The following is a 243,793-nucleotide window of genomic DNA, read 5'->3' as shown; positions in this document are numbered from 1 at the left end:
TGGTAATGGTTTCACTTTATTTCAAACATCCAAGTGTGTGTGTAACACAGTTCAGGTCCCCATCCTGGCCGGGCCTCAAACCCACGTCCGCAGATCTCTGCTGATTGAGAGCTGAGCAGTGCTAGCCAACTGTCAACTTGTTGTGTAGTGCAGCTCTTAAAGTGTCAGGGAGTGAGATTTACCAACGTACTTATCGCACAGCCACACCTTCTGGCATCCGTTACACTTGCACTTACACAATTCAAAATGTCCAAAAAGGAGTAGGTAGAAGCAGAGCTTATTGAATCCTACCCCTTCTCCATACCACAGCAATTAATACATTTGTTCAATCTAGTGAGGTCTAACACAAGAGCGCCTGCCTTTATAAAAACCAATAATACAGTTACTAATTATACATTGTTGTGGCTGCAGTGGTGTAGAACTGCAGTTCAACATGCAGAGAAGTGTTTCTAATAGTATGTCCCTTTGATGCAATGCACCACTGCAAACTGCAACCACAATAATAAACATATCACAACACCCATAAGTGTTTTATTATAGAGTGTAGAGTATATTCTGTCATGAGTGGGCACATCATGACATGCAGTCGTGGCAGCTCACACCAGAAGCTTATTCATTATTCATCACTATTCATGTTGCTTGCAGTCGCCCTGTTATGATACAGTCCTATCCGGAGTGGCCGACACCTGATTTGCTCCGCTCCTCCGTCGGGCGGTGCGTGGCCCTGCGTCGTCCGCCTGTGCGCGCTCATAGGTCGGATCCAGAAGGCTCGGAGAGGAGGAGGGGGGATCATACTGCAAGGCGGGGGGGGAGAGGTCCAGCTGCAAAAAAAAAAAGAACCGTGACAATGGCAACATCAAGCATCTCCTAAACGGCAGTCAAGAAAGGGGGGGCGGGATTTCGGACGTGCTTGTCCGCCTTGTGAGGGTCTCTTCCTGGAATACGAATCGTAGCATGGAGCGGCGCGGGAGAGGAAAGTCGCCGTGTCTCCATCACTGAGAGGCGCGTCCACCTGCTAACTGGAGGCCCGGGCTGCTGGTGCTGCTGGCTGGTGGAGGGAAAGGGAAGCAAGCAAGCAAGCGAAGCAGGCTGGCCGGCCGGGCTGGTGGGTGGGGGACATGCAGCGGGGACGTGTTTGCATTTGGGAGGAAAGAAGACGCACATTCTCACATTCAGTCCGAAGCTCTTGTGGAGGATCCATTTGCGACGCGGGGGGAAAGACGCAGTTTTTTTGGGCGCAGACGCTCTGGAGGTAGGCAGAGAAATGTTCTTATTATTACCATCGCTATTAATGTGGGCGTGATGTGTGTTTGAATAGGGCAGCTTTACATATACACAGGCCAGCACTGCTTTCATCCTCCATCAGACATTTTTATTTTATTCCAAGGGAGCATGCAGCAGCCTCCTTGGGACAGCTGTCGTATAGCCTGCACACGTTCAGCCATCGATTACCTATTTGCTGAAAAAACAAAGAAAAAAAAACACACTTACACTACACACAGGCATACATTTGATGCATTCATGCTCCAAAAACATCCTTTGGTGTTGTAGTTTTAAACAAATAATGAGCTGTCATTTTAAATTCCCCCCCCCCCCCCCCCCCCCCACACACACACACATACACACACACATATATATACTGCCCAATTGAACATGAGTGAAATAGTCCCCAGTAATGAATGATTCATGAATGAGATATTGAACCCTCAATGTCGGTTAACACACCTTCTCAGGGAGAGGCCCCTCCCTTTCTAAAAGGATTCCTAGTATAAATATTATTATTATAAGTGACCCCAACATGGTGGCAGTGGAGCACACCAGTGCACCGCCTGAATGCCTTCACAGTCCAGTCGGGTCACTGGATCACTAGCATCATGTTTACTGGGCGTCCCATGCACAGTCAGCCATGCTTGCACAGAGCTGCACAAGCAATGTGGACAATGTGGCGTTGCTGTCAAAGAGAACTGCATTGGAAAGTGTTTTTCAATGCATTCCGCACAGGTATCGACCTCACTTTTTTTCTTGAAGTTTCACAGACAATTGGATCTTTTGAGGCCAGCTCGCTGCAGTGAGGCTGCGTTTAGTAAAATGCTTATCAGTCCTCCTTCCCTCATGTGAAGACAGCACTGCAAACCAGATGGAAGGCCATGCATTGATTGAGTCAAAGAGAGCCCATAAGAGGGTTAAATTGAGTTGACACATTGATGTGGGTGTCATTATCATGTGTGAAGGCACCGTGTGCGCCATTGGGCCCCCAGGCGACGTGACGTTTGCATGCAGGGGGTTGGTGGTAGTGGTAGCGGGGGGGGCGTCCTTCTTGGTCTGGGCTGGTGTGAAGAATCTAGATGTGAAAGGGTGCTTTCACAACTGTAGTTTTCTTTCTCTCAATGAATCACTTCTCTGCCTTGGTTCGGTTCCTTTTTACGCGGTAAAAATATCCATGTGTCACAACATACCATGTGGCATGTCTCTCTTCTCCTATTGGGCGCAAGAATGTAAACAGGAAGAAGGTTTAGGGTATGGAGTACTGGCTGAAACAGAAGTCGCTTTCTTTTAATGGACAATTTATCAGGCCACAGCATCAATTAGCCAAGCATACTTCAACGGGAACATCTCGCAAATTAGCATCGTTCATGTGGTGAAAAGAAGGGTGATGCTATGAAACAACACATACATGCAAAACCGAAGACGGCTCTACTCTCTATCGATGCATTTTCACTGGAAAAAACAGGTACTACCTGGTATCACTCACTCACTCATTGATCAAGCAGATACCTAATAATCACGTTCTGTACCATATCTGGGTTCATGACATAATAAAATGACAAAAATAAACACACATGCTACCACAAGATTACCCTGGATGCTGCGGTGTTATACTCCGTAGTCTCCACTTTGTTGCATTGCTCTGTTTTGTGCTTGGGCCCACTTAACAACTACAGTTTGGCTAGTGTGAGTGTACTCAATTGTGCCCTCTTCTTTGTAGAAGAGGTAGTGGACGTGTGACATAGAATCACAGAAAGACTTGCAGATTCTTGATCTTCTTAATGATAACCGACTCAATGAATAATCCATCCAGCTTCTATGCCGCCTATCCTCACTAGGGTCGCGGGTATGCTGGAGCCTATCCCAGCTAACTTTGGGAGAGAGGCGGGGTACACCCTGGACTGGTCGCCAGTCAATCGTAGGGCACATGCAGACAAAGAGATGCCCAATGGAGATTCGAACCCGGATCTTCCCGATCTCCTGACTGGGTGGCCAACATGCTAACCACTAGGATTCAAAATGATCCAAGCGTGAAACCCACAGCACGCTCTCAACTACCGTACATTTGTGTTCGTAATAAAGACGCATCTTTTAATTTATGGGCTCTTCTCACAAAAATGAATGACAGTGGCAACATTGCACACAATACAGTATATATAGCAAGAACAATTCTAAACAAGACTGGAAGTTTTCCTCTAGGTCATAGAAATTATAGTAATACAGCGCAATAGAACATGCAATTACCCCTCTTGGAAGTAATTAATGACAGCAGCAACCTTGTTCAAAATAAATAATCAGGACCACTCCAAAAGACTGTGAATGGTCTACGACTGTCTAAGTCAGAGAAAATGCAGCAATACAGCATCATGAAGGGATGGGGTGTGAACGCTGGGCGGCAGGAGCCAGGAGAGGGAGCGGGTATTGTGCCCAAATCCAGCATGACACAAATGGCCTCGTGTGAGTACGCCCTTAGTCTCCTGTTGTGCAAACTTTGTCTCTAGTCAAATATCGGGTCCTATGATTTACGCGTTAATGGAATCTCAGACGGAATCGCGAAATTGGCCAATAAAAACGGAATCTGCTGTTAAATGCGGAGTCTTGCGTAAATTGACATAACGTGAATGAAGTGTTGTCATTGTGAGGAGAAGGAACGTTTGTGTGGGGAAGTATTGCCCCCACGGACCACTCAATCGTGAAGGAATCTCATCACAAACACTAGCCAAACTAAAAATGTCGAGACGGCGACTTGAAACACTGGCAAAAGTTGCTGAAAAAACTTAGAAACTCTTGTCTTTCGGAATGTGAAGGGACGCTAGCGGGTTTAGCTCAGTTTAGCAGAGCATGTTAGTGCAACTGTGTGTGTGTGAGTCAGGCTGCATGTGTGTGTTTTAGGGGGCTATCCACACGGAAACGTTTTCAGGTCCAAACGGCAAAGTATTTTAGAATTTCAGCCTCTCATCCACATGGAAACAGTGTTCTGCGTGCCCTGAAAACGGCTTCCAGAGTGGGTAATATCTGAAAATGCCGGCTTGTCGTTTTTGTATAGAGAAAAACGGCCGAACCGCTGCTTTTCAGAAACGATGACGTCACCGATTCGTCGCCATCACGTGATCATAAGTGAACCAACATAATATCTCAATATTTGGATGGACATGACTCACCCCGGTCGACATTCTCCTGATATTTTGTTGTCTTTTTCTCCAAAATGACTCGTAGAAGCAATTCCACTTCATCGTAAGTCTCGATGAGCGGACGAACTTACGCGCATGCGTTCTTTCTTCTTGTGTCACGTGGTTCCGTCTGCATTTCTGTTTAGAGCGCCACACGTGCCTTGTGCCTTGTGTACTACATCGTTTTCAATCAATGATCCGTTCCTGTCTGGATGCAACTATTTACTAATCCGCCACAGTGTAGATGCACATTTTTTTCAATCCACCACCAAAAAAATCCCAGGAACGTTCCTATGTGGACAGGGCTCGAGAGTGTGTGTTTTACTGCCTGTTAATGCAAATGTTTTACCATGCCGGCTGATGTCGTTCAAGTTCTGAGTGAAATAAGGATGAGAGGCACATTTATTGTTGCTCATTGTCAACACACATTGTCAACACACACAACACACTTCCGGCCTTCAAAATAAGAGCAGTTTGTTAAGGATTTTGTGTGTGCAGAGGGTGACATCCCCTTAGAAAAGTCAGCCAAGTTACATCTGTTTCTGAACTACTGGTCAAAATTGGCCAATGGTGTATTGCATCAATAAATGTAAGGATTTTTGCATTTAATAAGCTGACATTTTATTCATTATCACAAAAGTTCACACTGTTTGCTGGTAAAATGAGCGTAAAAAGTAAGAAAAATAAAACAGATTTCATAGCCACTTGTAATGAATGAAATACACCACACCCTGCTTCTCCTACCTGGTTGTGTGTTTCGGTCTGACTGATGTGTTCAATGTGGAAAATATGGAAAACCAGTTGCTCCAAACCGAGGTGGAGAGATTTATCAAATTTCCAGTTGTTTCTGATTAAGGCCAGATTGCTGTCTTGGTTGGTTTGATTTGTTTCGCAACACAGTTTGACCTTTTTATACCTAACAAACTGCACTAGGTGGAAAACGAACCAAAGGGTTGAAGTGTAAAGGCACCCTGAGAGGACATATCATCCCTGTCTGCCTCCTTGCCCTGGCCTTAACTGACATCCACTTTGGGTAACTTGGATGAGAAGGCGATCCCAGTGACACATTTCGGCAACACAGTTCTGCTAGCAGCTTTGCCTGAAATGTGTTTGAAAATGCTGCCCGAATGTTATGTTGCAGCCATAAAGGCAGCAGCTTGTGTACATAGTCTCTCATCGCTGTGTGCTCCATGGCTCCTCCTGCTTTCCAGCCGCAGGCGCATGAACCAGCTTCTACAAGCTACTATAGTAGTCAGTCCACAGAGAATGAACTAAACCTCATCCGCGCAGCCAGCCATTCCACTTACATGCAAGGATCATGCCTCTTATTGATATTTTACACCTTGCATCACCATAAATCAGAATGAAGAAATAAGAAGCTTGTTACCTAGAACTGGCATGCTCTGAATGACAAATGATTTTTTTTTGCTTCTATAAGGCATCCCACCGAGGTTTATGTCTGGAATCCTGCCCTTTTATTCCCCTATCTCTGCTGCACAAGCACATTGATCCCATTGGGGCGGGTTGAACGTGTGTGTTTGGGTCAGTAACAATGTATGCAGAGCCCCGCTGCGTTTGGGCTGTGACATGTCATGCTGAGGCCCGGCAGCTCCAGTCTTTCTGTGCGATGCAGGCTTTCTGTAATTAAAGGCAGAGGTAAGAGCAGGGGAGCAGGCCGGGCTCTGATTGCTTTTCATAGCTGCGAGCACACAGAGAGCTGCAGCGTGTCCTCGGGGGACTGAGGCGCTGTTGAGCTCTTCTGCTGCCAGCTCTGTAACACCACCCCTACCCCCACCCAGACGAGGACTCCAAAACATACATCCCAGCACACACACCTTTCTGCTTGGAAATATATGTGCATATTAGTAGCGTGTGGCGGTTTTATTAATTAAAAACAGCACAATCAGAAATGCATGAATGCTTTGATTGGCTCGTAACAATGGCAGAGCAGTTCAATTTTAGCATAGGTTATCTGTGGTTGTGTCAGGCCTGTTCAGGGGCAGATGTGTACCCCTACCTTACTTTGCTTCCCCCAGCAGATGCCAGACTGAAATGGGCTGCACAGGTGCTTCATAGTGTGAGCAAGGGTGTACTCACATGCCAGGCCTCTCGCACCATGTGCACTTCCCCCTTCGCTCACATTCTTTATCAGGCACACAAATACACTTGTGGTTTTTGACTTTTGTACTGTTTAGAGTTATTTCTGTTATGAAATGATTAGATTATCATTAGCGTTACAGTCATACAACGATTACGCCACTTTGTGCGCTTACATGTGCGTGTGCATGATCATTCGTGCCGTGCCCTCACCCACCTTTTTCACTCGTAGCAAAGAGAGGTAAAGTCCAAAATAAGGTTGTGTATCGTTTACATGTTATCCGACATTGGCTCCAAATCTGTACTTTTTTTGAAGCAGTGCCGATACTTAAACGTTGCCCGAAACTGGCTCTTAAAAGAAAATTCAATTTTATGCAAAATAACAGTGGTAAGTAGTTTATTTAACTAATTGCATTGCATTTTTTTGTGTAATTAATGCATGCACATCATGGCAAGCCATACCTCTGTTAGGACTCTAGCAGTCTTCTATTTTCTATATAAGACAGACATTCATTTCATTTGAAGTTGTTAATAAACATACAGTACCTTAAATATCCAGTAATTCCTCATTTAACGTTGTTATAAGTGAATTTTTGCGAAGTAGAATTCCTTATTTATAAATGGGATACTTGCATAATTATAGCACAGAAAACCTGTTTACAACCCTCTTAATACAGTTTTTAACAATATTAGAGCCATGACATGAAATAACACCCCTATAGTCACATTTACACTCGTATTACCCAATATGGTAGACATAATAACAGAAAATAGACATATTAGACATAGAAGACATAACATAAACTCGCACATTAGCACTGGGAGAATTCCTTGGTTTTTTTCTGGACAGTGTCCTTCCTGCAGTGGCTAATGTCTCATCACTGACACCTAGTGACCGGTGTAGAATACTACATGTCACGTCTTCTGAATGCTTTATACAGTATTTGTATTTTAGTTCATTTCGCTACTATTTTTCTGCTTGAAAATGCTTAATATAGGAGAAGAATATGTACAATTGGGGTAAAAATGCTTTTTTGACTAATAATAGGCCGTAGCCATGCAACAGGCAGTTAACCTTCACCGTCGACCGTCTTTTTCCATTCTGTATGGTCCTAGCCAGTGGTTTTCAAAGTGTGAGGCAGGCCTCCCCCGGGGGGTGCTAAAAGACTACAGGAGAGGTGCAGTTGCTTGAGAAAAGTAAAGAAAAAGATATATTGCAAACCTGCTAAGCTAATTTCAGTTATGTTTAAAGGCAAAATAAATGGATTTTTAGGTGATATGGTGAGAGAGTAAGCAGAGTCTGGGGTGAGCAGGAAACGCCACGAAATATGCACCAGAAAATCAGGTTTTCGGGGCGTAGGGGAGGCCGCAAGCGTGTTATGTTCTCCGAGGGGAGGCTCACAGTGCCACATTTTGAAACCCCCTGATTTAAGCATCTCAGACAGTAGTTTTCAGGTGGGTATGTTGTTTTGGGAGACGTGTGTGTGTTTACATGATTGCTGTGTGTCCAGTCTCTCTGCTTACACTGCAGTCACTGCAGACATTTCATCTTTATCCGCATACGATTGAGGTCTGAATTTATCAACTCAGTGATGTGTTATTCTGCGACCTGCCGTCCATTCATATCTCGACAGTTCACTTTCATCTTTTAAAACTTATCCTCCTTTTTGGAAGAAGAAAGAGGATTAGGTTATAAGAGAACAAGGAGGACAAGAGACAGGTGAAATATTAAATAGTCTTCTTGTTGAGTTCACATAAAGTCGATCTTCTTTGAAAATTAAAAAAAGGCACTCGTTGTCAGTCTGCTTTAAACCTCAGAATGTCTTGAATGTGCACATTTTAGTAGGACTTAAACAAAATAGTTGTCCCATGCCACTTCGCGGTTCGCTTTTTGCGGCTTCACTCTATCATGGTTTTTCAAAAATATATTAATTGAATTAATCATGCAGTTTCATTGCCCAAATTGATCATTTTCTGGCATAAAAAAATTGCTAAATGAACTAAAATACATCCATAATTCATTCAGAAGACACATTCAAAGACACTCTGTAGTATTCTACATTGGCCACTAGGTGTCATTAATGTTACTGTAATGTTCGGTGAGACACACAATCAGACTTGATTGCCGAAACAACAGGCTTTTATTACAGGTTTGAATTGTCTCACAAAAGGCACAATAATCCTGAATAAATATACCTAATAAAAACACAGGCTGTTGTTGCGGTCATAACCCACGCTAAAACTAAAGGTTTAAAGGTAAAGGTGACTATGGGGTGTTAGCTCATGCCTAGAGGGCTCTAATATTGTTAAAATCCATATTTAGAAGGAAAACAGGTTTTCTTCAAAAATATTCCATTAATAAATTAGGAATCCTGCTTCACGGAAATTGACTTATCACAGTCGGGTCTGGAACCACTCAACTACGATAAACAAGGGATTACTGTAAAGTAGGGATGCTCCAATCATTGTTTTATGCTGCTGATTCCGATACTGATCATCCAGGAGTGAAATCGGCCGATACCGATCACATGGATTAATTATACATTTTTCAATTTATTTATAATGCAATTGTCAAACGATATAATGCTAATCATGCTATTATTAATATTGCTATTGGCCAGACGTGTCGTATAAAGGGGAAAGGTCTGGACAATTCCAAGGTCCCTTTACTGACAGTGGACCCAAAAAATAGGTCATTACTAATAAAATGATTAATTAATTAATAAAGAGGACCTTTTTGTTCATGGGACCCAGAATTCCTGGCAATACCCCTGCTACTGGCCATATGTTATGAAAAAAGGAACCATAAAATCATTAAAAATTTTGACAGAAACATATTTGACTTACTTTTTGAAGAGAACATATATCACTGGTGAAACTTCCAGAGGATGACACGCCTTCTTTAAGGATTCTTTGGATGTGAGAGCACGTTGGTGGAACTTCCAGGTACGTGAGAAAGCACTCTGCGGACCTGGTGTCTTCCACTGCTGCGAAAGGCTGGTCATCTCATCCGATGAATTCAATTATTTTTTAGGTTATTAGTTACACACATATGGGCGAGTGTTAGCCTCATGGCTGCGTTCGCTGCTGTTGGACAGCCTTGAAAACTCACCATAGTCCATCAAGTGCTTGTTCTTCAAATGCCGTATTATTGTTAACGTGCTAACCCCGCAAGGTAGTTTCCGTTTCATGTGTTGGCAGTTAAATTCCACACGGCAGACATGATTGTTATTGTGAGAAAAGTGGGAGGCAGACTCTGCCAAAGACTTTAGATAGGTGAGACACTATACTACACGAAAGGATCGCTGCGGCCTGCAATAGTGCTAGCCACAGGTTATCGGGTTTTGTGATCGGTGTTGGAAGATGTTTATCGGCACATGCCGATTTGTGATTTTTCTCCGAAATCGGCCGATACTGATCGGCGGCCGATCGATCGGAGCACGACTACTGCAAACATTACAAGATCCCTGGACTTTTCCACAAGCCTTGAAATGTGGCTTCAACTTTTCTGTTCTTAAGGGAAAACTGGACTTTTTTGGGAATTTTTTATGTGAGACAAAAACACATGTTTGACAAAAACCTCCAGCGTTTTATATACATGCTGTAACCATGTACACATTCACGATAACATGTCATATTCACCGTATTTTGGTCATTTTCAACATTGATTTCACAGAGCACACAGCAAGTATTGCTACTTCTGTCAACAACAGAAGTAGAGAGCGCGTTTTGTGTTTGCTGCCACTAATCATGGCAGGCTTTTTGTGCTACGACTACTTGGGGACAAATGATGATCCACAACCTCATCTAGACGCTGAGTGGGCAAAAGGAGAGGGTGAAACGTCGGAGCAGACAGGGGCCGAGAGAGTCAGCACCAGCATGACTTGGTGGTGCAAAGTAGTTCCTCAGCATTAGCTCTTACAATAACAATGTCACTATAGCTTGGGTAATATGTTAGTCACGGCATGTAAATGGAGCATAGTTGACGGTTTTTAGATGTTTTTTTAGAGGACTTTATAAATTAAATAGGTGACTCCTCATTACATGCATTGTTAGTGAAAAACTGGCAGCACGAGGTTTCTATCTACAGAACACAGTTAGGGAAAAGACATGTGTTCTCGTCTCATATAGGAATTGCGGATGATGGGCAAAATTCCCCCAAAAAGTGCAGTTTTCCATTTCTGTATTAGTCATTTCTATAGTATCAGGTGCAAATGTAACATTTGTGTTTATCCAAATTGATATCTCAATAGTAAAAACACACATTAAGTTTGTTACAGTAATGTATATGCTAAGATTTTATCAGCAGTTGTAAAAGGCAGTGGACAAACTACCGTCTGGCGTATGCCGTGACCTGCAGTAAGACCACTTGTGATTATTTTGAAGAAGGTCTATGGGTCACACATAATAACCACTTTTACTGAGATTTTTCACAACATGGCTGTGAAAGGTTGCGATGGTTGGTATAGAACTTATCAGCACCATCACATTTCTCAAGAGTGTATGTGACCAGACAAGCCAGCCTATATTGCAAAGTAGTAGTAGAGTACCCGGAGAAAACCCACGCACGCAAACTCTACACAGAGATGCCCAAGCAGAGATTCGAACCCAGCTTTTCCCGATCTCCTGACTGTGTGGCTAACCATAAAAAGTTCATATAATAAAAAATTTTAAAAATCATGGAGACATTCAGACATTTTATCCAACAACTTTGGTTAGCGCCCTCATTTAAACCATACACTTTTATGACGCTACCTCTGAAAAGAATCGTAATCGAGAATCGTTAGGAACCGATATCTCTGCCAAACCCTTACATCATTACCCTTGATGTGATTAATATGTCGACCGTCAACAGCGACACCAGCGCGGCCGTACCGGCTCCGCTCAATGCTAATGAGGCAGCTAACACCTGTGCTATCAATGCTCGACTTTTGGCAACACAGCACACGGCCGTGGTTTCAACACATCAAAGGCCAGTTCCGACTGCGAGGAATAACACAGGACGTGATGAAGTATTTCCACGTAGTGACCGCCCTGGACCTCCGCAATTGCAGTGGTTTTGAAACCGTGATGTTTTCATACCGGGGTATACCTTGAAACCGGTAACCAGCCCATCTATCTATCTATTTCAATTGCAATTGCACTTTGTGGAGTTTGAATTTGAATTGCAATTATACTTCCTGTTTGCAGCCTCAATTCAAATTCATGGAATTGAGTTTGAATTTGGAAGACACTCGCAATTCATTTCGGGATTTTGCGCAAGCCTGATGCATATTGGATGACCAGCTGTGTGTTTACTTGTTTGTTTGCCTGTGTGGGTTTGCCCCATCAGTTGGGATGGATTTACACTGCAGGTCGAAGAGCCCAATTTACTGTATATTTACATGTATTTTCAAGTGAGCCGCACTTGGTATCACTGTGTTTACATTGACTCAACCCATGGCAAAAATACATGTAAACAGCTACATGCCACAACAGCGTATAAGTAGGCTTAAATGCAGCTAACGTCTGCATTAAGCGTGTGGATGCTGTCTGCAGCCATTTTACTTATTTAATGGGCTATGCTGGGGGTTTCCAAACCTTTTCCAGCGAGGTCCACATACTGAAAAATGGAAGGATGCCAAGGCCACTTTGATATTTTGTGAAGACATGCTAAGAAGAAAAAAACGGCATCTCAGTTTAGATACTCGCAATTCATTTCAGGATTTTGCGCAAGCCTGACACATGGATACAATGATAGATTTATTTTTTTTTTCTGTACTGTATTAATGTGATAATTCATTCATTCATTCATAATAATGAATTTCGTATTAATGAGATAAAAAGATGGTGCACTGTAACAGCATAGTAACCAATATAATATAACACAAGCAATAAAGAACACGCTGTGTGCGCGTCACAGTGTGATGTTAGAAAAAGACAAAGTGGATATGTAACAGTAGAACGTTGGATGTCAACCTTTTGTTGATGAATTAGTAGTGCATGGCTAGTCCAAGTAATGCATCAGGATTTCTGCCATTGACGCACAAAAGTCCAATTAAAGCGGGCTCTATTAAAGTCCTTTCTGCCTACTTGAGCTCAGCATGTGGGCTGCCGGCCACTGGGACCATGAGCACGCAGGCTTGACGTTCATAGCTCATTTCCTGCTTCCACGTCAGACCCTAATATTGCAGATGGATAGATAATGTGAAAGTTCCCCATCCGTTCGGCGCTGCATCGTCGCGGGCCCCCTCGTATGTCAACTCCTGGGATTCTTCAGGCTGACAGTGAGATCTGATCCTGGGAAATTTGAGTAGGAGCCTTGAGCGGCGGATGGGGTGTAATGTGGCGGACACAGGTGCACTGACGTGAATGGTGTGAAAGCATCATATTCACAACATGACTCGGGAGGGAGGAAGCCATGTGACGGGGCTGGATTTTAATTGGTTTTGCAGGATGCTCCCATGTACTGTTCCCTTTGTAATGGCACACACAGTGGCAATAACGGCACACTTTTTTTTCCTCCTATAATAACACTAATAGATTCATCGCCCCTTGTCTAATTTGAACTTGTTTATCTCTTTTTATTCCTCATGTTGAAGCCAGTGGTGTAATATGGTGGACATGTATACTGTAGGGATGCTGGAATAATAATAAGCCACCTTCATTAGCCTTATCTTTGATTTGTTGGATGCAAAGGGAGGGAGAGGAATAAATAAGAGCTGCAGAGGAATGGTGGGAAGATTAGAGGAAGGCTTGGACAGACAGAGTACAGAGACATGTTGCGGCTGGTGGTGGTGGGGGGGATCGGGGTGCGTTTGGAACAAACAAACTATACTGAGATAGACAGTAGTGTTCCTAATGGGAAAGAAGCCCCCGTGCACCTTTTTTTTTTTTTTTTTTTTTCTAAATGCTGTTTTGTCTGTTCACCACTTAACAAGCCACCAGTGCCTGAGAAAAGAAGCTGGTGTACATAATTACCAGCATTTCAACACTGCCTCGTTTGCCTCTCTAAACAATGTTGTGAATCACCATACAAAGACACAGACCAGATCATACGGCAGATGAACCATTATTAATATTTATCGCAATGCAGCATTCAGTCAAAGATTGGATGTAATCCTTTTAATCAGGCTGCTGTTTTCATTTCGAAAGACTACGGCGGCAATCGGGCCTGAATCAAACATTTGCAGTAATTGATGTGAAAAGCTACAACATTACAGTTGATGCAAAAGCCAAGGATGACAAAAGCCTATTGAGGAGATGCAAGAGCCCACCCGTCAGATACAGTCAGCTGGCCAATATGGCTTTGCGTCGTGTTTACCATGACGCGCCAGAGGCGAAACATAATCCATGCGCAGCACATCTAAGCACAAGTCAAATGAGAAATGTTTTGGAATATCTTAACACCGAATTGAATTGCATACATGAATTTCCAAGATAGATTTGACCTGATCTGCTTGTGGATGCTGCTGCTGCTGACGCTGAGGCAGACAGCATGACCGCTATTCTGCTAAGGCTGATAATTATAATCATTCCCAGCAAGTGGTCCTTGTCACAGGAGCATGGCACAATGGAAACAATAATTAGGACTTCTCATTTCACATGCATGCTGGATGAGAGCGTGAAGTGTGCACAGTGACATCTAGGATGTACAGCTGTGTGTTTACTTGTTTGTTTGCCTGTGTGGGTTTGCCCCAGTCAGTTGGGATGGATTTACACTGCAGGTCGAAGAGCCCAATTGACTGTATATTTACATGTATTTTCAAGTGACCCGCACTTGGTATCACTGTGTTTACATTGACTCAACCCATGGCAAAAATACATGTAAACAGCTACATGCCACAACAGCGTATAAGTAGGTTTAACTTCTGCATTAAGCGTGTGGATGCCGTCTGCAGCCGTTTTGCTTATTTATTAATGGGCTATGCCGGGGGTGTCCAGGCCTTTTCCTGCAAGGTCCAGGTCCAGACCTTTTCCTGCAAGAAAAAAACGGCATCTCAGCTTTGTGATACGGGTGAAAAAGCATATTATTTGTATGAATTTTGGTCTTTGCTGTTTTTTTTACCTTTTTTTTTTTTTGCATTTTACAAACTTCAACTTCCTTCTTGTAAATTTCATTCTTGTTATTATGACTTTACTCTCCTAATATTTTGACTTTATTCCTGTAATATTATGACCGTTTCCACAAGCAGCAAATTTTCCCAAAATTACTACTTGATGCTTTGTTTTGTTGTTATGATTTAAAAAAAAATTCTGTAATATTTCAACTTTTTCAAATTTTTGCTCATAATATTAATATTTATTTTAGTAAAATGACGACTTTTTTCTCTCGTTAGAATACTACTTTTTTCTCTTCATATGTTTTCTCTTCATATTTGACTTTATTTTGGTTTTTGTTGTTTTTTTCCCATTTTTGCTGTTTTTTTTAAATGTTCCAACTGTTTCAGCTTTCCTCTTGTAAATTTTAAAATCTTGTAAGTAGCTTTATTAATAATATTTGGCTTTATTCTCACAACATTATAACTTTTTCTGCTGCCTAATTTTTCCAAAATTACAACTTCATTTGTTGTTGTGTATTATGTAAAAATTATTTAATGTTTCAACTTTATGCTACTAAAATTATGTTATTTTTCCTCAGAATATTACGATATTACTCTCATAAAATTAAAACTTTTTTCCTCTCAATATTTTGACTTTTTTTTTTTATTCTTTCAAAATATTTTTTTTTTTTTTTTTTTTATGTTCGCTGTTGGGGTGTTTTTCTTGTTATATTTTAAAAACTTGCTGCGGGCCATGAAAGAAATAGCACCGGGCCGCACTGTGGACACGCCCGGTCTATGCTTTCGTTTTGATTTACCACGGATGTTCTCTGATTCTGGGCGTGCTGATTGGTTACATGTGTGTTTATACAATGAGCTGTGTTTTTCAATGACATCAGGCTCTCATTGACAGGGCATCTGTTTACGCTGAAGTCATGTTTGCAGCCTTTTTACCCACATTTGGAAAAGCCCTGCGGATATCCCATTCCATGCATTTTTTTTTGTCTATACATCGCAATGACTCACCCACGCCATGAATCGCGCCACCCGGGAGTGAATCTGAATTGTCTGAATTGTATTGAATTGTATTGCTTGAACTATGTTTCATAAATCCAGTCTTAGTTAAATTGTCTTCAGTTTTTCTCACATCACAGCACAAGCGATGCTTTGCAGAACTCAGTGGCCATTTAAGCAGAAATATTTAGAAGATGCCTGGGTAGCATTGCTGACTACGGCTGAGCATGCATATGCATATGTGAACTGGAAACATTGTGAAAATGTGTATGTAAAATTTTTCAGTAATTCTAAGAAAACAGTGTTCCTGTTTGACTACATTGTAGACGGTGTGTGGTGAAGTTCATGGCTGCTGAGGCACTGACTCTTTTGGAGAATTTTTTATGTTAATGCAGGTTGCTCGTTACGAGGATAAACAAAAAAAGAGGGAAAAAAATCACTTTGGTTAAAAAAAAAGAAGGCTAAATGTTTTCAGATATTTCTTAGACCCATTTACATATTTGTTTTATAAAGTGAAAAGCATTTATTTCCTTACCTTTTATTTGTATACGAAGTACATGATACTTTGTTGTAAAAGTCTGATCACCTCCTGGTGAGTTTTGGTATATAACCTCCACCTTGGCAGTCAAATTCATTCATTCATTCAGCAGAGCATAAGAATATCTTGAATGCATTTGATATTCTGCTAGCCAGTGCTAGCAGAAAGAACAAAAACGCTGGCTTTTCCTTTGTGGAAGGACTACATTGACAAGCACCATGTAGCTCACGTACGCCCCCACCCCTTCAGGTGCGGCTGCAAGTGCCTCCCGTATGACATTTCTATGGTTTTATTGTCTGGTTTGCAAGAATCACGATGTCATGCTTACATTACAGATATTACAGAGGCTGTAGAAAGTCATGGTGTATAATAAATCTTTCTGCGACATTATATTATTGGCGACATGCTGACAAACGGAAACTGACAGGCGCCATAAGCCAACGCATGCACTCAGACGGTAGGCGGCTGAGAAGCCGCGCTCACGGTGGCCTCACCTAAGGTTTCTTCCCTGTATTTGATCAGGAACTCTGCTAATTCAGTGATTTTCTTTCGGAAAATGTTAGAAACGATTGGAATCATACCGGAAATACATTTACTCACTGGAAATGACCATATTTAAGTAGAATGTCACCGAGTACTGTAGAGCGGAGGCCTCCACCAAAGGTAAAATTAAAGAAAATATGTACTTTGTGTGTTGTATTTGTGTTTGTTTATCCACCTGTTTGTTAGTTAGCGGGTTACTTCCTTCCTCTAAATTGCAAAAATTATTTTCTGTATCTGTACCTTTATCCAGATTCTCACCAAAATGTAATAAGGTATCCTTTGTTCTACGCGTCACCCGTTCATTAAGTTTCATGGATATCAGATATGTAATTTGTTCATAATCTGTGTAAATAAAGTTCACTAATACAACAGACTTGTACCCCAATACTGTTTAGCCAGCTTTATAAACGTAGATAATTCTAGCGTGAAAAAGGAAGAGGGACCTGCAGCATGCCTCCCTCTCATTTATTTTGGGCTCGCCCCTGACAGCAGCATTGGGTGACGTACGGAAGTCTCCGGCACGAGCAAATAGACATTTCTCAGCTCAGAGTCAGTGCTCTTCGAAGTCAGTTCCACAAGTCATCATTCAGGTGCACTGTCAGAATTCAGCCCACATGCATCAGTGCTGAGCCAGTAAAATGCTCTCCAGTGGGAGTCAAATATGCACCTCAGTGTATAGCTGCTGCTGATAAAAGAGCTAATTCATCATTTAGTCACACAAAGCCTCCGAGACTCATTGGAACACCTCGTGTACTGCTGGAGATCTAAGCAACGCTCACTGTTTTTAGTATCTAGTACTTGTATATTAGCCTAGATCTCTATTTTATATAATCTGTCAGATTTCATTATGCTTGCATATTTTGCTTCTCCTGTTCGACCAGGAGAAAAAAATTTTCAACCAAAGCTTTTTATTCTTCTTCATTTATTGTAATTGCATATTTGAAAAGAAAATGTGCAGTATTGTTTTTTTTTTAAGTTTCAGTTTCAAGTAGGGATGTCCAATATTGGCTTTTTTGACGATAACCGATATGGTGGTATTGTCCAGCTCTAAATTTACGATTCCGATATTATCAACCGATACCGATATGTGTAACATCACATATGTCATGGAATTAACACATTGTGGTGACCCGCAATATTGTTATAGACATAATATTGTTTGAGACATTTTAGACATTTCTCTTGGAGATTAGTAAAGTATCCATCCATCCATCCGTCCATCCATCCATCCATCCATCCATCCATTCATCCATCCATCCATCCATCCATCCATCCACAGTCATGGGAAAAATGATTAGGCCACCCTTGTTTCTTCAGTTTATTGATCCATTTTAGTGCCTGGTACAACTAAAGGTACATTTGTTTGGACAAATATAATGATGATAACAAATATAGCTCATAAGAGTTTAATTTAAGAGCTGAAATCTAGCAACTTCCATGGTTTTCTTGACAATAACCAAAATCACTTAAGTTCTTACATGAATAGCTATAGCATTGTACTGCCAAAAAATGAACTCTTATGAGCTATTTTTGTTGTCATTGTTATATTTGTCCAAACAAAAGGTACCTTTAGTTGTATCACGCATTCAAATGAACAAGAAACTGAAGAAACAAGGGTCTGATCGTTTTTGTCATGACTGTATCTACCTATCTACCTACCAACCTACTTACCTACCAATCTACCAATCTACCAAACAAGTGCACTTCTGTTTCCGGGTCATGAGGTTGTTGTAGCCACTTAGCTATTGTTAAAGAATTGTTGCTTGTTGTTGAGTTGAGTGGAGAGGAAACTGATTGGTGCCACCTACCTCGACTCCTGTCTCGTTGTGAATCGCATCTTCGCATTTGGTGACTCTCGACGTGGGTAAAAATGTCAACTGACAACAGAGACAAGACCATTAGCTTGTAGCCGGTGCGGCTACAAGCTAATGAGCTATCTTCGGCACACCCACGGCCGTGGTTTCAACATATCAAGCCCACTTCCGACTGCGAGGAATAACACAGGACGTGATGAAGTATTCCCACGTATTGGCTCCGCTGGATGCCTCGATGACGGCAAGTACGGGAGCCCATAGGCCTATATACAGCAGCTGTTTATTATCCGTTTTCATTATAGGGAAACATCCGATTCCGATATTAACCGATATTACAGTTTTATGGCTATATCTGGCCGATGATATTGGTGGGCTGATATTAATTAGAATTTTCTAGAAATATGCATGAAATATGTTTTATATAAATAAATGAATAAATACAAAATAAATTTGAACGTTTGCAATTATGACAAGTGTGCTACAGAAGAAGATTTTGTGTGTTTTATTCAATGTTTTTTTAAATACATTTCAAGTGATTTGATTAATAATAATAATATAAATAATGACTAATATTAATAGTAATATTTATTCATTTATTTTTGATGCTACGTAATCCTCATTAGGTTTGCGGGGCTGACGTCTGGGCGAGAGGCGGGGTACACCCTGTACTGGATAATAATAAATACGAACAATAACAATAACGGGCTGCACGGTGGCCTAATGGTTAGCATGTTGGCCACAATGTTAGAAGATCGGGAAGAATCTCTGTGTGGCGTTTGCATGTTGTCCCCGTGCGTGCGTGGGTTTTCTCCGGATACTCCGGTTTCGTCCCACATTCCAAAAACCATGCATGTTAGGTTAATTGGTGACTCTAAATTGTCCATAGGTATGAATGTGAGTGTGAATGATTGTTTGTCTATATGTGCCCTGCGATTGGCTGGCGACCAGTTCAGGGTGTACCCCGCCTCTCACCCGAAGTCAGCTGGGATAGGCTCCAGCATACCCGTGACCCTAGTGAGGATAAGCGGCATAGAAGATGGATGGATGGAATAATAATAACAATAATAGAGATTTAAGAAAATGTTATGTTGGGACTGTTAACTGCAAATTTGTCATTTGACCTTTTAAGTACGTGACAGAATGGCTCCGTCATCGGCTGCGGGTGACACACACGCATGCACACATGGCACCACATACATGCGTACACCTGTACGTCTGTCATCGAGAGTGCACGCTCGGTGCTTCTGCTTGTATCATTTTGCATCCATAACACTCATTTCTGGTTCCAACAAAAAAAACATAAGCAATCAAACTTACCGTAGCGTGTTCACAGCATCCAGACTCAAACATAAGCACACGTCACTAGAGACCTTATCAGGCATCCCCACCGGCACACATAGCAAGGATACAAAAACAGTACAGCTGAACGGCGCCAGGATGAGGTGCGGCCAGAGGAGTGAAATATGCATGAATCACTTAATAATTTCTTGTGTCCAACCTATTAGGTTGAAAAGAATAGAAAGAAAAGAATACATCCAGTCCGCCTTGTTCTAAATAAGTGCAGGGAGTTGCCTGTGTAAGTTCTTTGCTCTCCCATCCATCAGCTGTATCTTTGTTGCAGTTCCTTTCAATGCTTGGAGGCAATGTTTCTGTCATGGCTGGCTAAATACTCTGGATGCATCACAACAAGTGTTATTTCTCTTTTATATTCAAATGGTGCTTTGTATAACCTGCTTCTTTGAGATCTGTTTCAGAGGTGTGGGGATGCTTGTGTTTCGATTGCGCTTGTTTCCCGCAATTGTGTGCTTTATTTGGGATTTGCTTATGGTTTATTTATGTAGGTAATCCCGCAGAGGGAAAGTCTTTGACAGGGGAGAGCTTGTGTATAGTCTGCATGCATACTTTATAGCCATATGATCTAATAGGTTTTAAACCCGCTATCAAAGATGCATGCTGCCGCAGTGTTTCGGCTCCAGTGATGAGGCCTCTGGAGAGGTTGGCTAAGGTATCTTTGTGCATTGTGCATGCATATGAATGATGTGATTTAGGGCCAGCTATTGCTGAGAGAAGCACCCTGTGTTGACTGTTGATCCGGAGGTGCACCGAGCCCTTTTGGCCAATATGACCAGACACGGAGTTAGCCGTAACAAACACCACAAAATCTGATGTAGCGCTCATGTAGGTCTGAGCTCATGCTACTCTGAAATATGGACGCTAGACATGCTTGTATTGTATACACTAGTAAATTAGGGGGACCATATCTTGATGATGGAAAACCAGGACACTGGTTTCGCTTGTATCTATTTTGTTATTAAAAAAGATTCTTTAACAGCAAGAACTTATCCAATTATGTTACGTGAACTGATTTAATTTTGTGCAGAGACAGACATACAAGATGTAAGAAAATGTTACAATATGTATGCGTTGATGTACAGTGCAACCTTGATTGGTGTCATTAATCCGTTCCAGATGGTCCGACACTAACTGAAATGTTCTCTAACTGAATCAATTTATCCCATTGGAAATAATATAAATCCGGTTAATCTGTTCCAGAAAGCCAAAACTGTTAACACATTTATATAATTTTACTATTATAGTTCGACATGCAGGAAACAATTCCAAAAATGCATATAAATACACATAAATCATGGAAGAGAGGGATAAACGAACATGTGAGGTTACTTTTACCTTCAGTGCCAGCATTTTGATAGAGAAGGTGAGAAACACTATTGAAGTGTCTTTGTCAACACCTCGTCTTCAGTATATATTTAAAATTGTTTTCTTCATGTAAAACTATAAAAATGTGTTTTGTGTTAAAATGATTGAGTACTGTGGTGTACAGTGTTCCCTCGCTACATCGCGGTTCACCTTTCACGGATTCGCTCTTTTGCTTTTTTTTTAACAGCGTTTGAACGCACATTGTGTTCGCCGTCCTTGTGGTGTATTAGTCTCGGTGCTCTGTTGCGTGTCTGTTATTGTATTGATTGCTTCTGCCAGTAGAGGGTGTTGTGTACTCATGTTGGAGACGTGTGCAGCTCCGCCTGCCTCAGTGTGTTTACGTGCCTGAGCACATTAGGAACCCACAGTTGACAATTGGCGGCTAAATATAGAGCCACGACAGTCTTTATTGGCTAATAGAGAACCCGCCCATTGTGTTCTGCATCCTGATTGGCTGTAGACAATTGTGAATCAATCTCCTTCGTGCCATCGCTGGCTAACTGCGTGAGCTGCTTGCTAACCGCCAATAAACAATAGAAGAAGAAGCTAACCGGCTAACCGAATCTTTGGTTCAAGGAGTAGGACGAGGAGGAGAACGACGTCAGGAGCAATATGTTTTAACAAGGATACAAAAACGCTACAGCTGGACGGCGCCAGGAGGAAGCACAGTCATGCGTGAGTCACTTAATCATTTCTTATGTCCAACCTACTAGATTGCTCATTAAAATTCAAACGAAATTTGAACTTTGAGAGTGTTTAACATGTGAGAAAATGTTAATGGCTGTCTGAGAAATGTGTACAAAGTGTATTGTGAGGGGTTTTACAGCCTTAAAACATATATAATAACTGTAAACAAATAAAGTTGGCTACTTCGCGGATTTCACTTATTTTGGGAACCTATCCTCCGCGATAAATGAGGGAACACTGTAACTGTGTTAGTTAGCAAAGAACAACAGAGTCAGTCGCTGATGACATTATAGACGGGTGATGAACCTGACATACGGTTCCTCTTTCCGTACATTAGCAAGCTAATAGGCCGCTAACAAGGACGTTTTATGATAACAGTACATTAAGAACACAGTTGGAGAAAGTGCTTCTGTTTGGCAAAAATCTTCTTCCCAGTCAGCAAATGTGTTTATGCTTGTGAATGTTGATCTGTTTTTGATATTCTATGATATTAGTAAAGCTCATTTCAATCCTCCCCTATCGATTTAGATTTTCAACCCATGCGAGGGAAAATACACTTCAGAAGTATTTGGACAATGCAATACTGTCGTCCCCTGCCACATGTCACAGCTTCACTCTATCACAGTTAAAAAAAAATAATAATAATGCTGTTTCCTGGTTGTATAAGGCAGATTAGTACAAAAAAATGCATATTTAACAACATTTTACATATTTTTTGCCAAAATTAATTATTTTCAAGCATAAAAATGGCTAATTGAAAGAAAAGGTAAGTATATGGCATTAGGAAGATGCATTCTAAATTTGATGTGTCGTATTCTCACTGGTCACTAGGTGTCAGTAATGTTACTGTAATGTTCAGTCAAACGTATACGAGCGCCAGACGTGATCGCCGGAACAACAGGCTTTTATTTTACGGTTTTGAATTATGAATAACATAATAATCATAATCAATAATAACACAAGTCTACTATATTGGGTAACACGAGTGTAAATGTGATTATAGCAGTGTTAGTTCATGCCTCGATGGCTCTAACAATGTTAAAACCATATTTAGAAGGTTGTAAGCAAGTTTTCTATGGTCCAACTTTACTGAAGATATTCCATTTATAAAGAAGGAATCCTACCTTGCAAAAAATTCACTTATTATGGACAGGCCTGGAACCAATTAACCGATTAAATGAGGGATTACTGTATTGCTCAGTGGTCAAGCGGTGGCTTAAGCGCAAGAAAATGAAGCATGCTTTTCACTTAGTAAAGACAAAAGGGAAGGCAGCAAGTCTCAGAAACAAGCAGCAAGTGAAAGCCTGGCAAAGCATCTCCAGGGAGGAAACTCTAGCAACGGCAATTTGTCACTGTCCAAATGTATTTTTTCAACTATTTTTCATATGTGGACTTGTTTTTCCAAATTTACAAAAGTTCCCTCTCCTTACTCCACTTAAACTTCCGCTTGTTGTCATACTTTTGTCCAAAAAGTGTTTGTTTTGAGTACTGAGGGAGAGAGCGTGAACACAAAAAGTCCACTTTGACTCATCTCTGTGGACTTTAGGAAATATTAATGTAAGTTCCGTGGTAAAATGTATTTAAATCAGGCTGAGAATTAATTCCATTCTTCTGGAAGGCAGATGGGGTTTCTATATCCGTTGAGATGAGTCGCTGTGCCCTCCTGAGACTTCCCATCACAAATCAATTACCTCTCTACCTCCCTCACCTCACCCACTCTCTCGAGTACTCTCCTCATATTCTTCATTAGAAGCCCACCACTTCACATATAGCGCACGATGAACATCTCAACCAGAACGCTGTGTATTTTTAAGTGTCGGTGCCACCTTGGAGTGCCTCTCTGTGGTGTATCAATGTTTCTTAGCTGCGCGGATCACATCGTTCCCACTCTGCTCTTTGCAGAACCTCTTCAGTGTCGTTGCTTCAGATAAAAGTAGGAGTCCATTCCGAGGTCAGTGGAGAACGTTGAGGTCGTGAAATCTGGCTGTATCGCAGAGGTGAGGTGGTGGCGTCCTCTTCTGAGTTATTATGCGATGTTCTCCCTTGTGAGTCACCTCACAAACAAACATCTCGCTAAGTGATGGGCTTGACAACGGCATCCTATTTTAGTCGCCGGCAGGTAGGCGGATGAGTTGAACCGCTCTGTGCGGTAAAGTCTTGGTCTAATTAGTTGGTCTAATTATGTCTTTGTGCTGGAAATTTCTCAAATTAGTGTGATCGTGCCAAATGCGAGCGTGCTCATTACAGTTGTCATTGTGGTGCCGAGAGCACGAGCGTGCAAGTGAAAGAAGGAGGAGTGACACAGGGGCCTCTCCAGTGTCCATATGCCGTTATCAAACGTACTATTCTTGGAATGAGAGATGTCGCGCTTGTGCTTCATCCCAGAAATCCACATGGAAAATGTCACCTGCGAGAGACTTGACACCCCCTCCTGTGCAGCCCACCAAAAGGTCCCCTTTGATTCTCCCTCCTCTTGCGCCCGCTGTAAGAGTGTCACAGCATCAGGGATGTTAGGTGTCTCACATGGTGGCACTTTTTGATTTTCCCTCCTTGTGAGCTTCCACAGCATCATGGGTGAAGGATCCACACACCCGCCTCGCGGCACCAAGGAGTATAGCCTGCCAGGCCACCATTTTCCTCCCTCCTTTTTCTACAATTCTTTCTCTCCCTTGTTCATTTCCTCCTACCTTCTTCCTCCCCCCCAACTCCAGGGCCTGTGTAATTGGTATTCCGAGTGGCAGCTGGGATCCATACAAACGCAGCAGACAGAGGGAGCAAGCAAGCAGGGAGGAATGTGTGTGTGTGTGTGTATGTGTGTGTGTGAGACATGGAGGCAGGGAGAAAGAGAAAGCCAGCAAGTCAATACGCTGCTTCATTAGAGCACTGAGTCACAGTGGTCGCTGCCTCGTTTGTTTGTGTTTGTCCAATACTTTGTCCGAGGCAGGGTCCACCGACCTGGTACGCTCACAGCTGCAAACCTGACAGCAACACACCCAGACTGCTGTCCCTCAGTTAGACATTTTTTCCCCTTTTTATCGCACGGTACCTGCTCAGATGGACTCTACTTGCTAGTGACACCTCTAATGGGTACTGAGGTACTCGTAAGTATGCTGAACCAGTACATGTAGGTGAGGTAAACCACTCGCACGTCGGCTGATTCGTCATCGTTGCAACATTGCAACATCGCTCTCGACTCTCATTCTGAAGGTCCTGCGTTCGAGCCCACGGCGATGCACGGGGCTGGCTGAACCAGGCGGGTTACATGGGTGCCGAGACCCGGATGAGAGTGAGCTTTAGTGGGACGCGTGTGGCTGTTCCAGCGTATGTTAGTAAACCTCACTCTCTGAACCTTAAGAGTGGTGCCATGTGTCAAGTTGACAGGCTGAGCTTCTATCTCGACGCCCAGTACTCTAGACTCTCATTCCGCAGGTCCTGGGTTCGAGCCCACGGCCGTGCGCAGGGCCGGCAGAATTCATTCTCTTCCATTGTTATGTCTTATTCAGACTGATGCCTTCAATGCAACACAATTGGGGTATTTACTAGGGCTGTCTTCGACTAAGGATTTTCATAGTTGAATCTGATTCGTTCCATAGTCGACTAATATTGGAACTTTTTTTTCCTCCTTTTTTTTTTAAGAGCAGCGCTAATGGTGATCGCTACAAATAAACAGATCTCATTTGCGACTTTTTCCACCTCAAAGAAAAAGGCTAAAACACTTAGATAAACAAATACAAATGGTAGGTGTGCAGCAACAGTATCTTAATTTACTTACAGACAGTGAAAGCAAGACGAAAAAACCCCCGAAACACGGTCGCTGTCGGCACACATCAGAAAAGTGCACATAGAATAGGAACAACATGGCGTGAAAAAGAACAGTGTGCCAAAACTCTCAGTTAGCAGCCTCATTTCTTGCGTTAAAATTCACTGTTGGGGTATAAAATGAAGTTGGCCTAACAGCCTCGCCTTTTTAAATTATATTCAGTGATGTTCAATGGTGATCCAATGATGTCTGTTATTGTTGTGTGATATGTAAGAAGCTGCTGACACAAGCTGCACTTGACTTTGTGGAGTCACCTTTAACCTTTTCAAAATACAGTACTTCCACACTTTGGAGGATTTTTTTAGTAGCAATTACGAGCCAATAAGTCCATCAATGTTGACGGTCTTCCTAGCGTGCAACGCTAGCGCTCAGTTCAGCTCCTTTTGGATCAACACACAGAACACATTCCGGCCTTCAAAATAATAAAAAAAAAATGCGTGCACACACGCTTCAGTTTCACATGTGAAAATTGTAAATAGTTTGTGGTGTTATTTTTAAATGAATCGTTTTGATGTAAAACAGCCCCTTTTTTGTGTTGTTTATGTTGGTATAGTTTAGATATTTCAGCTGCCACAACAGCAAGAAATATTTGTGTCAAAGTGAAAGTTATGCTTGGAATATATCTTTTCACAAAAAGTTATTTTTCTGCATTTTCTAGTCGTGAACTGGTGTGGGATTCTAATCTTTCTTTTGGTAGGTTCCATGTTTATATAGCCATAGAACGCAATGATCTGTGTGCCTTGACAAATCTGTCAAAATCGCCTAAAATGGCTGATACTGAAGGGGTTGTCTTTTGAAAAATGGCATGAAAAATGGCAATTACTAACTCATTGAATGAGTTGGTAATACACATTTTCACCCATACAACAAAGCTGAGATGCAGGTTGATTTTTCTTTAAATACTGTATATATATACATCTTCCAAGCATCTTATTACATGGGATGGTGTAAGCTAAAAAAATGTATATGGTCAGGTGCCCCTACATCCTTTGATTTTTTTTTTTTTCTAGTACGCGGCCTTCGTGGAAAAAGTTTGGACACCCCTGGTTTATATTGTGGTATTCAGTGGTGTACAACTACACATTTCTAATATTTTTTGTGTACCTAAATGAGGTGACCAAATTGGTTATAGAATCAGTTTAAGTTGTTATTACTGTCTATGTAAACATCGCCAACAACTATCACCTTAAATAACACCTCCATGAGTGTTGGCTCATCATAAAATAAAACATTCTGTCAGGTTGGAGAAAAGTTTGGATGCTTCTCAAATGTTTATCTAATCAACATAATCCACTAGAAACAAAAAAGATGCTTTGTCATGAATGAAAAATGTGAGCAATTACGTTTTTGAGATGACAGTTTTCTTTGCTGGGAGACTAATATCGGGATTAGTATCGCAGAATAGATTTGATTTTACACCATGTATGGCTGTAAGGCTGAAGGTTGGATTCCTATTTTCCTGAACTAAGAACATTTGTATAGTTTGTTTTGGACTATATAGAAAACACAAGATGAGGATGATGTTTAGGGCTTGTCTGTCACTATGGCAACTGCTAATACTGCTGTTTGTTTACCTTTTTTTTCAACTCTAGGTTAGTGAGGTTAGTGTGCTGTACCAACTAAGGTCATGCACCTCCAGCATTGTAGAAAAGGACTAAAAAAGAGTTCTTAAGACATGTGGACTGCAGTGCAGTTGGTACCGCAACAGAAGTCTGCCAAAAATGATATAATACAAATCACTTACTTTGGTGCCCTTCATGACTTTTGACAGTGATACCACATACAAAAACAGTGTTGGTGGAGTCAGAGCCTTAATTGACTATTGGAATAAACAGTAGGATGGAACCTCGAAAGTCCTATTGCTCCTGAGGTCGTATGATTTGGAATTTAACCAGATTTTGTGAAAAGTATGCCTCTGAATTTGCACTAAACTTTGAAGTGCCAAATGCCGTGACAGGAGACAATGTGTTTTGCTTTTTATTTGGCTTTTTGTGTTTTTTGAGCCTAAACAAGGGATGTTCCAAGAATATGAACACAGAAAATGGAGAAAAATCATTTTAAAATGCTATTTTAAAATCATGGCTTTTACTGTTAATAATAATAATAATATTAATACAGGGTTTCCATAGGATTTTTTTGAAGCTGTGGTGGTGGGCTGCATGGGAGGGTGAACTGTCGCTCCTTTTTCTTTTTTTATTATGACAAATAACAATTTTTATGACTTATTGACTTATTTATTTAACAACAACCAGCAGAACATGAACCGGGAACATTGCAAAACTGTTAATTTAATGGCAAAGTTGCTGAGATCACTTAAACTGAAAGTCTAAAATGTCGAGCCTCCTTTTGTTGCCTGACCCACTTAGTCCAATAGTACTATGTGACTAGTGCAAAAGTACAAAATTTTGTACGATTTGACACAAACTGAAATTTAATTTGAAGCCTGTTTTAAAGTAATACAAATACATGGGAAATTAATTGTGCAATAATATATTTTCTAGTTCAAAATAACAAAATCAAATAACAAAATTAACAAAATAGGTTATGATAGCACATCTACTTGTGTTTTGTGTGACTGCCAGCATTTAAATTGTACTTTAAAAAGCACATCTCCACTCAGTGTGCCCATTTGTCATTAAGTGCAGGCATCATGTTTGAATAGAAAAACACTAAGAGGTGAATCAAATATTCTTTGGTGAACTACTCAATATCAGCTGCTGAGCTATTGCTAGCCAGCTCACGAGCTACCTGTTGGAGACCACTGTGATAGCATCACTATCTTAAAGCTGGACACACTACGTGTTTATGTTGAACAACTTCGACACAGAACTAGTGTTTTGAAGGCAAGCCATAAGGATTATAATGATAACAAGAGAGCAAGATTGTTAAGTGGCACTTTAAAAAAGTAAGTTAGCATGTACTCCATGAACGTGATAGTCCTTTGTAGGTCGCCTGTGGGACAAAAAGGAGCTAGCTACTGTTGCTGCCGCCAGAGAAGCAGTGAGAGCCAGGCAAATTGTGTAAATAACGATGGCAGAAAGTCGAATGTGATTGGAACATGAGCGATCACACACGCTGGCATAGATAGGCCTAGCATGTGACAAGCTGTTGTCAATTGACTCCACATTTTACACACTATTTTTTGTTCTCACGGTAATAGCTACTGTACGTGTCGCGTACTTTTATCTGGTCACACATACACAAGTGCCAACAGGGCACGCAGGCGATTCCAGTGCATGCTTATCAAAATAAAGCACAGTAAAACATTTTTATGATATTTAAAATGGTTTTCAAACTAATTGTGGTCAATTTGATTTTCAATCTATGTAACACATATATCCATTCACATTTGCAAGTTTTAAAACAAATCATCATTTTAAGGTCTGCCGTCTTTTATTTTGTCGTGGCAGTTTTCCACGATCAATTACATGTAGCGGAAACCCTTTTGTGACATGAATAATTATAAAATAATAAAAGCCTGTCATTGGTGATCAAGTCTGGTGTGTGTTACTAGCGACAAATAGTGGCCAGTGTAGTACAGTTCATCAACGTTTTGTATTGCCTTAAGCTGTATTTGTATTTTTGTTCATTTATAACATTTTTCTGCTCGAAAATGATTAAGTTAAACCAAGAGTACAGAATTTTTGCACAAAAAAGCGATCAAATAGAATGATGTATTTCTATTTTCATTATTTCCCCTGGGGAACATCTGTCAAAATCAAAGGTTGACCATCATTGCATAACTATTTTTAGTTGGAATTTAGTGGTTCCACTATAATTACCAAGTTATAACCAAGTTATAACCAAGTTGTGTCAAATAATGACATGATGTGTTAGTTGTATATTATATATATAGTATAGATTTATGTAAATCTACTATTCCCTTCACTGAGTTCCTTGGACTTTCCCATTGTTCTGAGTGCTGTCGAAGAAATTATTTTATGCTGCCAAGGAGAAGCTGCAGTAAATCATGAACATAAAGTTAATGTGGTTTGGCCCAGCTCAAGTTAAAAGACATTCTGGACCACATTTTATAAGATTTAGGCGTCTCTATTTCAGCTTGTATTTATAATTTCAATGTTTTTCCACCCTGGAGAACGAAGGGTTCAAATAAATAATTAAAAACCCGGAATTATTATGACATTCATTGACCACAACTGTATATGCTGTATTAATGTGTTGTTCATTGGAAATAACAAAGGCAGGCCATATCATCTGTTTCAAATGAAAACTCCATGAGACAACAAAAATAGGATAGTGCCCATATTGAAAACAGTGAAGTTCCAGAAAAAGCCCAACAAGGCAGAATAGTAGGATGGGTGTGGCCATGGCAGGCTGAGAGCACTTGGCAGGAGATGGAAAGCGGTAGAGTAAGAGAGAAGCGGGTTAAGTCTCTTGAATGCCTGTTTATTTTTGGTAATATGGCAATGTCTGTCTGGTCCGGGCTCCCAGGGCCCTCATGGTGCACAGTGACCTCTCATTACCTCTACTTGCGGGAGCGTGAAAAGGAGATCGGTGCAAAGGGCAGCCGGGTAGATGTGTCTAACCTTTTAAACCATCCGAATATGTCAACCATACAAATAACTCATTAACCTTATCCATTTAAATGAAAGGCTCCTACTTTTACCCCACACTCCTTTCCTGTCTTTTGTATTAGATTTGTGTAATTGGCCGGTGCTCATGATGAAAATGCTGAGTCCCTCTGCAGCGGGACCACACATGAGCGCAGAGGGGATTGTCCCCCTTTGGCTGCGACACTTAACCGAGCTGTAGTCTGTAGGGAAAGTAGTTGCAGATAGGGGAAGTGCTTTTACGTTAGCTTGTGTTGTTTAGGAAGTGGCCTGCAGCCCTGTTCAAGTAGCATAGGAGGGTATTGATTGGAGGAGCTCAATAGTTGGGCTCTTTTAATCACCTCGCTCAGAGGCTGCATTGTCCCAAAGGCCTGCAGAATAAGCGAGCTTAATAACCCCATGCATATGCACACAGAACATGGCTCCCAGGCATGCGTAGCCCCGCTTGGGCCCACACACCCACTAATCAATAGGACTGATTACCAACAGGGAGCTTGACTTGCCTTTGTTCTCCTTGGAAACCCTTCTTTTGCATTACCGCAACCCTTTTAAAACTACCATTATAATACTTCAGTGGTAGTGATGTCCGATATTGGCGTTGAAATGATATGATATATGATATATTGGATCATACTGGTATCGTTTTTTTTCTGACGATAATGACATGGGTGCATCATCAAATTGCACCGTGCTCCACAGAGCAACAAGCTCGTAAGTATGTCTGGTTTGGAATGATTTTTAAGCTGCATGTTACGTTATGGGGCCGCACGGTGGCTGAGCGGTTAGTATGTTGGCCATACAGTCAGGAGATGGGGAAGACCTGGGTTCGAATCTCCACTTGGGCATCTCTGTGTGGAGTTTGCACGTTCTCCCCGTGCGTGCGTGGGTTTTCTCCGGTTTCCTCCCACATTCCAAAAACATGCACTTTAGGTTAATTGACAAATCTAAATTGTCCACAGGCATGACTGTGAGTGCGAATGGTTATTTTTCTATATGTGCCCTGCGATTGGCTGACAACCAGTCCAGGGTGTACCGTGCTTGAAGTCAGCTGGGATAGGCTCCAGCAACCCTAATGAGGATAAGCAGCATAGAAAATGGATGGATGGATGTTATGTTTTGCTCTTTGCGTGTAATGCTGCTCCACCTAGCAGCGCTGACTACTAAAGAGAAACAGCAATCCAGCGCCTGCCAAGCAGCTGTACATCGCTCCAAAAGGGAAACAATCTAAATTAGAGCACCAAATGACGTGAAAACCAAGGAAAAACAAAACTAAAGTCCAACCTGTCACGCAGAACATAAAGCGCTGGTTATGCAAGGGGGGAGTAAGGTGCCTTCCTTCAATATTAATGTAATATCACACCTTAGGAAGAATCACTCAGACTCAAAAACCAGAAGACGAGGTTACTTAATTATGTAAACATTTGTTAAAAAAAAAGCATGAATTACTGGGTTGTTGTTAGGGCTGCACAAATCTGCAAAAAAAAGAAATCACAATTTTTTTCTTTGAAAAGAAGAATTGAGATTTCAGTTCTATGGGATTATTTTTTTCGCATGCACACACACACACACACACACAGACAGACACACACACACACACAGGCCATGTTCAGGACCATGTGCTTTCGTTTTAAAGATATGACACTGTTTTTGTTGTTAGACTCTTTCAGTGCTCTTTCTGTCGTTCTTCATTGGAGGTCCCGCAAGGACAGTTGACAGGGGGCTTTTTAAATACAAATGAATGAAAAGACAAAATAATCCATCAAGTCAGTCCACTCATGCATGTAATAAAGACAAGTCTAAAGAAAAGTTATTTAATTGATGGAATTGCTCCTTCTGCACACTGATGAATGATAGATGCCAGTGGAAGGAACCACGGGCGTGGAGCCAACTCGCCTTGGCCGGAAAGGCTCGATGGGGACGGGGTAGAGCGAGGAGGAAGGGTCGGCCGTCGGACAGTGCAGCGTGACTACTTGAGTAAAAAGGCAGTGTTTATTTGCGATGCAGCTCGTTAAGTAAAAGCAAAGAAATTAAAATGATCAGTATTTAGAAATTAGATTGCATGTTATTTTGAATCAAAGTGACAATTTTGTGTGTGTGCGTGTGTGTGTGTACGTGCGTGCATGTGTGTGTGTGTGTGTGTGTACAGCCCTAGTCATGTAAACCTACCCTAAAGTAAAGAAGTCCCAAAAAGTGGACATGTCCCGGTAGAACGCCTGTTTACCTCTGCACCATTGGACAAGCAGCTCTGTTGTGTTAAGCACAGAAAGGCTGTAGCGTTACCCATCAGGATGCTAAAAATGTCATTTCTCCCTCTCTGTTTTTGTGCTCTGCCGCCATCTTTTCTCTGCAGTGCTGCCTCTCAGCCTTATTGGCTGTCATATCTCTTTATACTGTTTGGAAATGCTGTACATTCTGTTACAGGCTTGTGACTGATAGTCTGCCAATTTTAGCTATGGCACATCAGAGAGGCAACCCCCCCCCCACTACCACCACCAGTGCAGAGCACAGAGAGAGTCGCATTAAAGCCGTGACAGTGTGCTCCTTTCACTGCTCTCCCTGATTCCATGCTGCCTGATTAAGTCTTTCTCACCACTACTGGCTCTTTATTTCTAATTGGAAAAGGCTACTAAAACATGGCCGTCTGAGCTGCAGCGTACAAGAGGGTCTTGTTGCAGGTACACACAGAAGCCCCCCAGCACCACACAACCCCTTGCGGTTTGCGTATTGTCGATGTGAACTCACATGAGTAATAGACAGGCGTTATTATTATTGTTGCCTCTTATCACAGACTGGGAGGCCATTTATGTTTCCATCTATAAGCCCCCAAGCGCCGCTACAAAAACTAATAACGTCGATAGCTTTAAAAGAGAAAACACATTCCACAGGAAGGCGGTGAATCAGCAACCTGCTTTGGTAAATATTGAGATTGTGGACGCTCCTTTCTCACCCTTTTTCTCCATGTTTTTCCTTTCTTCTCTCCTCCGCTGCACCCCTCCTGTCCTCCGCTTTTGAAGCCAAGTAAAGGTGTCACGACGGGAAAATCATTTGTACTGTTCAGAACAAAGGCAAATTATTACAGTGGTGGTAATGGAACATTTTGCGATGCAGAGGGCAAAAGAGCTTTTGCCGAAATAGCAAAATAATAAGGCAACGATGTGTGATGGATACATTGTAATCCCTCATTGCAGTTTAAGAGTTCTTATATTACAAAGTAATCACTTGCAGTTGGCTGTGTGTTACTTTAAACCCTTTGCTACTGTGTCATAGTAATGTTGTACAGGAGGCTTAAAACACATTTTAAAAGGCGATACGTGCATTCCATTACCGTTACGCTCCTGTATTGACGGGCAATGCAGCCGACAGACCCCTGTGCACAATTATTGAGCCGTTATGAATGATCTAGCTAGTGGAGCTTTTGTCTTGGCTCAGGAGACTGTGGATGACATTTATTGTTCCAGGAAGGAAGACACTGGCAAGATGAAGTTAAATTATTCGCTGAATGCATACAACCCTGCTCAACACCTTTCACAAATTCTTTGGTAACTTCAAATATTTGAAGATCTGGAGTTGACTAAAAAATAACTGTGATGCACGCTGAGAGGAAATATCTTCTTTCTTACCTCTCAAAGTGTGTTTCATTTACCTGAATGAATGGAATCTCTTATATGCCAAGAGGCATGAGCTGTATGACAAATTCTTCCTATGCAAGGATAATAATTGGAATTCATCGAACAATATGGAAATCACAATGCTTCGATGGATGCTAATCAAAACTACCATTTATTCATTCATTTCAAAAACAATTTTTCCCGTAGGATTTGACACAGAAATGATCCATTCCAGAGTCAAACTGCTGCCATCGTAAAACAGTCACATTTAGTAAGATTTTAACGTTCTTAACTGTCACAAAAATTGATAACTGATAACTTTTTATATATATTATTGTCGCATATATTATTGTTGCAGTAGCTCTGTTGCAGAAGAAAAATAAAACACTTACAGTATATAAAATGCAATACAATATGAATAAAATATAATACAAAAAGAATATAAGACAAACAAGATTTGCATATTTACAAATAGTGAGTAAATAGGTAAATATGAGTAAATAGAAGTACATTTACACTATATACAAGGGGACAGCCGGTACAGTGCATTGATGTTGTGAATGCACCTCTACACCTCGGACTTCACACACAACTCCACACAGTGTCACATCCAGAAGTTCTCCGACGACACAGCCATCGTTGGTTGTGTTTCAGAGGGGAATGATCTGGAATACAGGACGGTCATCAGGGACTTTGTCAGCTGGAGTGAGCTTAACCAGCTGCAGCTCAACACCAGCAAGACAAAGGAGATGATCATTAACTTCCAGAGGAAAACATCTCACTTTACACCGGTGAACATCCAGGGAGCGGACATAGAGTTGGTAGACAGCTACAAATTCCTGGGTGTTCACCTTAACAACAAGCTGGACTGGTCCGTCAACACCCACGCCCTCTACAAGAAGGGCCAGAGTCGCCTTCACCTGCTGAGGAGACTGAGGTCCTTTGGTGTGTGCAGGACTCTTTTACGGACCTTTTATGACTCTGTGGTGGCCTCAGCCATCTTCTATGCTGTGGGCTGCTGGAGAGGGGGCAGCACGGACAGGGACAGGAGCAGGATAAATAGACTGATCAGGCGAGCTAGCTCTGTCCTGGACGGTCCTGGACGGTCCACCTGAACCATGTTGTAGACACTATGCTTTCTTTACACTGTTCTCTTTACTTGTCTTGCTGCTGTAACAAGTAAATTTCCCCGCTGTGGGATAAATAAAGTACATACAATACAATACAATACAATGAATGACGAGTAACACAGGATTATCTTTTGTAGAGATGGAATGAATGAATGAAGTCCGATAGCGTTCACTGTGGGAGCGGAACTGGAGGAGTCTGTTGGAGAATGAGCGCCGCTGCTCCTCTTTTGTGTGATTGAGTGGGTGGGTGGGGTTGTCCATGATGGAGAGCACATTGTCCAGCGTCCTCCTGTCTCTCGCTGCTCTCATTGTCACAAACACATCCAATTGAGTGCCGATAACTTGTTCGGCTTTCCGGGTCAGTTTGTCCATCCGGTTTATGCCCTTTTTGCTGGTGCTGCTCCCCAAACAAACCACAGCAAAGTACAGGACACTGGCTACCACAGACCTGTAGAAGATCTCCAGCAGCTTGCTGCACACGTCGAAGGACCTAAGCTTCAGGAAGTAGAGTCTGCTAATGTCTTTCTTGTAGACTGCATTGCTGTTGTCTTTCCAGTCCAGTCTGCAGTTCATGTGGACTCCCAAGTGCTTGTAGTGATCTACTACTGTACCTCCATACCCTGAATGGTGATGGGCTCCACTGGAGTCATCTTCCTCCTGAAGTCAATCACCAACTCCTTGGTCTTGCCCACATTCAGGAGCAGGTGGTTTGCCTGTCTGCTATACAAGCTGTAGACAGTCTAGGGACCACCAGGGGTCTGAGCTGAGCCAGCACGAGTCTCTTAAGGACCTTCAAAGCCGCTATCTGGTCAATCAGCGGCATCGTTTCCATGATGAAATCACAGATCGCATGGGTCGTCTCTGGCAGACTTGTTTGCACTTTTCAAACGTTGCGGCGATAGGAACAAGCCCTGGGCGTCGTAGCTATGCTGGTGTTTCAGGTGGCTGATAAGGTTTGATATGTTGATTCTTGATGTTTTTTTCCTGTCATTGTGGAATGACGTCTACACAATGTTTGCAGAGCATTTGGAGAATGTGGTGAAATGTCTTCCTCTGAAACAGAAGTCCCACAGGATCACCGCCATGTTTATTTACAAGTGAGGTCAGGGTAAGTTACAACAGGCAGTTTACAGCACGTCACAGACAAGGTGTGCTTGATTTGCTCAAGTTAACCCGCCTACAGCACAGTATGGGTAATGTCGCCTTTATGGAACATTTCTTTTATTGGTTATTGGAGCTATTTTTTTATGTTATCGGATTTATCGTAAACATTCTTAACTGTCACTAAAATAAATTAATGTTTAATAAAAATATACAAGTCTACACTAAAATAAAACCTTTGATAACCCACAAAATCTCACAAAATCTAAAATCTCATGAAACATGTCTCAAACATGTACTGTTTCTTTTCTTTCAAACAAATAAACTTAAACTTCAGTCTCGCTTTTTGAGGGCGCTGTAACTTTTAAAATTACAAAATACTGTAGAACTAGGGACCCGTGCAACCCAGTCAGAATTTATCGAGCACAACCAGCTAGTGTGATGTGCTATGCGTGTTCTGCAAACCTCTGATTTTTTTCATGTACTTTTTTGCAAATATGGATATGAAATAATATATACTGTATATTCAATTGTATTCAAGAAAACTGCTCTTTTTTAAACATTTTGCCTGTCATCCACAATCACTATTTGAAACATGAACACGTCTTTCCCTTTCCTGTGCATTCTAAATATTGAAAAACTGCTAGCAGGAGGCAGCTAATAATGCAATGTAATGAGAGTCACCTATTCCGCTTACATTAAACCACCTCTAAAAACTCTCCAACAAAGTTTTATCATTTTATATACATTCTGTATCCATGCACTAGCAGGTACATTTATGATAACATGTAATACTTAACAGTATTTTGGTCATTTTAAGCATTAGTGGAGCTTCCTTCCTGGGCGCATTGGTTTCACAGCGCCCATAGCAATAAACGCTACTTCCGTCAACAACAGCAGCATAGAGAAAGCGTTTGTTATCACTAATCATGGCGCACTTCGTGAGAGCCGTTGTTGCTGGGTGCTAGGCAGATCCAGCCAGAGTGAAACACTAAGCACTAGTGCTAAACATTTCAATGAAACACAATGTCCGCTCTCACGGGTGAGACTGATGGGTTGGGTGTGTCTTTCAGCAGAAGGCTTGTGTTCCCCGCTGAGCTGGTAAATTCATTTCAAACTCACAGGTGATGCAGCAACTGCATTAGTTTACGTTACTTCTCTGTAGTTTCGTGAGGCGTTGTAAGTGAGGCGCTGTGAGCAAGGTGCTGTGTCACTACGCCAAAACTGTACCTCTTCTGTGTTTTTATTCGAGGGCTTTATAGGCGGGAATAGGTGCTTCCCATGACGTGCATTGTTACCTGCCTCGTGCTAGCTGTTTTTCTTTCTTTAGAACGCACAGAAAAGGGAAAGAAATGTGTGTTCATGTCTCACAAAAGGGCTGTGGATAATGGGCAAAATTCCAAAAAAGTGCAATTTTCCTTTAAGGTCTTAAAATAGACTTGTTGTACTTGTTGAAACCTGCAGAGACCCTGATTCACTTTCTGTCGCTTAGTCTTTTCAGGGTCAAGAGTGAGCTGAAGCCTATCCTAGCTGACTTTGGTAATAAGCAGGGAATGGTGACCAGTCAATCACAGGACACATACTGTATGGACTAACAACCATTCACACACCTACGGGCAATATTATAACGTTAATGTGATAAGCTGTATACACGCGCCATTTAACACACGATACAGTGATGTCTGCCTGAAGGGTGAGTCTCTTCGCACTACATTAACACTACTTGGGATGCATGTTCAACCTTAACTATGCTTGTACTTTTTATGCATTTTGCCGTTTTTAGTTTCGACTTTAGTCTCTGCGCATAGCTTGACGTGCACCTTTCAAAAGCTGCGGCGACGGGTACTATTAAGGCTGTGATTGGTCAGCTTGTGGTACAGTGTTCCCTCGTGTATTAGTTCATAAGTGAAATCCACAAATTAGCCAACTTTATTTTTTTTAATAATTACGTATGTTTTAAGGCTGTAAAACCCCTCGCCATACACTTGATACACTTTTCTCAGACAGGCAATAACATTTTCTCACATTTCTCACTTGTTTTAACACTCTCAATAAAGTTCAAACTTTTGTTTGAATTTTACTGATCAACCTACAGGTCGGACACAAGAAACGATTAAGTCAATCACGCGTATTTGACTCCTTTTGCAGTCCTCCTCCTTCGAACTGAAGATTCATTTACAAGCTAGCAAGCAAGCAAGCTAGCAATGACACAGGAAACACGGCAGGGCGGCACAAAGGAGATTGATTGACAATGATCTACAGCCAATCAGGGTGCAGAAAACATCGGGCGGTTAAAAGAAAAAGTTGCACAAAAAAAATTCCACGAAACAACGAATCCGTGAAAGGTGAACAGCGATAGAGCGAGGGAACACTGTACATTATTTCTGACTTGTTCAGAGGGCAGACAGCCCACCTCCGTGAATGCCTTCTCCTCCCATTTCAGATCTACATTTGCAATAAGAATGACTTGTAATGCATCGATTAGTTCCAGCCGCAATAACACTCCCCTTCTCTCTGTAATTACCATAATTTGCTTGCTACAAAGGAAGCTGACAAGCTAAATACTGTATTTGATAAGAGTTTTGGTTGCTGACAGTGTGATGGTTGCTGACGTCACATCAGGCATTCAACCTTGATGAAGAGCTATAAAAGAAAGGGTGTCCAAAGTGCAGTCCAGGGGCCATTCACCGACCAAGGCTTATTTGTTATTCAACAATGTAGAAATACAATTATACCAAAAAACAGAAAAAATGGGAAAAATAGTGCAAAAGCCATAATGTAACAACAAAATTTGAAATGTTGGTACTAATCTAATAATAACACAAAGCTTTGTCTTTAAATATGTGTCGCGCCTGAGGCAAAATTGTGGCGTAAATGTTTCACGTTAACCAAAAAACACATTAAGCGACGTTGCACTGTATTTTAAGTTAAGACGCCGAGCTTCTATTCTGACCGGCGTAGGTTTATTTTTATATTTTATGGTACTGGTTGATCAGATCAGGAAATCCACTGACCAGTTGCACGCAAGTTAAGCCATCCCACATGATCCAATCCAGGCGCTAAACATTGTGACTGTAAATACATAGACTGACGAAAAAGGACAGAAGCTACGCGAGTGATACGGAAGAGCGAGCGAGACGTGGGGAAATAAGAGAGAAACAAGTGATAGGTGGAGAGAGAGAGAACAGAGAGACGAGTGAGAGATACGGACAGAGAGGACAGGGAGACTAATAAGCCAGAGACAACAGAAAAATAAATACACATGGTGCTCCCTAAGAAGACAAAAAGTGGACAGCAAAAATAGAGCTTTCAGCCACTCATTTATGTTCACTCTTCTCTATGGAAGACAATACCAGTTTGTCTCAAACGCTCAGAGACCGTTGCACAGATAAAAAGTGGCAATGTGAAACACCACCACGAGACAGAGCACATTTTTCAGCAAACATACCCACTCAAGTCTGAACTGAGGTGGTTGGAAATAGGCAGTCTCTGAGCCCAATATTAGCAATCCACCGAACTTCAACCCAGTACCCCCTAACCCAGGGGTGTCCAAAGTGTGGCCTTTGGATGAGGAAATTTGCTAGAGGAAATTTGAAGGAAACAAGAAGGACATTGAGCCCACTGTGCATCCTTAGTGAAAACAATGAAAAGCTTGCTTGTTGCACTCCCAAATGATATGTGCTGAGAAAAAAATTCCCAAGAGATACAGTAGGTGACTTCCTGCATGGGGGAAGGCCTCAGCTTCCTTCACAAACTGTATTGAAAGTGGGGTAATAGTAGCCCACTTTGTGACCACATGGCTTAGCGATGATATCATAGCCTTCATATGTACATGAACGACACATATCATGCATTATATGTATTTTCAGTAAGTCTTGTGGATTTAAAAAAAAAAACATAGTGTAGAAAAGCTTTTTATTCCATTGTGAACTGTAGAGTATGTGAGGTGAACTCTCTCCTAAAATTGTGTTGCCTTCACGCCCTTACCTGAAAAATGAGAAAAAAAAACGATGTGATTTTTGACATGATGAAATAAAGAGGAGAGCACAATATGAAGACATTTGTTCTATGGACACGGCCCAATAGTCTGCTATTGCATGCTGTCACTCAATTTTGGATACTCAGATGATTACAAAAGACCTGGAAAAACACAATTTACAAAAGCCCTTCATGCTATTGAAGGCTCATTTTTGCTTTCTGTTGTTGTATTACTTGTAACATAAAGTAATGATCTTTTTTTTTAATTCATTTTTATTAATAGGACAGTATATTGTACATGTCGGCTTATGGAAACCACATTGTCTCTTAAAAATAATTCTAGGAAATTGTACTTAAGTGTGCAGTCCGAAACAATGCACTCTTCAAATGTGATGCTTTTTTTTTAGCTAGCCAGGGGGCTGGATTATTTTTTCACATGACTGTAAATGATATTTGTGGCACTCCTTGTGGGTTGAGTTAGACATGCATTGGAAGGCATGCTAGCATACATGCAATGCATACGTATTTATAATCATTAGACAAATCAATGACGAGCAATTCTTTGCAAAATCCCAAACGTGCCTGCAAAGATGTTTTCCTTGATGGCGGCCATGTTTTTCAACCAATCTTGCTTTTTTAACAGATAGGTGTGTACCAAATGTCATATTGATTCAGCTAAACACCTAAAGTTACAGTGGATGGTTTGTGTTAGGGATGTCCCAATCCGATATTGATATCGGATTATATCGACCTACAACTCAAATCTCTGATATTGGCACTCAATTCCAGACTCTGCCCCATCACGTCCACGGGCTCAACAACATCAGGTGCTAAGGTGTTAAGCATGGAATAGGAGTATTGTCGGTCTTATGTGTTTTTTGTTCAAATCTGAAAATGACTTTGCAGCTGAGTGCAAAACTTGTCATGCACACGTTTCTCCGTGGTGGTACAGCACTAGGGAAGTTTAACACGACCAATTTGAAGCAGCGTTACCAGGGAAACCACCACAGGATGACAAGAAGTCATCAACCATATCAGAAAAGATGACCAGCCGCTGTCGGTGGCGGGTAAAGTCGGGTTTAAACACTTCATTGAGCAACTCAAACCTTGCTATCTTATGCCTAGCCGCCTCTACATAATGGATAAAACAATACTTAAAATGCTTAAAGCAGTAAATGAGTCAGTTTTTCTCATACCTACTGTTGCTGATAATTGTTCTCTGTTTGAGTAATATCACCTAACCTTTTCTAACGTTCCACACCACAAAATAAATAATAAAGTACCGGTATGTATTATTTGTGCTGATATGATATGATAAGGCTGCAATATCGGATCGGAAGTGAAAAACTTGTATCGGTTTGTGTGAAAAAAATTCAAGTCAATCCAACTTCTGGTGTCAAACTTTGGGGTTTAATAACTGCGCCACCATGTGGTGTATTTGTCAGAATTATAATAGCATAGGCAACATAGTAGACGTGCATGTTTTGAAAAATGCTCACCCTTTTGTATGCGTCGGTTCAGGAGCAGAAGAGTTAGCAAATTTCTATCCCCATGGGGTGCCCTCTGTTTTTTTCCCCATGTGCAGTATCAGATGAATTAATCAACAAAGCATTTTCAAGCAACCCCCAAATAATTTCCATTACGAACTACAGGGCATTAGTTTTCTTCCAGTAGGTCAACCTAATATGTTCTCATGAGAAAAGGCCGCGCAAAGGCTGTTGGGTTTAGAGGGGTATTATGGTGGAGGTGTAGATGTTACCAGCCTGTTAAATGGCCGTTTTCAGTTGTCATCTTCAGCAAAGATGTAAGCCTCACTGTAGTCCCTAATTGGTCCAGTATTCACAGTGAAGTGACAGAGGCCATCTAGCAGCCAAATTAATCACACGACATGGCTACACAGTGTATAAGGTGGAGGTCAGAGTGTGATGAATGAGAACAACAAGAACTTGGACGACACAAAAACGCACTTGGACTCCGTGAGCGTCTAACGAGCGTGTAAAGACTGGACTGTCTTTTAAGGCGATGCTTGAAACAACTGGTCTTGATCACAGATTCATCGAACCTTTCTATCTATTGCTGCACATTGCCAACTCAGCTCAATTCTGCAGCACTCACTTTGGGACGGACTGTTTGTCACTCCACATTTGTAGGGCGAGAAACTACGAATACCACGTCACATTGAAGGCATCATTAACACTAACACTGGAGGAGAATGTGGCTATTAAGCATATCTTTGTAGTTAATATTACTGTTGATATTGCCACTACTTCTGTTTACTCTTTGTCTTTGGCTTCTTGGCGTCTGAGTGGTGTTGATGTTGACGGTGAGACGACGCTAGTAAGCTACCGCTGTGTTAACAGAAAGTGCCGCCTGAGCTTCATGGCTGCCATCCTTTTGTCATGTTGAGCTTGCACAACCTCAGTGGACATCTTAAGGCCCTTAGTTATGCTTACAGTGGAACCTTGGCTAATGTCATTAATTCCTTTCAGAAGGTCAGACTCTAACCGAAACAGATGTTAACCGAATACATTTTTCCCAGAAGAAATAATGCAAATCCAATTAATCATTAAACATTTGAAGAATGCCTGGTAGAATAAAATGTGTGCGCTACTACCATACACTTTATTGACAGATGTATCTTGCCCCACATGAAGGTAGTGGAAACTACTTACATCGGCCTCTTTGTGGAAGAATAGCGTTGCTGCAGAAAAGTCTTCATTTTTCACATGAACCACAATGCAGTTCAGGTTTCATGTTTCATAAGCCATTAAAACTTGTGTGCGAGTGGGACAGCTTGATGTTATGACTAGTAAAAACATTAGCGAAGTCAATTATACGACTGTGACGCCCAGTTTCAGTGCGAACATGATGGTGTTTTTTTGTAACATTTAAGCCATCACCCTTGACTGCAGCGGTCATAGAAACCATCAGGAGAATGGCTCGCTTATGTCTTAAAGGATCCTTGAGGAGCGCTCAGGCAGCTGTCATTTCCTCCACGTCTCCATCACCGTCGTTGGAGAGGTGTCTGGATGGGATGAGGTAGCCTGTGCCTGCCGCCATTAATCGCAGCAGAGGTAGTAAATGGTGGTCTTTGATGGTCATTAGAGAACACTTCTATTACAGAGGTTACTGTGTCTACCGGTTAATCTTCTCATCCGTGATGTATGGCACTATATGGCTTTTAAGGAGAAGGGTGCAAGACGAAAAAGACTGGAATGGCCCCCGCGCCCCCTTGTGTAATCATTGAACAACCTTTTGTTTCCATCCTTCCGTGCTCCTCCTGTTTTAACCCCACCTCCACCTCACCCGTCATCATTCCCTTCATCCTCTTACCCCCCTCTTTCCCTTCTATAATCTAAAATGTGCCCTGCAAGTGGAGGCAGCTGCTTAAGTGTCGATAGAGGGAGGAGAAAAGGAGGGGGGTTAGTCTGACTCACAGTTAGCTTTGCTTGCTGAATGCTGCAGCGCCAACTCCTCCCATTTCACTCAAGGTCTCGCTCTCCCTTACACACACACACACACACACACACCTGCAACCAGTATTTTACTTGAATTTTCTGTGTTGTTGAGAAGAACTTTCTGTTCTGCTGCCTTGGTGCATTATTGACTTCAGAGGCTTTATTTTCATTTTCATATGAAATTTTAATGCACACCCTCATAATTAGGGAGGCTGCTCTTGATGTGCCAGCTTTATCTCTCCCTGTTTGGCTGCAGTATATGCACCACTGCGGATGCAGCGCAATAAATAGCACACAGTGAGAATGCTGACAATTGCCTCTCTCCGTCAATAAAATGTCTCGGGAGCTTAGGGGGCGATGTTTTTTCGTGCTGTTTCGTTAGTGGTATTAGCGTCGGTGAGCTTCATAGCTTAAAAGCACAGTCCCCTGCAGTAGAATCATATAGTGGTGGCGACGCCAGCAAAAGCCCAGTGCTTTTTATCTGCTGTCATTCATCCAGGAGCTGCTGGATACAGGCAGCAAGGCCACCACAGAGTAGCACAGGACAAAAGGCCGATACTGGGAGGTTGTCAAGAGAAAATGACGTCTAACGAGGTCAAAAAGGTGCAGTGTTGTTGAAAAAAGCAAAACTGTGCAGTGGCCTTGGTGAGTGTATTGCTCTACTTGTGCTGCAATTGACTGTCAAAATTAGCTTCATTTGGATATTTGTCTGCAACTGGAAGGTTTGTCTCCTATGTAGCTAATGTAGTCAATGAAGCCCTGTTTGCATTTGGTCTCTCTGTCCCTCATATTTAACTCCTGGATCACATTTTGATATTTTTTTCATGCATACATCGCTTTAGCCAGGCATCATGCAGATATGGTAATGGGTAAGATATCTCCTGGCAGTTTTGTCTTCTGTTTGTTGAATTTATTTGAATGTGTATTGAGTATTTAGGTGGTGACAAGCTGTGGTAAGATGTGGTGATCTTTACGCTCTTTTGGTGTGCTTTGGTCGGCAACAACATGGAAATAATCAGTACAATGCAACTACTGTTACACGTAAATGTAATAATTGTAAATCATTTTGAAAACAAAGGCACCTAATGTACAGGAATCAATAAGTAAATTAATTCAATACGAGGCTTAATACTAAGCCCAATGGACATATGAGCACATATAGCATGAGATTATGCACCAAACGAAAATGCACAGCAGCACAGAGCTAACATTATTAAACCTAACCTCTGTGCACTTCTGCACAACATTAACATTTGTGAACAAGGACGAGGTGAAAGGAAGAATAGAAAATACATGTCTCTCTGTGCAGCGTCAGAGAAAGTCACACACATGAGTCTCAATCTGCCTCACACAATGTGTTCAAGGACCGCCAAACAAAGTGGACACAATGCCTGAAGAAGACACATTATTTGTGAAAGCATACATTGTCTTACACGTGGGGGCTTTCTAACACAGTCAGTGCATCCTGCCAACAAACAAATGACAGGCTGATACGGCACTAAATAGTCACAGCACCACGTAAGAAGACCAGCTCTCATTTGCACACCACATCTTAAGATTAAACACATTTAATGCACAATTTCATCATCAGACTTACTTTTTGTTCATCTAATGCAACAGAACAATGAACAACTTCATGCTGTCACATTTCTTCTGTACCGTACTACCTGCTGCGAATGTTCACATGAGGCGTTCGAGTGCATTAAGTAAATCTCAGTGTTCGGTGCTAATGCAGTCAAGGCGTTTTTCATTTTTATTCACGTACCCCCTACGACAATCTGCATACCCCACTTTGGGTACCTAGGGTTTAATTTATTTTGAACATGCATACATGTTACATTGGAATGCATTATATATTACAATTCACAATTCCACATGTCCTAAAAAGGAATAGGAGGGAGCAAAGCTTATTAATCCTACCCCCTCTCCGTTTCGGAGATTGCTAATACATTTGTTCACTTCCTGTATTCAACATGTACCATTCTGAAATAACAATGAACGACAAATAACAAGAAAATGATAATGTGACGCGTTGGAAAAAGACTGGACCCCCAGATGCGGAGAAAATTCTTTAATAGTTTGTACGGGCAACAAAAGGTGTGGTTTGTGGAAGAGTTAACAGAAGACTGACACCACCACGAAAAATCCACCAAATAAACAGGTTGCCGAGCAGGGAGGCTGGGGAGGCAACTGGGCCCACCCAAGGAGACGCTCGAGTAAGTTCCAGTCCAACCAGTAAAATATGTGAATGCAAAAGAAACCGCGAGTCCAAACAAAAGGTGCTGGCAGGCAAGCAAACGTCCGTGTAGTCGAGCAAAGAGGAATAAAGGAGCGTCTCCCAGCTGCTGTCCATCAGCTTAAGTATGACGTGTCCAATCCAGCTCAGGTGTGCCCAGTTGCCCCGCCTCCAGCTGGCGTAAGAGCTCCTGGAAAGAAAAAGAAAACACAGGCGAGGAGAAGGCGGAGGCAAGCAAGAAGAATACACAAAGTGAACCAACGCAGGACGTGACAGATAACAATGTGTTGCAATAACAGTTAGCTTTTGTAAATCAATATAAATAAATTATGTAGCATTCACTGCGATTGGCTGGCGACCAATCCAGAGTGTACCCCGGTTTTTGCTCGAAGACAGCTGGGATAGGCTCCAGCATACCCGCGACTTGTGAGGACGGTATAGCGGTATATAAATGGATAGATGTATAGTGTTCATAATAAATATACAGTCGTCCCTCACTACATCGCAATTTGAACATCGCACCCTCACTCTATCGCAGTTTTTCAAAAATTAATTAATGAATAAATGATCACTGCTTCGTGGTTGAATATGTCTTATTATTAGTCAAAAAATATGCATATGTATGTGTTCTTGGCCCAAATTAAGCATTTTCAATGATTCTAATGGCTAAATGAACGAAAATGCAAATATAAGAAGTTATATTAGAAGATATTTTAGAAGTTGCTATTTGTAGTTTAATATCGGTGACGTTGTGTGCGCCTTTAAGAGGCGGGGCCTGGGAAGTGACATGTATGATGTCAGCTAACAATTGTAGAGTTGTTCAGCAGTGTGGAGAGTGCCAGTGACTGGTATGAGTTGTGGCTTACAGCAGCTCCTGTGTGAATGTTCAATGCGCCATTGCAGTAGTATTCTACTAGACTGGTCACTGGGTGACAGGACCATTACATTGAGACCACAGCTACCATGTATGCTGACTTATTTATGTCTAAGACATCTTATTTTCTATTATTATGTCAACTATGTTGGGTGATACAAGTGTAAAAGTGACTATTGGGATGTTATTTCATGTTCTAACATTCTAACTTTAAAAAATATTCCATTTATAAATAAGGAATCCTTCTTTGCGGAAATTCACTTATTGCGGGTCTGGAACCAATTAAACCAAGATAAATGAAGGACGACTGTATAATAATAAGTGATTAAGATGTTTGACATAGCTTTGTATGTACATTGTGATTCAGGATTCTTCTTACATATTGTGATTTTTCTCTGAAGTCATATTTTTCCTCTCTTGTTGAGAAGAATTGCATTTCATTTTTGGGGAGCAGGTTATGGTTCGCTTTATGCATAATTTTAACCGTTTGAAAGTTTACCAGATTGGTACATTTTAATAATGGTGATTTTAGAAATAAAGGTGTGTATGTTCTCTCTAACCGGCATTGTGGATCGTGTTAACTGACCCTTTTTGGAGTACAATTAGTGAGTGAAGTGCACTTTTGTAGTTATTTTCCCGTATCACCACACAATAACTTTGATATGGTAACACCAGAGAACAATAGAGAGTATGGAGTGGTTTTTGGCCGAGAACAAATTTTGCTTTGTTCAATATTACAGTATTTCTTGCCACTTTATGTTGTATATTTTTAATGAGTGATTTCTGGTTATAATCCTGTATTTTTGTTCACACAATCAATGTCTACGCTGTCTATTTGTACTTATGCATAAATGTCCTTTTTGCTTTGACCAAATAACGTTATTTTAGTTTTGCTTAGGTTCAGGGATAGTCTGTTTTTATCAAACCATCTTTTTAGTATGGTCATCTTATCTGTGATGTTTTTATTAGCTCTATATCATATAGCGTATAGTGATTTATTGTTTGTAATCTTTTTTCAAGTTTTATCTTTAAAAATATATATATATATTATTGTAAGATTACGTTGTTTTCACTGAAATCTTTTTACTCTCATACTGCTTCAGCGTTTTCAAATTTTGGGATCAACTTTGGGAAAATTGTGTCATTTTAGGCTAAAAACATGACCTTGTTTTTTTAGTTTTTCTTTTTAGCTTTTGTGTTTGTTTGTTTTTTTACATTTTAAGCTTCCTTCTTCATTTAAGCTTCCTTCCTCACAGAAGGGTCCGTCTATACTGTATGTGTATGGGTAATGCATATAGACGTTACCCTTCTATGCTGTTTATCCTCACTATGCTGGAGCCTATCCCAGCTGAGCAGTCGGGTCTTTCCACCTTCCCCTTTCCCTTATTTTCTGGAAATTTGCTCCTATTTTCAAATGCAAATGTTGACACATATGGACATTAATGTGATTTGAGTTGTTCTTTCTGTGAAGAATTGACGCTCGCTTGAATAACTAACATTCATTGCGTTGACATGGAACCATTAATATTAATGTCTGGACCTCAGATGATTGAGGTCAAGGTTTGTGACTTTGCACCACTCCATTAAATTGAAACACAGTCAAGGTCTGTGTGGTATTACTGTGGATGGGTTTTTTTTCCGGTTTCACATTTGTATAAATATTCATCATCTGAAGGTGGGTCTAAGAGTCACTTCTCTTTTCGGATTATTCGAACAGAACTTCAGAAGCAGATGGCGAAAAGTGTAAATATTCATCCAGTGTCTTACATGCCAAAGATCCGGAATGACAATGAGTAGTCTTACTCTTCTAGACTTAGCGCTGTGTTCAGGCCAAAGACTGCTGGTTTAATGACTTCCAGTGTGGATATTGGCTTATCAAATCACATGAAACTCATCTTGTATACATAACCTTTCACCCCAACCTTTTAACTACAAGAAAAAACAATGCTACTGTAACTATACTCTCCGTCAGCATTTCTTGCATCTGTTTGTACATCTTCTTGTTAGTTATCAGCCTACTTTATGATTGGAAGCTGGGATCTGTGAATACATGGATTACAGGGACTGTACCATTTTCACTGTGAGGTGGGAGGAAGTTGATATCATGACTCCAAAAATAAATTCCTGTAGCCACATTTCTATACTGATTCTTTTCATGGGAAGGAAAGTGAAGATCTGCCAGTGACTGACAATGGAGACTCATCTATTTTATTATACATAATTATTCTTTTCATATACCTGTATATTGTTTTCCTGTATATTTATAGAGATGCATTCCTCCCTTAGACAGTTACTCTCTGCATTTCAAAAAATATGAAGGAATACAGCATTTGAAAACAACGTGTAAAGCTCAGGTTGTCTTAGAAGAGGTTTCACCTCTCATCTGAACAGGTCAGGGACTAGATAGTCTCAGACCAGAGCTGTCCTATCTAGTCTTTGAGCATGAACTGATGAGGCTTCAACACTGGATAGTAACGATGATAGTAGAGTCATCAGAGTCTCTCGTCTTTGATAATAGTAGATCAGACTAGATCTCAGACTAGAACTACTAAGAATGTCTGCTAAGACAACCTGAATAGCGCAGTTGCAGTCCTGGCTTCAACAGTTTGTGCTCAAAGACTAGCTTTCCTACCTAGTGTTTGAGCACGGACTGATGAAGCCTGCTTGGAGAGGCAAAACATCTTCCAAGACATCCTGAACTTTACATGTGGTTTCAAATGCTGTATTTCTTCATATAGGGGTATAGTTCAGTGGTTCTCGACTGGTTTGGCAGCGGGACCAACCATCACCCCTCAGTGACAAGCGACAACCCAAATATGTTTTTTTCTTATTATTTAAAGGGATGGTTTGCAACACAACGTGAGCTGCAGCGGTGAGTCGCTGTCCGCTCTCTTCTCCAGCAGATGTCCGCAGCTGTGTGTCGGACAGACGGCACGTTAAGCCCCCACTCGATGTCCTTCCCCTCCCACTCAAGCTTCACAAAGTCACCCAGAAACATGACATGAACCCCGTGGCGGTGTCGCAAGCAAATACATTACATTATTTTTTGGCCCAGGCATAGACCCACTGAAGAAGAGCTCCGTGACCCACTTTTGGGTCCCGACCCACCAGTTGACATTCACTGGTTCAACATATAGCATCAGTTCACGCCCAAAGATGAAAGAGGACATCTGTAGTCTGAGACTATCTCGTCTTTGAACATGAAGTCATGTGTGTCTGTTTGTCACGCTCAAAGACGAGATAGTCTCAGACTAGAGCTGTCCTATCTAGTCTTTGACCTGATGAAGCCTGGACTGTAATTGGACTGTTCCGGCTGCCTTAGAACACCTTTCTCCTTCGCCATAGTCTCAGACAACAGCTGTCCGATCGAGTCTTTGCGCAAGAACTGATGGAGCGTGCTCGGGTGAGAAGCGAAATGTCTTCTAAGACAATCTGAACATTCCAGTTGTGATTGATTCACTGCCCTGAGAGTGCAATGACCTGGATGAATGGGAATATTCACCAGCACTACATCTGAAGTGCACAGATCTTACGCGAACATGTTGGTGACCAGTTGGAGGAGGATGAACGCACTCAGGAATAAAATAATTATTTCCAGGCCAAGTGTGGGCAGTTCCAGTAATGGCCAATCAAACCAGCTCATCTCATCCCATCTCATTAAAAGCAGATAATAGTTTACTGATGAGCTGGGAGGACAGTCTCATTGCTTTCTCTTATCAGTTGAATGCCCTGTATCACCTTGCAGTGAAGGTTCCTTTACATGCATCAGAGGATTCCGATCACTTGCTTGCTAAAGGAATAAGTGGTCTTCATTTAGTTAGTTATATTATTAGGGTTTGTTTGCACGTGCAGAATTAAAGTAACCTGACATGCCGCATGGTGTTGTTTTACCAATCAAGAAGAAGATGAAGAATCCCATACAGAGTGTCATGCAAAAGTCTTAGGCCGCCACTTATTGTCTTGTTTTCACAGCAGCCATTTTGACATGTTAAATAGGGCAAACACAGTTAGAAGCATTACAGTAAAAATGCCAAACTTTCCACCAAACCACCAGACGAGAATCTGGATAAAGCAGCAGCTCTGGCTGTCAGCAGTACTGGAAAGGATTTTTTTTTCATGGAAGTTGAAAAATACGAGAATGGGAGGACGCTGAGAAAGAAGTGCACAATACGGGAGTTTTCCAGGGAAAACAGAAGGAGTTGACAGGAATAGCTGGAATGGTCTACAGCTCACCCGTGACTCGGTGCAAGATAACCTGTAGAAAATAAATAAATAAATGCTTGGGGAAATTTCCACTTTGGACCAATCAGGTCAGATGTTAGGACACTGTGAAAACAGCCTTTGTGTCTTTGCTCTTTTTTTAATGAACAGGTTTGGCTAAAAGTGCTGTGACATCTTCCATGTACTTGCGTGGCCACCATTTTTTTTCCCAAGCTTTCAGTTTTGTAACATTGCCTCAGTCGAAAGAAAACATCCACGTATTTCCCATCACATGTAAAAATTGCTCGTCTGTACATTAGCTTATTTTCTATTCTCAAATTATAGACTATTACATATAGTAAAAATAGTCATTGCATGCTAGCAATTACAAATACACAAAATATATATAAATATAAGACAACGGCTTTCTGTCTTTGTGCTACTGCCACAATCCCATTTTCAAATGCAACTGCCTCTCTGGAAGCACTATTAGTTGTTATATTCGGAGAATATGGTATTTATTCAAGTAGGAAAGAAGAAGAAATGCATTTTTGTGAGTTTCAGAATATGTAATCTCACAGTGCTCTTGAAATATGCGGCCCATCACACAAATTGGAGGCTTCAAATGTTGTTGAAACATCCATCAGGCAGGCGTCGGACTGCTCCATTCAAAGGAAAAACCTGTGTAAAGCCTACATGAAAGGTGTTACCATATAAAGGTCTGCACCATAAACTCTGTGCCTGATTCAGAATATCAATGTTTTGAGAACATTCTTGTGGCTAGTAATACATGCGATGCCTGTGAGTATTCTCATCCAACAACTTGAACAGTCCAGTTGTGATCGATTGAATGCCTTGAGTAATACTGTACATATACTGCACTTGCACCAGCAAGACCCGTAAGGCTTATCAGTTAACAAGTTTGTTAGAACAGCTCGGCTGCTTACTCGATATGTAATATAATTTCTTCATAGCAACAATTGAATGTATTGTGTTTACATTGTTGGCCGCACAGTGGCCCAGTGGTTAGCATACCGGCATATTGCATGCTCTCCCCGTGCTTGTGTGGATTTTCTCCTGGTACTCCTCGCACATCCAAAAACATTTAATTGGAGACGCTAAATCAGGGATCTTCAACAGGTGGCTCGTGCGCTACCAGTTGCCGGCTGGTTTTGAGTAGCTCACCAAAGGGTCAAAGAATATTTGCTTCAACTCTTGTCAGTTGACTATACATTTTACGGATTTGTATATTTTTAATTCTCTCGATAATAACAAACAAAGTGAACGTCAGCACAAGGCCGGTGGCATACTTTTATGTGGTCACACATGCGCAAGTGCCAACAGGGCAGACGGGTGATTCCTGCGCATGTTTATTAAAATAACGCGCAGTGAGAATTTTTTATGACATTTTTAATTGTTTTCAAACTAATTGAGGTCATTATGTGCGTAAATAATAAGCTATATATGTATGTACAGTATATATCATATATATCCATTCATAAGGTGTGGGGGCTTTTATTTTGTTGTGGTGCTGCGCCGTGATCAATTACATGTAGTGGAGACCTGTTAATACATGTTGCTCACTAAGAGGATACGAAAAGAAAAGCATAATTCACTTTTGTTAAAACATGTGTTTTCAAATACTTCTTAGTCCCATTTATTTATTTTCTTTACAAACTGAAAACATTAGTGGTCTGACTCTATACTGTTTATTTGTACATGAAGTACATGAACCCTGTCCTTCAGGAAAAGCTCTTCAGACTAGCTACTTGTTGTAAAAGTCTGATCACGTGACCTTGGATATATAATCCTCCTGATGAGGCATCTTCTATATGTCTTTGAGCTACCCCGCTCACCAATAGCAGTGTTTTGACAACCCACCACGTCCTGCCACCCCAAACACGGTTAAGCAAAACATCGGCTCAAGTATATGCTGCGTGTTGACTGTTATGGTGAGTTGCTCGTGGCGCTTAAAGGGCCATATCGGCTTTCATTATAGGGAAAAAAAAACGATACCGATATTGACCGATATTACATTTTTATGCCAATATCATGCCGATAGTGTCTGTGGGCCGATATTATCGGACATCCATATTTATGTGTATTTATATGCGTTTGAAATTGTTTTTTGCACGTGAAACTATAAAAATGTGTCTTGTGTTGACATTTTTGGCTTTTTGTAATGGTTGAATTGGATTTACATTATTTCCTATGGGAAAAAGTTATTCATTTTATCGTCTGTTACAGTCAGACTTTCTGGAACGAATTAATGATGTTAACCAAGGTTCCACTCTGTCCTGTTTTTTTTAATTATTATACTCTAGGGGCCACGTGTCCCTGGAGTAGTGGATCCCAACATGTTCTGGCAAAGCAAGCGTATTCAGTTTGTTTGGGTTAAAATACAAAAATGAGTAGCTCTCAGCCATTGTCATTTTCTAAAAGTAGCCCTCATAAGAAAAAGTTTGGTGACCTATGCTCTAAATTATCCATAGTCAGTGTGAATGTTTGTTTGTCTATATGTGCCTGGTGGTTGACTGGTGACCGGTCCAGGGGGTACTCAACCTCCTACCCAAAATTAGGTTGGATAGGCTGCAGCTCACCCCTGACCATGCTTGTTGGGCCCTTGATTTGTCCTTGATTTGAAGAATCACACTGCAGTGTTCCAAAGGTGTCACTATGACAAAACTATACTTGTGTGTAATATACACTATACTACGCATTTTTAGGTTGTTTTTTTTTTATTTTGCTTTGCAGCACAGCTGAATTAAACCTGCACGACCTTGCTTTCTGACAGCCTGCTACCACCATTATTCCCTTATTCTACTCCCCGAATACACAGCATTTCTATGCACTTCATAAGCAAATCCATTAGAAAAACCAGCTCACTATAAGTTTATATGTAACTCATTGCCATGTTCCCTCGTAGCCTCCGTTTGCGTAATTCTTTAATGATGAGCTTTGGTGCCGTTAGGGCTGCTTGCAGTGTGCAGACAATCTCGTGTTTGTTAAGAGCAGCAAATTAGCAGAGAGAAAATAATAGGTAGTGTTTGTCATTCAGTGTGTCTCTCTCCCTCGCTCTCTTCTCTCTCTCTTTCGCTCTCTCTCTCTCTTTCTCTCGTTCTCTCGGCTGATGTTTATATGAAAGAAACGTTTTGCAAGCTTCTGCGGAATCAGGAAGCTGGACAAGCTCTCGACAATCCACAGTAATTCACAGAATTGACCGCTAATCCAGGTTAATCAGGTTGTTTCTACCTTAATTTGACTAACATGAGCCCGGGTGTTTACATGATAGTTGTGATAATTGATGCGCTGCTTTAATCCTGTTAAAACGACGAGGGCTAAAAGGGCCGAGCAATTACCGACTGCTCCACAAACAGATGACAAATGCTGTCCTGAAAAATGCCGACCTATCACGGTAGCTGTTTTGGTGCAAGGACGCTGTGCTGTTGAAGGAACTGTTATTTGGGCTATGAGATTCTATGCACCGCCACTGCTGCTGTGAAGGGAGCGTCTGTGAATGGCCGCCGTGGGCATTGAGCACACAGCAAGGCACACAGTGAGCTGCAGCCAGCAGCTCTGGAGAAAAAGCAACACTCTGTTATTCAGCCCCGTGCTCCAGAACATTGTGTGTGCATCTGTAATCTCACTTAGCCCCTGGGCTCACACAGAAATACCCCCTCCCCTTCCTCATGCGCACACACATTACATAGACACACACACTCCGTCATGTTTTTTCTCTTTCACTCTTCCTTTCAGTCGTCTTTCTCTCCGTTGACACTGCGTCAATGCTGCTGTCTTTCTCTGTGGTACAAGAAAGATGTAGAGCCCAGCAAATACACCCACTTACTTTCTCGCACTGTCACCCATGTGCAAACACACCAAAGGGCCTTGAAGATACACCCATGTGTAAAGATCACACTCCGACTGTGTCAAACAGCCTGTTCACTTTTCATTCAAATGAAACCAAAAAAATATTCCATCCTTGCTGCTGTGGGAGGGGCAAAAATATTTACCATACACTTAAACGGAGCCGTGTTTTAAAGATACACGACGGAGACGGCTACATGGCACGACGAGCCACGAGTTATGGGCTGTGTCATGTGTCGGCGTTTCTTCTTTCTTTCCTTTATTCTCTGTCACGTAGACGCTCTCGTCTCGCTCCGCTTTGTACGCTGTAATAAGGCATTCACACTCTGGCCTGTTTTGCTGCACCACTACACTGCAGTCCATGTGCAGAAGCCTGCACACTGATGCTATTTGACCCTGGCTACTGTACATGTGATGAAAGACGTTCTTACTTCATTCTCAATATTTTATTTATCTCCTCCAGCCGCGCGCCGTTCCTTTGTCGTTTCTCTCAGGCTGAGGCCGTGCGAGGTGATGTCTTGTAGCAACAAGAATATCTGGCGAATTGACATGTTGTGATCATCCCGATGATGTATTGTCGTCATCATCTGCAGTGTGCGCGCTGTGGCTGTCATCCTCTGCTGTGATATCTGCTTCTGGCTGCGCTTTATTAAATCTTTATTGTTTCCATTGCATCCCCATTTCACATTACAACCTGATGAATTTAATGCTACATCTGTAATAGCCTGCGTTTATGCGCAGAATTTACACGGATTATCTAGCTGGCAGTTTTGTAGTAGATAAAGTAGGTAAATATTGCGCGTAGTGGTGAAACATTATTATGATTATTATTGTGACACTATCAATATGGTCACATTATTATTAGGACGGTGTTAGAAATGGAATATTTTCTACTCTGTTTTAGACAAGTACGGTGACATGATTATCTACCACAGAGACATAACACACTCAGAAGACCTTTCACTTGGAAAAGATGCACCATGCACCATGCAAAGATGCATTTTTTTTAATCTGCGCACACACACATAGTTTCTAGATATGCCACCATTTAAATTTCTGTCTGAGGAGCAATTAGCTGCCCAATTTAGACTGGCTGGTGCCTATATCCCAACAACTAAAAAAGGGAAGTTTACACCCATTGTATCGTCTTTTACAAAAGTCGTAAAAGAAAGTGGAGCAAGCCTCCTTTTCGGAGATCAATTGGAATTTGCTCAACCTTTGTTGGCAGCTAATCGCTCTGTCCAGCGCTGGCGTTGCAATTGCTTGTATCTACTCCTGTTTGAATTAAATTGTAAACCGTCCTTGGATTAAATTGTAAACCCCCCTAGACTCATTTCACAGCTGTTAGAATAAAATAATCTGGAGGACTTTTGAAGGGCCGGTCCGAACAGCAACTATCCGTTGTTTTCTTTGTCAATTAATCTGAAATCAACACGAACTAAACACAAACAGTTAGTGGTTTGGTCCGCAACATTTCAGAAAAGAGGCAAAAATGTCAATCACTGTTTTCCAAAGTCAAAGCTGATGTGTGTGAATGCTTTCACGAATAACTGAGGAAATTGAAAAATAATCATATTTCAGAGGCTGGAATTTAAATGAGGGCCGAGTGGTTAGCATGTTGGCCACACAGCCAGGAGATCGGGAAGACCTCGGTTCCAATCTCCGTTGGGCATGTCTGTGTGGTGATTTCATTCCTCCCACATTCCAAAAACATGCATGTTATGGTCAGGGATTTTATGAGAGATTATTGCCCCTGTTGTGAGACAATTCAAACCTGCCATAAAGGCCTATTGTTCCGGCGATAAAGTCTGACGCTTGTGTGTCTGTCCAAACATTACAGTAACATTACTGATGCCTAGTGACCAGGGTAGAGTAGTACATATCACATCTTTGAATGCATCTTCTGAATGCCTCAGATTTGTATTTTACTTCGTTTAGCCATTTTTATGCTTATTTTAGGCAAAAAATATGTGACATTTGCTTATCCATTCATCCATCCATTTTCTATACCGCTTCTTCCTCATTAGGGTCGCGGGGGTATGCTGGAGCCTATCCCAGCTGACTTCGGGCGACAGGCGGGGTACACCCTGGACTGGTCGCCAGCCAATCGCAGGGCACATATAGACAAACAACCATTCACACTCACATTCACACCTATGGACAATTTAGAGTCTCCAATTAACCTAACATGCATGTTTTTGGAATGTGGGAGGAAGCCGGAGTACCCGGAGAAAACCCACGCGCACACGGGAAGAACATGCAAACTCCACACAGAAATGCCCAGGGGAGAATCGAACCCAGGTCTTCCCGATCTCCAAGCTGTTACTGTGTTGGCCAACGTGCTAACCACTAGACCACCGTGCTTATATTTTTATTTATTAATGAATATATTTTGAAAAACCATGATCGAGTGAAGCCGCGAAATTTGACGCATGTGATGTGACGAGGGACGATTGTATTTTCTAGCTACTGGTGTTTGTGTGAGTTTAGAATATTATCGTTGAAAAAAAAATACTCTCATATTTTGAGACATCATGGTAAATGACACACCACCGTAAGGCTGCATGCAGCAAGCCACTAACATTCAGAGTCCTGCACTGGTCCAAATTTAAAGATCCAGAACTGGCCCACCCATCAATAATTGAGGGAATGGGGGGATGGACTGCGTTAAAGTTGCGATGTTTCATCTGAAAGTGTGTCTGCAGGTTATTCCTTCCAAACTGCGTTTACTTAATTACATAGTAAACACATCGGATGCCCCACTGTAGTTTCAGTAAATGCACATTTTGTAGTCCAGTCACTGTTAAAACTTACATTTTCAGTATGTAGTATATTTTTTTTTAGAGTTGATAGTGCCATATTTGTTTCAGTGCGTCATTGTGATGAGTATGCCTCGCTGTTGCTCTCTGCAGAACGGAGGAACTATTGCATGAATTAGTGCTTCTCTATTAAGACAGAATTTTTTGGGTGATGTTTGGCAAGCCAAATGAAAAGCTTTAGGCAGGATGTGGCCCACGAGCTGCCTATTGAGATCCACTACGATATACCATTCCATTACCAACCGTGTAACCTGTACTCTTCAATGTTTGCTGTTAGGCATCAATATTGACGACAACAATATGCTAGGGGTCAGACAAAATATCAATCGATAGATACTTTATTAATCTCCAAGAGATAAAATAAAGTATCTATCGATTGATATTTTGTCTCAAAATATCAATATTACCATATATAGTACCATTATCTTCCTTTGCAATATCAGTACACCAACGTCACAAATTCAACGTCAAAGTTGAGCTGTGCACTTATTGACGAGTTCGATTTTTTTTTATATATAATATGAGTCTTCAGAGCTCCAGACTGCGACTAAACGGTCGCATTTTGCGACAAAAATGACATTGCGCATGTGTGACCATATAAAAGTACACCCGTTACCAAGAGACGCACTTTGTCCCTTATTACTGTGAGAATAAAAAAATAGTGTGTGAAATGACAGCTTGTCACAGTCTAAGCCCATCAATGCCAGCATGTGTGATCGGCTGAGTTTTCTAGCATTTTTGTTTACACATTTTGCGCGGCGTCACTGTCTCTCTGGTGGCAGCTCGCTAGCTAAATAGTTATCTGCCTAGCCTCTGGTCCACGGACCGCAAATGTGACTTTTTTTTTTTTTTTTTAATACGGTGACATTTTGTCTTTAAAACAAACAATCAATGCAGTTTGTTCGGAGCTCGTTTTTGTCCCACAGGGAAGCTACAATTGCTGTCACGTACATGGACTGGACTGGTTGGACAACTGGACTGTTCAGGCTGTCTTAGAAGATTCTTCGCCTCTCATTTGAACAGGCTTCATCATGCTCAATGACTAGATAGGACAGCTCTAGTCTGAGAAATCATTGACTGGCAGAGGCCCCACTCCATTGTACCAAAACGACCGTCATTTCACAATTTCACACAAAAGAGCGAAACCATTCCTGTCTGGACATGCCTTTTTCCTTAGACGAATTGCACCAATTTCTCAGATTAGAGCTGTCCTATCTAGTCAGACTAGAGCTGACCTATTTAGTCACTGAGCATCAACTGATGAAGGTTGCTTGTGTGAGAGGTGAAACTTCTTCCAAGACAATCCAAACAATCCACTGCCCTGAGAATACAATGACCTGGACAAATAAGAATATTTACAGGCATACACAGAATATTGTTATAGTTTTTTTTGCTTTGTGGTTTTAGCCTTTAGTTGGTTATCCTATATAGCTGGAATGAAATAAGACCAATGGTTCACATTTAACAGTTTGTCTGGTTTTAGAGCTTTTGTTTGTGTGGAATGGGAGGCATTACAAAACACATCTTTTAGGCTCCCACAGAGTTCAAAACAACACAAATGCATTTCTCCCTTCTGCATCTTTTTCTTGTCTCAGACAGCAGCAACTTTCCCAATTGGCTGTGAACGCCATGCTTTTAGTGGCAGCAGGCTCGTTTGATTCTGCGCACACAGGGAGCTGTGCTGGATTCCATTGCTTTCATCATGCTTTAAGCAGTGTTTAGGAGAGGTGTTTTTTATTGCCTCTCCTTTCTGTGCATCATTTTGGCTGCCTCATCCCAGTCTTGTCTTCAGAGGAGCGGTATTGGTTTTGACAAAAGAGCTAACCCAGACTACCTTCCCTCTCACGAGGCTGTCTTTTGCTAGGGTGGATGCTCTGAGCCATATGTTAATGCAAATTACTGTCAGGGGAGGTAAATATGCCGGCTGGATTTACAGGTGTTTTCAGAATGAGGCTTAGTGATAATGGCTACACAAGGGTGGAAAATTACTGATTTATTTCTGGAAACTTTCTGTCGGAGTTAAGTGGAAATTTGGGGTACATATTTCCTGCTTCCCTCATTGTGAATGTTAGCATTAGGCTTCCACTGTAAATGATCTACTCCTGCACTACCATGGCAAACCACCGCCTTCGAGCAGTTTGGTGTTGATAAGCTCATCATGTCAGATAACACACAGTCTCGTAAGGTAGAGACATTTTTGCTGCTTTTCAAGGTGATTAGGACAAACGATGGCAGCGCTCACCTCACTAAAGCGGATGGCTGAATAAAGAAGCCGCTTCTCTCTCTATCACAGTCTATCAGCATTATTTACCAGTTCTGCCATTTGCTTTGTACAGCACCTCTCCCTGCCAAGTAGGCAACTGGCGTTGGACCAGAGGCGAGTGACAACAGGCTACAGTGGAAAGCAAGGGGAGCTGTGTGAACGAGCCAAGTCTATTCACGCCTGTCGGCCGCCGAGCTCTATCTGCTCTCGCTGAGCAGAACATAGCTCTTTATGGGGCTCTTCCACAGCGCTCTGGTAGAGAAGGTCATAAGACCAGCACATTTTGGGAATCAGTGTGGGCCAGACATTACAATTACTTTCTAGCCTGAATGTGGATGCCAAGATAACATAGCAACATGTTGTTTTGTTCATAATCTCTTTTGCTCTTGTTTCCGAATCGGTAGCAGTTAACACAGAGAAAACAAATAGAGTGGAACCTCGGTTAGGGTCACTAAACTAGTTTTGAACTTAACAAAAATATAAACACTTTGTTTTTTGCTTATTTTTTAACTTGCACTCAAAGATCCAAAAGCCCGATCCCAACAACATATCTTTTACATTTTTTTGTGCGAGAGGTAAAAAGGGGTGATGACGCAGCTCCTCACTAATGGACTTCACTTCAGAGCAATTTTAAGCCATAAAAATGGCCACAAGGGGGCAGAAGTGCATTTGATAAGAGCTTGGCAGAGATCACGTGGGCGGAAAAAACACACATGACAGGAAGGAGGAACTGAGAGAGCGTGGAGGAGCGTAGCGTGCAGAAGGTTACACATTGTAGGGAAATTTTAACGCGTGCACACACGCGAGCACGCACACGTGTGCACACACATAGTTCAGTTCCAAATGTGAAAATTGTAAATAGCTCACTGTGTTATATTTGTAAATAAATTGTTATTTTGATGTGAAACAACCCCTTTTTTGTGCTGTTTATGTTGGTGAAGTTGTTTCGATTTTTTCCCTGAAACTTACCTGTGGTCTGTAATCTGCTGATTACCAAAAAACGGAAAAAGGTAGAAACAAACAATTTTTTCTGATGAAAAATGGGATTCTAACCTTTCTTTTGGTAGGCTCCATGTTTCTATAGACATAGAACACAATATTCTGTGTGCCTTGAAAGATCAGTCAAAATCATCTAAAATGGCCGATACTGAAGGGGTTGTCTTTTGAAAAATGGCTGAGAGCGAATGAGTTAATATTGGTGAGGAAGAGTGCGTTTCTTGTTTTTATGTTTTAATGTTAGCGCCTATTAAGTTGTTTTTTCACTTGTCAGCTAAGAATTTTTCAAAACAATTTGCATGATGCACATCAGCATAACAACTCACCTCCCTTCATCATTGTTTTATAGTTTTTAATTTCTATAATCAAATGGTATTTCTATTTCCATTATATCTCATGGGAAATAATGTTTTCCAAAATGAACAAACTGGAGGTCTACCAGCCTCCTGGAGCAGACTGTGCTCTACATTTGAGCTTTTGATAAGCAGGAGTGTTATTCATTTGCAAATTTTTCATGCATTTGTTCATTTGCATGAATTGCACAGGAAGTTAAAGATCTTAAAATAGCCACAAGGCTTTTGTGCTCCTGTATGTACTGTACTGGATGTGATTGCCGCTAATAAATACATGTCAGTCATGAACACAGAACCTATGGAAGCATCAGTGCTGAAGCTTGGAAACAGTGCATGACACAGATGGTGGGAAAACCTTTGTAATGCTAATATAATATCACACCGTGTGTGTGTGTCTGTGCTGTGCAGTGCACTCTGTGTACCGAGCAGCCTGGCTGTGGAGTGATTTTCCAGTATGGCGAGAAAAAGACCTCCCTCGGCTCACGCTGAAAAGGCTGTGTGGTCGGCGGGTCTTACAGCTTGGCCTGCTGCGACTGGGCCCGCCTTGACTCTATTGATTCGACGCTTTGGTCAGTGCTGTGGACTGTTAATTATCTCTGTCTCCAAGTGGGTGACACATTATGTGTCCTTATGAAAAGGGATATTTCTGGAAAAATGAAAGATAATCATGTAGAAGGTTAGGCTGAAAGGAGACATGACTTTATAATTTAAAAAGCCCATTTAAAAGACTTCAAATGATGTCACGCTGATATAATACAATGCCACTTAATGTTAAGGCCCCTCCCAACAAACGAGCCAATGGCAGGTCACTTCCTATGTGGCCAGCCAATGGCTTTGCTCCTTTCCCTGGTGGAAAGGAGGCGGCTGAGAGACATTGATGTCTTTCCTGAGCTGCTCCGCGTCACGTTGTTGTCAATTCGATTTCCAGCCCTTATCCCAGGTATTTGAATCGCAAGGGGGAGCGTTTCATATCCTCGCTCTGAGAAGAAGGGGGGATCTTGTCTATCTGAAAGAGCATGCTGGATTAAGAGGGTTATTTCCCCAGAGGGGGGGTGGGTATGAGAGTGAGTGTCACTCAGACAGCACTCGCTCTCACACTGCCTCGGAACACTGCCAGGGAGCCCCGGCTTTGACTTCTCCTCCCCCCATTCATTCCTTCCTCACGTAATCCTTCACTTTTCCTCATCTTTTTTACCTCTTTTTTTAACAACACCATAATAATGTGATGCTCTAATATGTGTTGAAAGCTCATCACTGTTATGAGCCCATAGATTCATCCGACCTCCACCCCTCCTCTCACCCTTAATGGCACCCCCGAGTACAGATCTTCTTCCTCACCTCCTCACGCTCCCTTCCCTCTTTTCCCTGCTGCTTCAATGATACCCTACAGGGAATGGAGGATGGCACGCTTTGGAGGATGGTTGTTATTCCAATCACACCTCAGATGGAGTGAGGTTCCAGTAAAGCACAGAATAATTGGCAGGTTCCAGCAGCCACACACAGCCGTGCTATTCTAGTATGATTATAGAGGGCTGTTGTTGCCGTTCAGAGGTCACTCTATTAATTAGTAGCTTTACTGTGCATTTTCATGTGTAGCAATGTATGTCAGGACTAAAATAAGCCATGTGTCACTGTAACGCAGGGATATTCACCCGGCAGCTCGTGGGCCAAATGCAGCCCATGAACGACATTAGACTGACCTGCGAGTTCACTTTAAACCTTGGGAAAAACTAACATTTAAATTCCTAAAAACACCGGGATCTTTGACTGACTTTTTTGCAGAAGGTCATTTAAAACAGCAGAGTGCTGCGGTCATAAAGAGGATCTTTGACTTGCGTTTTTGCAGTAGGGTTCTTAGAAGCCTTCCTGTCATGAAGAGAATCTTGGACTCGCTAGGTCCTTAAAAACAGTCGAGTGGCCCTGTCATATTGAGGATCTTTGAAAAGGCTTGTTCTTGAAAACAGCACAGTGATCCTGTCTCATAGATGATCTTTGACTAGGCAAGTCCTTAAAAGCAGCAGAGTGGTACTGACATATCAAGAGGACCTTTGACTAGTCTTTTGGCAGTAGGTCCTTATAAATAGCAGAGCCATTTTGTTATATAGATGATCTTTGACTAGGCAGGTCTTATGCTTCTGTATGTCACATAGATGATCTTTGAGAAGTGTACGCATAGTGTTTCTGTTTGAATTGATTACTTTATGACTTTATTTGTAACAGAGCCTTTCATTGGCATTATATCCACATAAGAATAAAATTAAGGGTCCAGCCCCTCCTGGGTTTTTTTTGCTGAAAAAGTACCCCTCATGAGAATTGAATTGGGAAATTTAAAGCTATTCCCGTTTTATTAATTGGTTTGTTTTGTTTCCATTCCATTCCATTTTCCTCCGCTTATCCGGGTCCGGGTCGCGGGGGCAGCAGTCTCAGTAGGGAAGCCCAGACTTCCCGGTCCCCGACCACCTCCTCCAGCTCCACCGGGAGGACACCGAGGCGTTCCCAGGCCAGCTGTGAGACATAATCCCTCCAGCGTGTCCTAGGTCTTCCCCGGGGCCTTCTCCCGGCTGGGCATGCCCAAAACACCTCACCAGGGAGGCGTCCGGGAGGCATCCGGACTAGATGCCCGAGCCACCTCAGCTGGCTCCTCTCGATGTGAAGGAGCAGCGGCTCTACTCTGAGCTCCTCTCGGATAACCGAGCTCCTCACCCTGTCTCTTAGGGTGAGTCCCGCTACCCTACGAAGAAAACTCATTTCAGCCGCTTGTATCCGCGATCTCGTTCTTTCGGTCATGACCCAAAGCTCATGACCATAGGTGAGGGTGGGAACATAGATCGATCGGTAAATTGAGAGCTTTGCCTTCCGGCTCAACTCTCTCTTCACCACGACGGTCCGGTACAGCGACCGCATTACTGCAGACGCTGCGCCGATCCGCCTATCGACCTCACGCTCCAACCTTCCCTCACTCGTGAACAAGACCCCGAGATACTTGAACTCCTCCACCTGGGGCAGGACCTCATTCCCAACCCGGAGGGAGCAATCCACCCTTTTCCGACTGAGAACCATGGCCTCGGATTTGGAGGTGCTGAGTCTCATCCCAGAAGCTTCACACTCAGATGCAAACCGTCCCAGTAAACGCTGCAGGCCACAGCTCGATGAGGCCATCAGGACCACATCGTCTGCAAATAGCAGAGATGAGATCCTAGTGCCCCCGAACTGGACTCCCTCGACACCTTGGCTGCGCCTAGAAATTCTGTCCATGAAAATTATGAACAGAATCGGTGACAAAGGGCAGCCTTGGCGGAGGCCAACGTTCACCGGAAACAGGCTTGACTTACTACTGGCAATGCGAACCAGGCTCCTGCTCCGGTTGTACAAGGACTGAATGGCACGTAGTAGCGCGCCACCAATCCCATACTCCCGGAGCACCCCCCACAGGACACCGCGAGGGACACGGTCGAATGCCTTTTCCAGGTCCACAAAGCACATGTAGACCGGTTGGGCAAACTCCCAAGTACCCTCCAGGACCCTTGCAAGGGTGTAGAGCTAGTCCAGTGTTCCGCGACCAGGACGAAAACCACATTGCACCTCCTGTAGCCGAGGTTCGATTAACGGTCGTACCCTTCTCTCCAGCACCCTGGAATAGACTTTCCCAGGAAGGCTGAGGATCTTGGTTTGTTTTGTACAGCTCATATTTGTGTTCACGGTCTAGCTTTTTAAACGTATTGGTGCTAGTGTAGCACATGTTTAGTAAACAAACAAACACCTAATTAGCCGAGGTGCATATGGGGTCATCTGGGTTCAGAGGGCAAAGGTCATAGGTTGCACATATTCACCCGCTCCTACCACGAGTCATTGACTGAAAGGACTCTGGGGATGATTACTGATACACATCAGTGGAGCAATGAGCTGGGGCAGCTCATCAAGAGAGGGGGGTGTAATAGTAGGGACAAGGAGCATGAAAAATAAATCTGTGCTATCTGCTGGAAAACACACTGACCCCATAGGTGCACTGATATTGATTAGCAATTGATGGCAGCTGTAGCAACCACTGATATTGTGTGTGATTTTCTTTTTCCACCTTCCCTTGCCACCGAGAGGGCAGGTTTGATCTTGCAGGGGTTGTGCTGTTTCGAATTAAAATGGTTACAGTACAAGTGTGGAGGTGCTTTTGTTGTCTTATCTGCGATTGGCTATTATGGAACCAGGGCCCAGCGCCGGCCGTCATTACGTCTGGTGGCCTTTCTCTGTGATCCAACTCATCTGAAAGGGCTTTTCATTATGAGGGACTCTATCTTCAATATCTCACATGCACAAACTTGAACCATAGGCACACGGTCATACACACAGTGTCCAAAATTAACACACACGCACAGGCAGGTGTCAGACAGACAGATCCAGAAGTATTTGGACTGGGACTCTTATTATTTCTCCTTTATAAGCCACCACAATAGCGCTGGATGATGTGACCGAAGGGTAAATTGTCATTGTCCAAATACTTGTGGATCTAGCAGAATAAATGCCATAGAATTGGAAAGGGAGCACATGTGGAGAAGTACACACATGCACAAATACATCCATAATTACTTGCATGGAAAAGAAAGGTAGTAGCCCTGAAAATTGCATAAATGTCAATTATGGTGGCGCTTATGTGAGAGAGGTAGGACAAAGTGGTGCAATAAAATCTATTGATCACCGCAACCCGTAATGTGTTGGACAAAAACAGACATTGACAGAGCGCCTTTGCTGTCATGTAAACCTGCAGGACATATTTCAGTGCATTAGCGCCGATCACTGCCGCAGCATAATACTCCATCCAATCTCTCCAGCTTGATTTACATTCAACAAAGCAAACAAGGTATGCAGCTGTTGGAAATCTCATAATGGCTTCGCAGATGGTTCACCCCTGCAGTAAAGATAATACACGCAAACCACAAGGATGTGTTTCAAAAAGGTGGGTCATTATTACTTTTGCTTCTCTTTTCTAGAGAGGGGAAACATCTGTATTCATATGCACTTAATCATATACAGTAACAGTTGGAACCCTGTGGTTCTTGTGTGTCCACTATATACAGTACTCTGTATGTGTGTGTGTGTGTGTGTGTGTGTGTGTGTGCGCGCGTGTGTGCGCATGTGTAGGCATGCAAGGCCGTCCCTTCAAGAGAAATGGAAGATTTGCAACTAACAATTAGTTTGACCCTTCTTGTGTTGACAGTTACGTTGTGATCCAAAGATTACCACATCATGTGTTGTACAAGGTTGTACACGTATGGCTGCTAGTGGAACGGGCTCATTGACTTTTTTTAATTATTTTTTTAATTTCTATTTATTTTTCACGTAAATTATTATCTAATGTGTTTATACATTTGATTATAGTGTAAATAAATAAATAAATATCGGATTTGAATTATTTATTATTTTATGTTAATATTTATACATATTTATTAATAATATTTTACATTTGATTGCTCTATTCTGCTAACCAATCTGTGCTAATTTTGTAAATATAATTTTTGTTCATATTTTTATATATTAACTTTTTGCATTTGATTTACTTTTTTATAATTATAAATTATTTTGGTATTTGTCTGAATATTAATTTACACTTAGTGTTCCCAGCGTCACTTCTTAGCTCTGATGAGTGAGAGGAGTTCAATAGCTGCCGCAGTCCAAGCAGATCCCGTAGTAACGCTACATTTGATCAAACCTACTTAAGATTTGTCGGATCAAAACATGGTCCCTCCACAAAACTTCAAAACGTGATACTAGCATGCACTTTACCACTGCAATTCACTACTTCCTGACTCTGCACTCCAAGCATCATGGGAACTGTATTTCTTTTAGCCATAAGGTAGCCGCACCATTGTTTAAGCCGCAGGACTCAAGCTGTGTGAAAAAAGTAGCGACTTGTGGTCCGGAAGTTACTCTATATCTTTTATTATGTAGTTATCATTGACATGATCAACAACTGATTTTATTAATATTTTATTCATTCTTTTTATTTGGCTGTGATTAATATTTAGCATTTTTTGCACAGTCCTGCTGACTATCTGTCCCGCTATTCACTGTTGTACTTGTGCTGTTTAAAACGTAATTTAGCGTGTGTCCATGCTTTATTGGCCTGTTTGGACACAGTCCAGGACCAAAAGGACCAGGCCTAATAGGCGGACTGAGAAACATTTCTCCGGCGGTCTCTCAAAACCAAAACAATGGATGTGTTTTGGGTGCTTGTGGTCGTCGGACAATGTGCATGTCACATACGCTGTCCAATCGAGGCGGGACTTTATTAATGCATATAGACAAGTGTGAGTGCAAATGACCACCAAATATATATATTTTTTTTATTTTTATTCCGTACCAGAGTACTGGAGTACAAGTGTGAGCACACCCTAAAAGAACAATGGTAGTGGAGCTTTGTACAGAATTTTGTAGAGGTGTGGCATACGGTCAAGGGAAATCACATTAAGTTTCAGTCAGAGTGATGGCGTCAATGGAGCCCCAAGATTCTAATGGTTGCATCCATCTGGTTATCATCCTCCCTGAACCAAAAAGTACAGACACAAATATGCTCCGTGGATTTTTCTTTACGTTTCTTATGGTTCACTTTAGGTCTGTGCTCTACTGAATGCCATATTACATCAAATATGTAATCATTGTGCTGTAATATTTCATTATTTTTTCTCATATGCACTTACATACCCTCATGTGGTTCCTTGCTCAGTAGGGTGCTCAAAGAGTGTGCCGGTACAGTGAAACTTTATGAGCTAGCCACATTTACAGTTTCATAGAAGCACTTGACTTTAGCTCCTCGGTTCATTCGTGGTGCAGTTTTTCTGCAACCCTTGTTCAAGCCACCTAAGTTGAGGCGAGATGTTCTTTAGTTAATGTCATCACGTTATCAGGTACCTACAGTACATGCGCCATAAGAGGATAGCTGTACACGGGAGCAGGATGTATCCATATGTTAGCGTGAATGCCTTCGCTTCTATCTCATTAACGGCAGTGTGGAAGCCCCCAGGTTGCTTCTTGTGCTCCACTGGGACAGCTGATGAGGCCTGAATATGTGACCTTTAACAACCTAATCAACTTTTAACACCTTTGCGTTCTGCCTGCCTTATTGGCCGTATTTGGTTCTGCCAGTCATCGTCAGGGCCCCATCCTCATTTAAACACCAACTTCTTTTTTTTTAGGCCCAGAGTCTTGTTTGATTGATCATCCGCATGCACCTATGAATGAAGCGGTCGTGAACACATGCAGCACCAGTCCCTAGTCTGGAAGCGTGGTGTGATTTATTGTAATTGGTTGTCTAAGTCTTGACCTTCCCTCTGCTTATTTCTCTCCCCTCCTTATCTCTGCCTGTCCTTCTCCCGCTGCAACGCTAAGCTTGCGAGCAAGATAAACAGCAAACAAAAAAAAGATATAACGGATAATACTGTATATAGTCGTTTTAAAGCAAGTTAGGACCAATGTACACCCACCAGCTGCAACACTGCGCCCACTTACATGGTTACAATAAAGGGGCTTCTATCAAAAAAAGCAGCCTTTACAATGATGCTGTTCATTTTGATATAATTTAACAATAGGTTTGTTGAAAAAGCATCAATAAATTACTTATTATGTTTCTTATTGTCTTATGTAAAATTGCATTTAATCATACTAAGAAAGTTTCATATTGCTAGTGTGAAAATAATTATTTATTATGATAAATCATCTAAACACTGCTGTCATTATTATTTGTTTCAGACATGCTTAATAAGTTACATCAAGAAGCGCCACATGGTTACATTTGCACAACTCAAGACGTCCGAAAAGGAGTAGGAAGAAGCTGATCTTCTTTCATCCTACCTCTTGTCCATATCTATTACTGATCATTCATTCACACCATATCGTTTACATGTTGACAGTTACATTTGGCATTTCAACTGTGTTCACTTCCTGTCGGAGGTTGGAGAAAGTTAGTAGTGTTTTGCGAGTCTCAAGTCTTTAGTTTAGTTTATTTGAACATGAAGGTTACAATGGAATACATCTCATGAATCATTTTTTCACAGTTCCACATGTCCAAAAGGAGTAGGAAGAAGCAAAGCTTATTTAATCCTACCTCCATCTATTCCACATCTTGTACAGTACATATTATTCACTTCTTGCATTCCATGTCATGTTTCCTATGGAAAGTAAAATCTCAAGTCTCAAGTAAAGACGCACAAGTCCAAGTCAAGTCTCAAGTCAAGACAATACAGGTCCAGTCAGGTCCGAAGTCATATGCTTGAAGTTCTTACGAGTCATAAACACTGTTTAGTGTTAACCAAATAAAATGCCATTTTTAATTTTTAACCCTTACCCTAACCCCTAAATTAATGCTGTTTCATGGTTAAATACAGTGTATTGTTAGACAAAACTAGGGATGTCCGATATTGGCTTTTTTGCCACTAACCGATATGCCGATATTGTCCAGCTCTCAATCTCCGATATCAACCGTTACCAATATGTGTAACATCCCATATCTTTTTCTTGAGTAAAATTGTTCTAAAGTAAATTATTGGGCCTTGATTTATGTTATTTTTGGAAAGATTTAATTTATTTTTTAGTTAAAGCGCTATTGTTTAAAATACATGAATTTGCTGAATATTATTTTGATAACTTTCATGTTCTTATTTTATATTCTTATTTTATTGCAATAAAACTACTATACTATCTCACATAATTGCTGATTATACAGCATTATTTGTTGGTAGTGTCTTGTCTGTTATTATCTACGTATTGCATTGCTGTGTGATTTTTTCTTTCTTTAAAGACACCGTGAGTAAGAATGATATGTGGAATGGTAACCCTCTGTGATTTCTGTGCAGCTGGTAAGTTCATTGTGAGCTCTGTTGTTACTCTACTTGCTAAACTAGGATTTAGCTCTTCCTCATAGGCCTCCGAGCGGCACAGTATTAACTATGTGATTCATCAATGTTGCAATGTTGGCGCTGAAAGCTCGATATCAGCTTTCAGTGTAGGTAAAAAACAGATAACAATGTTGGCCAATATCACAGTTTTATGCCAATATCGGGCCGGTAATTATCAGTGTCCGATGTTATGGGGCAACTTTAGACAAAACATATGCATATTTAAGCAAATGTTCCATATGTTTTGCGGAAATTAAGCATTTTCAAGCATAAAACTGTCAAAATGAACTAAAATACAAATATAGAGCATATAAATAATAACATATCAATAACATTGATGAAATGGATTATCCACCCTGGTCACGAGGTGTCGTCAATAATGTTACTGTGATGGTTGCTGAAACACACAAGGATCAGATTTGATCGCTTGAACTTTTATTGCAGGTTTAAATGATCTCACAACAGGTCCAATGAATAATACAAATAAAAACACGGACTACTTACTTACCGTTACCCACTCAACTCAATTCTGAACCCTCAACGTCACTTCCTGTCCGTCCCTCTTGCAAGTCCCATAGGGAAGAAATTTATAGTAACACACTTGAGTGTGACTAATATTTATGTCTTAAATGGCCTATTTACTCTTACTTTGTCTACTATATTGGGTATTACGAGTGTAAAGGTGACAATAGGGGTGTTAGCCCATGTGTACGGGGCTCTAATCATGTCAAAACCTGTATTTAGAAGGTTGTAAACTGTTTTTCTCTGCTCTAACTACGAAAATATTTCTTTTATAAATAAGGAATCCTACTTTGCAGAATTTCACTTATCATGGTTGGGTCTGGAACCAATTAACCGCGATAAACGAGGGATTACTTACATTTATTTGTTCAGAAACCCAAATAAACACACTCACGTGACGTTATTTACTATCCATGAGCTTTAGCTCACAGCAGGTACCAGTCCAACTTAACAGTCTTTTCACAGCTTTAGATGCCGAACAAATTTTGAATTTGTTGCTTCTGCGTTTGTTATTCTTGTACCGCAGGTTTTGCACACAGCAATTATTTCTTGTTTATGACCTCGTGATTTGCAAATGCAAATGAAATTATCCTCGGTAGCATGTTGACACATCCCACCGTTAATCACTGCAACTCTCCAGCAGTCTGGCGCTCACAGTACACACCCTCTTTGTTTGTTCTTAAACCGGACTGACCATGAATAGATGCATTCAATGAAGCAGATTATGTGGGAAAATGTGTTGTCTTGCTGGAAATGACATAATAACCGTCACGTTAGTTGAATGCTTTGAATGGGGACACATTTTACTCAACACGCTCACTCAGTATTTTCAAGTCATCAGACTAAAGTCCAAGTCAAGTCCCGAGTCAGTGATGTCAAAGTCCACGTCGAGTTGCAGGTCTTTGATGATATTGTCAAGGCAAGTCAAGACATCAAAAATGTGGCTCAAGTCCACACCTCGGCTTCCTACATATACCCATACAAATAGATACTCTACATAGAGTGGATGTGTGCAAAGACAAAACTCAAACAAGTGAGACCAGAAGTTGGAAAGTTGGACTAATGAAGTGATAAGTCAAAGGTCAGTTCGACTGCACTGAACAAAGAATCCACGGACATCTGGTGGTGAGAGTGTGACATGACATTGAGAGAATAAATAACACCTACAATGCAGTCAATGAATGTATACCAGTGATCCTATGGGGATGGGTTAGGAGGCTGGACTATGGATCCAGAGGAGATGACACCATGTGGGAAGAGAAAACATCATCTGTAGTGTCAGATAGTAAAAGACCTCATTTGAGTTTTCTGGTGGCTTGATGGTGGCAGAGCATGTAGAGAGCCTGATGTCTGGGATAACGTGGGGCACCCTGAGGTCTGTTGCTGGCCTGTGGCTAGCAGGCTGATAGCGACAGAGAGGAGGAATAGAGAGGCCAAGACACAAGAGCAGAGCACAGAGTTACAGCATATGAAGGGGCTCTGCCAAGCCTTAAAGGATTTTATGAAATAAGCAAACTCTGTTCTCACAAAAAACGAATGTACCACAGACGGTGCTGCCAGCGCATTTTATTTTAAAAAAAGTAAAGTCACACTTGGCTTAACAATGTGCTTAATGTAGTCGATACAAGACGGTAACAGCATTTATCCACATTTTATTCTAATGTGAACCAAAATGTAATGTTCTTGCTATGCACGTGTGTCACCTATCCACAAAGTTTCATGGAAATAAGTAGTCAGTTTTGTGTAATACATCTTAAAAGTAGGTGCATGCCTCACATTTCAGCAAGTATTTCAGTACAGTAGTATTACAGCAATATTTATTACAGTAGTAGTAGGCAGTATATGTCATTACTATTAAATGAAACTTGGGTATACTATACAGTAGTCGGTGCACAGCTTATATAGCAGTATATATTTATTACCCAATGAATATGACTAACAGGGTTTTATGCAAGTATTAAAAAGTAGGGAATTGATTTTATACATTTCCACGTCTGGAAAAGTATAGAAAATGGAAACTCAAGTATGGAAAAATATTCAGGTTTCAAGACTGTTACCACTGTTCTGTTTTGTAAAACATACAATAATGAATAACTAAAATAAAAAAAGAAGTGGATGGATCTGGTTTTCTGAGGCGCTTTCTTCGGCAGCTAAGATGTTTGTTTGAGAGCACACAGTGGGCGATGCATCCCAGAAGGCATTTGGGAAGATTGACATGTTGAATGGCCAGCCCTCTGCTCTTATCCTCCTCCAACCCTTTGTATTAGCTATGTTACCTAGCTATGATTTCCTGGAAAATTATATGGTGACAAAACAGCATACATATTCAAATTAATGAAAACAAACCATTCACTGTGTAATTTATTTACATGATACTTGGGCCACAACTAACAATTATTTTTTTCAAGTTGATAAATCTGAAGCTCGTCCAGTAATTGAGTAATCAGTCAGGCCCTAGACTAGGGTTGACAACCCGCAACTCCGGATCCGCATGCGGCACTTTAGCCTCCTTGTTTTGGCTCCCTTCGCAGAGCTGAGTGGGGAAAATGCACAGTTTTGAAGTGAGTTTATTCATCCATCCATCCATCCATCCATCCATCCATCCATCCTTATCCGAGGTTGGGTCACGGGGGCAGCAGACTAAGCAGGGAAGCCCAGACTTCCCTCCCCCCGGCTACTTCGTCCAAGTCCTCGCGGCGGATCCCGAGGCGCTCCCAGTCCAGTTGAGTCAGTCTGTCCAACGTGTCCTGGGTCTGCCCCAAGGACTCCTACTGGTTGGATGTGCCATGAACACCTCCCCAGGGAGGCGTCTGGGAGATATCCTGACCAGATGCCCGAGCCACCTCATCTGGCTCCTCTCAATGCGGAGCAGCAGCGGTTCTACTCCGAATTTCTCTCGGATGAGAGTGTTTCTCAACCTATCTCTAAGGGAGCCCAGCCACCCTTACGGAGAGAACTCATTTCGGCCGCTTGTACACGATCTTCTAAGTTTGTGAATGCTTCCTGGCTGAATTCTGATTGGATGAGCGGGAAGGAGGGGAAAAGCCTGCCTGCATGCAGTGGGGGAGTCGCCTGTTTTGCCCCGCGGTAAGATAATCGTAAATTCCAAAAATGAAACATCTCAGTAGAAAATAGAGCGCATCAAAGCATGTATCGCTCTTCTCAACGAGCAGCGAATGCTGCTGTGGGCCCCTCCCCCATCTAAAAGCACCCACAGGCGGGTGCGTCTTGTTTGTGACATTATAAAAACGAAGCCACAGAAGAAAGTCCATTTGTAGTTGTAAACATATTTGTGGCCAATTATGCAAATTTGGCGATTATGTCATTCTACCCCCCAAACGCCAGCCCTGCAACTCACCACCGCGACAGATACTGTACATTGCAGTCCGGCAGGAAGCACTGCACTCCTTTCACAGTGCATTCATGTCTTTGAAGATTTCATTCCTTTATGAACTCAAGAGTTTCAGGTGTGATTACTGAACATTGAAAAAGCAGCTTGCCTCAAAAGAAAAACGTCTCGACACAAGGCCTAAAATTCAGACATTATGTTGAGATGTGTTTTTTTTTCATGTAGATTCTAAATTACTGTCAATGGGATAGTGTCTTACTAATGCTTTGCAAAGATGATGTGTTTAAATGGGCGGAAGTGGCTCAGGAGGGTTGGCCGTTCCAACCCAGCTTCCTCCATCCCAGTCCCTGCTGTTGTGTCCTTGGGCAAGCCACCTTGCATCCGGCGTATGAATGTGAATGAGCGTTGGAGAAATGGCAGCCATGTTGCCATCAGACTACCGCAGGGCAGCTGTGGATGCAAATGTGGATTACAACCATCACTGTGTGACTGTGGAGTGAATGAATAATGGCTTCTCAATGTAAAGCTTTTTGGGTGCCTAGAAAGGAGCAATAATTAGAATTCTTACAGGCCTGTTTAAGCCCGTTTTTAATAACAGTTCTTTTCAGTTCTGTTCTTAGAACGACCAAATCCATCCATCCATCCATTTTCTATGCCGCTTCTCCTCATTGGGGTCGCGGGGGTATGCTGGGCGACTTCGGGCGACAGGCGGGGTACACCCTGGACTGTACAGTCATACCTATGGACAATTTAGAGTCGCCAATTCACCTAACATGCATGTTTTTGGAATATGGGAGGAAACCGGAGTACCTGGAGAAAACCTTGCACCACCTGCACCACCTTGGTGCAGATCTGCACTCAAGGAAATACTTGTCATTGATTGGTGAAAATAGTATGCTAGTGTGAAGTGTGTAGCTCATGTCCATCATATTTGTGGAGTGAGACATTGTTTTGCAGTATGGAACTGGTTGTTTGTCTAGATGTGTCCTGTGATTGACTGGTGGCCAGTCCAGGGTGTATCCCGCCCCTCGCACAAGCTAGGCTGAAATAGGCTCCAGCTCACCCATTACGCTGAACAGGATAATTGTTCCGGTATGAGATGCTTCCAAAAGTCTTTATGTAGGCCGGATGTACACCATGATACCTGATCACCAATCATATCATTAAAAAAAACATCTGTAGGAGCTACTTTGTGCACCTCGCGTCATAGCCACCACCACCTGCTAGTCTGCATCCTCCTGATGAGCTTCTATCCCCCATCTGTTGGATCTGCGCCACCATGGTGGGTATCCATCCAACTTAGTTTTATTAGTTTCTGTACAAATCATTCCTAAAGGCCTCAGGTGGGACGGCATTAGTAATATGACACATTCTCTGAACCTGCAGAGATCTTTACTATTCTATGTATAATATGAAATTGTTAGTCGTGGGTGAAATGGAAATTCCATGGTTGTCATTGTTACATTATTGAGGTATAGTAATGATAAAATGAACGTTAGATAACATTTGGTCGTTTCTTGATTGATGATTTCATCCTGGATATAGAGGAAAAAGGACACAAAACGCGGACATGAATATGAAGATTTTATTGAGTGTAAAATCTTCCTGTAAAATCATATGCAGTGGAAGTCATTACTGACGTGCTGTTTGCAAAATACACACACAATTTCTGCTACACAGATAATATTGACAAAGTACAGGAACTTTGCAAATCCAATACCGACCGTTACCTTCCGTGTCCTCCGCCGTCACATGCGTTAATTAGCGAGGCAAGCGCCTCGAACGCCTTCTGTTTCGCTTCTAACACATACCAGCTGCGTAGCAAGAAGCTAGGCTATACTTATGTGTCCCAGTTACTCCAGGTGGATAAAACGTCAAGTTAATTACATATTCATATCTAAAAATCACTATTTTGAACTAACATCATGAACTTAACATTGTACTGTTATCTTTTTTAAAAGATGTTAAGCCCATAAGTAGTCATAGGCTAAGTTTTAGTTGAATTGAAATTGGTGTTTGGAAATGATACCAGAAAGTGACAAGGCATTTTGTCCTTTGTCTCTTTCCTATGGAAGTTCCACCAGAAGATTCCATTCAACAAATACATGTTGAGATTTTAGCCGTTTGCAAATAAATATTCAAAATGGCACGTGTGCACAAGCTGATCTTTCCATGCGCTTCTACTGAGATCATCTCATTTTAGTGTAACTTTATGTGCAATCATTTATTAGTGATTTCATCTCTGTCACCTGCAAGAATTGTACAGCTTGCCGACCACTGACATAGTGGGACAAACTCCAGTATGCAGTCAAGTCAGTACGGTATTATCTTTCCCTCTGACCTTGCCTCTGACCACAAGATGTGATATGACTAAGTATGCGGAGAAGTCATTTGAATGATGTTACTTACATCCTGGAAACTTTGTAGCGACAGCTCTGATTTGGGCCCTGCAGGTTATGCTATTGCTGATAAAGATCCACTTCTTAATCCTGATCCAAAGGGAATGTGTATGCATATCAGTTGCTTCCTGGGCTCTTCGGCATCCTCTGATTGACGATGATTATCTTAAGCGGGTGCCACATCTCTTCCATCACGGCGGACATGTCAGGGATTTGAAGTGAGGGTGTTTGATCAAATGTAGCAGCAAACAGTTGTTAGTGAAGACAGACTGAAACAGAAACTCACGTACGGCACAAAATTCAATTAAGACGCACAGATAAGAAAGTGATGCTTTTCTATCTATCTGACAAAACAGCAGAGGTTTGTCTGCACTTATGGCTCACGTAGGACTGAACGTGTGATCAGATCGTCTGATGCTTGTGTGGACAGTTGGCAGAAGCAACAATAATGAACAAAATAATAATAAGTAAATGCGCCTTTATTCTTTTGAACTTAGCTTTCTCTATTCTTAATTAGACACATCTTATGAATTGGGTTATTTGTCTGAGGCCAGATGCTTTAACCGTTTTGTTAAGAGGTCAAGTAATAAGAAAAGGTTACAGAGAAAAATAATAATTAGAATTATTATTCAGAATTAAAATAAAGATACTGTGTTCAATTTTTAGCTGAACCCCAGATGATTCACAGTAAAAAAAACATAATAAACATAAAAAATAAACAAATACATTCAGTAGTAATATATCATTTAAAGATGACAGTTATTTCACAGATTCAAACAATATACCCCAAAGGTGAAAATTACAAAATACTTAAACCCCCCTCAAAACAGCCCTGTTCAGAAGCGCCCTTTTTGGGGGCCTTTCCCGTATCATGCAAATGAGGCACGTATTGCTCACCCCAGCGACAAGTCAGACGTGATGTGCAGGCCCTTTAAGTGCAAGCGAGCAAGTGAAGGAAAGCAGCTGTTGAAATTAAAGTTTCACCCAGAAAACTCAAGCCCAAGTCTTATTTCTACATCGGAGGTAAAGGATTGGGCCTGAAGTCAAGGCATTAAAGACTTGGGCCTTGGGGCAGCAAGCAGAACACTCCTTGCTGTCCAGACCAGTGACGTGCGGTGAGGCTGCTTATTTTAATACAGGTCGCTCATCAAGAGGATAACAAGAACATAAAGACAATAATTGGTATTGGTAATTGTTTCATTTTATTTGAACATACAAGTTACAGTGGAATACATCACATAGTTCAATTCGCCGTTCCACATGTCCAAAAGGAGAAGGAAGAAGCAAAGCTTAATTAATCCCACCCCTCGTCCATTTCACATCAATTGCAATACATTTATTCACTTCCTTTATTCCGGTGTAGTCTTTACCAGTTGATATATACGGTAAAACGATACAATGGAAAATGATAAGGTAATGTAATCATGTAGTTACTGTATATAACTGCCAAGGTTTTTCTTCAATCATAACAAATAATAATCACATAATTAGCATAATAGTAAATAAAACATAATCAGTGTAAATAGACATACAGTAACTGACCTTAGTTGTGATAATAGGTGAGTACTGACAATGAACTCACAAGAATGAAGAGTAATGAGTGTTGTAGTGGTTAGACGTAGCATTTTGTGCACAGTGGTTCAAAACTCTTCTTCCTTGTGATTTGCAACCATCAACTGTTTGTATTGTTTGTTGAAATCGCTCATTTTGGTGCTTTGTTTGAGTTCCGTGCTCAAATTTCATTCCACATACTGAAATAGTGTGGGTTTTTAGCGTTGTTCTCGCATATAATTCACTTCCAGTAAAAAAAATCGAATATTCGTAACCCTATTTATTTAGTTACATATACAGTATAACTGAAAAACACTTTTGGTCTTACCTTTTATTTGTGTCTGAAATACATGCGCCCTGTCCTTTTCCGGGAAAAGCTGTTATACTTTCTTGTAAAAGTGTGGTCACCTTCTGTTGAGCTTGGATATGCTATTGTAATCCCCCATCTTGGAAGACAAATTCATTCATTCATTCATAAGGGCATAAAATATCTTTAAGACATTTGACTTGTTGCTAAATCTAGCTCTAGCTGACAACAAAAACATGCAGGCTTTTCCTCTCTATGGAAGGAAGGCAGCAACAAGTACCTTCCGGCTCACACACGCTGCCCCCACGGTGCGGTGGAGTACTGCATGACTTTTCTTTGTATTTTATTGTCCTATTAACGCAAATAATGATGTCACACTTACATTAAAGACATTCCGCAGGTTGTAGAAAGTCACGGTGTACAGACTAATACGTGTATTTATTTGTAAATAAACAGAAATGGGCACGCGTCATCCGTCATCCAGTGTGCACTCAGACGGTAGACTCAGCTGTGCACTTAAGATGAGAGGAGAGAGTCGCCACAGCCTCATCTCAGGTTTCTGCCCTGTGTTTGATCGGGAAATGTGCAAATTCAGCCATAGACCTGATAGTTGTTTTGTGTATTCACTTGTGAGAAAAGGAAATGGTGGTTCTTCACTTAGAGAGCTTCCAAGTCATGGGCAGAGAAACTTGGCGTGTATGTAAATTAGCCAGATTGTTACAGCCTGCTGAAAGACATTTTCTGACATAGGCAACTAACATAAAAATTAGTTGGTTGTGTAATTTTATGCTTGATGGTTGGTCAGCCACTCCAGAGACCCAGAATGTGTATGCAGGCACTTAAATTTTTCATAATATGTCCCCTTTAAGCCATCCTAGCCTTTGGCCCTTTAAAAACAACCACTCCAACTTGACAAGGTATGCTTTACTTTCATCTGAATGGTCATTTACTCAAAACCTGCAGGGAGAAAGCTGTACAAAGCAGCAGTTGTTTCAGATTCCATTAATCTTACACTGTCTTGCAAATGGGTGAAATCGCTTAATAATGTGTACTGTGTAAGTGTCAGCCCACCTGTTCTCCTTTAATCGACCAAGATTAACAGGGGCTTGCTCATTGTTGAGGTAGTATTGCCAGCAGCTTTTATGGGTTGAATCTCCGGCACATGCAATAAACAGTGGCTCCAAAAAACAAAAAGCTTGTCGAAGCCACTGTTCACTACCCACACAAGACCAAACCACGGAGCGGGGCGGGTGATAGTAGTGGAGTGATGATGGAAAAGACAGATGTGACTTTCAGGAGTGTGCACAACACAATGAGATGATAATACGCCAGTGTTTACAACTTATCCTTTCTTCTTAGGGATTTATTTATTTGGATTTATTTTGATATTTATAGTAATACTACATCATAGTGATTCTTTTATATGGCATGAGCAGATGTCCGCGCAAACTAATATGCTGTAGTAATAATCAAAAAGAAAAGAAAAAAAAGAAATAAAACCCGTAAAAGACGTATAAATACGTCTTTGGGGTCGGGCGTTCAGGTTTATAAAAACGTATAAATACGTCTTTGGTATTGAATGAATTAAGAGGATGTGAATGTCCTTCCTTCACTTGCAAGCAAAGACACAGCAAAAAATGCTACAAACACGGCGACACATGAAAGGAAAGGGAAATAAAACATCCAAATGTCCAATAATATCACTTTTCTACAGAACTTTGTCACCTCTATGGAGGTGTTATGTACATGGACCCTCCACACACTCTGCTTCATATGAATGTCTCCTGGAGCTACTGTGCCGTAGTTCCTATGATTACTGTAATGACTATAGCTTATATTTTATAGGTTCAAATGAAATACTTTGGAAGCGTCTGACAGGTCAGATTACAACTCTTGGTGGACCGGACGGGGCCCTTGGGCTGTAATTTTCCCATTCCTGTACTAGATAAAACAAATATACCTCATTACCTCGTTTTGAGGCTGTAGAACCCTCATCATGCAGTACACGTCATACACTTTTCTTAGACATGCAATAACTTTTCTCTCTTGTTTAAACACCCTCAAAGAAGTTCAAACCTTAGTTTGAATTTTAATGATCAAGAAATGGTTAAGTCACTCACCCATGTTTAACTCCTGTGACTGTGACTTTTCGTCCTGGCGCCGTTCTGCTGTACCGTAGCGTTTTTGTATCCTTGTTAAAACATATTGCTGCAGACTAACCGAAGATTCATTTACAAGCTAGCAAGCTAGCAAGCAAGCTCGCTAGCGATGACACAGGAGACATGGCAGGACGGCACGAAGGAGATTGATTGACAATGGTCTACAGCCTTGAAAACAATGGGTGGTGCAGACAGACGCGAGAGGGAAGAGAGACACTCAACTTCCCACAATGCAATTCTTCTTAAAGGGCCCGGCTCGGCCTGTAACAGCGTTTATATGCTGTAGTAAAAAAAAAAAAAGAAGCACTAAAAAAAATCTGCGAATCAGCGAAAGGTGAACCCTGATAGAGCAAAGGAACACTGTATTTACATCAAGTGCCATAGAAAGTTTTACATTTGCAACCCAGCTCAGGTAGATTAAACAGAAACTGATTTTTTTTATAGTTTAAAAAATGTAGTTATTTACTGTAGACTGCAGTAGTAGATACTGGATCTGGGGTTTAGGTTTTCTTGCATATGCTGGCTCTAATTGGAGTAAAAACACAAATACAACTCAGCTCTCTTAAGCCAACTACCATGGGGATTCTTAGGACCTTTGTAGAGGTGGTCAAGCATCCACTAAATTCATCATAGTTCCCCTGAAAACCCCACTGGTCATAACAGTAATTATAATGGATTTTATTATTTTCTAACATGTTCTTGCTGCCTTGTGTGTATGCGTGCGACCCCTTTAAGCGTTGAGTGAGCGAGCGGCAGCGGGTGCTACCAAGCCTAGAGTGAAAATTAGTGTTAGGTAGCGAACTGTTGTGTGTACACTGTGTGCATTGCTGCAGTAAAGTTCACTCAACAGAGAAAACCTCAGCCGCAGGGATTAGCCCTGAAGTCAAGCTATCCCTGACTTCAGCCTAGGAATATCAGACAGAGCTTCCCTGCATGTGTTCCCGACTACTTTCGGGAGCATCAAGCGAAAAGGACTAACAGCCTTCCAACCCTGGGAAGCAGACAAAATACGATGCTAACTGACCTTTTAGGATAATACTCGTTGTTATCCTTTATATTATAGCTACTCACCTGATCTCAGCCCGGGATCCACATTTTCCCATGGTCCTATTTTATTGAAAGCAAATTTTCAGTTCAAAAATAGCCCTCAACACAACCCTTTTGGGCTAAAAAATCATGAGGATCATGAGAAATGTATGTATTAAAAATGAATAAAGTAACATTAAAAGTGAACATAGCTCAAAGTAAATAAGACCAAACAATTAGATACAGTGGAACCTCGGTTAGCGTCCACCCCGGTTAGCATGTTTGTCGGTCAACGTAAAAAAATCTACACCATAATTTTGCCTCGGTTTGTGCACAGTTTCCGGTTACCATACCGTATGTTGTGTTGTTAATACACTGCATGAGTCCATTTGTGTTCTTAATTGTTTTTAAATGACAAAACGCCCTTGTTAGCTTGCCACCACATGGAAAAAGGAACCAGAGACAGCGATGTCGCACGTCTATGATGTCATCAGCGGTTGACTCTCAGAAATGTTACCACAAAACACATTGTTATAGTTGCACATGCATGAAACAACTCTAGGTGCATGTAAATGATGAATGAAAACCACAAATGAACATTAAACATTACCTTTACCTTCATTTAAGACGTGACTGTTGCCAAAGACACGATGTGACAGCGAGATCAACACGGACACCAGCTCCTGAGGCAAAACAGGAAGATTGTGTACGTGTTCATCTCGCTGCCGCATCGTGTCTTTGGGAACAGTCACCTCAAGAATCACATCTTCAATTACGGTAAAATTAAACTTAAATGTTCTTTTATCCCTTTCATTCATAATTTATATGCATTTATATGCATGTTTTATGCACAAAAGTATAATTGCAAAACTATAAAAAAGCGTATTCTGTTAACATTTTTGGCTTTTTGGAACAAATTAATTGGATTTACATTGTTTCTTATGGGAAGAAATGATTCGGTTAGTGTTTGTTTTGGTTAGAGTTGTACCTTCAAAGGCATAGTGTATGTTTGTGGACATGTAAATAAAAAGCCCAGGTCATACATACGCTTGGGTCAGTCAACAGTCCTGCCAATCAAATGATAACACCAATGGCGCTAGATGAACGAACGTTGAGAACCACTGGTATACAGTATATGTCACACAGTATGTGTTGACAGAAACACTTTGAACTGTTGGCTGTTGGTATGTTTTTGTACTATATTACTGCTGAGGAGGCCTGTTGACCTTCGACAGAACAATACCCGTGTTTGTGAGAGTGCTACAAAAAGAGGAAGAGAGGTTCCCAAACTAAAGCGCACAGCAGGACAAAGATCGGAGCTCTGCAGTGCACCAATGAGCAAAATAGGAGGATGTCAACAATACTGCAACAGTAAGAGAGGGACAAATACAAAAGCTTTCGCTTGTTCTCTGCTGTGCTTTCACACTCAGCAAGCATGTTACAAATGTGCAGTGTGTCTCTGGCTGCAGACTCAACTTCAACTACACCCACTACTACTAATCTCCCAACCGAGTCTAATCCCTCACAAGCATTTCCAGAGCCGTGGGTATTGTACAAGGCAAAAATGTAGAAGAAATGACTAAAACAAAGCGGCTGGCTTTTACTGTGCTTTCATATGAAGATGATTGTTCCTGTACTGATTGTGTTTGTCAGCGTTCCTTCGAGGCTATTTGCATGAGTTGCGTGCGATGTACGTTATGCAACCTTTCTGCAGCCTGCACCTTGCATGACACGGTAAACCTGTGTTGAAAAGACGAGTGGCCACTTTGGTGGTGGATGTTTTGTTCCGTGTCCCCTGTGGTGCTTTTCTGTCTTTGAGGGGCTCTTCAGGTGGGGGTCTCATCCTCAGCCCTTGACTCCTTCCCTCCGTGGACACGAAGGACTCCTTGTACATATGTATAATCTCGACTGTGAGATCTTGTTTCAGAGTTTTCCACAATTAAATGCGGTCCTACTCTAGTCGTTTCTCTCGTTGCTGCTTCATTGGAGACAAAAAAAAGCGATCCAATCAAGGAGCAATGCAGTGAACCAGGAAGAAGCTTGCAGGAATTAGATTGCGCTGTAGATAGGTTCCATACAGAGCAAGTAAACATGTTCTTATCTTGTTATCCAGCTGGCATATTAACGCGTCGTGTGCAGAAGAGGTGGAGGAGGACAAATCAAATCCTAATTGTTCTGTTTGGCTTTTCACACTCTCTCCTTTTTGACTCTATTTTTGTAATCGTATTGAACTACTGCGGTCCACATGCAGAAAAAATGCTGCGGTAAACACTGAACAGGAATGCACAGTGACGACTAGGTATGAGATCAAATCTTGGTATCTTGATGTATGGTATTGTTATCTCTTATCTTATAGTATTTTTGCAGTCTAAAACCAAGCATTAAGCGCCTGTGATTCTCCATATTCCAGCAACGTTATGTATCTAATGCATACACAAACAGACAACATTTTATTACATCACATTTCTAACATTTTGTTGCTCCTCCACATTTCCTTACACTATTTTGATTATCACAATTTTCCATCATGAGATTAAAAATGCACCATGTCTACGCAAATAGACGCCCTTGAATATAAGACAGCCCTACTTTTTCAAGACATGTTTTTGGATAAAAAAGTATATACAGAGCTAATACGGCGCTGACAGGGACGTTTTGTGATAATACGTTGGGAACACAGTTGGACTCATGCAGTCTATTAAGAACACGACAAGAACATGACAAGACGTGCCATATATGCATGCTAACCGGGAGATAAACGTGAACCGATTTTTGCCTACATTTTTTACCAAAAAATACGCCAACCGGGGCATACGTTATTGATTATCACAATTTTCCATCATGGGTTAAAAATGCACCATATTTACTAGGGTTGTAAATGCTAAACTGATACGACTCGATATGCGGTTTGACAAGCAAACAATTGGGCTGCGCCGGTAGCAACCTCCTGTGTTGATAAAAATCAGCCATAAATCTTTAATCAATTGTGGGGACATGCACCGGGTATCACGAGAGAAGCAATTCATTGACAGCGTGTCTTATAAACAACACGAGAGCCTGAGCTGCCGGCGAAAGGATTGTCGCGCATGTTCCATAGCTTGTCACGACTGAAGATGAGAATGGATGTAAATAGTTGCGGGCACGCCTGCTAGCTAGGGCGCCTGCTGGCTGGTCACTGCCTGGCTATTCGCCGCTAAAGATTTTCAACACATCACCAAAAAAAAAAATAAAGTCTGGAATGTCTTTGGATTCTACAAAAATTGCACAAAACTTACAGCATTTTAATTGCACCCATGTGGCAAATACTTCTATTCACTTTTCTGTGCTTGGAAGAGATGTGTCATTCTCTAAGGGGCTAAGCACTATTTATTTACTGTGTATTATTGATTGTAGTGAAGCCTAAGACTTCTGTTTTTTCATTGTTTTATGTTACATAGATAAATCGATAGATTGATGTTTATTGTCATTGCACACAGTAACAAAATTTACCTTAGTTTGGTAAAATATTGATCCCATCAAACAAAAAGATGTTCGTTCAGCAAGTCTTTTTTTGGTCTGAGTCTAAACAATAAGTAGACTTTACATGTTATTCTGTTGACTTTATTTTTGCCAGTGCCTTACAGAATACCTGCGGATATGATGTGCTCTCATGCACATTTGAAAATACTGTAAAAATGCCACTTTCATATCATTGGCATCTTTATTTTACAATGTAAGATGAATGTCTACATCAGCAAACATGAACCGTAGAATCGAATCAAATCAAATTGTATCGTTTGTACACTGCATCGAATTGTATGGAATCGTTCTGTTTTACAAATATATAGTTTTTGAATCATCTCGTAACCTGTGTATCTCGATTCGAATGCAATCGTCTGTCACAAAGAGATTTAGATCCTTAGTATTTACCCATATATAAGACTCACACACACACTTTTTCAAGAGACTACAGTGGATCTCCGCATATTCACCATTCAGCATTTGTGACCCTGCAAATTTTCTGATTTTTGATCAAAAACATTTTTTATTGGTTGCGGGAGAACCCACCCATTTGTGCCCTCTCATTCAGCCTAAGTCTGTAATAATTCATAAATACAGTGTAACCTCGGTTAGCGTCTGTCCCAGAAGGCCCAACGAAATCCGAAACATACAAAATCCAAACACCCAAATAACACAATTTATAATGAATAATAATAGTTTTACCTGCAGAAAACAATGTGAAATACGTATATGGCCGTCCCTTGCCACGTTGCGGTTAGAAATTTGCGGCTTCACGCTATCATGGTTTTAAAAAAAAAATAAAAAATTAATAAATCATGCTGTTTTGTGGTTGAATACAAGCTATTATTACTCAGACAATTTGCATATTTCAGCACAGAACTTTGGCGTAAATTAAGCTTTTTCAAGCATAAAAATTGTTAAAGGAAGTAAAATCCAAATTGAAGGCATTGAGAAGATGCATTGGTCACTAGGTGTCAGTAATGTTCCTGTAACGTTTGCAAGTAAGTACAGTAAGTTTGTGAGCATCAGACTTGATCTCAGGCTTTTATTGCAGGTTTGAATTATCTCACAACAAGCGCATGCTAATAATAATAATAATAAAATAATAATAATGATTATTATTATCATCATAATAACATCGGCTACTGTTGCAGCCATAATCCACTCCAAACTAAAACTCAACTCTGAACCCCAGACATCACTTCCTGTATTCCACACATTTGGAACAAGTCTTATTTATGTCTCAAATCGCTTATTTTCTCTTATTATGTCTACTATATTATAATATATTAATACAAGCATAAAATTAACTATAGGGGTGTTATTTCATGTCTAGAGGGCTCTAATAATGTTTAAAAAAACATATTTAGAAGGGCATAAACAGGTTTTCTATGCTGTAACTACGAAAATATTTGATTTCTAAATAAAGAAGCCTACTTTGTGGAAATTCGCGTGTGAGTCAAGATGGTTGAATAAACAATGTTTGTTTTGCACACAACAGTGCACAGCTGTTCATCCGCAGGTCTACGGAAGTTCTGCCGGGGACACAAGATGAGAATCAAAGACAATTTTTTTTTATCATGTTTTCAAGACCAGCCAAACAACAAATGGTAGATTAATTGCATGAACTGTTTAATTAACTACTAGATTAGATCATATTTCTTAGGCACTTGACAGGAAAAAAAGCTCTGACTCACTTGGGGAGAAGTCATTTGGCACCACCTGCTGGCTTACATGTATGCATTTGTAGACCTCTGATATTAGATGAACTGTCTTTTTCAGACTTTTTCTACGGAAAAAATACCGTCTTATATTGAGTTCAAAACTGTATCGCTGTCTGTCTATTGCTCTAGCTGCAGGGGTGTCAAACCCGTGCCACGGAGGGTCGAGACACTGCAGGTTTTCTTTCCAGCCGGTCAGAGCTGATGATTTTAATGGTCGTCACCTCCTTCAATTTGAGGGAAGGCGTTCATCAATTAAACCACCTGCTGGAGAAACTGGTTGGAGAGAAAACCTGCAGTGTCTCGGCCCTCCATGGCATGAGTTTGACACTACAGTATTTAGGTCTCTATCAGTCGCTTTATCTTGTTAAAATACTAGCGCGAGTTAGTCTGCGATTCCCACCACCAAAGAAGAAAATGACTTTGTCACAAGTCTGTTGACACCTTCACTGGCATTCTTTCAAAGTTTCACCCATATTGGCCTTACAGCTGCGATGTAAATGCTCCACAGTCCATCATTGTTAGTCAACTGGCCTTCGGTCATGTCTTGATAGAGCTGGTAAGCAGGGGGCAATTGTTTGATAAGATGTGGCGCAAGCAGGACAATCATGAATAATGTGGTAAATAAACACATTTGAGGTATTGCAGCTGAATGGTAGGGGGTGGACTGCTTGCAATATGCCTGCCTTTGCCCTTCTCTCTTTCTTTCTCTCTCTCCTTGTGATTGCATGCGCAGCCTCTGCCAGAGCATACTGATGCTGTGGATGCTCGGCCTTGGGGCTTTGTGTAACACACATGCAACTGGCCATGAACACACACACATACACACAAACACACATGCAGAGACCTCACTCACCACACATCCACAAGCATCTCTGATGTCTGACAGGACCTCTGAGGCCTGACTAGCCTTCCAGCTGTGTGTGGTGTCCATGCCTTGATAGAGGCACACTGATCTGTGGACACCGCCGGTTTTGTGTGACATGACTTTTTGTCTTTGACTTGTCTTTTGGCTTGTTCTATTGGTTTATGTCATATCTACCTGGCAGGGGTGCCACGGGACACGAGATCTTGCAATCTTGCGAGATTAAGACGTGATGATATTTCTCATTTACAGGAAAGATGTCTTGCGAGAACCGGGCAGCCAGAAGTCTATCCAACTGTGAGCTGTGGCATCGCTACTGTGAATGATAATACTGTACACGTAATTAGTGCTCTATGATTTCTGCTTCAACGGAGTAGCGGACGGAATAGCGGAAGTGGCCTATAAAAATGGAATCCACTGTTAAACGTGGAAACGTGGCAGAAATTGACATAATGTGAATGAAATGCTGTCATTGTCAGGTGAAGGAACGTTTGTGTGGGGAAGTATTTATAATGGAATGGAATGGATGGAATGGTATACGCAGAGCATGCTAGTGTGACTGTGTGTGACTCACGCTGTATGAGTGTGTTTATATCGTGTCGTGTTTTACCGCTTAAATGTAGCCAAGTGTTTTACGATGCACGCTGATGTCGTGCATGTTGTAAGTGAAATAAGCACAGGAGGAGCGTTTATTCTTGCACCCAGCTCATCGTAACCATCAAAAGACCACTCAACACATAGAACACACTTGCGGCCTTCAAAATAAGAGCACTGTTTGCCACACTGTTTAATTGTGTAATCAAAATAAGGGTGTGATGAAAAAATATCTTCCATGAATTGCATCCGTGACTACGTGTTCTTTAACCACAAGCACGAGCATTACAGTTTGTTGAGGATTTTCTAGCAATGTGTGCTGGGGTTGACATCCCATTAGAAAGGTTAGCCAAGCTACATCCATTTCTGAAATACTGGGCAAAATTGGCCAATGATGTATTGCATCAGTAAATGTAAGGATTTTTGCATTTCATTAACGGACATTTTATTTACTGTTACAAAAATACACACTGTGCTGGTAAAATAAGTGTAAAAATGTATTCCTATGAAATAAATGGATTTCATAGGGCCCTACGTAATATAGAAGTGGTAGTACGCCAGGCAGGGTTGGAACCACACATTAAGTGCTTTCCACACACTATAAACCTTGCAATCCAACGTACCTCGGTGTTCCCAGCGTCACTCATCACTCAGCTGCTTTTTTTTCCCATTGGAATTCAATAGCTGCGGCAGTGTTCATGTCCAAGCAGAAGCTGTAGTAATTCTACATATGATCAAAATTACTTAAGATTTGTCAGATCACAGCAAGATCGCTGCATATGACTTCTATTAAAAAATGTGAATAGATTTTTTTCCCAGGAAGGAGTGGTGCAACAAGGCGAAGAAGGATCGTATCCAAACTCTACTTTCTTGGCTCTGTTAACAGCTTTCAGATGTTCATTGCACGGCATTATGGAGCTAGAGGTCACTCCCGCTCGCCTGCTCAGCAGATGCTTCATCTTTGTTGATTGCTTGTATTTAATTATCGAATAATGCATGGCGCAAGAAACACTTATATGTAGGGATGTCCGATATTGGCTTTTTTGCCGCTATTCCATATGTCCTTATTGTCCAACTGTCAATTTCCAGTTCTGATATCAACCGATAGTGATACCGATATGTGTAACATCACATACCTCCTGTCGTGGAGGTATTAACACATTAACACATATCTGTTGTGAAGCTAATGGATACAGCATCAGTAGTAGCTTCTCGACGTGGATGTAAACAACACTCTACAACTTGCTTTAGCAAACATCTGAGAAATACTTGCGATTGGGGCATGGCAAAACGTGGCTCGAGGAACTCCACAAGTTTGGTGAATTCGGCAGCAGTGCGTTTTCTGCCGAGGAGTCTGCCGAGGAGCTAGTACTGTGGCTGCTTGCCGCTTTTTCGCGTTTATTACATTCCTGCTACCCCAACCCACTACATCCTGCCACCCCGAACACGGTTATGCAAAGCATCGGCTCAAGTATGTGCCGCGTGTTGAACGTTAACTTTGCATAGAAACATGCCCACAAATGTTGCTCAGATTGAAGTTACAGGTGTCCGCCATCTCCTGGTGTAAAGTATTAACTACATCAGGCATCATATTAGCAGCAAATTCAGCAATGTTGCTTGTTTGCGACTTCGGCGCTTAAAGGGCTATAATGGTTTTCATTATAGGGAAAAAACCCGATACCGATATTGACCGATATTACATTTTTTGTCAACACGGATCTCTTCTATATATGAGGTGTGTTATGAAACGGAACGAGTGATCGCCGGTACATGAAAGTTAGTGCTGAGCCAAATGCAATGAGCGTCAACAGAACTGCTCGGGGATTAAGGGTGCAAACAAGTCCAAACATGTACGTGGGTTGATTTGACAAATCTTTAAGTAAAACTGATCAAATGTAGAATTACTGCAGCTTTTGCTTGGACATCAACAAGTGGCACAAGTAGCAAGCAGCTGTTTAACGCCGATGAAAAAAACAGCCACTGGTGCAGACGCTGTGAACACCAAGGTAATTTGGATTGCAAGGTGTGCCTAAGGCACTTACTGTGCACTTGCAATAATGCTTTGCACACTGCCACTTCCATATTACTGTATTATCATTCATAGTAGCAATGCCATAGTTCACAGTCTTGGTTGGCTTTTGGCTGCCCTGTTCACATGTGAAATCTTGTCACGTTTTAATAACACCCCTAGTGTTTACTGTACTTTTAGCCAAGTCTCCTGCGGCAAAACATGCCTTTCGATGACGCATAGGTCGGATATATGCAACCTCACCGTTCAGACCGCAGTAGATATGCATATAGGATTTCTATCTACAGTACATACAAATAAGGCCTGAGTCGCATTTGAAAAAAGTCTCAATTGTACTGTTCACACTGGCACGAAAAATTCAGATACGGGGTATATATGAGCATAAAAATTGGAATTGACCTGAACAAGTAGCAAGGTCTTGGTTTGTTCATTCACCGGGGTTTGAATGTTAGCTTCCATGCTTGATCAAACGAATGGCACCATTAGTGAAATTGCAGTTGTTGTTTTTTTTTTACACACTTATGGATGGGTTAAATGCTTTTAAGGTATAAAGTAAAATTCCATGTAATGGATGCCAAAATGACCATAAGTGAGACCAATTCTCAAGACCACGCAAGTTGAGTTTGGTGGGGTTCACATTTCCCTGTTGACCTATACTGTGCCACTTTTCCCATCTTTTGGTATAAGAGAGCTCGACATGCTCCATATTTTCACAAAACTTGTCTCCCTCATGTAATAATCATCAAAATAACAGAAACATGTGGGATGCCCTTCTTTGTATATTCCGCCGTTAACCAGGCTGTGGTCTTCTTGGCTGAATTCTACAAGATGCACTGGCATAATATAATGTCACACTGATGCAATATTGCATGTTTTACTCACCCTCCCTTCTGGTGGAAACTCAAGTGAGATCAGGGTTTACCGTTCTATATGATGCAGTGGTGAGCTGAATGGAGCTGTCCTCCAGCTTGGCGGAAGCGATAACATAATCTCCCAATCTGCAGGATAAACACAAGACAATGTTAAACCCAACTAACACAGTGTGCTCTTAATCCTTGACTACGCCACAGATAGACAGGCCTCAGGCTGGGTCTACCTACAGGGGCCTTGTACCTCCTTCACATATGAGCACATGTGATTGCTCCGAAGCCAAATCACCCACTGAGCCAATGAGTATGCTGCTGTAAGCAGAGTTCCCTTCAGGTATCTCCTTTGCTCTCAGGTCAGTGAGCAGCTAATGAAATCTAGAAGCAATAGGATGAAAGAGACGAGCTGTTTATAGTCAGCTGTGCACTCCCTTTCTTTTATTGTTGACCGTCTGTCTTAATCTCCCAGACACCCTTTTCTCACCGCGAGGAGATGGTGTTATTAGATCCCCCTCCTCTGGCTCATTTGTCATCCTGCATTCCCTCTCTGGAAGGTTGGGGAGTTGGGAAAAGAAGAAAAAGGAGGGGTGCTAAGAAAGGCTCTAAACAAGCATGAAGTCAAATCATCAAATATTCATTTCCTGGCCCGGAGTCTCTGCCATCATCTTTCTTTAAAGACTGCCATCAGATTAATATTCCACATTAACCATCCAGATACAGTTCACATGGGTTCTCCAGGGTACAGTTTGGAATGGTAAACCCTCATCTGGCTTGTGTATTATCCATGGAGTGTGTAGGTGGAATGCCGATACCCGCCAGTTTACTCAACAAAGAGGACAGTACAGATATTATCCTTTGTAAAGAAGCAGTACTGCTACAATGGCACACTTTGCATTCTTCCCACTGTCAACTCATTGAATCAAACTGACACTTCTGTTAAGACCAATCAGCAAAGGGCATTGTGTCCACACTACTTCTATCACACCACTGGTTGGTACCCTAACAGTAACAGAAGGTGTTGCCTGGTGCATAACATTTCACTCCTTTAATAGTATTTTTAAGTACAGGCTAAAGTACACTCTCTTACCGCCTGATGTGCTTTTTTAAAATTTCACATTTCTTGTTCTACATTTCCCCGACCAGGGATTTTCAAAGTGCGGCACTGTTTCATGGCCACATCATGTTTGCTACTTGTTGCTAGGCAGAGTTCATTGGGCTCATGCGTAAATACTACATTTTCTAATATAAAAATATGCATATGGCAGCCACCAACCTTTTTGAATGACAAACAAGGGGTTGAAAAGCAGATAAAAAATATCTACATTTCTGTCATAAAAAGAAATGTGATGTGTAGTTAAATGCACAGTTATGAGGATTGGTCAGTTTTTCTATTGACTGCTATCATTAAAACCTTTTTTTTTTATATGATGTATTATAAAACTGAAAATACAATTTTATGAAAATACAGAAATATAGAACTGAATTGGGCGGATGATTTTCTGTCACTTGTTTTCCACTTGTTGCTATGCAGAGTTCATAGGACTCAATCATAACTGCATATATAATATAAATATAGTATAAAAATGTGTATATGACATAGACTGTTCTAAATCATCAATCTGACACATCATTTGCGATGTAATGCGATCATTCTCATCATTTTGCTGAAAAAGCATCCTCTTTTCTCTTCTTCCAGCCCAACCACTGTTCCTTATCTGATAAGTGAATTTTATTTAGAGAATAGAAAACCTTTTTGCGACCTTCTAAATACAGTTTTTAACATTATAAGAGCCCTCTAGACATGAAGTAACACCCCTATAGTCACCTTTACACTCATATTACGCAATATAGTATACATAATAATAGAAAATAAGACTAGTGTCATACATGTTAGCATTCCTTGTTCCCTTTTCACTTCCGGTTGACAGTTTTTTCTGGATTATTGTCTCATCAATGTAACAATATAACATTACTGACACCTAGTGACCATTGTAGAATACTGGTGTATATATATATATATATCTAAGTGCATTTCTGAATGCCTTTTATTTGTATTTTAGTTAATTTAGCTATTGTTATACTTGAAAATGCGTAATTTAAGGCACAAATATGTAAAATTTGCTTAAATATGTAGATGTTTTGACTAATAATAGGCTGTAATAGCGCTGATTTTGTAATATATTTCAAAAAACCATGATCGAGTGAAGTCGCGGAATTCGAAGTGTGATGTGGCGAAGGATGACTGTATCGATGTTGTTGACATCCACGTCCACGCACTTTGATTGTAGAACGTCGGCCACCAGTTGCTCTGTTGTTCTCCTCCTCTGTTATCAGCTGCTCTGGCGTAAAGCCTGCATGTAATTTTTATAGTCCAGTCCCAATCACATTGTTCATGTGCATAGACTGTTCCAAATTATCAATCTGACACATCATTTGCAATGTAATGCCATCGTTCTCATCATTTTGCTGAAAAAGCATCCTCTTTCTCTTCTTTATTCAAAAATAGAATACTTTCACAGTTTGAGAATGGAAAACCTTTTCACGACCTTATAAATACGTTTTTTAACATTATTGGAGCCCTCTCGACATGAAGTAACACCCCTATAACATGAAGTAACACCCCTATAGTCACCTTTATACTGATAATACGCAATACGACACCACGTCAAGATGGCCTTTTTATTTGAAATAGACACAGCATGAACGCTTCACACTTCTCAGTTCTCTTCTTCCCTAGTCTTTTGAATGCCTTATGTTTGTATTTTTGTTCTTTTAGCCATCTTTATGCTTGAAAATGCTTAAATTAGGCCAAAAAATACGTACAATTTGATTTGAAATACCTATTTTTTAAACTAATATTTGGCTGTATTCAACGATGAAGTGGCGCTAATTTATTTATTTATTTTGAAAGACCGTGATAGAGTGAAGCCGCAAAATTTGAACCGCGAAGCGGCGAGGGACATGAAAAAACTGTACATATTGAACATGAATATGAAGTACATGTTATATAATTAAACCCCCCTAAAAAAAAGGGTGTGATAAATAAAAACATGACCAGCCACTGATGCAGAATTGTCTTGACAACTCTTGACAAGGGCAAACTGTGCACTATAGTGAACGGAAAGAAAGTGCACCACTAGGAGGAAACATAGCTTTTGTGCCATCAAACCCATTTTCAGCGTGATGTGCTTGGCTGACAAACTTCAACCTTTCTGTTGTTTTGTATCATCCTGCTTCCCAGTGCACTGCGTCTCCCGCTCCACGTAGACACCCCACCGCACACACACACTAAAAGCCCCCACTCCCCACCCACTCTCACCATCACTCGCAACAGTAAAAGAGTCGGTGTTCACAGTGTGCTGTCACCGCCTCAGCCACATCTCTTTAATCTCCCCTCTTTGAGCCGCCTTGGTTTTTCTTGCTGCTGCGGCACATAGGAAGGAGGGGAGGGAGTCGGCTAATTACAATAAACAAATATGCTCAGAGCTGCCTATGTGAGGTTGGCATAGGTTAACAACTCTGCTATAAATGTTAAATGAAGCTTAAAATAGCAGAGATTGGCGCAGCGTTTCCATAGCGATCTCAGCTGTGACTCCTTGTGTACTTTCTTGCTTGGCAAAGTTTGAATTAATCTTCGGCTGGAATCTGCGATACATGGAAGAAATGAGTGATCGTTTGCTATCCCGAGGGCCTCTTTGATGTTTCTGTCATGTTTTCCCTCAATTACTGTAACTTTGTGCTTGTCTGAGCCTCGTGTGGATCTTTGTTGTAATGAAATGTGGTACACTAGCGTTAATGTCATCCTGCATTAGATACAATGGCAGTCAGCCTTTAATGATGGCTTCCCGTGTCTCCTTTTTCCGTCTCTCTCTCCCTCTTTCTCTGTGGCTCTCTTTCACAGGTGGGACAGTCAAAATGATGCGTAGGAGGACAAGCAGCGTTGAGCCGTATTGATGGACGTGTTAACAGACAGCGGTCTCACACTGATCGTGAAGACTTCACAAACAGATAATGAAATTGCAGTGGAGAACACAGGTACAAATATTATACTCACCTTACTTACTGTACTTCCAAATACTGTAACATGATGTATACTGTGAAAAAAGTGCACACCACCAGTGGAATTGCTGTTTTAGAAATACTACAATGACCACATCCTTTCTTGGATGCTGGTAAATCTGCAGTTTGTTTGCATTCAAAAAATGCTGCGGTGATAATTCAAAAATAGACAGTTCTCCCTCGTTTATCGCGGTTAATCGGTTCTGCACTCGACCGCGATAAGTGAATTTCCTCAAAGTAGGATTCCATAAGGAAGAATCGAATATTTAGATAGTTATGGCGTAGAAAACATGCTTACGATCTTCTAATTACGTTTTTAACATTATTAGAGCCCTCTAGACATGAAATAACACTCATATAGTCAGTCACCTTTACATTTGTGTAACTTGTGTAAACAGCCTTTAAGACTTTTGCACAGTAATAGAATGTATTTGTAAAAGAGGAATGCTAATTAAAATGAGTCTCCTTATCTTTAACCTCTAGAGCACTCTAGAGCCAGATGTAGCCCGCGAAAGCCTGGGAATAATTTGTGTCAGTAGTGCACGTCACCGTTTTTCTTCTTAAAGTATTTGTTCTTTCATTTTGACAGAAAAAAATGACTGTGTGTAGGTCTTCTAAACTTGAATAATATCCGAACGTGCAACAAAATGTTCCGAGCGTTTTTTGTTACGTAAAATAAATACTTAAATAAATGTCTGCTTGTCATCTTGACATTCTCACTTTACAACTTATCTATCAATTTGTTAGTAAAAATGTAATAATCATGAGGTTGTATTCATATTCATATTCATATATATTGACAGTTACCAGTGCCCCTGAGAGGGCAGCCATAACTGCGATGTGGCCCTCAATGAAAACGAGTCTGACACCCCTGCTCTAGAGATACACTGCTGTGCTGATCAGTTTTTACTTGAATAACCAAGCATTTTTTTGAAGAAATCCGGTCTTACTGGTGACTTTCTTCATGCAAAACTCCGAAAAGACAACTTGGATTACCTCAAGCTCTTATGTTTAATCTTTTTAACAATCAACTGCAAAACACAAATAAATACACAAGGGGTTTAATATTGTTAATCCCTTTATTGCACAGCTCAGAATAGGCTGTTTTTGTATGAAAATCTGACATTTTTAGCATTTCTTCCTTACTTTGGTTAATCAATGCTTTCTTCCTCTTGTGTCGCTAAAGCATTCACCCTGTATCCCACTTGCTTTGGCACACATGTGAAATCAGACATCATTAAACCCCACTGCATTTGACAGAGACTGAATTTTATACATGCATGGTGGTGGTCCCGATTGATGTCAACTCACAGATGAAAGCCAATTCCAGCGCAGGAGAAAGAGGCAGGAAGGGAGACAAGCTCTGGGAAAAGTGAGGCCATGAATCATGCTGTAGTTACTCACCACTTGTTATGAACATCCTGTACTGGCCGCATTGATTTCCCCCCGCCATTCACAAGATGTCTTCTAGTGAAGATGGAGCAATACTGTAGGTAGCAAACAGCTTCTGTAGTTGGCCTACACCAGCTGGATGAGTGATCGCCCCAGGTGGCTGAACGGAGGGAAGCGCTAGATCAGCATTTTGTGAATGTAAGGGACTCCATATAACAAGGATAAGGCGCTCGAGAGCTGCTAAGGAAGGAGAAAAGGAAGACACGTGGCATGCACTGGGAGAAGTGATAAAGATGGGATGCATGGAGAGGGAGATGGAAATCTGGAATTGTTTCAAAAAGAAACTATTAGAAAGTCAGCAAAATGCCAAATCAGCCATTTTCAATAGCACTATAAATGATCATATCATATTAGGCATATTTCCTTCCATCAAGGGTCTTTCCATTGCAGAAGGTCTATTTGTTTGACTTTGCTTTAGTTCCTGTCTGCAGTTTTTCATACGAGTGTACAGCATGAATGTGATATTCTTCCTTGGTAGTGAGGTGCTGATCCATACTGAAATATCGGTACCTTTGATACCAAATTTTTATGCTGTAAGAGGGATTCTCAAGTCAAAATATCAATACATTGATACTTCAGTTATTAGAGGTAGAGTATATCACCAACAGCAACACCGTGGAAAGTAACTAAATGATTGTCTAAATGGTATGCCATTGGTGGGAACTACTTTTTCTTCCGCATGCGTAAGTGTGTAATGTCCAGTCGCACACTGCTCGGTCTGTCAGTCTGAGTTTGTTGAAACGATGGCCAGTTGTGAACAGAACCATGTTTATGAATTAGTTTGCATTGTATAATTCATTCATTCATTTTCTACGCCACTTGTCCTCACTAGGGTCGCAGGGGTATGCTGGTGCCTATCCAGGCTGACTTTGGGCGAGAGGCAGGGTTCATTCTATAAGAGTTCTTAATAATTAATTACTTATTTGAATAGTTTTATTATTTTACTTATTTCATTTTGTATTGTTTAAAACACAATTATACCATATTTAAAATGATTTTGCCATGAAAACATAAAATCATTCTAAAATCATTCCATAAAACTGAAACACAGCCTCACCGTGTTTAGTCCTGACCCCAGGCACCCACAGGAGACCACTCCCTGAGCTTCTCAGAGCTCGAGATGGTTTATGCGATTCTAACATGTCAGAGATGTACTTTGGCGTAACACCATGTAAAGACTTGTAAAGACACAAGAAGAGCTGTTCTAAAGTCTATTCTCTGAGCAACAGGAAGCCAGTGCAGAGACCTGAGTACTGGACTAATATGGTGACATTTTATGGTTCTAGTCAGGATTCGAGCGGCAGCATTCTGGCTGTACTGCAGCTGTTTTACTGCTCGTTTAGAGAGCCCGGTGAGAAGGCCGTTACAGTAGTCTAACCTGCTGGAGACAAAGGCATGGATTAGTCTCTCTAAATCTGGCTTAGACACTATTCCCTTGATTTCGGCAATGTTTTTAGGAGGTAAAAAACTGGTGATGTTTTTGATTTAATGTGGCTGCTAAAATTCAGATCTCAGTCCATTATTACCCCTGGATTTCTAACCTGATGATTAGGTTTTAGAGAAAGAGTCTCAAGGTGGCCAATTACACTTTCTCTTTGTTTCTGTGGGCCAAAGACAATGGGCCTCATTCACGAACATCTTCTTAAAAGTCTTCTTAAGAAGTGTACTTAAGAAGGCTCGGGTTGGAAACTGCGCCACATTCACGACACGTTCTTAAGTAGGGATAATCGTTCGCACCGGTGTTCTTAGGTTGATGAATGCCAACTGCGATGCCCGTGCATGTGAGCCCTAATTTGCATAGGTCACCGCCTATTATTTCCTATATAAGGTAAAAAATGTGCCGTGCGCAACAGGCAGCTGGAGGCGGAGATGGCAACGTGCAAGGGCAAGACTGAGAAGCAGCTGGACAACAAACGAAAGAAAAACTTCAATTCTACTGAAATAGAGGTGCTTTTACAAGGAGTGAGCGAACACAAGACCACCTTATTTTCACGTGTATCCACCGGTCATCAGGCCATCCAAAAAGAGTCGGCATGGAGCACCATTGCAGGAAACATAAATGCCGTTTCCACAGAGAAACGCACCACCACAGAGGTTAAAAAGAACTGTTTTGACTTAAAATAGACTCAAAAAAAAGATTAGACTGCACCGGAGGGATCTGGAGGAAACGGGAGGTGGGCCATCAATCAGAAACCAAACCATTTCGGAAACTCTAGAAAATATTTACACAATCATGATGGAAAAATAAAGTCAAAATACATAGTTTGTGTGTGACAATGTATTTTTTCTGTGGTTACATTTGATTAGACGCTGCCTAATTAATACAGCAGCCCCATGCTCTGGCTCAAGACGTGGCTGGGGGCGCATGTCGTTATCTGGGGGTGCTACGTGCGCAATAGGCACACCACGTTTCATTGCGATGTTATTCTGATGATCCTGCACACCTGCAAGAACAGAGAGTAAAGCCTGAAGCGGGACATCAAATATTCGTGGCTTTCAGCAAATAAATCTAATGGTCCCTTTACATTCTCTCTCTGCGCAGCGCACGTCCAGCCAGCCTTTTTTTTTTTTGATGAATTGGGATTTGAATATATATTTATCCATGGAGTATATTTGAGTTGTTTTGATGATAAATAATTGTTGGGATATTTTATTTGCACTACATTTTTTGGGATCAGGTTGCAAAATCCATCATGAGGGCGATTGCGCATTGAAAGTGCAAGCTTTGCTTGTGCGTAAGAGTCCTCCTGAGCGTTCGTAGAATTTGTTCTTAGATCTAAGAACTGTGAGTTAAGAACACGTTTCGTGAATGCCAAAAATCTTCGGAAGAAGGCTTTAAGAACACATTTGTGCATAAGAACATTTCGTGAATGAGGCCCAATGATTTCAGTTTGTCTTTGTTTGGCTGCAGAAAGTTGTTTTGCATCCACACACCGATCTGTTTGATGCAGTGACAAAGTAAATCTGCAGGACCGTGTTCACCGGCCGTCAGTGACACGTAGTGTCGCCTGCATAGTTGTGGTAGGATACATTGCAGCTGCATTTTAGTGGGCCTAAAGGAAGCATGTAGAGATTGAACAACAGGGGTTCCAGGATTGACCCCTGGGGAACCCCACAGGTCATAGCCATTTGCTCTGAGTAAAGACTTGAGACTTGCAAAATACTGACCTTCTCCCACCTCTGGTGTAATGCCTGGTTGTATGTGAAAGAAGAAACTCCTAAATTGATTCACACCCACTCCATCCATGGCTCTGTCGTTGGCATGGACACATTCCCCACACAGCCTCATTATGGCACAGGGCAAGCTCCAACTTCTCTCAGGTGGATGAAGCCCTGAATGTCATGTTTGAAAGATGAGGCCAGTCTAGTCAGGTCTGCTCCAGCTTGGCGGAGGTGAGGCCGTCTAGCATGCATGGTCGGAGGGTCCACCATCTCCTGCCAGCAGTGGATGTCACTCCATATGGCCAGTGTGCATGTTGCTGCCAGAGTACGTGAGCTGTTTTCACATCCAGCCTCAATTTCTATTCAAAGACAACTTGTCCTACAACACAGTCATTGCCATAGAATGCATTATATCCCTGTTAGACACATGCTGAATCCTGGCAAGTGTGTTTTAAAAGCTTATCTTGTTTACATCTGCCAGCTCACATCCAGAAGTAACATTATGTTGTAGCCAGTGAGTGATTGTGCGGCTAGAGATCCACATTTGACCTCTAATGTCAAACGTGATTTGTCAGGTAAAGTTATTGCTGTTAGACACTGCATGTATGTGTGTGTGTGTGTGTGTGAGATTGTGTTTGTGTACCTGTCTGACTGATCTGTAGCACATTCTGAACAGCTGAAGAGCTAATGGTCCAGCTGGAGACAGATGGCCCCTCGGTAACACTATACCCCCCAAGCCAATACGCACATGCATCACTCTCACTCACACACTCATACACACTCATACACACACATGCTCACACACTCATATTCCAAGCATGAACACATAAGAAGGGAACTGTTCATCTAATATAAAGCCAATATGCATTTCATGTTTGTCTGCACATTTTCAAAATCATTTGGTACGTTTAATGCGTGGACATGGTGATTAATTATTCCATCGTATTTTTACATCTTTGTTGAGCAATTGAAAGGCATAACAAATCATTTATTTATACAGTACATGTTTATCAATAGTGTTGAAAATGCTAATTTATTTGTTTTATACGAACAACATGTAAGAACACCAACCTCATACCAGGGAACAGAATTCTTTTTTACCATCTGATGTTTTGTTGATGTTTTAATTCCAATTTATCTTCCAATGACGATGCGTACAAGCTCGCGAGAGTGCACAGCACCAACATTGCTATGTAGGGATGCCCGGTTCCACTATTGATATCGGTCTGATATCAGCAAAAAATTCAGATTATATCGATCTGCAGCTAAAATCTCCAATATTGGCACGCCGATACAAGCAGTTCATTCCAGACTCTGCGGCAGCACTTCTATCCAGCAGCGTCAAATTCAGCATGCACAGCCCATGTGATCACAACAGCAGCGTATGCTAGCATGTTTAGCAAGAGTGATGTCGGCCATGTTGCAGTATTTTTCATTAAAGCCCAAAAAAGATGTTGCAACTGAGTGCTGAGCTTGTAATGCACTAGTTTCCCGGGGTGGCACAGAACCGGAGAAGTTTAATACTACCAACTTCATCGCGCAATTGAAACAACATCACAAAAAACGTCATGAGGATTTTCGCACTACAATGCGCTACAATGTGCCTTCAAGGCACGATCACGCAACAGTAGAATCCACACAGTTGACAAGAGTCCCTACTGGAAATATTTATTTTGGTGTAGAAAGCAGTTTTCCTATGCTTCAGCAGAAAATACATGGCAGTATATTCACTGAGGCTATTTAGGTTCAAAATGTGTAGGAAACCGGTGGCAAACAGTTTGCTGTGATCCTCCTGCAGCCTGACAAGTTGATGCAATTGCAATTTTCTGACTGCAAGGAAGCAAGAGGATACATACTCCTCCAGAGAGTGCCATCATTAAATGATGTAGCATAGATGTATGCTTTTCATGGGCAATCAGGGTTGTTGCAATGTTTCTGCAGGCCACAAGCCCACGGGACATCCGCTTGCAAATTTCATTACCTCGTTGAATCACTCTCGGATCATATGCATATTCAAAGATGTGCTCCATAGCAGCACACCCATGGTGAATACTGTTTGTTAAGCAGTCCTCCCTGAAGCATTTATCATTACATCAATAATGATTTGGCGCATCTATCCAAAGATGGGTGACACTGCTAGTTAACCTCTGTGAATGCATTCATTATTTCAATGTGGATTATTAGTTTTTACGTTTTTTTTTTTTGGCATGATTTAAAGAAAAGGTGTGGAACATCAGCACAAAGATTGCACACAGAGGCAGGTGTAGACGGTATTGGTGGTACAGTTTCCAGCATATGGGCTTGTCGTGTCCCAAGTGTACCTACTACCTGCCTCTGTCTCTGATCTAATTATGCAACGCAAACACATTTATCTGCTGGCTTCTACAAGGCTGCTTCTGTGGATTTTTTTTTGTTCCTCATCAGGCTGACAGACAGTCAACCTGCTGAAAAAAATTGTCATTAGTACCATTGTTCAAAGTGAAACTATATTGCACATTTACTGACAAGCACTATTTTGATCACATACTTGTGACTGGACAGCTGAATGGTAGTGCAGGTGATGTCAAAGAAATGCACATTCCTGTATTTTTGCTTTTAAACTATATGAAGGTATTTTGGGGAAAATAATATAAAAAACAATATAGCTCTGTGTTTGAAAACATGGCATGGGAAATCTTACATAATGTTAGGCATGATATTGTTAAAAAAAAAGTGGACTGCAGTCATCCCTCGTTTATTGCGGTTAATTGGTTTCAGACCCGGCTACGGTAAGTGAATTTCCTCAAAGTAGGATTCAATATTAATAAATGAAATAATTTCGTAGTCAGAGCATAGAAAACCTTTCTGAATATACTTTTTTACCATTATTACAGACCGGTAGACATAAATAAAACTCCTATTGTCACCTTTACAGTCCTGTTATTCTTTTTTACAACGCATTGCTCAACTGTAATGCGCAGGCTTTAAACATAGCAAACTACCGAGCTCACTAGTTTGTTCAGAAAAAAAAAGATTTTACCTGACAGAGCAAATAAGTGCACAAACACCAGGATGTCGCTGGAATAGTCTATTAAAATAATGTTAAAGAATAAAAAATGTCAAATAGCTTCAGTAAAACAATAAATGTACACAAAACTACAATCATTTTCATATTCAGCTAATCTGAAGCTTGTTTCAATTAATGGAGTAATCGGTCAGGCCAAAAGGACCAAATTTGAAGCAAACACCTACAGTTAGTGGTTGGGTCCGCAACATATCAGAAAGGAGGCAAAAATGCCCATCACTGTTTTCCAAAGTCAAAGCTGATATTTGTGAATGTCTTGTTTTGGCTAAAACACAAAAATGATAGGTCTGCTTTCAGGGAAATAATAAAAAAAAAAAAATCACATTTGAGAGGCTGAAATCAGAGAACGTTTAAAACGATTAATCGATGACCAAAATAGTTGTCGATTAATTGGGTAATCAATTAGCTAGTGATTAATTGTTGCAGCTCTGGATGTAACATCACTGATGCCTAGTGATTCGAATACCACATGTAACTTATCTTTCAACGACAGTAGCAGCACCAAAACGCATGGCAACACCGTCCATAGAAAGTCTTGCCACGAAACACAGTACTGTGCTAAAAACAATGCACATACAGCTCTGAAATCAAAAAACATAAAAGCGCATATTTAGCATGGAAATGCTGTATTTTACCGTTGTTCCGTGGCAATTAGAATTAGGGAGATTAGAAATGTTCACATCCATTACACCTCCCTGATGAATAAAACGATTATTATTATGACAAAGCTAGAAATGTGTAGCAGTTGTCTACCAGCTACAGTGCATGGCTTTTTGGATGCCATCGTATTAAATTCTTGTCATCACAAGCATTGTCTGTGATGCAGACTGGATTTGTAGTTTTGTTGCTTACATGTACGCCTCTGTGACCGCACAAGTGACAAACTGTAGCTACTCTCCTTACTTTTCTTGTTCAGAACATTTACCCTGGAGCATGAAGCACTGTTTAAGGAACTAGCGTGAATCATTTTTTTAAATGATAGTAGCTCATGTTGACTTAAGTACAGGCCTTACAAAATAACATTTCAAAGTTTACTGATTGAGTACCAGTAATCTTATTATAAGTACATCCTAAATACATCAAGCACACGGCAAACACAATCAAATTAAATTTACACAACTTTAAACAAATCAGGCCATCAATGACAATCAATTCTACGAAAATGTTTCTATACTCAGTGATATTTTCACACACTTGATTACTGCATTGCAACCTTGCCACTCACTGGAGACACAATAATAACACCAATAGAAATGTTATTCAAAAAAATGTATTAAAATCTTGAATTAAAAGTCATTCCACCAGTGTAATACAGTATTTGGACAAAATGTAAAACGATTAATGCTCCAGAGGAGACCTTGACATCACACAAAAAAAACAACCTTTGGACGAACAGTTCTTTCAGTCCCAGGAAGTCACTTTTGTAACAGCCTCCCAACAAACATGAGAGAATGTCCCACACATTTCAAAAGCACTTTAAACAGTTTCTTAAAGGTTCCCAGTCATGTCCTCACTTTGACTAGTTTTATTGTTGCAATGTAGTTTTGATAAATGCGTGTCTGCGTTTTTACTTCATATTGTATATTTTCATAGTGTCCTTCTGTGTTTTGTCTTCCTCCCTCAGGACTACAAATTAAAATCAGTAACTATGCAATAATCTGGCTCATTCTGTACAGAAGTATAAGATTGTTAATAAGATTGTTAATGTGCACTGTAATGAATGAATGAATGAATGAATAAATAAATAAATAAAATACAGGACAAATAAAATGTTGTCTTTTACATTTGAAGTAACCGTTGAAATCACTAAAATAGCCATCCATTTTCTATGCCGCTTATCCTCATTAGGGTCGCGGGGGCATGCTGGAGCCTATCCCAGCTGACTTCGGGCGACAGGCGGGGTACACCCTGGACTGGTCGCCAGCCAATCGCAGGGCACATGTAGACAAACAACCATTCACTCTCACATTCATACCTATGGACAATTTAGAGTCACCAATTAACCTCACCTGCATGTTTTTGGAATGTGAGAGGAAACCGGAGGACCCGGAGAAAACCCACGCACACACGGGGAGAACATGCAAACTCCACACAGAAATGCCCAAGGGAGAATCGAACCCAGGTCTTCCCGATCTCCAGGCTGTTACTGTGTTGGCCAACGTGCTAACCACTAGACCACCGTGCGGCCCTCACTAAAATATGCTTTCTTTTTTTCCAACAGGGGTGTGTGAGCAGAGTGGTGATCTGAGTCTACACAGACTTGTTGATGCTGCTCTCCCTCCATCCTCACCTCATCCTGCTGCAGAGTCATCACAGCGGGTCTGCCCACTGCACCAGAGCAACACGCCCACATCGCCAACTCTCTGCTTCCCCCTCTCCCTCGGCACTGATCCCACTCTGGATCTGACAGCAACTCCATGCCCTCCTTCTCATGAAGTTCCCAACGTAGTCCCCCACTTTCACCACACTCCCAGTCCCGCATCACTTCCCAACCCAGCTGTAAGCTCCTGGAGCCCAACAGGAGACACCCAGAAGAGCATTCGATTGCCTGCTGCCACCTCTCTGTCAATGACAATGATGGAGCCTGACAACGTTTCTACCCTGGCGGAGGAGTGTCTCCTTCAGCCGAGCCGCACCTGCCTTGGTTGCTTTATTGAGACCCGTGATGCCACTTCAGCACAGAACCCACCGCACGAGCCTAGCACGAGCCCTAATTCAGAAAATGGACTAAGTGTACGGATAGGGGACGTGAACCGAGAGGACTTCTCTGACATCAACAACATTAGCATCCAGTGCCTGAGCCATGCAGGGGAGGCGGTGAGTCACTACGGAGAACAGCTCCTCTCTGACCAGCTACTTAGCTTTCCCCTGCCCAAATCCTCAGATGAGGGCAAAAGAGCGGAAGGAAACAAAACAACAAATGACTGTGATGACCCCGATGATGATGCAACAACTAAGAACTTATATGAAGGACTATTATTGGACAAAGTGAGTGGAGAAGAGGTACTGTTGGCAAATGCCAGCCAGGACTGGGGCTACTTTGAATCCTTCATCAGCGAGAGCAAAATGGAACTGCTGGACCTATGTTCGAAAAATGAGCTGTCGGTCAACCTCTTCTCAGAGGAAGATGTTGATAATTTATTTGATGATGAAGATGACGACTCGACTTTAAGCAGTGACGTTTGTTCACTAAAGATTCGTTATGAGTCATTTCAGGACAACATGAGGGAGAAAACAAATGTGCTCCAGGAGGAGACACAGCTAAATTTTTTCCCTAGTGTCCTGGCCAACTGTGCCAAGAAAGAAGAAGGAGTAGGAGTCTTGAGGAGGAGTGTTGATGAGCTTCAGCCCAAAACCGATGAGCTCATCCTGGAAACAGGACAGGAGGAAAAGCCAGGGGACTGCAGTGGCGAGAGCCCACTTGATGGCTCCCAATGCTCACCCATGTCAACTCCTAAAATCAACTATGTGATAGACTTTAATTCCACAGAGGAATCAGGGGAATTTAGTGATGACAGCTCCTGTACTGGCTCCTCCTCAGACACTGTGCAGGAGGGCAAATATAAGAAGGGGCACTCCAAAAGATTCTTCAGTCCCTCCAATCCACTTAACTACGGCTTGCGCTCCAAGAGAAAGGTTCGATACAGTGATGATTACTTATATGATGTTGACTCGCTTGAGAGTGAGAAGAATGCAGAGAAAAAAGACAAAACCCCATTAGGTCAGAAAGAGGAGGAAGATGTGGACTGGTGCCCCAAAAAACGTAGGAAATCATGTCGTAAAGAGCCACCCGTGGTCATTAAGTACATCATCATCAACAGGTTTAAAGGAGAGAGACTAATGTCAGTTAAACTGGGCAAACTAAATCCTGCGGATGGTACTGTGAGTTTAAACGCCAACACAATAAGCAAATATGAGACACTGGCTCCTTTGAAGGATTTCTGGCAGGAGAAGCAAAGAAAGCGACAGGAGCAGCTGAAGCTGGTGGCCAGAGAGAGACAACAACGTGGTTTTCATCTGAACGGACGACATCATCGTCCTTTTAATTCTAGTCATCCTAAAAGGAAATACAAGTTTGCAAACAGACTAAAGGTACAAAGGGTTCACACTTTGGAGCGGTCAGTGATTGTGCAGGGTTCTTTGCCCTCTGATCAGACCCATGGGTGTGTCATTAAGGAGGAGGCCACCCCCATGGTGGGGGAGATAATAGCAGCCTCCGGCATTCCGGTAACATTGGACATAAACGGCATCTCAAACACGGTCATAACCAAAAGTCGCTCGCAAGAGAGAGAGGAGAGAGAGGGGAGGAGATTGGGAGGAACTAAAATAGTTAGGATAAGAAAATTCAAAAGCGAAGCCAGGCTGAAAAGCCAGAAAATAAAAGAGGCACAAGAAGAAGAGAGGAAGAGCATGACAAATGAAACGGGTGCCAGTGTCGCTACAGCAAACACTGACGAAACACTTACTGCTGGACTTAAAGAGGAAAGCATGAACTCCACTACAGCCAAACTTCAGTTCTCTGACAATGCCAACACAGCCGACACAGACAAGGAAAAGTTCCCATTTGTTTCATCCTCCTGCTCCCCTGACAAAGCACCGTCCTCAGATGAGGTCGAAACGGGTGTTCCTGTCATCCCAGGGGGCTACCTGCAGACCTTGCTAGATGCTACAGACTCCTCTGGAAGCTCATCTATCCCATATTTTCCTCAACAGCCGTCAAGGCAGCAGTATCCCGTGGGTCTATCCCTAGAGGAGAAACAATTTTCCTCTCTTCAACTTGCTCAAAGTTGCGTCCTCTCCCCTCCCTCAGAATCAGAGCTTCAACAGTCTCCCCAGAACTGTCCCAGCTTCCCCCAAATATGGCATCCACAGCTCTGCACCAATCATAGCCAGAACTTTGGGCCTGAGACCCCTGAAACCCCCATCTTACCCAACAACTTTACGGCTGCTGTACCCTTAAACGAGAGCCTGCCAGTGTCTAACTACAGCCAACTCAGCCCAGAGGATGAACGGATACTTTATGAGAAGAGCTACCTGACAGAGCCTGGGCTGCAGTCTGGGGCAGATCTGCAAGTTTGTCAGTCTACCTGTGTGGAGGGCCAGGTGCAATACCAGAGAGGGTCTCTGTGCACGGACAATGGAAGACTCATCAGCTATGACTCGGTAGGCTCCTTATCAGCCTCCTCAAGCAATTACAGTTCACTCAGCCTCAAATCTTGTGAGCGAGAAGGTGAGGAGGAGGGCAGAGACAGTTTCTTAGCTCACTGCAGCCCTAAAATGGTGATTCAGCAGAGTGTGGATGCCCTCACACCACTCAGGGAGTCCTCAGACCTGCTTGACATCTCTAACTTTACTCCTGACAAATTCAGACACTCGTCATTGTCAGAGCTTTCCCCGCCTGAGACCCCCAACCTCTCCCCGCAGGTGGCGGGGCGTGACATGAAGATACCAGCAAATGTTGGAAAATACCAGGATGTGAATGATCTGACTGTGGAGCGCAATAGGGACGTTAAATGGAACTGTGACATTATGCAGCAACAGGAGCACGCAGGAAATGCGTACACCGTGGAAGATAGTCAGTTTCCACTGCATAACTTTAACAACCAGGATGTCTTATGTTTAGATAAAAAGGAGCTGGGGGTTACGGAATTTGAAGAGACTGATGAAATGACAGGGCCCAAAAGCATAAAGGCAAAGAGGAAAGGCAATTGCAAACAGACAGCTGCGGGACAGAGCCCAAAAAAAGTCCGTGCCCCCAGAACACCCAAGTCCGAAAAAATAAAGTCCCCCAAACAGAACTCCCGTTCCACCAAAAAAATCAAGGCAATGTTAGAGGGGAAGGCAGCCAAGAACCAGGCAGACGGGTGTGCCACTGGCCTGCCTGACGGTACCAACACCGGAGACTGGTCTGGCCCTGGTTGGTCAGAGAGCAATAGTCTCGTCGGGGACGACCAGAGAGAGTTTGAGGAGCCCTCAAATATTCTTTCGAACATTGTCTCTGGCATGGCTGAGGTCCAGAGATTCATGATGGCCTCCATTGAGCCGCTGTGGAACCCGATGTCAGAGGCCGGTATACCCGCTGAGGCCAATAGCCTCAACCTAAAGACCCTAAAAATCTTGGCAGGCACGGAGTCTGATCTGAAGAAAAAGGGTGCCGTGCTAACAGGGGCTGGGAGAGGCAGAAAGGCAGGGGGGAAAGGAGGGAAAAACCAGGCCAAATTCAACCCCACTCATCCCCTGTTCCCTCAACTTGCTCTGGGCTGTGACATGTTTGACAAACCCAACTTCATTAACCCTGGTCCTGCGCACAAAAAGCTGTACCGTCACAAGACCAGTGCGAAGTTTCCTCGCATTGAAACACTGAAGGGGAAGCGAGCTGAGAGAGACCCAAATAAGGACATAGCACTGATGACCTCTTTTGAGAAACTGAGGTAATATTTTGTTATCAGCTGCTGTTGCACCCCCTTCTATTCCCCCCTACCCCACTATACCTGAGCCCTCCCTCACAAGCATACCTACACTGACGCTATGCCAGAGCTGCATGAGAACTACGTTCCCCTTGATTTCTCTCACTTCCTTTTTAACCCCTGAAAAGGAAATTAATATCTGCATGAAAAACTTCTTGTACGTTGCAAACTACCTATGGAGTGATTGTGTCGAGCTTGATTGAGATTTTAAAACGACCATGGCTGCATTTTTCCTTGCTTTTGTTGTTTCTGCTTTGTTTGTTCTTCCTATAGTCGTTTTTTATTCGTTTTTTTTTATTTGGTCTGGAAAAAAAAGAGAATAAGCTTTGAAAAATGTTCTGTAAGCTTTTTGAGGAGCTTTCTTTTTGTATTTTCTCAGCAAAACCTGCTCCCCCGAAGTATGTATTTATACCCCTTCCCCCTAAAGATGTAGCTATATACACAAATGCATTGAGTGACATCTACGCACCCCTCCTCCTCATCTGTTTTTGTATGCAGAATGTGGATGTCCTGTTGTTGCTGTCCTTCATACACTGCCTGGCTCATTTCAAGAGGAAAACCTACAATTAATGAGCCCTATTTAATCCCAAGGCATCTTGAAAACACAAGATGGGACCATTTTGTATTGATGACATATCAGATGTCTTTTGTTCCCCTCGAGGTCAGAATGATTTCCTTTATTGAGCATTTCTTTTTCTTCTGGAGCGTAGAGGAACTGGTTATCTACATTTACATTTTTACGCCTTGCAAAGTCATTAAAGCTCCACCCTCAGAGTATTTTTGTCATTGTTGTTGTACAGGGACATGCAATATTTGCAAAAAAAGAGATAATTATACCTTAAAATCAATGTGCCAAAAGTAACAATGCTGTGTAAATGACCTCTTATATATGTGTGAATATTGGCTGTTCCTATTTTCTATCTACTGGAATATCGGCTCCTTACAGAGACTTGCCACAAAAGGAATTCTTTGTTTGGGACTCTCTTCTCTCTTGTCTGATGAAAAGGCACCAACAGCTGGCAGTGGTACACCACCACTCACTAAACCAAATCAGAAACACTCTCCTTGTCCCACCCGCACACACACTTCGTTTGCCAAATTCAATTTACCTCAACATCGCATGGCGCTGAAAAGCAACAAGGAGAGAGACAAAGAGGAAACGTGCTCTGAAGGCTACTGGAGAGGACGAGGAGGAGAGGATGAGGTATTCAAACAAGCTTTCTGTGGACCAAGGAGAATGTAGTACAGATGTTCGAGGCTAAGCAAGGAAATGATTTGTCAGCCGGGGCTGAGCCTCGCTGAAAAGCTGTTTTGGACTGGAAATTCAAGGCAGTTTATTACACGCAGAGATTCAGATGCACGCACCGGTCCGGGATGCGGCTGTTTTTGCAGTTCGAGTTCATGTGAATGTGAAAGCAGTTTTCAGTCCAAACGGAATCAGCACTCTTGTAAATGAAGGAAGGAAAGCATGTCTTTTCATTACTTCCATGCGCGAAACTTACGTCGAACCAATCGAAAATAATGATTTATCATCTCGTTCTTGTTGGGTTTGTCTTAACACTCGTTTATTATTTGCACCACATGCTTTCACTCTGCGAGTTCTGATTTGCTTCATTTTTTCCACATAATTTGGATTATTTTCTTATGGTTTCTTTAGTTGCCTTCAGTTTTTGGTCCATATTTTGGCAGAAAACTAATACCATATTAGTGCACAATTTAAAAAAAAACAACATCTATAGTTTTTTTTTTTTATCAAGTACTTTCTGAATGAGCATGGAGAATTCAACCTACAGTCAATCCGTGACAAATAGCTGCAAAAAGGTCATTTTCTATATGTGAGAGACGCGGCTCCTTTAGCAGACGTATACACACAAGGCCTGTATTGTATTTATTTCTTTTTTTTATTTAAGGCAATGAGTGCAGACATTTGGAAGCATGGCTTCAAAACAGGCCTTGTCACAAAAAGCATTCTGGCACAAGGATGATAATAATAAGATTGCTTGCATATGGCAAGACTCAAAATCAAACATGATCTTTTTTTCCCTCTCTTCCCTCTGCCACGATCCTGCATTTCTTTTTTCCAGAATATCAGGGTTAGGACCAAGACGAGCTGCTGATGGGAAGCTCCATGTGGGTTGGAAACCCATTTAGTCTGCCTTCTCTCATTTCTGCCTATTGTCAAATTGAATGTACTTAATCTAAGTTGTTTTTTAATTCTGTTGTCAAAATGTGCCACTGTTGCGCTGCCTCATTTTAATGGTGCTAAGAAAGCTGACCTTTTTTTCCTTTTGGTTTTGTTTTCCCATGAGTTAACAAAAAAAAAAAAAGAAATGCAAACAAGATTAGGTTCCTAATCCTCCTTATGAATGTATATTCTAATGTTACGTTTGATGTATTCACTTCATGATTCTTTGACATTGATTGGAATTACTTTTCTCTTTTCATTAAAAGATCGCCAAGCTTTATATATACTGTCTAGAGTTGTTACCAGAAGGAATCTTAATGAACTCTTGACACAGCAAAATCTTGTATATTTTTTGTGTGCCAATTTGTAACATATTTTGTAAGTGTATATTTTTCTTAGAAAGTGCTGTGAAGTATTTGTGTGTGTGAGTAACCTTTTATGCGCCTCGATGGGCAGTGGAAAGGATCTACAATGACAAGTTGCTGGTTTTAAAAACCAAAATATGAAAGTATCAACAAAACACTAGAACTATTTACATTTTGTTGGGAGTTTTTGTAATAAGACCATGATCTTGTTGTGAGAGTGTTGTGTTACTGTGTAAAACACAAATAAGCAAAGAAAAAAAGAAAACCTGAAAGAAAAAATATATAATTTGTGAACAATTTGCTGTTTTATAGATTTTCATGTAAATTATTTGAGTATTATTTTGTTTTTTTGTTTTGTTGTAATTGTTGCAAAGGTTTTAAATATTTGTGATCAAGCCTGTATGGTGATAATGTAATATTGGTAACTTGCTGAGTTTTGTAATAATGTTTATGGAGTAAATATACAAATTAAAATAAGATTTTGAATGCTGCTTTCTGAAGAGAGATGACTTGTGTTTTTTAACTTTTCTTGAAGACAGTCACTTAAGAATAAACGGTGTCAATGACTTTCTAATAGGATTCAAGGATTCAGACTGTTTAAAAGGTAACGAAGAGATTATATTAGGCAGATTTGGGATACACTTAACAGCGCTGCCAATTTATAGCTGGCATGTGTTCGTCAAATAGTCCCCAATTTAAATAAGGGGCATCCTGAGAAATGGGGTTAGTCCAGGGCTCTCCAAAGTGCAGGCTGGAGGCCATTTACGGCCCGCGGCTGTTTCTTTACTGACTTGTGGCAAATAAAAAAATAATAATAATTTAACAAGAATTAAAAAAAAACAGAAACAATAGAAAAATCTGCAGTAGTTTTACAAAAATAAAGTGAAAATATGAACAGAAAAAAATTTGCAAAAATTTTATGAGAATAACGTAATATTATAATCACAAATAATGTCGTTTTAGTCGCATAAAGTTGAAACATTAAAGAAAAACTAACAAAACAACGAATAAAGTTGTAATTTTGGGAAAAATAGCTGGTGGAAAAAGATACAGTATTATGAGAATATAGTCAAAATATGTGAATAAAGTCGTAATTACTAGAATAATATTTACAAGAAGAATGTTGAAGTAGTTGGGAAATTTAAATACAACTGCAGAAAAGAAAAAAACAGTCAAAATATTGAGGGAAAAAGTTGGATTCGAACGAGAAAAAGGTTGCAATTTTACAAGAATAAACTCATAACGTTATGAAAAAAAATAATGTCATTTTTCTAGAATAGGGTGGAAATATTCAAGAAAAAAGATGTTGTTTTTAAGTCGTAATATTATGAGAAACAAGCAAAACAAAATAAAGTTGTAATTTTTGAATAATTAGGTTGGCAGATCTAATGAGGAGAAGCGGTGTAGAAAATGGACGGATGGAGTTTGGCGGATAGGCTCCAGCATACCCGCGACCCTAGTGAGGATAAGCGGCATAGAAGATGGATGGACAAAACAACCGAAATGGGGAATAATATGCTTTTTCACCGACATCACAAGGTTGAGAGTTCTTTTCTTGGAATATACTGTATATAACTTCCTGGTATATCTACAAAATATTAAAATGTCCCTTGCATCTTTTCATTTTCCTGCATGTGGGCCTCTGGAAAAAGTTTGAACACCCCTGCGTAATCCTGTCTGCCTGCCTCACACCTGTGGTTCACGTGTTATGGTTGAATCTAACTTTTTATGGCTTTAAATGCATTCTCAGCCTATGCTGATCACATGTTGCCGTTTTGCAGATAACCTTCTTGCAAACCTTACAAAAGTAGATTTGCCAAGTAGAACATACCTATTTACACTCAGTATACACATGCACAATTTGCCATCTATCACCTGCGGTTCGCTTGTTACGGTTGAACTTTTTATGGCTTTAAACGCATTCGAAGCCCATGCTGAGCGCAAAAAGTGATTTTCTAAATAACTACAGCTCCTGTGGTGCCTCGACAATGGAAAACAAAAGCTCTGAAATCCTACTCCGAACCAGCTCTGAAACAACTACAGTGGAAATGGGGTAACAGCACCGGGTTCGAATTTCAGCTCGGATCACTGTGTGTGCAGTTTGCATGCTCTCCACATGCATGTGTGGCTTTTTTCCAGGTACTCTGGTTTCTCCCACATCCCATATACATGCATGCTAGGCATACATACACATTATTTAACACATATAATGCAAACTGGAATAGGTTCCAGCTCAGGAGGTAGTAGAAAATGAAGAGGAATTGGGAGGAATATAGACAATGATTGTCCAAGACGTGTACGTAATGTATACACACTGCAGTTGAAACTATAGCACCATTCATCCTAATAAATCCTTCCCTACTTGTTATATTGTAAGATTCTTTGACAAAAGGCATTTTAGTTTCTGTGGGTCCAGCTTTGGATCATGTTATTTTAATGTCAGAACTAATTAGCACTCCGGGTCAGGCATAGCTAGAGTGATTGCTCATCCATAACTCTGAGCTGGGCTGCTGTGGTCCACACTGCAACTCATTCTGGCATGCTTAATTGGAGCTGGAGCTACTGTCTGAGACCATAAACACATCCTGTGATGTATGCCTCCAAAATTGTCAGGTGGTATTAACATTGTTTTTGTTCTGTAGTCACCCATATCAGCTAAGCAAGCAGGCCAATTATAAGATACAATGTCTAATGCAATGGATCAGGTGTGCGCCTTCAATGGCATGTTGTTTATTTTGTCATCCGCTTTGGACTTAAGCGTCACAATTTTGAAAGGTGCCTGTCTAAATGCACGTACTTTTTTCAGTCCACAAACAAAAAATGACTGTGCAGTACTTTCTTTTCACATGTTAGACAAAGGTGAAAGGCCATTTGCTAATGTGCTGCAAGAGATGAGAACAGGAGAGAAAACACAACAGCTCAAACGCGTTAGTAACACCGATAAAAACTCAGTTTATAAGAACAAATAATCAATAATTCATCAAAAGAATTATTACATGCACCAAGTTTAGCAAAATACTTTTTTTAAAAAATATTCTAATAATGCAAAAATGCAATTAATTGATTTTGTAACACGAGTGGTATCCAATAGGTAGTGTATATAAAATACTGACCATTACTAAGCATACAGTACTGATGCTTATGTACACACACCGTTGAGCAAATATGCTGTGCTGTGCACTGTACATTGGAACACCTACACAGCGCCACTACTTGTCGAAACCAGGAATGACAAGACCAAATGAATAAAATACAAACATTAGATTTTTAGGTCTGTAGCCCAATATTGGGCTACATAGCACACACTTCAGCTGACTATAACGACGACTGCCGTATACACAGGGTTAAATTTTAAATAGAATATAACGTGTAATGATGTAGGTTAAACGTAATGGGAAAAAACATGATATTGAGGTAATTTCAACGTGTTCGACCACTCAGTTTGGCATGGTGATTTCATGGAAACAATACATGCGAGTATAAGTACATCGTGACGCTGTAGTTGAACTGTGGCGGAGTCGGTTCAAAACAAACAACATATTCCTATAAGATAAGTACTTTGAAAAACAATCCTGATTTTTTACTTCCAGGTAGTGCCTTCCCCCGATAAGCCAAACAGTACGTACCCAAACAGGCGTACTGGCGTCATTATGTCCTACCTGCAAGACAAAATTTGGGGAAACTGTGTTATGATCATTTCCGGAAGATCGAAGCGTTCCCTACAGAAACAAAATGGATTCCTGAAACTACACTTAGCTGAACATTCGAGCGTTTTTAAAGGTTACGGGACTAACAACTTGGCCTTGTGAGCCTATATTTACTCACATCACCGAACAGGTAATGTAATAGTGACAATTTGACGAGCGGATTATGTTTCCCGCTTGGGTTATTTTTAGCGAACTAATTTGATCCCGTTTGCTGGGCACAGGTTGAGAACGTCATTGCTAACTGGCTTCTGCTTAGCTAGCTTTCGATGACACCACATTTATGTATTTTTAAACCAGTCCATGTCGTTAAGTAAGTATAGGAGTTGTGTCAGCTTGCTCAGATTCTCCTGAATATGAGTCAGCGTCAGTTTAAGGATGTTAAACGTTCTCGTCAAGTTAATCGCCAACATAGCGTTAATTGTCAGAAGGCCTGTTGGTAGTTTATGTGGCTAGCTGCTTCTCCGCTAGTTAGCCTGGAAGCCACTTAGCTTGGCTTGTTACCCATTTGACTCTTACCTTGGTTACTCATAAGCGGACATAGTAAATGTTAGAAATACATTTAATTGACTATAATTGGAAGTGATGCCGTTTCAACCCACACGGGCGGTGACAAGTTATAGATTATGTCAACCGTGGTCAGTACGAACATATAGCTGTCCAATGTAAGCGAAGCTACCTGATGCCATTTTGTTTTTTTGTATTTATCTCGGTCATCATAACGCACTTTTGTTTAAAGCCCAAATTCCATGCATGTGTTTTTCATATTCCACGAAATCACTTGGACATTAGCTGCCAAACGCACTGTATCATCTCGCTTTTTTGTACGTATCGTTCAGTGTTTGTGGGTCGGCAAACTGATAGGAAGTGCGACCAGCATTGTAGTTTGCTCTTCAAGCATTAGACCGAATAGAAATGCTAATGACAGGTTTTGGCTTGATTATCTCATATTTAATGGAACGCAAAGAGTTTCCACCACTATCGGCAGGGAAATAATGTGGTTGCTGCTTCATGAAAACACAGCCTTTTAAAAAGGTCTAGAATTCCCCTCATACTTAATTTCTACTAAACATTTCTAAAGCCCGTCTCTTTGTTATTTTCACGTACTTTTGGACGGTGTCAATGTTTTTGGAATTATACCAACTTATATATGTCATTTAACCAACCATATTAATCTCTGCTTCAACCATTTTTATTCATGTAATCTTCTGATGTGCCCTGCAGCATCTAGATCTTATTGGGGACTGGAGCATATCCTTCGACCTCTTCCCCTTCTGAACCAATGGAAGGGTCCGACAGTTCAGAGCAGAGCAGCAGTGACCAGCCTGAGTCACAGCGCAGGCGGCAGCTGGATCGTCTGGACCGAGAGGAAGCCTTCTACCAGTTTGTCAACAATCTTAGTGATGAGGACTATCGTCTCATGAGAGACAACAATCTGTTGGGAACCCCAGGTAATATATATATATCTTTTTAATTTTACACAAGATTGTAATAATTATAAATATGGATCAGGGCCTGCATCATATTAAATCAAAATGTTTCGTATCTACTAAAAGCATGCTGCGTTAATTATATAAAGCGGTTTGGCTGGATTTACACGACAAAGTGACACACTTTCAGGGTGTTTATTTTTTGGTTCTTAAAACGTACCCAATTTGCATGTGTGCTATGGCAGCGTAAAGGAAAAAATAACCAATTGAGTCAGGTAGTCTCGGATCATAATCGGGTCTCTTTTTAATAGTTAATGAGTGGAATATCTTGGTGACAAACACATACACATACACATCTACCCGCTCAACACACCTACAGTGAAAACTACAGTGACTATTAAATAGTGACGGCTCTCTATATGGAATACTATTGAGTTACCTGCATTGAAACAAGTGGCCTAAAATGTCAGTCCAAGACCACTACATGGTACGTAATTATTATCTTCAGTTTTGTCGCTGCACAATGTCACACCGTCTACCAGTGTGTCGCTTTTACTTGCAATTTGGCAGTGTGCACATATTGGGGGTTTGGTTGAGGCTTTCAAAAAATGTCAACAAAGAGATGTCACACACTGCGATTGGCTGGCGACCAGTCCAGGGTGTACCCTGCCTCTCGCCCCAGCATACCCCCGCCACCCTAATGAGGATTAAGCGGCACAATGAATGAATGAGATTTCACACATCACTACGTAGATGTAGGTAGGTGTAAAATAGCGTATCGGGAAGTAAATCAGAATTGGGTACGTACACCTGCAGTGTAAATCCAGCCTAAGAATTATTGCACTGATATAAGTATGTCCTAATGGGTAAGGGTGTGCTGTTGGATTCACAATCAGTTCCCTATTTTAAATTGTTCGACATTATTTGTTTGGATTTCTCTGAATATTGTGTATTGTACTGTTTACTCTGGATGTCTATCAGATTATTTTTTTTTAATTCAAGTGTTACAAATTGATAGCCATTTTTCTTACATACTCTTATCTAGCATGTGGCATATTACAAAACCTTTGACATGCAGGATGTGTATGTTGATGTTTGTGGAGCTTGAAAATGTATTGGGAATAGGGCTGCAGAATTCTGCAAAAAATGTGAATTATGATTTTATTGCTTATAATTGAGATTGCGATTCTCTGGGCCGATTTTTTTTTTTTCACATATGCATGCACACACATACACACCATATTCAGGGCCATGTGCTTACATTTTACAGAAATCCCATTGCTTTTTATTATTAGATTCCTCATTGTCTTTTCTGCTTCAAAGAAACTTCCAATGGTCTTTGCCATTCTTCATGGACCGTTGACGGGGGACTTTCTTGTTAGAAATTAATAGAAATAGAGGGAAAAAATAAAGTCAAATATGTGGCTTGCTCACTCACTGGACAGTATATTTATTTTATTTTGGCTCCACACACGGCCAACAGCGGGGAGAACCAGGGTCGTGGAGCCAACTCGCCCTGGTCGACAAGGCAGGGGGGGACAGGGAGAGTGAGGAGGAATTGTTGGCTGTTATGCCAACGACAGTGCAGCTGTCCCAGAGTAAAATGGCATCATTTGTTTGTGATGCTGCACGTTATTTATTTTTTTTCATCGTCATCGTTTCGAAATTAGACCGCATATTAGTGTGAACTGAGATTTTTTTTTGTGCAGCCCTAATAGAGAATAATAATTTTGGCTTCTGTCCCTTTTACAATTAGTGTTGATTTGCTGTTGTTTTGCATATTACACATTTTGCTGGGCGATAATTGTGCGTCAATTTATTGCCGATAAACGATATTATTGTGAACGTTATGATAATATATGGCATAATAATGCGTATACCGTATCAAAAGCAATAAACTTTAATTTCTCATGAGTATTCAACATTGTAATTGGAATGTCAAGAGTTTTTAAATAAAATGAACAAAAACACAAAAAAACTCCAATGAAAATAAAATGGACTCTTGGCAAAAATTGCACTTACAAAAATCGCAATAAATGACAATATTTCTGATTTTGAATCGGTCACTTTCATTATTGTGTGAATATTGATTTAAAAAAAAAAAAATGTAATGGATGTCAGCCACTGCAAACATTTCTACAAAATCCCCAACAATTTGTAATGCCTGTGCTTGTGGCTAAGGAAGACGTAGTCACCAATGCAATTCCATTTGTAATGTAAGATATTTTTATGATACACTTATTTTGTTAGCATAATTAGACAGGATGTGGCTGTTATTTTGGAGGCGGGAAGTGTATTGTGTGTTGAGTGTCTGTTGACGGTTAAGACGAGCTGGGAGCAAGAATAAACGTGCCTGTCGCCTTATTTCACTGACAACTTGCACGATATCTGCGGGCCTTGTATAATGCCCACTTACATTAACAAGCAGTAAAAGTACACTGTGTAAACACACCTGTAGAGCCTGAGACGCACACACACAGCCACATTAGCATGCTCTGCTAAACTAAGCTAACCCACCTAACTTCCATTCACGTTCATGCACATGTCAATATATCGAGGCCGGCAAAATTATCGCGTTTGTTTCTTTTATTGTACAGTTAGTTAGTCGCTTCATTGATTATTGTGACAGGCCTCGTTGTAAAGTAGTTATCAGTTTATCTAATATTAGTCTATATGTGACCATGAGGTAATTCTTTCCCTCCGCCATTTGTTAAAATCTCTTGTTTTTTTTGCCTGAATCGGAAGATATTGTGCTGAGAAATATGCCCTGGAAGCTTGGATTTGTCACTATGCTGAAAATGCCATAGCCTCAGTGCTCTACTGAACATACCCAATCCGTTTCTGTCCCAGGACAGTGGGAAGGGGAATGTAAGTTTGGAGCATCCTTTAGAGGATCATCCTGCAAGGAGAGGGCATTGACTGGAAAGTGGCATGCCCTGGTAAGTCTAAAGGTTTTTTTAGCATTGTCGTGCCAACAGCTCTATGGGCCACTATTGTTTGAAATATACTTTATTGACAGTGACACAAATCTTCAGCTCCCATGTCACATGTATAGCTTGTTTTTTTCCCAGTACAGCACCTCTTTCTTTTTTCTCCACTATTCCCAGTTTAAGTGTTAAAATGTATATTGTTGTTGAGGTTTAAACAAATAAGTTAAGGCTTTGTATTGTGTTGAAATACATGTTTTGGGTAATCCAAATTGACTGGACGTCTGATTTTAGTGCAAAAATGTGCACGTAGTGTCTGAGAATGTGAACTTAACATAAAATAACCTTAACAAAATCAAGTTACGCAGTCAGACAAGACAAACCTTTTCTCTTTGATAACATGCTCTTGTTTTGTCTTTCAATATTGTTTTCAGGAGAAGCAACAGAGGACGAGCTGTTTAGTAGACTTCATCATATTAAAAATGGCGCAGAGCAGCAGACTAACACCCCCAGGACTGAAAATGGAGAAGATCCAGGGGGTAAGTTTTCTTTGTTTTTCCCATTTTAAATCTAAATGTATACTAAGGCCTGGAATGTCAGGGTAGCTCACAATACGATTTGCGATACATGGCTCACAATAATACAGTCAAGGTTCGATTATCGCTATGTTGAGGTTTTTCAGAAATAAATTATTAAATGATCGCTGTTTCGTGGTAGACTATGTCTATTAGTCAAAACATATTGAAATTGAAGTGATCTTTACTATTCTGGTCACTAGGTGGCAGTAATGACACAAAACATTGAGACATTACCTTACGTTACATTACCTTAACACTGCATGAAGTAATGAAGTTAGCCATGGCGTGTCCGACATGAGAGAGGGGGGAAAAAGTTCTCCCATTTTGTATGGAAGTGGTAAGTTTTTGGCTTCCTAAGTTTAGAAGAAATAAATTTGAGGCTAACTGGCTAGCTAGCGGCCTTCTCAAGTTCCTACAGCATTGAAGTCGTGCGATGTGATGTAAGCAATGAATAATGGGAGTGTAAAGGCGACTATAGAGGTGTTATTTCATGTCTGCAGGGCTCCAATAATGTTAACTCATATTTAGAAAGTCAGAAACAGGCTTTCTATGCTCTAACTATGAAACTATTCCATTTGTTATCATTTCTATATCGTGGAAATTCATTTATCGCGGTCGGGTCTGAAACCAATTAACTGTTATTAATGAGGGACGACTGTATCTCGATATGGCGATAGGGTGAAACAAAAAAAAAAATAGTTTTTAACAAACAACAATAGTGCAAAAAACAGACTGTTTTCGTGCCACATAACAAGATTTTTTTTTAGGTGTCTGCCAAACGGTCATACTATTTAAACTCATTCAGAAAACATCATCTCATGTCTCTCAAGCAGATCAGAGCTATTAAATACAAGCATAACATAAATATATATTTACTCTAGTAGAGTAGTAGTGACCTAATCACCGGAAAGAGTAAGAGAATGACCTCGATGAGGTAGAGCGGCATGAGGACTATGTTGACAATAAAAGAAGCCAACTAAACACCTCTCTTGATTGAACACATTTTTCATTTGAATAGAAAAATCAACATTTCTTTAAGAGGCACAGTTTTCCCTGTGAGCGTGCTGACGAACGAGGTGTGCAGCCAGTGTGTCTTTTGTGAGACACTTCTTACATACTGCAAGGTCCTTATCCAGCTTTGTCCAATCCACGCTGTAAAAGCCAAAGCGAGTCCACACGTTTGATTTCAACTATGCTGCCGAATCTTTTAACTTCATTTAACTTCACCGTCCGAGCACCTCATAGCACGGCCGTTGTTTTTTCTTCTTTTGTGACTTTCTCTCAATTTTCTGCCACTCTGGTGAGGAGCTCCTCCTGGATGACATGTAAAATGGTGACTCAACTCACTGAGGAGGAACGGTGAAAGAAGCTTATAGCGGCTTTATTTTAATAATTGTAAAAAAATAAAAAATAAATAACAAGATACACAGCGAGAGTGTATCGATAATCTGTAGTAGGGTTAAATATTACGACAGTTTGATATATCAGTAGTTTGTCACACTCCTAATGTAATCATTTTGTAGAAATTATTTTACATGTCTTGTTTATCATTTTTAGAGCAACCTGAAACCTCAGAGGATCCTGCTAATGGAGACAGTCTCCTTGAATGGCTAAATACAGTGAGGCGCACAGGCAACACAACCAGAACTGGTCATCGTGGAAACCAGTCATGGCGGGCAGTTAGTCAGACCAACCCAAACAGTGGAGACTTTCGCTTCAGCCTGGAAATCAGTGTGAACCGCAACCTAGCTGAGCAGCAGGCAGCTGCCGAAGGAGAGCAACAAACTGCTGAGTCTCAAGCAGTGGAGGAAAATCCTGACACGCAGGTTCTTATGGAGACAGGAGTGGTAGAAGAACCAGTTGTTGAGGAGATGGCGGTCATAGTAGAACCTGAGCCTGAACGGGAAGAGGTTGTTTCAGATGAGACACTTGGAGAAGTTCCCAGCTCACCAGCTGTTGTGCCAGTTCCACCCACACTTTCTCCTTCTCCACGTAGAGGGCACAGGAGGGCTCGTAGTCGCAGTTCTGAGCCATGCAGGACCAGGGCTCGTACAGCCAGGAGTCGCTCCCCTCTTCGTTTAGATGAGCTGGAAGAGCTCCCAAGTCCACGTTTTGCCCAAATGTCTGAAGGCCCCAGCACAGAGATTAGTGCTCCACCTGCGCCTCAAGTTGAGGGTAGTTCTCGGACTCGACAACATGTTCTTTCTAGACAAAGTGCTCCTGAGAGCGACATTCAGCAGCCCAGTGTTGAAACTGAGCAAAGCCCCGAGACCCCAAACGTCACACCTCATGAAGGAGAAACCGGAGCCGAAGGTGGTGCAGCTGGACGACGGCCGCCGACTATAATGCTGGATCTCCAGGTGCGTCGTGTGCGTCCCGGTGAGTATCGCCAAAGAGACAGCATTGCCAGTCGCACCCGTTCACGATCACAGAACTCAAATAACACGTTTCTTTATGAAAGCGAGCGTGGTGGATTTCGTAGGACTTTCTCGCGCTCAGAACGCGCTGGTGTCCGGACCTACGTCAGCACAATTCGTATCCCTATTCGCAGAATTTCAGATGCAGGTTTGGGTGAGGCGACCTCAATGGCTCTCCAGTCTATGATTCGACAGATCATGACAGGCTTTGGTGAACTTGGATACCTCATGGATTCAGACTCAGATTCTTCCGATTCCAACCGCGGAGTCCATGTGCCAATGTCTGAAACCCCCAATAACCCAGAGGGCACCACTCCTCCTGCTGCTGATGAACCACCCGCAGCTGCTGGTGTCAGAGTCGAGACTCTTGAGATTGATGCAGATGAGGGTCTTGCTGTTGCTCCGCCGGCCTCTGGTGCCAGGGCTCGACCCAGTCCCCCCCTCAGCCTTGAGGAGCCCAGCTCATTACCCCTTCTCCGACTAGCTCACTTCTTCCTATTAAATGATGAAGATGAGGACCAGCCCCAAGGGCTGACCAAAGAACAGATTGACAACCTTGCCATGCGCAACTTTGGCGAGAGTGATGCCTTGAAGACTTGCAGTGTCTGTATAACAGAGTATGCAGAAGGAAACAAGCTCCGCAAGCTTCCCTGCTCCCATGAGTATCACGTGCACTGCATTGATCGCTGGCTATCGGAAAACTCTACTTGCCCCATCTGTCGCAGGGCTGTCCTGGTGTCTACCAATCGCGAGAGTGTCGTGTAGTTCATAACAGGCCTTATTGCCCCCACATTAATGATCTAATAACCCAAGTCCATTAACCATTTAAAGTAGAAGGATATTTGTTGAAATGTATTCCTTTCATACCATTTGGATTTGTTGTGATGTTTGATTTGGGCTGGTCCATGCTGTGCCACTGGCGGAGATCAGGGTTGCTGTGGTTTCATGATATATCAGTTAGTATGAACATTGTTGGTTATCATGTGTACATTTTCTTTACATCAGCGGAGAATCTCCACTGCACATGGCTATCTCCTTCCCTGTTAATCAGGTTTTTGTGAATATCATGCTTTACCCAGCCAAAACAAATGTTTCATTGTAAACGATCATTGTACAACAAATATGAATAGTTATACCTTTTTGAGACGGCCATTGTACATTGAAAATGTCACTGCAACCTCGTGTCCATTTGTAGAGCTATACTATTACAACTTTCCAAAGTTACTCACACACACACACCATGCATGCTGTTTGAATCAACCTTTAGTCACCATACTGATTTATGCACTGGGCCAAGTTGTGTGTTAAAGCAAGCCCCTGTATATAAAGACAACTATCTGGTTATAAAAGCTGTGCACACTTGGGCCGCTCAAATCTGCACCATTCTTTTTTTTTTATTGGCTCTGAAACCAAGCCTTATATGCCATAAGGTATGTATTGGTACAGTTACAACAGGTCAAAGTATTAGCTGTAAATAAGCTTGTATAAATAATTTTGAATCATGCTTTGTATCAGTGGTATTTTTTTTATTGTACTGTAAATAATTTTCTGTAATGATTAGGAGCATATTGGCCAATGTTATTGTCTACAAGAGCAACCCTTAATTTACATACAAACAGCTGGTATCAATGTGTGAGTGAATAATTTAGTGATTGTGACAGCCAAATGAGGACATTGTTGGTTTGCTACTTCAAGTGACACGTATTCAGCCATATTTGTTCACTATGGCATGAGCTAGCTGCATAATTAATTGTTTTATAAAGTAGATGGTTTTTCAGGCAAAAGGAAGTGCAAGTCACCTTTGGATAATGTAACCTTTGGCCATTAAAAAAAAAGCAAATTACACTGATATCACAAATTAGGGATGTCTTGGTAGTAGGTTGGTTTGATAGTGTTGTAGGCATGTTAGTCCCCTCTACCCCCATTTACCTTTTTACTACTATGAAAGAGAAACATGCCCAAATTCTATCCTTTCGTCACATGTAAAAGGTAATTAATTACATTTATATGTAAATAAAGTGCACAATTATTTTTTTCAATTTATCTATTGCTGGTCTACTTGATTCCTACGTTAACATTTTCTGTAATGGAGTTGAAATGCTCAAAGATAATATTGAGATTATTAGGTTTAATGCCTCAATTCAAGACACAAAATGATGACTCATGTACAAATCATGACTCGCACCACGGCGCTCCTGTCTGTATCAGGTTTATTGTCAAGGTGTTTAGCCACCAACCACCCATAACAGTGTGCAATACATGCAAACGTACACAATATAATAAATGCTGTTATTAAAATTATTGTCTTAATTCCTAAATTAAGATTTTGTTGCATTTTTAAAATGTTTTAAGTTCATTTTTAGCTAATTTAAATGATGTGACTTGAATTTGAATTTTTATAGCACTGTTGATTGACGAGAACATGCAGGGAGAAGAGGACATCATTCTACTTCCATCCTTTGGCATGTTTGTTGTCCTCATCCATGCCACGGTTATTACTCTTGGCTTTGCAGACCAACAAACAAATGAATGCAAGATTTTGTCATTGTTGAATACTATAAACTGTGTATTAACTATATAAACTTGTGTACAAACGATATGAACTATGTTCCTTTTGGGGCCATGCTTGGCGTTGTTCTGTGACCCACCCAATTTGAATGGGTGTTAAAGGAGACTAACCGCTGAATTAAACAACTTGTTATGCTACTGAAGTATTGTAGGTATCAATTCTGTGAAAATGCTTTATATACGTCACAGTGAATCATACTGTTGGTTGCTGGATCATGACCATCTATTACACTTATAGAGCGCCCCCTACCGGTCTGACTTGGGCAAACGCATTCATTGTTGGCAAAAAAATGCGTTTGCCCGAACGAAAGAGACATTGTATTCAGATTGTCTCCAACACGTCACAAGCACTCGCAAATCAGACATTAAAACGGGCATAGAAGCATATTTGTGAGTCAAACCTTTCAGCAGATGAAGCACTACCCGAAGCACGTTGCACACCTTGTTTAACATCGATGACGTCCTTTCAAACCCATACAATCCCTGGACCATCACTAATTGTTGGCATATTGAATTGTTAACACATGAATAAATTACTTTTGTTCCGGCAACCCAAACACCGTTAAATAAAACTAGATAGTAATGTTTTATTGCCTTTTATGTGAGCGTCTGTGGTTGCGTTGCACCAACAAGGAAGTGGCTGTGTCAGACAAAAAATGGCACTGCGGAGAGCTGGTTGTCGTCTTTGGCCGGTCCAGAGGATCACTCTTCAGGTATTTTTATTTATTTTTTTGTAATTGCGAACATTTATTCTATTACAATGAAACTGGCCGTCTCGTCTATATACAACATTAAATGCGATTGGTAATCTATAGTGCTTTCGCTGAACGCACGAGCGTCGCTACTAAGATGTTGACTAAACTGATTAATTACAGCGGGTGATAGCTACATTGCTAACAGGAAGCGGCTATATAATAATACAATGTGTTTTCATTCACTTCACTACGAATGTAATGATTGGTTTCTTTCAGACTGTCTTCTCTCAAACTCAAGCAACTGTTAAATTCAAGGCAACATGTCCAGTGGAAGTGAGTCATGTGGACCATTTCGTGCTTACTGTGAAAAGTGTGTCAGACACGATCAACTTCTACACATCAACTCTGGGCATGGAGGTCGTCACTTTTAAGGTATGAACAAGGAGATTCATTAGTTGCAGTTACTTTGTTTGTAGAATACTGCTTCTGTCGTACTCCTGTTGATTTAACCCTTCAGAGTTCCTGGTTGTGCTAAATGAATATACCCGTAGTGTAGGAATACAAACGGTATTTGTACGGTGGCCGACAGGGGTGAACGTTGTGCAGTAACGTCCAAACACTAAAATAATTAAAAACCAAAACAAGACAAGCACCATTAAATAACTGAAATGGGAAAACGCTACAAGAGTTAAAAATAAACCTGCTGTGAATTCTAAAAACAACTGTGCGAGAGAAAAGCTTCAAATTCATGAAACACAATGGAAGTTTGCCAGGGTACCAGATAGGCCCGACCGGAGGAATGTCCTTCTTTAAAGACACGAGATGCCCATAAGAAAGTTGGCATGTTTTCCCTTTGATTCTGCCTCATTAAACGTTCAATCAGGACAAACAACAAATGTGTGGATTACATTTCTGTGCACTGACTAAATCCTGAATGCTACGTCAGCACTCTTTCTGTGACTATACTTGTCACACTGGCCCTATTTTATTTAAGGAAAAAAAAAAATGCATTCTTTGTATTTGTCAAATCGAATAGATTGTTAAAATGGCATTTTATTTGAGAGACACTAAACAGTGCTTATGACTTAAGCAGTAAGGACTCAAATTTCAAACCTATGACTTGGGCCTTGACTTTTCCTGTCTTGGCTTGAGACTTGACTTGGACTTGCACGTCTTTACTTGAGACTTGTAAAACACTGACTTGCCAATTCACGCAGCGACTTTTAGTGTTAGAATGAGACCAAAAACAAGCCAAGTGTGGTTTGTGTGTTTTTGGCATTTGCAACATTTTTCTTTTGCATTTGTTTTTTTATCTTGCAGCGTTTTATGTAATTGCAGCTTTTTCCTGTTGCATTTGTTTATGGTGTTTGTGTGTTTATGGTTGTGGATTAATTCTGTGTTTGGAGCATTGGGACGTTTGCCTGAGGATATTCTGTTTTAAAACATTTTAGAATTGGCGTCTATGTTCCTTAAATAAGCCTCATATGGCGACGCCACACAAAAACACAGTTGTCCACTCACAACAAAGAAATGTCCCATTGAAAATACCATTTTTAATTCAACAACAACATTTATCTTAACGTAAACTAATGTTACAATTTCAATTTGGGCTGCGAACATTCAATTTATAATATTTATAGTTGTCCACAGGATGACTTTTTTCCCCATTCAAACATGCAGCAAAATTTCCCTCAGGGCCTAATAATAAGAATAACAATAATATGCTCATGGTCTTACGCCAAAGTACATCTGTGACATGTCAGAGCCACATGAACCATCTCGGGATCTGAGAAGCTCAGGGAGTGGTCTCCTGCGGGTGCCCAGAGTCAGGACTAAACACGGTGAGGCTGTGTTTCAGTTTTATGCTGCCAAAATCTGGAACAGTCTTCCAGAAGATGTGCGACAATCCTCAACTTTGGCAATGTTCAAATCCAGGCTGAAAACGTTTCTATTCAGCTGTGCATATGACAACAGAACGTATTTTATCAGCACTCTCCAATTTTAATTCACTATTATTTTTTTATTTTATGGAATGATCTACGCCACAACCTTAATGAGGACAAGCGGCATAGAAGATGCATGGATCTTTGGAATTTTATGTCATGATTTTAGAATGATTTTGTGTTTTATGGAATGATTTTATGAAGTGATTTTTACTCTTCTTTTCTGTAAAGCATTTTTGAATTACCTTGTGTACAAATTGTGCTCCATAAATAAACTAGCCTTGCCTTGCCTAATAATAACAAATACTCCATCTATCCACCCATCTTCTATGCTGCTTATCCTCACTAGGCTCGCGGGTATCCTGGAGCCTATCCCAGCTGACTTTGGGTAAGAGGCGGGGTACACCCTGGACAAATACTCCTTGTATGGAAATGATTCTTATGAAAACATACTTGCCTTTTTAAAAAAAAAAACTGAATTCATATTTAATATTTAAATCAAGCTCTAGTGGTTGTACTCAAAGTGGAAGCTGACAATTCTTGGCATTAGAGTCAAACGTGTGAGTTAAATGAAAGGCCGTTGTAAATGTTAACCATATGAATACTGTAAGCTCCCTCCAGCTATCAAAGTCATAGCGCTTTAACCATTTGCATACTAGAAATACTGTATTCACGGTCTTTCTGAGATGACATCATTGTTGCAACATTGCTTCATTATTGCGATGCAAACTCCAATCAGGCCGAAGTAACAGCTGTGTATACCTCCACAGTGGAGCCATGCCTAACCTATAAATTACTCTGTGCTTTTCCCCTCCTACCTTTACTGCATAACAAGCAAAAGAAAATAAATAAATGACAGGATTCTGCCCAAAGCTCTGAATGTATTAGAAACAGCACCCAGAGGCAACAGCTCCGTTTCTGAACAGCCAATCATAAACCTGCTTAACAAAAACACCCTGCAACAAACCTGCACAGAAAAACAACAGTAAACGAAAGAGGTACTTTTGCACATAATGAACATTTCCCCTCAAATATTGGACGGAGCAGCAGCCACGACGTTCAAAAGACACTTGTTGTAACTATCCTCTACTCTATATTGCAATCCCCAAGCAATAAGGAGCAATGCATGAGGAGCTTGATTGCCGCTTTGCGAGAGAAAAACCTTTTTGACAGAAAAGATTATGGAACCACGAGAAATTAACCAGCTCAGAACCTACTTGCATTATGTACCTTTTCGCTCTTTGGCAACACTCGTGATTCCAGCTTAAAGATGCAAAAGGATGATGCATTGGGGCAAATGCAGTAGTGACCAACCAGACACAACAGATGGCGCCGCAATAAAAATAGGTTGCTGTTTGCTTGCCTTGTAACATATACTGTGCATACTTACGTTATCACCACCTACAGGAATGGAGTGGGACATAATTGCCTTGAAGGCAGTTCAGATGGACATGTTATGGCTTAGGTTGACTGGCAATATTTTTTGGATTATTATTTAATTAGAATCTGTTTAGAAATGACAATGCTACTATGCACACTTAAGCAGAATAAGTGGATAGTTTGTAATAATTAGTGTGGATCTACTCTATGCATTATGAAAATATTTTCTTAGCGCAGGACTCAGACAAGGACGTGCTGGTTCTTAAATGTAAGAGAACGTCCACAAGATGGCAGAATTTGATTGCATAACATTGACTGATTAGCACGGGGGTGTCCAAAGAGCAGCCATTTACAGCCTTTTTTACAATAGTGAGGAGCCTTTTTCACAGTAGTTTTACAATAATAAAGACAACATATTTGGAGAGTAAATTCATAATATTGTGAAAAAAATTGCTTAAAGTTGAGATATTGGATTGAAAATGCCATAACTCCAAATTGTAAAGTTATCAAAATTAAAGAAGAAAGTTACACTTTTTGGAAATATAGATTGCAGGTAAAAGTTATAATATTACGATAATAAAGTCAAAATGCTATGAGAATAAAGACAATCATAAGAGCAAAAAATGTACAAGAAGAAAGATGAAATATTTGCTAAAAAAAGAAAATCAAAACAGCAAAATTGTGGGGAAAAAAGAGCAGTAATTGTATGAGAATAAAGACCAAACATTTTAACAGTCATAATATTATGAAAAACAAAACCAAAAATAAAGTTTCAATTTTCGGAAATTTAGGTTTTAGGTCAAAGTTATAATATTAGAATAATAAAGTCAAAATATTATGAGAATAAAGACCATAATATTAAGAGGAAAAAATGTACAAGAATGCTTGTCACGGAAAACACAAAAGTGAGATGCATGCTGTTTATTCTTTAAATATAAAAAAACGCCTCTGCATATCTATGGGTTGGTTCAGAAAATTAAAAGTGGCCCTCTGCATCTTTAGATTTTTTTTTTTTTAGTATGCGGCCCTCTGCTTTGATCACTTTAAGACACCTCTCTCCACTCATACGTCATCTCTGCTACACTAAGGGGAACCGTAAGGCTCTGGGCTTTGGGAAGCAGAAGTTTAACCTTCACCAACTCGGACAGGAGTTTGAGCCTAAAGCCAAGAATCCCACCCCAGGCTCTGCCGACCTGTGTCTCATCACCAAAACCCCTCTGACGGCAGTAGCCGCTCACCTGAAGGTACATTTGCCTTATCCCTTGATGCTTAATGATTTGTATATTAGTACTACTGCCACGCCCTGTATCGCTGTGTCTTGTCTGTAGGTGTGTGGAGTCCAGATAGAAGAGGGCCCAGTGGAGAGGACTGGAGCAGCGGGGACAATCACCTCTCTGTACTTTAGAGATCCAGATAAAAACCTCATTGAAGTGTCCAATTACAACCAGGAAACATGAGACAAATTTTAAGACTAAGATGTCCTCTTGAGCTTCTTTGTATCCCAAAATCTACAACCGCTGTCTTTTGATGTTTTCTGCTTTAAGCCGTAATGAACAGTACTGGAGTAAACACATGCACTTGATTTACGCAGCAGTAGATTGTATTAGCTAGCAGGGTTATTTTGTATTGTTCCCTGCAACTGATATGAGGAAATTAGTTTTTTAATATTAATACATCATAATATTTGATATTAATTTGAATGTAATTATGCATATGTATTCAAATATGAATATTTAAGTAGACATGTCAAACTAAAATGTGTGTAACACAGTTATTAATTATAATCTCTGCCTATTTACTCACCTGTTCTGTTCACACACTGCCTTTGCATTTACTACATTTCCATGTAATAAATTTCCTTTGAAAGCAATTTCATTTATGACAATTGGAGTCAAATGAAACTATAATTTGCCACCTTCGGCACTAGTTTTGTAATATTGACTAATACTGTAATTGTGATTTTGTCTACGAATACATGAGGAAATCCATATAATGTCCAGTGGGGTACATTGTGGTTGTCTACACCCATGCATTTCTAGTTATTGCTGTGGTGCATCGAGGAGACGTTTAAAATACTTCAATCCCAAATAATTACTTTTTATTGACATAAAGTAATAGAGCCTTTTAGGGACATGTCAGTAGAATATGTACTGACTTTTAATGTCAGCATTGTACGGCATCATGTATTTTAGCATTAGTAGGGGTGTCACAAGATCTTGCGAGATTAAAATGTGACAAGATTTCTCATTAAGGATGACAATAAGTGAATTCATGACACAATAAGTGAAAATGAACTTGATCATTTTTCCAGCCTCAATATATTACCATGTGGTCTGTTTTCCTCGTCTCCCGCCTCCAAACAGGCAGGAAGAGGTTTCACTCTGTGCATTGGCTTGAGCAATTGGTGCGTTTGTTCTACAGAACAACGGCGTGAACGGAGTGAGCCCTTTTGCCAGTCACACAGTTTGTCTTGGTGTGGCCGGTACCCGACACACAGAGTGCAGAAGATTGTAACGTAGCAGAAATAAAATTAGTAGATGCAATATTTTGGCATGTTTTGACATTGTACTTTTCCTAAAAGTAATGTTAAAAATCTCATCTAGTCTCTCAGACCCAATCTCGTGTATGTCTTGTGACACCCCTAATAATTAGTATGTTTTGACTCTGATTTAATGTATTTTCCACGACAGTGTTAACAGCAACATCAGCTGCTCAGGTCACAAGTGTGTTTTAAAGCTGTTGTTGCAGACAAGTTTAATGTCTTATTGAAAAGTTGTCAAAATGCAACTCAATTCTCATTTCTCAATACAATTTGCTTTACAGGTGTCTCACATCCAGTATTATGAAGTCAGACAGGTTGCATAATTTGGAGTTCAACTAAAAACTTGCTTGAAAAGCTGGCGTTCAAGCCATCATCATGTGAGACGTCAGCTCAGTGAGTACCTAAAACATGAATTCCACAAGCGTGTTTAATTTGTTTGGGTTTTATTTGACGTGGCAGAAGTGTACCATAAAGGGCAGAGGAAAAGTGTGATGTTAACCATAGAAATGGAATTGTAGGTTAAGCACAACACACAGAAGGCTCTGGCTACTCAGTACAGCGGTGCCTTCGTTGACGTCATTAATCCGTTTCAGAAGGTCCGACTCAAACCAAAACAGACTCTAACCAAAGCAAATTTCCCTTTATAAAATAATGTAAATCCAATTAAGCCGTTTCAGACATCCAAACATTTTATAAACAGTAATTATAGTTTTAAGTACAGAAAATTATGCAAAAATAATTACAAATGACGAATGGACAACTCAAAATTTAACATCGCTTTTACCATGTTTTGTTGGAAAAGACGCCACAAAACCATCTTTATTCTGCTGCAACCACAATTTTTAAAAATGTAAAATGATGTTTTTCCTGCCGCGTTGATAGACTGTTACGCGGGAACTGGAGTTGTGTATGCATGTATGTGTGTGCACCACAGCAAATGACACAGCCGCCTCTGAAACGACGACGGTCTTCTCTTTAAGCCATAAAATACGGAGGTCTTGCACCCTTCTCTCGGTACGGTCCATCGGCTTTCTCCTTTGAGCGGTCCGTGTATTTTGTTATGTCGTGCATCTGTCTCTGGCGCAGCCGATCTGATATAAACAAATACTGTTGCTGTAAAATGGCGCCGCTGCGGCCCACAATGCATTGCACGATCACGTGCAAGTATCACAAGATTTTATCTTTGGCGCATGATCCAAGATGGTGGCCTAAACAAACCTGGACGCTACACAAGCGGGCGAACGCAATCCAAGGCAACATTTGAACAAAAATGCAAAACGCACTAATGGCGGCAGACGTTAACCGAGGTACTGCTGTGCTATGTAACGTAGCAATATGAGCAATTAGCCATCACCAAGCTTTCTCAATTACACCAATTAATTTAAAAGGCCACTAGGTGGCAGCATTGCTCTTCCCGTCTATGTTAAAATACCTGCAATGGATTGATAGACTTTACATTATTTCGCATTGGAACAAAAAAACTTCTCCTAAAATGACAACAACTTGGAAGCCAACCATGTTGGTCCTTGGGGGGACCACTTTGTTGTTTTTCTCCTGTGTGTAGGTGTTCTAAATGAGAGACGAGCACCATCAATAATTCAGATTCCAAGATCATTGTTGTGAATAATTTATTAATAGAAGCAATGCATTTGTACTTATAAATTAATATTTATACAAGTCATTGTCAGGCATACGTGTACATTAAACAGTAACGTAAAATAATACATTTCCCCAGATTTTCTTCCAGCTCTCACACTGGAACATTTCATGTGCATAAATGCCCCTTCACTTCATCCTCAAGTCATCTTTTGCGATGTAACAAAATAGTGTATTGCTTTATTTTAGTCAGCTGTAACCCTGTCTTTTCACTGCAGTTGTGAGAGAAGATTGGAGCAGTCCCTGTTGATGTCCAATTCTTCCACTATTTCAATCAGCCTCTCTACTTTATCTGAGGGAATAACGGCACCTGCATTATTCCTGAACTTCTTTCTCAGGCTCTCTAGGGTCAGTGGTTTGCGCCAGTGACCATAAAAGGTGTCGCAGCGGCCCTTTAGGATGTCCCCCCCGACAAGTTCTATCTGGACTTCACCATACATCTGGTTGAAATTGGCTGGGTTGTCATGGGGGTGCTCCACACGGACCCGACTAAGCAGCTGAAGGAGCTCAGGACGCGCCATGGCAGCAGGGGTGAAGGACTCCACGGTCACTTCACCATCCAGGAGGGCACTACAAGCGTTGAACTGGAAGGAATGCCGGGCCTGGTGGTCCGACTCTGGGAAAGGCCTGTTGATGTATTTTGATAGGGGAACTCGGAGCAGGATTTCCTGAATCTGAGCTGGAGACACAGTGCCAGGACCTAAGCCCACAAGATGCTTGTGGACTGAGGCTGCAGCATCTGCCACCCAGTGCATTCCAAGATGTGCAGGGAAGCGCTTGAAAGCCATATCCTGCTCTTCTAGCAAGAACACATGGCCATCGTTGTCATTAGGTGACTCCAAATGCTGTGGCACGTAGTCTTTGTAGAAAGCATTGAAACCAGCGACTCCTTCAACAGCGTCCAGGACTAGCTGACTTGCCTCAAGTCCCTGGGAAGCCAGTATAGCAGCTTCCAACCCCAAACGGGAGGCATTGCCGATGTGGATGGGTTTGGACTGAGTGGCAGCGTTAGCCATTGGGGCTCCTGATAGAGAAGCAGCAATGGCTAAGGCATGACTGCACTGGGATGGACTCAGCAACAAGAGGCAAGCACAGGCTGCTGCACTTCCCATGGTGCCCACGACGCTGGGAGGGTGAAACCTGGTGAGAATGCACACAAATACAGTTTACATTTCTAGCAGAGACCCCCGTTGTGTATATACACGACAGGGGTCACAGCATCCATTTTGCACTCATTTTGACAAAGGAAACGATTAAATAGCAGGGAAGACACAAACGTTAACAATAACATTAGGGAGAATTAGAGAGCCTTTTATTTATTTTGTTGTTAATTAAATTCTATGTTGTTTTCTGATGGTGTTTTAGGGCCAAGGTGAAAAGAAAGAAAAAATGATACCATTAGAGTAATGGTGTAATATTTTGAGAATTAAATTAATCTTTTTTAAAACGCTCTTAATTTGAGGAAAATAATGTTTTAATGTTATGGTAATAGTCACAATTTTAGAAGAAAACATATTTCAAATGTACACACTATCACTATCACCAGTCTTGTAACACTGGGCTTATTTTACTTAAAAAATAAAACAATTCAAAATGCATTTATTGTATTTGTCAAATGTTATATATTGTTCCATTTTTAAAATGCCATTTTATTTGGGAGACACTAAACAGTGCTTGTAAGGACTGGAAAATATCAAGCCTGTGTCTTCGGACTTGACTTTGAGACTTATTTGAGACTTGCAAAACACTAACTTGCTCCCACCTCTGGTTTTCATGCCGGATGACTTTCCCTCTACCGTGCTGTACGAATGTTTAACAGATATTTTGATATATTTTCACAAATGTTTAATGATATTAATAAATGGCAAGTGTCAACTTTAATATGACACATTTGTTAAAAATGTTTCTTGAAACTATTTATTGTTTCTTTTTAGTGTGGCCCTACTACTCCTTTGTAACGTTCTATTAAGAACCCTGAGAAATAAATTCATCAAATAGTGTCAATGTAACAGTAGAGGAAGAGAACCGTACATTCTGCAATATTATTGACTTGATCAGTTTTGACCCAGGCTCCTATGCACTCACCTCTTGGGGATGTTATGGGCCTCATTAGAGAACCTCATCAGACGGCCCTGGATCTCAATGCCAACATTAAAAGCCAGCAGGAAGTCCAGGCCACTGGGTTTGCTGCTGGCAGGCATCATGTCGCTGAGAGCCAGCACAGCAGGAAGCACCGCTCCTGAGGGATGGGTGGCAGGGTGCCAAGTATCATCAAAGTCCATGGAGTGAGTCTGTATCAAAGTGGGGGAAAAAAAAAATCAAGTAACATTTTAATCCCTAGTGCTCTGTGGGACATTTTATTGAGATCCATTTTTAAAAGACTGGGAAATCTTATAGTAAACGTTGCTCCTGATGATTTATTAAGAGAGGATGCCAAACAGTATTTGCAGGCTTAATTGTTGGAAATTTCGAGTTAAGTGAGGTCATTCAGGGTTTGTCAACAACACCTTATGTAAGACTGTTCCTTGAATGAATGTCAACATTTCTAATGTAGTTTGTACATTAAGGCCTCACAGCTTGTCTGCTGTTTGTACTGTTCCAGCTGTTCGTGCTCACCGCCACTCCGTTGACAAAAGCCGCCAGTGTTGGCGAGAGCTTGGTGCCCTTGCGTCCGTAGACTGAGCTGACATCATGACTGGCGTACATGAGCTGTGGAGGGAAAAGGTGGAGGCAGGTAAACACTTGGAGTCATCGTTCGCACACACACCCGACCCACTAAAGACCTTAAAATGTCTCATCACTCATCAGGTACTGAATATGTTTCTTTGTAAGACATTCACTGAAGGTCGTTTATGATGACAAATAATGCAATAACCAGAGATTTTCCCCTTCACATCTGTCCTCATGCTGCCTTATTTTAGATAAGACATTAATTACATTTTTTCATCTGTTTTAATATTCCCACAAGCTCACCTGGCAGTGCTGCAGTGCAAGTTCAAACACTTCTGTTGTGCTGCCAAGGAGGCCAACTCCAATACTGTCCAGCACCATCCTCTTACTGCGCTGAAGGACCACAGAGGACAAGTGCTGAGGCTTTACTTCACTGATGAACTTTCCAAAACTGGCCGTGACTGTGTCCTCAGGGGTGTGGCACTTCAAGACTTGATGGGTAAAGAGTGGTAAGAGAAGTGTAATGGGGAAAAATTAGGGAGAAGGCTTCAGACAAATTGGCAAAGATTTGTTGCATTAACCGTACCTTCCACTGCAGACTTGTGCAGTCCTCTGACGGTCCAGATTGGTCTGGCGGCTTTCTGTAGAGATGCATATACTTGGTAGTCTGCCTTGAATTGAAATAGTCTGCCCTTGCTAATTACAGTAACCTCTTTTGAAAGACAGAGGTGGGAAAGAGTTCCTAGTCTGAGGAGAGGGTGCTACAACAGGTCAGTGTAATCTCTGTCCCACATGCAATCACATCATTTCATACTAAATATTGACACAAATTAAACATTATTTTGGAATTACACAGATATATAGTGTTAAAAATATATATTTTTAAGTGTACCTGTAAAATGGAGCTCATGGCTTCAAACTGGTCCAAGTTTCTTTACTTCTTGACGCTGATGGGATGCTGACGCTGGTCAAGTGGCGTAGGGACCAGCCTTATATAGTCAAGGTGGAACAATGACGAGATGAAGGTGGAACAAGGAAGGTTTTGCATTTTCCACCAGACATTGTCAGGTGAGAGGAAGGACTTTCTAAACAAAGTGAGTGTGTGTGTGTGTGTGTGTGTGTGTGTGTGTCATCATTGTTTCTTTCAATCAACATTCTTTAGAAGTAGAGGTGGGACTCTATTTTGCCACATGATGTCATCTATCAAGTTTCACAATAAAAATTATGGTCATGTCGGGAATTCTCGTCAACCCCTCCCACCTGCAGGAAGGTGTATTTATTATCCATGCTCAGGGGAAAGTCAACATTTCATAGCAGCATCTTCATCAGGTAGGACCTTATTTACCCTTAAATTCTATGAGGAAAACAATTGTATGTTATCTTTTGATGACAACATAATAAAGTGTAATGTTTCACAGGGCAAAATGCGTTATTATTTGACAGGTTCTCAAAAACTGTACTAGTGTGTACTAGTATACCCGCTCCTCTAATAGTGTACTCCTAAATCATAACTTTGAAAAGAAAAGCAGCACTCATACATTTGTGCTAGTTTAATTGTGGTATTTGTTCAAGCTGTCATGTAAAGTGTGTGTATAATGTATGTGTACCATCGATCGTTTGGTGCAGTATAAAAATGTTGAGTTGTCCTTATGAGTTATACCTTAGGGCAGGAATGTTTCAGATTTATCTAATGATCTGAACATAGTTGAACTCTATTCAGCCAGAGGCTTTCACTGTCAGAAATGTGTTGTAAAATAAGCCAAGAGACTATTAAAGTCTTGTCTTTTTTTCCCCTTTAAGAAAATGATAATCTGGTACAAGTTAAGCACAATAAGTGAGCAAACTATAAGTAATTTCTCCTGACAGAAGAGCAATTTCAATGGCAGATTACTATCACTGCCCTGCTCCACTGAAAGACTAAGCAGATCATTCCTCCCCCACGCCATTGGGCTTTTAACACAACAGAGATCTATCTATCTATCTATCTATCTATCTATCTATCTATCTATCTATCTATCTATCTATCTATCTATCTATCTATCTATCTATCTAGACATGTTGATTTGTGCAAGTGTAAACGTGATGTACTTCAATGCAACTTTATTAAACATGTTTAAAGTAAAGTGAGAACTTAGGTGATGGTAATGGCAAGGAATTATATCTAAGCTGCTTACATATAATTCAGCCTTTGATAAATAATTTGCCACCACCAAACCATCTAAATGAGACGTACAGTGGTTTGTGTCACAGTTTATAATATGAAGTACATGAACTGAGGTATGCATGAATTACTGTTTATTCTTTCAGTGCAAGTGATATCAGCGTCGAACACAGAAGCCATGACCACAATAGATGGCTTTCCAGCCAGTTTCTACAGCGAGCCAGGAGTTTTAGGAATGTTATCAAATGGAATCAGTGCGTTCCTCGTACTTCTACAGAACTTTGGTACCGCGCACACTCGAATACCTCCACAGGGCGTGGAAAACATACTTGCTGGTAATATGTGCTTTATTTGGAAATATCATAGATAGTAATGTGCATAGCAAACTGGCTTGACCAATGCAAATTGATCTTATTTCTTTAGGCGTCCATCTTATCCTGATTGGTGGTATCTGCCAACTGGTGGCAGGCCTGCTTTCCTTCAGAAAATACGACCATCTCAGTGCCACTGCTTTTGTTGGATATGCTGCTCTTTGGGGGAGTTTTGGTGCCACCCGAATCTACTTTGGTGCTTTGTCCAGGACAATAACAACCAACGTGACAATGTTGAATTCAACCACAGAAATCCCAGTCTGCTATTTATGTCTGTCCCTAAGGGAGTCTGCTATTGCTGGCCTTGTTCCCTATATCCTATTATCATTTCTCCTTGCCTTTTGTTCAGCCACAGTCAACTACATCATGCCTTTTGTTTTTGGTGCCATAACAGCCACTTTAATTTTTGAAGCAGCAGCTCTGGTGTCAGGTTCATGGGCTCTTGTGGTATCCGGGGTTCTTGAATTGCTCATCCTGATGTTCGCCATCTACGGTTCAGCGGCACTGCTCGTTAAAGGTCTGACTCAACGTCTCGCCCTCAAAGGCTTCGGGACTCCTCTCTTTAATGTCCTTCTGCTTGGTACTGCCACTTCAGCCAATAACCAGAGCCCTAGCACAGAGAAGAAGAAAAACACAAAGTACGCAGAACCCATGGCCTTGGGTTATTTCTGTGACACAGTCGCACCATTCATCTTTGCATTTTACAGCTTCGGGTTCATGACATCTTTCGGTTTGGGAGTTGCTTGGGTGTCAATCAATTCAGCTGCCCAGCTCTTCTCCAGCTACTACTCCCATCTACGCCAAGATGGCTACCACACGACAAAGTTTGGTTTTCATGCCACGTATTGGCTCATCAAGGCTTGGGAGGAGTTTGTAGCATCTACTCTGATTGTGGAGGACACCAGCATCATCTCAGGGAGGTACCCGATGGTAGGAAACTGGTTCTTTGTGGTGGCAGCCCTGGTGCTTTGCTGTGGAAGCCTGAACATGGATACCCTGGAACTGGCCCATAATATACTTTTCCTCCTCCTCACAATCTCCACAATCCCCCAGATCCCTCTTAATGACTATTACATATTCTTTGGGGTCGCTTGTTCCATCTTCACCGCAGCCTCCCTGTACGGGACCTTCACACGGCTAATCAACACAATTGCAGAGAAGGTGCTCATCCCTGTTGGACCACAGCCCATCTCTACTGCCCGGCTAAAGAGAGTTTTCAACTGGAGCAGGTCTAGGGAACCAAAACAAGAGTTAACTGCCCAAACAAACCAGGCTTCAGACTCCCTGTTTTACCTGTTAAATGGAGTTGCAGCTCTGTCTGCTCTCCATGCAAACGTAAACAGCACCAATCCTTCATTCCTCCATCTGACTATACCTTGGGTCCTCATCTCTGGCGCAATCATCCAAGCTTATGTCAGTCGACTTAAAGTCACTGGAGCAAGCCAGTTTGGCTCTGTCATCTCGTCTATCTATGCAGCATTATGGGCAACGTGGACCTGGTTTAGATTTGCAGGTATAGCATGTTGTTTCTAACAATGATACTCATATTTTTGGTCCAAAATTCTGATCCTAACTTTTGAATTTCTAGGTCAGCAACTTCAACTTTCCAATGGGGTTGCTTATGATTTCACAGCAGGAGCCATTGCTTTCCTGGTTATCAATGCTTTCCTCATTTTTAGTGGTAAGATTACCAAAGGATCATCCTTGGAAAATGATCATTGCTTCTTGAAGCAAATTGCAATTCACACTGTTGTTTATGTCAGCTGCATACAGGAACTTGGTCTTGGTGTTCCTCACGGCAACCATGGAGGTGATACTTGTTTGTTTTCTACTTTCAACTCTTCAGCGACTGCCTTACCAACTAGAAAGTGAGAAAATAAACCTTCAAACACTTGTAGTAGCAATACTGTCAATTGTAATCAATGCTTTGCTTCTTTATAGTGGCCATGCTTGCAATCTTTTCCATCATTTGTCTATATGGAGCTCTGGCATCATTGCTAAATGGCATCTTCTCCCAGAGACTACTACCATTGGGTCCTCCTTTGTTAAAGGTAACCAGTCAGGATTTGAAATCAAGTGTTGTGTTGTTATAATTTTATGTGTTTAAGGAATATGTCTGTGGTTTCTTTTAGGAGCAAGTGAAGCAGGAGAGTGAACCGGAGCTACCTTGCCCCTTGGCAAACTCCAGACTCACCTCTGGGCTTCTGAAAATTGCCGGCATACTGGAAAATGGGGGTGTATGTGGTATTCCCACAGACACAGTGTACGCTTTGGCCGCATCCTGCAAGAATCCACAGGCTATTGAGAAAATCTATAATATTAAGGTACAAATTCAAAATAATTAATTTAAATTTCATTAGTCAAACCTTATCTATGCTTTTTCTGACCGTTTAGGACAGACCAGCAGAGAAGCCCATTTGTATTTGCATCTCTAGTGTGACACAGCTGGTGGAAGCCAAACCTCCCTTCAGTCCTCTACTCTGGGAGTTCATGCGGAATGTGTATCCTGGAGGTATTAGCTGCATCGTCAGCAAAGGCGATTGGCTCTTCAGATTGGGTATACCACAGGTTTTCTGCCTCGCTATCAACAAAATAATTACTCGCATATTAAAAGTCTGTGTTGTGCAGGGGTGGGACCAGCTTACGACAGAGTGGGCACCCGGGACAGCATCATGATCCGAGTCCCCGACCACACTGTGACCCGCCACCTGTGTGATATCACCGGACCCCTCGCTATTACCTCAGCCAACCCCAGCGGAGAAGCAGACAGCACCCACCACAGCATGGTCATCGAGTAAGCTCTACTGCATGATGTCAACGTATTCAATAAGGTCACATTCTGACCCACCGGTGTTGCGTTTGCTCTCAGCCGACTGGGCCACAAGATTCAAGGTGTGCTGTGTGACGGGGAGACGAATGAAGTCGTCGCGTCAACTGTGGTCAACTGCCTCAATATTGATGAAGGTACAATGCCGATTCTTCTCACATAAACATCCTGTTGAACATCATGCCCATTTGAACTCTAACCTGCTCTTCTCCATCCACAGGCACCATCTCGATTCTCAGGGAAGGATGTGTCCCTGCAGTTAAAGTCAGAGAGATTTTCGACAGAGTGAAAAGTACAATGGCCTGATTGTTAGCTACCCACTTCATCTTCTTCGTAGAGAATGTTCTTCTATTTGTCTATCTCAGGGTTGAACAACGTGATTGTCTTGTATTTAAAGAAAACCAGCAGCGTGCTATTCAGGTACAGTGTATGGGTTGCTCAGAAAATGTTACGGAAACAATTAACCTCAGAAAAGATTGCATATATTTTTACTTATGGCAGTTGTACGCTTTGTTAGGAGTATCATTGTGATTGTAAGTTTAATGTAAATAGTTTGTTTTTCTAGATCAACTGAAATCACACTCCTCCGAACACATTCCTTGTCTATGTGCTGTATGTCTATGCATGTGTAAATAAACACTACATGTCACCAATACATCGTTGTCTCCAGTAGATTACTTTAAGTGCAAAATTATGACATACAGTTCTGCAATAATAACATGAATTAAATAAGAAGAGATACTTAAAGTTTCAGCAATTTATTAATATAGTAACATTTTATTGCTGTCAATTGATTGAAACATTTCTCTAGTTGAACGTGATGAATCACGTTCTATTTAACGTATGTGTGTGTATGTCCATACTGTATATTAGATTTATTTTTATTCCATCTTTTTTTACAAAAAATCCCAACGGTAAGACGCCGCCAGCAAGGCAGACAGAGGAGGACGGTATCCATGTTTGAGCTTCAACAATCTGTGAGGACAATGGTGCAGCACAACGCCAGCAGGCATTCGCCTCCAAGATGCACTATTGGGCACATTAGTCAGTTTTTACAAATACCCTGTAACTCTGCCCTTGTCCGACATAATAGATACTATATATCACACACAATGTAACATGAAGGAGTGGGACCACTGAACTCTACTACTGGCATGGCCCCGATCGCTTGCTGCGCATTGGAGGCCTGAAGCCACCGGAAGTATAGAAGTCGCCATGTCGTTTCACCCAAAACAAGAAAGCATAACAACTAAGAGGAGTTCGAGATGCCGTCTTGTGCTGCTTTTAATTGCACAAATCGTGATACTCGTGAAAATCGCGAGAAGGGACTTACATTTTACAGGTAGGTAAATGCTTATAAATAATAAAAATAGTTTAAAAAATAGATACTTGAAATCTTCTAAAAGCAATGGGTAGCAAATATGCGGAGAGACAGGTGGATTTCTGCAGCCAGATCGCAACTCTGTTCAAGTCATTTCACCGAGGAGAACTTCGACAGGACCGGCCAGAGTGTTAGATTACGACAAAATGCAGTTCCAACAATATTTGACTTTCCTGATCATCTTCTAAAGGTATGCGTTGCATTTAACTTTGATACTACGTAGATCCTTTTCATAACAAATACCTTGTGAACCCTGAAGTGGAGTTGTTATGCATTGTAATTTCACACCATAGAGGTAGGAAAAACCTTAAACTGGAGGGAAATTTTGAGATTTGGGTCTAGTAAATTTACTCTGTTTCAATGGAATTTTTGTTAATTCGTGTTAATTTTTATACCTAACCATAATAAATGTAGTGAATGAAGATACATGTACTGTATGTGTATGCGTGGGTGCTTTTTTGGGTGAAGCAAGATGGCCGACCAATGGCTTCATGCGGTCAGCCGTGACGCCCCTTCCAGTAGTATAGAGTTCAGTGAGTGGGACAGGAGGTCACAAACTTTAGCAACACTAGCATAGCTGTGTGAGCTGTAGTGCTAACATTACAATCACATTTTAACACCAACATTATGCTAGATTTGCCTTTATTTTCATATGTGTAGCAAAGCCTGTTATTTATTTATTTTTTTTTTACATCACTGAAGTGGTGGATGTATGTTTTCACGTATGACGTCATAAAAACCCAGAACTTCAAAATTATCCGTTTGAGCGCCTCAAAACTAGAGCAAACACGTGTGGGAGATGATAGATTTTTCTCACATTTGGCGCATAAACAGGCTCTGGGGAAACATTATTATTATAGCATCATTCAAACGTCAATTTGGCATAATAGGGGACCTTTAAGGAGAACAATATCAAATGATATTTAAAAACAAATCACTTTACAAAGTTCATATTTCCAAATGTATGTACTACTACGCTACGACGCAGAATGCCACCTCAGCTCTTCTACTGATCAAGTGTACATTTACACTTGAATGTAAAAATGCAACTTAGAATGTTCCCTGTATAGTTTTAAGCAGGGGTGTCCAAACATTTTTTTCACTGAGGGCTGCATAGTGTAAAATCTAAGTATGCGGGGGCCACTTTTATATTTTTTAAACCAGCCCATGTAGATATGCTGGGATGTTTTTTTTATGTTTAAAGAAAAAAACAGCATGCATCTCAGTTTTGTGTTATCTGTGACAAAGTGTATTATTAGAATGAGTGAACCTTTTTTCTTTACATTATTGCTTTTTTGCTTGCTTTTATCTTATTTTATTTTTTACAAATATTTAAACTTGCTTCTCATGCATTTTTTCTTTTAAAATTCTGTTTTTGTTCTCATAATATTTGGATTTAATTATTGGAATATTATAACTTTTACCCAACCTAAATTTCCTAAAATGGCAACTTTATTAATATTTTTTGTTTGTTTCTTGTAATCTGATATCTGTTCAAAAAATAAAAAAAATTTTTTTTTTATATTTAAAATTTAAACTATTTTTTCTCTTTACATAATGACTTTATTGTTCTAATATTTATTGTTTATTTGCATAAAATTACTGCTGTTTTCTCTTTCATTTTTGCTGTTGTTTTTTTCTTGCTTAATTGTATTTTGATTTTTTTTATTTACATTTTTTAAAAAATATTTTTTATTTTATTTATTTTATTTTTAATGTAGCCGCAAGAGGACACGAGCCAGTGTCTTATTGTGGCGTTCCCAAGCCCGGATAAATACAAAGGGTTGTGTCAGGAAGGGCATCCGACATAAAACTTTTGCCAAATCAAACCTATGACTTCCATACCGGATCGGTCAAGGCCCGGGTTAACAACGACCGCCATCGGTACTGTTGACCTACAGGGTGCCGGTGGAAATTGGACTACTGTTGGTCGAAGAAGGAAAGGAGGAAAGTGTGTCCGTCGGAAGAGAGAGAAGAGGAACGCCAAGAGCATAGGACTGAGAGTAGGGACGTTGAATGTTGGAACTATGACAGGAAAAGGTAGAGAGTTGGTTGACATGATGCAGAGAAGGAAGGTAGACATACTGTGTGTCCAGGAGACCAGGTGGAAAGGTAGCAAGGCTAGAAGTTTAGGAGAAGGGTTCAAGTTGTTTTATCATGGTGTAGATAGGAAAAGAAATGGAGTAGGAGTTATCTTGAAGTAGGAGTTTGTTAGAAATGTACTGGAGGTAAAAAGAGTGTCAGATAGAGTGATGAGTCTGAAGCTAGAAATGGAAGGTGTGATGGTCAATGTTGTTAGTGGGTATGCTTCACAGGTAGGATGTGAGCTGGAGGAGAAGGAGAAATTCTGGTTGGACTTGGATGAAGTGATGCAGTGCATACCTAGAAGAGAGAGAGTTGTCATTGGTGCAGACTTCAATGGACATGTTGGTGCAGGAAACAGAGGTGATGAGGAGGCCATGGGCAGGTTTGGTATCCAGGAGAGGAATGCTGAAGGACAGATGGTGGCTGACTTTGCAAAAAGGATGGAAATTGCTATAGTGAATACTTTCTTCCAGAAGAGGCAGGAACATAGGGTGACCTATAAGAGTGGAGGTAGGAGCACACAGGTAGACTGCATCTTGTGTAGACGCTGTCATCTGAAGGAGATCAGTGACTGTAAAGTAGTGGCAGGCGATAGTGTAGCCAAACAGCATAGGATGGTGGTGTGGAGGATGACTCTGGTGGTGAGGAAGATGAAGAGGACAAAGACAGAGCAGAGGACGAAATGGTGGAAGCTGAAAAAGTGTTGCATGACTTTTAGGAAGGAGTTAAGACAGGCTCTGAGTGGTCAGGAGGACAGCTAATGTGATCAAGGAGACAGGCAGGAGAGTACTTGGTGTGGCATCTGGAAGGAAAGTAGACAAGGAGACTTGGTGGTGCAATGAGGAGGTACAGGAGTGTATACAGAGAAAGAGGCTAGCTAAGAATAAGTGGGACACCGAGAGGACTGAGGAGAGTAGACAGGAGTACAGGGAGATGCAGCGTAAGGTGAAAGTAGAGGTAGCCAACAAGGCGCTTATGATGACTTGTATGCTAGGTTGATAGTAAGGAGGGAGAGACTGATCTCTATGGGTTGGCAAGACAGAGAGACAAAGATGGGAAGGACGTGCAGCAGGTTAAGGTGATTAAGGATAGGGATAGAAGTCTATTGACAAGTGCCAGTAGTGTGATGGGAAGATGGAAAGAGTACTTTGAAGAGCTGATGAACGTGGAAAATGAGAGAAAACAAAGACTAGAAGAGGTAACTTTTGTGGACCAGGAAGTAGCAAAGATTAGTCAGGATAAAGTGAGGAGGGCATTGAAGAGGATGAAGAGTGGAAAGGATATACCTGTAGAGGTTTGGAAGTGTCTTGGAGAGGTGGCAGTAGAGTTTCTGACTGCGTTGTTCAACAGGATCTTAGATCATGAAAAGATGCCTGAGGAATGGAGGAGAAGTGTGCTGGTGCCCATTTTTAAGAACAAGGGAGATGTGCAGAGCTGTGGCAACTACAGAGGAATTAAGCTGATGAGCCATACAATGAAGTTATGGGAAAGAGTAGTTGAAGCGAGACCAAGGGCAAAGGCAGGATGGTACGGGTGGAGAAAAGTGTCAGGTGTGATGTGTGATAGAAGATGAAAGGAAAGGTGTACAAAACTGTGGTGAGACCAGCGATGTTGTTTGGTCTAGAGACAGTGTCAATGAGGGAAAGACAGGAGACAGAGCTGGAGGCAGCAGAGATGAAGATGCTGAGGTTCTCTCTGGGAGTGACCAGGAAGGATAGGATCAGGAATGAGTACATCAGAGAGACAGCACATGTTAGAGGTTTTGGAGATAAAGTCAGAGAGGCCAGACTGAGATGGTTTGGACATGTCCAGAGGAGAGATAGGGAATATATAGGTAGAAGGATGCTAAGTTTTGAACTGCCAGGCAGGAGGCCAAGAAGAAGACCAAAGAGGAGGTTTATGGATGTAGTGAAAGAGGACATGAAGGTAGTTGGTGTGAGAGAAGAGGATGTAGAAGACAGGGTTAGATGGAGGCAATTGATTCGCTGTGGCGACCCCTGAAGGGAAAAGCCGAAAGGAAAAAAAGAAGAAGATTTTTTAAATTTTATTTTTAATTGTATTTTTAGAATGTACTGAGAGCCAATACAAAAAAAACCCAGCCCGCAGGCTGCATGATGGATATTGCTGATTGAAGGGTTTGTTTCATTCCGTTCCAGGGTGTCACAGGTTGTCTCCAGTTACTCCGGTTTCAAAAACTTGCATGACCAGTCCGGAATGACAGTTTCATGGTCTCAAAGGAATGGTCCACCCCCCAGTATCCTGGAGGTATTAGCTGCATCGTCAGCAAAGGCGATTTGCTCTTCAGATTGGGTATACCACAGGTTTTCTACCTCGCTATCAACAAAATAATTACTCGCATATTAAAAGTCTGTGTTGTGCAGGGGTGGGACCAGCTTACGACAGAGTGGGCACCCGGGACAGCATCATGATCCGAGTCCCCGACCACACTGTGACCCGCCACCTGTGTGATATCACCGGACCCCTCGCTATTACCTCAGCCAACCCCAGCGGAGAAGCAGACAGCACCCACCACAGCATGGTCATCGAGTAAGCTCTACTGCATGATGTCAACGTATTCAATAAGGTCACATTCTGACCCACCGGTGTTGCGTTTGCTCTCAGCCGACTGGGCCACAAGATTCAAGGTGTGCTGTGTGACGGGGAGATGAATGAAGTTGTCGCGTCAACTGTGGTCAACTGCCTCAATATTGATGAAGGTACAATGCAGATTCTTTTTACATAAACATTCTGTTGAACATCATGCCCATTTGAACTCTAACCTGCTCTTCTCTATCCACAGGCACCATCTCGATTCTCAGGGAAGGATGTGTCCCTGCAGTTAAAGTCAGAGAGATTTTCGACAGAGCGAAAAGTACAATGGCCTGATTGTTAGCTACCCACTTCATCTTCTTCGTAGAGAATGTTCTTCTATTTGTCTATCTCAGGGTTGAACAACGTGATTGTCTTGTATTTAAAGAAAACCAGCAGCGTGCTATTCAGGTACAGTGTATGGGTTGCTCAGAAAATGTTACGGAAACAATTAACCTCAGAAAAGATTGCATATATTTTTACTTATGGCAGTTGTACGCTTTGTTAGGAGTATCATTGTGATTGTAAGTTTAATGTAAATAGTTTGTTTTTCTAGATTAACTGAAATCACACACCCTTGAACACATTCCCTGTCTATGTGCTGTATGTCTATGCATTCAAGATTCAAGAGTTTTATTGTCATATGCACAGTAAAACAGGTAGTTCTGCTATGCAATGAAATTCTTGTTCTGTTCATTCTCCCAAAAAAGAAAGAAAACACAAGAAAAAGAATAAGAACATAAGAAACATTAATACCAATAAATTAAGCAACAACAACAGAAGAGACATGAATACCAATGAATGAATGAATAAATAAATAAATAAATAAATAAAGTGATGAGTGTGTGCGTGTGTTGTGTGCAGCGTGTGTGAGTGCTTCATTGAGAAGCCTGATGGCCTGTGGGTAAAAGCTGTTTGCCAGCCTTGTGGTCCTGGACTTCAAACTCCTGTAGCGTCTGCCTGACGGTAGGAGTGTGAATAATGAGTGTTGTGGATGTGTGCTGTCCTTGATGAGGTTGTGTGTTCTTTGTAAGACTCTAGTTTTATAAATGTTTTGCAGTGAGGGGAGGGCTGCCCCAACAATGTTCTGTGTGGTCTTGATCACCCGCTGGAGTGCCTTCCTATCACGTGTTGTACAGTTACTGTACCAAACAGTGATGGAGGCGGTAAGGACACTTTCGATAGTGCATCTGTAGAAGCAACTAAGGACTATGGTGGACATGCCAAATTTCCTCAGTCTTTTCAGGAAGTACAGTCTCCTTTGGGACTTCTTCTGAATTTGTTGGGTGTTGTGAGACCAGGTGAGGTCCTCGCTGATGTGTGTGCCAAGGAACTTGAAGGTTTTCACCCTCTCCACCTCAGTCTCACCAATAAACAGGGGTCTATGGGGCTCCTTTTCCCTTGTTCTTGGGTCAATGATCATCTCTTTGGTCTTATCTGTATTGAAAAGGAGATTGTTATCACGACACCAAGCTATGAGGTCCGCCACCTCTCTTCTGTATGATGTTTCAACACCACCACTGATCAGTCCAATGTCTGTAGTGTCATCCACAAATTGAATGATGCTGGTGTTGTTCTGGGAGGCCACGCAATCATAGGTGAAGAGCATGTAGAGGAGCGGACTCAGCACACACCCCTGTGGGGTCCCAGTGCTCACATTTCTTGAGCTGGATGTGCGATTGTGGACTCTGACTGACTGGGGCCTGCCTGTTAGAAAGTTAAACACCCAGTTACACAGGGAGGGTGACAGGCCAAGTGTGAGGAGCTTGTTTGTGAGTTTGTGGGGGCTGACTGGGTGTCAAAGCACATTATTAGAATGAGTGGACCTTTTTTCTTTACATTATTGCTTTTTTGCTTGCTTTTATCTTATTTTATTTTTGAGAAATATTTCAACTTTCTTCTCATGATTTTTTTCTTTTAAAAGGATGTCTTTGTTCTCATAATATTTGGATTTATTATTGGAATACACTAGGTCCCCAACTTCCGAACATCTGACTAGCGAACATTCGCGGATACGAACACAAGCCGACTGGTCTATATTTTATTTTATTTTTGCCTTCTAGTCGCTCAATCAGTATTTATACTGCTACTGTACATGCTTGACCAGTAGAGGGCACTGCGACGCTGCTAATGGGACCAACAGAGGCAACGTTAGAGCTAATGGGACCAACAGAGGAATAGTTAGACGCTGGGGAGATAAAGCTAAATGGAAAGCTAAATTGTACAACCCGGACAGAGCATGTGATTAAAGTTTATGAAGAGTTAATAGGCCTGCTTAATTCTACACCACCAACAGAAAACTACATCTTTTAGAAGAGTCTAACGACAATTTGTCCTTTGTCCTTTTTTTCAATAACTTCTCCTCCAACTCCAGCACAACGACGTATGCTCGACCACTCCTATTCAAAGGTAAATAACATTTATCATTACGAGGGAAAGGCTTCTTGAGACGTCATCTGTACTTCTGTGAAGAAGTTGTCGGACGTTTCGCTCCTCATCCGAAGAGCTTCGTCAGTGAACTAACAAGTGCTGGTAGCCTAGGTCTTAAATACAGTAAGAGTGGGCGGAATTGGTGTGCCAATGCCCTCCTCCTATTGGTTCCTTACACTAAGACTGGGAGGAGTTGTGGTCTAATCCTCTCCTTCCATTAGCACCTCCGATCAAAGGGAAGTGTAGCTCCCTGTAGTTGGGTATGAACGACTCTGATACTGGCTCGTTAGCATCTATTGTTCTGGCTCGGCCCTGGCTCCACCTCATTTGCAAGACTAAGAGCTGTGGGTTTTGGTCTCAGTAACCTGCTGAACACAGGGTCCAAATTAAACCTCAAACCACCATTCCGATTCAATGATGGGTTCTGTTGTTTGACAAAAATAGCTTCCTTTACTCCTCTTTCAAACCATGTGTTTTCTTTGGCCAAAATCTTTACCTCGCTGTCCTCAAAAGAGTGATTGGTTGCTTTAAGGTGTAGATGTACTGCTGATTGAGGCCCACTAGAATTGTCCCTGCGATGTTGATAAAGCCTTTTTGGAGCATTTGCTTGGTTTCCCCAATGTAGTGCTCTTTGCATTCCTCATCTTTACAGTGGATGGAATAGACCACATTGCTCTGTTTTTGGTTTGGAGCCTTGTCTTTAGGATGCACTAATTTTTGTTTCAGGGTATTTACTGGTTTGAAATAGGTTGGAATTTTGTGTTGCCATAAGATCTTCTGGAGTTTTTCGGAAACCCCAGCTACATAAGCTACATACCCTACATACCCCTACACAGATGCATTTATCATTACGTATTATTATATCATTTTTATTATTGTTTTTTTCATTAAGTATCCTTGTTTAATATTACTACTGCATCCAAACTCATATTTACATACATACGCATATACTGTATATGTATACACATACGTGTGTGTAATTGGTAATATTACCTTTTCCCCTACTTAAGAACAATTCGACATAAGAACGGTCGTCTGGAACCAATTGTGTTCGTAAGTTGGGGACCTAGTGTATTATAACTTTTACCCAACCTAAATTTCCTAAAATTGCAACTTTATTAATATTTTTTTGTTTGTTTCTTGTAATCTGATGTCTGTTCAAAAAATAACATTTTTTGTTTTTAAATACTCAAATTTAAACTATTTTTTCTCTTTACATAATGACTTTACTGTTCTAATATTTCTTGTTTATTTTCATAAAATTACTGCTGTTTTTGTTTTCATTTTTGCTGTTGTTTTGTTTTCTTGCTTAATTGTATTTTAATTTTTTTTAATTTTTTAAATTTTATTTTTAATTGTATTTTTAGAATGTACTGAGAGCCAATAAAAAAAACCCAGCCCGCAGGCTGCATGATGGATATTGCTGATTGAAGGATTTGTTTCATTCCGTTCCAGGGTGTCACAGGTTGTCTCCAGTTACTCCGGTTTCAAAAACTTGCATTACCTGTCCGGAATGACAGTTTCATGGTCTCAAAGGAATGGTCCACCCCCCAGTATCCTGGAGGTATTAGCTGCATCGTCAGCAAAGGCGATTGGCTCTTCAGATTGGGTATACCACAGGTTTTCTACCTCGCTATCAACAAAATAATTACTCGCATATTAAAAGTCTGTGTTGTGCAGGGGTGGGACCAGCTTACGACAGAGTGGGCACCCGGGACAGCATCATGATCCGAGTCCCCGACCACACTGTGACCCGCCACCTGTGTGATATAACCGGACCCCTCGCTATTACCTCAGCCAACCCCAGCGGAGAAGCAGACAGCACCCACCACAGCATGGTCATCGAGTAAGCTCTACTGCATGATGTCAACGTATTCAATAAGGTCACATTCTGACCCACCGGTGTTGCGTTTGCTCTCAGCCGACTGGGCCACAAGATTCAAGGTGTGCTGTGTGACGGGGAGACGAATGAAGTCGTCGCGTCAACTGTGGTCAACTGCCTCAATATTGATGAAGGTACAATGCAGATTCTTCTCACATAAACATTCTGTTGAACATCATGCCCATTTGAACTCTAACCTGCTCTTCTCCACCCACAGGCACCATCTCGATTCTCAGGGAAGGATGTGTCCAGAGAGATTTTCGACAGAGTGAAAAGTATAATGGCCTGATTGTTAGCTACCTACTTCATCTTCTTCGTAGAGAATGTTCTTCTATTTGTCTATCTCAGACAAAGGAGTGTGAATAATGAGTGTTGTGGATGTGTGCTGTCCTTGATGAGGTTGTTTGTTCTTCGTAAGACTCTAGTTTTATAAATGTCTTGCAGTGAGGGGAGGGCTGCCCCAACAATGTTCTGTGAGGTCTTGACCACCCGCTGGAGTGCCTTCCTATCACGTGTTGTACAGTTACTGTACCAAACAGTGATGGAGGCGGTAAGGACACTTTCGATAGTGCATCTGTAGAAGCAACTAAGGAGTTTGGTGGACATGCCAAATTTCCTCAGTCTTCTCAGGAAGTACAGTCTCCTTTGGGACTTCTTCAGAATTTGTTGGGTGTTGTGAGACCAGGTGAGGTCCTCGCTGATGTGTGTGCCAAGGAACTTGAAGGTTTTCACCCTCTCCACCTCAGTCTCATCAATAAACAGGGGTCTATGCGGCTCCTTTTCCCTTGTTCTTGGGTCAATGATCATGTCTTTAGTCTTATCTGTATTGAGAAGGAGATTGTTATCACGGCACCAAGCTATGAGGTCCGCCACCTCTCTTCTGTATGATGTTTCAACACCACCAGTGATCAGGCCGATGACTGTAGTGTCATCCACAAATTGAATGATGCCGGTGTTGTTCTGGGAGGCCACGCAATCGTAGGTGAAGAGCGTGTAGAGGAGCGGACTCAGCACACACCCCTGTGGGGTCCCAGTGCTCACAATTCTTGAGCTGGATGTGCAGTTGTGGACTCTGACTGACTGGGGCCTGCCTGTTAGAAAGTTAAACACCCAGTTACACAGGGAGGGTGACAGGCCAAGTGTGAGGAGCTTATTTGTGAGTTTGTGGGGGCTGACTGTGTTAAAAGCAGAGCTATAGTCTATAAATAGCATTCTGACATATGTGTCCTGGCCCTGTAGGTGAGAAAGGGCTGTGTGGATGGCATTGTTGACTGCATCATCTGTGGACCGGTTCTGGCGGTATGCAAACTGTAGAGCAGGGGTCACCAACGTTTTTCCTTGTGAGAGCTACTTTTACAAAAAGAAAATAGACAAGAGCTACTCATTTTTATAACATTTATTTTCAGAGCTTATTTTAAACCCAAACAAAGCGAATATGCTTGTTTTACCAGAACATTAACAAAATGCTGGTGTCCACAACTCACATTTTGTATTTCAGAATTCATTTCTTTCTACTGTTCTTTCATTATTAACTGAAAACCTGAATGGAAAGCAGGCTTGCGGGCACCTCATGTGGTCGTGTGGGGCGACCTGGTGCCCGCGGGCACCACGTTGGTGACCCCTGCTGTAGAGGGTCATGTGGGTCATGACTATCCTTTCAAAGCACTTCATAACAATAGGAGTGAGTGCTATAGGGCGATAGTCATTCAAGCAGGTCACGTTGCTCTTCTTGGGTACGGGCACTATGGTGGTGGACTTAAAGCAGGTCGGTACAGATGCTTGTGCAAGCGACAGGTTAAATATGTCAGCAAGCACATCAGCTAGCTCTGATGAGCAAACCCAAAGTCCACGGCCTGAGATGTTTGGGCCTGCTGCTTTTGGTGGGTTTGTTTTGTTCAGAACCCTGCGCACATCTGCTGATGTCATCATGAGAGGTGAGTCCTGTGGGCTCCCCAAGTCCAGCCACCCTCTCTGCTCATCAGGAGTTTGGGTGTCAAAGTGGGTGTAGAACTCGTTCAGCTCATCTGGAAGTGTGGTTTGGCTGGATGTGGCTATGCTACTCCGCTGTCGATACTCTGTGATGTTCTGAAGCCCCGTCCACATGCGCCGAGGGTCTGAGGTGGAATAGTAGCCCTCCAGCTTCTGTCTGTACTGTCTTTTGGCCTCTCGTATGGACCTCCTCAGGTCATATCTGGCCTTTTTGTAGTCATCAGCGGTGCTCATGACAAATGCAGACGAACGAGCACGTAGCTTAGCCCTTATATCACAGTTCATCCAAGGTTTTTGATTGCGGTATTTTCTGTAATACTTGGTGGTGGTAACAGTCTCTATGCATGTGCTAATGTAGCCAGTAACAGCAGAATCATACTTGGAATGTAGACAGATGTTAAAAACACAGCGCTGAACTCACGAGGCAAATAAAAAGGTCTGCATTTCACCAAAAGCAGCTCAATGTCCGGTGAGCAGTGCTTTTCGATCGTCTGTACATCGGTGCACCACCATTTGTTTATGTAAACACAGACACCGCCACCTCTGTGTTTACCCGACGCCGACGTACGATCTCCCCGGTAAGCAGCAAATGTTTCCAAGTGGATCGCCGAGTCCGGTATATCCTCCGTCAGCCAGGTTTCCGTGAAGGTGAGCACACAGCACTCTCTGATCTCACGCTGATTTGTAATCCTTGCTCTCAGCTCGTCCGTCTTGTTTTCAAGACAGCGGACGTTGGCTAGCAGCAGGCTTGGTAGCGGTGGGCTAGTCGCTCTAGCTTTTAGCCTAGCATGCAAGCCGCCCCTCTTGCCTCGTTTCCGCCTTGGCTGCTTTGCTTGCCGTGTATTCAGCGTACCAGACCCGCAGGCTGCTGCGTCTTCCCGATATAGAAGAAAGGCAATGTCGGAGAGGCTGAATGAGAGTTCATGGTGAACTCTGCCGATGCGTAAAAGTGTATATACAGCGTGAGTGCGTTGAATGTTCAATATGAACGATAAAATAACAATAAATAGAAAAAAACGGCAGAGTGAAACAGAGACGTCTGCCACGGGGGGCGCCATCATGCACGTCACGTACGCATGTACACTATGTATGCATGCATAAACACTACATGTCACCAATACATCGTTGTCTCCAGTAGTAGTAAATTATGACATACAGTTCTGCAGTAATAACATGAATTAAATAAGAAGAGATACTTAAAGTTTCAGCAATTTATTAACAACAATAATAATAATAATAATAATAACATGAATTAAATAAGAAGAGACACTTAAAGTTTCAGCAATTTATTAATATAGTAACATTTTATTGCTGTCAATTGATTGAAACATTTCTCTAGTTGAACGTGATGAATCACGTTCTATTTAACAAATGTGTGTGTATGTCCATACTGTATATTAGATTTATTTTTATCTTTTTTTATACTATAAAATTATTTTTAGATGTTCAAGACTTTCTCGACTAATTTTCATAAAAAATGTGTGACTTTAGTTTAGCTGTGGTGGGCATTTCTGGAATTAACATAATACCAAACATTTCTGAACAGACCATTAGCAAACATTAACAGCACAGTATATCAGTTATAGTTATCGCAAACGCTTGATTGCAGTTGTTGCTGCCAAGGGTGACCCAACCCGTTGTTAGGTTTAGGGGGCAATCACTTTTTCACCCTGGCCATGTAGGTTTGGATTTCTCTTTCTCCCTTAATAATAAAAAGCTCCATTTAAAAACTGCATTTTGTGTTCAGTTGTGTTGCCATTGACTGGTATTTAAATTTGTTTCATGATCTGAAACATTTAAGTGTGACAAACATGCAAAAATAATAAGGACTCAGGAAGGGAGCAAGCACTTTTTCACACCACCGTCCATCCTCTCCAGTGCTGCAGGTGACAATGGTGACGGTATCCAGATTGTTTGACAGATTGGTTTAAATACAATTCATTCCGTTCCAGGGTGTCACAGGTTCCATGACAACTTACATGACCGGTGCGGAATGTATCGCGCCTTTCACGCACATTCACAGTTACTCTGATAAGCGGTTGGCAACACATAGTAGCTCACCATGCAGTTCAGACCTTATGGGGGTGGTTCATTTTTGTTTTTACACTGTCTTTCTGGTTTCTGTTGGTTAAAAAGTGTTTGCTAGTGTGTCAGCTCAAAAGCATCCTTGTGCCGAACCCATTAAACATTAATGTCTACAATGAGGAAACAGGAAATCGATGCTTTACCACGCTCCGATGACACAAGTTATCAATTACTCTAACAGAGAGGGGGAAAATGACGTCTGGTTTGAAGGAAGCATAAGCCAACTGTATACTGCACGCTTACGTTTTATTGTTTTACTGACATTTTTATAACTGACATTTTTACAGAGCAAATAGAAGAACAAACACACATACAGCAAGATTCCACTAGAAATACAGAGCTGACTTCCACCAAACTTTGTAGAAGGGTGGCGCGTGGATTAAGAAACACCCCATTACATTTTGGTTATTTTCATAAAATTACTGCTGTTTTCTTTTTCATTTTTGCTGTTGTTTTTTTCTTGTTTAATTCTATTTTTATTTTATGTATTTATTCGTTCATTTATTTATTTATTTTTATTTTTATTGTATTTTTAGAATGTACTGAGGGCCAATAAAAAGAAACCCAGCCCGCAGGCTGCATGATGGATATCGCTGATTGAAGGATTTTATTGTTTGACAAATTGGTTTAAATACATTTCATTCCGTTCCAGGGTGTCACAGGTTATCTCCAGTTATTCCGGTTTCAAAAACTTGCATGACCAGTCCGGAACGTACCGTGCCTCTCACGCACATTCAGTTACTCTCTGTCAGCAATGGATGGCTGTGAAAATAATGTATTATCTCAACAACAATAAACAAATCAGTGACCTTCCCGAGATGATGCACAAAGAAGGATGAATGACTGTAATTTAATGTGACGTTTTAATCATGCACAAATGCAAGCATCTGTACCTATGACTTGCGTTTTTTACAGTCGATCCTTAATAACAGCAGAGGATATTTGGCTAGATTCTTTTGCAGTAGGTCCTTAAAAACAGTAGTGCTCCTGTCATTTAGAGCATCTTTGATTAATTTGCCTAGTCCACCACCATAGTGCCCATACCCAAGAAGAGCAACATGACCTGCTTCAATGACTATCGCCCTATAGCACTCACTCCTATTGTTATGAAGTACTTTGAAAGAATAGTCATGACCCACATCAAAAAGAGCATCCCGGCAACTGTGGACCCTAGTGGACCCACTACAGTCATCGACCTGATCAGTGGTGGTGTTGAAACATCGTAGAAGAGAGGTGGTGGACCTCATAGCTTGGTGTCGTGATAACAATCTCCTTCTCAATACAGATAAGACCAAAGAGATGATCATCGACCCAAGAACAAGGGAGAAGGAGCCCCATAGACCCCTGTTTATTGATGAGACTGAGGTGGAGAGGGTGAAAACCTTCAAGTTCCTTGGCACACACATCAGCGAGGACCTCACCTGGTCTCACAACACCCAACAAATTCTGAAGAAGTCCCAAAGGAGACTGTACTTCCTGAGAAGAGGAAATTTGGCATGTCCACCAAACTCCTTAGTTGCTTCTACAGATGCACTATCGAAAGTGTCCTTACCGCCTCCATCACTGTTTGGTACAGTAACTGTACAACACGTGATAGGAAGGCACTCCAGCGGGTGATCAAGACCTCACAGAACATTGTTGGGGCAGCCCTCCCCTCACTGCAAGACATTTATAAAACTAGAGTCCTACGAAGAACACACAACCTCATCAAGGACAGCACACATCCACAACACTCATTATTCACACTCCTACCATCAGGCAGACGCTACAGGAGTTTGAAGTCCAGGACCACAAGGCTGGCGAACAGCTTTTACCCACAGGCCATCAGGCTTCTCAACAAAGCACTCACACACGAAACACACACACTCATAGCACTTTATTTATTTATTTATTTATTTGTATTCATGTCTCTTCTGTTGTTGTTGCTTAATTTATTGGTATTTATGTTTCTTATGTTCTTATTCTTTTTATGTTTTCTTTCTTTTCTTGGGAGAATGAACAGAATAAGAATTTCATTGCATAGTAGAACTACCTGTTTTACTGTGCATATGACAATAAAACTCTTGAATCTTGAACATAGTAGCTCACCATGCAGTTCAGACCTTATGACCTTCCACCAAACATTGTAGAAGGGTGGCGCGTGGATTAAGAAACACCCCATTACATTTTGGTCAGGATCTGCATAAAGGAGCTAAAACAGGAATTTATTATGACAGTTTCATGGTCTCAAAGGAATGGTCCACCCCCCAGAATCTTAATGATAAACCAGGAAGTAGCCAACTAACAAACAGAGGGACAAACATAGAGTGGAGTTACATGCACGGGCTCTGCAATTTTTGGGAAATTTGTTAGCCATGACCAGCGCATAGAGGAAGTAGGCTATCAGAGGGGTTGCAAGTGTGTCGTACTTATGGAGCAAGTGATTCGTGGGTAGCATTCTTAAGGTCACAATTCTCTTCCTCTTTCCTCTTTCATCCTGTGGAGCAGCATTTACCCAGAAAACATTGGGATAAACCTCATGGGGTGTCTTAATGAGTTTGTGGTGCCCCCTATAGGTTGTGTTCAAAATGCTTCGGAAGACACACTTAAATGTAACATAGTTGTAAGTGCTCCTGAAATGACTGGCGTGTTTTGAATTGTCAATTTTTCTGTACAAAATTTCTGCTAAAACATCTACAGTTACACTGAGAAATTTTCAGATAAAATGCAAATTTCAGAATGGCTTCATTGTGTTGGGTTGAAAGTTGCTGTGGTTGTGCGGATGTAGTTTTGATAGCAAGCAACTCAAATGGTTACGGTGTCATTTGTCATTTCCTTCTTGTGGCTGTTAAATATTTGAGTTTCCTGGTTTGTCACCTGGAATTAATCTGTAACTCAGAGTGAATGGCAGTTGGCCACAGATGTTATCTTCTCCACATGACCTATTTACCACTGATCAATGGTTCTGACAGAAAGACAAACACGTTTATTTTCATGTTTCGCATTTGCAGTTTTGATCTTTTAAAGTCAGGGATTCTCAACTTGGGGTCAACTGTGGGTCCGGACCCAAAAGTGGGTTCATGGACAGCTAGTCAAATATGACATTTAGTTGGAATTAAAACACATTTTTTTGATAGGCACCTTCTTCCTTGATATATATCATCTTTCTTCACTCTGTCACATTTTTTTAAAAATATTTTAATAAATCATGCTGCTTTGTGGTTGAATACAGCCCATTATTATGTATAATGAAGCCAATTTGGGGTATTTTTTTGCCCAAATTAAGCGTTTTCAAGCATGACAAAAGCTGAATGAACTAAAATAGAAATAAAAGGCATTCAGAAGATGCGTTCGAAGACACTTTGAATGATATGTAGTATTTTACACTAGTCACTAGGTGTCAGTAATGTTACTGTAATGTTTTTTGTGAGGCACACAAGGACCAGACCTGATTGCCGAAACAACAGGCTTTTATTGCAGGTTTGAATCATCTCACAACATGTGCAATAATAATTTGCGGAAATTCACTTATCATGGTTTAGACTGGAACCGCAATAAACGAGGGATTACTGTACAAATATTAATGAAATATTATTAACTGTAATATTTGTTAGCCATGCACGGTTCAGGCACACATTCAGTCCACACTTTTCACTCAGAAAACGGTCTTGCTTGTGTTGTTGATTGTGTTGTTACCGCTTGTTGTCACCTGTCAGTCACGGAGTGGCATTGTAAAATGGTACAGAATAAATTGTTATGTGTTTATTGTATTTACGGTTCAGGTTGGATGTTATTTTGTTGCGCCGCTTGGATTTGCTGTGCGCTGAGAACACAAGCTCAAGCTTGCGCACACGCACGGCTTAGAGAGAACGTTGTTGACAACTGTTATTATTTATAATTACAATTCGATTTCTATAGTTATTTAACACTTTATTTTGTTTGGCTGATTTGAGACAGGAAGTTACAGATAAATAAAAGCCGCACAATAGGCTGGTTGCGCAAGCGAGCCACTGTAAAACTTGTGGTTTCATTACTTGAAGTAAAATGGAATCATGTGTCAAAGTAATTAAATATTTTTGACTAACAAGATCAGGAACTTTCTATGTTATACCAGTATACTTATTTTAGGTACCACAGTGCTTTAGAAGTCGACTCAACGTGAGGTGCCCTAAACTAACAACATTGGTAACTGCCAAAATCTTTATTTTTATGTTTCCGCAATGGATAAAACACCATTATGTAGAAAATATTTAACCAAAATGATATTTTTGATGCCAAACTGTCATAATTTTTTTTACCCAAGAATTTTCAAATGATCTGTTTTACAAAAAAACACAAAAGTATGTAAAGCGTATTATTGCATCTTCATGAAAATAAACAACAGCTATTTAATCCCATTCCTAAATAAAAAGATTTGTTTTTCAAGGGTAAAATCAGGCCTTAGAAAGTTTTTTTTGTTAGTATATTTGGAAAAAATATTTTGTTGTTTCTGATAACAATAACTGTGTTTGTTTTTCTCATAGGTGGTGTAAGAAATGTGTTAACACTGCACAAAACGTGATATGTTTTATTACATATTAAGATGAACAAATTGGTGAATTTCATCTTCTGGTGAAGACATTCTTTTGGTGATTTGGATGTAAAAGTGTGCTTTGGCTCATGCTGATAGATTCCTACCCCGAAAAGACTGAATGAAGCCATTAAAGTGAGACAGAAATAAATCAGTTGGAAAAAAACATGCGCTCTGTTTGTATTTTGCTGAGTGTAAGTTGAAGAAAAAACACAAACATGTTTATACATCAGTGCATTACAAAACGCTGCAGTGAAAGGCTAATGAGATGTTCTTGGCATGGATGCCCCCTCGTCAAAGTGTGTCATTGTGGTAAGACGTGTCAGTGGAACAAATTGAGTCCAGACACCGTTTAGTCCAGGACAACTCTGAAGAAAAAAATCCTGTTTGGTCTGGATGTGTTTTCATTTCTCAGCAGGTCATTGTTCACATGAAGTGGCATGTGACATCCCGAAAAGAAATAAAGGAAGAAAAGCCCTGCATTTCCTTGTAGGCAGGGTGAGGTTATGCAACTGGAAAGCGTATTAGGTACAATTGCATTGATGTGGAAATACAAGACAATTAAAACATTTCCGACAGAGACGGCTATTGTTCGATTCAGGAATGAGGTGAGGTTGAGGTGAGGTGAGTTTCACATCCGTTATTTTCTTGTTTCTTAAGCAGTTATCATGTGTAACACAGCTATTTTTGGCACTATTCTTCATCTGCATTTTTTAGATATTACCCTTAGACACAACATTTCCTGGAGGATAAGCGGCATAGAAGATGGATGGATGGACTACATTTACTGCATTTTTAAAGTTCAGTCGTCCGCGGCTCGAATTTCGCGGCTTCACGTTCAGAAATATATGAATGAATAAATCATGATGTTTTGTGGTTGAATATGGCCCATTATTTAGGGGTGTCTTGGAATAGTCGACTATTTGATTCGGAAGAGTCTGATTCGAGTGTCAATCTCGCTGTAGAATCATATAAAAATGTCACGTGATCAAGATTGTAGCACTCTGACTAATGGGGGGTCGGCCGCGGCTGCGCGTACATGACTATTTTGTTAGAAATAGTCTATTTTGATAAGAAACAGCCTATTTTCTGTTAATAAAGAACTGAAAATGACGTGTGTGTTTAGTGATGGCCCTTTACGGACCCATGACCGATTAAAGCAAATAGGAAATACAATAACAATATATAACCATGCTTGTGGAACGAGCAGCGGCAGTTTGAGGGAGCAATTACTTCAGTTATTACGGCTACGTGACAGCAAACAAGGTGATGTCACTCAAAATGAGCCCATGAAATTGTTTCAAATCGAGAACCATGTCTTGCTGAAAAGTAAGAAAAGCTGAAAAAAGCGAAACATTTCGAAGTGAATGGACGGACCAATACACAGTGTGTTCATTCTTCCAGAATCCAGTGTCAAACCGTTTCTCCCACATATAGCGCTTGTCAAAAGCGCTAATGTGAAGCGACTCCTGACAAAACACACATCACTTGAGGGCAGGGGAGGGGAGGTATCCACACAAGTCTGATGTGAGAGCGTGGAAAATAACATAGTTTAGAGTACGAAAAATCTGCAAAACTCATAACACATTCATTCGCAACACAGCAACATGTGAATGAGTGTTCACTAAGGATTGTATGGATATTGGAGCAAAACAAAACATCTTTCACTGACGGGAGAGTTTGGAGGGACGAGTGCTTCTGCAGCACAGACCTGACTCAAAGGTAAACAAAAAGAGGAATTGTGTGACAAATCCCAATGTCAGCAACAACAACAACAAGAAAATCTGACACTTTAAGAGGATGTACTGTTGCAGCTTTTCTGTTAAAGAGACACTTCTTAAATTGTTATTATTTAATAGGATTTTTTCAGAGAAACCGATGCGGTTTTATTTAACTTAAAAACAAGCCTCTTGTGTTCATTCATTGTGTGTACAGTCAGACATTTTATTATTTTTTGTCCCGTTTTCTTTTAAATGCAATTTAGGTGCAAAGATAATTGTTTTGTATTGAAAGAACAGGGAGATGTGCAGGGTTTCATTACATTCCATATTCAATTCCTCCATTCTTTTCTCTTCTGCTGAGAAAATGGCGACATTTAAACGCAGGAAGTGAAAAAACTATCATGAATTTCTGAGACATGGAGAAAGGCTCGGATTAAATTAGCTCCTGCTTCTTCCTCCTCCTTTTGTTCATGATGACTTGTGCAAATGTAAATGCAATGATACTCAATGTAACCTGTTTAGCATGTTCGAAACAATGACTATCACTATGACTATTCTGACTACTGTATTCTCTTGGGTAACCACCTCTCTCTTAACTATTTCAAATGGCAATGGACATTAAATGAAGAATAAACAAGAACAATGAATAAGTATTCTTTCTACATACTGTATTAGTAATAAAAGTCATAGCTGGCAAGGAAGTTGGTGTGGAACTTAGTGTTCTTCCTCCGATTACTAATTCAGTAACCTCACCCATAATGATATGATTGCAGTTCTTGAATACACTAATAATTTTGGTGACAAATAGGTTAAGGTTCATCTTAAGACAGACTATGTTTTGATTATTTTCTACAGTATAAGTGTTTATTCACAGCTACAGGTATAAATATGACCCAAGTTCTGGCACAGCACGGTCGCAAATACTGATTTAAAGTGAATGACTTCATCTTTATTAGGTTCTGTTAACCAGATGAATGTTTACCAGTAAAATGCAGCTATTTACCAAGTCTTTTAACATATTTTGCAAAATGTCAAATCCTTTCACAATTCCGTATGTTTTCCAGAATCAGTAAATACTAGTATCATTAGAGCTGCAACAACGAATCCATTAGTCTATGATTAATAAACTATTTGGGTACCTAATTAATAGTTTTTTAGCGGCGCACTATAAATATCGTAATTATTGGGCCAATATGTGGAATTATGACGTCATACCGATGAATCCAATATTTACCGATAATTTAAAAAACGCTCCAACGAGATTACGCGTACTGTGCTGGTGAGCAAATTAAGTGTTCCTTTTTTCTCCTCCCTTGAGTTCACTTGTAAACAAACATTCAGTGTTTCAGAGGAAGACATTTCGCGTGGTAGTTGCACCAAATGCTCTGCGTTGAGGGAAAAAAACATGGAGCTTCAACACATGAAAACTTATCAGCCATCGCTACGACACACAGGCTTGTCCCTATCGCTGCGGCGTTTGAAAAGTGCAAAAAAGGTTTGCCGGAGACGACTTGAAGGCTAAAGTGATCTGTGACTTCCTCATGGAAATGGTGGCGATGGATAACCAGCCCTTTACGCTTTATCTTTAACACATACGCAACAATGGACAGGCGAGAGCATTGTAGCGGTCTTCCTCCACGCATGTAAACACTGTGGAATACATACGCAACAATGGACAGGCGACAGCGCGCAGTGATACGACGGGAGAGAAAGTAACGGCGAGCGATTTTGAGGGGTAATTTTTTTCAAGGAGGCATTTTTGTGATGTAAATGTATTACTCTTTTGAACGCATATTGTTTTGATAAGCCAAACTCTTTGCTTAAGTGGCTCCACAAACTAACCGGAACTACGGTCCTCATCACCAAAATCCGACCAGAACTCTGCTCATGGGACCAAGTGTGGAGTAAGTCACTGTTGATGCTCTACACTGTTGATGGGCATACAACTTCATGTCAAAAAATCCCAACTATCCCTTTACTATATATTTCATGTTATTCATTTTTGTATTTTTCATCATGACTTGCCTCTCCTGACCGCACGTGACTGGCCATAGGATAATAATTCTAGTAATACCTATGAAGCGCCTCTGGGAGACAGTATTGCTCTGCAACCACCACACGCATGATCAAGAAGTACGTTGTTTTACTTCATTTGGTGGTTCGTGGTTTATTAAACAGTTGTGCTTTTTATTCTTGCATGGAAATAATGTGTAGACTGATTTATTTTTTGTACTTAGATATAAACATGTCTAGCAGCATTCGAGGCAGTGAGAGAACAACTGGCGGCCACGTCACTCATGGCCTTCCAGAACCGCATTGCGCTGGATGGGTTGCTAGCACATCAACAGGGAGTATGCTCCATGTTTGGTGAACAGTGCTGCACCGACATCCCTAACAAGACTGATTCAGCAGGTACGCTGACGCGCGCAATTTCTGGATTAAAGGCATTGAACACCAGGATGAAGGAGCAGTCTGGTGTGGACACCAGCTCATGGAGTGACTGGTTCAGGAGACTGTGTGGCCAGTGGACCCCCACGTGGTGGCAGTCCTAATCTCACTTGTGGTTGCCCTTGTCTTGTGCATGTTTTGTGAATGCTGTTGTGTGCCTGTTGTCGCTATTTAGGATCGCTATTTCCAGGACAGTGGACGCAGCTTTAGCGCCCATGTCTTCCAAAGTAAGTGAATTGTTCCCCCTACTGGCAACCACAGCTGATGATGTTGGTGATGACACGTCCGATGAAGGTACTGTCTTATCGTTATCAGGTCTGTATCCAGATGAAGTGAGTTCTTGTGACAACCCCATCGCTTCCATCTGAGTGTAAATACATTTACTGATTGATGATCTTTTAAGATGAAAGCTGAAAAGAGAGCCTAAATAGTGATAAGATTTCAGATATACTGTATGTGTGATAAACAGGAGGGAAATGTTGGAACTGTATATAAATTAAACAGCAATATAATTATCACTCACATATCTTAATAGCTATAAAGTGCTTGCCTTTAGAAATGTCTGTTTTCGGAATACAGCTGCGACCCAGCAACAGAGAAGGTGGCGACTGATGGCGCCACTGTGTCTGTTGACGACCGAGGCTGCAATCGCAGATCAACCTATGTCCTGAAATGTGCTTCATAACACACGTTCTATAGATAATCACCCACAGACACACACACACACACACAAACACACATAGACAAGACAAGTACAGTTTGGGCAACTACTTGCTCATCCGACCCCTTAGAGTTGCACAACCATGTAGAAAATAAAAAGAGAGGGCTCGGAGAGCGTATTCAGAGCGGTGTGGGAATGTAACTCTGGTGCTTTCCTCCGTTCTCCTCGTGAGTAAAAAGATATGTTTGTTGTCTTGTCTCTTCTGTAATATTGCTGTGTTTTACAAGTGTCACAGGAGTTTGAACCTGACAACAATACAATGGGGTATGAAAATATATAACATATAAAGATGCATTGTTTATTTACAGTATAATACAATCCAAATATGATACAATTCTTCATCAGTTCACCATAAAATTCAAGCTCATGATGTTGTATAGTAAAAAAAATGTCTGGGAGCTTGGTGTTGACTTTTCAGACTCTGCTGTCCTCAGCTGAAGAGGTCTCTGTTTCCGTTTCTGGCTGATCAGTTTCAAAAGCTGGGTTTGTCTGCCCCTGTGTGTGCCGCTTCTGAACCTCATTGAAAATATGAAGAACCTTCCGAGAGGACAAATACAAACAGACGATTAGTCTGAGTGCTACAAAATACATAAGGAGCTAAAGTATGTAAATTACCTTAGATTTAGGGATCAGACCCACTCTGAAGAAGCCAATGTGTCCTGTATCAATCTTAGTGCAATCTACCACAGTGGATGCAATGTTCTCTGGAGAGGGTCCATCACATAAAACACCTTCCACCTCACAAAGGAAAAAGCACAAGTCATTTACTGGCATGTCACTAAAAGCAGCAGTGGAAATGCAGTCAGTAGAGTGGATCTACTATATTCACCTTTTTGCCCAACTTGGCATAAACCTGGTTGTGATGAGTGGTGTCTGCTTCTCCTGTCGGGTTGGCTGAGGTCACAGCTACGGGCCCCACCTGAAAAAAACACCTACTTTCAATCGCTGGCCACAACATTAAACACAATCTAATGAGATCCAACGCAAGAGCTGTAACCGATCATTAATAAAGCTTATTGTGACTTGCTTTGGAACACATTTTGCAAAATACATGAATCTTGGAAAAAGCAGACAGCTGTATTAGCGTATCTACCGTAAATGCCGCTACATTTGCCAGTCTTCAAATGCTAACAACCACATAACACTGACATTAATAGCTGTGGCAGTAAGCAACCTCTTGGTATTGTATTTACTCCAGAAGATGCATTTGAAGCATCATGATTGGTCAGCATTCAGCAGCTTTATCTGCCTCTGCATGCGCTTTAAAATGTTGGTTTTGCTACTCGGCCGTTGGTGTGAAACTTATGTGTGTTACTTACCTGCCATACTGTACTGTACTGAACTCATCACCTGTATTAATGGTGGCTGAGCAGTTTACGCCTTACCGCTATTACAACACTGGCTCTGTTGCTGCTGTGTTGTGCAATATACTTGTTAATAAATGTCCATATGGTCAACATGAACTGTTTTCCTTTTTACTTTGCATGCACTCCTAGTCATTATTAAAGTTAAACAATAAGCTGTTAGAGAATTAACAGCCTCCATCTCAAGATATCGCCTGTTTCCAATCAACTCCCCGTCCTCTTTGTATTTAGGTAATAAATACCCTGTCAATACTACCAGAGGTGCTTTGGAAGTCTCAAGTCTTTTATGCCAAGTCTCAAGTCAAGTCTCAAGCCAAGACAAGACGGGTCAAGTCAATGTTCGAAGACATGGGCTTGAAATTTCCAAGTCCTTTCAAGTGATAAGCATTGTTAAGTGTTTGCCAAATAAAATACCCTGACGTCATCATTTGCAAATGCAAATTAAGTTCTCCCCGGTAGCATGTTGACACATCCCAGTGTCAATCACTGCCACTCTCCAGCAATCTGGTGCTCACCGATATGTAAGACACACCCATGTTGTTTGTTCTTACACCTGATTGGACGTTAATGGATGCATTAAATCAGACAGATTCTGTGTGAAAATTTGATGTCTTGTAAGTTGAATACTTTGAATGGAGACACATTTTACTTAGCACACGCACTGAAAAGTATTCGTAAGAGTCAGGTCCCGAGTCATTGATGTCAAAATCCAAGTCAAGTTGCCAGTCTTTGATGATATAGTCAAGTCCACAGTCATCAATGTTGTGACTCGACTCTGATTCGAGTCCACACCTCTGCTATCTACTAGTTGAGTATGCAGGTGTTTGGCGCGTGTATGTTCTTGCAGAGGGTCTAAAATCTTGGCTCAATGATTCCCATCCCTGTCCCTTACTAGATCAATGAGGTGGGTGGCCACCGAACAGTCTGGGTTCCTGATAGCGATGCTTTGGGGGGTCCCGATGTGTTTGGCAGCATCTCCTAAACCAAAGGTGTCCATCCATGGGCCTAAGTGAGAGAAAACATCAGATGATTGACGAGTTTGTGATTTATTATACTTGTATATACTTATACCTTAGAATCCAGAGAATTTAATCATAACTACCCACAGACCAATGAGAAATGACAAACTAAGGTCTGACAGTAACGTTACTCTACTTCACCTTTGACTCTCTTTGATTACTAGATCACTGTTTTGTATTTAATGTAAAATACAGAAAGACACAAAGCAACACACTCACCTCGAGGTATAACCATACTGATGGATGACGGCCATGCGGCCTCCATAAAGTCCAGCAGAAGGGGGCTTAGCAGGTGTCTGACTGGGTCAAGCTGCTTGATGGAGGACAGCCACATGGACATGGGTCGGTCCTGTGCTTGCTTCTTCACCCTGTGGGCAAGCACAGCAGTTAGAGAGAAATGATAACACCAGATAGCCTCAAATAGAGAGCTCTGACAGACGCTGTGCCTCACTTAATCAATCTGAACTTCTTGGTGGTGCCCCAAGGTATTTTGAGTATCTTTCCGGTAGAGATGTTTACAGCAAGCAGAACAGTTTGGTTGTATTTGTGTGGGCGCGGATTATGGAGCTATAACACTGCCTTAAGTTTTGCCATTGAAAATAAAAATTGACATTCTATTGTCACTGAAAAAATATATTTGATGTACAGTAGTCCCTCCTTTTCTGTGGTTAATTGGTTAGATAAGTGATAAGCGAAGTTCCGCAAAGTAGGATTCCTTATTTATAAGTCAACAGATAGAGCATAGAAAACCTGTTTACGACCTAAATAGTTTTTTTTTTATGTTATGAACACTGTATGCATGCAATACACCCCTATAGTCACCTTTACACTCGTATTACTCAACATAGTAGATAAAATTCGAGAAAATAAGCCATTTAAGACAGGAAGTGAGGGGTTCAGAGCTGAGTTTTAGCTTGGCATGGGTTACGGCCGCAACTGCAACCCGTGTCACTATTATTATTATTATTATGTTATGATTATTGTGCCTGTTGTGAGATAATTCAAACCTGCAATAAAATCCATCATGTCTGGCACTTGTATGTTTTACCAAACACCACAGTAACAATACTGAAACCGAGTGACGAGTGTAGAATACTACATATTACAATTTTAATGCCTTATACTTGTATTTCAGTTCATTTAGCCATTTTTATACTTGAAAACGCTTAATTTAGACAATATAAATACATAAAATTTACTTAAATTAGCATTTTTGTTTTTTACTAATGGGCCGTATTCAATCACAAAACAGCATGATTTATTATAATGATTCTATCTTTGGAAAGCCGTCATAGAGTGAAAAATTCGATGCAATGTGGTGAGGGACAACTATATTGGCATTGTAGGTGTTGTATTGACACTGAAAAGATCTTTTAATATATCTTTTATAGTATTTTTTTAATGCCAGTCTTCACATTTCCCCTTTATGACCGTCCTTTTTTTCAGTGTCATTATTTTTCAGTTTCAACCTCCAGTTTTTCACTTTCAATGTAATTTTTTTCACTTTCAGCTAAATGGCAGTGTTTTGGCACGGAGTGGAGGTGCTAGGAGCATGCTTCAAGGTTTTGAGAGAGGAGCAGGGCAGCCTCTTTTCTCCACCCGATTATTGTTTCTGTGCCAACGTGACTGCCATTAAGTTGAAAGGGGAAAAAAGTTGAAATTGAAGAACACATGAATACATCTTTTTCTAATGTGTCAAAATGTATTTTCAATGCCATAACTTAATGGCAGTGTTCTGGGTCTGGAATATACAGTGTATTATCGGATCAGCATAGAACAGCGACGTCCAAAGATTTGCGTCTCGTTTTTTATTGGCCCACGGCACAATGTAGAAATAAGATCAAACAACAACAAAAAATAAAGCAAAAAGACAGAAAGTGAAGCTAAAAAGATGAAATGTTGACACTAAATGATAACACAAAGCTTGGTCTTGAAATTTACATATAATTTTTGTTGCCTTTTTAGAAAATAAAAAAAAGCATACAAATATCAAAGTGCATCTTTTGATTTTTCCTCGGTGGAAAAAAGTTTGGACAACCCTCGCATCAAAGAATGTTAAAATAGCTGTTAAACAAACCAACTAATGAAGACTGGATTTAAAAAGACAATAGTGAAGCACACAACAAACTAAATATGCGTCGTCTAAATATGCGCTCACATTCATTTTCTACGGCTGTCCAAAATAGTCAGCAATTAGTTCTGCGTCCAACTGCAAATTCCATCCATCCGTTTTGGATGCCGCTTATCCCCACGAGGGTATGCTGGAGCCTATCCCAGCTGACTTTGGGCGAGAGGCAGGGCACAGCCTGGACTGGTCACCAGCCAATCGCAGGGCACATATAGACAATAAAATGATGTGTTAATAGAAAATTCAACGGACATCAGAGTGTCTAGAGTGTCTTCACTCTTCTCTTTGAAAGAAAGGCCTGGAACTCTCTGCAGTTAAGTCAATAAAGTATCAAAAAACACACACATTCATCAGAACAAACTCACTTGAATGCCTTGACAACAGCATCAGGCCTGTTGCAAGCTGCCACCAGCACATAGACAGTGTCAGTAGGCATGCCACATATGCCGCCATTTTTCATGATATCTGCAGAAGAGTAGAGCAGGAGAGTAGTTTATGAAATATGAGAGCTGTAAAAAAATCTAATTCTATGATATCACCTTACCTGCAATCTGCTGAACTGATGTGGCTTTTCGGGCTGGCAGATGTGGACAGATATGTGCCCCGCCACCGACCCCGCTCAGCCTTATCAAACCTCTCCCCAGGGGAATCTGAGGGGACTGGAAGGTGCTGTTGAAAATGTGAGCCCCAAAACAATAAAAGCTAACAATGCCAAAGATGATGGTGACTCCTATGTCATAACCAAAAGGCAGAGCATCGAGCGCATCCAGCAGGAAGCTGATGATGATGAGCTGGAAGGTGAGCGCATACACAAACCAGGCGACGTTCACAAACAGAGCCGCGGCCGTCACCAAGGCATTAAACATCAGGAAGGCGATGATCCCCACGGCCACGTTAAAGCCTCTCACTTCGCCGTACAGCCCGCCATATCGAGTCAAGCCCCACACTGTCCACATCACCCCGTAGAGGGTGAACACAGTGCTCTCAAAGGTTTTTCCTCTGGAGAAAGCGACTGACCCGCAGAGCAACTGGAGGAGCCCACCAGCGACCACCACCCAGGGGAGCACCAGCACGGACAACACCGCCCTGTCACCTATTGTGGCTGTGACAGCAAAAGTAGCCAGGACACTACAGGCGTGACCTAACACCTCTGCATCGGCATATTTGGAGTAACCCAGGTGAGGTGCATGAAGCTCCTTATCATGGGTGTGAAGCGTGAGTCTACTCGTTTTGTTTACTAACGCTTTGAAAATGTTCTGCCCCGTAGGGATCATTTTGGTGGCGACTATGTTGTATGTCGTTATTAAAAGCACACATGCGGAGCCGACAAATATAGCAGCTTGTACACCCTGGGTTCCTTCCTGGAAGAAGCCTTGAGGCTGAGCAGCAATGGCTATACAGTACGCAACAAATAATAAGTGGTAGAGAGCCTCCAGCAAGCTCTTTTGAAAGCTGAACAGAGTCAGGATGAAGAAAAGTACGGAGAAGACGGCTGGGAAGGGAACTGGTGAGAAGGGCTGTATTGAATAGAAGGATAGGAGGGCACTGTAACCCTCTGCAAACCTCAGCACTGCCATGAAGCCGTAAAACGTAGCAGAGAGCGGGTCCATGGCTCGGTAGAAGAGGACACACAGGCCAAGCTGGAACACCCCGGCTGTCCACAGCCAGGGGACGTGGCCAACAAAGAGCCTAGGAACCACACCCAAGAGAGGACAGGCTAACACTGAGGCCGCTAACAAGTTCATCACCACACCCACTGACACTGCGTCAGCACATCCACAGCGCGTCTCGAGCTTCACCTTGCCTTTTGTCTTTAGGCCAGTGCCTGGAAGCTCCACTTTGCCATGCGTAATCGTGGACAACAAACGTCCTGCACCAAAGTAACCACCCACCAGACTGACGAGAAGGTAGTTTGCAGCCGTGGCAGACTGGCCGAAACCTTCAGCAGACAGGCCAGCGATTTGATGGCCACAAGCTAAGCTGATGCTGATGGCGATGATGAACAGAACCGCCTTTCTGGCGAGGAGCGCTATGCTGCCTATGACAAACAGGGCCAGGGCAAAGGCAGCCAAGCCAGGGACTAATGAGGATCTAAGGTCTTCAGGCTCAAGCACCCCCTGTCCTGTCAGGATGTAAACCAGACTGGAGCCACACCACAGGGCTGAGACTGTCAGACACAGGGAGGAGAAGAGCTGTGAACTGGACAAGCTCCGACAGACACCTGGAACACAGAAAATTACGTTAGGTTTAATGGAACAAACAGTTTTTGAGGCAAAAGTGCAAACAAACCTGCATAAGCTACGATGGCAGCGATGATGAGGAGCAGTACCCCCAGTGCGGTTGGGGGGATGAGGTCTTCTTGGGGAGTGCTACCATAGCTGTTTACCAAAAGTAGCAGGGAACCTTTAAATCCAAAAGTCACGATGGAACATATTAGGACAATATTTTATTTTGGTCACGCAACAGTTAATACATATAAATATGAATTAAAACATATTTTTCAATAAATAAATGTTTTCATTAATAATGTAAATATCCAGCTTTTACAAAATAATCTGAAAATATGTTAGACAAAATATAAACATATAACATATTACACAACAGCATTAGTGTGACACAATAAACTTGCAGTGGTTTGCAATACACAACAAACAAACAAAAAAATTCTAATGCCTAATATTAGCCTACAATTGTTTTATTATTTTTTTAAATAGGCCATTAAAAAAAGTTACATTTTGAATGTAAATGGGGGTTGAATGCTTCCAAGTAGCAACTGTACGTAGTAATAACTACATGTTATTTTCAACAATGTATAAACATACAACATATTTTTGGGAGACACAACAGCCTTAGTGTGAATGACTGAATCGCAGCAGTCTTCATTCATGAAGAACATGACATAAATCAAATATAAACATGTCAAATATTTTGGCACACAACAATATTAGTGTGACAGGGTCGATGCTTGATTTCCTGCCACATCAAATAATAATGATAATAACAGAAAAAAAGAAATTGGCGTATATCAGCAACAGTGAAGTGATGCAGTTACACAAGCATCAGGAAAAGAAACGTTTTGGTAAAGTAAATTGGACAAAATATAATTTATTTACTAATTTATTTATTCTCTCTACATATTAAAGAAAATGAGAACACATATTTTTGTCACTTTCAAGCTCCGCATTCATTCATATGTTTAGTGTAAGACCATATACGGTAATATCAGAGGACTTTTGCAATGTGGTTTAGCTCTTCAATCATCAATAAATAAGAAAGTTTTAATTTAATCAATTTTAATGTATGAATAACTCCTTTAAGAAGGCTTACCGCCAGAGATGCCCAGTATACCCACAGACACATGCAGCTGCGCCATGACTGAGAGAAGCTGTGCAAAGACGCTCTAAGAGCCCTGCGCTTTATTCGGCCGCTTGTGACGTCATCACGTAACACCAGGAAGTGTCGGTTTACCGGAAAAAAAAAAATGAGTCAGTCAAGCGGAAAGTAAAGTGGCAACGCGCCACCCTAATGACGCTACCTAAACTAATTAACTTCAATGAATGATTCGCAATAAAAATCAACATATAATGAACATCCAGAGTAAATAATTAAATATTGCATTAAACCGTGCAATTGTTGGCCTGTTAGTGCCAGTTCGTTTTTATAAAATGTTAGCGCTATATGCAAGTAATACAGTAAGTGACCCAGAAAATAATTAAAATGTGTTTTAAACGTCAATGTAAACAACAGGAAACAATTGGACCCCCCGTCCCCTTCAAAAACCCCACAAAAACAATAGTTTTAACAGTGTTAAAACCCAAATAATAATTTAAAAAACGGTTAAAAGGGCTATCATGGGAAAACAAGGAACTACCTACTAGCAATGACTCCGCATTTTCTGTGTGGGACATGTAGTAAAAAAATGATTCCTGTGAATAGATGAAGTCATCCTTTCTAGTGGGAGGAGACTGGACAAGCAAATAAAAAGGAGAGGGTAACTTACAGGTGTCACATCTCTTCCTGGCGAGCAGACACGCACACACACACAGAGACTCTGAGACACACTGTGCAGCTAGGATTACCTTTCAAGGTGAGGATTTTGTTTGTGCATTTGTTAAAATGTGATGTTAGATAGATAGATAGATAGATAGATAGATAGATAGATAGATAGATAGATAGATAGATAGATAGATAGATAGATAGTGATTGTTGCTTTTTCATTCTTCTGTAGATTTTACAGTAAAAAAAAAAAGAATGTCAACAACATTGGTGCATTTTTTTAAGTACAACTTTTTTTTTAGGTAAAAGGATGAAATGTGTCATTTTGTGCTTACTAAACTTTCAAAGATCTTTGCACACCACACACCAAATACGTCTCCATTAGTACAGTAGTGTCTTATGTCAAAATGGACCTACTTGGAAATGCTGTTAAATATTAAACAGCAGATGACTACCACCAATAGTTAATACATTCATTCTGTCATAACATTGACACTAATATGATGATGACGATACTACTGATAACTATGTGGAATGATTGGAATGAAGAAGCTAGTTGTGAAGAAAGTAGTTGTTGAGTAAGGACACCACTGGTATGTCATAACTATTGTTGGCTGTAAGATACATAGATACTGTTAGATAGAAATACTAATGTAGGCACTGAAAAATGTTTAGACTGAATGGCAATTTTATGCTATAAACTTAACTTGACGAGCCCGTCTAAATAGTTGAGATGTGAAATAAACTCAGAAGCTCTCCTGGAGTTGAGTTGATAGAGCATCCTCTGGGATCTACTCAGCCTTTTCAGGTTCAGTCAGGCTAAATCACAAAAGAACTTGACCACAATGTGTGTGAAGTCGACACCCTAAACTGATATTAAAGAGCAGAAGTTGCCGCTGGTGTGCAGTAGCATTCAAAAGTTTACATTTTCACGTGCTATTGAATACGAAAGCATGTCCAAACTTTGGACTACTGCTGTGGTTTAACTGGTATTCACTCAGCACGGTCATCAGTAATGCTTCAGTTCATTGGCAACATGGTCAACAAAGTCACAATAAGGAACGTTGGAGTTCCGCAATTAAACATGTCCAAAAAGGAGTAGGGATTTGCTCTTCTGGGTTGCACTTGGCTGTCATAAACATCAACCCACCTGAGACTGCACCTAATTGTGTGTGTGTGTGTGTTAGAGCGGTACCATGGCAAAGCGTGTAGCTGTTATTCTCTCGGGCTGTGGCGTGTACGATGGCACAGAGATCCATGAGGCCTCCGCTGTCCTCGTTCATCTGAGTCGAGCTGGAGCCAAAGTAAGCAGCATTAAACAATTTCTATACTGTGTGCTTTCATAACATGCAAAAGCTTTGGAATGATAAACACATGAAGTCCTCCCCCAGGTACAGATGTTTGCTCCCAATGAAGACCAGATGCATGTTGTCAATCATTCTGAGGGGAAGCCTACAGAGGAGAAGAGGAACATCCTGCAGGAGAGCGCCCGCATCGCCAGGGGGGACATTACAGATTTGGCCAAGTTAGATGTGTCAGCTTTTGATGCTGTCATCATCCCTGGTAAGATTTTGTTGCATTACGGTTGCAGCTATTTATTGATCTATAAGTAAGGGGTGTCCAAAGTGCAGCCCAGGGGCCATTTGCGGTCTGCAGCTGTCCACAGCACTTTCAAAAAAGAGGAAAAAAAGAAACAATAACAGCAAAAATGGGAAAATCAGCACTAATTTTACAAGAATAGAAATCAAAATGTAATGAGAAAAATGTAATTTTACGGGAATATTGTTGTGATATTATGAGGAAAGATGACATCATTTTATTATCATCAAGCTGAAATATTAAATTTAAAAAAATCTCTTTTTTTAAGTTGTAATATTATGAAAAACAAACAAAACAAAATAAAGTTGTAATTTTTGGAAAAATAATTTGGGGCAAAAGTTGTAATATTATGGGAATAAAGTGAAAATATTGGAATAAAGTCAGAATATTAATGCAAGATCATTTAGAAGAAGAAAGTGAAATAGTTGGACAATTAAAAAAACAAAAGCAACAGCAGAAATGGAAAAAGGAATAAAGAATCAAAATAAGAAGTCCAAATATTAAGAGAAAAAAGCCACAATTTTATGATAGTAAAAAAAAATAATATAGTTTTAGTAGCATAGAGTTGAAATATTAAAGAAAAAATATGTTTTTTTAAGTCCTAACATTATGAGACACAAACAAAGCAAAATAAAGTTTTTGCAAAATTAGGTTCAAGAAAAAGTTGTAATATGGGAACAAAGTCATCATATTACAAGAAGACATTTACAAAGATTATTTAAGCAGAAAGCTGAAATAATTTCTAACATTCACATTTGTGTCTTTTTACCTCTGACTTATTGTATCTCCTTGGGTTCTCTTATTCAGGTGGTTTTGGTGTAGCCAAAAACCTGAGTGACTGGGCAGTAAGCAATAAGAACTTTATCATCAAGCCAAGTGTGGTGAAGATTCTCCAGGACTTCCACAAATCTGGAAAGCCGCTGGCCTTGTGCTGCATCTCCCCAGTCCTTGCTGCCAAAATCCTGCCTGGTTGTGAGGTCACAGTGGGTCAAGACACAGAGAGCGACATGTGAGTGATTGGACAATAATTGTCATCACACGTTGTGTTGTGCAAGTTGTAACGTGCTCACTTGTCCCCTGTCAGGTGGCCGTACGCCCAGACCGCCTGCGCCTTGAAGGAGATGGGCTGCAAGTACGTGAATAAAGATGTGGAGCAAGCACATGTTGACGTCAAGCATAAACTTGTCACCACACCCGCTTTCATGGGCAATGCCCCCATTCATAAAGTTTTTGATGGAATCGGCGTCATGGTTAAAGAAACTCTTAAACTTGCTTAAGATGTCTTCATGTTGCATTCTATTGTGCATTTCCTTTCTTTGGTGTTGGAAACAGTACATCGATATGTGCATCATTACAAAAGGGTTACAGAGATGGAAATAAACATGTTGGCAAACCAAACCATTGCTTTGCCTGATTCCTATGTCAGAACACGTGGATAGTGCTGAAATAAAGCAATGAATGCATCAAGATATCATCAAGATTCAAGAGAGTTTTATTGTCATGTGCATGGTAAAACAGCAGTTATACCATGCAATGAAAATCTTATTCTGTTCATTCTCCCAAGAAAAGAAAGAAAACAAATGAAAGAATAAGAACATAAGAAACATAAACACATAAACATATATACCAATAAATTAAGCAACAACAACAGACGAGACATTAATACAAGTAAATAATACAAATAAATAAATAAATAAAGTGCTATGAGTGTGTGCGTGTGTTGCGTGCGGCGTGTGCGAGTGCTTCGTTGAGGAGCCTGATGGCCTGTGGGTAAAAACTGTTTGCCAGCCTTGTGGTCCTGGACTTCAAACTCCTGTAGCGTCTGCCTGACGGTAGGAGTGTGAATAGTGAGTGTTGTGGATGTGTGCTGTCCTTGATGAGGTTGTGTGTTCTTCGTAGGACTCTAGATTTATAAATGTCTTGCAGTGTGGGGAGGGCTGCCCCAACAATGTTCTGTGAGGTCTTGATCACCCGCTGGAGTGCCTTCCTATCACGTGTTGTACAGTTACCGTACCAAACAGTGATGGAGGCGGTAAGGACACTTTCGATAGTGCATCTGTAGAAGCAACTCAGGATTGTGGTGGACATGCCAAATTTCCTCAGTCTTCTCAGGAAGTACAGTCTCCTTTGGGACTTCTTCAGAATTTGTTGGGTGTTGTGAGACCAGGTGAGGTCCTCGCTGATGTGTGTGCCAAGGAACTTGAAGGTTTTCACCCTCTCCACCTCAGTCTCATCAATAAACAGGGGTCTATGCGGCTCCTTTTCCCTTGTTCTTGGGTCGATGATCATCTCTTTAGTCTTATCTGTATTGAGAAGGAGATTGTTATCACGACACCAAGCTATGAGGTCCGCCACCTCTCTTCTGTATGATGTTTCAACACCACCAGTGATCAGTCCGATGACTGTAGTGTCATCTGCAAATTTAATGATGCTGGTGTTGTTCTGGGAGGCCACGCAATCGTAGGTGAAGAGCGTGTAGAGGAGTGGACTCAGCACACACCCCTGTGGGGTCCCAGTGCTCACAATTCTTGAGCTGGATGTGCGGTTGTGGACTCTGACTGACTGGGGCCTGCCTGTGAGAAAGTTAAACACCCAGTTACAGAGGGAGGGAGACAGGCCAAGTGTGAGGAGCTTATCTGTGAGTTTGTGGGGGCTGACTGTATTGAATGCAGAGCTATAGTCTATAAATAGCATTCTGACGTATGTGTCCTGGCCCTGTAGGTGAGAAAGGGCTGTGTGGATGGCAGTGTTGACTGCATCATCCGTGGACCGGTTCTGGCGATATGCAAACTGTAGAGGGTCCACGGTTGCCGCCGGGATGCTCTTTTTGATGTGGGTCATGACTAATCTTTCAAAGCACTTCATAACAATAGGAGTGAGTGCTATAGGGCGATAGTCATTCAAGCAGGTCACGTTGCTCTTCTTGGGTACGGGCACTATGGTGGTGGACTTAAAGCAGGTCGGTACAGATGCTTGTGCAAGCGACAGGTTAAATATGTCAGCAAGCACATCAGCTAGCTCTGATGAGCAAACCCGAAGTGCACGTCCTGAGATGTTGTCTGGCCCTGCTGCTTTTCGTGGGTTTGTTTTGTTTAGAACCCTGCGCACATCAGCTGATGTCACCATGAGAGGTGAGTCCTGTGTGCTCCCCAGGTTCAGCCACCCTCTCTGCTCATCAGGAGTTTGGGTATCAAAGCGGGCATAGAACTCATTCAACTCATCAGGAAGTGTGGTTTGGCTGGACGTGGCTACGCTACTCTGCTGTCGATAGTCTGTGATGTGCTGGAGCCCCGCCCACATGCGCCGAGGGTCTGAGGTGGAATAGTAGCCCTCCAGCTTCTGTCTGTACTGCCTCTTGGCCTCCCGTATGGACCTCCTCAGGTCATATCTGGCCTTTTTGTAGTCATCAGCGGTGCCCATGACAAATGCAGTCGAACGAGCACGTAGCTTAGCCCTTACATCACAGTTCATCCACTGTTTTTGGTTAGGGTATTTTCTGTAATACTTGGTGGTGGTAACAGTCTCTATACATGTGCTAATGTAGCCAGTAACAGCAGAAGCATATTCATCCAAATCAACAGTACAATCTTCCCTCCCCGCTGCAGTTTTAAACACATCCCAGTTTGTGCAGCCAAAGCAGTCCTGAAGTACTTGATCAGTTTCTTCATTCCATACTTTAACTGCTGTACGTACAGGGGGAGCTTTTTTAAGAAGTTGTCTGTATGTTGGATAAAGGAATATAGAGATGTGGTCAGCCTTTCCAAAGTGGGGTCTTGGAACAGCCTTCAAAGCACCTTTCATGTTGCAGTAGACTTGGTCCAGGATGTTATTTTCCCTTGTGGGAAAGCTCACATGCTGGTAATATTTGGGGAGGACAGTCCTGAGGTTACAGTGGTTGAAATCGCCAGATATAATAAATACAGCGTCTGGGTGTTTGGTCTCGTGTTTATCAATGATGTCATGCAGGAGGCCTAGTGCATTAGCAGTGTTAGCTCGTGGTGGGATGTAAACAGCAGTTAAATACACAGCGCTAAACTCACGAGGCAAATAAAAAGGTCTGCATTTCACCATCAGCAGCTCAATGTCCTGCGAGCAGTGCTTTTCCATCGTCTGTACGTCTGTGCACCACCGTTTGTTTACGTAAACACAGACGCCGCCACCTCTGTGTTTACCAGACGCTAAAGTCCGATCTCCCCGGTAAGCAGCAAATGATTCCAACTGGATCGCCGAGTCCGGTATATCCTCCGTCAGCCAGGTTTCTGTGAAGGTGAGGACACAGCATTCCCTGATCTCACGTTGAGCTGTAATCCTTGCTCGTAGTTCGTCCATCTTGTTTTCAAGAGAGCGGACGTTGGCTAGCAGCAGGCTTGGTAGCGGTGGCCTCGTCGCTCTAGCTTTTAGCCTAGCATGCAGGCCGGCTCGCTTGCCTCGTTTACGCCTCGGATGCTTTGCTCGCCGGGTATTCAGCTCACCAGGTCCGCAGGCTGCTGCGTTCTCCCGGCGCAGAAGAAAGGCAAAGTCTGAGAGGCTAAATGAAGGTTCATGGTGAACCCTGCCGATGTTCAAAAGTGTCTCTCTGTTGTAATGTACTGCGTGAGTGTGTTGAATGTCCAAAATGAACAATAAAATAGCAAAAAATAGAAAAACACACATCAAACTATACAGTCGATACATACAGTAAATGCTCCAATTATGCCGATAGTCACCAGATGTGTTGCAATGTATTATTCCCATTTAAACATAGAAAAGTCTGCTAAACACTGGTTGTCTTAAATGCAAACAAGCAGGGGGTGTCAAAGAACTTCTCCCCAAGCAAGTCAGAGCTTTTCCTCCTGTCGCTCACACCTGGAGAAATGCAAATTCTCCTGAAAGGGTGCTGTCACTTCAAGGGCCATGACGCACAGACCACAGTGATTTCAAGCTATAACCATATAAAAATATACTGCAAACACATTGAACAAAGAGTGGACACAGTGTTGAATACTTTCTTTGTTCGTGCCTGTTGGGTATAAAACTGCTGATTAGGTAACATGAATGCTAACATGAGGCTGGCCACAATAAAAGGCAACTGCAAAACATGCCAGACAGCACAATGCCACGGATGTCACAAGAGATGAGAGAACAATGGGCCTCATTCACGAACATCTTCTTAAAAGTCTTCTTAAGAAGTGTACTTAAAAAGGCTCGGGTTGGAAACTGCGCCACATTCACGACACGTTCTTAAGTAGGGATAATCGTTCGCACCGGTGTTCTTAGGTTGATGAATGCCAACTGCGATGCCCGTGCATGTGAGCCCTAATTTGCATAGGTCACTGCCTGTTATTTCCTATATAAGGTAAAAAATGTGCCGTGCGCAACAGGCAGCTGGAGGCGGAGATGGCAACGTGCAAGGGCAAGACTGAGAAGCAGCTGGACAACAAACGAAAGAAAAACTTCAATTCTACTGAAATAGAGGTGCTTTTACAAGGAGTGAGCGAACACAAGACCACCTTATTTTCACGTGTATCCACCGGTCATCAGGCCATCCAAAAAGAGTCGGCATGGAGCACCATTGCAGGAAACATAAATGCCGTTTCCACGGAGAAACGCACCACCGCAGAGGTTAAAAAGAAGTGTTTTGACTTAAAATAGACTCAAAAAAAGATTAGACTGCACCGGAGGGATCTGGAGGAAACGGGAGGTGGGCCATCAATCAGAAACCAAACCATTTCGGAAACTCTAGAAAACATTTACACAATCATGATGGAAAAATAAAGTCAAAATACATAGTTTGTGTGTGACAATTTATTTTTCTGTGGTTACATTTGATTAGACGCTGCCTAATTAATACAGCAGCCCCGTGCTCTGGCTCAAGACGTGGCTGGGGGCGCATGTCGTTATCTGGGGGTGCTACGTGCGCAATAGGCACACCACGTTTCATTGCGATGTTATTCTGATGATCCTGCACACCTGCAAGAACAGAGAGGGAAGCCTGAAGCCTGAAGCGGGACATCAAATATTCGTGGCTTTCAGCAAATAAATCTAATGGTCCCTTTACATTCTCTCTCTGCGCAGCGCACGTCCAGCCAGCCTTTTTTTTTTTGATGAATTGGGATTTGAATGTATATTTATCGATGGAGTATATTTTAGTTGTTTTGATGATAAATAATTGTTGGGATATTTTATTTGCACTACATTTTTTGGGATCGGGGTGGAAAATCCATCATGAGGGCGATTGCGCATTGAAAGTGCAAGCTTTGCTTGTGCGTAAGAGTCCTCCTGAGCGTTCGTAGAATTTGTTCTTAGATCTAAGAACTGTGAGTTACGAACACGTTTCGTGAATGCCAAAAATCTTCGTAAGAAGGCTTTAAGAACACATTTGTGTGTAAGAACGTTTCGTGAATGAGGCCGTTTCGTGAATGAGGCCCAATGGGCACATACCTCCCAAAACCGCACATTTTGGAGTGGCCTTTTATTGTGGCCAGCCTAAGGCACATCTAGGGATTAATCATGCTGTCTAATCAGCAACAAACATGCCACTCCTGTGAGGTGAATGGATTATCTTGGCTAACTAATAGACCTGTTTGCCTTCAACTCATGAAAGATGGGAGCAAAAATGAAAGTTTTTCCACACAATGCCCTAAATCAGGCAAAAATAGTAAATGCTTCAGTTTTTGTGCTTTCCGCACACAATCACTTCTGAAATTCATTAAATTAACCACCTCACGTGCAATCAATCAATAAAAGAAATCAAAGCCCCCCAAAAAGGACACTTTACTCATTTTATTATCTTATTTACTGTATCTATTTTAATCACTTATATATGAATGAGCGTTATTGTTTTAACTGTGGGTTACATTACCAAAAACATGGTTATGATGCTAATTTTGTTATGGAATGGTGAAATGGGATAAAAGAAATTAGCAGCAATCTGTTTACAGTTGTGTGATGTTATCAGCAAACAAAAAACAGATTAACTTTGTCCCACAATGTTTTTTTCCCCCCTAAAGCACCCTTTAAAAAGAGGGGTCGTCTTTTATTCAGGTTCATCTTATACTCGGTTCAATGTGATTAGCGGTACGGATGTGACTAATAATAGAATGGTCCCTCAGTGTTAAAAATGAATTCATGCCTCAGGTTTGGTTATTTTAACATTTATTTATTTCGTCCAACAGATATTGTTTACTCTTGAAAACAACAATTTTATTGTGCTTGGCTTGAGAAGTGCTTGAATTGGTCTGTTCCACAAACCAACTGTGTTGCATGGAATTTCCTGGGACGGTCGGGATCCTAAAAGACAACCATTTCATCTCCATTAACACATCAAGACCATAAATGATATAGTACAGATCAGTAACAGTAATGCATCTATATGCTGGTCTCACCTCTATGGGGTAAGCATAGGTGGGAACGTAACGAATCACAAAGCCACAACGCCTCTTCTGGGATGTGTTAGCATCACTGGCGTGCACCAGCAGTCCGTCGTGGATCTGTAAAGATTGTTGACAGGATGTTTCAAAATATTCCACCTGCGCCCGTGAAAAGTACATTCAACTTACAGACATCTGTCCAGCCAAGAGAGGGCAAAGCACAGCCTCCTCAGTTTGAAGAAGCTCCTCCGGGATCTCCTGGTTGACAGTCAGCATGTTTCCAGGCCGTACGGCTTGGTGATGGGGCAATAGGCCAGAACAGTGGCTTCCTGGGAGCACATTTGGAATCAGTGGTTATTAAATAAAAATGTGCAAAACTGCAGGTTAGTCTATATGTATTCTTCCATCACTGCACTGATAATTTCCAAATACTGGTATGATATCAGCCGGGATAGGCTCCAGCTCACACGTGACCCTGATAATGAATGAATGCTTTGGGGATGTGGCTTGTCCACTGCATCTATCTCCTCTGGTGACCGCGACTGTGTTGGCATGTGTGAGAGTATAAAAACAAAGAGCCATTCATCTACCTGGTATAACGCGAAGGGCTCCATTCTCTTTCACCGAGTCATCAAGAGCGAGCCACACAGACAGAACGGGCCCACCAGCGATACCCCAATACCTGACAACAATGAGTTACAATCAGACATTTTTATCGGGAAACAAAAAAAACACAACTTTTTGTCTGTAGTTGCTTTCTAAAGTCTCCGTACCGCATATCCTGATGCCAAGCCACATACGGCAGCTCCTCATCCTCATGGCCCTGAGTGCTGCTGGGTTTGGGGGTTGGATATTTGCAGATGAAGCGGGAGTCCAGCAGGATGACGTCAGGGCCCACGATGGCTTGCACCACTTGCAAGATGCGGGGGTGTTTGGTTAGGTCCATTACCCAAGGATACTGACGGTGAACATTATGGAGGCTGTACTTGGTGTAGTTCTCACCTGGAGGCAAGACCACAAAGTTAGGGCATGTCTACATGAGAACCAATTGGCAGAAACATCTGAAGACACTCTTTTACATCCTGTGCCTGCACTTACTACTGTTATACTACCACATGTTGAATACTCCTCTACTTTGCTTTTAATGTTTCTTGTCTTTGCTGGAGAAGACTATAAAGCTCACTTTCCTGACACAACAACCCTGCACTGATAAAACTGAAATCCAAGTTAGACCAATTTGCTCAATTTTAAGCAATATGTGCTTTAATTTGAAATACCATAAATGCTCCAATTAACACCTTTATACAATTAACCGCTGCGTCAGGCATTATCAGGCATTAAAATGAACAAGAAACTGAAGAAACAAGGGCTGTCTAATCATTTTTTCCTTGACTTTACCAATAAAAGTCTTTATCAAGAGCTTTCTTTCTTTCTTTTTTTTTTCTTTTTTTTTTTTTTACCAAATTCTTTCTCCAGCTCGGAAAAGGCGAGCGTGGCCTCCCTCAGCTCGGTCTCAGTCAGCACCGGCAGGCCTGAGAGGAAGCCCTGCTGCTTGTAGGTCTCCTGGAGCTCACTAGTGGATGTAGTCATGTCTGCTTGGACGCGTTTACTGCTTCACCTGTTCTCGTTCCAGCCTGTTGGAGTGAAAATAAAAAAGTGAGAATAGTTCCCTGAACTATTTTATGTATTTTTCATGACATAAGGGGCCACCTGACTCTATAGGAAAAAAACACACAGTTTGTTTGGTCACACACTATTTTGCTGACCAATAGCAACTCCAAGAACAAGAGTGGCAAACATTCCTCCTATCAGGGCCATTTCCGTTTTGATAAAGACGTCCTAGGGACATACGGCGGGCTTTACCTGTATATGGTTTCCCCACCCCTGTTCGAGTACCTTTTACTTTGTAATGAATAAGTCAACACCAAAACAAGGCAACAGAGTCAACATACCTGTTTGTGTGTCCAGTCTCTTGCGCTCTCAGCAGTGCTCTATCTAAAGCAGCGTGTATGTGATGTATTTTATACTGCTGAGAGAAATACACACCCTCTTTCATCATGCATAGCTGGAAATGTACCTTTCAACAAGTAATAATGAGATATTTATCATCTTACAAGGAACAGAGGAATGAATGCTACCGTGACGCATATTGTTTCATGCAACCTGTCCTTTAATAAATGACACACCTGGCCCATTTTATGCCCACTCATAGGGATGATTGCATTACCCATGTACCAGGAAGAACATGTGTGCTTCCTGGTGGCTCATGGTGCCGTGGTGTTCTTTTTTTAAATCTGACTATGGCCCACTTGTGATGATTCATTTACAGGAATGAGGCCATCATGGCAACCTTGTATGCAAGCTTCCTTGTTAAAAACGACCAAGAGTGGTCAAGTGATGACCGGTTTAAAGGTTTTATTTTGCCTTTGTGAAACACAATTTGAAATAAAACAATCAAGATGTGACTGAATGGTAGACAGTCAGCTTTAGTTTAGAAGGGTTCTGAAAAATTCAACGTTTACAATTTTTATTTATTACAGCTCTTTTATGCAGGGACTCAAAGGTGCACCCAACTGTGAAGTGAGTACACTCCTCACATTTCAACAACCATTTTTATTTCAGTACTGTAAATATTTGCCAGAGAAAATACTAACAAAATGAAACTTGGATATACTTTAGCTTGTATATTAGTCTACATTTACTGGCCACTGAAAAATACTCAACACGCAGCCATTATTGTCTAAATAGCTGGCAACACAAGTGAGTATGAGTGAGTATGGTGGTGGCAGCGTCACGGTCTGGGGCTGCCTGACTGTGGTTCACTGAGGGAAACATGAGCTCCAACATGTACTGTGACACCGTGAAACAGGGCATGAGACCCTCCCTTGGGAAACTGCTCCGCATGGCAGTTTTCCGACATGATAAGGAGCCCCGAGATGACAAGTGCCTTGCTGAGGAAGCTGAAGCGGATGCAGTGGCCACGTATGTCTCCAGTCATGAGCACCTGTGGCACGTCCTCGAGCGCAAGGTGTCTGACATCCACCGGTGATGTCATCCAGGAGGAGTGGAAGATCATGACAATAACAACCTGTGCAACTCTGGTGAATTCCATGCCCAAGAGGATTAAGGCAGTGCTGGAATAATGGTGCATTGTGACGGTGACGTTCTCTGTGAGGTGTCGTCACTTGTGTTGTAGTCATGTAGATATTTGCTGTCAAAAGGAATGCATCAACAGCGGTGACTAATTTATTTCATTCATTTGGCCAGGCCACGCCTCTGTTATGACAGCAGATGGAGGCACAGTGTAGCGCCCCCACAGAGTCACACACAGTCTGACATTCTTTTATCATTTGATTCTGACTTGAAGACACCAACAGCAGCGCAAATCCACCACCATATACATCTTTGAACGTCACAACAGCATCTTTATTACGCAAGTATGTGTGGTCTATTTAAACAGAAAGAAAAAGAGTCAGTGGATATTCTTGTCAATCACTTCATAACTCCTAACTCATTCAATACCAAAGACGTATTTGTACGTTTTTATCAACCCGAACGCCCGATGTCAACAATGTATTTATAAGTCTTTTACGTTTTTTTTTCTCTAGAGGCAAAAAGAGGTTGTTGACGCAGCTCTCCACTGATGCATTTCGCTTTCGGAACAATTTTAAGCCATAAAAACAGCCACAAGTTGGCAGAAGTGCATTTGATAAGAGCTCGGCAAGGATCATGCTGATCAGGGGTGTCAAAGTTGTGCCACGGAGGGCCGAGACACTGCGGGTTTTCTTTCCAGCTGTGAACCAAAACAGGTGATTTTAATGATCAACACCTCCTTCAATCTGAAGTAATGAGCTCATCGATTAAATCTCCTGCTGGAGAAACCGGTTGGAGAGAAACCCTGCAGTGTCTCGGCCCTCCATCGACACGTGATGTAGATGGAAAAATCACATATGACAGGAAGGAGGAACATATTGTAGGGAAATTTTAACGCATACACACGCACACACACACGCGGGCACACACAGAGTTCTGTTCCAAAGGTGAAAATTGTAACGAGCTCATGGTGTTATATTTGTAAATAAATTGTAATTTTGATGTAAAACAACCGGTCTTATTGGTATACTTGTTTCGATATTTGAGCTTTGACAAAAGCAAAAGAAAATGTGTGTCAGAGTGAAAGTTATGTTTGAAATGTATCTTTCCACAAAAAGCTGCTTTTCTCCCTTTTCTATGATACTTTCCTGAAACTAACCTATGTTCAACTGCTGATTACCAAGGGTAAAAAGGAAAAAGGTAGAGGAAAACTTTTTTTTCTGACGAAAGACGGGATTTTAATCTTTCTTTTAGTAGTGTGCCTTGAAAGATCAGTCAAAATCGTCAAAATTGGCCGGTACCCTAGCGTTTGTCTTTGGAAAAATGGTTGGGATTGAATGACTTAATGCGGAAGTACAGTTTGCTGCATTTAAGTATGCTTGGAAATCCCAGAAAATGGACTCAAAACTTGTGAATTGAACTTAAATAAATCGGTGTCTTTGAATGCAACCCCCCAGCACGCTTAATAACACAGTTAAAGTGTGATTCAAGTGTTCCGCTAGAGACTAGTGTTAGGCAAATACATTTTCAGAGGCGTGTGCTGTCATTTAGCTTGATCGTTTGATTAGCTTGATTTATGGTTCACGTACTCCTAATCCTGTCCTGTCATTTATCTTTCTGTTCATAAAATACAGTAAAAATAGGCACATTACACAAACGGTGATTCATCACGATTAATGGATTTGAAAACCATGATTAATATGATGCTTTTTTAAACCATTTGACAGGCCGAATAATAACTGATAGTCTACATGATCTTATTATAGTCAGAGTGATGTGGTTACATCATAATAATGTGGTTACACAATAATAGTGTGAGGTAACATGAATTTCCTTGTAAGTAATCTGAAACCCGTGATGCTGTAACTACTGTTGAACAAAGAGAAACTCGTTTTGTCGGTGCTTTTTAATGCCAGAGAAAGAAAAGGGAACAATAGTTAGTGGAGCAAACACTGAAGCTTTTCACTCTCTTTCTTAACTGTGCAACTCTCTATTTAATAGACATTTAGGATTAATTCATGGCCTTATGACTAGTCAGCAGTCACTGTGCTCACACATGATACGATCTTGTGTAATCAAGGAAATGATATTTTACAGGATTTATAATGATAGAACTCTGACCAGTCAGACAACAAAGTAAACATATAGCAAGATATACAAGTGTGCTTTCATGTGTGAAAATGTTATGTTTACATTTTGTTTTTAATCTTACTTGATTATAACTTGGATGTGTTTTGCATTTCTTCTTATTTTAACACAAGTATAAATGCAAGTGAGTGAGGGCCACAACTGGGGTCATAAATTATGATCCCATAAAAGGTTACAGTGGAAGGACATCATATTTGTTTTTTTTTTAGTCCGCATTCATTCTTTTATGTGTTCTGGGACATGACTAATTTCCGAGTACAGCACAATGGTTTCCTCAGTCCTTGTCCCTATTTCGAGTGCTTGGGACAGAGGGGGTGGTGCTGCTCCACCTGCGGATGGACTCTCGCTCCGGTCTGTGTCCATTTGTCTCCCTCTTGTGGCTGCCATTCGTTATTGCAGCGTTGCACGAGCGCTGGTTCCCTGTCAGGAGGTGTTTTTTTCAACAGCAGCCTCTGCAGCATCTGTTTGTCAGACCGCTCACGTCGGAAGTCGTCCTCATACACTTTGAGCTATGATTAAAAGAATATCCAATTAAAAACACAATTAAAAATATAATTCCGAGTAAAATAAAGCAAGCTAGGAAAATCATTTAAAATATGGTCAGCGTCACGTCAGGCTCCAGTTCTCCCGTGATCCTCACGTGGTAAATTCATTAATTAAATGAAATCGGCAGTCAGTACTGTTTTTCTTTCTTTCAGATAGATATTTTATATTTATTGATATTTTGTATATATTGTTGCGAGCAATGAACAAAAAATTATGGTTTCTGATCAACGAATGCCAAACTGCATCCATCCATCCATCTCCTATGCTGCTTATCCTCACTCGGGTCACGGGTATGCTGGAGTCTATCCCTGCTGACTTCGGGCGAGAGGTGGGGTACAAAAAAATTTAATAAAATGAAGACAATGTACGGATCAAAAAGGGAAAATTGACAAAAAAAAAATAAAATGGGGCTCAATACTGATTTTTTTAAAAGCATTCAGTATTTAAAATAGATAATCAATTGTACGTGGATATGTGTGTGTGTGTGTGTGTGTGTGTGTGTGTGTGTGTGTGTGTGTGTACTGTATATATTCACTTTTCCCCCAGTGAATAATTATGGTTATAGATAAAACACACTTCCAAAAATAAGACAACCCCAAATATAAGATGATTTTGCTGCTCGACAGTTTGGAGACTCTGCTTCACTGATCATCATTATCGGAAAATTAGCATCATACTGTAACTCCTTCTCCTTTAAGACACTTTTTTTCCCCGTGGGTCTCTGTGTCAAGGCTACATCGCACCTGGTCAATGATGTGTGTGAGTGACAGGAAGAAAAGTTCTAACTCGCTTGGGGAGAAGTTGTTTGGCGCCACCTGTTGGTTCGCATGTATGAATCTCTAGACAACTTGTCTTTGTCAGAAGTTTTGTTTGTTTTAGAATGAATCATGTGTGAGTACAATATGGAGCACTGTCGTTGGAAGAGAAATTTAAAGCCCCTTTTCTGTAGTTTTCCTGGTATGTAGCCGACTGAAGTCATGTAAAACCACCATGATTAAACACAACCTGCTCTCGCAGCAGCTCCACCTGCTGGCGCATCTCCTCCCTCTTCCTCCTCAGCCTGCGGTTGTCCTGCAGCGTGTATTTGTGGTTGTTGTGCTCCATCTGATATTCAGCCGCATAGATCTCAATCTGCTGACATCAGACACCATCACTGTGGCAGTGTGTCATCACCAACACAATATCATTACATATCCCCTCATCTCATGAGCTCCCGCAGAAATTGGAGAACAGAGCAGAGCAACCACTTGGTGGTGCATTTGACCGTCTAATTCTAAGCACTTTCTCCATAGCAACAGTTGACTTTAGAGCAGCTTTCACCACATAAGAAGCTCACCTGACACCGCAGTGCTTCTAGCTGCTCTTTTAGATCCTGCACCTCTTGCTGGGGGCCACAATTCGGGTGTTTGCCCAGCAGCAGCACATCCAGCCTGGAAGAGGCTGGAGGGCCGTATGATGAGGGGAGGCTTGGGGATGAGGGGTCGAGGTTGGTTGCCTGGAAATTGCACTGCAATAATAAACAATAGATGCATCATACATAAAACATAATCAAGAGGTGAAGGTACCTTTTGGATGGGTTGCTGGTGCATTCTGCCCTCCTGCAGCCTGATATATTCTTGGAGCTCTTTATTCTTCTTCAACTCCAGCATGAGTGCCTGCTCGTAATAGGCCTTTGCATTCTGCACCCCAGGATACGAAGATAAGCAATCCAAACCACTTCAATGATCAGATGTACCTCCTATGCATCAATGTACATTTACCTGCTGATTCTCTACTTTAAGCAACAGTTTGCTGTTTAGGTCTTTGAGGGTGGTGTTTTCCTGCTCCAAACTCTCCAGCCTGTGCTGCAGCCTCAGCGTGGTACTACGGTACATCTGGTCCCACTCCTCATTCAGCTTCATTAGCTGCAACACAGCATTTCATCATTAACAAAGGACAAAGGACGTCTTCTCAAGGGACATTTACATAGAAATGAAACTTGGACGTAGTTTAGTCCGTCCAGGAAGGCTCCTTGGACATCAAGGAGCTGAAGGATGTTAGACCTCTTGCACTTCTCCACCTTCTCCACATGAGGATGCTCCACAGGTGCTCAATTGGGTTCAAGTCTGGAGACATACTTGGCCACTCCGCCACCTTCAGCTTCATCTTCCTCAGCAAGGTACTTGTCACCTTGGAGGTGTGTCTGGGCTCCTATCCTGTTGGAAACTGCCCAGTTTCCCAAGGGGGGGGGATGAGAATGCAGAGCTGCCGTCTGTGGTCCAGTAGACCAAATCAAATTAAATCAAATGGTGCCCAAGGTGCTTCACAAGAGTAAAAGCAAGTTATAGGAAATAAGAAAGGGATAAGATGGAATAAGATCTAATAAAAACAACTAAAACTGAATAAATATACATCTAAATCACATCTAAAATACCTATAACCATCATGTGTCAAATGCAAGTCTGAATAAATGAGCTTTTAAATGAGATTTAAAAACTGATAGCTCTGCAATAGACCTTAGCGCGCGTGGAAGGGAGTTCCAAAGCTCGGGGGCAAACGCAGCAAAGGAGCGATCCGGATTCCAGCAGACGCGCATGGGAGTTTTAAAATAAACTTTTATACAAGCGCAGCTCAATTAATTAAAATATTGTGCAAAATGTATCTGACTTCCAGTAGTTCACAATATTGAACTTTTTGACAATTTTTTACATTTTATAAGATATTGAATTTGGCCTTTTTATTAGCTGCAAATTTTAATATATTATATATAAAATCTAACTACAATATAATATATTATATATTATAATATATTATATATATATATATATATATATATATATATATATATATATATAAAGAATACAAATAACATTTCACCTAATTTATTATAACAGCTAATTATGACCTTCTAAAAACATTTTTAGCCTTATTAGAGCCCCGTAGAGCCCCCATGAAACAACACCCCGATAGTCACGTTTATACTCGTACCTAATATAGTGGACATGATAAGCAATAACAAGACATAATAACACACGTTAGCATTGGGAAAGTTCATTGTTGTTGTAGTACAGGGGTCGGGAACCTTTTTGGCAAAGAGAGCCATGAAAGCCACATATTTAAAAATGTATTTCCGTGAGAGCCATATCATGTTTCAACACCGAATACAACCAAATGTGTGTATATTTAAGGAAGACCAACAATTTTAGAATTTAATAAGTCTCTGAATTTATTCTTTTAATAAAAATGTTATATTGAAGCTAACCAATAATAAATACATTACTTTTTACCATTAATGCAACTTCTGCTGCTGCATGGTTTTGCGCGCTACTCCGTATCTTTCTTTCCATTTTTCGTCAAAAGGGTTGTCTCTGCACAATTAGCTAGCTGAAGGATTAAAGGAGGGACGACCCCAATAATCAAGTTTTGGTGTCTGACACTGGAAAATGGGAAGGACAGCTGGCATTGCGCTACAAAATCAAATGGATTAAAATGCATTAGAATGCATATTTTAAATGTTATTTTTAACACTGATTTCTGTCATGTTTTACTTTAAAATGTCAGGAAAACAAATTGAAATAAAACACATTTTATGGTGTTAAGAAATGTCTGAGAGCCAGATGCAGTCATCTAAAGAGCCACATCTGGCTCCCGAGCCATAGGTTCCCTACCCCTGTTGTAGTATCTCGAACACAATGTGAGTCGATCGTATGGCATCGACGTGAGTCTATCATCCATCCTTCCTTACGACTGTCTTTGTTTACACCACATTGCGCAACTCTTATGTGCGGGCTACGGGATCTCTAAAGGGACACAAGAGATGGCCACTGCTGTAAGCATTAGCAAGCTACCAAGCTAACTAGTTAGTTATAGCTTTAAAACAATTCTAAATGCATATAAATGGTGAAGGAAAGGGACAAATGAACATTTAAGGTAAGTTTTACCTTCACTGAAGACGTGTTGTTGACAAAGACACGATGTGGCAGTAAGATCTACACAGACACCACCTCGGTGTTTTGCTATGAGTTATTTCTTGAATTCAATATTGTTTCTCAGCTTCTTTATCAAAATGTTGGCACTTGCAACCGTCTTTGGCTCCATTTTGGGTTATTTTGCAACCGTGATCAACAGAAAAGCAGTGACTTACGCTGAGATATACTATTTGAATTTGTGTACTTAGCAGAAGCCAGTCAGAGGACACACAGGATCTGGATTAATGGAGACACGAGACTCCAGATTCAGTGCAAATATTCGGATCATTAACCACGGTAATTCCGGTACTGACCAGCTCTATCACGCTACTCTCTTTCGACTGGTTTCCCTTTTTCATCACTCAATATTTGTTTTACCCACCATTGCATTAAAAGTGTTGTCATATTGAGCATTGACCAGAGAGTGAATTTATATGAAACGGCAATAAATAATATTTAAACCCGTTGACAGAATCATATTTCTTCTTTCTAAAAAATGTGAAAGTAGCTCAAGGATGAATGATTTGAGGAAAAAAAAAATGTCATTTCATTTAATGATTCTTCACACCTCAGCTGCAATTTTTCACACACCGCCTACGTCCCCCTCTGGTTTTCACAGAAAACTGTGTCATTTCCAGCATGGGCTGTGCAGCAAGAGTACAGCAGCACAGAAGCTGTACCTCTTTGTTGACTCTGCGGAGCTCTGTGTTCTTGTTGAGGAGCAGCAGCTTCTCCTGGTCTGCCGAGGTGATGCTCATACTCTCAGTGACATGTTGGTCCTCGGACAGTGACCTGTCACCTTCTGGACACACAGCGTCTGACCTGCACACACACACACACACACATAGATACAGTACAGATGACCTTTACAAAGTCATGGTGCAGAGCATTAGCAGAGGATTTCCATTAATAAAAGCAAACACATATATGCACAAAAGAGCCTCAGGGTACTTTTTAACACCCACTCGCGTAGAGTGAGTGCACTTTCAGAGAATAAAACCTGAGCCATTATTATCACCCACACACACACACACACACACATATGTATTAGGCACGCACAAACAAAATATGTTTACCATTTTATAGAAAATGGTGAACTCTATGGCAGCATTTTGGATACTAAACACAGTAAATATTAACAGGGATTAGTTATACAGAACCGCTCCCTGTGCAGTGGCCATGTTGTGAGGTCTTGTCTGAGAGCAATAGCCTACAGGGAGGGAATGTGAAGCCCAGAGGGGGTGTACGGTACATGCTCCTGGAAGAACACACACATCTCTGCATGTAGCACCCCTGGGCGTCCTCACACAAGCATGCCGTAGGACTCACTGAGATAAAGACTGGGAGGAACTGCAACCCTCATCTCCCTTAAGGCCAGACTCCCCCGCAAATACACTTGCTTTCATCCACTTACTGCACGTGCACTCCACTGCTCGATGAGAGTTGCATAGCTTTCAGGACTGTACTGTCAGGTCACGGCAAGGAAAAAAAAAAGAAAAGATGGAGGTCTTTTTAATGCCACGTTCACATACTGTACAAGACGGGAATCATTTGCGGGTTGTTAGAATGTGCTCAGTATTGAAACAGGAGTCTCAAAAATCACTATGAATAATGGATTGATTATACATGTTATGCTTTTAATGTTGACTGAATATACAAGTCGTGCATGTTGTACATGAACTGTCAAAGTCTCCCCAGCCTTATGATACCGTATTCTCATGCACTGGGTCGTTTCATGTGCTGAATCACAAACATTTTATAACTTACATTATGCAATTTTAGGATGCATTTTCATATTTCCATCCATTCATCCATCCATTTTCTATGCTGCTGATTCCCTTAATACTGCACAAGGTTGATAGTGACATTATTTTAACTCCTATTTGCTTCTTGATTTTTTTTTAACAGGAAGTGGAAAAATAAATGCAAATGACAAATGTCGGAAAGTGAAATATTTTGAGGGTCAACAAGTAAAAGTTTATGATGTGAAGTACTTATCAGGAATAGACATCGGGGAGGGATAGGATTAAATATAAACTCTGCGTCTTCCTACTCTTTTTTTCAGACATGTTGAATTGCTCAAATGTAACTATGGGATGTTCCTTCATGTAACTTGTTACACGTCTGAAACAAATAACCATACCAGACCAGACCAGACCAGACCAGACCAGACCAGACCAGACCATACCATACCATACCATACCATACCATACCATACCATACCATACCGTACCATACAACCTATACTGTAAACAGCTCTCTGGCTTTCATGTTGTTTTCACCGTTAAATGCAGTCTACACAGGCAAACCCATTCTGAAGCTAGCAGCTATGTATTGATTGAATCGGATACGCCTTGGCAACAAAACCCACCTGTCAGTCACATTTTTCACTTTTGCTCACATGAAACATGGGGTGGGTTCAAACAAAAGTCGCTATGTCGTAAATAGTGGGTCCAATCCAGATGTAAACACCTGGAAATAAAAGCTGAAATGTTACTGTCGGTTCCCGTATTTTGATGTCAAACCCAAATGTTTTCAATCTATAGCAGAAATTTAAATAAAAAAAAAAGACCTCTCTGTTCTAATACTTCCGGAGGGCACACTTTATGTCAACTGACCAACACATCTATCCACTCGTTCTGGGAACAACACTTCCTCATTTTCGAGGTACATTCACAGACACTCCAAATTCCAAACATGATCTTTAGAATGCGTGAATGTGTGGTGTAAATAAACAGGAAAACCAAAGAAAAACAATAAGTGCATATTCCTTTGAGCAATTAAGTATGCTCGGAGTCCCAGAAAATACACTCAAACTATGTGAAATCAACTTGAACTGCGTGGTGTTTTTGAACGCAACCCCTCATTGCTCACAACAACACGGTGAAAGTGCGATTCAAATGTTCCCCTACTATTCAAGAGACCATTGTTAGGCAAATAGATTTTCAGACATGTGGTATCTTTTAGCTTGATTTAAAATTTCCAGTTTATTTGGAGCTGTTAAAACATACAAATATACTGCATAGAATCATGTTCTGTTGATAAAATACAATAAAATTGGGAATATTTCAGACATAGTTGCAAATGGTCATTAATCACAAATTAATTTGAAGACTGAAACATTTTAGAATTAATTGACAGCCCTAATAAAGACATGAGCATGTAAAAATTGTGGTCTTTCTAACAGTGGCACGTATATGATGTATATTTGATCTCTATTATCCCGTATCTATAAACTGTTACCGACTTATAGTGAATGTGTTTCTCTGCTAAAAAAACGTCCTATTTTCTGAGAAACAAAAAAAATATTTTTTCTATGCCGCGTGTCCTCACTAGGGTCGTGGGGGTATGCTGGAGACTATCCCAGTCGACTTCGGGTGAGAGGCGGGGTACACCCTGGACCGGTTGCCAGCCAATCGCAGAGCACATACAGTGTAGACAAACAACCATTCACACTCACATTCACACATACAAACACTTTTGCTGTTTTGCTATTTCTGCTGCGCGGTGGCCTAGTGGTTAGCATGTTGTCCAAACAGTCAGGGGATGTGGGTTTGTTTCCCCATTGGAAAATACTCCTTGTGCGTGCGTGAGCTTTCTCCGGGTACTCTGGCTTCCTCCCATATTCCCAAAACATGCATGTTAGGTTAATTGGAGAAAAAAACATTTAAAACCTACTTTTTTGACCAAACATCTGCAAATTTGCGGGGCCGTGAACGCTAAATCGCCAATGTGTGATCTGCTGTAGAGTAGAAACATTTGAAAGTACATGTAGCCTACAACATCGTCCCAAGACCAAAGCCCCGTCATGGTGAGTCAGAGCTTTGTCCATCTGGGACAACATAGCACACATTGATCTAGATATCTCTTTCTTCTTTTCTGCTTCCTTAGACAGCTGATAAACACTGTGACCCAGTTTAACAACATTTCCAATCACACGCTGTCTTGGAAAGACACCAAAACAGCACTGCCTTGCACAGCAATATGTTAATACCCTGTCATGTTCTATGATAAAGAGGGTCTAGTTTGCCTCTATCTAAGGGTAATTGACTGCACATAATCTCGTATTAAAAGCAGAACCGTAGTATTGACAAAAAAAACATGCGACCTCAAGCTGATGACTTGACGTGAGCTTATAAAAAAAAAAGAGATTTGTCATTATGTGATGACCTCACTGGAAAGTCCACACTAACTCTTTACTCCGCCTCTTCCTTTAGAAACATGTTTTTTTTTTTTACTACATGTGACTGCCAGAAAAGGTGATCGATGATGGAAGTATTCACCAAAATCTCAGTAATAATCGCACAAATGTACCTTTAATAGACATGAATAGGCTAAGTGGTAGAAAATGGATACATGGATGAGAAGATGGAGCTAGATAGAACGTAGTCATGACAAAATGCCTCCTGGGTTTCTTATTGACTCTAGTCTTGTCAGCTATTGTATGAGATTGTATGATAAGTTCTATGCAGATCATACATACCATACGACTTCAGATGGTTTGGTTCCCTCTGGGAAGTTGATTTCTCCTCGCACTGATGATTCTTTGTGTTTGTCTGCTGCTGCTGATGACGACGATAAAGCCAGCTCGTCTCGATCCATGGCTGATCAAATGGTCATGTCCAAATAATGAACACTGAGTTTTCTCCTCACGCAGCCTCTCGAGGGGAAAGTAAATAGCCAGTGTCAGTATTGCTGCGTAACAAAAGGGGAAGTCGCCGAGGTCGGGGGCCCACGTGATTTAAAGTTTTGAGAAGAGGAAATGACACTGACACTGAAAAGTTGTTTCGGCAATAACCTTTGTGGTTTATTGTTCAAAGTTACAGTATTGAAACTCACAGAATGTGATGGTAAAGTTTTCACATCACCGTGGTGACGTTGTTCAATCAATGTTTAATGTTTAATGTTTGGGTATTATTGGCGAATGAAAAAGGTTGCTTTTTCATGCTGAAGTATGAACTTACAGTACAGTACAATACGGTTAATACAGCCTTATGGGATATCCGATATTATCGGACATCCCTAGTATTACCATAATTATCGGGCTGATACTGGCATAAAAACGTGACATCAGCCAACATCGGTGTCGTTGTTTCCCTACAATAGAAGAGCAATACTACAGAGCTTTTAACGGCAAGGTTGCAAATTCGCAACACTGCTGAACTTGCTGCATCATGAAGTTAATACCGTGCTGCTCAGAATTCTGTGAGAATACGGTAACTCTATATTTAAAAGCAAAGTGACAACAACGCTCACAGTTAACTTACCAGTGAATGTGGCAAGGCTGCACTGTAAGTGAATACAAGGAAATGTACTTCATAAAACGCCTTTCTACAAAGAAATTTAGGTTAGTGCCTCTCGTTTATACATTCACACATGCACTAATATACTTGGGAAACAGTTAGGCACCAAAAACAATGTATTTGATCTTCTCAGATGGCTAAGATAAGAACTGCGCTGCAGTCTGCTCCAGTAAGGACCTTCATTTGGGTTGAACACCGCCCTGTGTCTTGATGGACAGCCAATCGGATCTTCCGGCTCGGCGCAGGTGTGATTTTTTTTGGGTCTACCACTTGACTTTGTTGTTCCATAATGCTCAGGATCTTCCAAAAAATGTAGAATGACTGTCTTACTGCGCCCAACCTCAGCAGCAATGGCACGCTGCAAGAGGCCTTGCTTATGCAACTCGACAATCTGACCACGTTCAAAAAGAGAAAGCTTCTTAGCTTTAGCCATCAGGAGGGCACGACAGTGTGAATGCCTGACAGAAAATTAACATTTTGAGCAGATTTTGGCTTTTATAGCTTGTGGTCTTTTGATCAGGTGCTAAACAACCTATTTTTTTTTCCAAATGTTTTTGTCTCACTCCCCCCTTCTTGCGTTTGCATATTGTAGCTCTACTTAAAACCTCATTAAGATCCAAATGTGCAAAATGCAAATTCTTAAGATTTTGATCAGGAGTGTATATTGAATATAAAGAGTATTGTTTTTCAGTAAAGTGTGTGTAAATGTAATTGTTAAAAACTACAAATTCATAGCATGAGCTCTACCTGTTCTCTCTCTGCCCTGTAATAGGTGCTCCCACACCTGCACTCTCCAACACTGTGACTATATTCTTTATTCTTAGTAAACAGTCAGCAATGCAGTCGTCCCTCGCCACTTTGTGCTTCAAATTTCGCAGCTTCACTCTATCACGTTCTTAGAAAAATATATTCATTAATGAATCATGCTGTTTTGTATTTAGAAGCGTCCTATTACCAGTCAAAGCATTTATATTTAAGCAAATTGTATGTATTTTTTGACTAAATTAAGCACTTTCAAGCATAAAACATAAAGGTAAAATACAACTATAAGGCATTCAAAAGACACATTCAAAGACGTTAATGATAGACTAGATGTCAGTAATGTTTGCTGTAATGTTTGGTGAGACACAAAAGCATCAGACTTGATTGCTGTAACAACAGGCTTTTATTGCAGGTTTGAATGATCTCACAACAGGCACAATAATCCCTAATAAAAACACGGGCTACTTTTGTGGGTATGAGCCACGCAGAGCTGAAACTCAACTCTGAATCCCTGATGTCACTTCCTGTCCGCCCCTCTCTCAGGTCCCCTAGGGAACACATTGATAGCTTATTTATGTCTTAAATGGCTTATTTACTCTTATTTTGCCTTCTATATCGGGTAATACGAGTGTCAAGGTGACTATGCGGCCGTTAATTTATGTTTAGTGGGCTCTAATAATGTTAAAAACCGTATTTAGAAGGTCGGAAACAATGCTCGATCTATGAAAATAATCAATTTATAAATAAGGAATCCTACTTCGCAGAAATTAACTTATCACAGCCAGGTCTGGAACCAATTAATCGTGATAAACGAGGGATTACTTATAGTCCTGTTGAAAGTTCACCTCTCTTGCTTATGATGCTATCACGGTTTCCACATTCGTGGAATGCCTTGCTATGAAAATACAGCTAACGTGCACGCTTGGCTTTGCTTCAGATATTCTACCAAGAGCGTTGTTCTGCATGATAATATCGTGAAGGACCTGTACCTAATGATAATGCTGTGTCATTTATTCATGACAAATAATGAAAGGGCCAGACTGATTGTATTCACCAGTCTCCTCTCTGCGGCAGGTTAATTAGAAAATCACACGCTCATCCGAGGGACAATCAAGCAAATTAAAAAGATTTTTGTTAATTATTTTTCATCAGGCTAAGCTGTCTTTTATTAGCACGAGGTAAATTAATTTGCCAACATTGTTTGTGTCACACTCTCCTTTGCCAGAATCCACCTGACTGGAGGCCAACTTGAGAAGTAAAGAACTGGCCTAAGAAATGGCTGAAGATGAAAAGCGGCAGTGAATGTTCTGAGAGTTTGTGATGGGATATTTCTGTGAAGACTAGATGAAAGACAAGCAGTAAAAACTGTGAGCAAGTACCCTTCAGCAATATGCCACGATGCACAAAGTATACAGATGGCTGTTACACACTTTGCTTGTCTGTTTTCTTTCATCCTTTTTAGCCATAGTTGAAGGATGTCACACGGCCTGTTCAATGACAAAGAATGGAAGCTGAAGAATGAAGAAATTAGAGAAACTAAGCCTCCACAATTTAAACGCGCATCAAGCAGAGGACAGAACATATTTTTGTGGGGTGGGTGTTAAACACACAAAAGCCACTTTTACACTGCTTTAGCTGGGATTTTAAAGCTTTTCTGTTTTGCGTAAACAACAGAGAGAATGAGTGACAGAGAATTCAGAGATGAAGTGTTCCGCCATTATTCAATTCTATAAGGTAGGCATTTTTCAGTGTTTCCTATGTAAAGGGTTCCAAAATATCCATCTTGGGTACCAGTCATGATAGGGACAGTCGTCTCTCACATCGCTGTTAAAGTTTTGCGGCTTCACACTATCACGTTTTTGTTAAATTGACTGCGGCCTATTATTGGTAAAAAAAAATGTGCACGTTTAAGAAAAAAGTATGTATTTTTGGCCTAAATTATGCATTTTCAAGTATAAAAATGACTAAATACAAATATAAGACATTCAGAAAACGCATCGAAAGACACATTGTGGTATGTGGTAGGGATGAGCCGCATACTCGTTTTAGCACTCAGCTAACAGTCAAATCTAGTCAGGTGACGTCACACACGTCACTTCCCAGGCCCCGTGTCTTAAAGGCACACACAACAAGTCACGGATACTGTATTACACTTCATATCACGTCTTTTCAATGCCTTACATTTGTATTTTCGTTCATTCAGCCATTTTTATGCTTGAAAATGCTTAGGCCATGAATATGTATAATTTGCTTAAATATAATTTTTTTTTTTTTACTAACAATAGACCATATTCAACCACAAAACAGCGATCATTTATTAATTAATACATTTTTGAAAAACCCCGATAGAGTGAGAATGCATTGTTCGAACCGTGATGTAGCTGATGATTTTATGACTCTGTGGTGGCCTCAGCCATCTTCTATGCTGTGGGCTGCTGGAGAGGGGGCAGCACGGACAGGGACAGGAGCAGGATAAATAGACTGATCAGGCGAGCTAGCTCTGTCCTGGACGGTCCTCTGGACTCCGTGGAGGAAGTGGGGGAGAGAAGGATGTTGGCTAAGCTGACATCCATCATGAACAACACCTCTCACCCGCTACATGACACTGTTGTTTCCCTGAGCAGCTCCTTCAGCACCAGACTGTTACACCCACGGTGTAAGAAGGAGAGGTTCCGCAGGTCCTTCATACCGACCGCTGTCAGGCTCTACAACACCTGCACCACCTGAACCATGTTGTAGACACTATGCTTTCTTTACACTGTTCTCTTTACTTGTCTTGCTGCTGTAACAAGTAAAGTTCCCCGCTGTGGGATAAATAAAGTACATACAATACAATACAATACAATAGCGAGAGACCACTGCACTGAAATTAAGGGCCAATACCACACACACACACACACACACACACACACACACACAGGTTAACCCATAGGGGATGACAGCGGCAGAATGATGGGTGCCATGGTCCAAGTCCAAATTCCCACAACAAAGAGGTGACATAACCGTGTGGACCTCATGCAAGACTGGCTGCTGGGCGGGAACACAGGACAATCGCTACCAATTGACTTGGCCTTCTCACTGTTCTCTTGGTTCAATGAGTTTACATCAGAGGTTCACCATCTTCTACCTCAGGAAGAAGACTGACCTGGTACACCGCTCTATCTCACCCAGCAGTGGAAACGAAAGCCTGATCAGTTGGCAAACCCAAAAATTGCAATGGCACAATGTGGTGAAAAATGAAAGCATCGGTTTTTACTACTATCCCGTGCGGTAGCTTAGCTGTAACTTCGTTGCTAGTCACAGAATGAAGTTGACGTCAGAAGTGTCGTTTCTTGGTTTTTCTTTACTTCGTAACACAACATACGTTCAACATGCGTCTGTATCACTTTTTCGGTTTTCTTGTTCTGACTTCCTGAACTACTTCTACGCTCTGTACAACCTTGCGAATTAGCAACACCTGTCGTTCAAACATGTCATTTCACATAACTTATCACATCTATTGCACAACACTACCATATTCTTAACTATAATACAACCATATTTAAATTAACTAAACACACACAAATATATATACAACATCCCGTGTTCCACCGTATAATAATGTGCATTAAAATTACCCGGTAGCTTGGACTTGCTCTGCTGATTCCATTCACTCGTATCTTCCATCTATCTTGGACGCCAGTCAGCGTATTGCTGCGCCAAGCAGAGGCTTTACTGGGCGGCCTCGCAACAGCACTGCAGTACCTTTATTGACCCAAGACTCCGTCACAGTCAAGGACAAATGGGCTGCTGCTTCAGAGGGGATTAAGAGGGAGCATAACACAGAGGTAGATAGTTCATTTATCTGTCTGAACTTCAGCAGCAGTTAAAAAGACATTGGAGTTTGGGATTTAGACTGCATGGGGACAAATTAGCCCTCTAGCCGATCTGCTCTGGTAGCAGTTGAATGAAGTATATGTTGTCCTTGGCGCCGAAAGTTTGAGCAGCTCATCCAGGGTCAGTGATTGAACGCGACAGCTCTTACAGATTCTGACAGAATGCATCTCCGTTGGTCCCAAATAGCATCGATTAAAACGAGTCAGCTGTAGCGTGAGGGGAGTCTGAGTATTTCAGGGAAACGTTAACAACACATTCATCTCTCCCCTCAAGAGAAGTGACTTGCATGCTCGCTATTCACCCGAAACACGACTGCACACGCAAACACGCAATCCCAATGTAATTGTGTAAGGGCTGCTTGGGGACCTGCACAATGGAGCATCTTGAATATTCCATATGTGTTAATGCACTTATTCTTATTTGCATGCATGATAAAAACATTTAGAGATGAATCCTAAATCATGTATGTCCTGGACTCTCCAAAGGGTTGTACAACTTGGAATTTGACCAAAACATATGTCCCAAATCTCGAATCATGATTGTGCATGAGATGACATGAGACTACAAGTGCACTTTGCTTTTTATTTTTCATGGTTTTGTCTTGTGGTTTAAAAAATGTTGATAAATGGTACAGTGTTCCCTCAGTTATCATGGGTAATAGGTTCCCAAAATAGCTCACAATAAGTGAAATCCACAAAGTAGCCAACTTCATTTTTTTATTTTTTATGTTTTAAGGCTGTAAAATCCCTCACCATACACTTTATACACTTTTCTCAGACAGGCATTAACATTTTCTCACATTTCTCTCTTGTTTAAATGCTTTAAAAGTTCAAATTTCTTTTGAATTTTAATGATTAATCTGCTCAGTTGGACACAAGAAATTATTAAGTGACTCACGCGTATTCACTCCTCTGACCGTGCCCCGTCCTGCCGCTGTCTGGCTGTAGCGTTTTTGTGTCCGTGTTAAAACATATTGCTCCTGCCATTGTATTTTCCTCCTCCTCATCCTACTCCTTAAACCGAAGATTCATTTATTCGGCAATGGCGCCATAAAGCCGGTTAGCTTCTTCTTCTTCTTCTTCTTCTTCTATTATTTATTGGTGGTCAGCAGGCAGCTCACACAGTTAGCTAGTTTGCTAGCGACCGTTGACCACAAGAAGAAACAGCACAAAAGGAGATTGATTGACAATGGTCTGCAGCCAATCAGGACGCAGAACACTGAGCGGGTTCTCCCTTAGCCAATAAGGACTGTTGTGGCTCTATATTTAGCCGGCTATTGCCTACTGAGGGTTCCTAATATGCTCGTGCAGGCACATAAACACATACTGAGCTAGGTGGAGCTTCACACGTCTCCAGCTCACACATGAGAGTACCCAATACCCTCTACTGATAGTAGTAGGAAATAGAATAACAGACACATACAACAGAGCGCCGATAGATCTCTATAACACACCACAACAACGTAGAACACAATGCGCATTCATACGCTGTTAAAAAAACATGCAAAATTGCACTTAAAAAAGTCAAAGAAACAGTGAATCCGTGAAAGGTGAACCACTTTGTAGCGAGGGAAGACTGTATACAGTAACAGCATAACTAACAAGCTTGTAACGCTGCTGCAGAAAATTGGAAGCCCAAAATTTCAGACCTCCAACCAGGGAATGTGTAATAAAATGCCGCTTGAGAGTTCCTACTGACGGTGGACATGTTAACAATTAAAACGGCAGGTTAGTTGACTATAGACTGTCTAGAGACAGATGACTGTTCAAGACCATATTCATTGAATTCCTTTCTCACATTACAACTCAACACTATATTTATTTTCACACTCACCTCTCAATAATTGCAAAATGAGTCTCTATAAATGAAACAGACAGCTTTTCCTCCAATTAGCCCATCCAGTGGAAACAAATACAGCAACACCATCCAGCCAGTTATTCGCAGGTGAAAAATAATGATTTCATTTTTATTCCCTCAGGTCTGCTAGCATTAAAGCTTTTACGAGGAAGTCACACAGGCTGCAGATAATGATTCTGTGAGACTAATTCCTGCTTTGCTGATGTCATTCCGCATGGGCATTATTTCTTTGGGGTGCAGGCAGCTGAAAGTGGCGTTTGCCTGCTTCCTCATTTATTGCAAAGCCAATACAAGTATTTATGTCAGGAGCTGGGAAATAATAAATCAGGGCACTCTAGCTTATAAATATGAAATCCCTGGGATCGTTAGCTGGATTTGATTGGAGGGGAAAGCACATAATCAGACCATGGATGCACGTATGTGGAGCCAGGGAGTCGTCGATATCATTACATCACCTCACCTCAAAAAGAGTTAGCAGCAGAGAGAGGTCAGAAATGATTCATGCAGAAATGGACAGTGAGCAGGTTGCAGCCGTTGCATCATGGTGTCTTTATAACATTGAAATGGGGCTTTATTAATAGAGATGTTGGTGGACAGAAGTGGAAAAAGAGCAAAATGTGGGAAAGCAAAAATACACGGAAGGTTGAAAGATAAAAAACAAACCTTAATTTCAAAGTGGTTTTAAAGTCAATAGATAAAAACTGAAAATATATTGATCAGATTTTTTTTTTTTTTAAATCCGATAACCTACTAATTGTTCCTGAGAACAGGCTCCATTAGATCATGTGACGGGGCAGGGCAAGGCCACAGAGAACCTGCTGACATGTCGCTCAATGTGTTTAATCAAGCAAAGAACCACGAAGGGAAACAGAGTTTAAAGAGTGCTGACGCATTGATTCAGCGAACCACCAGGCGTAACAGACGTGAGCTCACCTGACCCCGACACTCTCCCATGTGCATCCAAACTGTCCTATTCAGGAGGCTTCTTTTCATCGTTTAACTTAAATGTTCTATGATTGAATCTATGAATTTCCAAGTAAAGAATTGAACAAAAGTGAGTACACACCTCACTTTTTAGCAACCATTTTTCTTTTTATGGTATATCCTTATAAAGGACAATATAGAAATGCAACTTGGATATACTTTACAGTAGTCAGTGTGTGTGCAGTATACATTTACTACCCAGCGAAAATGTCCCAACACCCAGCCATTATTGTCTAAATAGTTGGCAACACAAGTGAATACCGAGATAATGTGTCTTGCCTACATTGAAGCACGGTGGTAGCGGTGTCGTAGTCTGAGGCTGCATGAGTGCTGCTGCCGCTGGGGAGCTACGGTTCATCGAGGGAAACATGAATTCCAACATATACAGTGACATTCTGAAGCAGAGAATGATCAATTATTTGACAATAAGAGTTATTTTCGGTGGATAGTAGTAATAGTAGTTATAGCTAAGTTTCATTTCCATTGCACTGTCCGTTGAGAAGATATAATGTAATAAACATGGTCGCTAAAATGTGAGGGGTGTTCACACTTATCTGAGATATTGTATTTCAGTGAGTGTTGTATAAAAGATGAAACTCTTCAGCTGTTCACAGAAGTATTGTAACAATAACGCTTACAAAAAGATGTGTTCAGCAGTTCATCAATCGTCTAGTATTGGAAACACAAGCGCTCTCAGGCTGTTGTGCCAACACTCAAAGTTAGTTTTTTATGACAACATAATACACTCCTGATCAAAATCTTAAGATCAGTTGAGAAATCGCAAGATTTTACATTTTGCACTGCTGGATCTTAAGGAGGTTCTATGTAGAGCTTCAAAATGCAAAAAGAAGAAATGGGAGCGAGACGACCATTCAAAGCAGCGTATTGCAAATAACCGTTAAACTGAACTAGGCTGTTCATCAGCTGATCAAAAGTTTAAGACCACAGCCTTTAAAAACCAAAATCTTGGCTAAAATGTGGATTCAATGTCATTTTTTTCAAATGGCGGGTGGCTATATGGAGATGTTGCAGGGGGCATCCCTCATGACTGTAATGACTGGGTTTTCAACAGGACCACGCTACAGTTCAAAATGATCGCCTAACAAAGGACTTCCAGAGGAACAACGTCACTCTTTTGGACCGTCCTGCATGTACCCCTGATATAAATCCAGTTGAGAACATTTGGGGATGGATGGCAAGGTAAGTTTACAAAAATGGAGTTCCAGACAGTGGATGCCCTCTGTGAAGCAAAGCTGTCTTCATCACCTGGAGCAACTTTCCCACTAGCCTCCTGGAAACACTGGCATCAAGCATGCCCAAACCAATTTCTGATGTGATTAAAGAAGAATGCCGCAGCTACTCATTTCGAAGATTTTAGGCGGGTTTCTGTGTTGTTTTGATCTATGGTCTTAAACTTTTGATCAGCCAATGAACCTATTTCAGTTTAATGGTTGGTTGCAATAAATTGCTTACTTTTTTTTTGTCTCACTCCCATTTTTGTCTTTTTGCATTCTGAATCTCTGCTTAGAACCTCCGTATGATTCAAGAGTGCAAAATGTAAATCTTGGTAATTTTGCAACAGGTCTTAAAATTTGGATCAGTGGATATAATAATGTTCAAGAGGCTTGCAATGTGTTGTATTTTGATGTCCTTTTTGCCCCTTTCAATCCCAGTTGATCAAAATAGAAAACAGATCAATCATTTCTTCTTCATTGTGTTATTCATCAGAATGAAACGGAAATGAGCCAGTTGTTGATCGTTCCCTAAAATTGTGAACGGATTGTTTGAATCAAGTCCAACTATTACATGTACGTATGTGTGATCTTGAAAAAGTTTAATCTCTCAAGGCTTTAAGACTGTAAATCTCCCTTCATCTGCTAATATCTTGCAGTTTTGGAAGCTCTTCACAAAATCATAAAGATGAGGTATTAGCACCACCACTCCTTCGCTTCCACGGCACACTTACATCGTCATAAAAGTGAGCAATATAAGATGTCATTGTCTTTCATGGGACAGTAACTTTTCAAAGAGATGCTTCCTTTCAGCAATAAACGACCTGAAATCTCTTAAGTGGGTGCATACTTGAGGGTGTGCAGGTTGAGTGTATGACTAAGATGTTGATCATATGCACGATCACTGATAACGTATTGACACCAAATATAAGACGACACCTTACTCAACAACCGTTTGGGAAAAATATTTTTTTCACACAAAATCAAAGGCAAAAATTCATGTTTTTCTTAAAAATCGTGTTTTCAATATTAGTGAAATGACAATTACTGTACATAACTGGATAAAGAATGATATCATTCTAAGCTACTCGACAATTCTTCTATAATTCTGTTTTATTGATCACCATTATCTTAAATTACTGGAGGATCACGACTCTGTGTGACAGCTCTCACAGCTGCATGGTTACTGGTGTCGATGAGTGGCAGGAAGAAAAGCTCGGACTTGCTTCGAACTCATTTGGCATCTGTTGGTTTTCCTGTATAACTCTCTAGACCCTGAATATAAGACGACCCGTCTTTTTGACACTTTTTCTTGGCGGAAAAAAAAAAAATCATATTCGGGTCTATACGTTCTTTAAAAAAGTAAAACAATGTGGCGAATGACGACGCCGTGATGACGTGCAAATGTTCCACAGCTGCTCAACCCAAAAATTCTATAATTTATGTATCTGAGTCGTCAAAAGTATTAGTAGGAGTCACGCTACTTTGAATGTGAGTCAGCCAATTTCATTTCATTCTTGAGTTTAGACTGCTCCTTCTTTTGCAATGATTGTTGCAAAAAAGCAACAAGTTAAGACATACAGTAGATGCTTGCTAATCTGAAGTTTCACAAGCTGCCTGCAGGTCAAGACTCTGCCGTCTACCTGCACCTCAAAGAGAAAGAGCACTCTTCTGAGGACAAAAATGTACATCTTCTGGACAGAGAAGACAGATGGTTTGAAAAAGGATTGAGGGAAGCCATCTACGTCAAGGTTGAGAAGCCATCTCAGAACAGAGGAGGTCTGCAACACCACATTTCTCCCACAAAGAATGTTTTCCTTTCATCGCTTCCTAAGAGATTCAATCATTTAGCCTCTCACAAATAAATAAGGCACAGCCACCTTGGTTTCAGGTGGGTCCATGACCATCATTACAACTCAATAGAATGCTAACAAAATGATACCACACAAACGACTATCATTGGAGGTCAGAGGCCCACTCCGTTGTATCCCGACGACCGCCATTTGACACCACAAAAGAGCAAAACAACTCAAATCTCCTCCTCTAGAGGATAAATACACTTGGTCTTGCACTAACCTCTCAGACTAGAGCTGTCTATCTTGTCTGACTAGCGTTCGTCCCACCTAGTCTTTGAGCATGAACTGATGAAGCCTGCTCGGATGACAACCTGAACAGTCCAGTTGTGATCGATGCCCTGAGAATGCAATGACCTGGATGAATGAGAATATTCACAGGCACAGTAAATCAAATTCATTCTACATCATGCCTCGTGGCAGTCGATGCCGTTAGTGCCCTCTCTTCCATCTGCTCTTTGTCCTCCCTGTCCAAAAAAAGGGAGTGGATGGAGTCACTAATGCAACCCTCGAGCTTTCCTTATTTGTCTTATTGCCCCTCGACCAGAGCCAGAAGCATTAGCTCACCACAGGCCCTAATTGGGATGTGTCTAGTAACTGAGGTCTCCAGGGTGTGCTCTAATGAATGGAGAATATTATTAAAGCCACCATGACGGATATTGGCTCGCATATCTCCAGCAGAACCTGCTCAGCGTTCAACTCCCCCCATCTGTGTCTCTCCACCACTGGAGTTGCTTGCATGGTCAGCCAGAGTCATGCACAAACTAATGTCAACTGTAAACAGTCCATCGATGTGTTCTCACTCTCTTGATGCATTATTTACAGTGTTGAGCTGAGAGTGTGTGCACTCGAGAGTCACCTGGTGCTGTGTCAGCGTCACTGTCACCAGGTGAGTCGAGCAAAAGACGGAGGAGTGAACAGCTGCTGTGCTCCTCGGTGAGGGCACCTAGCGGCATCTACTGTATCTCGCTGTCTGCCATTCTGTCACGGCTCGCATGGAGACGCCGATGGATTGACCTCGTATCTTGACCCTCTCCTCGCTGTCCATCTGTCTGCTGCGTGCTGCTAACTGCCCTTCAAAACCAGGTCGTTAATTGCATGCAGCGCCATCTGCATGGAAATGTGTTTGTATGAACTTTTTAATTCAGTTGCCTTCTTCTCCTCTCTGGTTCAGTTCAGCGGTAACGTCTTTAAGGTAGCAGAGTAGTGCATTGTTGCCTCCCAGCATTTCTTTGTGGAATTAGCTTGTTGTCCTGAGCTTGTGTGGATTCTCTCTGAGCAATGTGGCGCCTTTTACAGTCAAAACAAAGCACTTTAAGCCTCTGATGTGTTTTACAGTTGTACATTTTTTTTGCCTAAATTAAGCATTTTAAAGTATAATAACAGCTGAATGAACTAAAATACTAATATAAGACATTCCATATTTGTCGCATTCAAATTGCGAGTGTAGTATTCTACAGTGGTCACTCGGTGTCAGTAATGTTACTTTAATGTTCGGTGAGACAAGTACCAGACTTCGCTGTAACAACAGGCTTTTATTACAGGTTTGAATGATCTCACAACAGGCACAGAACAATAACATAATAATAATAATAACCATAATACACACTGGCTGCTGTTGTGGCCGTAACTCTGAACTCCCAATGCCAATTCCTGTCCCGTCCACATTTACTGTGACACACACGAGCATGTTTTATTTGTGTCTTAAATTGCTTATTTTCTCTTATTATATCTACTATATTGGGTAATATTAGTGTAAAGGTGACTATAGGGGTGTTATGTCATGTCTAGAGGGCTCTAATAATGTTAAAAAAACATATTTAGAAGGTTGTAAGCAGGTTTTCTTTGCTCTGACTACAAAAATTCCATTTATAAAGAAGGAATCCTACTTCACAGATATTCACTTATCACTGTCAGGTCTGGAATCAATAAACCCCAAACACAAGGGATGTCCGTACTGCAGTTTTCCTGATCATGTGGTTTATTTTGAGTCATTGTTCCATTCCATTTTCTTCCGCCGGATAAGAATCCCAGAAGATTCACACTCCGCTACAAACCGCCCCAGTAAATGTTGAAGGTCACAGCCTGATGAGGCCATCAGGACCACATTGTGCACAAATAGCAGAGACGAGATTCTAAAGCCCCCAAACTGGACCCCCTCAATGCCTTGGCTGCGGCTAGAAATGAAAATTATGAACAGAATCGGTGATAAAGGACAGCCTTGGTGGAGGCCAACATGCGCCGGGAACAGGCTTACTGCTGCCAATGCGAAGCAGGCTCCTGTTCCGGCTGTACAAGGACCAAATGGCACAATGGAGAAACTCAGAAACTCGTCCACTCCCGGAGCTCTACCACTGTGGAGCGTTTGTGTCCTCAGGCTCTACTTCATCTATGGAAGTTGTGGGGTTTGGAAGAGCCTCAAAGTATTCCTTCCACCGCCTGACAATATTCTCGTTCTGAATCATCGTCTTTATTTCTATTATGCGGTTATCATTAACAGTTGGCAGGAGGAGCAATGGTGTTAATTGGTTAACTGGGCCTCAGCCCTCAGGTTAATTACAAGGTAAAAAAATAATAAATTACAACAGTAATTGCTCAAAAATAAAACATTTCATTCTTAACATTATATTCACCACATGGCAGACCAAGAGTCTCAAACAAATGTTATTTCACTACAAAAATGATAAAGAAAAAAGAGGGAATTGTGAGTCAATATGAGTTGGTTTAGCCTTGACTGCCAGATGAACGATGGTGGGAGATGACAATTAAGTGTCGTTAATTTTTGTCATCAAAACTTGAAAAAGAGAAAATCAAAGCCAGCACGCGCACAATTTAGCAAGAAGAGAAAAGAAGAAAAGGGGAAACGGGCCAAAGATAAAGGTATGGAGCGACAGTATATCATGCACACCACATTGTGGAATGCATGGGATCAAATAAGCAAACGTTACTTGGTCGCTATAGGCTAACTGCGGTTCATGTGTTTTCCTGACTGGGAGCTTTAATTGTGTAAATAGGGATGTTCAGTTCCAATGAAGGGGATCCTGTACAATATTTTGGAACGTCTGCAGTTGAAAAAAACATTTGTGGGAGTGTGCATTGAGGTTGAGGAAAGGGAGACTCATTTGTGCAATGTAAAAAGAGAATTTTCTTTCTAATTGTTGTATTTATTGTTTATATCTTTTATATCCTTAATGTAAGAAAAAGTAGTAATGCGTATATATAATTGGGACCGCCACTGGGTTTGTCGTAGTAAACTTCCCCAGTTCTGTGCCACCAAGGGACGTCCCTACTCTGAGCATGTGTTTGTGTCCAAATATGTTGTTTATCTGGTGTGGCATGTTTGTGGCATTCCTGATAAAATCGCAGAGTTGCTTATGTTTCTGGTCGGATGCTGGTGGGGATATGTTAGTATGATAAACAAATGTGACTGGCAGCGGGTGTGACCAGCTGTGGCAGGCTCTAACTCGGAGAGGCTTCTTGAGTGGAATGAGAAAGAATGAGTGAGAAAAGACAATTAGGCAGAAGCAAAGTTGGAGTTAAACCGGGATGCTCTTGTAGGATTAGAGGATGAAATAGCATATGTGCACCCGAGAGTTTAATGACCATGCAGAAGTGAGCTGACCTTCAAAGCTTTAGTGAGTGTTTCTGCATTTGCTTGTGTATCTTTGCATGTGTGTTTTGGGTCATGTATATGTGGCCTGTCATGGTCATGCTTCAGAGTAACTGACAGCTCATCAATAAACATGGCATGCTTGCATATTTATAAGGTGAACAGGAAAAGTGAGCCCTGTTAAAACTCATAGCATCGGCATGGTTTTAGCCACTGTAATGTTTTCTGGGGAGTGAAATTAAAGGCATAGTTTCAATGAAAGGCAACATTTTTTTTTAGCAGTATGTGTATTCAGGGCATAATAGTTGTTATAAAAGCCATCATTGAACATTTGGACATCACAGTAAGCTACGCTGCGGTGCACTGACCTTGGCTGTAATTGCAGCAGCACCTATTCTTTTATGCATTGGTCACCAGCACAGAGAATTCAAATGTCAAGCAGGCCTGAGGGGGAAGAAGCAGTGGTACCTCACTGTACTCTATCAGCTTGGAAGACATCCAAAATGTCTGACATTCAGTCTCACTGCTGCCTTTGCTTCTGATAAGAACCCTTTGTGCACACACACACACGCATGCACACGCTGACCCTGACCCCCTTGCTTTTCGTCCCCAAGAGGGACTCTCGTCATGGTGACTGGTGAAAAACAAGTCACGACGCACAAGGTTGACCTGAGTTGCACTTAGTCAAGGCTTGTCAAACATCACCTTCAAAATGTTCTGGAATGTTGTGTTTTCCTTTCTTTTCCAACACGATATATGGCTTGTTGTGTTTTGCACACGTCAACACATTCACATAGGCGCAAACACAAGTGAAACCCAACAGGCACACATGCACAGACACGCAAAGGCTTGTCACTAGAGGGGAAACGGAGCACATGGTGAAACGAGAGTTGATGGCGACATCCAGAGGGAGTGGGTGATGTGCAGCAGCGAGGAACAACTGAAACGTTTCAAGGTTTGACATGAGGAGGAACACGGCATGGCAAGCTAACTACTTTGCAGGGATCAATGTGACCCACTTCAACCTAATTCCAGCCATTCTCGATATCGCTTGTTTTCATTAGGGTCATGGGTAAGCTGGAGCCTATCTCAGCTGACTTCGGGCAAGAGGCGGCAAGAACGAGATATGCACAAATTGACACAAAAAGAACAACTAAACTGAACTAACAAAATTATAAAAGTTTAAATAATGATGGAAGTCATATGCAACAATCGTGTATTGATCTGACAAATTTTAAATAAATATGATCAAATGTAGAATTACTACAGCTTCCGCTTGAACATTAACACCTCGGCACCAATGAGAAAAAGCTGCCGCACGTTGTGAGCAAACAAATGATGCTGGGAACACAGTGCAAGTTGGATTGCAAGGTTTATAGTGTGCGTAAAGTGCTTAATGTGCGGTTCCAAAGCTGTCTTGCACACTTCCACACCATATTCCAGGTATCATTCACAGCAGCGGTGCCGCAGCTCTCAGTCTGAAAGGCCTGTGCCCACGAGACAGATTTTCCCTTAAATGAGAAATATTGTCAAGTTTTAATCTTGCGAGATCTCGTGGCACCCCTATTGATGACGATTCACATTGCTTCTCTACTGTTGTAATGAGCTGCTAGAATTATATTTCTACAGAAAAATATGGTATACCTGAGAGAATTGGAGACCTTTTGAAGACATTGGGTGAACATTGCAAACATCGGCTCCTTACACACAAGGGAACATTACGCATTTTTCCTGTTTTGCTGGGCAGCCTGAAAAGCACCAACACTGGATAATGCAGGATCGATATGGATCCAAAATTTGGAGATACTATCAGAAACGATACAAAGGCAGCGATCGTTATTGGGCACTACATACCCGTGCGCTCTATAGTCCGGAAATTACGGTAATTACTTTCCACTGTGTTCCTGTTGATGATATACATTACCTAAAATGACTGAAGTATCATTTTTTTAATTTGAGAATCGATTTTTAGAGCATAAAGATCTGGTATGGGAGGTTCAGTTAGTTCGATCTGCACATCACTACTCCACATAATGATATGCTATTATGGACTGTTGGAGAGTAGCATAACTTTGCTATTTCCCATGAAATTAAAAAAGTTTTTCTATTCGCCATCAACTGTCTTTGTTCTCTTTTGCTTCTGCTTCCTTTTATTTCCCCATTTAAGTGTGCGGGCTCCAAAACATGACAGTGTCAGTAAAGAAACTATAAGATTGGCTTTTTTCTATCATTTCCTGTATTTCGTCTGTGAAAGTACCAGTTGATTTTCTTATCAGCTTCCAGGAGGGAAAATGTTTTTTTTTTCACAATAAAGAGGACATTTTTATTACTTTTGCCAATTAGGAAGTCTTTTGAACCCTTTCTCGTGGTTGATGAGAATATAACACTCAGGGCTCTTGGTAAATCGTATTTAGAGAGTCATAAACAGGTTTTCTATGCTCTATGTATGAAAATATTCCATTTATTAACATTGTATCCTACTTCGCAGAAATTCACTTATTGCGGTCGGGTGTCCGCCACCAATTACCCGCAATATAGGAGGGACAGCTGTACAATTAAAGCATGCCTCCTCTGCATGGATAGGAACTTGTTATGTTACACAATACTATATACATTCGAACCCAGACCCAGACCCGGCCGCGTTAACAGAATTTCTGCAATATAGGATTCCAGTAACCAAAAACCAACCACTTCCACACAGGATGGGAGGAGGACTTTTTCATCATATTGGACATGCCCTGGCTGACTTCATGCAGTGTTAAGGAAATGTAATGTAAGGTAATGTCTCAATGTTTTGTGTCATCACTGCCGCCAGTGACCAGAATACTACATGCCACTTGTATTTCAACATGTTGTAACTAATAATAGACCATAGTCAACCACTAAACAGTGATCATTTATTAATTCATTCATTTCTGAAAAAACGTGAGGGCGCGTTAATCAAACTGCGATATTGCGAGGAACGACTGTATAACCAAAGACACACATGCTAAAGGAAGAACCGGCACAAAATGATTCCTAAAACAGAACAACACAGGAACCTGAGGTCAAATGCTTGTTACGTTTTGGAATGTAAAATGTGCCCTCTAAAGTTGCAAGAACGTGGGAATTTGAATCGATGTCCTGCATGGCATTCTCAGTTGTACGAGACTTCAACTTGGCAAGTGTCAGAGGATTAACTCCATGCATGTTTTGCTTTCTCTTTGGCTTTTTGGCACTTATTTAAAAAAGCCACCCAAACGGCAGCCTCTCAGGGATTACGTTACATGCAGCAGTGTGCCCTCATGCCACTCAATTTGATGGCCCAATAAAAAACATTGAAAACCAGGACACTTTCATCACTTTCTAAAAAAAACCTCCAGGACGGCCAGGACAGGACGTGTCACGGGAAAACAGGACATTTAGTCAGCCTATGAAAGAGTGCGCCCAGCATCGACATACATGATCTCATTGCATTGTGACCACAGATCACTCAGGTAAATGTGTTGCTTCCAGTTAAATTTCAGATATGCAGTGTAGTATTTATCTAGCCAACATTCCGCATCGCACAGGATTTGATAGTAAAAACACAGCTACCGGAGAATGTAGCACGGCTCTTAATGAATAAGGAAGTTGCTCTCTGGCTACCAGATATGAAGGCAGGTTTAGGGAACACGTCAACTTCACTTCACACTTAATGATACAGTATGTTAGTCTTGTGTTTACTACTTACTTGTCCTGTTCCCACGTGGCTTATTACCACTGGCTTAAATTCAAATAAACAATTTACATAGTAAAAGTATCTGAGCACAGACTCATTAATTTTGATGCAGAAGGTCTGAACTCCTTGTGTTTTTGCAGCAATTCAACAAAACGAGTCAGATTCAATATGTAGTTCATTTGCAAATCAAATAATGCGGCACATTTCCAGCTGGGCTGCAATTGTTGTTGTCAAGTGACTGGGGAGGGTCCACGGCATGGCAACCTAATCATATAGCCTGCCATGGATCACGGATTACAAATAATTGTTTTCCTGTATAATGGGAGTGGAGCAAATGAGCTCTGATTAAACTGAATAGGTACGCTGGTAGGACACGGCACTCCGTATAATGTCTAAATTATGCTTGACTGAAGCTGTGACTGGAAAAATGGGGGGCAATTAAAGCTACAGGAAGTGAACGTGGAAGAAGGAAAGCCTAGATTTGTGGTAGTTGGATTTCTTTTTCTGGCCAGTCATGCTGAAGCACAGTTCGGGAGGTGAAAGGTCACGGACGTTGGACCTGCTGGCTCACCATACTAAAGGTGTTGGATGATTTTGAGATCAGTTATACGCAATTTTTTCCCACACCAAACTCCAATAAGCATGCCTTCCACACAAGTGGAAGCATGGGGTTGTCCCGAGTGAGTTAGTAAGTTCTAGTAGTACGAGTACGATGTAAAAATTCCGCAAATAGAAATGTACTAACCAAAGTTTAGCTGAAAATGAATTCAAATAAAATATTCCTTTGCTGAAATACAAACGTTTAACTCAGCTCATACACTACAAGCCTTTCACTTGCGATTTCAAGCCACACATTTTAAGCTAAATCGTGATGTAAGTCGTACCGAAAACGGTCGTACTTGCAAAGCTAAATATTTTTGAGGTGGAAGTGTTGACTCGAGTCACGTGACTTGGAAAAAGTCAGACTCGAGTCGCATTTTTGATGACTTCAGACTCGACTTTCTTGACTCGGACTCTAATCCGACTCTAATAATATTTTACTTCATGTAACCATTTTTATGCTTGAAAATGCTTAATTTAGGCAAACAATATGTAACATTTGCTTAAATATGCATATGTTTTGACTAATAATAGGCAATATTCAAACACAAAACAGCATGATTTATTAATTCATGTATTTTTGGAAAACCACGAGTGTGAAACCGCAAAGTAAAAAATTGAATTTTATTTGGTTTTATTTGGTAAACACTCAACAGACACTCATAAGGACTTGGAAATTTCAAGCCTATGACTTCGGACTTGCATGTCTTTACTTGAGACTTGCAAAACACTGACTTTCTTCCACCTCTGGCACAAAAAGACGCAGTCACTTAGGGGTGTACTCGCTTTTCTTGCCAGCGAATTAGACTTTAATGGTTGTGTGTTGTGTTATTTTGAGGGCAAATTTACACTCTTAAACAAGCTGTACACTGACTACTTTACATTATATCAAAGCATCGTTTAGTCAGTGTTGTCCTGTACTGTTAATAGGAGATGAACTATGTAGAGAAGCAATATTCTTTCCTTCTCTGCTCCACCTTCACTTTGTTTAGCGTTTAGGACAAAGCACGTGAATGAGTGACGGCTGCTTATGTGAGTAGAAGCTGCAGCGTAATGACGTGAATCCTGGCAGGTCATGACTACTGCTGCTTTCCTCACAACTTGCTTTCTGTATTAGCACGGGTCAAGTTGACTGCGCACGGGACATAACGACCCGGTGGCTATCAGACAATGTCCTATGCTGCTGGCAGGCTGTTGCAGAGTGAAGAATAATGTTCATCTAAAATTCAATATATGTCCTTAAACAACAGTAATAATCTTTTTGTTTCACTCTTTCTATGCTAAGATCAATATTCATTTTTAGGAATGAAATGAAGGCTGACTTGCCCATGATGAGAAATGAGGGCAGTTTTATTTAGTTATTTAATTCCTGATGAATATCTTCTTAGCTGGAAATGACACAAGAAAGTGGCAATAGTCTGTAAGGTGTTGACAGTCGTTGCACGCCACATCGGGGTCCAAATTTCGCTGCTTCACTCTTTCACGGTTTTTCAAACATATAATAATTAATAAATCATGCTGTTTCGTGGATTTCTGTGTGGAGTTTGCATGTTCTCCCCGTGCGTGCGTGGGTTTTCTCCAAGTACTCCGGTTTCCTCCCACATTCCAAAAAAAAACATGCATGTTAGGTTAATTGGCGACTCTAAATTGTCCATAGGTATGAATGTGAGTGTGAATGCTTGTTTGTCTATATGTTCCCTGCGACTGGCTGGCGACCAGTCCAGGGTGTATCCCGCCCGTCGCCCGTAGTCAGCTGGGATAGGCTCCAGCATAGACCGCCACTCTAATGAGGAGAAGCGGCATAGAAAATGGATGGATGGATGGATGCTGTTTCATGGTTGAATATGGCCTACTCGTAAAAAAATGCAGATTTAAGCAAATTGTTTTGCCTTTGCAAGCATAAAAATGGCTAAATAAACTAAAATGCAAATGCAAGAAATTACAAAGACGCATTCAAATTGTGAAAGTAGTATTCTACATTGGTCACTAGGTGTCAGCAATTGTTTGGTGAGGCAAGCAAAAGACTTGATCACCGGAACAACAAGCTTTTATTGTTAAGTTTCACAACAGGTTTCAGGCACTTCAGGCAACAGGCACAATAATAATAATAACATAAGAATCATAATAATACACGGGCTACTGTTACTGTTAGCCACGCAAAGCTGAAACTCAACTTTAAACCCCCGGTGTCACTTCCTGTCCGCCCATCACTCAGCTCCCCTAAGGGCCACCTTTACTGTGACACATAAGAGCAAGTTTTATTAACGTCTTATATGGCTCATTTCCTCTAATTATGTTTACCATATTGGGTAATACACATATAAAAGGTGACTATGGATGTTATTTCATGTCTAGAGGGCTCTATTAATGTCAAAAATGTATTTAGACGATCGTAAACAGGTTTTCTATGCCATAACTACAAAAGTATTCCATTTATAAAGAAGGCATCCTACTTTGCGGAAATTTACTTATCACAGTCGGGTCGGGAACCAATTAACCATTATAAACAAGGGATTACTGTATTCTATAGAAATATGATTTTACTTGATTACATTGTGCTAGATTGGTGTTTCAAAGTGTGGGATGGCCTTTCTTGGGGGACACCATGAGACTTCAGGAGGGGCGGAGCAGCTTGAGAAAAATAAAAGAAAACATTCTTTTCAAACCTTCAGTGATGTCAAATCCAAAATTAATTGAGTTTATGTAGGTGTCGGCAACCCACAGCTCCGAAGACTCTTCAGTCTCCTTATTGAGGCTCCTATGCCGAGCTCTGTGATTTTTTTTTTTTTTTTTAACACCGAAGCATTTTCAAAAAGAGACTGGAATATTTGACTCGGCGCAAGTCTGTGAATGCATCCACATTGCGTTTTGACTGCTGATTGGATGAGCAAGAGGGAAGGAGGAGGTTGACGGTGTGTTCACTGAGACACGAAAAAGATGTCTTGTGAGTGTGCTACCCATGTGGTAAAGATATCCATAACTATGAAAGGAAAGATACATTTCGGGAGAAAATAGAGAGTTTAATTCTGAACGGGCATATTCCTTTGCCTTCACTGCCAATAACACTGGCTTACTCGTGTGCTTGATACCGTATGTGGCAAAGTACACAACCGCAGATCGGCGTAAGAGGGCGATTTCAGAACTACGGCGGAATGTTGAGCACAGCAAACATACTTGCAAGACATGGATGAACACTCAACTACAGCTGCTTGTGTCGCGGGGCTGCACATGAGATCGTACGGAAGGGGAATCTGTTCACAGATGAAGGAAACATTAAAGAATCGTTCATAAAAGTATCAGCGCATCTATTCTAGGAAATGATTGAGAAAATGAAAGAAATGCCTCTCTTTGCAAAGACAGTCAAGGACAGAACCTATAGAAGGCAACAAACATCACCAGTACGCAAATTGTTGACATTAATTCAGCGCAAGCATATTCAGTTGCTTGTGATGAACTACATCAAGTGATGTAAACCATGTTGAGCAGACAGCACTGATATGCAGATGTGTGAACTTTGATGGGCTTTTTTATGTTAAAGTTGGCTACATTTTGTTTTAATTTTACACAAATACCAGAACAGCTCAAAAAGGCCTACATAGTTCAGTGTTTAAGTTATTTCAGAGTAGGTCTACACATGCACTCTGCACTTGGTAGTTGAATTCTGTTTTTGTTACAGGCACAATTTAAAAAAGATTACAGCTTTTAAAAGTTTATAAACTCTGGATTTTTTTGTGGTTCCAGACTATGTGTTCGTGGAGGCCTGGCTGGACGGAGGATTTACCGGACTCGGCGGTCCGGTTGGGGACATTTGCCGCTTGCCGCGGAGATCGGACTTCGGCATCTTGTGGACACAGAGCCTCGGGACTGTTCTCCCCGAATGTTACCAGCATGTAGGCTTTCCCACGAGGGCAAATAGCATCCTGTACCAAGTCTACAGCAACATGAAAGGTGCTTTGAAGGCTCTTCCAAGTCCCCATTTTGAAAAAGCTAATGTCTCTTCTGTTGTTGTTGCTTAATTTATTGTTATTAATGTTTCTTCTGTTCTTATTTATTTTCTTGTGTTTTTCTTTTTTTCTTTCTGCTGGGAGAATGAATAGAGCAAGAATTTCATTGCATAGCAGAACTACCTGTTCTACTGTGCATATGACAATAAAACTCTTGAATCTTGAATCTAGAATTTTTCTTGGCTGAAAGAGGAGGCAAAATGACTCTTGATGGTCCAGGTGTCCCGCTTCGCACGGCAAGTTGGACATTGTGGGAGCTGGGAGCGCACCTGCTTTATTATTTTCAATTATATTTTATTTTACTTCCTGGTTCATTTTCTTTGCTATGTTTCTGCTTGGACTCGTGTGCCTGTGTGTTCGATGCACCCCGTATGCATGTCTGTTAGCAGTGCAAAACCTTTCCACCTCCCATGTTGAGTTTTGTGTTCCTCCTAGCTTTCTGTTGCTTTGGTACTTTGCACTTTTTTAGTGCCGTGCCGAGCTGCCGAGCTGAGCTTTTGTTTAATAAAAACACTTTATTGATTGCACCAGACACCATGTCCGTCCATTCTGTGGTAACACTACACAACACCACAGTGAAACATGACAGCGGGAGAGGTGTCAGCCATATTGAGTTTTCTGAGGGGACGCTCACTATGCCACACTTAAAAAATCCCTTCCATAGATCATACTAGTGGTTACCAGGATTCTTCAGAATGGTGCAAACAATGTGTTTTTCCTCAAATTTACTTGAAAAAAACAGAGATAAGAATAATTTTGTAACTCTAAAAAAAAAATGAACGTAGCTGTATTTCCAGCTGAACGATTCACCACATAAAAATCCATGCTGCTTCCAGTGAAAATGTAGCCAGCGTATGAATCATTTGGACTTCATTTATACGTACAGTACATCAAAATACCTTCAGTGACAGACACAACTTCAGTATTTTGCTATGTGACTCATTAGTTCCTCACCGTTGCTTCACCGAGCGAGACAAAAGTACCGGCTCAATAAAACATGGATAAGGTGGTTGTAGTTGATTTGGGCATGTCTGTGAGTAGGATTGTGTTTAGGAGTGCCAAGTAAAAGACAAATAGTCAGGGGTTGTTGTCTTGGGTGTATGTACAGTATTATAAGGTAAGGTGGCATTAAGGACAGTTTGGAATGTTTTTAGGAATGCCTTCACACTGCTGCTGAACAACGAGGTGCTCATTAATCAATGTCACAGCTCTACAGGATGCTGGAGAAGATAAACAAAACCTGGCGGCCATACAAAAGCAACATTTAAATTACAGAGACATTAGTAGACATTGGAAGCTCGGTTTTCCAACACTCCAGTTATCATATGATTTGGGGGAAAATTTCACCAAAGTTTTGCCCCAGTTCTCGTACAATGTCTTGGTTACTGTACAATATTGCGTGTAACAAACCTGTATTTTACTTTTTGGCATGTTGAATTTTGTGGTATTATTAAAGATGTGGACAGACTACTCCCAGCATTGCTTGTTTATTCAGCCATCTTGGATTCCACACCCAAAACTAACTCCTCACCACACTTAGTTTACACAGCAAAGCAGGGGTCTTCAATTCAAATTGAGTAAGGTTCATTTATGCAATTTTTGAAATTTGAAATTTATGCAAACTGCCGCTGCGATCGGTCCGCGAGAATGCTTATATGTTATTATATTTCCCATTCATTTGAATTGGTCACGATGTCCGTAAAGGGCCGGATCGAGGTCCGCCATTTGGTGATGGCTGCAAGACCCTTTCATTTGGCAAACTCAAACGAGAATATGACACAAACCAGCATGCCCGCGTATCATTCCGAAGAACCTTGAAACAAAGAAGTGCTTGCGTCCTGCTTGAGTCCAACTGTCATTGTCAAGTCATTGTCCCCCAGCTCCTTTGCCCCTCTATGGATTAATAATAAAAAACTGAGGTACCACTGCATAAAACTTCTTCTTAAAATCTTATAGCAACCAAACACTGAGTTATAAAAAGTAGTGGGGCAAAATATGAATGCCTGTAGGTATTATTCACACACCAGCATCAAATATCAACATGGCTGCTGTCCAAGAAGAAGTAATGCAGGAAAACTGCACTTGTTTTTTACATTTTGCCCAACATCCACAATCCTTATGTAAGACATGAACACACATGTATTTCTCTTTTCTGTGAATTGTAAAGATATAAAAACAGATAGAAAGCGGCAGGTAATTAATGCACAAAAGGGGACACACCTATTCCACCCAGAAAGCCCGCTATTAAAACACCCCCAAAAACACCAACAACGTTTTATGGTTTTATGTCCATGTTGTGACACATGCATGATAACATGTAATACTAGTATTTTGGTGTATTTTGGTCATTTTAAGCATTACGGGAACTTCCTTCCTGGGTGCATTGATTTTACATAGCAACGTAGAAACGAATGCTACACCAGCGTTAACCTTTCCAAACTCAAAAACACAACATCAGTGGCGGCAGCTCCAATATGTAGTGTTACCTTTCGGTAGTGGCCTGAGGCATTGTGAGCGCGGCACTGACGCACTGTGGGTGAGAGTGTGGTGAATCCAGTTGCTAGCCGACTAGTAGCTTGCTGATGTGGTGTGGCGAGGTGTCACTACACCGGTAACGTAGTCGTTCGGCATACCAATGTTAATAACAAAAATAATAATGCTGCTGTTGCTTGGTTAATATGCAGATCACATTGTATGTAAACAGAGGTTTTTTCAGAAGGCTTTGTAGGTGCGTACCATTACGTGCAGTCTTTTTAGCTGTTTTTATATCTTTAGAACACACAAAAAGAGAAGGCGTGTGTTATTTCTTACATTCATTTTGGATGATGGACAAAATTTTCAAAAAACGTGCAGTTTTCCTTTAATATAACGTGAAAGTCCACATTCTGCTTTATAAACTGCCAACACAGCAAAACGCCCAAGGAATACATGTTTTACTATTCTGTTGTTACAAGCTGAGAGACACAAAACTTCCAAATTGGAACCTTCCTTCATACAACTCTACAAATAAAAACAATGTTTTATAGTGAGTGATTGAATGCTTACAACGGGGAAGTCAAGTATTGTATTTATTGATTTTTTTTGTGCGCAAAAATATATTTCATACTCATTTTCTTATTCTTAGGTTGTATTATTAAAAAAAAAACATACTTTCGTTCAACAATATGATGTTTCAAAGGTAATAATCGTGCAGTTGCTCTATTTTGATTCTGCTGATATCATTGGAACATCTTGTTGTGAGTTAATCTGTCTGGCTATTGCTCAAAACATCATGTGACAACAACCTTTTGTGATTAGGAGCACCAGTGTGTGGTACAAGCAACACAATAGTGAAGTGAAAGGAGTGCCAGAGGTAACACGGTCCAATGCCTTCCCACTGAAGGATAAAGAAAACACAATTGTTTTCCGTCTCATTCTTTCATTTACAGCAGCTTTCTCAAGGTCCCTACTGCGACCAGAGAACATCATCATTTTTCTTCCTGTGTGCACTTAATTGACTGTTTGTGTGAAGTCGTGTACACATGAAGGCATGTACTGACTGAGTCACACTTGATGGACTTTCAGGCTTAGAGACGCAGAGCATGCAAGGTCACCACCAAAGCTGGATCTGGATAATTTCTTCCATCACTGTACAAGAAAAAGACATTTAAGGAGAAAGAAAGGCAAAAAAAATGACTCTATAAAAGGCGATGGAGACTCAGGAGGGATGGCGTCCATCAGTCACAATTTAAGTGTCTAATCACATCAGGCTCAGTCATGTCCCACTTATCTCCAACTTGGCTGCAGATCAATAAAATGTCACCTGAAGCATGGCCGCTCATAGCAGCCCCACAGACAACCACCAAGTGGATTCATCACAGCCTCGCTTACACATTCATAGCTTTTTTTCGACCCTTAGAGGCTCCAAAGTCCAGATGTTGCCCACAATCAGCTGACAATATGTTTATTTTGTCAGAGCAGTGTTGCCATTAAAAATGAAGATACCGTCGCACAGAGGAAAACAACGCGACAGCAGCAGCAGATCAAATAAAGTCTTGAGGAAAGAAAAATGTAAAAAAAAAAGTACCTCCATTTTAAAACGTTCAAGAAGTGCTTCAAGGCCTTTAAATTGGACAGAAGGGAAGAATGCACCTTATCCTCTCGTGGCACCCTGCCACTCTCTGTGCTGCTTTCATTTGGCCTCTGAAAGAAAATGGTTTCTCTGATAATGGCGCTCAGTGTCAGACGCTTTCCCCTTCATTTAAAAGAGAATTACTAGCTCTCAGAGGTTTGCTCGGAGAGAGAGAGCCATCCTGCTTATAGATGTCGCTCTACTGCTGTCACTCACTCGAAGGTAAAGATAAAACCAGGGACAATAACGAAACCAGCACTTCAGTCTTTGTTTTTACACCTGCATATACTTCAGTTACTGTTTTCTGTTGTTAATGTTTGCAAATACATTTAGTGTTTTTTTCCCCCTGTTACGATGTATAACTATTATATACTGTATTCATTTGATACATTTGTGCATGTAAACCAATACAGTATATGTTCATACAATTACTAAGCTGGAAACCCTACGACGATGTGGTTTTAAAATTCATAATTTGACCAAAATGTTTGGTAAAACACCTCGAAATTTGCACAAAACTTCAACACGCCTTTTGTAGATTAACTTTTAATTAATTGTGCTTTTTCTTTGGCTTTTTGCTGCTTTTAATAACACTCATTCCAAAAGAAGAATAACAATGTACACTGTTATCTTGTTTTTATGAAACAGTGATTAACTTTTGTGACTATTAAGAATTGTAAAATGTTACAAAAACAGTCACTATACAGTTAATTAAAAAAATTCCGAGGGTGGGTGGGAAATACTGATTTAGAATCCAAACATATCGCCACCGTCCTGGAATTGTGTGTCCATACGTTGTGTGTTCATACATTAGAGCAATCTAATTTATCTTATTTATTATGTATTGTGTAAAACTAACAACAAACATCAAATTAAAAGCACAAAATTTATGTGGGCCCACCATCCACCAATACGAGCCTGGAGTTTGCTTGTGCGAAAACAGGCAGTGGGCTAGCATGAATGAACTTGAGGTTGTGCACCAACAAATATGCACATTAGCACTCAATAACCTCATCAAAACTTACCTTTATGCATTCCCACATAGTATCAGCAATTGGGTGAGGTGAAAGAAAATCTGTAAAAATACGGTATAGTAGTCTATCTGTGCACCATGGGAGAAGGTTAGCACACCCACAATGGTGCATTCAAGGACCATCGAACAAAGTAGGACGGGTCACCACTCGCAACAAACACATGCATGCAAAACTATGGGATTCGTATTATTTTTTTCAATAAAATAATGGCCTATATTTTCAAAATTGATATGCATTTACATAAAATTTGATGAAGTTATTTACAAGTGTTTTTAAGTGTATTTTTTTTTAATCATTGCAGCTAAACATGTTCATAAGGCGGCCTGAAAAACCGACAAAAATTGCCGAAAAAACTTCAAAACTACTATCTTGAATGGAAACTACTTGGGTCAGCTTAGTTTAGCAGAGCATGCTAGTGCGGCCGTGTGTGTGCGACTCAGGCTGTATGAGTGAGTTTACACTGTGTTGTCTTTCATCGCTGGTTAATGTAAACAAGCATTTTTTGATGCCCGCTGATGTTGTGCAAGTTCTGAGTAAAATAAGAAAAGAGGCAAGTTTACTTTTGCACCCAGCTCGTGTTAACCGTAGACAGACATTCTCAACACACCCAATACACTTCCGGCTTTCAAAATAAGAGCGCTTTTTGCCACATACTGTCTAATTGTGCATACAAAATAAGGGTGTCATAAAAAATATCTTACATTATAATTGGATTTGGATCGGTGACTGTGTCTTCCTTAACCACAAGCGCTGGCATTGCAATGTTGAGGATTTTGTAGAAATGTTTGCTGACATCCCGTTAGAAAAGTTACCCAAGCTACATTTGCTTCTGAAAAACTGGGCAAAAATGGCCAATGATGTATTACATCAATAAATGTAAGAACTTTTGCATTTAATTACCTGACATTTACTGACCCAAAAAGCATGGAAAAAGCGGAATTTGGAAAAAAATTAAACAGAATTTTCGGAAAAATAAAACAAGATTTCATAGGGCCCTACATAAAAGTATCACAAAAACTGCAACTGACAGTTAATATGGAAGTGTTAGTACTAAGTTGCGTATTAAGAAGATGAACAAAATGTGGTATAAAAATCTGCAATAATCGCGAAAGTGAGCAAGCAAACCACTAGTGTGTTCTCGCACTTTATGCATCTCCATAATAAGTCAGGAAGCTCCATGGTAAATATTTATGTCTCATGAGAATAAGATCACAGCACTGGCACACGGTTGGTGCTTTCTAGCCTCCTAGCAAGGTTGTACAGTTCTACATGCTTAGTTTGTACAGTATGTGAGCACAATTTGTACTTAATAATGTGAATCTAGAATTTTTTCATTTTCTTTGCGGCTTGTCCTCATTTGGGTCACTGGTCAGCTGGAGCCTAGCCCAGCTGACTTTGGATAAGAGGCGAAGTACACCCTGGACTGGTCACCAGTCGATCACAGGACACATACAGGGGTGATTCTCCTGAAAGGGGTACCAGGGAGGGTGCCGTCACTTCGAGGGGCATGACTATGGTGATTTGCGGCTGTAACCCAAAAAATATATACTGCAAACACACTGAATAGACTGAAAGGAGAAACAGAGAAACAGAGTTGAACACTTTCTTTGTGTCTGTTGTGTATAAAATACAATCTGATGTCAATTTCACCCGGTTGGTGCATGGCCATTTTGTGGCATACAAAAGTGTGTCACAAAGATGATGAAAGAAATAATACAAAACGGTGGAACTTAATTTTCAGCTGCTGTGATTTCTTCAGTATGACGGCTCGTTGTGCACCAAACGCATTTTGATGCATTCAAAACACGCATGTACTTTGACCAAAGTCACACGAAACGTTGCGCCTTGTTAACGTAAACAGTAGTCCGCGTAGTCCGCGCACAGTGTAACTAAAATTGAATAGAGGAAGTGTATATGCAAATGAGCTGACATCGGGATTGGCTCAGCGGATTCAAACATTGCCAAAGCTGAGGATGGCCCACATCTTCTGGGAGATTGTTTCAGAGTTTGGCAGCATAAAACTGAAACGCAACCTCACCATGTTTAGTCTTGACTCTGGGCACGCGCAGGCGACCACTTCCTGAGCTTGTCAGAGCTCGAAATGGTTTATGTGGCTCTAACATGTCAGAGATGTACTTTAGCGTGAGACCATGAAAAGACTAAAATTAGAGGTGTTTTAAAGTCTATTCTCTGAGCAACAGGAAGCCAGTGCAGAGATTTGAGTACTGGCCTAATATGGTCATATTTCGTGGTTCTAGTCAGGACTCGAGCAGCAGCATTCTGGATGTACTGCAGCTGTTTTACTGCTTGTTTAGAGAGCCCGGTGAGAAGGCCGTTACAGTAGTCTAGCCTGCTGGAGACAAAGGCATGTATTAGTCTCTCTAAATCTGGCTTAGACACTATTCCCTTGATTTTAGCAATGTTTTTTAGATGGTAAAAAGCTGATGATGTTATTGATTTAATGTGGCTGTTAAAGTTCAGGCCTGAGTCCATTATTACCCCTGGATTTCTAACCTGATGATTAGGTTTTAGAGAAAGCATCTCAAGGTGGCTGATAACACTTTCTCTTTGTTTCTGTGGGTGAAGGGGGTGAAGTGTGTTACTCTTGTGCTAACCAACCAACAATGCTTTGAAGAACACAGTGTTGAGTCTCGCACAGAGTTTGAAGCAGGGGGCCTCCACTAGTTCTTTGTTACGTAAACTATACATTGCCGTTACGTCACGGAAAAAAAAAAGTCACAGAAAAAGCCTCACCATCATAAACTGCATACATTTCTGCATAAATTGTATACATTTTCTTTGTACTGCGATAGGGAGGAGGGATATTTATCTTAAAGAGAACAATTTTAATGACGGTCATGCACAGTCATCCCCTGTACAGCTGCGGTTAATTGGTTCCAGACACGACTGTGACAAGTGAATTTCCGAGAAGTAAGATTCAATATTAATAAATGGAATATTTTCATTATTAAAGCATAGAATACTTGTTGACTGTGTAAATACTATTTTTACCATTACTAGAGCCGTGTAGACATAAAATAGCACCCCAATAGTCGCCTTTACACTCCTATTATTCTTTGTTTATGACACATTGCTCAACTGTTATGGGCAGGGACACAAGAGATGCCCGCCGCTTTAAACATGGCATGCTGCTGAGCTAACTAGTTAGCCTCAAAGTTATTTGAAACCCTTGACCTCCTGAATGTGAGGCCAACATGCTAACAACTCGTCCACCGTGCGGCACACTTTGGAATATGCACAAGTTAATTCTAGTCCTAAATGACAATAAGCTTGTTTGCCCGGGGACAAATAACACACTTTTAAATAAGTGACTTCAAAGGACATGTCTTTAAAAATGCAACCAGCAGTTCAATGTGTCAGTATAGACTAGACATTTTCATTACTCCTATCCAACTTTAATAAAGGAAACCGCTACCGCTACTGAATCCATGAAGACACAATCCAGACATTTGCAATACAGTATCCCCTTGTTTATTTTGGTTAAGTGGTTCTAGACCTGGCCGTGATAAGCCATATAAAAGGAATATTTTTGTAGTTACAGTACAGCATAGAAAACCTGTTTACAATCTGCTAAATATGTTTTTAAACATTATTAGAACCGTCTTGACATGAAATAACACAACTATCGTCACCTTTGCATTCATATTACCCAGTATAATAGATATAATAATAGAAAACACGCCATTTTAGACATCAATAAGACATGCTTGTGTGTGTTGCAATAAATGTCTTCCAAACATGTGGACAGGAAGTGACACTGGGGTTCTGATTTAAGTCTTAGCTGGATTATAGTCACAACAGTAGCCTATGTTAGTAATATTATGATTATTACGCTATTATTATTATTGTGCATGTTGTGAGATGATATAAACCTGCAATAAAAGGCTGTTGTTCCGGCAAGCTTGTCTCTGGTGCTTGTCTCACCGAACAATTACTGACTCCTAGTGACCAATGTAGAATACTACATTCACAATTTGAGTGTGTCTTGTTCATTCCTTATATTGGAATTTTTGTTAATTTAGCCATTTTTATGCATGACAATGCATAATTTAGGCAAAAAAAAATGCATAACATTTGCTTCAATATGCATATTTTTGACTAATAATAGGGCATATTCAACCACGAAACAGCATGATTTATTAATGAATATATTTTTGAAAAACCGTGATAGAGTGCAGCCACGAAATTCGAACCTTGATGTGGCGAGGGACGACTGTATTACAATAAAGTGTAGACTTCAGACAACAATTAAACATCATGTTGCATCAGCAGCAGGTGGACTCTAAAGCCTTTGTAAGCATGATTAATGGTACATCTTCCTCGCTGTAAGTGCACATTTAGACAGAAAATGAAGTCACAAATTTGAGAATATGGAACAATGACATATTAAGTGCTTTTACCTCAGGCCTAAAGGTGAATCAAAACATCTTATGAAACCCCAACATATTATCGTGGATGTCATCCCTTGGTTTTTAATGACAGAATAGGTGACGGGTCAAAAAAATACATCTCCAACTCACTGAGTGTCGATGTATACTTGCTGTTTTGGACAGTATCCACCTGCCATTGTGTTCTGTGTTGACGGGCAAGGAAATGGGATTTTCAGCAACCTGTATAACAGAAGAGTATGCCACAGGCAGCTGCTTCAGACGAAAAATATGAAATATATTATGAGGAATTTTTAATTGATGATAAAGTTAGTTTTACATAACATGTTTCAATTCGGTTCAATAGTCCAGGGGGTGGTGTCAATACTTGAGGATACAAAATTTCAAATAAAAAATAAAATGGAATTGGTAGTGAATGGTCCACTGGGCATGCTGGTCGGAAGGTGCACCAGACAGAGGACTTGCTGCGAGGATACTGGCTATAACTGTATTATTAGGAGCAGAGTTATTACATGCATGCATTTCTGCCAGTAGGGGGCACCACTGGAGTCAATGTGTCCATTCAGTCTGGTGCAGGTTGGGACCTTCAACTCCCATATCAATTTTGACGGTGATATGACTGTCAGCAATCAAGTTATGACAGTTGATGATCAATAGTGAGGGCCCATATTTGCCAATCTTCAGCTGGGATGAATACTCCTAAGGTTCTCATGTTCCATCTCCATAATGTACCATGGCTGAATATGACACCAATTAAATAAACTCCCTTGAAGGGGCAGGTGACAGTATGACATAGTTTTAGACATTTCCTGTTGCCACTAGTTGGCACAGTGACCAATTAAAGAAAATGCCATACAGATCTCTTCTGGGCTGGACCTTCATTACACACAAGATGTTTTGTTAAGGTGTGAATTAATGGGACTGAGATATTAGATTTTTGGGTTTTATGGCGAGTCATAAAACTTCACAGTCACGCTCAGCCTATGGTGTTGGCTAAAATGCTTCACAATTTAGCAATGCCAATGTGTCTCATGCATGTGGGTCAAACTTTGTTGTAGTAGATCCCCTGCAAATCGTTATAATTACCCAAAAATGTCAGAAAAAAACCCCCATCCGACTAGACATAGCCGGACTCACATCGACCCACAGATTGGGTTGTGGAACCAAACTCCTCAAGAGGGACTGGACCTTGCTCGAGCATCGATGATACACTGGACCAGCTCTACACCCTTGCAAGGGTACTGGAGTGGACAGTTTGCCTAACCGGTCTACATGTGCTTTGTGGGCTGGGAAAAGGCATACAACCGTGTCCCTTACAGTGTCTTGTGGGTGCTGCTCTTGGAGTACAGGGTTGGTGGCAAGCTACTACGTGCCATTCAGTCCATTCAGGCAGGAGACTGGTTCACATTGTCAGCAGTAAGTTGAGCATGTTCCCAGTGAACGTTGGCCTCTGCCAAGGCTGCCCTTTGTCACCAATGCTGTTTATAATTTTTATGGACAGCATTTGTAGGTGCAGTGAAGGTGTCGAGGAAGTCCAGTTTGGGGCCCTTAGGATCTCATCTCTGCTATTTACAGAAGATCTTGAAAAGGGTGGATTCCCAGGTGGAGGACCTAAAGTATCTCAGGGTCTTGGTCACAAGTGAGGGTAGGCAGGATGATCGGCACAGCAGTAATGCGGTTGCTGTACAGGACTGTCGTGGTAAAGAGAGAGCTGAGTTGGAAGTCAAAGCTCTCAATTGACCGGTCAATCTATTTTCCCACCCTCACCTATGGTCATGAGCTTTGGGTCGTTACAGAAAGAACGAGATCGCGGACAAAAGAAGACTTTTTTCCGTAGGATGGCGGGACTCACCCTAAGAAATAGGGTGCTCGATCGTCCAGGAGGAGTTCAGAGTAGAGTCACTACTCCTTCACATTCAGTCAATTGAGGTGGCTCCGACATTTAGTCCAGATGCCTCCTGGACGCTTCCCTGGTGAGGTGTTCTGAGCATGCCCAGCCTAGAATGCTAGACCCAGACTACTGTTTTTACATCACAGCGTCCCTCCCGGTTTTATACGGTCAGCATTTTTAGATCTTCCATTTCCATTGTTAAATCAAATCATGAAAGTATTTGGGGTATAAATATGCTTTATTTTGCGACAAGGTGAATGTCAACTCCTTGGAAGCGGCTGTGCCACGCCTTCAGAGAGTGACTTGAGATGAAGACAAATGCATCAACACGAATGCGAACGTTTAAGGAAGACTGCACATTGCAATGTTTTTTTATTGGACAGCAAAAAATAAAATCTAAAATGCTCAAAAGCTTCTGTCGATGATTCAAGAAATCTATTGGCCGAAGAATGGGTTGAGAGCCAGACAAGCAAGACAAAGTAAAATCTGCCCATAGTTCTTCAAAACAGGTAAGTCAGATGAATAAGTGCAGTAGTTTTGAAAAAGGCAGTTAAAACATTCTGTGGCTCAGGGAGACAAGGATTAATTTAACACTCGAGTTAAGACATGAATACACAACATCCCTGGAAGTGTTTCTTTTTTAAACCAACAATGGCTGCATGATGAGCAGGTGAATTAGTGAAGATGACTTAGAGATGAGTGATGAATTGATGGCCGGTGGGTGCACAAGGCTGAGCATGTGAGGTGAGCAAACAGCAATCCGGCGGCGGTCGAAGGAGAGCTGATGGGTTCATGGCGAACAGACTAACACACAAGCACAAGAAAGCCAACAGAAAAAAATGGCGGGCATGGTAGAGACGATGACATTGTGAGGGAATTTATTTTAGTATACCCAACACACAAGATCGTTTGCATAATAAATGACTTGACATTTAAAATTCCATTTGAAAAGCAAACTCAAATTCATACAATAAGCTCGATTGGATGATGGTGTGAAAATATTACAGAGGCACTTTGTGCATATTGGAGCATTTCTGTATCCAAATTTCAAGGTCTTCTAAAACAATGAGGAAAAACACACAGCTGGCATAGCCAGTTCCACTGTGAATTACAAAATGCTTAGGATGTTTGTATCTTTCATACTTAGGAATTTATAGTACAGTATAGCCCTCCCCCCCGACAGCGATTTAAGCAAGCCTGGGCACATGCACACTTCAGTCCAAGGGAATAACGTGTAAAGGATACTTCTGCATATTTATATAATGCAATTAGTCTGCTAGAGTGGCTGGCGCCCCTAGGGGGAGATAAAACAGGACAGTCTCTTTTTGTCCACCAAGCTGCTTGGTTAAATATTGATGACCCCTGAGCTGTTTTCGACGGTTGCTTTGGCCGGCTGGAAAGTTGCCACTCACCGGCTGCACCACCGTGCTGGGAGCTTTGTGAAAAGCCCTAGAGGTCTCAACCAGCACACTTACATGACAGCTGACGGAGCCTGTTGTTTGACGGCTGGGGGTTTATGCACTTGTCAGTCACAAAACCTACAAGGCGTATTGGAAGTGTGAAAAGTCGAGACATATTTTCTTGCAATCTGCAGACTTTTGGGCACTAATGGCGAAATATCCTATAATTGCTGAATCCAATTACAGGCTCAAAGAAACTAGCTGTCCTTCAGTGTCTAACTTACTGTATCATACATACCCTATTGTTTAAATTTACATTTAATTTGGTCATTTGTGTGTGTTATGCAGGATTATGCAAACACTTCCTGTAGCCATGCTTCAACCAAGTGGCACAGTTAAGTTTGTCATGAGGAGCATTAGTCCCTTCTTTCCAGCATGATTGCATAGGTGGGATAGTGACAGACCTACATAACATACCTACAGTATGTTAAGTCAATAAATTGTGTGATATCCTAGGAGCACGACAGCATATCGAGATGAGCGAGTACACCATTATCGGTATCTGTTCACTCATCTGATTTATCTGTATCCGTATCTGTACTCAGCGTGGCCGGGGAACAAATTATTAGTGCATGATTTTAAGTCTTTAAGATTCTATAGTTATTGTTTATTTGAAAACTACAGAACAGCCTCAAAATTGACATTCAAATTACATTTTCGATCACAAAAGTAAAAGAACCACTTACAGAACATATTTTTTGACGTTTTTTAATTATCTTTTTAATTATCTGTGTGAAGTTGTTGATTCATGCAAACGTCCAGTGATGCCATAACAGGGAACTTATCTGTCAGCCTTGTTCACTGTATTTTTCTCAAAAGCACCGCGTTCAGTACTACGATGTAATGTAACTGACTTTATATCACCAACCAAATTAGAAGCAAGCAGACGGGAAAAAAAACAAACACAGGCACTGAAAGACGCAACACAGGCCGTTTACAGCTCTGTCTTGTCAAATGCACCGCGTACGTAACAAAACAAGTCTACCAAGTAACTTTAAATATATCATACAAACTGATAAGCAGCAGCGAGCGCTTATTCACGCAACCTGAGCGAGCGACGCAAATTCAGACACTGTGAGTGCGAGGAGAGTGGTCTTTATGCAAGCTGAGTGTGTTTGTACCCATGCCAATTTTGACATTAATGTGACACCAAGCGAGTCTGTCTAGGGAGGGGCGGTCGCTGTGTGTGACTGACCAATCACAGAGCATCAAGAGTGAATACATAAGTAGTTACCCAATGAGGATTTCCCTTCACCACAATTATGGCTAATGATGAGCTGTGCTGATTTCATGCTCGTACTCAGCTCGTACTCAATAGTGCAGCTGAGTAGTTAGCATCACTGCAAAAATATAGTGGGTTCAAAGCATGGCTCAGGTACTCCCACAGTCCATACACGTGTAGTAGGTGAATGAAAGACTGTACATTTCTAGTAGACACTAGTATGAATAGTCTGAATCATTGGTTTCCATTTCCACTAGGAGGGGAAGAATCTACCAACCTGGGATCTTTGCCTTTAGTGGGGGCTTCACTAGCAGTCATTTGAGTTTCGAATGTCCAACATTAGATCAAATCGGTCAGTGTTGTGGAACGTAAGACAAATGATCCTCGCAAGAGTCTAAATTCAGTAAGGATATCATTTGCTGAAAAACTAGGAAAGTGGATCAGCCATTTATAAATCCTTATTTCTCATTGAATATATTTTTGACTTTTTGTCTGGAGGGAGTTTTTCCTTCAAGTCTGACAGTTTTCTTATGGCACCATTCAAGATAAAGAAAGCATAAAAGATGAAGACCGTGTAACCGTGCAATGAACTTCTCAACTTCCTGCTGAGTACAATTCGAGAAGCACTCGTGAGTGGTTGCTGAGTTCCTGTGAGAGATGGTCGAGATCATTGTAAAAACTTTCAACGTTCCACAGTAGCCTGGCCTTTTGTACTAAAATAAGATGCAGCAGTAACAACTGTAAAAATCAACAAACCACCCCCCAAACTTGGCTTACATTTTTAAAAAGTTGATCTAGTCTCTCACATGACACATGCATCACTTTCCTGGTTAGACCTCCTCGTTGTTACCACACAGCGTCTAAATTTAATGGTGTAACCCATCAGTATATGACATCCTGAATAATCTGCCTAAACAAAGGTGGTGACTCTCATGTATCAATGGACTTTTGGAAGTGGGAGTGAGGTAGCGGCTGAAGGGAGAAGTGGTTACTTGCCCTTTGTGCACATGTGGAAGATGCTATGAGAGGGAGCATCATGAAATGAGACAGGGACATTGTCTGAGATCGCGACTCCATGAAACTGAATTCATTAATTAAACAGTAAGAGAGGTGTATTGGTCAGCCATATGAAAAGGTATGTGCAGACACACGACACATTTATCCATGTGACACATTGGCTGAACTTGCTGGCTAAAAACCTGACAAGGGAGTAAAAATTTAAAGTTGAGGTGCACTCAAAACTTGCTTATTTTTTCAACGTTCAATCACCGTCACAAAAACATGTAAAAAGATAGCTGACAGTGTTAAGTTCATGAAAAATAGTGGCAAATAAAACATCTTACTCACTCAAATGTATGTCAGCGATAATAATCACGATAATTGGACAACACGCGATTTTTAGATATCAGTACATAATAACCTAATAGCGTTTTACTCACATGGCGTAATTGGGCCACATGAGTGTAGCTTCCCTTTAAGTTCCGGGTCAACCTACAGTATCACTCCTGCTCTTGCTGCAGCTGCTATTCATCCCCGTGGCTGGTGGGCTTCATCCAGGAGTGTGGAAGAAAGAAGAAGCCATCTTCACCAACTTGGACCAACGTTCCCACAAGCCTCCTGGAAACACTTGCATCCAGCCTGCCTAAACCAATTTTTGAAGTGACCAAGAAGAACAGGGGCGGTGTTGTTTTAATGTTTTCATTTCAATTGGCTGCTCAATTGTTTGTCTTTTACTCCCATTTCTTCTTTTTGCATTATAAAGCTGTACTTAGAACCTTCTTAAAATGCACATTCATCCCTTAAGGCCTGATCTATGCTTCATGAGCCATGATTTATTCTTTTCATGCATCCCCTTGTATCTTTCTCTAAAAAAAGATTGCCAGTTTTAGGAATTGTCAAGTATTTCCGTACTTCACTGTGAGAACTGTTCCTCTCCCGCTTGTCAATATCCCAAGTACACCAGGATAAAACTAATGCAATTGAATGCAACAGACGGGTAATAAATCCTCTCTTCGGGAAGATTAGTCTGTTCAATGTTTTTTTTTTTTCAATCTGCAAGCGCTGATTTATTCTGATCTTTTATGTAAGATAGATATTTGCAGTGCGGATGACCTGAGGAATATTATCTGCTTAAAACCCTTTCAAAACACGATCAATGATTCAGATAATCAATTCTGACCAGCAGGGACAAATGGGACTGTAATGTGGTCAAAGTCATCATCGTTGAAGGTCCAACATCTTATTGGACTTATTGGACAATGTCACTTTGCTTATGACAGGACAACATGTACAAAACCAATATCTCTGGCAATAGCTTGCTAACCAACAAACAACTTAGGACAATTGCTATAAATTTACATAAATAAAAATTACAAATGTCTTGGACCATTGAGTAACGAGTGGTGGTTAAGGTGACCCATATGCAGAGGTGGAACGTAACAAATGACATTTACTCAGAGCTGCTTTAATTTAGTTGATTTTTCACTTCATTATTGCGACAAGATCTGTTACTGTGTATAAGGCAGGATGAGTAGGTATTGTGCAGTGGAAAGGGTTGTTAAAAATGTGTTACATTTTAAGGAAACAACAATAGTAATGCTATTATGCAACTATAGCACCTAATTTTTAATGGTTATCAAAAATGTTAATGAACAAGGTCAATCTGGACAGGCCACATAACAATTTTCCATTGTTCAATCTTGCTCCCTAACAAATTGAAGATTTTGTTCTGTTTTTTTCATAAGTCACTGACTTCGACTAAATTGCCATCACTGGTGGGCTTTTGTTGTTTTATCTCACGCTGGTATTTTTTGTCTCCTGAGACTTAAGAACTCCTAGACTTTATATCTGTAAAGACTGGGATAGGCTTGATTGATTAGATTATAGTGTATGGAACAAAGTTCACATCAATACGCCAGTCGAACAATTTCCAGAGGTGAGAAGGAAGCTATCTTCCTCCCGTCTCTCTTTGTGGCAAAAGATTCCAAAAGGATTCTCTTTTTATGCTGAGCACAAAACCTGGCACTTCTAAACGAGAGGTGACATTTCTGACTGCCAATTACTTCGAACTGCAGAGGTCCAGTATAACAGCCAATATCTGCCGGCTCAGCCACCTCGCTCTGTGTAAATGGCCGCAGGGAACATCAGCGGACTTAGCAGAACATTAGGCCCAAGTAGAAATGTGAATCATTGGACCATGGCCATAAGGACCTCATATGCAGTTCTCATAACCTGTGCATTATTAAACGGTGTACTCTTATCTTAAAAGAAGGAAACACGGTAGGTTCAAAAGTAGGAATGGATATCAAAACTTTCTTCCATAACAGCAGCGGTGGTGACGGCAGTTACCAGATCAGAGAAAAAAAAAAGTAACTATCAGTGCCTCATTTCAGTGCTAAATTAATGCAGACTGCAACATAACACTTAGTTTAGTGGGTTAAGCCTCAGTCACAACCCCCCGTGCGTGTTTTCAGTCCATACTTTTTTTAAAAACTCCGGCCACAGCCCCACGTTTTCCTGAAACCGGGGGGGGAACGACCTTCCGAGGTTCTCCAGAAATCCCTGCTGCCTCAAGATCCCGCCCAATCCGCTGCAGAGACTCTGGGTTCTGATTCAGAGTGGCAGCAGATGAGCTTCCTCTCGGGCCCTCTCATTGGACTCATTGGACAGCTGAACAGGGGAAGTGTTGAGTAAGCACGGACGATGCACTTATCATGTGCGCAGCACGCAAGACTCACAGAGTCAGTGCGTTGTACGCTCATTGGCTGTACAGGGCATGCGCATCACCCGTACTGGGGCTGAATCCATAGTCTGACGCAGCTCAAACGCAGGGAAAGATTCTCCTGCTCTAATAGTGCTACGTCGTGTCTGTGGGCTTCCAAATCTGTACTGAGGCAGTACTCACCATGCACGGATCCCCAAATATTGTCCACGTTTTTGAAAGTAGATGGGTTGGGACCGTGGCTTTAACGAGGTGTGTTGAGTGAAAAGCCGAGCTTGCCTGTCACGGCTATGTCACTATGGTAACTTAAGCTAAACTTAAAACCTGGTTCTGACCAGGTTATGTCCCGACTCTCAGCTTAAAATCGGCTATGAATGCGCCACTGTTGTACCGTGTGAGTCATTCGAAGATGGCGTCACCATGTCTTGAAAACCTGTTGGACGTGGAAGCAAGAGTAATTCAATCAGCGCTACTACAGGAGCGGCTCCTTTGCTTTTATGTGAACGTGCACTGAGCACAAACCCGAGAACCGGACTTGACAAAGTAAGTTGATAAACACCGTTGCAGTACCGTTTAACTTTGTTTGGGGAACTTAGGTTTTGTTGAGCTGCGTCTCGAGCACAAAGCCCTCGTTTGTTGAGCCACTTTCGCAGTATACCCCCCAGGTCAAGCATTCCCTGTGTTCTGTTTTGTATTGCTGCTGCTTTTGCTGTGATCTGAGGGATCGCAGCTCTACTGTGACACCTGTTGGTTTTGGTCTTAGTTGTTGTTGTTTTGTATTGTTTCTCTTTCGTTTGTTGTTTCAAGCTCCCCACTGCACTTTTGTTTTTTGTCTCTTGCAGACACTAGCCCTCCTTAAGTCAGGCTGGGCACAGCTGCATTCAATCAGCAATTTCTTTTTAATCACCCCAGGTGCTGCAGGAAGGTACTGGATTATTCCCCAATTCTGGATGCCACTCTACTGCTTCCGTGTGTCCCAAGACTCCTAGTTAGCTATCCTGTTTGCTTCTCGTCATTTGCTATTTCGGTTCTCCTTTTTGCCCACCTTCCCGCTAGCCCAGTACCCCGCCTGACTTACAGGTAGTTTTTAGTCTGTCTTTTATTTCTAGTTTTACATTTTGTCACGGTGCTTCATTGACTCATTTTTTGCACACCGTAGTTTTTTGTTCCTGCATTCCCTGTTCCATTTTTTTGCATCATTAAAGACTTTATAGTTACTTGAGCTGGCTTTGCCTTTGCATTTTGTGATCTGCCTTCGTTGCTCTGTACCAAGATGTGACACATTTTTATAAAAACGAAAACAATTTTAACATGTCTTTTGGACAAATATGTAAGTTTCCCCCTTTCCCCTTTCCCCTATTTTGAAAGTACCGATTTTGTACCAGTATCAGTTAAAATGTAAACCACACCCATCCCTGTTCAAAACCAGTCTCCAGGTTATTTCAATTAACACAAAAAAGCATTATCCCTTGCTAGAAAGAATGATTCAGTGCAGTTAACATTGTGACATCCCATGAAAAGATCACTAGTCATTAGTAAGAAAAAATACAATTAAAATTGCAACTGTTTGCCAAACTTTGTTAGGCTATGATTAAAAATCAATGGGGCTTGTACGTGCGATAAAAATGAGCATCAAGTGATCTGGCATCAATTAGTTCGGCGGCTGAGAAATATGCATCAGATATACAGTAATTCCAAATCTCTGACTGTTATTAAACTCAGAAATGCGTCAGTCAATAGAAAATTGTGACTGCTAGAGTGCTGACTAGAAACTTCATGGGGTACAGTACAGCAATACTGAACAGTATTCTTCAGCAATAGTTGGGTTCTCTCCAGTGTCTCCGGCTTCGTCCCTCAGTCCAACAACATCCACGTTAGGTTAACTGCAGCCTATAGGTGTGAAGGTGTTTGTCTTTACACGATTGACAGATGCTCACTCACTGAGAGATGCTCACTGGGATACGCTCCCCATGACCCTGGACAGGATAAGCAGTATAGAAAATGATTGATGGATGTCTGCACTATTATATTAGACTACAAGACTAGACTACATGCCAACATGTCAGTAATATTATACATTAAATATTCGATAAGCACCTCATTTAAAAAAATTATGGAAATATGTTCTTCGGAATAAAGACAACAGTCAGGTTTTTGCTACCAATGTTAACATAGCCAGTGTGTATAAAGTGCACATACACAGGGGCCCTATTCAAATGTGTGCAGTATACTGGTGTCTCCTGGTGACCATTTTGCATTACACCTCTGACTTATAATGAAAGAAGGTGTGAGACTGCACTTTTGACTTAAGTGAGAAGGTCAGCTGGGGTCCAAGAGGGAGGAAGTGTCCACGTGATGACCAAGCACAGCTTAGGAGGCGAAAGATGGCAAAGAGGTAAGCTTTGGGAAAGGGCAGGGTATGCCTTCAGGGTATGTGGTCTGTGGGCTCATTTTTGATTACGCTGTGCTTCTTAGAATCACCCGAAAGGCCACCTCAGTCTGCAGGCTTCTAGGCACATTGTGGAACATTGCTTCCTCTAGTTTATTATATTTTGACAAGGGAGAACAATGCTGTTGTTTTCCTGGCCACAGAAACGAATCACCTTCTGAAAATATGATACTTGCTCTTGGCTCAGCAAAGAATGAAAACTGCTAGGACTTATTTTTGAACAAAAGTTTGTCTGTCCATATATTAAATGGTAAATGGACCTTCACTTGTATAGTGCTTTTTTATCTTTAACATACTCAAAGCGCATTATATTAGTTAGCAGGCTACCTCCTGCTTAATGCAGCATGATGTAAGACGTTAAAAATGGAGTGTTAGGATTGAAACATCAGAAGAGAAAAGAGAACATTATTTCCTTTAGTATAAATGATAAAGTCGCAATGTAAAGCCCCATATTTGTGTTTGTTTGTTTATTAATTAGCAGCCTAACAATGAATGACATAAGACTGTCAAACTGTGGTAGAGCACCACTGTTGGTGCACCGTCTCCAGCAAGTGCAGGGGTGTCCAAAGTGCGGCCCAGGGGATTTAAAAAAAAACAACCCACCAACAATGGCAAAAATGGAAAAATGCTGCAGTAATTTTACAAGAATAAAGTAAAAAATATTTGAAGAAAAAAGTTTTCATCTAACGAGAAAAAGTTGTAAGTTTACAAAAATAACATTGTAATATTATGAGCAGAAATAACATCATTTTGGTAGCATAAAGTTGAAATATTACATTTTAAAAGTCATAATATTAAGATAAAAGTGGTAATTTTTGGAAAGTTGAGTGTGAAAAAAGCTATAATATTACGAGAATGAAGTCAAAATAATATTGGAATAAAGTCATAATAATGAGAAGAAAATGTACTAGAAGAAAGTTGTACTACTTGGAATAAACAATAGCTGTGATTCTATGAGAATAAAATCATATTCTCACAACAAAAAGCGTCAGAATTTTTACGTGAATAAACTTAATAAATAATAAATATTCTTTAATAAATATTAAAGAAAAAATATTTTAAATTAAATTATTATTATATATATATATTTTTGTGAGAAACAAAACAAACTAAAGTTGTCATTTTTTAAAATTTCAGTTGGGAAAACGTTATAATTCGTATTGGTACTTGGATTGTATATTTCTGAGCTACCTTTTGAGTGTTAAGTTGCTGTGTGATAAATTTGGCGTTAGATGACACCATGAGTCAGACTGTTACAATGACCTCTTGTGATTTCCAATGGGTTGACAAGCTCGTCGTGAGTTCACTTATAGATTGTGATTGGTTCTTGCCAAAGAAAGAGCCGTTATTTCCTCACTGACTCACGAGCGCCACAGTATTTAAGCGATTAGTAGTAATTCTGAGGTAAGGGAGATGTCACGAGATTAGAGCATAGCCAAAAATTAGCCGCACCACTGTATAAACCGCAGGATTCCAAGTTTTAGAAAAAGGTAGCGGCTTATACACCGGAAATTACAGTACACGAAATATGCATGGAATAATCATACAAGTACAAATTTATGAATTAAATATTTGCAGAATTTGTGTTTCACCCTCTTCATACCAACCAACTACAAGCACGTTCGAAGTGGAGTTAGCAAAAATGGTTGTACTACTTGCAAAGAAAAATATTATTGAAACGGCACTTGGTGTAAAAAGTCTGAGAAGCACTGACTGACATAGAACATTAGGGTTTGCATTCTGGTGGTCAATGAAAAAAAGAAATGTCTATCTGCATTTACATGTACCAACATTTTATGAGCTGCTCCTTGGCACTCCACAAATTTCCAAAAAATCAGTTTCACAGAATTTGCTTAATCCTGCTAACGAACCTACCATACAAACATCAAAACAATACATAAGCTTGGTGGAGGTAATAAACTCCGATAATCATAATTGTATTCATTTGTTTCTTCTAAGTGCAGGAAGTCGTTACAAGAAATTAGAGATAAGAGTCAAGGTTGGCAAAATCTAAACCACATGCTTGGGTTTGGGATTTACAAGTTGATTTTAAGGCGTAACTTGGCAGTAATTAGTGCCCATTCTGAGAGGCGTTACCGATTAAAACGGGTGAAAAGTTCTCACTGGTCTCGTCACAGGCAAGCACACTTGCTACCTCGGGCACATTCATCTTGTCATTGCAATTGGTCATGCCGGGCTGTATGATAGATGATGTGACAGAGACACAACAGGTCTTACGTCCCTCCATTAATCACCACGCTGATATTTACACACCAGGAAAGCAGCAGAGGAGCCAGCAAGAACGTTACTGCAAGAGTACTTTTCTACTTAAATAAAGACTTCATGTATTTTCGTGTATGTTCATGCAATTACCGAACATTGCAGGGAGCACATTTGAATCCACACATGAGCAACCAGGTGTGGATGCCACTGGCTCTCACGCTTGTTAAATCCCTACAAACAATCCAGCAGAATGAGCTATGGTGAAAAGACTTGCAGTGTGCCTGTTGCCATACGCTGTAATTTGCAATACTGCCACTGGACTACGAATAATGATAACATAAATATTTGGAAATATATTATATTAATAAATATTAATATAATATTGAATACTGAACTGTATCGTAAATGTATTATGTGTATGATTCCAATTGGTGTAGTAAAAATGTCAGAATTTGCACATTTCCTAATCAAATACAGGGCAGAAATGTGAAATGAGGCTGCGACAAGTCTCTCCTCTAAGTTTCGGTGCGCGAGCAGTGCAGCTCACTCACTGTGCATGAGTTGGATGGTGATTTCTGTTTGCCAGCATGTCGCCAAGCTAATGTTTACAGAAACATTTATTGTACACCATGACTTTCTACAGCCTGTGTAACGTCTTTAATGTAAATACAGACAAATGTCACACGCTGAAGCGCTGCAGTACTCCACCTTGTCCTGAAGGGGCGGAGGCATGCGTCAGCTGAAAGGTGCTTGTCGCTGCCGTCCTTCTAGAGTGGAAAAGCTAGCGGAAGCTTTTTTTTTTTTTTTTTTTTTTTACTTTAGTGAGATCGACAAACAGTTCAGTCTACAATAAGTGAAATGCATTATATATTTTTATGCTCTGCTGA

General features: G+C 41.1%; 9 protein-coding genes across 15 annotated transcripts; 5 read left to right on the top strand and 4 right to left on the bottom strand.

The window, feature by feature from the left end:
• Positions 1-792: 792 nt before the first annotated feature.
• nexmifb (neurite extension and migration factor b) lies at positions 793-112,158 on the top strand. 2 transcript variants are annotated; one of them, XM_054791462.1, is made up of 4 exons: positions 793-1,252; positions 94,815-94,948; positions 104,872-109,081; positions 109,616-112,158. In XM_054791462.1, the coding sequence occupies exons 2-4, from the start codon at positions 94,867-94,869 to the stop codon at positions 109,977-109,979; spliced, it is 4,656 nt and encodes a 1,551-aa protein (XP_054647437.1). In that variant the 5' UTR covers positions 793-1,252; positions 94,815-94,866; the 3' UTR covers positions 109,980-112,158. The 2 variants fall into 2 exon arrangements, with proteins under 2 accessions (XP_054647437.1, XP_054647438.1); XM_054791463.1 differs by having other exon boundaries at positions 794-1,252; positions 104,872-109,767.
• Positions 112,159-115,373: 3,215 nt separating this feature from the next.
• rlim (ring finger protein, LIM domain interacting) lies at positions 115,374-125,320 on the top strand. The gene is made up of 4 exons (XM_054792399.1): positions 115,374-115,504; positions 116,596-116,822; positions 120,163-120,267; positions 121,864-125,320. Exons 2-4 carry the CDS (start codon positions 116,654-116,656, stop codon positions 123,486-123,488), a joined length of 1,899 nt encoding a protein of 632 aa, XP_054648374.1. The 5' UTR covers positions 115,374-115,504; positions 116,596-116,653; the 3' UTR covers positions 123,489-125,320.
• A 542-nt stretch (positions 125,321-125,862) lies between these two features.
• Positions 125,863-131,117, top strand: glod5 (glyoxalase domain containing 5). Its single transcript, XM_054792400.1, has 4 exons — positions 125,863-126,004; positions 126,263-126,418; positions 130,398-130,553; positions 130,638-131,117. Exons 1-4 carry the CDS (start codon positions 125,948-125,950, stop codon positions 130,764-130,766), a joined length of 498 nt encoding a protein of 165 aa, XP_054648375.1. The 5' UTR covers positions 125,863-125,947; the 3' UTR covers positions 130,767-131,117.
• A 192-nt stretch (positions 131,118-131,309) lies between these two features.
• si:ch211-153b23.3 (uncharacterized) lies at positions 131,310-142,129 on the top strand. 5 transcript variants are annotated; one of them, XM_054792394.1, is made up of 14 exons: positions 131,310-132,244; positions 133,726-134,650; positions 136,110-136,241; positions 136,476-136,676; positions 138,485-138,673; positions 138,762-140,222; positions 140,298-140,390; positions 140,473-140,577; positions 140,651-140,760; positions 140,842-141,033; positions 141,104-141,266; positions 141,338-141,503; positions 141,579-141,673; positions 141,757-142,129. In XM_054792394.1, exons 3-14 carry the CDS (start codon positions 136,199-136,201, stop codon positions 141,840-141,842), a joined length of 2,904 nt encoding a protein of 967 aa, XP_054648369.1. In that variant the 5' UTR covers positions 131,310-132,244; positions 133,726-134,650; positions 136,110-136,198; the 3' UTR covers positions 141,843-142,129. The 5 variants fall into 5 exon arrangements, with proteins under 5 accessions (XP_054648369.1, XP_054648370.1, XP_054648371.1 ...); XM_054792395.1 differs by lacking the exon at positions 131,310-132,244 and having other exon boundaries at positions 132,268-134,650; XM_054792396.1 differs by lacking the exons at positions 131,310-132,244; positions 133,726-134,650 and having other exon boundaries at positions 135,876-136,241.
• Positions 133,717-135,789, bottom strand: irg1l (immunoresponsive gene 1, like). The gene is made up of 2 exons (XM_054791408.1): positions 135,593-135,789; positions 133,717-134,647 (listed from the first exon to the last, which is right to left on the bottom strand). Exons 1-2 carry the CDS (start codon positions 135,787-135,789, stop codon positions 133,717-133,719), a joined length of 1,128 nt encoding a protein of 375 aa, XP_054647383.1.
• Positions 142,130-165,724: 23,595 nt separating the features above from the next.
• On the bottom strand, positions 165,725-173,348 carry si:ch211-153b23.4 (uncharacterized protein LOC335392 homolog). Its single transcript, XM_054793094.1, has 9 exons — positions 173,255-173,348; positions 172,217-172,330; positions 170,472-172,148; positions 170,293-170,392; positions 168,019-168,167; positions 167,673-167,785; positions 166,246-166,335; positions 166,032-166,154; positions 165,725-165,953 (listed from the first exon to the last, which is right to left on the bottom strand). The coding sequence occupies exons 1-9, from the start codon at positions 173,298-173,300 to the stop codon at positions 165,831-165,833; spliced, it is 2,535 nt and encodes an 844-aa protein (XP_054649069.1). The 5' UTR covers positions 173,301-173,348; the 3' UTR covers positions 165,725-165,830.
• Positions 173,349-173,905: 557 nt separating this feature from the next.
• Positions 173,906-176,971, top strand: si:ch211-153b23.5 (uncharacterized protein LOC321177 homolog). Its single transcript, XM_054793095.1, has 5 exons — positions 173,906-174,014; positions 175,111-175,227; positions 175,315-175,486; positions 176,330-176,531; positions 176,607-176,971. Exons 2-5 carry the CDS (start codon positions 175,120-175,122, stop codon positions 176,797-176,799), a joined length of 675 nt encoding a protein of 224 aa, XP_054649070.1. The 5' UTR covers positions 173,906-174,014; positions 175,111-175,119; the 3' UTR covers positions 176,800-176,971.
• Positions 176,972-182,667: 5,696 nt separating this feature from the next.
• Positions 182,668-184,840, bottom strand: zgc:174917 (uncharacterized protein LOC565650 homolog). Its single transcript, XM_054792701.1, has 7 exons — positions 184,824-184,840; positions 184,332-184,505; positions 183,645-183,873; positions 183,462-183,553; positions 183,061-183,200; positions 182,887-182,991; positions 182,668-182,791 (listed from the first exon to the last, which is right to left on the bottom strand). The coding sequence occupies exons 2-7, from the start codon at positions 184,459-184,461 to the stop codon at positions 182,705-182,707; spliced, it is 783 nt and encodes a 260-aa protein (XP_054648676.1). The 5' UTR covers positions 184,462-184,505; positions 184,824-184,840; the 3' UTR covers positions 182,668-182,704.
• Positions 184,841-187,898: 3,058 nt separating this feature from the next.
• si:ch211-153b23.7 (uncharacterized) lies at positions 187,899-197,287 on the bottom strand. Of its 2 annotated transcripts, none has more exons than XM_054792331.1 (7): positions 197,089-197,287; positions 193,286-193,427; positions 190,419-190,562; positions 190,224-190,337; positions 189,995-190,165; positions 189,664-189,789; positions 187,899-188,621 (listed from the first exon to the last, which is right to left on the bottom strand). In XM_054792331.1, exons 1-7 carry the CDS (start codon positions 197,205-197,207, stop codon positions 188,400-188,402), a joined length of 1,038 nt encoding a protein of 345 aa, XP_054648306.1. In that variant the 5' UTR covers positions 197,208-197,287; the 3' UTR covers positions 187,899-188,399. The 2 variants fall into 2 exon arrangements, with proteins under 2 accessions (XP_054648306.1, XP_054648307.1); XM_054792332.1 differs by having other exon boundaries at positions 189,995-190,153.
• Between the last annotated feature and the right edge of the window lie 46,506 nt (positions 197,288-243,793).

Source organism: Dunckerocampus dactyliophorus, chromosome 11 (assembly GCF_027744805.1).
Source record: "Dunckerocampus dactyliophorus isolate RoL2022-P2 chromosome 11, RoL_Ddac_1.1, whole genome shotgun sequence".
NCBI classification, from domain to species: domain Eukaryota; kingdom Metazoa; phylum Chordata; class Actinopteri; order Syngnathiformes; family Syngnathidae; genus Dunckerocampus; species Dunckerocampus dactyliophorus.
This window is presented reverse-complemented; position numbering and strand designations above follow the sequence as displayed.

What these genes read in the sequence shown, in the direction of transcription:
- nexmifb (XM_054791462.1), top strand. Translation starts at nt 94,867, where the DNA reads ATGGACGTGTTAACAGACAGCGGTCTCACACTGATCGTGAAGACTTCA. An exon ending in AATTGCAGTGGAGAACACAG is followed by an intron (nt 94,949 to 104,871) that starts GTACAAATATTA and finishes TTTTTCCAACAG; the next exon opens with GGGTGTGTGAGCAGAGTGGT. An exon ending in ACCTCTTTTGAGAAACTGAG is followed by an intron (nt 109,082 to 109,615) that starts GTAATATTTTGT and finishes TTTTGTATGCAG; the next exon opens with AATGTGGATGTCCTGTTGTT.
- rlim (XM_054792399.1), top strand. Translation starts at nt 116,654, where the DNA reads ATGGAAGGGTCCGACAGTTCAGAGCAGAGCAGCAGTGACCAGCCTGAG. An exon ending in CAATCTGTTGGGAACCCCAG is followed by an intron (nt 116,823 to 120,162) that starts GTAATATATATA and finishes TATTGTTTTCAG; the next exon opens with GAGAAGCAACAGAGGACGAG. An exon ending in AAATGGAGAAGATCCAGGGG is followed by an intron (nt 120,268 to 121,863) that starts GTAAGTTTTCTT and finishes TATCATTTTTAG; the next exon opens with AGCAACCTGAAACCTCAGAG.
- glod5 (XM_054792400.1), top strand. Translation starts at nt 125,948, where the DNA reads ATGGCACTGCGGAGAGCTGGTTGTCGTCTTTGGCCGGTCCAGAGGATC. An exon ending in TCCAGAGGATCACTCTTCAG is followed by an intron (nt 126,005 to 126,262) that starts GTATTTTTATTT and finishes GGTTTCTTTCAG; the next exon opens with ACTGTCTTCTCTCAAACTCA. An exon ending in CAGTAGCCGCTCACCTGAAG is followed by an intron (nt 130,554 to 130,637) that starts GTACATTTGCCT and finishes TCTTGTCTGTAG; the next exon opens with GTGTGTGGAGTCCAGATAGA.
- irg1l (XM_054791408.1), bottom strand. Translation starts at nt 135,789, where the DNA reads ATGGACTTTGATGATACTTGGCACCCTGCCACCCATCCCTCAGGAGCG. An exon ending in GCCCATAACATCCCCAAGAG is followed by an intron (nt 134,648 to 135,592) that starts GTGAGTGCATAG and finishes CATTCTCACCAG; the next exon opens with GTTTCACCCTCCCAGCGTCG.
- si:ch211-153b23.3 (XM_054792393.1), top strand. Translation starts at nt 137,197, where the DNA reads ATGAAGGTGGAACAAGGAAGGTTTTGCATTTTCCACCAGACATTGTCA. An exon ending in ACTGCCTTACCAACTAGAAA is followed by an intron (nt 140,578 to 140,650) that starts GTGAGAAAATAA and finishes GCTTCTTTATAG; the next exon opens with TGGCCATGCTTGCAATCTTT. An exon ending in TGGGTCCTCCTTTGTTAAAG is followed by an intron (nt 140,761 to 140,841) that starts GTAACCAGTCAG and finishes GGTTTCTTTTAG; the next exon opens with GAGCAAGTGAAGCAGGAGAG.
- si:ch211-153b23.4 (XM_054793094.1), bottom strand. Translation starts at nt 173,300, where the DNA reads ATGGCGCAGCTGCATGTGTCTGTGGGTATACTGGGCATCTCTGGCG. An exon ending in TGCCATCGTAGCTTATGCAG is followed by an intron (nt 172,149 to 172,216) that starts GTTTGTTTGCAC and finishes TCTGTGTTCCAG; the next exon opens with GTGTCTGTCGGAGCTTGTCC. An exon ending in ATCAGTTCAGCAGATTGCAG is followed by an intron (nt 170,393 to 170,471) that starts GTAAGGTGATAT and finishes ACTCTTCTGCAG; the next exon opens with ATATCATGAAAAATGGCGGC.
- si:ch211-153b23.5 (XM_054793095.1), top strand. Translation starts at nt 175,120, where the DNA reads ATGGCAAAGCGTGTAGCTGTTATTCTCTCGGGCTGTGGCGTGTACGAT. An exon ending in TGAGTCGAGCTGGAGCCAAA is followed by an intron (nt 175,228 to 175,314) that starts GTAAGCAGCATT and finishes GTCCTCCCCCAG; the next exon opens with GTACAGATGTTTGCTCCCAA. An exon ending in TGATGCTGTCATCATCCCTG is followed by an intron (nt 175,487 to 176,329) that starts GTAAGATTTTGT and finishes TCTCTTATTCAG; the next exon opens with GTGGTTTTGGTGTAGCCAAA.
- zgc:174917 (XM_054792701.1), bottom strand. Translation starts at nt 184,461, where the DNA reads ATGACTACATCCACTAGTGAGCTCCAGGAGACCTACAAGCAGCAGGGC. An exon ending in GCTTGGCATCAGGATATGCG is followed by an intron (nt 183,554 to 183,644) that starts GTACGGAGACTT and finishes CATTGTTGTCAG; the next exon opens with GTATTGGGGTATCGCTGGTG. An exon ending in TCTTGGCTGGACAGATGTCT is followed by an intron (nt 182,992 to 183,060) that starts GTAAGTTGAATG and finishes CAATCTTTACAG; the next exon opens with ATCCACGACGGACTGCTGGT.
- si:ch211-153b23.7 (XM_054792331.1), bottom strand. Translation starts at nt 197,207, where the DNA reads ATGGATCGAGACGAGCTGGCTTTATCGTCGTCATCAGCAGCAGCAGAC. An exon ending in AAACCATCTGAAGTCGTATG is followed by an intron (nt 193,428 to 197,088) that starts GTATGTATGATC and finishes GTGTGTGTGCAG; the next exon opens with GTCAGACGCTGTGTGTCCAG. An exon ending in ACCAGCAACCCATCCAAAAG is followed by an intron (nt 190,166 to 190,223) that starts GTACCTTCACCT and finishes TTATTATTGCAG; the next exon opens with TGCAATTTCCAGGCAACCAA.